This window comes from Heloderma suspectum, chromosome 16 (assembly GCF_057233095.1).
Source record: "Heloderma suspectum isolate Gila_16-S chromosome 16, 16-S_ref, whole genome shotgun sequence".
NCBI classification, from domain to species: domain Eukaryota; kingdom Metazoa; phylum Chordata; class Lepidosauria; order Squamata; family Helodermatidae; genus Heloderma; species Heloderma suspectum.
The window spans coordinates 4868186-5151775 of NC_139473.1; the positions used below are offsets into that span (position 1 = coordinate 4868186).

The 283590-nt window shown below is 44.4% G+C and overlaps 6 protein-coding genes across 14 annotated transcripts; 4 read left to right on the forward strand and 2 right to left on the reverse strand.

Moving 5' to 3' along the window:
• The first annotated feature begins 13941 nt into the window (after nucleotides 1-13941).
• Nucleotides 13942-115654, forward strand: PPM1E (protein phosphatase, Mg2+/Mn2+ dependent 1E). The gene is made up of 8 exons (XM_084823366.1): nucleotides 13942-14211; nucleotides 14359-14489; nucleotides 99772-99890; nucleotides 108066-108265; nucleotides 108660-108848; nucleotides 109842-109985; nucleotides 110299-110392; nucleotides 111713-115654. Exons 1-8 carry the CDS (start codon nucleotides 13945-13947, stop codon nucleotides 112783-112785), a joined length of 2217 nt encoding a protein of 738 aa, XP_084679492.1. The 5' UTR covers nucleotides 13942-13944; the 3' UTR covers nucleotides 112786-115654.
• On the reverse strand, nucleotides 111439-175481 carry TRIM37 (tripartite motif containing 37). 6 transcript variants are annotated; one of them, XM_084823335.1, is made up of 25 exons: nucleotides 174828-175438; nucleotides 162614-162715; nucleotides 162429-162469; nucleotides 160842-160958; nucleotides 158986-159073; nucleotides 156087-156209; nucleotides 155270-155393; nucleotides 154045-154112; nucleotides 153401-153525; nucleotides 152144-152194; nucleotides 151022-151103; nucleotides 150140-150216; nucleotides 146901-147080; nucleotides 145059-145173; nucleotides 143717-143935; nucleotides 135357-135493; nucleotides 133510-133604; nucleotides 130776-130976; nucleotides 127772-128083; nucleotides 126154-126285; nucleotides 125688-125871; nucleotides 124892-125010; nucleotides 120902-121063; nucleotides 120078-120174; nucleotides 111439-117851 (listed from the first exon to the last, which is right to left on the reverse strand). In XM_084823335.1, exons 1-24 carry the CDS (start codon nucleotides 174846-174848, stop codon nucleotides 120086-120088), a joined length of 2964 nt encoding a protein of 987 aa, XP_084679461.1. In that variant the 5' UTR covers nucleotides 174849-175438; the 3' UTR covers nucleotides 111439-117851; nucleotides 120078-120085. The 6 variants fall into 6 exon arrangements, with proteins under 6 accessions (XP_084679461.1, XP_084679459.1, XP_084679458.1 ...); XM_084823333.1 differs by having other exon boundaries at nucleotides 117735-120174; nucleotides 174828-175435; XM_084823332.1 differs by lacking the exon at nucleotides 111439-117851 and having other exon boundaries at nucleotides 120091-121063; nucleotides 174828-175481.
• Nucleotides 175482-177998: 2517 nt separating this feature from the next.
• SKA2 (spindle and kinetochore associated complex subunit 2) lies at nucleotides 177999-191500 on the reverse strand. The gene is made up of 5 exons (XM_084823365.1): nucleotides 191447-191500; nucleotides 184264-184353; nucleotides 183875-184051; nucleotides 182799-182885; nucleotides 177999-181244 (listed from the first exon to the last, which is right to left on the reverse strand). Exons 1-5 carry the CDS (start codon nucleotides 191477-191479, stop codon nucleotides 181215-181217), a joined length of 417 nt encoding a protein of 138 aa, XP_084679491.1. The 5' UTR covers nucleotides 191480-191500; the 3' UTR covers nucleotides 177999-181214.
• Nucleotides 191501-192040: 540 nt separating this feature from the next.
• On the forward strand, nucleotides 192041-208070 carry PRR11 (proline rich 11). 2 transcript variants are annotated; one of them, XM_084823113.1, is made up of 10 exons: nucleotides 192041-192122; nucleotides 193554-193746; nucleotides 194850-194988; nucleotides 195895-196017; nucleotides 197977-198207; nucleotides 200809-200907; nucleotides 202396-202508; nucleotides 202860-202919; nucleotides 204369-204465; nucleotides 206518-208070. In XM_084823113.1, the coding sequence occupies exons 2-10, from the start codon at nucleotides 193637-193639 to the stop codon at nucleotides 206584-206586; spliced, it is 1041 nt and encodes a 346-aa protein (XP_084679239.1). In that variant the 5' UTR covers nucleotides 192041-192122; nucleotides 193554-193636; the 3' UTR covers nucleotides 206587-208070. The 2 variants fall into 2 exon arrangements, with proteins under 2 accessions (XP_084679239.1, XP_084679238.1); XM_084823112.1 differs by having other exon boundaries at nucleotides 200842-200907; nucleotides 206518-207071.
• Nucleotides 208071-211972: 3902 nt separating this feature from the next.
• Nucleotides 211973-220306, forward strand: SMG8 (SMG8 nonsense mediated mRNA decay factor). Its single transcript, XM_084823114.1, has 4 exons — nucleotides 211973-214007; nucleotides 214688-214833; nucleotides 217337-218212; nucleotides 219367-220306. The coding sequence occupies exons 1-4, from the start codon at nucleotides 212114-212116 to the stop codon at nucleotides 219562-219564; spliced, it is 3114 nt and encodes a 1037-aa protein (XP_084679240.1). The 5' UTR covers nucleotides 211973-212113; the 3' UTR covers nucleotides 219565-220306.
• A 3086-nt stretch (nucleotides 220307-223392) lies between these two features.
• On the forward strand, nucleotides 223393-263748 carry GDPD1 (glycerophosphodiester phosphodiesterase domain containing 1). 3 transcript variants are annotated; one of them, XM_084823229.1, is made up of 11 exons: nucleotides 223393-223707; nucleotides 233218-233262; nucleotides 237291-237333; nucleotides 244717-244852; nucleotides 246395-246440; nucleotides 251721-251839; nucleotides 254341-254430; nucleotides 255908-256041; nucleotides 257657-257716; nucleotides 259132-259183; nucleotides 261492-263748. In XM_084823229.1, exons 3-11 carry the CDS (start codon nucleotides 237317-237319, stop codon nucleotides 261612-261614), a joined length of 777 nt encoding a protein of 258 aa, XP_084679355.1. In that variant the 5' UTR covers nucleotides 223393-223707; nucleotides 233218-233262; nucleotides 237291-237316; the 3' UTR covers nucleotides 261615-263748. The 3 variants fall into 3 exon arrangements, with proteins under 3 accessions (XP_084679355.1, XP_084679352.1, XP_084679354.1); XM_084823228.1 differs by lacking the exon at nucleotides 233218-233262 and having other exon boundaries at nucleotides 223481-223707; nucleotides 261492-261626; nucleotides 263074-263162; XM_084823226.1 differs by lacking the exon at nucleotides 233218-233262 and having other exon boundaries at nucleotides 223399-223707.
• Nucleotides 263749-283590: the final 19842 nt, after the last annotated feature.

Below are 283590 nucleotides of genomic sequence, written 5' to 3' on the forward strand. Positions count from 1 at the left end.
GGCCTTCTTTCCACTTCCTATATGTGTCCTTTTTTGTTTTCAGGTCATCCCTAAGCTTTTTGTGAAGCCACATTGGCTTCTTCTGTTGTCTTCCACCTTTTCTTCTTGTTGGAATTGTTTGTGATTGTGCCTTGAGAATTTCCTTTTTTAAAAGTTCCCACCCATCTTGGACTCCTTTTCTCGCTAGCATTGTTTGCCATGGGACCTTACTGATCATTGTTCTGAGTTTATTAAAATCAGCTTTCCTAAAATTCAGGGTACGCGTTTGAGTACACTCGGCTTTTGCTTCCCTTAGAACCAAGAACTCAAGTACAACATGGTCGCTTTCCCCCAGAGTTCCTTTAACTGCTACTTTATCCACTAAGTGGATAAAGGATAGGTATAGTGGGGCACCCACCAAAGACCCAGTACCCCAACAGGGGGCCTGTGACAGCCTCCTGGAGTTGCACCTCTTCACCATTACAATTTGTTTGTTCACCTGCCTCTCACCCTGGCCTAGACAACACTGGTGAGAAAGAGGAGCAGTAGATTCCCCTACATACTTGTTCATTTTTTCTCCGCCTGTCAAATAAACAAGTGATAGCAATGAGGAGAAAGAGGATAAGGAGAAAGCAGGTGGTGAGAAGGTAGACTCGCTGAGGAAGGGGGCCCTTTGAGCATATCTTGCCCATGGGGCCTATAAAACCTGGAGCCAGCCCTTGTATTTTATTAGTGTATCACTTCGCTCTGTGTTAAGCCGTCTTGGAGATCGTTTTGATGAAAAGACAGAGTATAAATATTTTAACCAAAAAAATTTCATGGACTTGCATTAGTAGTGGGCTCCAGCTCTTAAGCTGTTTTGATTAATCAATGTGCTCCTTTAAAGGACTTTGCGTTGGTGTGAGAGGCTTACTGTAAATCACCTTCTGGAACATTTACACAGTAAATGAAAGAAAATAACAAGTACACCCTAGAATAGAAATTCACTCTGGTGTGTGTGTGTGCGCGCGCGCGCGCATACACGCACTGCTAGCTGGCAGAGGTTACTTTCACGGAGTTTGGAACTGGAATTGCATAGAAAGTCTAATTAACTAGTATTATTCTGCCTCAGTGTACAGCAATTATATTTGTAATTTATTTTTATGGGGTTATGAAGGTTTGTCTGAGGCTGACAGTTTCCTAAGGCAGCAGGACTCCATGACACAAAATAAATCAAGTGCCATTATCCTACACTGTGTAAATGGGCAAAGAGCCAGGACAAAGTTTATACATCACGTAAGACTTAAGTAAATCCAGTGCTCAGTGGTACAGCACAGGAGGGATTTTTCTTAAGGAGGTTCCCACAACTATTAATCACTATGCATTCATCAGCAATGTTCCCCACTTTATATCCAATCCATAGTTTTAAACAGACACCCCAGTTTATTCATGTGGCAAGTTGGTTGTTTTCACCATATTGTTGGCGTTGACAATATTTCAGGGCAGTAATTCCACAGGCTGGACCTGAGTGCACAGATAGCTTCATCATATGTTTCTACTCTGTGATATGCTCCTAACTGATGCCTTCCCAGGATTCTACCTTTCTACCAGTTTCCTACACCTAGCTCCATACTACAAATAGTGTGTTCTTTCCTTTACTTACCAAAGTTAAATTCTGTCATCAGTGGCTGAATCAAGATAACAGGTATTTATCCCACTTGTATTGCCCCGGCCATGGGCTTCGACCTCTTAATTTAGAGGTGCCAAGATAGTGATAAATCAGATCCTTAGGTTTACTTACAAGGAGTACTTTATTGAGTAACTTACAGCACACATGCGTACTCAGTGGTTGGATCAGACAGCTTCTCTGAACCACGAGCCATGGGGGTACAATGGGTCTTATGCCATACATGTCAGCAATCAGGCAGCATAACGGCAGCAAGAGCCCCCTAGCGTTCATTCCCAGCATGGACGAACAGTGTCTGGTTCTCAGCACAGCCACCTATAGCTTTAAGGTAAACAACCCTTGCTTCTCAGGCACATCTTGATAAGGCCTTCTGGCTCATTAGTGTGGAATGTATCGGCCTTTGACTCATCTTCACATGTTCAGAGGCTTACTAGCAAGGGAATTGCACCAATAATGAACTTAAGCAAGCATTATGGATCTCTAGGCCCCTCTAACACTACAGGTGTCTTGATTACGCTCCTGGGGCCAATACACCACTACACTTGGCAATGCCAAGATGTTTGTGTTAGCATCAACACTGCTTTGTAAATGGTCTCGATACTTATTTTACATACATTAAAGTTTTAACAGGGTTGGAGAACGTGTGGCCCTCCAGATGTTCGAATACAACTCCCAGCCACCAAAGGTAATAATGAGGGATGATGGGAGTTACAATCCAACAACATTGGAGAGTCCCAAGTTTCCCATCCCAAATTTAATGTGATTGTCACAGTCGGTGCAGGGGATTGTACTGCAGTTCCTGTGACCTCACTGTTTAGTTTTCTCTTTCTCTGTGCCAGTGTTCTTCCTGCAAGGCCCAAAAGCCACTGGTGGCTCCCAAACACAAGTGCATCTCTGCCTCTCTATGTCTCTCTCTTGCAGTAGATGCTCACTCTCAGCAGGGGCTCTCTGGCTTTGCCTTGTTTTGCTTTAGCTGTCACTGGTTGCTGAGATCAGGGATACCAGAGGCGGCTTCAGGGATGGGAGGCAGGAATCCTGCCGGTGATCAGTGGTAAGGTGGCAGAGGGTTGAAGGAGAACACAGGAGTAATCAGCGCTGGAGCATGAGAAAGTACTGTGGGGCTGCACTGGGAGATTTTGCAGCACTGAGCAGAGCAGAGGATTCACAGTGATGAGAAAAAGATCCATCCCAGTCCAAGGTCCAAGAATGAAGCTGTTGAAATGTGCCTGCCTGATGACTGACTGAAGCCTTTCTTGGAGAACTTGGAGGGGGTGGGGTGGAGAGGCCCCCAAAGACCTCCAGCTGAGTCCAGTCCATGATGTCATCATTTGACTGAGTGGGGGGAGAGGAGAGGCACCCCACAGCCTGATAAAGGCCTCCAAGCTTTAGTGGCAGTGCCTAGAGCCAGTGGCTCCTGCTTGAAAAATAGTGAAGATCACTGCTCTACACCATAACTGTCGACTGAAGATAGCACTTCATGCACTATATTTATTTTTGTGAACTGCCCAGAGAGCTTTGGCTATTGGGTGGTATAGAAGTGAAACATGTCTCATCAAACAGACTAGTCCACGAAATCATGCCATAATAAATACAGTTAGGGCCAGAAATATTGGAACAAGGATAATTGTTGTGGCAGTTGGCCTCTGTACACCACCACATTGAAATTGAAAGGAAACACACCCAGATGGGAGTGAAGTCAGGACTTCCAGCTGTAATTCAAGGGGTTTGACAAAAGTGGGGCACTAACCATTCAAGAAGTACAGCCAGTGGCATACACATACCCCCATCGTTGATGGCTCATAAGTAATGGAACAAACCAACATCATTTCAAACTTAAGGATCTACTTTAATACCTGGTTGAAAATCCTTTGCAGTCAGTGACTGCCTGAAGTCTGGAACCCATGGACATGACCAAATGCTGAATTCCCTCCCTCGAGATGCTTTGCCAGGCCTTTACTGCAGCTGCTTTCAGCTGCCGCTTGTTTGTGGCTCTTTCTGCCTTCAGTCTTGTCTTCAGGAAGTGAAAAGCATGCTCTATCCGGCTGAGATCAGGTGACTGACTTGGCCATTGAAGAACATCCCACTTCTTTGCCTTGAGAAACTCTTGGGTAGCTTTTGCTGTATGTTTTGGGTCATGATCCATCTGCAATATGAAGTGGCGTCCTATCAGTTTGGCAGCATTCGGCCGAATCAGAGCAGAAAGTATAGCCCTATACACTTCAGAATTCATCCTGCTGCTTTTATCAGCAGTCAGGTCATCAATAAACACCAGTGACCCAGTTCCATTGGCAGCCATACATGCCCATGCCATAACACTGCCTCCACCATGTTTGACAGATGATGTGGTATACTTTGGATCATGAGCTGTTCCTTTCCTTCTCCATACTTTTCCCATCATTCTGGTACAAGTTAATTTTGGTTTCATCACTCCAAAGAATCTTATTCCAGAACTGGGTGGGCTTTTTAGGTGTTTGCTGGCAAAGGCTAATCTGGCCTGTCTGTTCTTGAGCGTTACCAGTGGTTTGCACCTTGTGAAGCCTCTGTATTTACATTCATAAAGCCGTCTCTTCACTGTAGATGTTGACAATGACATGCCTACCTCAAGAGCATTTTTGACCTGGCTAGATGTTGTGACCCCTTCATGGATCACTGCCTTGTTGTGGCGAAGGGGCTTGCGTAACTCAGTGAAGCCATAAGCTATGCCGTGCAGGGCCACCCAAGATGGACAGGTCATGGCAGAGAGTTCTGACAAAATGTTGTCCACTGGAGAAGGAAATAGCAACCCACTCCAGTATTCTTGCCAAGAAAACCCCATGGAACGTATCACAAGTCTAAAAGAGATGACGCCGGAAGATGAGCCCCTCAGGTTGGAAGGTGGCCAATATACTACTGGGGAAGAGCAGAGGGTATTTCCAAGTAGCGCCAGAAAGAGTGAAGCGGCTGGGCCAAAGCTGAAAGGACACTCGGCTGTGGATGTGTCTGGTGGTGAAAAGAAAATCCGATGCTGTAAAGAACAATATTGTTTAGGAACCTAGAGCACGCTCCGGGAGAGAGCGCAGGACAGGAAGGCCTGGCGTGCTATGGTCCATGGGGTCACGAAGAGTCGGACACGACTGAACAACAACAACAAGATGTTGTGAAAAGTTCCTCTTCACCATGAGCAGCATTCTGCGGTCATCCACTTTAGTTGTCTTCCGTGGTCTTCCAGGCCTTTTGCTGTTGCTGAGCTTGCCAGTTAATTCCTTCTTTTTCAGGATGTTCCGAACTGTTGTACTGGCCACTCCCACAGTTTTTGCTATCTCTCTGATGGGTTTATTTTGTTTCCTCAGCCTAATGATGGCCTCCTTCACTCGCATGGACACCTCTGTGGACCTCATGTTGGGAGTTCCAGTGAACAGCTACCAAATGCAAATATAACACTCAGAACCACCTTCAGGCCTTTTATCTGCTTGATTGGTCATGGGGCACCCAGGAAACAGGCCACACCTGGCCATGCAGCTGCTTGTCAGCCATTCATTCCATTACTTATGAGCCACCAACGATGGGGGGGGGGATGCCACTGGCTGTACTTCCTGAATGGTTAGTGATCCACTTTTGTCAACCCCCTTGAATTACAGCTGAAAGTCCTGACTTCGCTCCCATCTGGGTGTGTTTCCTTTCAACTTCAATGTGGTGGTGTACAGAGGCCAACTGCCAAAACAGTTATCCTTGTTCTGATATTTCTGGCCCTGACTGTATATTAGCTTGTATATTGTCACAAGACTCTTCTTAAGAACATAAGAAGAGCCCTGCTGGATCAGACCAAGGGTCCATCTAGTCCAGCATTCTGTTCACACAGGGGCCAACTAGCTGTTGACTAGGAACCCACAAGCAGGACACACGTGCAACAGCACCTTCCCACCCATGTTCCCCAGCATCTGGTGTACATAGGCTCACTGCCTCTGGTACTGGAGGTAGCACATAGCCACCAAGACTAGTAGCCATTGATAGCCTTCTCCTCCAGGAATTCTGTTTGCTTGAACAGAAACTTCTTGTAACTCATCCAAAGGAAAGCGGAGGGAAGTCACATCTACTGCAGTAAAAGCCTATTATATATAGTTTGGTGAGAGAGGAAGACAACCTAGTATGTGACGTGGTTTGCTTGTGCATGTGGTTCGGGTTTTTTTGTTTGTTTGAGTATTGCTTTTCTTGTCACTCTTTGCAAGACACTTGAAGCTTCACACAGTTCAAAAGGTTTTAGCAGGTCTTGATGGATTGTAGTGCAGCATATGTTTAAATATATATATATAACAGAAAATTGGCACTGTTTTGAATAAGCTTGTACTGGCTAGATCTGAAAGTGTCAGTCCCTTAAATTAGAAAACCTCTTTAAAAGTTGTTCCAACCCTTCGTTTTTTTACTAAGGTGATCCTCCAAAACAATTTTCTTTCTTTTTTTAAGAGAGTCCAGCAAGTTGGGGGGGGGGAGCGCATTATGTGTGAAAATATTTAAGGCCAACAGTTAAAGTTGACAACCTTTGACTTTAAAAAATGCTCTTTTCTCCCTCCTTCCTCCCACCTGCCACAGGCAAGGTCAGTGGATGGAGCCACAAGAAGAAGCAGTAGGGCAGCTGATGGATCATGGTGCATTTCTGAGCCCAATTCAAAGTGCTGGTTTTGACCTTTAAAGCCTTAAATGGTTTGGGACCAAGTTACTTGAAGGACCTTCTACACCCATATCAGCCTGCCCGCACTTTAAGATAAGAAAGACAGGCCCTTTCTTATTTGCCCACCCATAAGAGCAGTCAGGTGGGTGACCACACATGAAAGGGCCTTCTCTGCAGTGGCCCCACACCTTTGGAACAAGCTGCCATCAGAGGTCCGCCATGCTCCATCATTGCAGACTTTTAAGAAGGCCTTGAAAACATATTATTTTACCTTGGCCTTCTATTGATATGACTGCTATTGCTGCTGTTGCCACTGTTAACATCATTGTTGGCCTTTATTGTTGTTTTTATTGTTTCTATATTATCACTTTTAAAATTTTAATTGTTTTTATGTATGTTATTGTTGTAAGCTGCCTTGGGAGGGCTTCTGCCCTGAAAGGTGGCCAAGAAATATTTTAAATAAATACATATGGGCAGAGCTTGGAGGAATGTGGAAAGTTGGGGTGGAGCTATAGCAGAATCTGGCTGATTGTGGGTGTGGCCACCAGAAGTTGGCAATTTATGGATAGAGCCTGAGAAATTGGAGTTTTTCAAACACCATCAGTAAAATTTTGGCTGCCCACTAACATGGCTAGCATGAACTTTGGGACAAAACAAGCTGGTTGCCCAGAACAAAAAGCTAAATCAACTGGCTGCAAACACCTAAACTGCATCCCCAGTGCCTTACTTGTGAAAAATTCCACGATTTCAACCTGATTTATGTCCTAGGTAGGCCAAAGTATTCAGACTACATCTGATGTACTCCCTGTTTTTTTTTCTGAACAGGGCAAAAGTCCCATAAATCCAAGCATTTCAGCTTAACACGATTGTGGATCAGGCTGCAAATATATTTCCATTTGCTAGTCTGTGATGAATATGTGAATACACCACTCAAGCATATTAAAATACCTCAATATGCACAATTTATGATGCCCTTAAGGTAATGCAGTCTTTCTACGTGGGACAAGTTCCTGGGTCCATTGAAGTAACGTGGCAAAATTATTGATTTTTGACTCCAATGCTGTGCACTTTACTTTGAATGTCAATATACGCTTTTAATAAGAATAAATACATGCAGAACTGGTCACATCCCCAAAACTGGCTAAATGCCCTATGTTTCTTATTAGAACTTATTTTTAGAGTTTTGACAATACAGGGTAAATTTGAAAAAAGGTATTGTTATGGGTTAGAGATTGGCTTGAATTATCTTTCAGGTGTCCCTTACAGCCCAGTGCCTATGATTGCAAAGAGATTCAGGATCCCTTCCAATTATGTAATCCTTCACTCCTAAGATTTCCGTGCCTTTTCTGTGGTGGCCCCCACTCTGTGGAACTCCCTCCCAAGGGAACTCTGCCATGCCCCCTCTTTAATGAGCTTCCGTCGTGCATTAAAAACGTGGTTGTTCAGGCAGGCATTTGGGGTGGGTTAGGGTATTTTAGAAAATGTTTTTATGGTAGAATTTTATTGTTTTAAACTGTTTTATTGTATGTTGTACATCGCCCAGAGTGGCTGGGTGACCAGCCAGATGGGCGATTAATAAATTTAATAATAAATAAATAAATAAAGTAGAGCTATCATTGTGGGTGTCTTGTGGCAGTACCTCTTAAAGGACCATTGATAGCTCATAACCTTCTAGGGATATATTTCAATGGGATAGCCCAAGAAGGCATAGGTGATGAAAAGACAACTCACCCTACTTTCCTCCAATAGACAAGGGAAGTGGGCGAGTTATGTCTATATGTGTAATGCACATGCAGAACTTCTTTCACCCTGATGGCTGAAATCAGTTTCAAGATCTTGAGGGCCTCATTCCAGTGGTAGGTGAGGCTGAAAGCAAAGGGGCAAGGCTGAGAGCAAAAGGAGTGGGGCCAAAATACCACCACATTTTAGCTTTAATCGCTTACTGCCAGTAACTACGCTTTAGGAGAGGCATTTCAACCATTCAGAATGGGAAAAAACTGCACAAATGCAGGGAAACCACCAAACAATTGGTGGTTGGGGGAAAGGAGGTGAGGTCAGGAGAAGGGGGTGTGGTCCGCTGGGCCTGAGGTTCCCCACCATTAGTATAGCTGAAAGTCAGTCTTTGCTGGAACTGAATCTGAAAAAGGAGGCAGAAAGCTAAATTTGGCAAAGACTCCTTAGTTCTATTCCAGACCATAGGTTGTGCATATGTTACATTTTCCCCTGATTGATAGCCCCATGCTCTATCATGTCAGAATGAATTAGTTACAGATATCAGGGTTGTCTCATTCAACCCTACCATCTTTGGTTACCATACGTTATGCATAGCGGATTAATAAAGAGGTTGTGTGTGTGTGTTTTTTAACTTTCCCTCCCAAAAATGGATGTTGTCAAAGATTATGTCTACAATGTTATAGATTGCAAATGCAAGACAGAATTGGCAGCTAAATAGCAAAACATGACGTGGAATCTTTAGCCAGAGAACCCTGCTCCTTTATTACTGGAATGACCTTTGCAGTAAAGGCAAGGATGACAAGCACATAAAAGCAATCAAAAAGCAAAGCTGGGCAACCCAGCTTGTATGCAGGACTACAGTGGACAACGTCTGTAGGTAATTGCTTCATTTTCTACATAATTTGGCATGAAATAAGGAGCCCAGAGCCTGCAGATGCATTGTGCTTCGATGTCTTGTTTGTGTGGTTCCAGCTGTCAGATTTGAAGAAAGAAAGAAAAACAGGTCTGGGGTGTCTTGTAGAGATGATCATCAATCGACAGAGATGTAAACATTTCAAAATTTCCAAACGGTCATAAACAGGTAAATAATTCTAGACCAGGGGTGTTGACCTCTTTCAGCCTGAGGGCCAAATTCCATTTCAGAGAAGCTCTCGGAGGCTGCATTCTAGCAGTGGGTGGGTCTGAAGGCAAAAGGGATGGAGCCAAAATTACCAGGCTATTTTAGCTTTAATCTCTTACTGCCAGTAACTACGCTTTAGGAGAGGCATTTCAACCTTTTAGAATGGGGGGGGAAACTGCTCAAAATCTGGGAAACCACCAAATGATTGGTGGATGGTAGAAAAGGGCGTGGGACCAGAGGAAGGGGGCATGGCCATTTGGGGAACCCTGGAGAGCCAGATTGGGACCCCAAGCAAGTTGGATTTGGCCCATGGATGTGAGGCTCTGTATCCCTATTCTAGACCCTGGACTTAATGGTCTTGGGGGGGGGGGCTGTTTAGACGGGCATGTGTCACAATTACTTGGTTCTCTACAGTGCTGATATACTACAGCAAAACACCAAATCAACCCCCAAAAAGGTTGCCCCAAAACAAACCTCTGAGCATGTGCGGTTTCACATTTTAAACTCATGCAAGTCATAGCATCACCAGGACTACGGAATTAAAATGGAATCTGCTTCTGCTGCTCTGATGCTAACCACATTTACTTGGCAATAAGCACCATTTTGCTGTAGAAAAGGATAATTATTTTTAAAGTAAAATAATAAAAAGTGTGTCTATAATAATGCACATGAAGTCATTTGGGGGCCCCTGGAATGCAAGGCCCTCGATTTTGGCCCCATGGTGCAGCCCGAACTGCACTGTCATCCTTAACCAGAGCGATCAATCCTTCAAGGGCCCGTAGCTCAGTAGTACAGCCACTGCTTTGCAGTCCCAGGTTCGGTCCCCACCATCTCCTGGAAGGGGTGGGAAAAAGCCCTACTTGAAACCTTGGAGAGCCATTGCTATCAGTCAGTACTGGGCTAGATCGACCAAAGACCTGACTCAGTATAAGGCAGCTTCCTGTGTTCCAATGGCAGTGTCTTTATTTGAGCCCACATGTGCTACATGCCACATGTGGCATTTTATCTTTCAGGATGCTATGACACTGGGGAGTCTTGATATGTCTATCCTTCTTTAATGTCTAAGTCATCTGGCTAGATGGAGCAAATACGAATCCCAGGAATGCTAACCAGAGGTATTTAAAAATCACAAGATGAAGGTAGAAACCAGGATATCTATTCCCAGAACAGTAAACATGGCATTGTTTTAGGTTGTTCTCTCTTCTACACCTTTAAGAAATGTTTTGCCTTAGAGAATTTTTATCTGCCATCATAAGGACTAGAACCTTTACATAAAGGATCAACATTCTGACAGCCATGCACTATTATCTTGGGGCTGGATACATCCATATATTTCAGGCCGTACGTTGTACTGCATGATCAAATGCAATTGCTAAGAGTGTGAGCCAGCACTATTTAAATGTCACCTCAGCCATGAACTCAGTAGGTAGCTTTAGCAAGTTACTTTTCTTGTAGCTTCAGTCCTCCTCCCTCTGCAATATGGGGATGGTAATACTGAGCTGCCTCACAGGGATGTTGTGTGGCTTGCTAATATATATGAAACACTTTAAATACATGAAATGTTATATACTGTATATAAATGCCAAGTTTTAGACATTGTGAATGGTTTACAATTATTCTTTCCAGAAGGGAAGGAAATAGTCTCCTATAACATGATGATAGTGGCTTAAACCATCGGTGGCAAGGGCTGGATTGCTGCTCCTGGCCACCTGAGAAGCAACAACTACTGTATAGAAGGTCAGAGCACACACCAGACTCTTGGAAGCATTGACCCTATCGTCCATTAAAAGAGAGTTCTGAACTGGAAACTACCAAGAGAAGGAAAGCAAGAAAGAACCAAGATGCAAGAAGCTAGTTTATTGTTCCTTTATTATTTTCTTTATGGAGGTCCTGAGACTATCCCAGCTGTTCTTGTCTATCCCCCATCTTCTCCTTTTCCTCATCAAGCCTGGTCTCTCGTGGGCTTCAAATTAGACAGGCAGATCAGTATTCCTACACAGCCTGTTCCTCCGCCTCTTTCAAAATAATCCTGGCAGCAGCCCACGTTTTTAAAAAGTATTTCCCTAGCCTTGCTGCTTTGCTCCAACCTTGCAATTTCAACTGAATCGTTTCACATTAGCAAGGTTTAAGGTGACACGGTCCTGATTGTTAGATGGCCAATCCAGGGAAATACCTATTCCTTTAAGACTCTGCCCTTGTGATTCTGGGGATACTGAAACATTGATACATATGATGTTTTATTGTAACTTTTATGCGGGGGGGGGGGGTTGGAGCAAAATTGATTCAGGGCACATGTTTAGACTGAAAAAAGTCCTACTTTTTTCAGAGTTCCCAGCATGGCTGACTGGAGAGATGCTGGAAATTGGCTAAACTTGCATAGGATTGCACCTTAAGACTGCAACCCTATGCACACTTACTTAGGAGTAAATCCCATTGCAACTGAATATAAGAGCCGTGATGGATCAGACCAAGGCCCATCTAGTCCAGTATTCTGCTCACACAGTGACCAACCAGCTACCCTAATGGGAAACCCACAAGCAGGACATGAGTGCAACAGCACCTTCCCACCCATGTTCCCCAGCAACTGGTGTACATAGGCAGACTGCCTCTGATACTGGAGGTTGCATAGAGCCAGCAGGACTAGTAGCCAGCGATAGCCTTCTCCTCTTGGAATTTGTCTAACTCCATTTAAAGCCATCCAAACTGGTGGCCATCACCACATCTTGTGGAAGTGAATTCCACAGCTGAAAGCACATGAGTGCAACAGCACTGATTAGGACTTCCTTCAGAGTAGACATCAATAGGCTTGCGGGCTAAATAGCAGGAAAGGCAACTTTCTCCTGAACAGACCATGGAATGACGGACTGGTTTAAGATTGGGAAAGGAGTATGGCAGGGTTGTATACTCTCGCCCTACCTATTCAACCTGTACGCAGAACACATCATGCGACGTGCTGGGCTTGATGAAGCCAAGGCTGGAGTTAAAATCGCTGGAAGACACATTAACAATCTCCGATATGCAGATGATACCGCTTTGATGTCTGAAAGCGAGGAGGAGCTGAGGAATCTTATGACGAAGGTGAAAGAAGAAAGTGCAAAAGCTGGGTCGCAGTTCACCTTCAAACAAACCAAGAGTATGGCAACCAGCTTGATTGATAACTGGCAAATAGAGGGAGAAAACGTGGAGGCAGTGACAGACTTAGTCTTTCTAGGCGCAAAGATTACTGCAGACGCTAACAGGACATTACTGCAAAGATTACTGCATACGCTAACAGGAAATCAGAAGACAAATTTTTATCTTTGCTGTTTTAAATCTGTATTTTAAACTCCTGCACTGCTGCTAGATTTTATTGTGGTTGTATTGTTATATTGTGGTTTTAATGTTCTATACATTTTAAATTGTTTTATTGTGTGTTTGGTTTTAATTTTTGTGAACTGCCCAGAGAGCTTCGGCTATTGGGCGGTATATAAATAAATAAATAAATAAATAAATAAATAAATGACGTTTACTTCTTGGGAGGAGAGCAATGACAAATCTTGATAAAACAGTCAAGGGCAGAGACATCACCCTGACAACAAAGGTCCGCATAGTTGAAGCAATGGTCTTCCCCGTAGTAACCTATGGCTGCGAGAGCTGGACCATAAGGAAGGCTGAGCGAAAGATAGATGCTTTTGAACTGTGGCGCTGGAGGAACATTCTGAGAGTGCCTTGGACTGCGAGAAGATCAAACCAGTCCATCCTCCAGGAAATCAAGCCAGACTGCTCCCTTGAGGGAATGATCTTAAGGGCAAAACTGAAGTACTTTGGCCACATCATGAGAAGACAGGATACCCTGGAGAAGATGCTGATGCTGGGGAAAGCGGAAGGCCAAAGGAAGAGGGGCCGACCAAGGGCAAGATGGATGGATGATATTCTGGAGGTGACGGACTCGACCTTGGGGGAGCTGGGGGTGGCGACGGCCGACGGGGAGCTCCGGCTCCATGAAGTCACGGAGAGTCGGGAGCGCCTGAGCGAATCAACGACAAAAAATCTACCGCTGTCCATATTCAAAAATTTCTCTTAACCTCTAACAAATAAACAAACAAACAAACAAACCCAGCCACTCTTTTTCCGACTTTGCCTATCTATCTATCTATCTATCTATTACATTTATATCCCTCCTTTCTTCCTCCAAGGAACTCAAGGCGGCGTACATTCTCCTCCTCCTCTCCATTTTATCCTCACAACAACAACCCCGTGAGGTAGGTTGGGCTGAGAGCGCGTGACTGGCCCAAAGTTGATTCAGAACTCAGCCTCCACAGAGCGCTGTACACGATGCCCCTCAGAAGGAAGAAAAAAAAGAAAAAAGCGCGCCCCTCGGATCGCGGCCGCCGGCTGCCGCGGGGGCGAGCCAGCTTTGGCGGGCTCCGGCTTCCCCGCCGCCCGTCGCACGCCGCCGCCTGAAGAAAGCGGCGCCCTCCCCCTCAGAGGGGCGCGCACGCGCATGGGGGGCGGGGCGGGCGTTTGGAAAAAGAAAAAGAAAAAAAAGACCGTTAGGGAAGGAGGCGAGGTAACGGCGGCGAGGAGCGAGACGCGGGGGCGCGCCTGGCCCAAGCCCGCCCACTCGCGCTCGGCGTCGCGCAGGCGCCCCGCTGGGGCTTTCGCCCGCTCGCCGATGGGGCGCGGGGCGCGCGCGCGCGAGCTCCGAGCGGGGCGCGCGCGCGCGGGAGGGCGGCTGGGCGGCGCTGAGGCGAGGGTGGCTCGCCGCCGTCGCTCGCCTCTCCTCGCGCACCTCTTGGCCGCTGCCGGGCATGCGAAGCGATGGCCGCGGGCGGCCCCTGCAGCGTGGAGGAGAGGACCTACCGCCGCTTCCTGGAGCTTTTCCTGAGCGACTTCTGCGGGCCCTTCGGGGCCGAGCCGTCGCCCCCCTCAGGCGGCGGGGCAGAAGGCGAAGCGGGGCCAGCGGCAGCGGCGGAGGAAGAAGCGACTGCTGACGGAGGAGGAGAAGCCGAGAGGGAAGCAGGCGGCGGCGGGGGAGAGCCGCCGCCTGAGCTGGAAGGCGACGGCGGAGGCGAAGGCGAGGAGGCGGTGGACGAGGGGGATGCTGAAGCCGCCGCCGCCGCTTCGCCTCAGGAGGACGAGGAAGGGGGCGGAGGGGACGGGGGGAGCCACGCCGGGGGAGCCCAGCCCGGGGAGCCCCCGCCGCCTCAGGCGGCCCCGGCGCCTGGCGGAGAGCCGGCCGGCCCGCCGCCGCCGCCGCCGCCGCCGCCGCTGCCCTCGCTGCCCCGGCCGCTCTCGGAGCACATCACCGAGGAGGAGGTGGAGGGCGAGTGCCTGGACCTCTGCCTCCAGCAGCTCTACAAGTAGTGAGTGGCGCCCCGCGCGCGGGGGGAAGAAGAGCGGGACGGGAGCGGCGGGGGGGACGCGGGAGGCGAGAACGGGGCAGCGGGAGAGGGGGAGCGAAGGGAACGAGGAAAAGGATGGGAGGCAACGAGAAGGGGGGAGTAGAATGAGGCAGGGGGAGAGAGAGAGTGAGAAAAAGAATGAGAAAGAGTAGAGAGAGAGACAAAGAGAATGAGAGAGTAGAATGAGGCAGGGGGAGAGAGAGAATAGAATGAGAAAAAGAATGAGAGGCAAAGAGAATGAGAGAATAGAATGAGAGGCAAAGAGAATGAGAGAATAGAATGAGAAAAAGAATGAGAGGCAAAGAGAATGAGAGAATAGAATGAGACGGGGAGAGAGAGAAGAGAATGAAAAAGAATAGAAAGAGAGACAAAGAGAATGAGAGAATAGAATGAGGCAGGGGGAGAGGAGAGTGAGAAAAAGAATGAGAAAGAGTAGAAAGAGAGGCAAAGAGAATGGGAGAATAGAATGAGGCAGGGGGAGAGGAGAGTGAGAAAAAGAATGAGAAAGAATAGAATGAGAGAGACCGAGAGAACAGAATGCAAAAGAAAGACAGAGAATGAGAGAATAAAATGAGAGACAGAGAGAAACGAATGAGAAACAACAGAGAATTAGAACAGAATGAAAGAAAATGAGAAAGAACAGAATGTAAGAGTGAAGGAAAAAACACAAGGAAAAAAAGAAAAGGAGGGCTTGGTGGGCGGCGGGAGGAGCTCAGTGCTGGGGGGGGGTCATTCTGCTCGGTAATATTTTATTTTATTACATTTATATCCCGACTTTTCCCCACTTGCAAGGAACCCAAGGTGGCTTACATGGTCCACCCTCTCCATTTTATCCTCACAACCACCCTGTGAGGGAGGTTAGGCTGAGTGTCAGTGACTGGCCCAAAGTCACCCAGTGAGCTTCATGGCCAAGTGGGGACTAGAACCCAGTCCAACACTTTAACCACTACACTGCACTTGTTCTAAATTAATTAATTACTTACTGTTAATTATAATTATTATTCTCCTCAGCTCATCCCACACTTACTATCATTTTAGCATGGGACCTCTTACAAAAACCACATGAGATAATCAATATATTTGTTTAGTCGGCTTCTGCAAAGGAGAGAGAGGGGGAGAGAGAGAGAGAGGCACCCAGCATAATAAAATAGCAAAAATTATTTGTATTGCTCTTCTCCATACTTCAGCATCATCTGTTACTCCCCATACTTCAGCTTCATTTATTATGTGTTTCAGTTAAACAAAAAATACATAGCCATTGTAAGATAATACGAGATTTGAATGCTAATGCAACACATAATAAAAGGACAATTTAAAAAAAAACTTGTTTAAATTATTATTATTATTATTATTAAGACCAGAGCATCTTTCTGATGCATACCCATCCACCCCCAAGATCAGCCCTGGAATTAGATGAGTGAATCATAAAATTTCTAACTCATCCCTGGAGTATATGAATTGTCCATGAGTGGAAGAGTGCCCCTGAGTGTGTAGTGTGAGCCCCAGGATCATCTTCTTGGAAGGTGCATCAAACCCATTCTTACCTCAGCACTGGAATATGTGGTGGATCACAAGGAAAAATGCTCCTGAACATGTACGGAGAACCCTAGGATCTTTGGGCAGGGCTGGGGAAGAGAAACTATCCCTTCCTGGCTTCTGGCTGGAAAATGCAGATACTGGCTCTTCTGCTGCCCTCCTGTTTGTCTCTGGGATGAGTGAACAAAACTTTGCTTTCATAGAGGGTAACTTTGAGCCCTGGCAAAAATTCATCTTAGAATTTAGGGACCTTCTTCTGGGGGTCCTGCTGAAGCTTAATTTGAGCCAGAATTTATTCCCATACTTCGTTTCTGAAAACAGTCCTAGTGCAGCTCTGGCATACGCCTGATGGATAATAAGGAGAGGGTGCCTCTATTTTCTCTCCCTCCCCATCTAGCTGTCTCAAGGATTAAGGACCAAGGCTTCTGCATGGGTGACTTCCAGGTCAGTTTCAGTCCTGGGGCACCATTTGTCTTTGCAAGCCAGAGCTCATGGCTCCTGATGGACTCAGTCCTGGAATCCTTTTTTTTAAACTACACCCCCCACCCCTCAGCTCTAGAACGTGTGCAGGGTGTATCAGTCCCCACCGGAATCTTGTGTTTGAAGGACAGTGCCCTCCTCAGCTCTGTAATATGTGAATTGATAAAGTGTCCCCAAGCATGTGTAGAGCTCTGTCTCCACCTTTCCCATATACGAAGCTTTAATATTAGAGGGAGACTTCCAAACCGGCTTGAGCCCTGACTCCCTTATTTCAGAAATTGGGGTGTACCACAGGGAACCTACAGGGTTTAATTTGAGCTGGGTTTCAGCCCCACAGCAGTGATCTTTTGAAAGTTACCAGCTCAGTTCAGGAACATGCAAATTGATATCCAAAGAGATGAGTGCCCCCGTGTGCATATGTTGAGTGTGTAATCTCCCCCCCCCATGATACATTTGCAGTCTGAGCTTGTCTGAAAGCACATCACACTCATTTGTGTGTGTGTGGGCTGTGGTTGCTCTGTGATGCCCCTTTCCTGCTGTTTTATTTCAAGCATATTCTATTTTTGTCTATTTTTATTTCGTTGTGTTAAGGCAGACAATGGAATCCCTAGTAACTGGTTGCTTGGAGGAAAATCATGGAAAAAAATAAAAATAAATTGTAGTGGCTAGGGAAGGGCATTCTGGCTAGCTCCAAGATGTCTTTACTATTGTACCTGTTCTGTAGCTGAGCACTGGCCATGTAAAGAAGCTTCTGAGTTGAGCTTGCGGGTTCTGAGCTTGGTGACAGAGCATGTGCTTTGCATGCAAAGGATTCCAGATTCAGTCCCTGCCATCTTCAGTCAGGCTGGGAAAGAACTGCAGAAGGTTGTATGTTTAAGTTACATGTCATTCCCAATTTGAATTCCATCCAAGACTCTGTTAGCCTTGCAGAGGATACAAAGCGATTAAACAGTGGGATTGCTAGAATGTGGAAGAATGTATGTGATACACAAAGATTTCACAGAAGGTGGAAATAAATACTGGCAAAGGTTATGCAGTGGTAGGGTGCCTTATATGGATGCAGATGGTGATTTGATGAGTCACCTTGAGAGGAGAACTTAGAATGGACTTGGGTACCACAGTGCCATGGCTGCCTCCTTCCTCTCCTTTAGCTCTCCTGCTGCTTTCCTTCCTAAAGGATGGTTGGATAGATAGATAAAGGTGAAACATTGATTTTGGTCTATGCAGCACACTGGGAGAGGGAAAGATGCCTGGCTCATACCTCCCCTGCTAGAATAGGAATGAGTATTCCAAAGCTATATGTTGGTAGGTAATGGAAAAGGGGGTGAGGGAAAGGAGCAATATATTTACAAGCTGGCAGAAATCCCCAGGAGGAGCTGTTCCAAGTTCTAGGGATGTTTATGTATTGCCAATTGCAGTAGCTAGGAATGCCACATGTACTGGGCTGTACAAGAATGGTTTCCAGGTCCGTGCTCTTTGAAAGGTTTGGAGCGCAAAGCAGGAGACAGAGGGGATCTATTCCCAGTGTGAAAAGCCTGTGGACTAAAACCTTAAGATCAGTTACCCGTGCTTTGTGCCTTGTTTCCACTTTAGCTTTGAAGGCTGGAAGTAAGAACGGTTGTTAGCACTCTTTTCTTCTAAAGAAACCTTTTAAGACTAATATTGCTGGAGGAGAGAAATGAACCTGTGAAAATATGCACAGCATGAAGGGGAGCTTTTTGTTATGAGCTGGTAATTGTAATAAAAGGTGTTACTCCACTACCAGAGAGAGAGGGAGAGAGAGAGAGATGGAGAGGATGCTTTACAATTACACAACCCATTTGTATTCACTTCTTTGTGATCTCTGCATTGATGGGGCAAGAGAACTAGAACCTAAAAATAAAATGTTTTCATTCTTGTATGTACACACTCTTATCCCTAACCCAAAATGTTTTGCAAAAATAGAGAAACTTTTTTTCTTAACATGGCAGTAATTTGTGATATGAGACAGCAAAATCAAAAGGGCTTTTTTGTTTCAAAGGTTACTGAATTTGCATGGGAATAGGTACCTCCCTTCTTTTGTGGGAACTAAGTACCTTAAACACTGTTGAATTAATCTGGAAAACTTTACCTGAAAAGATATATAATCACCAGTAGCTGGCGTTTGGGAAAAACTGGGTGAATGCAAAACATTGCGCAGAGAACCATCTTATCTTATATCTGTCTTTATTTTAATGCAGCTTGGTGCCCTCCAAATGTTTTGGACTACAGCTCCGTAGATTCCTGATCATTGACCATGCAATAATATCCTTGAGTGGATAAGAGCTGAAGTCCAAAACATCTGGAGGGCAACAGTTTAGAGAAGCCTGCTTTAATGCATTCAGTTGTGTTTCAGAATAAGTTCAGAGAATAAGGCAGTTCAGAGCCTCCACCTGGGCAGCCAACTTGTAAAAGCAAAATAAAGTTTTACTGCTAAACTGTTTTACCAATGTGCTGTCACTGCAGTTCCCTGGAGAGGTGTTGCTCATTTCCATTAATCCTGCTGTTCTTTCAAACCCTGATTCTGTAATCATTTCCAGAGAGGTAGCCTGTTAGTCTGTTGCAGCAAAAACAACAAAGAGTCTTTGTGGCACCTTAAAGACTAATACATTTATTTTGGCATAAACATTTGTGGACACTGTTCATTGCATTGTTTAAGTTACCACAAGACTCTTTTTCTTTTTACATTTATGCCATCCTAGCTTTATAAGTGGGTATAGTTCCAGATGAGTGTACACAGTACATAAAGCAATTTGGAATGTTTCTCCTCTCTTGCCAAATCTTTTAACATCAACTGGAGAGCAATGCAATGTCTTTGAGATATTGAAGATAGCATGCTATTAACTGAAGTTCAACTATATGCATTTTAGGCTGAAGTCATATGTGCATTTTAAGGTATTGAATTATCATTTAAGGAGCTTCCCCTCCTTCGGTTAGTGCATTTTCCCACCAAGTTATGCTTTTCCTGGTCTAAATATTCCACACCCCTCTTCAACTAGGGCAGGAGAAGATGCTCCCCTGATACTGGCCCAAAGTTCTCTGCAGCTAGACTGAGATGCATTCCCATTATATGTAGCACCCTCCCCCACCCCCTTTCTGCGTTAACCTCCCCATCTGTCCCTAGTAGGCAAAGCAGTTGCCTGTTGTATAAGGCAAGCACTCTTGTCAATTTCACCTCTACAGTGCCTGTTGTATAAGGCAAGCACTCTTGTCAATTTCACCTCTACAGTGCCTTGTCTGCTTCACTTTTTAAAGGAACAATTATTACTTTATCCTCTAGTGCTGGTGTGCACAAATGTCCTTTTAAACAAACAAAAACATCTTAAAAGGACTTGGGGATTTAGAATGTAGCGGGAGGGAGAAGAATAAAGACAACTGAATAGGTTTCTAGCTGTATGATTGTATGGAAGAAAATGAGATGCCTGATTGTCTTTATTACACATATAATTGCTTTTGCGTGTAACAGGAAGGGAAAGCCAGAGGAATGTGGTGGTTTCTTCTATACTCCCTCTTTCTTTGCTCTGTGTGTGTGTGTGTGTGTGTTCCCTTCTTTCCTCTTACTGAACAAAAGAGTTTGACTCAGAATTGGGGCATCCTCCCACTACTGCATCTTCTCATCTTGTTCCTGTTAATAGAGACCAAGGAGACTTCCATACAGGGACTAGAAGCTAAAACACATAAAAAAAAAAGCCGTTCCCAAATGTGTACAGTTCAAGATGTGAAGGACTAAAATATGCTTTGGTTATAATATTTTTTGGTCACAGGTGATAGAATGGTGGGAAAGCTGAAATGCCATTATATATCCATATTTTAAAAATGATATTTAAAAAAATACACTTAAGACTGCATTTCTGTCCTTCACATATGCCCACTAACAGCAGGAGAGAACCTCAAAAGCAGTTTAAGTTGTGTGTGTGAAATTAGCCTTACAGCACATGTTTACTTGGAAGTAAGTCCCACTGATTTCATTTAAACATACTCTAGTAATTATGCATAGAATTGCACTGCAAATGTGTAACTGAGAGAGAGAAAATCTCTCTTAGAACAGGAGAACATAATAAATAACAAATAGGTTGCTAGTAGAATTTATAAGTTTCCCTTCTTAAACATCTTCATACCTTAATATTGTGTTTTTGCCAGGAAAACTGATATCAATATAACAGAATAGCAATTATAATAATAAAATGGTACCATGAGGTTTAAAGTGACCATTCCTTACATAACATGTTATGGAACACTTGCAAGAATAGTACAGAGAAGAAAATGCCACCAAAATCAGAAATGCATTTATCATAGGCAGGCTAGACTTCTTCAGTCAAAAATGAATATGAGACCACCACCCATAGCTCATCTCTAGAACATTCATTTAGTTACCTTCTAGACAACCACTGTCAACAAAGGCAATAGAACTTTAAGGACAGGGTTTGAGCTCAAGAAATTTCCATAATCATTATGCCATCTCACACTCTGAGAGGGTAGTAAAACTCTGTTATGTAGATCCAGGCACTGAGGATACAACCATCCTTTGAAGAAAAGAGCTTCCACATATGATATTCCTCACTTACAAAATGAATATATTGTATAGAGAGGGCACTTTCCCAGTGGGCTGACCATATCTCCCACTTGTTCTTTGACTTCTTGGCCATTGTCCAAACTTAACACATGTATGAAATGTGTCAAGAAATAAAATTAATAAGTTTTCATGTCAGTCGCATATTGAATGTTGGCTCTTGTTCTGTTCCAACCTTCTCCAACTTTTAAACTGAAAATCTGTCTGTCTGATAAAAGCAGTCACCTTGACTACTTAATAAAATAAATGTAGATGTCTTTAGTAAATGGAAAAAATATTCCTACTGTGCTCTCCACTACAAAGAAAAAAATCGAACTTATTAAAACAGTTTTTAACAGGCATTTTGCAGAGAAGCAAACATCAGTGTTATTCATTGGATGTATACGGAAGGAAACTGCCCGTGGGTACTTCAGTAATTAATATTGAAGTTGAGCAAGTTAACTAGATTGCATATTAGCTCTGCTTATATTTGTACTTGATAGCTGCCAGAAACTAATGACAGAACTGTTCAGTATTGTCAAGATCTGGCTGAATGCTGTTATGAATCAGTTCAGAATGCTGTATGCAATCAGTTTTGGATAGCTTATAAATCCCAGCCAGCAATACAAAATTGGGGTTTTCTTTCTGTTGTGGCTCTGATCATAGGGTCTGGTTGAATTTAATCAAACTTAGGCTGCAATCATATACACACTTACTTGGGAATAAGTAGCAGTGTACAGGACTGCATGAATGTTTAAGTATCACTTGGACTTGTTGGTTGGATCCAGAGGCACTCTTCTGCATGTGGAAGGTATCTTCCATTGACAGAAAGGACTCTTTTGTGAGCCACATATTGTCAGGGTGAGTAGTCTTGCCCCACAGAGATAAAAACATCTGGTGCTGTCTGGCCCTGCTTGCTACGTAGCACACTTCTGGGGTGGCGCTATGACTTCTGCAGGACCTCTAGAGTAGGGATGAGAAGCCTGTATCCCTCTAGGTGTTTTTGGATCCAACTCCCATTAACCCTGACTATTGGCTTTGCTGGCTGAGCCTGATGGGAGTTGGAGTCCAACATCATCTGGAGGGCCACAGGTTCCTTACCCCTGTTTTAGAAAGCAGTGGCTGTGTACTGCATCTGAGTACTGGGGACTGGACATTTATATCATCCCACTCAATAGCTTCATCAGTCACCACTTCCATTATAAAACAATCTTATGTTTGTTGTCAGCCACCTTGGAGGCCCATTTTCAGGCAGAAAGGTGGGATATAAATATTTTAAATAAAATAGATTTCATATGTGGGCTGCCAGTGACGAAATGTCAAGCTTCAAGTTGAAAGGCAAAGTGGTGAAGAAAAATAGGCTATCCTGGGTAGTATCCAACGTTAGTCCTACATAGAGTAGACCTATTGAAATGAATGAGACCTAAGTTAGTCAGAACTATTCATTTCAGTGGGTCTACTGTATGGAGGACTTACATTGGCTACTACCCCATGTATTAAAGACCATATCAAAAAGCAATACACTTAGAAGAATACATAATAACACATATTTCCAAATGGTACAAACAATTCAGAAAGGACTGAAGTTCCTCTAGATCAGGGGTGGGGAACATGTGGCCTTCCAGAAGTTGGAGTGCAATTCCCATCAGCCTTAGCCAGCAATGCCAATGGTGAGGGATGATAGAAGTTGCAATCCAACAGCAACTGGAGGGCCAGACACTCCCCACCCCTGCTCTTGATAAAGTCCAGATTCTGAAACCACTAAACTGAGCTTCAGGAATGGAGTCAATGATGAGAAGTCTTCACAGCTTGTGATGATATTTGGTTGACTTGGGCTTCAGTCCTATAACCATTTACCTGGAAGTACACTCCACTGAAGTCAAAGGGACTTTACTGCTAAGTAGACGTGTGTGTGTGTATATAGGAAGTTGCCTTGTACTGAGTCAGACCACTGGTCCATCTAGCTTGGTATTGTCTGGACTCTCTAGGGTTTCACAGAGGAGTCTTTTCTGCATGCCATGCGAGTGCTCTGCAACTCTGCTATAGCCCTTCCTCTTAAAAGAGAATCCACAGCTCCCATCTGCTTCCTGTGGGCCTTGAACCCACAGCCTTGGTGTTGTTAGAACCACACCATGACCAGCTGAGCTACCTGGCTGATTAAACTTAATGTTGTAAGGTGCCATTGTGACTGGGAAATGTGAAATGGTGCAAAAATCCCAATGTCTTCTATCCTGGGGCAGGGCAGGAGACGCACCTCAGGCTAGGCCTGTTGCATCCGTTTTAATAACATCTTAATCCTGTATTAAACAATAAACCCCTAAGGTATAATTAGCCTGTAGGGTGCCACAAGGTTCCATCCTCTCTGCTGTGCTTTTTAATATCTACATGAAACTGCTGGGAGAAGTCATCAGGAGGTTTGGGATGAAGTGTCATCAGTAAGCAGATGTTACTTAGCTCTACCTCTTGTGTCGATCTACACTTCCCAGGGAGGCGGTTGAACACATGAACAAGTCTCTGGAGGCTGTTTTGGGGTGGACGAGGGTAAACAAACTGAAATGTAATCCAGACAAGCCAGAGGTACTGTGGGTTGGGAAACCAGCTACTCTCCATGCGGGTTTACAACTGGTCTTAGAGGGGGATACGAAGACCAAGTGCAAAGTCTGACCCCAAAGGACCAAGTGCAAAGTCTGGGAGTCTTCCTGAACTCTGTGCTAACTGGGGAAGCCCAGGTGGCTGTAGTGTCCAGGAGTGTGTTTTACCAGCCTAAGGTGGTACACTAACTGCAGCCCTATTTGGACAGACATCACCTCAGTTATCCATGCACTAGTGACAACTAGGTTGGACTACTGTAATGCCCTGTATGTAGGACTGCCTTTAAACATGGTCCAGAAACTTGAACTGGTGCAGAATGAGGCCACCTGAGTCTTAGTGGGGGCAAAACGATTTGATCATATAATGCCTATACTGTGCCAGCTGCACCAGTTAACAGTGTGTTTCTGAGCCCAATTTAAAGTGCTGGTTTTGATCTTTGAAGCCGTAAACAATTTAGGACCTTCACCCATATCGGCTTGCCCACACTTTAAGATCAGCAAGTGAGGCCCTCCTCATTTGCCCACCTGTGAGAGCAGTTAGGTGGACAACTGTATGAGAGAGGGCCTTTTCCAGTAGCCCACACCTCTGGAATAAGTTGCCATTGGAGGGCCTAGCACGCTCCTTCATTGCAGGGTTTTAAGAGAGCCCTGAAAACATACTATTTTACTTTGGCCTTCACCTGATATGTTTGCTGTTGTTGCTGTTTTTATTGTGTTTTTATTGCTTTTTAAGGCTGTATCATTTTTATTATGTGTTGTTATTATTGTACATTGCCCTGGGACAGCTTCTCCCCTGAAAGGCAGACAAATATTTCAAATAAATAAATAAAATAAAATGATTGTTTCCTAGGCAAGTGTAATTGTTGACTCTAAAGATTTCTAAATATGGATAATGCATTTTGAGGTAGACCTTTTGCCTATCTGTGGATTGCCCAACCTTTCCCCATTTGGGTTTTCCAGTTTTAAGATTCATTTTGAAAACAAGATGCTTGGTGAGGAGGTTTCCAGTGGAATTCCTGATTGTTTTGCACATATTATAGTTTAAGAACAGCTAGAGACTTCACATGAAAAACTGGTTTTAAAATTCTGACAAGTGGATGTATAGGTGGGTTGCTGATGCATAGGAGGTTCCCTCAGTCGGCTGCAATATTTGACCTCATTTGGAGAAGATCAGGTAGAGAAGTAGTTGCAGATTTAAATATAGCTTCCCACCAGAAGCTTAATGTGTGGCTTTAACTAAGCATTGGAAGTCTAAAGAGACTGAAATACCTGATATGTGGTATGCTGTATCATATGAATGGAGCCTTCTGCTCTTTGTTTAACTGAAAACTGAACTGTTCTCCAAGAGCTGCTTATTTGGGATAGAATCATAGAATAGTAGGGTTGGAAGGGGCCTACAAGGCCATCGAGGCCAACCCCCTGCTCAGTGCAGGAATCCACATCAGAGCATCCCCGACAGATGCTCGAGGCTCTGTCCAGCCTCATCCTGAATGTCTCCAGTGTGGGAGAGCCCTCCCTGGGTAATTGGTTCCATTGTCCATAGGAGGCAAGTCTTCTTATGGATCAGTAACTAGCTAAATAAAAAGCTGAGGATAGGAATAAATGGGTGGTTTTCACAGTGGAGGGCAGTAATGGAGGGGGAAGAAGAGTTGTAAAGCAGTTGATTACAAAGTTTGCTTAACATATAACTTTGTGACAACATCTCCTTGCAATATACATACTGCTTTAAAAAAAAATCCCTCAACATGCCAGTGCTTAATACTGCTATGTGCTTCTGTTGCTGAAGGGATGTAGAAAATGTAGTGTTGTTTAAAGGACCAAGAGCCTAGCAGTTAAAGCTATATGTTCTTTATTATTATCAAGGAACTTGGGTTTCTTGTTTCTTAAGAGGACTAAGACTAATGCAATAGTTGGTTAACATTACCTGAATGGTGGGCCTCCATAATGACAGTGTACCCCCAAAATGTCATAGGAGCAAATATTTAGTTATTGTGACCTAAGTTAAGGTCTTGCACTCTCAAGATCAACCACTCCTGCTCAGTTTTCTCCTTCAAGTTTATCTCCCTCCTCTCAAAAGAGAACTTTCCCCCCTCTACATCCGATTCAGGTTTGGGGTGTTTGGTTTTGACTGCCTCCATCTTGAATTGTTCTCTTCTGGGATGTGATAAATTCTCTGGCATTCTTCCCCACACACACACGTGCGCACCCCACCCAAATCTTCTAGTAGTTAACAATGGCACAAATTTCCTTTTCTCCCTAGCTCTTGGATTCACCTGATACTGAAGCAATTCCTGATTTTTGTGAGACTGATAGAACTCCATGTGTGAAGTGGACAGTCTTACTAATTTCTGACTAATTAGTGGTGTGTGTTCATCAGCCCAGGAATGCTTTATAGTTCTCTGCTTACTGTGGTTTTAGTGCTGGAGAATTTCCTGGTTGTTGTCGTCATTGTTTTTAATATGGACTTTCTACTTCCCCAAGACCTCTGCGATAGACCTCAAACCATGCTGTGGGCCCCATAAAATCTTGATATCATCCTTTTCTGTTAGTTTGCAAGGCAACAGCCCCAAGATTAAAGTGACTTGCTCACTAGTTGACTGACTAGCTTTATTCTCAGTTTAGGGAAACTCATCAGTATGCGTACCTTTGCTGTGAGCCTCCATCCTAGAGAGTTTGTTCCTACAGGAAAAATGATGCACCCCATGTTAATTTTCCTGTTTACAGTCAACATCCATTAGTACAATCCACTGGGAAAAGTTTTTTATGCCTACAGCACTCCCCAGGTAGTCAGCTGAGATTCTGAATGCTTTCTGGATGAGGCTCCTCAACAGATGGATAAACCAGAAGGCAAAAAAATAATTAAAAAATAATCCAGTGGGTTACTGAAGCACATGATTTAGGACTGTTCATTCAGGTTCAGTAGAAAACCTATAGGCCTCAGTAAAAGAAAACAGTCCTGAAATTTGGAGAAAAGCAACAGCTTTGGCAGATTACCCTCTGGCACAGATAGTGAGCAAAATGTCCCAAATGCTTTGCCAGCAATAGAAGCAAACAAAAAACCTTTCACTGATGTAAACAGGAGCAGTGCTAGCTCAGAAACAATCCATTGTCCAAGAGGTGTTAAATCAGCTAGTGCCTGAATAGCGTGCTTCTTTTTTCTTTAGAAGACTGCTGTTTCAAAATGAGGTTGCAGATTTGCATGGAGGAAATTAAATCAGTTGAATGGAAAGAAAGGAGATGGGATATAATTGAAGGGGGAGCATCTAAGGATGGTCGCACTCTGGGCTTGCTGGAGAGCCAAGGGGAAAGGGCTGTAGAGGAAACAAGATGGGGGAGAAAGATAAAAGACTAGAGTAACAAGAGATAAGCCAGTTTGGAACTGGAGACAGGAGGAAAGGGGAATATGGGAAGGAGGGAAATTCCCACCCTGTGTGTGTGGCATTTTGGGAGAAACAACTTCAGAAAAATCTTGCCTCAACAATACATCACAGATATAGTGAGACATTTATATATACCTGTGTATATGGTAAGACATTTATTTAGAAAATGGATACTGGCATCTGCTTCATGTAGAAAATGGCTTTTTGAAAGAACTGGAGGAAAATAGTATAAGCCCCAAAGGAATACAGATTGATTTATCAAACCATGAATAATGATCCACCAGTAAACAAAGTGTGTTGGCAATAATGAATGTTTCAGTTAAAGGTTGAAAATTTGATAAAGAAGCCAAAAAATCCTGTAATTTTTATAGGTAGGTTTTCAGATGTTGAAGGGTGTACAGTGAGAGGCTGAAAGGTGTAAGTGAAAGCTGTAGGGCTTTAGCGTAAGACCCATATGGGCAAGATGTAAAGAAAAGCAGTATAAAATATAGTTATTTGTATTATGTGTATATTGTGTGTGTGTGTGCGTACGTGTGTGTGTAAAGAAAATAGGTACATTCTTGAGACCATAATAAGTTGGAAGCAAAGCCTCAACCCAGGACTTTCAAACATGTAAGGTTTAGTGGGAATCTTCTACACTCAGAGTAGCTGCAGTTTGTTCAATGTGCTTGAATAGATTGCTTCGGTGTGGTCTGTTGTGGCTGTGTAACCAGCTGTTCATCTGCCTCCATCTGAATGGGTGTTGTTGTGTGTGTGTTTTGTCAAAAGAAGAAACCATCCGAGAACAGAAATGGGAGTGAGAGAAAAACAGCACAGAAGCACTTTTAGATGAGTAGTTATTGTATATAAGGATTGTTATTAGTGGGAGAGAAAGTAAGATCTCTTACGAATGGAACATGTTCCCAGAAAAGTTAGGGAGTGTTCTCATAGCCTTCACAGATGATAGAGTACCCATTTCATCTGTCCTCGTTGTGCACTTCAAGCTATCCACTTTGCAACTTGGTTGTGGAAAAAACCCTTTGAAGCCCTAGTAGTAACAGCATCTTTTCTGCAGCAAATTACATTATCCAGACTGGGGATATTTCCTTTAACTTGATACGAGCAATGCCAAAAGCACCAATTAACACTCTGAGGAGAAACTGGGAGTGAGAAAATGGAGCTGACAAAGATCTTTACTGCCTGAAATAGATTAGCCAAAGAATGTTTTGCTATGGCCAGACCAATGTTACAGCTAGAATGTTATTAACAAATCTGATTAGGTTATATTGAAAGTGTGTGCTGCTAAGGTTAATGAAAATCAACATAGTTATTCTTTCACAGTTTTCATGTTTGGAAAATGCGTGCTCTGTTGGCTTTTGTGGTGGAACTTGGGATGTTCCATAGTTTGCCATACTGTGTGTTGTTGTTGCCTTTTTCTTTTTTGAAAACTTAGAGTCCAGTAGATGATGGTTGTAAGGACCCTTGCTGAACAATATTTTTGTACTTCTTCCACAGAGTTGTCCTATTCATTTGCTAGAGCTTCTGGGAAGGATTAATACATTCTCAGTTTATCTAGTGCTAGGAAGCTAAGATTCACTGACACTGCCATTCATACAATTTATAGTAAGGGGCAGGTATAAGAGTCTGGATCACTAGATGCTGCTCATACTTTAAAGAAAATATCATACATTTATTTATGCAGAGGCGATTAAAAAAAAAAGCCATTCCTGCTTGTACACTTTTTAAATGCATAAATTATAGCACCACACTGAACCTTTTATTGATGTGAATAGTATCAATTAAAAATTAGGAGATTTTTTGTAATATTTTTGTTTGCTTTTCAAATAATTATTTCCCATGGCAACTGTGAGACTAAATTGTCTCACATACGCCTTGAGTATACTGCCCTGAGGGTAAGATGCAAATATGATCAATACTCCCCCTACTGGCCCATTCTGCTCCATGTACACTACTGCTTGCTAGTCTGTTGTCCATCTAGAAACTTACCCCCAGTGTCCTTGTCCATCACGTCATTTAAAGTGCATATCATGAAGAGCTGTATGCATTCTCTGTTGCCAGTGGTTCTCTAAGATCTTAGGCAGAGGCCTTTCCAAACATTGCTCTCTAAGATAATTTTAATTATCTTATCTCGCATGCTGTAGGCTGCATGCATCTATAATTTTCTACATGAAAAGCATGTGCTCTACCACTCAAGCTACGTCCTCTCCTATAGCTGATTCTGTTGTTCTTACTAATCCTGTATGAACATTACACCTGGCTGCAGCTGAGGGAGTGGTGAGACGGCATGCTCACTACATCAGCTCTGCTGGGACCAACTGCCACTTGGCTAATCATCTTCTGGAACTGCCTCCTGAGTGGCCATTCTGCCCGGTCATTTTATAACTGGAAAGTTTTGGTACTTGAACTTGTTTTTCCCCCCTCTTTCCTCCCCATATGTTTCTGTCTTTTGTACTGCATGTTTTTAGGTTTTAAATAAATTTGAGGGCAGGGCTTATGTCACTTTTAATATTTGTAAAGTGCTTAGAACATTTTAGGTGTTTTATAAATCACAGATAAATCACAGCCCTTCCTAACAGCTGGAATATTATGTTTGAAAATGGGCTTCAGGTGGCTGGATATTCTGTAGAACCTTACCCTAGAGTTAAATAAAAAGCTTCAAAAAGCTTCAGATTCCTACCGAACATTTTATCTCCCTTAGAAAACTGAAATGAATTTCCTTTGAGAGAATGCCAGGTGCTATTTTTCCATGCGGAGGACACACAGGTTTGCATGACTTTGTGGAATTCTTCTTGAGTTCACAGTTGAGCATGGGGAGAATAATTGTTCTCTGGCAGAGTGATGTCTGCCTTCAGAACTGTTGCCAGAGACAGATGGTCATGTCTGATGATACACAGGCAAAAATTCCACAGTGGGAAGGAGGACAGTGTCTCTGAAGGAGAGATATAGAATCCATCTTAAGCATACTACCCAGGAGTCCACAAATCTTGGCTGGACTTGTTAGCCAAACCTCATTATAGTAATCTGTGAGGTGAAGGTCTCTTGTTTCTGCTTCACAGATGCAAAATAAGGCATCTGTTTTGAGTCTGCTCCTTGATGAAGGTGACTCTACAAGGGAGGAGTGCTGAAGGGATGTGTATGTTGCTACAACCCCTCCCCTCCAATCCATTACATTTTTACTGTATCCCAGCATAAGAAGCAGCCTGGTGTGATCCCTGTTGTGTGATCCCTGTGTTGCTAGTGGCTTAAATTTTTGTTTTGTTTTTTTGTTACTCCTGTAACAGTATATTTGAGGCTTTTCCAACTGATTGCCAGAGCTAAATTTCTGGCTATCAAATATGGCAACCATATTTGTGGATCCCCAGTTCTACCTGGAATATATAGTCAACTGGAACATACAGTCGCATCCTGTTGCATACAGCAACTATGTTCTACTGACTATGCTCAGAATTTGAATTTTACAAAAGATTAATATAGCTCCGATACAAGGGTGACATACAAACTAGTGAAGCATTCCATATTATTTTTATGAAAATTGGAAGAATACAGAGAAGATTAGCATGGCCCCTGCTCTGACAGTTCCTTAACCCTGTCATCTTTTCAGCACCAGGTGAAGACATACTTATTTTCCCAGGTATTTGGATATTAGTAGTTATGGCCCAGTTGTGGGCTGCTTTTATGATGATCATTCTAGGCCATGAGTGGGGAGAAGATTTATGTATTGTGGATGAACACTTTTTTGTAGTGTACTTTTTTAAGATTATATTTTTATTATGTTTATTTCTTTTGCCATGCTGATTATGGTTTATATTGATTTTGTGTGCTTTCCCAATGTTAACTATGGATTTCTGTATTTGTGTGTATAAGTCACGTTGAGATTGCTTTTTGTCATGAGAAGTGATATATAAATTTAATAAATGAAAATAGCATGGAAATTCAGACTAAACTTACTTGACCCACACTTTTTCTAATTATGCATGATTGCAATGCATTCTTCAGAAACTCTCTGCAGTCTTTCCTAAGAGTATAACACTAGGGCTTTTCCCCTTAACCAGAATATAGTATGAAAGAACAGATTATGACATTTAAAGATTTGCTCTGTTCTTTATCCATGCTATTTAGCTGGGCATACATCCTTTGCAAGCGTTAGACCATGATGCTGCAGAGAACAGTAGATTGGAAAATAATGGTCCGGGGAGAAAGAGGGGGCAACTGTTAGGATCATTTCCATCAAAGATACTGCTCTTGTGCCTTTAATACAGGGGTGGGCAACCTGCAGCCATAGGGCTCTATGCAATCCTTAGCCTAATTTCATGCAGCCTTGAGCCTAATTTCAGAAGCCATCTGCATGACAGCCCACTGGATGAGAAGGAAGAGGGGCTGGCAGAAGGAGAAAAAAAAGAGTGTGATAGAGAGAAAAGGGGTAACCCCACCCACTTTTGTCTTTGGCTCTGATTACCCATTAGGGAATGCTGCCCTTGAGGAAAAAAAAGTTGCCCGTTCCTGCTTTAATATGTCCATAGGAAGATAATTTATCCTGTTTTTCTTAAGGTGATAAGAACATGAGAGGAGCCCTCCTGGATCAGATCAGATGTCCAATCAGATGCTTATGGGGAGTCCATAAATATGGCTATAGTTGTCCATGTGTAAGTGGCCTGTTCTTCACACCGTCATGTACCTGAGTAGACAATTGCATGGAGATAATAATTAGGAGGGGCTGAAGCTCAGTGGTAGAGCCCCTGCTTTGTATGTAGAAAGTCCCAGTTCAATCCTCGTCATCTCCCAGTAGGGTTGGAAAAACTGCTGCTGCCTGTCAGTTCCGGGCCAACAGTACTGGACTAGATGGACTAGTGGTCTGAGTCAGTATAAGGCAGCTCCCTGTGTTTCCAGTAAGGGTTTGCATGACCTAACCCTGCATTACTAGCCCTCTTGGCTCTAGAGGTAAAATCTGAAAATATAATGACAAAAACATTAAAGAAGCAGACAAGTTAGAAGAGAGCCAAGATGAGTCCCTCTGCATCAACATCTCCGCCAACTGTCGTTGGCACCTGCTAGCTACAGGAAAATAGCGCATCCCTGGTTTACAACACACAGTCTGTTAGCAAGGGGGCAGCTCTTGTTGAGACATAATTAAAAGTCCACATTTTAATTTGTCAGTAACTAATTGATTTGATTCATTGCACTGGTTAATCACTGAAGGCTTTTAGCTTTAACGTGTAGACTTTCCCGTGACTGGTGAAATGTAAAGATTATTAAGGTGTAGCTGGAGGGACATTCCTAATTCAGGCCTTTGAATTGAATATTCTTCTAGCACCAGCTTTCCTTTCAGTGTATGCTGCAATTTAGGAATATATACCTACTTGCAGGCAAGTTGCAGCTTTTAATTAAAAAAATATCTAGTGAGTGTCGTGTAATGGTTATATTGGCCAGATTCAGATATTCTATCTCTGCCTATTATGAAAAGATATGAACAAACCTTTTTCCTGTGCACACAGACTGTTTACTCTTCCCTTTGTATGGACTGCAATTAATCTAGAAAGTATCTAACTAATCATAGTTTACTGTTTTGTCCGACTGTGGGAAACTATGGTTACCACTTACCAGGTTTGGAACAAGCTAGGATCCTAAACCATAGTTTGAAGTTGATTTAAGATCCTGACTTGCTCCAAAGCTCTGCTTACCATGGTTCCCTATTCTGGATGAAACTAGTCAATTAGAGACTTCCACATTGCATTCTGGTCCGCTGTAAAGGGAGAAGCAACGGCCTGTTCAATTCTTGACTTAATAAGCCAAAATATGACTGTCTGAGCTGGGCTAGTGTCAAAATTAGGACCAGTAGACCAGGCCTCACTTAGCCATGGTGTTCTGTGTGTGACCTATAGTCACTGTCTTCTAGCCTGACCAACACCACAGGGTTGTTGTAAGGATAAAATAGATGGGAGGGAGAGAACCATGTGTGCTATCTTGAAGTACATGAAGTGGGATAAAAATGTAACAAAACAGTTAAACGGAATTCCCTTGGTACAAAGCCATTAGACAATTTTTGTGTGTGATGGTGATAAATATTCTAGGTTTTATATTTTTATAACAGCACCCTTCTTTATCTTTTCCTTTTGTATGTAGATTAATGTTTCTCAAATCTTGTTATATTGAGACTCTAGGTCAAGAAGGTTGAACCCTCCTAAATGTTCATACCTGCATGATTCCTGCAACTGAGAAGCCACAATTGCTGTGAGAACAGTTGCAAGTGTCTGTTGCACAGTGTGGGTGGAAATTTGTGACCCATGGTACCCCCTCTTCACTTCATTCCACTGATTGAGAAGGAACGAAATGGCACTCTTTATTACTTTTTAAGGTTGCCCACAAATCATGCCTGCCTTAATTATCTGCAGCTGAATGCTCTCTCGGAACAATAAAGTGAGAGCTGATGCACAAGGAGTAATCTAGACCTACTGCTACATGCCCTGGTTGCTAGAGGAAGGGAGCCTACTTGTTCCTATTGTGGAGTATTTGAATACATTAATTCCCTCATGTAGAGGATAATATGTAATTAATCCTGTGTTTCCCTGATGTCTCCCTAAGTGTCAGTAAAACAAACTCAAGACAACATTCATGTTTTGCCTAGAGCTGGGACAACTGAGGTGTGTGTTTTTTTAAAGGATCTCATGAACCTCTTATATACTTTGATTCCTCAGAGAGAGAGAGCTGAAGATTATGTGTGGCACTGGATATGATTTTGGGGTAGATTCTCACAATGAGGAGCCAGTAGTAGCCACTGAAAAGGTTACAGCATGGTGCCTATACTCACACGGGAGGTGGCTGTCATTTGTCATAGTTAAGCCCAGCTACTCAGGAATCCAGGGGAAAAGATGGTTAACACAGTACTTATACTGCTTTAGTCTCAAGCTTCATTTCATAGTGCATTAGAGTATTCATTCCATAGAGTATTCCATACTGATAGAAAAACAGACCTGTGGCTTCTGCCTTTTAAGGTAGTGAGAGGGCTTAATAGGTTTAAATAGCCACTGCGCTGCATAGGAATGCATGTTAGACACTGATTACAAAAGACTAGTGCATGCTACTGTCTACACACTTTCCAAGCCTGGAATTCTTGATCATGTGCCCATTCTTGTGGGCTCTCTGTTGTCAGGGTGCAGTTGTTTAATGCCAGGAGTTCGGAGGGCAAAATGTGCTGTTTGGTCCATAGTCCTACTCTCCTCATACTATGGATGTATATAGCTGTTTTGGCAGTTCTTTAAAAATCTTTGTGCAAGTTACCTTCAATATTGTATTGAGGAGATGTAAGAGCTGCGTGTGAACCAAAATTACTATACTCTCAGTGTTTGTTTTGTCCTACATAGATGATATGCTTTAGTGCTTTTTAGGCTCTTGTTCTTTGCTGGTTCAAAATTGTGTTATCTTCCTCATACATTGGTCACACCAGGAAGATCAAGATATCTGCTTAATAACTGGAGATATGCATAAGCTTTCAGGCACCTGCATGCAGCTGCTTCATTTCTCCCTTCACACAAGTGGTGAAACTAGTCAGGAACCATAATTCACCACAGCTTCCCATTACATCTGAACCAGGAAACGATGACTGATGGATAAGAGTATGAAGCCAGAAGCCAGAATATGAAGCCACGGTTTAAAGATGGCTTCTGTATCTTGGCTAGCTTGGAAGCCATTAACCATAATTCCCAGTTAGGATGTAACAAGAAGCTGTAATTAACTGAGGTTCCAGCCTTGCTTACTTGCTCACATGAAGGGAGGAGTGCTGCAGTTGCATGAGGGTGGCTCAAGCTTGTGCTTATTGTGACTTATTAAGCTGAGATCTTGACCATATGAACCAAACTATTGTTTGGCAATGGAATAAATAACAATGGTGCCATTAACCATTCTTATCATACTCTTTTAATTCTGTGAAATGCTTTTTTGGACTCAAAATGCTTTGAGTGATTGATTAAGCTGTGTGTTAGGCAGACAACTCTTCTTCAGACATGAACAGTATGGAAAAATGTTACACCAGTTATGAATATAGCAAGTAGGCATACAAGTAACCCCCTTCATGGATCACTGCCTTGTTGTGGCGAAGGGGCTTGCGTAACTCAATGAAGCCATAAGCTATGCCGTGCAGGGCCACCCAAGACGGACAGGTCATGGCAGAGAGTTCTGACAAAATGTGGTCCACTGGAGAAGGAAATGGCAACCCACTCCAGTATTCTTGCCAAGAAAACCCCATGGAACGTATCACAAGGCTAAAAGAGATGACGCCGGAAGAGGAGCCCCTCAGGTCGGAAGGTGTCCAATATGCTACTGGGGAAGAGCAGAGGGTATTTCCAAGTAGCGCCAGAAAGAGTGAAGCGGCTGGGCCAAAGCCGAAAGGACACTCAGCTGTGGATGTGTCTGGTGGTGAAAAGAAAATCTGATGCTGTAAAGAACAATACTGTTTAGGAACCTGGAATGTCAGATCAATGAATCAAGGTAAGCTGGAGGTGGTCAAACATGAGATGGCAAGATTGAACATCGACATCTTGGGAATCAGCGAACTAAAATGGACAGGCATGGGCGAATTTAATTCAGGTGACCATCGTATCTACTATTGTGGGCAAGAATCCCTTAGAAGAAATGGAGTAGCACTCATAGTCAACAAAAGGGTGGGAAAAGCAGTACTGGGGTACAATCTTAAAAATGATAGAATGATCTCAGTACGAATCCAAGGCAAACCATTCAACATCACAGTAATTCAAGTCTATGCCCCAACCACTGATGCCGAAGAAGCTGAGGTTGATCGGTTCTATGAAGACCTACAACACCTTCTAGAACTAACACCAAAAAAGATGTCCTCTTCATCATAGGGGATTGGAATGCTAAAGTAGGAAGTCAAGAAATCACCGGGATAACAGGCAGGCATGGCCTTGGTGTACAAAATGAAGCAGGACAAAAGCTAATAGTGTTTTGCCAAGAGAACATGCTGATCATAGCAAACACTCTTTTCCAACAGCACAAGAGGCGACTCTACACATGGACATCACCAGATGGTCAATATCGAAATCAGATTGATTATGTCCTTTGCAGCCAAAGATGGAGAAGCTCCATACAGTCAGTAAAAACAAGACCTGGAGCTGACTGTGGCTCAGATCATGAGCTGCTTCTTGCAAAATTTCGGCTTAAATTGAAGAACGTCGGGAAAACCACTAAACCGTTCAGGTATGACCTAAATCATATCCCTGATGAATATACAGTGGAGGTGAGGAATAGATTTCAGGGATTAGACCTGATAGACAGAGTGCCTGAGGAACTATGGATGGAGGTCCGTAACATTGTTCAGGAGGCAGCAACTCAATCCATCCCAAAGAAAAAAAAGGCAAGAAAGCCAAGTGGCTGTCTGATGAGGCTTTACAAGTAGCTGAGGAAAGAAGGGAAGCGAAAAGCAAGGGAGAAAGGGGAAGATATATCCAACTGAATGCAGAGTTCCAGAGAATAGCAAGGAGAGACAAGAAGGCCTTCTTAAATGAACAATGCAAAGAAATCGAGGAAAACAACAGAATGGGAAAGACTAGAGATCTCTTCAAGAAAATTGGAGATCTCAAGGGAACGTTTTGTGCAAAGACGGGCATGATCAAGGACAAAGAAGGCAGGGACCTAACAGAAGCAGATGAGATTAAGAAGAGGTGGAAAGAATACACAGAAGAACTATACAGGAAAGATCTGAATGTCCCTGATAGCCATGATAGTGCAGTCACTGAACTTGAGCCGGACATCCTAGAGAGTGAAGTCAAATGGGCCTTAGGAAGCATTAGTAACAACAAAGCTAGCGGAGATGACAGTATTCCAGCTGAGCTATTTAAAATCCTAAAAGATGATGCTGTTAAAGTGCTGCATTCAATATGCCAACAAATCTGGAACACTCAACAGTGGCCACAAGACTGGAAAATGTCAGTTTACATTCCAATTCCAAAGAAGGGCAACGCCAAAGAGTGTTCAAACTACCGCACAATTGCGCTCATTTCACATGCCAGCAAGGTGATGCTCAAAATCCTACAAGCTAGGCTTCAGCAGTATGCGAACCGAGAACTACCGGAAGTACAAGCTGGGTTTAGAAGAGGCAGAGGAACTAGAGATCAAATCGCCAACATTCGCTGCATCATGGAGAAAGCAAGAGAATTCCAGAAAAACATCTATTTCTGCTTCATTGACTACGCTAAAGCCTTTGATTGTGTGGATCACAACAAACTGTGGCAAATTCTTAAAGTGATGGGAGTACCAGACCACCTTACCTGTCTCCTGAGAAACCTGTACAAGGGTCAAGAAGCAACAGTAAGAACCAGACATGGAACAACCGATTGGTTCAAAATTGGGAAAGGAGTACGACAAGGCTGCATATTGTCACCCTGCTTATTTAACTTATATGCAGAGTACATCATGAGAAATGCCGGGTTGGATGAATCAGAGGTCGGAATTAAGATTGCTGGGAGAATTATCAACAACCTCCGATATGCAGACGATACCACCCTAATGGCAGAAAGCGAAGAGGATCTCAAGAGCCTCTTGTTGGGGGTGAAAGAGGAGAGTGCAAAAGCTGGTTTGAAACTCAACATTAAAAAAACTAAGATCATGTCATCTGGCCCCATCACTTCCTGGCATATAGAAGGGGAAGAAATGGAAGCAGTGACAGGTTTTACTTTCTTGGGCTCCAAGATCACCGCAGATGGTGACTGTAGCCATGAAATTAAAAGACGCTTGCTCCTTGGGAGGAAAGCTATGGCCAACCTAGACAGCATAGTAAGAAGCAGAGACATCACCTTGCCGACAAAGGTCCGTCTAATCAAAGCTATGGTTTTCCCAGTAGTAATGTATGGCTGTGAGAGCTGGACTATAAGGAAGGCTGAGCGCCGAAGAATTGATGCCTTCGAACTGTGGTGCTGGAGAAGACTCTTACGAGTGCCCTGGACTGCAAGGAGGTCAAATCAGTCCATCCTAAAGGAAATCAACCCTGAGTGCTCATTGGAAGGACAGATACTGAAGCTGAAGCTCCAATATTTTGGCCACCTAATGCGAAGAGAAAACTCCCTGGAAAAGACCCTGATGCTGGGAAAGACTGAAGGCAAAAGGAGAAGGGGACGGCAGAGGATGAGATGGCTAGATAGCATCACGGATGAAATGAATATGAACTTGAGCACGCTCCGGGAGAGAGCGCAGGACAGGAAGGCCTGGCGTGCTATGGTCCATGGGGTCACGAAGAGTCGGACACGACTGAACGACTGAACAACAACAATACAAGTAAACATAAGTTCACTCTTTTTCATGGTCTGTGGTAAGGTAAGTTGCTATTATTGATATGAAAAAATGCAGTAATGACTTGTTCACAGTCACGCACAGTGTAATCCTATACATGTTTGGGTTTGTATAGGATTGCAGCCTCAGTGAACCACTATATGAGTTAGGGCCAAATGCAATACATAAATATATTACAGTGGCCATTTTATTTACCCAAACTTATTCCCAAGTAGCCCCATTTTTCCCATAGCCAAGAGTTTTCACTTTTCCCTAATGGAGAAAATCCTTGGCTACTTATTATTTGTATATGTTCAAGCATGCACGTCTTCAAATTGCCTATTACAAAGCATGAGTTTTTGAGCTATCAAAGCTCCAGCCATATTGTGCAAAGAAGAAAAAGGAATGTAAATCAAATCAGGTGTCAATGTTAATTTTCAGTGGCTGAATCTTTCTTTCACACTGAATTGACCTACTTCGTTATTAGGAATATGCAGCATTGTTATGATAAGATTATTGCAGCGAGGGATCTTGTTCCTATTATTATGATGCCTGTTGCTAAATGTTGATTGGCACAAAAGGCTGCCTTGTTTTGCCTTTTAGAGTACCCAATAGGATCTGTACAACAATTTATTTGGGTTCAGACATCCTCTGTGTTTGTTCCCTTTTAGAATCTTTCTGGGCAGATGTGCAGTGATATACCTGAGACTTGCAGTTGTTTGTTTGTTTGTTTAGAACCAGGGAAGTGGACAAGAAAGCAGAGTGCAAAGGAGGCTAAAAGGGACATGACAGACCCTGCCACAGGCAGTAGTCATGTCTGATTCATAGATTTCCATCCACAGACAGCTTCTCCATGCTAGATGGAGGTACAAAACCTTTGTCATAGTGAAAGCTATTCCCATTTAAAAGAGATAACACGGCACCTACGTTGGTTCCTAAATACTTCAAAATGCAAGTGAGATGTATGTTAAATGTACAACAGTTTGGCAGTGACCCACACTTTAAAACACTTGTTTGGACAGCACCCTTGAGACACAAGAGTGAACTCAGTGTTTTGTGTGTCCAAAGGCCTAATTCAGACTTAATGGGAAACCATGGTTTCTCATTACATAAATAAGCCATGGTAAACCTCTGTTTGCACACATCCTCAACTCTCCTCCTCCTCTGGCATGTAACAAACTAACCACAGCTCCCCATGATATCCAGACTTTTCGAATGGTGGCTTATTTTACCTATGGTTTGAGAACAAGCCAGAATCAAACCATAGTTTCAGATATAGCTTATTCTCAAAATATTGTTTAACAAACCACAGTTCCTTGATTTTTGGATGTCATGAAGAACATTAAATTTGGAAGTGTAATTTTAAAATGTTTTGTCATGCTGTTATGTCCTTTGTATTACATATTGTTTTCTGCTATGTTCTTTAGCTGATGTAGTTGCTAAATAAATCTAATCTATAAGCAGGGCTATTTAGGCTCACAACATGTTTCAAAGCACTGGAAGAAAAAGTAGATGATTAGCTCAGTTTGATCCCCAGCACAGACAATCTACATTAGGTTGATGCTATTGTTTGAATGTTTCCCTTTTTGAAGATTGCCTCACATTTTGACATCTACTACTTCAGATTCCTGACATCAGAAATATTAAAATGGCTTTCTCCTTCTTTTGGGAAGCACATGGTTTTATAAAAGGTTTGCTGTTAATATGTTTGCAGACTTTTGGAGAATTAGAGGGTTTTTTTTAATGCTGACAATAACTTTGAAATAGAAATTGCTGCAGGACAAAGATGGCATATTTTTAAAAAATTGTTCTTCCTCTGCTAATCACTGTGTGTTTAAATATAAACTATTTTTAAAAGATTGCTATTTTAGACAGAGTTTTGCTGGTCCAGCTATAAGCTGGAAACTCCCAGCATGTCGGTACTTTTTACAACATTCCTCTGTGTTGTTATTCTCCTCATGCTCTCACTGCAGCGAGTGAGAGAATAATACAGTAACTTGCTTGGAATCGTTAGCTTGCGTGAATGGGTGAGAAAATGAGATAGTGGAAAGGGTTATTATATATTGAGACTATTATATAGTGGGTTATTCTATATTGAGAGTCACCCAATACAATAAACACTATATAACACTGGCAGATCCAACACTTGTACTAGATAATTATTGGCATTTCTTCTCTGCAACACATGTTAATGAAGCAAACCTACATCTCCTATGGGAAATGAAGCATACTTCCATGAGCACAGATGCCATGTCCACTCCCCTGAGATCCATTCTCCATGGGCTTTTCGAAGGAGGATGCTTCCGTTTCCCCTATGGATAGGTTAAAAGAAGGTGGCCTTATTCCCTCCCCCCTTCTCTCTCCCCCCTTCTCTTTTGAGGAAGCAGTTTCTGAAAGGTTGATAAGCTGAGGAAGAGCTAAGGTAGCATTTTCTATTACTTCATAGAGTTTTTCTTCCAGGAAATATAAGATAGAATAGATTAAAACAGGCATGTGATAGGGAACTTTTCTTTCCACCTATTGTTATTCATGTCCACGGATTTTATTGGAATAAATATTTCATGGGTCTTCTCATCATAAGGAATTACAAATCTCTTCTTCATAGAAATGCACCATCAGTGACAAGCAGCATCTAATATCTTAATGACTGCATTCTCCGTTAGTGGGAACTTTCATGATATACTTAAGCTGTGTGTTACAATTTATTGTATTTCAGGGGGCAATTCATAAACATTAGTATAATTTCCCTAGAACATAAAGTTAATCTCAGTAACTTTGCTAACTTTCTGGTGGTAATAACCCATCAGACTTTCTTTAATTGAAATGTCATATTTGCAATATATTTGTGTTCATAGCATGAGAAGACATGGTATCTGACAGAAGTTGTGAAAGGCACTACAGTGAAAAAATGCCAGTGTAGTTAGTTTCATTTGTTTATGCAGAGATTCTAATGCCTTAAATCCTAAAAGTAAATATTCTGTCATTGGCACCTGAACATCTCTTTGTCTGTCTTTGGGGACCCGGTTGTAAGAATGTGATGCGTAAATATTTAAATTCCATCCCAGACCTGTGGACAATACTAGTGGGCATGATAGCGTACTAACATGACAGATAAAAATATATTGTCCTACTCCCACTCGCTGCTGTCTGTCTTGCATCTTTCTCCAAACCGGTGAGACAGACAGAGAGAGATCATTTTCCAGTCCTGGAAATAGTACCTGCTGCCTTAACAAGTTCAAAGGAGCAAGAGGTCATGTGGGAATAAGGTGATTGACCTGTATACTGCAGCATTCCAGTTGCACACACTTGTCCAATTATCGCTATTGCGTGGTAGACTGGGAAAGTAAACCAGCAAATAGAGATGCAATTTATGTATAATGTATTCTGTAATGCAAGATACACTATCCCTGAGTCAGGAGCTGCAAAGACCCTAGATGTGTCTTTGATTCTGAGCTGTTTGTAACCAGCTAGGTTATGAAACTTAGTGAAAAGTGGCATTTGTTTATTCATTTGTCCTGTATTTTGGATGGAAAATGAAATTAATATTTTTACTATAGAAAGGTACACATCTAATATAAAATATTTGATCACTTCAGTGTTGGCTAAGTGGCACAAGTTTTATGCATTTTTTATTTTTTTCCCATAAATCTGTTGATCTCTCATGACAAGCTGGTGTCTCATGTCTTGTCCTCATGTAGGCTTTAGGCAGTGCTGTTGATGATTTTGTCTATTATGTAACTGTGGCCTCTAATTTTGCATGAATATAGATAAACCATTGGGATCTGTGTTATGACAGAGGTTGGCAGAAGGTAGATCAGGATCTACTGTAGGTCTGTCACAGTCTGATTTGCAGTCGATCACCAAGGTTTTCTGATTCCTAATTTTTTAACAGCAGCAACAACAACTAAAGCATGTTTTTCCAGCTAAATTAGTTTGCTGTAAAAGAACTCTTGGAGGTCGGGGCAGAACCAAGAGTGGATTTTGTGTGAAAGTACTTGTGAGCTTGGTTCTGGTACCGATTACAAATTCCTAGGCTAAACATGTTTTCAGGTGCACCCTGTTCCTTAATTCTTACCATATTTCTGTTCACCTCAGCCACTATTTTGCACCTTGCTGTGGTTTATGGACCTCAGCCTTCTAGTAAAAAATGAAGTAGATCTTGCAAGCCTAAAGAATTGTTGTGAACCACCCAGTGGGCATCAGCTATTGGGCAGTATAGAAATGTAATAAATGAATAATAAAATAATATAGAAGTGGAAAATGAGGGAATGAGACAGGAGCAGGCAAAGGGAACATCAGTGCCTGCTCCATTTGGATACCCCCTCCCACACACAGTCTACTTAGTTTTTTCCTCCTCTTTCCCCATCCCTTTTTCCTTGTGTGTCATGTCTGTTTAGATTGTAAGCCTGTGAGCAAGGACTGTCTTTTTCACTGATTGATTGTAAGCTGCTCTGGGAGCCATTTTTGGCTGAAGAGTGGGATAGAAATACTTTAAATAAATAAATAAATAAGTGCCCACCCTTGTATTATGGCATTGAGTCATGCTGGCCACCTTATGACATAAAAAGATCCTTTTTGAATGCTGTGAATGTTGTGTGCTAAGGGATTTATGGTTTTAATACAAATGATGTTTCGCCCCTTGTTTGCAGAACCTAGGGCAGCCTTCCCGAAACTGGTGGTACTTGTCAGGGTGGACACTGAGCCCATAGAGCAGTTCTGATTCTGAGGAGAAACAGCTGTCCGTGGGAGAGGAGCATGCTGTTCCCTCCCAGGCCCTGCAGCTGGCAGAGTTTCCTCCTACCGGCATTCCAGACATAGATAGCAGTCCTGGGAGTGAAAGAGCATGGGAGGAGGATTGGCTGGATGCTCGACACAGATGCAGAGAGCCACGAGCTATGGAGGGCGCAGAAAGGAGGCGTAGCGCCCGTTTGGCGCGCAAGCAGCGGTCGCGTCCAGAGGACCCAAGGGAAAAGGGGAGGGACTCTGCCTAGCCCATAAGTTCAGGGTCTGCAAGTGATTCTCGTTCAAACGGAGACCAACTGTTTCCAACCCGGGGCATAGATTACTCTGCTGTTCATAGCTTAGTCGCTGGTTATAGAGTTATTAAGTTGTAAAAGGAATAAAGCCTTGAAAAGAATCCTTTGGAGTTGGCTACTGGAGTAGACTGAAAGAGGCCAGCTAGGTCCTCCTGACAGCACTCTCCAGATGTGCTTGATTACAACTCCCAGAATCCCCAGCCAGCATGGCCAATGATCAGAAGACCTAAGCAAAGCCCCTCCTATCTTAGCAGGTAGATAGCTCTAGTTCACTCTAGATCACTAGAGTGAACAAATGGGATTCCTTACTGATGGGCTGTTGTTAGGTGAATGAACCATAATTCAGGGACTGGGAACTGCCCCCAAAAAGATAAGCTGCAGTTTTTGTAAATGAATGTCCATGAAGTGAGCATTCACTTTATAGTGAAATGTCTAGACTGGTAATTGTCAAACTATTTTTTAACTTTGCTGCATACCCACCAACATTTACAGGGGGCCATGTTCCTGGTTTGCTGACATTTTAAACGCCAGTGCTACTGTTTTTTGTTTTGTTGTGAAAAGCAATGGGTACTATTGCTGTTTTTTTTGTGTGTGTGAAAAGCAATGGGAAGCAGTGCAGCAGCTGATTCTCAGAGATATGGGAGATGAAGGAGACCCTGTTGGCTTCTGACAAGACCGTGGGCTGTCAACATTCTTATGCACATAACTCTATTACTATTTCATCTATAATGGTTCAGTGACTGCCTAAAGGTAGTCCTATCTACATTGCCCCAACCCAGTGCAATTCATCACTACACTGCCCAACTCCCAGTTGAAACTGCACTGATACTTGGATTTGTCAAAAACAAGTCCTGCCAGACAAATCTGATCTCATTTTTTGATCAAGTAACCTCCCTTGTAGACCGTGGTAATGCTGTAGACATCATATACCTCGACTTCAGCAAAGCTTTCGACAAAGTGCCCCATGATATCCTGATGAGCAAACTAGCTCAAAGTGGGCTAGATGAAACAACGATCCAGTGGATCCACAGTTGGCTACAGAATCGGACTCAAAGAGTGCTTATCAATGGGACCTTCTCAAACTGGGGAGAGGTAATGAGTGGGGTACCGCAGGGCTCAGTCCTGGGCCCAGTGCTCTTCAACATTTTTATGAATGACTTGGAGGAGGAGGTGCAGGGAATGCCGATCACATTTGCAGATGATACAAAATTGGGCGGGATAGCTAATACTTTGGAAGACAGAAACAAAATTCAAAGTGATCTGGATAGACTGGAGCGCTGGGCAGAAAACAACAAATGACATTTAATAGGGATAAATGCCAAGTTCTGCACCTAGGAAAAAGAAACCAAATGCACAGTTACAAGATGGGGGATACATGGCTCAACAACACTACAAGCGAGAAAGATCTTGGAATTGTTGTTGATCACAAGCTGAATATGAGCCAAAAATGTGATGTGGCTGCAAAAAAGGCAAATGCTCTTTTGGGCTGCATTAATAGAAGCATAGCTTCCAAATCCCGGGAAGTACTAGTTCCCCTCTACTCAGCACTGGTTAGGCCTCATCTGGAGTACTGTGTCCAGTTCTGGGCACTGCACTTTAGGAAGGATGCAGACAAACTGGAGAGGGTTCAGAGGAGGGCAACAAAGATGATCAGGGGACTGGAAACAAAGCCCTATGAAGAGAGACTGAAAGAACTGGGCATGTTTAGCCTTGAGAAGAGAAGACTGAGGGGAGATATAATAGCACTCTTCAAGTACTTGAAAGGTTGTCTCAGAGAAGAAGGCCAGGATCTCTTCTTGATCATCCCAGAGTGCAGGACATGGAATAATGGGCTCAAGTTACAGGAAGCCAGATTCTGGCTGAACATCAGGAAAAACTTCCTGACTGTTACAGCAATACAACAATGGAACCAATTACCTAGGGAGGTGGTGGGCTCTCCCACACTGGAGGCATTCAAGTTGAGGCTGGACAGCCATCTGCCAGGGATGCTGTGACTTGGATTCCTGCATTGAGCAGGGGGTTGGACTCAGTGGCCTTGTAGGCCCCTTCCAACCCTACTATTCTATGATTCTATGAGACAAATCATGAAAAGTGGCCTTGTAAGTGAGGGAAAAACACCACCGTGTTAAATATGTAGTCTTTTAAAAGCACCAAGAATCATTTATGTAGTTCTTCTGTAGCCTGACCATGGTTATTGGTGCCTTGGTAACATCTAGCTTGGGTTATTGCAACATGCTTTGTGGAGGGGCTGCCTTTTGTAGACAGCTGGGAAACTGCAGCTAGTCCAGAATATGGTGGCTAAACTTCTAGCAGGATCTAGGCAGTGAGATCATATCTCATCTATATTCCAACATCTTCACTGGCTACCAGTTTGTTTCTGAGCTCAGTTCAAAGTGCTAGTTTTGGCCTGTAAGGCCTTACACAGCTTGGGACCCAGGTATTTGTTGGACTGCCTTCTCTTATATCAGTCAACACATACTGAGAATCTCTTCCCAGAGCCCATACCTTCTGAGATGTGGGTGGTAGCTGGGAGGGAGAGATTTCTTAGTGGATGACCCACTGCCTTTGGAATGCACTCCCCAGGGATGGCTCACTTGGTACCTACACTAATGTCACGCCAGCTCAGCTGCAGTCCTATATTCCTGTACCATGGAGTAAGTCCTATTGAACTGAATGGGGCTTACTTGTGAGTAGACATTTATAGGATTGTGGTGTTAGGTGCCAGGCAAATTTTGTTTTTGCAGGCTTTTAAAGAAGCTGCTGCTGCTGCTGCTGATTTTGCTGCTGTTGTGCTCTTAGTTTTTGCAGCTTTTATTTTATTGATATTATATTTTGTTTTTAATATCTTTATATTGATAGCCACCCTGGTAACTCTTGGATGTTGAAGGCATGAGATATACGTAAGAGTAAATAAAAAAGAATACAAATCTATAACATGACATCTTAGCACCACAAACTAAAAGGCCTAGGGGATCCCTTTGCTTTCTCTTTGCTTTTCTAGGCTGGGCTACTGTGGTAGCCCAGTGAATAAGCACCAGTCTCACTTTTTTTCTGTCACCCTGTCGGTTTTCATGTGTGCTAAAATAAAAGCAGAACGTTTTTTTAAAAGAACCTTTCATAACATTCAATTCTACACACATTCTAATTGGTATAATTGCTCTCTGGTAACTCAAAATCAGTACTGAGTGTACACTGCTCAGGAAAAATAATAATTACCATAGCAACAATACGTGCTACCTCCTGCAACATGGCTCATTCTTTCATAGACACAGAAACACAAAGCCCAAGCTCTTTACATAGATTTGAGAACAATTAGTTTATCCTCTTCTTCCAGATTGTTAGATCCAGGCTGAGGGTGCAAGGTAAAAAACAGTCAATGCTTGCTCACTCATACATATTTCCTCTTTAGCTGTGTTAGTCTCCCTACCCCTTCTTTTCAGGTGGAAAACAGACTTGGGAAGGGTGATTTGGTAGGACTCCCCCTCCCCCCCATCCTCTGAAATGTATAGCCTCTTGCAGCAGTTTTTCATTAAAAAAAAACAAAAAAAAAAACACTATCACAAACCTTCAGAAGACTGTTGGATTAACCTGCCAAGTAATATATAGTGTGTACTGTTTGTCACTTCTTACTGTAACAGTTGACCTCTTGCTTTAATGTGAATAACATTCATAGCAAGATGAATGTTTCATCAGTCCTAATGTGTATAAATTTGGAACAAGATTATGACTGCAACATATTAAGTAATTATAGTGATTGTTAATTATTGTTGTTCAGTCGTTCAGTCGTGTCCGACTCTTCGTGACCCCATGGACCATAGCACGCCAGGCCTTCCTGTCCTGCGCTCTCTCCCGGAGCGTGCTCAAGTTCATATTCATTGCATCCGTGATGCTATCTAGCCATCTCATCCTCTGCCGTCCCCTTCTCCTTTTGCCTTCAGTCTTTCCCAGCATCAGGGTCTTTTCCAGGGAGTTTTCTCTTCGCATTAGGTGGCCAAAATATTGGAGCTTCAGCTTCAGTATCTGTCCTTCCAATGAGCACTCAGGGTTGATTTCCTTTAGGATGGACTGATTTGACCTCCTTGCAGTCCAGGGCACTCGTAAGAGTCTTCTCCAGCACCACAGTTCGAAAGCATCAATTCTTCGGTGCTCAGCCTTCCTTATAGTCCAGCTCTCACAGCCATACATTACTACTGGGAAAACCATAGCTTTGATTAGACGGACCTTTGTCGGCAAGGTGATGTCTCTGCTTCTTACTATGCTGTCTAGGTTTGCCATAGCTTTCCTCCCAAGGAGCAAGCGTCTTTTAATTTCATGGCTACAGTCACCATCTGCGGTGATCTTAGAGCCCAAGAAAGTAAAATCTGTCACTGCTTCCATTTCTTCCCCTTCTATATGCCAGGAAGTGATAGGGCCAGATGACATGATCTTAGTTTTTTTAATGTTGAGTTTCAAACCAGCTTTTGCACTCTCCTCTTTCACCCTCAACAAGAGGCTCTTGAGATCCTCTTCGCTTTCTGCCATTAGGGTGGTATCGTCTGCATATCGGAGGTTGTTGATAATTCTCCCGGCAACCTTAATTCTGACCTCTGATTCATCCAACCCGGCATTTCTCATGATGTACTCTGCATATAAGTTAAATAAGCAGGGTGACAATATGCAGCCTTATCGTACTCCTTTCCCAATTTTGAACCACTCGGTTGTTCCGTGTCTGGTTCTTACTGTTGCTTCTTGACCCTCGTACAGGTTTCTCAGGAGACAGGTAAGGTGGTCTGGTACTCCCATCACTTTAAGAATTTGCCACAGTTTGTTGTGATCCACACAATCAAAGGCTTTAGCGTAGTCAATGAAGCAGAAATAGACGTTTTTCTGGAATTCTCTTGCTTTCTCCATGATGCAGTGAATGTTGGTGATTTGATCTCTAGTTCCTCTGCCTCTTCTAAACCCAGCTTGTACTTCCGGTAGTTCTCGGTTCGCATACTGCTGAAGCCTAGCTTGTAGGATTTTGAGCATCACCTTGCTGTCATGTGAAATGAGCGCAATTGTGCGGTAGTTTGAACACTCTTTGGCGTTGCCCTTCTTTGGAATTGGAATGTAAACTGACATTTTCCAGTCTTGTGGCCACTGTTGAGTGTTCCAGATTTGTTGGCATATTGAATGCAGCACTTTAACAGCATCATCTTTTAGGATTTTAAATAGGTCGGCTGGAATACTGTCATCTCCGCTAGCTTTGTTGTTACTAATGCTTCCTAAGGCCCACTTGACTTCACTCTCGAGGATGTCCGGCTCAAGTTCAGTGACCGCACTATCCTGGCTATCAGGGACATTCAGATCTTTCCTGTATAGTTCTTCTGTGTATTCTTTCCACCTCTTCTTAATCTCATCTGCTTCTGTTAGGTCCCTGCCTTCTTTGTCCTTTATCATGCCCGTCTTTGCACAAAATGTTCCCTTGAGATCTCCAATTTTCTTGAAGAGATCTCTAGTCTTTCCCATTCTGTTGTTTTCCTCGATTTCTTTGCATTGTTCATTTAAGAAGGCCTTCTTGTCTCTCCTTGCTATTCTCTGGAACTCTGCATTCAGTTGGGTATATCTTCCCCTTTCTCCCTTGCTTTTCGCTTCCCTTCTTTCGTGAGATACTTGTAAAGCCTCATCAGACAGCCACTTGGCTTTCTTGCATTTCTTTTTCTTTGGGACGGATTTCGTTGCTGCCTCCTGAACAATGTTACGGACCTCCGTCCATAGTTCCTCAGGCACTCTGTCTATCAGGTCTAATCCCTGAAATCTATTCCTCACCTCCACTGTATATTCATCAGGGATATGATTTAGGTCATACCTGAACGGTTTAGTGGTTTTCCCGACGTTCTTCAATTTAAGCCGAAATTTTGCAAGAAGCAGCTCATGATCTGAGCCACAGTCAGCTCCAGGTCTTGTTTTTACTGACTGTATGGAGCTTCTCCATCTTTGGCTGCAAAGGACATAATCAATCTGATTTCGATATTGACCATCTGGTGACGTCCATGTGTAGAGTCGCCTCTTGTGCTGTTGGAAAAGAGTGTTTGCTATGATCAGCATGTTCTCTTGGCAAAACTCTATTAGCTTTTGTCCTGCTTCATTTTGTACACCAAGGCCATGCCTGCCTGTTATCCCGGTGATTTCTTGACTTCCTACTTTAGCATTCCAATCCCCTATGATGAAGAGGACATCTTTTTTTGGTGTTAGTTCTAGAAGGTGTTGTAGGTCTTCATAGAACCGATCAACCTCAGCTTCTTCGGCCTCAGTGGTTGGGGCATAGACTTGAATTACTGTGATGTTGAATGGTTTGCCTTGGATTCGTACTGAGATCATTCTATCATTTTTAAGATTGTACCCCAGTACTGCTTTTCCCACCCTTTTGTTGACTATGAGTGCTACTCCATTTCTTCTAAGGGATTCTTGCCCACAATAGTAGATATGATGGTCACCTGAATTAAATTCGCCCATGCCTGTCCATTTTAGTTCGCTGATTCCCAAGATGTCGATGTTCAATCTTGCCATCTCATGTTTGACCACCTCCAGCTTACCTTGATTCATTGATCTGACATTCCAGGTTCCTAAACAGTATTGTTCTTTACAGCATCGGATTTTCTTTTCACCGCCAGACACATCCACAGCTGAGTGTCTTTTCGGGTTTGGCCCAGCCGCTTCACTCTTTCTGGCGCTACTTGGAAATACCCTCTGCTCTTCCCCAGTAGCATATCGGACACCTTCCGACCTGAGGGGCTCATCTTCCGGCGTCATATCTTTTAGCCTTGTGATACGTTCCATGGGGTTTTCTTGGCAAGAATACTGGAGTGGGTTGCCATTTCCTTCTCCAGTGGACCACATTTTGTCAGAACTCTCTGCCATGACCTGTCCGTCTTGGGTGGCCCTGCACGGCATAGCTTATGGTTTCACTGAGTTACGCAAGCCCCTTCACCACAACAAGGCAGTGATCCATGAAGGGGTTGTTAATTATAATCCATTATAATTATAAATACTACTTCGAATGTCAGTGCTAAAATGCAGGAGAGGCGAAAGAAAATAGTGCGAAAATATCATTTTTCTGCTTTCTGCCATGCTTAAGGTTATGACTCATAACTATTCCTCACTATCCTTGTTTCTGTATTGGTTGCACTTGCTTTCAGTTATTGGAACAGTTGCAGAACATTCTGGCAATGAGGAACATAGAAAGCTGCCTTATACCAGGTCAGTTTATTTGTCCATCTGATCCAATATTGTCTAATCTTACTGGCAGCAGCTCTGCAGGGTTTTGGCCAGAGATCTTTCCCATCATCTACCTGGTCCTTTTCACTGGAAATACTGAGGATTGAACTTAGGACCTTCTGAACGCAAAGTAGGTGCTTTAGCACTGAGTTATAATCCATCCCTGAAGACTTTCAATCTGTGGGTGACTCTTCTAAATTAGATCCTATTTACATGAGAAAGAGAAATTGAAATGCTGACATTGAAATACAAGTATAGTGGCAGCCCTAGATGTTCGAATAACTCTCTTCTGTGATTGAGATATGGCTGCATGAAGAGGCTCTGCCCTAAAGGGTCTAGTGTACGATTGAGCTGGCTAAAAGATGGATGACCAAACTTATAATGGTGTTGTTCAGGTTGGCAGGTTGCTAGTCTATAACTTGGAGGTCTGTTCCATCTGTGGGAAGAGAGGGAGTAATTAGACAGAAGGTATCTGTATACTGGATTGTTTTTCTTTCCAGTAATTCATGAACATATGAAGCTGCCTTCATATGGAATCAGTACCAGCATAATTTTATTAATGCCCTGAAAGGTAAAGACAGTAATGTTAAACATGTCATTTAAAAAGTACTTTCATTCTTCAGTAGCCTCTGTCTTAAACCTTTTGTCTTGCCATATTCCTTTTGGTGTTATGGACATGATATACAAAAACAAAAGGCCCTTTCTTGGCTGCAGAATGCCCTCATACTCTCTCAGGGTTAATTCCTGCCTGGAAAGAGAGAGAGAGAGAGAGGGAGGGAGAGAAAGAAACTTGAAATGCAGATTTCTTAAACACTTTGACAGAGATAATTGTCAAGGTGAAACATGCACATCAGAAGGGTGGGTTGGTTGTGGTTCAAGAAGGGTCTGTAGAGGGACAAAAATGGATTAGCTTTGATCTAGGACAAGTGTAGAAAGCATTAGTAGATACCTGATTTTCACATCCTATGTTGCCTGAAACATTTAATGGCATATAAAATCTATAAAATTATTTTAAGATACTTTGCTTAATCTCAGTAAGTATAAATGAGAAAAGATTAAACTTATTTCCCTTTCTATTCATTGTATATGTGATGTTTCACTTTATGATGGTAGGACTCTAATTTTCATGGAAAATGTTAGTTTTAATTTTACCTCTTCCTCCTTTTTATCTAGACATAACAAGTTAATTTTGACACAGTAACTGTATCTCACAACTTTAAAAGCCATTCTTGAAGTTTGGGCCTTTTTTTGGCTTCCAGCACAAACTACTTGTCAAGTCACAGTATTTAATTTTTTTCTGTTAAAACAATGTCAGAAGACATTTTGCAGCTATTCTGTCTCATCTGAAAGCACCCTGTACCTTTTGTGCACATTAACAGAAAGCTCTTGCAATCTAGAGGGTTGCCTTGAACATATTAGATACTTTGCAGCATAGTGTGTAATGTTTTATATAGGATTTCACATCCATGCTGTCACAAGCACAATCTGGAAAAATATGCATGGTAACTTCTAGAAACATTTCTAGCTCACAACTCTGTTCCTATTTAACTTAACCCCTCTCCCGCTGCCCTTTCAGCATTTCTGTAGGTGGAAGTTGCTTATTTTCAACCATTGGGTTGAGTAACAGCAATTAAAACCTTTCAAAGAGAGAGATGGTGTTCTTTTCTGAAACACACACATTAGTATTGGTAGAGGCAAGAGCACCCTCTCACTTGTGGCTTCAAGGGCTTCTTTGTTCATTTCCTTCTCTTCCCCTGCCTTTGCTTTCAGTGTTTCCATAACAACAAGAAACAACACTGTAAACTTGCCTTTAGTAAATTTCCCCCCATGAAGTAGTCTTTCTTGTCTTTTCTCTTTGTTTTTGTTTTGATCCTGAAAAGGTTTCAAATTGGAGCAGTTGATGTGAAGCCCAGTGTTCTTCCTAGTGCCTATCAAACGGGGCCTGTCCACTGCTGGGTGAGCTGTGAGCCTGCGCGGTAATACTGAGCAAGGCCTGATCGACCTTGAAAGAGAGTCATCCAGCAGTGAAAAGCAGGCTTCATAGAGCCATAGGGGCAAGGTGTGCAGGACATGGGAAAGCTCCCAGAGGAGAAGGATGTTGCTTCGACAATGGTGAGAATCAAGTTCCATTCTGTGCTGGCCTGTTGAGTGTCCACACTTCCTCCCGTAGTGGAGATTGGACAGGAATTTAAGGAGCTGTGCCTTTGTGCCGCTAGAGATGGAACCTCAGATTCTTGTTTCTCACTGTGTCCCCTCCAAAACCTTGAGGGGTCAGAATCCATCAACCAAACCCTTTTCTTCAGAATGGTTTGTGGAGTAGCACGGTGGTCTCCCTTGGGCAGGCTTGGGAAATAATAGATTCTTCTTCATGGTCTCTGTGCATCACACATATGGCTCTGCACCTGTGATGGAAGCAATTATCTAGGGAGGCGGGGGGCTCTCCCACACTGGAGGCATTCACGATGAAGCTGAACAGCCATCTGTCAGGATGCTTTGACTTAGATTCCTGCACTGAGCAGGGGTTGGACTTGATGGTCTTACAGGCCCCTTCCAACCCTACTATTCTATGATTCTGTGATTTAGGAAACTTCTGTAGCTAAAGAATTTCGGTGGGAACCCTCCCCCACCTTCCCAGCACGCATGTCCTTAGCAGGTTCCCGCCTATTCCCTTAGTTCTCTTTCAACCACCATTGTGGAGGCCTCATTGAGAATGTCTCTTTGTTCAGTGAGCTATTATTGTGAACTGCTGGGGTTTAATTCCTTCTTTTCTTCTCTGTTATCGTTATTTCTATATCATTACCAACATCAGCAGCATCAGTTTTAGTCAACTGAACATAAAATAACAAAATAAAACTAATAGAGCCTTAACACAAGTACATCTGACTCACACCATAGGAAGTCTAGTATTACAATATTTGAATGGTTTAACTATTAACATACTAAGCTTAGATCCACCCAAGCAAAAGGCACATCTCTCTAGGTTATCTGAAGTGCTCAAGGACTGGAATACATGGGTAGACATAATTTCTGGGCTTCCGTGAGATTTGTCCATGGCCTTCCTATTTGCTTTTTTAAAACATCTGTTTAGTGTCAACAGTATGCTAAGCACTGTACAGCATAAGATGACGGGTTTCTGGCCTTGCTGATTTATAATTTCACACACATGACAAAAGTAAAGGGGTAGTACCATGTTTCATGAAGGACTAGCAAGACTGGGATATGAGGAGAGTGTAGGGTTAATGGCTAGTAGGCAATGCCAGGTAAGTGAGCCTTTTGGAAGGACTGAAGAAAACTTTGCACAATAAGGAGGTTGAGAAGCTGTTCAGAAGAAGCAAGTGAGTTTATTTCAAGAGAAGGGAAGAAGAGACAGTATTGGCATTTTATGTCAGCTGGTTTGAGTGTCTTGGAGGGAGGAAAAATCAGGTAAGTATTAAAAAAAAAAAAAACAGGTTCCAGGCAGAAGGAATGTTGCAAGTGAAATGAGCATATATTGTCTTTAATAGATGACTTTGCGGGGTACACGAAGCAAGAAGATGAGGATGGGGAGATTGATGGTGAGTCCTCAGTGTAAGCGGTAGAAGATTGAAGGAGGCTATAGGAAGCCAGTACAAAGACTTATGGAGGAGAAAACATGATTTTTGCAATAGGGGAGAGATTATTTGAGCAGAGGTATGTTGAATTAACTGAGAAAAGAACTCATAGATTAAAGTTCATAAGTGCCACAGTGCTCTGCCCTGTATACTTGGGTGGGAACTGTGATTCTTTGGTGTCGGGAGAGCCACTGATGAAGAAAAAAACCCTCTTGTTCATGCCTCAGCCGTCTCTCTTGAAGCGACTGTTTACAACGGAGGCAACAGACCCCACTGTGCACCTTAGCGAAAACTGTGTAGTGTTTGAAGGAGAGCTCTTACTGAGCCTTTAGAGAGGGCAGAGTACCAGCCTAAATAAATAGGATCTCATCCTTTAGATGCAGAACCAATGCAAGTCAGATACACATCCAGATATATATTACTTTGGAAGCAATGCAGTGCAGGTGAAAGGCATCTGATTTATGGCTATAGCTCCTGATTTAGCAAGTGATATGTGTGTGGATCTCATTGGCTGGATTATAGCAATAAAGTTGCAGGGGGAAGTGGGGGGAGGTAAACGAGGGGGGATAAATCCCTCCTCCTTTTCTTGCCCCTCTTCCTCCATGATTTTTTTTCCTGGTTCCACACAAAATGTGAGGATCACTATTTGCAAACTATAGACACGTATGGGTCTGTACTTATAATTTTTTAAGCTCCTAAAGCAATAGCAACAGCAAAACAGTTTGCTTTTGCTTTTGAAGCCTTACCATTTCTTCTAGAGAATGTAATTACTAGTCACGTGGCAGGTGAAATAATTTTTAGTTTTGTCTGCCATTCAGAGTTAACATCAGACATGCAGTTCTGTTTTGTGTTTTTAATTAAAAACCTAAAGCATTCTAAAGAACAGTGCTGCTTTTATTTGAAACATGGCAGCTCATGCTTCATTTTTAAAAAATCATTAGATAACTCAATTCAGGTAGTTGTCTAATCTTGTAGCCTTTACAGTTAAAAAGGCAGAGGAATGCAATTTGAAAAGGGAGCTTCATAATGCCACGATGTTAATCTCATCCCTTATAGATAGCAAAATGCAGTCTTTCTTGACTTGGGAATACATTGTTTCATGGGTGGTTTTGAACTCTCACAGCCTTTAAGTGATTGTTGAAATAACTTCCTTGCAGAACAACCTTACGCAGTTTGCTGTATAATTTGGGGTCAAAGGAAAGGAAGGACAGCATTTAAACTGCTTCTGATGGACTAACCATGCTTGTAGGCATAGACATTTATATAGAAGAATTCTGAAAGAGTAAAGCAGGCTGTGACGCTTAATCTGGCTTTTGCAGTTCCTTGATTTTGTAAATTGGATTTAAAAATCTATATTGATTAGCACAGTACCGCCAACCTTTTTCTTTCCAAGGGTGCCACAAGTCAGTCTAATCTATTAGAACGTGCCACACTCGTGTAGTAAAACACATGTGTAACCCCTTCTCTTGCAGATGGACATGTGGTTGCCTTGTGTCACAACTTAATTTGAGAGCATCCTCTGATTTGGGTGGGACTCATGAGAAATGTATTCATTACTTTAAACTAACTTAAAAAACTGGCTATAATTATCTTGTTTCACCATGAAGTAACTGCTTAGAGTGAAGAATATCAACTGCTCTGCCTGTGCAGCAATGCCCCCCCCAAAATGCTGAAACGCCAAAGACGTTACATCAGGCTTGTGGGCAGATTATGCCAGCCCAATGTTTAGGGTGGAGCACCAAGCATTCAGTGATTTCTGTTCTAGTTAAGAAGTTAATTTTCTGAAAGCTAGCTTTCTGCACAAAGGGTGGACTTCTCCAGCTTGTGTGCCAGGAATTGTACCAAATGCTACATATTACTATCATCCTTCTCCATTGACTAAGCCAGATGGAATTGTCTTGCTGGCTAGTGCTTTGAAACTGTAGAACTTCAGCTTTCCAAGAGGTTTCCCACTTGAGTCCTGTTATAAGTCACCAATACTGATGCTTGCGTTGCTAATTGATCTCAGCATGCCTCCCCCTGTGGTTCTTACTTTGGTTCACAGTTACACTCATACCATTAAACCAACCTTCTACATCATTTATTATTTCAAATGTTCACTACCTTACATATTGCGGAGAGGAGGTTTCAAATACTTATAATGGAAGTCACACCATACCTTTACCTGCTTGTAAGTATGCTAGTATTATCTGTAAAATCTGAGTTTAATAACTAAGGAGATTTCCCTTCTACCCCTGTGGGCATGCTCAACAGATTGAAATAGAGGTCATTCATACATTCTTTGATTTGCTTGTCTTATAGGAGGTGGGGGATTGATTTATTTATTTTACCCCACCTTTCAACCAAAAAATGGCATTCAAGGCCTCCTAGCTTAGTGGCCACTCCAAATATACAACATCAAGAGATAGATGCAACAGTGGTTGAATGGAAACCACTGGTGGAATGGATTTCCCTTCCCCTCCAGAGCTATTTTGGGGGGCACTGGGGGCTGCACAAGATTACCAAAAATATGATTTGAGTTGGCCTAATAAAGGTATTACACTATATGGATTTTGAAATTTTTCTTATAGCCAACACAGCTGCCTCTACTTTTTTTTATGACCTCTTGAATATACAGATTGCCCTAGATAATAAATGACTGACTTCTGAACTTCTTTCTTGAGAATGATCCCATGGTCTAGTTGTATTTCAGGACAAGGGTGGGATAACCCTTCACTTGTGGTTGCTGTTTCTCTAGCTTAATTTTGTGATGGACTTGGATAATCAAGAATTTTCCATCTGTACAGTGATGGGGCTTTATGGAACATTTCCAAACTTATAGGTATGTTTGGAATACGCATTTTAGAGAGCCAGTGTGGTGCAGTGGTTAAGTGTGTTGGACTGGGACTTGGGAGACCTGGGTTCAAGTCCTCACTCAGCCATGAAGCTCACTGGGTGACTTTGGGCCAGTCACTGACTCTCAGCCTAACCTACCTCACAGGGTTGTTGTAGTAAGGAAAAAATGGAGAGGAGGTGGACTCTGTAAGCCACCTAGGGTTCCTTGCAAGAGGAAAAAAGGTGGGATATAAATGTAACAAATAAATAAATGGGTTTTTAAAAAATCATCCAAACTAGCCCAGAATACTTTGGAAATCGAAATTAATTTTAGAACCGAAATTGGGGGTGGGGGTACACTAGCAAATATTAACAAATAGCATGGGCTCTAGCTTTATGTGACTTGTAGACTGTATCCCGTACATTTAATAGATCAAAACGTGCCGGCATTGTGGCCAAAGTAGTATCAATTAGGGTTTTTCAATGACTGTTATTACAATCTAAAGCATTGTTCAGTCAGTCAGAACCAAACTATTAAAAGAGGAAGTATAATTGAGAGTGTTCTCTCCTTTCTTTTCTTTTCTTTTTGCCTTTTGTATTCCTTCAACTGTGCAGTGTCCCATGTTATAGCCCTGACAATTTACCTGCTTCTGTGTCACATAATTATTGATAATTGGCCACAAAGTAATCCATTTTTGTTCTGCTTTTTAAGTGGTGTGCGTGGGGTAGGGTGGGGTTGCATTTATTGTAATTATGTGTATTTACAGCCATTACCAGAACCTGGAAAAAAAAGAAATAGAATCTTGCTTTGCAAAATGCATCTTCCTCATCTCCTTGTAGATAAATGGAAATGGGTCACTTTGGGGGCCAGCTCAGCTGATCATGCCACTATTTTCTTTGTCTCAGTAGCCCTCAGTGCAACCTGAAATGTATTTTGTATCTTAATTTGGTTAAATATGCATAACACCTCCTGTGCTCCTCCTTAAAACTGGTAATAAACTGCAGACTTTTGGACTCCAAATCCAATCCCTGCCCCTTTTGCTTAACATCCAGCCCAAAGAAGAGTTCTGTAGAACTCAGACCTTGCTCCCTATTTTGTGATTCTTTAGCTTAGGGCTGGGGAGCCTGTTGGCCCTCCTTATGATGCCAGACTTCAACTCTCATCAGCCCCAGCCGGTATGGCCAGTGGGCAGGGATGATGGGAGTGATAGTCCAGCAACATCTGGGGGGGGGCACAGGTTCCTCAACCCTCATCTAATTGGTCCTAATAAAAGTACTACTCTATTGTGGCTTTTGGATTTTTGCTAATGGACCAACGTTAGCAACTCTAATCAGCCTCTTTTCAGTGACTTGTGCTTTGGTGATAAACCCAGAAGGACCTTGATGAACACTTCCTGTGTTTTGTAGAGGTCCCCCCACCCATATATATTTACATTCTGGATCTGTGCAAAGGAATAGGGGTATACAACACTTCCTCCTCGTAACACCAAGGACAGCTCTGCTTGGAGAGCACCTTAAGTCCTGCTAATTATAACAGGATTTACTCATGGCCATAAGTTTAGGATTACACCTTCACAGTCTCTAGACATGCATATCACCAAAGGATGTGGAAGAAAGCGATTCTGTGGATTTTGTGACTCCATGTCATGTCTAATGTGCTTTGACATGATGGGAGGTAACCTGTGCATCTGTGAGAAGTGATAATAGCTACAAAGCTGTTCCTAGACCACCATACATCCTGTGTATATCTGCTCAGAAATAAGTCCCATTACTCCCAGCTAAGTGGGTATAGGAATGCAGCCTAAGTATTCTAAGCATGGGTTTTCCTGGGTGCTTTGGTGAAAAGCACATTATCAGGCATTGTCCTTCCTTCCATTGTCAGAAAACTGTTATTTAGGCAGAGACTACTCCAATGTGACTGAGAGATTATACACACATTAGGTTACTTAGCTTGGCCATGAAGCTCACTGGGTGACTTTGGGCCAGTCACAGACTCACAGCCTAACCTACCTCACTGGGTTGTTGTGAGGATGAAATAGAGAGGAGGAGAATCACGTAAGCCACCTTGAGTTCATTGCAAGAGGCAAGGATATACATGTAATAATAAATAGTAATAAATATGTGCAGGACCAGACAGTAGATGGTAAAGCATGACTGTTAGAAGAGGCCTTGCCATGCTCTTTCAGCATGATCGAATCAGCCTAGAGCTAGACTCACACAGATCAATGAGATTAAAGGGCTTTCCATTCTAATTGCTTCTGTGAGGCAAGATTGTCCATCTATTAGTCTCCCACAGATCAACTTAGGGCGCAATCCTATGCATGTTTAGACAGAAAAAAAGTCCTACAACTCCCAGCATTCCCCAGCCAGCATGCATAGGATTATGCCTTTTAAGTACCCCAAACCACAATGTACCACAGACGTGTTATGGAAAAATATCTACAAGGTGCAGTTTATTAATATAGAACTTTATATCCCACCTTCTAGTGCCCATGGCACCACTCTGAGTGGCTCACAACAATTTAAAATGACAATATAGTATAAAACCATACATTCAATGAACAATACAATAAAAATACAGAGGCAAAATAAAATGCAGAGCTATTTAGCCAGATATAGCAGTTTAAAGTGTTGCAAACTTACAAGCCCTACTCAAGTCTGCAGAAAAAGGTGATCAGTAAAATAAACCCAAACAAGGTAAAGATCCAATATATCCAGATTTGGCCTTTGACCACAAAAGCCATCCAGACTATGCTAAATAAAGAGCAGATTCCCCTTTCAATGAAAAGCATGGAACATCCCTTACCTTGAAGTTCTACTGATTTTTTCCCTCCAGTTGCTATAACGACATGCAAGATGCCTTTTATTGCCAAGGACAGCTCCAGCTATTTTTAAATGCAACAGCTGGATTTGTGCGCTTGAATTTCACTCAGGACGAAAAAAGTGGTTTATCTTTCTTTTCTCAATATTACAGCAGAAATGTTAGTGACTGCTGCTGCTGGAGAAAGATAAATTACGTATTGGCCCTGTATCATAATATAGGATGTGATGATTGCAGTCTGCAAGACAAATACCTTGCAGCCTTGCTGCACGCATCTGCAGAACCAAAGGATTGTTTAAAACCTTTATATGCTGACTTTCTGCCTGATTACAGTTCTCTAAGGTGGTTAATAATAGGATAAAATTAAGACAACTGTAACAAGATCTTAAAAAAAAAAAAGGAAATAGAGAGTGATATAAAGGGATTGAATGGACAAGATATAAGATGTCCTCTCTCCCCTTCTCACATGTTTTTGCTCTTGCTGCTCTTTAAAGTTTCTGCAGTAGCCAAGAGGAAAACAGCATTCCCAAAGAGTACTATTTAGCTATTAGGGCCCGGTAGCATTTGGGGGTGGAGGGGGGAGATGTCTTTTCATCTGGATGGCTGGAAGGCCTGCAGCTTCCAGCTGTTCCCAGTGACAGGAAAAGTTATGTCAAACAGACTTAACAAAGCAAAAATACCTCTCCAGGATGAGGCTTTTCATGCCAGAGCAGACATTAGTTCTCGATTTTAGATTAATTTCTCTGTTTAAATTCACTACACAAAGTTAAGACTTACAAAAAGCAAAGGTACATATGTGGGTCATGAGAAAAATTCCAAAATCCATATTAGGTCAACACTTTATTAGATCAACTCAAAAGATTATTCAAAAAAAGGGGTGCAAGTGTTTGAGATCTCTAAGTCCCTTCATCTGGCACAATGTTACAAAAACTGCAGGGGAGTGGTGGTGGTGTCAAATCAACATCAAGATTTCAGCATTAATACAGCCTTTTTTTCTGCTCTCCCACCCCTAATCTGCTTTCTGTAACATACTGCCGTCTGTATGTATGTATGTACGTATTTATTTCTATACCACCTCATAGCTGAAGCTCTCAGGGCAGTTCACGAAAGTTAAAACCTCAAGGTACAGCATAAAACAAGATAAAAGATAAAAGCTCAAAACTACAACCAGAATAAAACCTAGCAGCAATGCAGAGATTTAAAATACAGATGTAAAACAGCAGAGCTAAAAGACAAGAATGCTAAAATGCTAGGAAAATAAAAAAGATCTTCACCTGGTGCCAAAGGGAGTACAATGTGGGTGCCAGGTGATGAAGAGTTCTTGAAAACTTGCACCTTTGGGGGGTTGACCTTTGAGTCTAAAAAAGATCTTACCCTAATATGGGTCTTCGAAGGTAAAGACTGTGGCCCTAATATAAACAACTTTATTTATTACATTTACACTTGCATCTTTTGGGGTCCCGGCTTTTTTCCTCCAAGGAACTGTCCTCCACCTCTCCATGTTATCCCCACAACAACCCTGTGATGTAGGTTAGGCTGGGAGTCTGTGACTGGCCCAAAGTCACCCAGTGAGCTTCCTGGCCAAGTGGGGACTGGAATCCAGAGTAGTGGTTAATCCTAACCACTACTCCATACTGGCTCTCTTGAAGCAAAGAATCCATGCCCAAGTAGAATTCTCCATGCCCAAGTAGAAGTGCAACATGTACACAGTGAAAACAGTTGTCTCTTCCATCACCAGATTCATTTCTTACGTATTCATGAATAATATGAGGAAAAGAAATAACATGCTGCCAACAACACCAGTATTGCAGGGCTGTGATGACCATTTTCAGCACTCTGTAGAGTACAGTCCCAGTCAATTTTGTGGCCCTGCTTTGGGGTAATTACCCCGGAGTTCTCCAATGTAAAGACCATGTTAACATGGAGTGTCCTCATTTTAAAACTTCTAGAAACTTAAAACCACTTAAAAAGGTGGCCCAGTCTGTTTGATCCAATAAAACATATACTTCTATTCTGTTTCTTGGGATATTTGATCTGAATATCCAAAGGCAAGGTGTAATCCTTCAGTGATTTGCCTTTTTGCAATAGCCAATGGCAGCTAGCAATACAATTGACTTGAAGGTGCAATCAGCTTCTGCTAACATCAGTGGGAGGCTTGCTGCTGAGATGAGTAGACAGGGTGTGGATTGTACCCACAGTTTGTGTAGAACAGTGAGCTTCAAGCCTTTCAGGCTGGGGACCCACCTTTAGCCCAAATATACATTTTCAGGCCCACTTCTTATCCCCCCCACCCAGTATATTTTTATGGAAGTATTGCTGCCGGTGCTAGCCATCCTAGCCCACCAGCTGAAGACCAATGATACAGAAGATGCAATCAAAAATGGAAGAAATGTTCAACCCCTAATTTTTCCAGTCAGAAAAGCACACAACTGCGTACCATGTGCTTTTCTGCCATCTTGTCATCATACAGTACCTGCTGTTCAAACACTTCTACTTGGTATGCATTGGCAGTAGAAAGCTGAAATGACTAGACGTCTGGCCTCTAAAGCACTGTGCAACTGTTCTTGCGTTATGATGATTACACTTTCACCAAGCTTAGCAACTAGCACAGATGGAGTAGTTGCAGATAAGAACAGCACAGGAACCGAAAGAATAATATGACATGGCTAAAAGCATTGTGGGGTGAGGGGGTGTGGTATACAAAGGGGAGAATGACGCCCTTGTGCGACCCTTTTTGAGTTGGATTTTGAGCTGGATTTAATGTATTCTAAATAATTCCTGTTGCATAAAATTACAATAAGAAGGTTAATCATTTTTGTAGGAATGAGGTGTCAGTGAGTGAATGTTTGGTGAAAAGTCTGAGTGAATATGTAGATCTGGTGTAGCAGGCACCAAAATATCTGTGGTGAGCTGCATCCGTGGGAAGATCAAAAACCTGTGGGTAGCAAATTGCAGAAGGATCTTCTTGAAGGCTGTTTGAAGGAAATTTGAATTGCTTGAAAGCAATTTCACTGAAGAGCAGAGAGTGAAATATATTCTCAAATCCATTTGAGGCTTGAATTAGAACACAAATGGATGAAAATGACTAAAGTAACTATAGATTTATACCACTGCTTTACAGTATTGCAGTGGTGTACAGAATTTGTTCCTTAAACATTTAGCTTAGAATTGATTTCTTAAGAACTAAGTAGTGGAGAATCCTGTGTTTAAAAAAAAGAAAAGAAAAATCATTGAAATAATTGCCTTTTTAAGAAAAGCCTTGAGTCAAGAACTAGAAAATGTCCTCATTTCGTTCACGGTAGACTTCTGGGGCCAATTTGCCTAGTGTAGGCAGACCTTTAAAGGACCTTATGCAGGTGGTCGCTGAATTGAATAAAAACGTTGCCTTCTCTGCGGTCTGTTCACAGCTTGTAGTAATTAGAAATGAAAGGGAAAGTTAATTATTGCACCTTTCAAGCAAACCTTTTGTTTTATTTCGTTCTCTTCACAGCGAATGTGGGTGAATTGCAAGGTCTCTCCGCATAGAATCCATTTAATTATATCCAAAGTTGGTAGCTTTTATTATACAGGCATAGAAACCTCAAAGTAGAACACTCAAGTTATTTTAAAAATATTTCCTTGATTTATAAGCATGGCAAATCTGGCATTGGCAATAACAAAACATATATAGAAGAAAGACATTTCCTCATTACATCAAAATATGTTTCCTCCCTACTTTGGGCTAAAATTTATTGGACAAAATGTTGATCCAGATACCACCGATGCCTTAAGTCAGGTTATTTGTGACAAGAAATTAGCCCTTTTTTGGTAGTAGTACCTGGTTTTTAGAGTTCTCTCTCCAGAGAGCATTTTACTGGATGTGTCTAGTCGATACATCTGGAGAAAATACCCCCAAAATTAATGTTATACCACACAGTATTTATAGTCTTGGGTCTTCAGTGCACATACAGCAGAGTTACTTTGGCAAAATTGACAATATGTTTAGGAAGTGACTTTAGGAACCAAATGGGTGACTTTGAATAGCTTCTTTTTTTTTTTAATAAAACCTACACCTCCTGATAGAAGTTAGGGGATTCATTTTACATAATATCATTGTGGTTTCCTACTATTTTGTATTAAATTTTCTAGTATGGACCCTGAGGCAACTCTGATTAATTGAATCAGCTTATAGCTGGCTTCTATAAAGGGTTGGGTATAGTTGGGATCTGTACATTGCAATTTTTCACAAGTATTTAGCCCAATCGTAATTGGAGTTGCATGGAAATAATTAGATCCATACCTATCCTTTGACCCATGCAGATGTGACTCTCTCTGGAAGGAAGAATTGAGAATTGAAAATTAGCAGCAAAATGATTCTATGGAAGAAGTGAGCAAGTAAAGGAATTCATACACTAGCCTGTCTGATGAACATGGAAAAGAACTCTAGTCTTCCTGTAGAAGAATCTTGCAGTGCATCCAGTATTGCTGGAATGTGGTTTTGACCCTGATGGACCTGGGGGCCTCCAAAACATGCCATTATTAAATTCTTAAATCTGTATCCTCCACATACAGTGGTTATTTACACCCACATCAGAAACTATGCTTGTCTCATACTATCTAGGCCAGTATACAAAGGTCTTCGCCCTCACTCCCAAAACTATGTCTGAGCAAGATGCTGAGAAAATGAAGGCAGTGTAGAACATAAAACACCCAAAAAGTCAATACAGGGCTCAGTTCACTCTTGGGCCTGCAGTGAGTTACAGATCTGCCTTTGCTTTGAGGTCTTTTATTGTACCAGATTCTGGATAAGGGATGTTTGTGTAGCAGTCATTATTAAATTATTAACTTTCCAGAAAAGCACTATGGTTTCAGACACTGTGTAACAAGTTTACACAGCTTTAACAAAACTCCTATCTGCTATTGTTGCTGCATTCAGACATTGTCCAAATAATGTCTCACAAAAGAACACACTGTCCAAATAATGCCTAACTCAGACACACCCACCCCCTTCAAAGCATGGTGAGTTGGAAAGTGGGCAGATAAGACTAATATTCAATACCTTCCCCCAGATCTCTGTGATGGAAATTTCCATCTTGCCAGATTCACTTGAGCACTCCCTTCATTCCATTCTAAATCCCAGACTTGTCAATGGCAGATCTATATATTTTATTAATTTAAAATCTTTTTAGAATGACCTTAAGTGAAGCTATCAGGCTGGTGTACAATAAAAATATGTCACCTAGCATCCCATAAATGAAATAAGCTCTGGTGTGTGGGTGTGTATGTGTGCGTGCACGTGCACAAATCGCTCCATTATTGGCATTTGGAGAATATAATGTGACCAGAAGTAATGACTTGTGCTGCTGGAGCAAAGACAGGAGGAAAGAGAGCCAAATAATATTATTCTAATATTATAACTCCCGCAGTCCTTGACCATTGACCATGTTGGCTTGGACTTATGATGGGCGTTGTCTTCTAAAACATCTGGAGGGCACCAGGTTGCCTACCATGCCTTAGGCTTTCCAGTCAATTTGATTACAGCACAGTTCCTTCCCAGTCCAAAACATTGCTTGGAGCTTGAGCAAAATCCATTGCTGCTATCCAGCATCCTGACACTAAGGCCCAGTTCACACATAACAAGAAGCCACTGTGGGTGAATTTCCCTGCAGGGCTTCTTGCTTTGGTGGCTGCCACTGTTTTGAATATTTGAGCTGTGGCAGGGCAGTGCTGTAACTTGTCATTATGTGTTAACCTGGTGAGGGCGGATTGTTGGAGTGGTTGACAAACCATCCAGGACACATGGGCTGTTTTAGGGATGTAGGTGGCTTGCTAACAACCTACCCTCGTCGGGTTCACAAGTAACGACAACCTACACTGCCCCTCCCCCCCCCATTGTGACTCGAATATTCAAAATGGTGGTTGCTGCCATGATGAGAAACACCAGGGGAAATTCACCCACGGTGGCTTCTCATTATGTGCGAACCAGGTCTCTAGCTCAAACTACAAATGATGTTAAAATGTGCTTTTGTCAGCCTTCCCCAAAGGTCCCTCCTCCATACCAGCTATGATCCCAATATTTTTCAACCTGGCCAGGTGCTGCTATTTGTATTTTTAAAAACCTGCACATGAAATAAGTAATGGCATGTGTAGTTCGGCAGCCCTGATTGTGGTCATCCTTGGTGCCTAAGAGGGAGGGTGGAGAGGGTAGTAGAAGAACCCAAGGTTCTATACATGGGGGGAAAATAAAGCCTGCTTGAGTGCTATGGACCCCAACTGAGCCTTGAGATGGTAGCAAATTACTGCATCCATTAAGAACTGAACATAGATTTAATGTAACCCAATTGTAAAGGCTTCCTCTAGCACACCTTTTCTGGAACATTGATATAAACATTCCTTCATTGCTACTGTAACATTGTGGTCTGATGTGCACATTTAGCGGCATGGCAAGTGTGATAATTCATCTCTGATGAATTAACTAATCTTTGTGTGTGACTACTGCCACACCCTTTGATTGTGGGTTAAGCCAAGTCTCTAATGCAGTTCACCTTTGTAAGCTAGGAGTTCCTCATGTGGAGGCCATTGAACATAGTGGGACTTACTTCTGAATAAACATGGATAAGTATGCTCTGAGATTATATATAGGGCAGCCACGACTTCTCACAGTCACGGCTTGGATATAAGTCCTTGAATGAAAAGTTGCTATTCCACTGTAGCAACAGAGATTTTCTAGACAAAAATTAATTATTGCAGCACATCAGCACATAATCAAAAATAATACTCATTGTTATCTGGCCATTGCTGTGATGCAATACATCAAGTAAGATCTAGCAGAGTGTTTAAATAAATTGCTATTATAAATTGCTTTCATTTCATGCAGATTTATGAAGCACATTAGTGTTGTTGGATGTTACTATGACTTGTACAGGGTTGACTTTTTCACAGTTGAGCAAAAGAAAAATTTGGTCATCCATTTGGGAGGCAGACATTGTAATGTGCCTAAAATTCGTTTAAAGAAAACATTGTTTGCACACCTGCCTTTATGTTGAGAGTTTTATATTTTAATAAAAACGTGGGTGCCTGTGTTGATGGAGTATATGCTAATGGGAAGAAGTGTAATAGATTTCTCTCATCTCTGTAGGATTCTAATTGCTTGTGCCTCGACAAGTCTCTCAATTTTTTCAGTAGAGGATTATAATAATTTAAGAGGAAATATGTTTTTTCCCCATTCCCGTAGAAGCAGGAAGATATTTTTTCTTTTCCTTTTAATAAGAAGAAACTCCATTTATTTTACTAAGGCAAATAAAATACCTCTTAAAGTATGCAGAACTAATAAAATTCAGCTAATGGAGTACCCAAAGTACTTCCAGGATTTAATTCTCTTATTTTCCACCCATTCCGTTCTGTTCATATTCTTTCTTCCCCCTGCCCCCCCCCCAACATTTTGTGTTAAGTTCCATGACTTTCTCACCAATAGGCATATGCATAAATCTTTCATGCAAGGTTGTGGTGGGGTGTTCACCACAAACACTTCCTCTGACTAAATATGTAACCTGGAGAGCAGCTCTGAACCATATTGAGGCCTGTCAGACAAAGCTGACATTACTGAGTTTTCCAAATCTTTATAAAGTAGTTCTTTATTTGATTTTTAGTGACAATCCTTCCCGGAAAGGCAGTCTCTTTCAGCAGCATGTCCAGGAAAGAATCCTGCAAGATCAGTTAATAATGAACATCACTGTATTTTGATAGTGACGTAGACTAACCAGCAGTCCTGGCTCCAGGTTCTGGAGAGCCCTTGTGCAAGATACCCTCAGTGGGCCCACTCCCTCGGTGAGACAGCCTTTTCACCACCATTGTCTCTTGCTCTTCATCTGCTCTTGCTCCTTATCTTCTTTCTCATAACGGCTACCACTTGCTTGCTTGACAGGCAGACAGCCAGTGAACGAGTAGGCAGTGGCATCTACTGCTCCTCCTCACCACCACCACCACAGTTGTCTGGGCTAGATTGAGAGACAGGTGAACAAACAAGTTGCAGAAGAGGAGCAAGTCCAGGGGGCTCTTGTCAGTGGGCCCCTGCAAGGTTGTGGTCCCTTGGCAAGTGCCCAACCATGCCTACCTTTGACGCTGGCCCTGCTAACCAGTATTGTATATACACACAAAGGAGGGGAAAAAACTGATGAGGAGGGATCATTATCTGTTGTTTTGTCTATACCTCATATGATGGGTTAGATATTAGATTTAATATCTGTGTATTGTTCAGACAGTGATATTTATGGGATAGTCACATATTTATTTAAAGCATTTATATCCTGCCTTTCCATCTTCCATGGACCCCTAAAGTGGCTAACAGTATACACACACACAGCTTGTATGGTTCAAGTTATTTTGTAATTGATCAGGGTCATGAAATGCAGGCTGAATTAAGTTAGTCCCAGAGATGCTTTAAACTCCAGTTGTAAATTTCACTTATGTAGGCAAGGACGCAAATATGGGTGTATGCCCACTGTCTTGGCTTGGCCCCAGAGCACTGGCCCACTTAACAAAATGGCTACTGCCTCAGCACTAGGCAGTAAAGAATACTTCAAAAGAGGTTTACCTGCCATCAGTGGAGGCTGGTGGCTCCAATGTCAGCGGGGTGGAGAAACTGCTCCGGATTTCAGTCAGAAGGAGCTATCCAAGGTGCAAAGCATCAGCCTCCACTGCTGGTCATTTATTTTCATGTGCACTTTAAAAATTAAAACTACTGCCCCATTCTGAAAGAGATTTTCCCTTCCTTTAGGATATGATTTTTTTTTAACATCTTGAAAAAATTGGGACTGTTGACAAACGTAATCTCTGTCAGAGCAACCTATGGAAAATGGTTTCCTCCACTCTTAAGGCTGTAAACAAGAAATTGTTCTGTAACAGAACTCATGTTTTATCTCTCATTCCCCTGTTGCTATATGAAAGTCTCAGGCTGTTAATTCCTCTGCCTTCTTGATGAATACTGCTGCTGATGCTGTAGATCTTAGTGCCTTGCATGGCTCCTACAAGCCACTTCTTAACCAGCCACCCAGTGCCTGCATTCTTTATTCTGCACTCAGCTACGTTCTCCCCTGAGTTTGAGTCAATGGCTGTCTGCTAAGACTCAGCCACTTTAAGATTTATGGGATTACTGCAGATTTCTCTTAAAAAAAAAAAAAACAAGCATGAAAAAAACAAGTAATGAATGATACAGTTGCTGAAAGCCGCTAGAGGTTTAGCCCTGCTGGAACAGAGGTCTGAAAGATATAATGCAGTCTTCGGAGTCTCCTAAATTAAGCTTACGTCTTTTCATGATGTAATGAATTGCCAGTGACTCACGGCTGCAAATCCTGGTGAGAAATAGGAAAGTTCTGCACAATCTCTTGATAATGCAGTGCTAAATATAATAAAATGTATATCCAGACTTCTCGAACACAGTTGTCCTTCAGGCAAGAAAATAATCAGCAGACCACACATTTAGCAGAGGAGAAGATGGCTGTGAGAGAGGGAGGTGGTGTTGGGGAAGCTGCCAGTAATCAAATGGGCGTTGTTTCCTCATCTTCCTGATAATTGTCACATACGCCAGTTCTTTCAGCTGACCCTACCCAGCCACCTAATAAGCCATAATGAAATATTGACATAGCCTGAAACGTTAAGCCTTACCCCCCAAAATCGGGTGGATGGGTTATGGTTAAAGAGGAACAGGTTTTGTAACTGTCTTTGGCACTAATAAAATGTAACTCTGAAATGAGTCATTTTGAGAGAAATCTGGCATGGTCTGATTATATAACCCAAAACTTGATAAGAAGGAACAGATTGAGCATCAGAAAACACAAAATTGCTTTGCTTAAAAGGGTGACATTTTGTTGTAGACCTATTATTTGCTTTATGGCAAAACCCTTACTGTGTTAGCTATTTGTTTTAATTCCCCCCTAACTTCCAAGGAATTTGCTGCTGCCTCTGCATTTCCTCCTGTTTGACCTTGCTGCAGTTTATTAATTTAACTTAGATTGCTTTTTTTTTAAAGCTTGTTTTCAAATACGGAAACAGCTATTGAATCTGTGTACCATCATTATAGATAATGTAGTAGTCCCAGTTATGCTATTCAGGTATAATTTCATTTGACATCAGCAAGGTTACTTTTGCGGGTAGGGGAAACCAGTGTGAACGAGGACAGAATCAGTAATTACACAAGATGCTTAATTCTAAACACTTCCCTTTCCTCCAGCAGTCTCAAGAATACATCAGCATTTAGTTTCAGATGAGTCTTCTGCAGGATTATAGATATTGTTTTGTGCTATCTGAGTTTGCCTTTCTGAGTTTCCCATCAGTTCTTTCTGATCTGTAGTACAATCTGTTTCTTTGTCTATCTGGCTTTCAGTATACTTGTCCCAGTGCCTACATGACTGGAACAACCGCTTTTCTATCCCACCTAGGGCTCTAAGCTATTCTTAGTTTATAACAGCAACTGACATTTACTGATGGTGTCAGACAGAGGGAAAATGTAGAATCCTGCATTACACTGCAATATGAGTATTGGGGATTAGAAAAGAAAGTGTGAAGAGCCTGCTGAACTAAAATGAAATCTAAACATCTGTTTTTCCATTGCGGTGTTTCAAGCCAAAAAATAAGGTCCAAGGAGGAGGAGGATTAGCCCTGAAATGGATATAAAACATGAATTTAATTTCAAGTGTATTTCAATGTTTGGTGTGCGTCATGGAAGATTACAGAATCAGTGTAGTATAGTGGATACAGGTTCAAATCTCCACTTTGCCATGAAGCTCACTGGGTAGCCTTGGGCCAGTTATTGCCTTGTAGCCAAGCTAACTCTCACATGGCAGTTGCGGGGATAAAGCGGGATAACCAATAGGTATGAACTCTTTATTTTATTTTTTATTTTTTAAAAAATTGGCCACCTTTCAGGGCAGAAGCCCTCCCAAGGTGGCTCACAGCAATAAAAGACATAAAAACGGTTAAAATATTAAAAGCGATAAAACATAAACACAATAAAATAGCAATAAAAGACGACAATAAAACCAACAACAACAGTCATATCAAGAGAAGGCAAAAGTAAAATAATACATTTTCAAGGCCTTCTTAAAAGCCTGCAATGACGGGGCATGGCGGACCTCCAATGGCAACTTGTTCCAAAGGTGTGGGGCCACTGCAGAGAAGGCCCTCTCATGTGTGGTTCTTTAGAAAAAGAACATGATTTAGACAGACTGTAGTATCAGACTTGAGGCAATGCAGTCATGCTGGCATACTGTTTTTCAAGTGATAGCTAAGAACCTACTGTGCTGCTATAGTACCAGACTTTCTAGCTTTTCACAGAACAGTGAGGCAAAAAAAATCCCTGTCTAGAAGCATCTATTTTAATTTACTTTTTAATTTATTTTTTCTGTGCAACTAACAATTTATCCAATTTTTGCTTACTGATTTTACTTATAGACATGAAACATTTAGGGTGCAATTCTATGCTTGTCTAGACAGAAAAAAGTCCTACAACACTCAGAATTCCCCAGCCAGCCATACTCGCTGGGGAATTCTGGGATTTCTTGTACAGTTTTCTGTGTAAATGTGCATAGGATTGGGCCATTACTCTTAAACTACAGGACGATTTGAAGAAGGGGGAGGGAAAGGGGGCAGGAGGTGGGGAACCGGGTTTACTGTTTGTATTTAGTTGGAAAATGGAAAAAGTCTAAACTGTAAATAACAACATGTCTGAACTGCGCCTTTGCCTGCAAGGTACTGTTATGTTTTTTGTTGTTGTTTCTGCCATTTCAGCTCAGCTTGCGACACATCAACAAATATTACAGACCACCAAATAGGGTTAGGTGGCCAACAACAGGTGGCTACCTCAGACTGCAAGTGCTGGGGTGCCCCTAAGGGTGCTGGAGCGAAGGCCAAATTCAACATGATCTATAATAAGGGCTGCCTATAGAGTATTTAACTTATAGTTAGCCACATGTGACAGCTTTGAAAATCAGAGATATGGAGCTCTGGGAGAGCTTTTCTCTTTTGCCCTTTCTAAATTGTCCTCATATTAATACCTGGCCTTTTCTGCCTGTGGAGCCAAGAGCAGCTTTGTGGGAAGGAACTGTTCGGCTCTAGGAGAGGGTTAAACACCCTCTCCTGCAATGCCACTTCCCTGATAGCAGCTGCCTCTATTAGATCTACTTTGGCGTGTAGAAATTGGTATCCAATCCATGGGGCACAACCAGGAAACACTCCTGTGCAAGCTTCATTGAAATGAACAGAAGCTGTAGAGAAGAACTTCCTGGTGGTTTATGCTCCATGTTAGTTAATGGGAAGAAGTGCTGCTTGAATTTTCCACGTCATGCATCAAAATGTCTCAGGCCAGACATAGGTGTGGAGATTAGTCTATTTAAAAAGCATTGCTGTTGTTTTGTAACACTTTTCTGAAGGGTTGGTTGATCCCCCTGCAGCTTTAAGAGTGAAAGAGATGCACATTGTGTAACACTCCTCTGCTAGACTTGTTTGAAATCCTCAGCTCATTCAGAATCAATCCGTATAACCTCTGTGTGCAAAAGGTCTATATATAGAGGCAATGCTGCAGGCGAGCTAAATGGTTCTGTGGGTCTGGGAAACAAAGCCTCATATTTCGTCTTCACTTTGTGCTTCGTCATTCAGTGGCTGACGTCTTCTTTTTAATAGCTGAGCCCGCTGTCTGGATAACATCACAATGCAAATCACAGCAACAGTGAGGGGTGTTTTGTGTATGTGTGTGTGTAACTGCGGAGAGAATATTTTTGTTTGTATAGCAGCAGGCCAATACACTGTTGCTTAGAGTTTCATTAACCCTTTTGCATAGAAATCCCAGGTCCTCCAAACCTTACCAGGGGATATGCTGGGCTTTCAAAAACTAAAAAACTGGCCAAGCAATACAGTAAATATGGAGAACTGAGTGGAAATGCAGTGTCTGTTTTGGCATAGGTTTTGTATTGAATTATCCAGTCTGCTGTCAACTTATTTATCCAAGAGACCTAAACCTAAATATTTATACCGGCATAACTGATTGTAATCCTGGAAAACACTGCAACACTAAAATCAACGTCGGTCTGATCATTTCATTGATACAGCAGGCAGTATGCCCTTTTTATTTGTTGGCACAGCATGACAAAGGCCTGTTTCACCCAGCAACCTTTTGGGAGATGATCTTCATTGTTATCCTACCCAGGTCGGGGGGGGCCAACGTGTGGCCCTCCAGATGTTTTGGCCTACAACTCCCACCAGGCCTAGCCAGTATAGCCAGTGGTGGGCAATGATGGGGGTTGTAGGCCAAAACATCTGGAGGGCTACAAGTTGTCCATCCTTGGTGTAGGAAAAGGTCCTGGAAGTGAGGCAAAGTGGTGTCAACTCTGTGAGAGAAAAAAGGAAGAGGTGCAACAGAATCCCCTTGTCCAGACCAAAGAAGCCACTGTACATCAAGGAGGCTACCATGCTACAGGGTGTGGGGGCCTGCCAGTATAAGACTGGGGAGAAACCATCTATGCCACCATGCATGAAAAGCACATGAATTTCTTTACTGCGACTACATAATTGGAACTAACATCTTGAAGCTTGTGTACTTGTACACATGCAAGTCCCATAGAGAAATATAATGTTGGTGTGTATCATTTCCCACAGGAAGATCATTTCTTATTGGGGAGTGGTTGATGTGGCCCTTAGGATCTGCCCATTGATTACTTAGAGTGCTCTTCCCTTCTAAGACATTAGCCAGGCACAAACCTGCTTAGTTTTAGGGATGAAAGTATATCAGGTACCTTAAATGCCATTTTCTATGCCCCATACATGCTTGTTTCTAGCAATGTGGGAGGGTTTTTTTGGTGGATGTAGGTGGAGTCATATTATAAAACATAGCCCCATCTACTCCTGGCATAGGGAGATTCCAAATTGTTTGAAAGTTGATTTAAAAAAAAAAGGTTAGCGGAGGTGGAATATTAGAGAGGAACATTGATTGCAAAGTCTTGTTATCTAATAGTAGTGGGAGAACTACTCAGGTATTTAAAACAATTGACAGGTTTCATCATTATAAGTTTTGCTTGAGATTTTAGTGTACATTCTGGTTCTCTTACAAGCCATGTATGTAGATCAACTGGAGAAATGTTTGCCATCTTTCCTCCTCTCTTTAGGGAATCCTTCCAAGTAAGTTTTTTGGAGCTGTGCCATTTACATCACAAACCCTGTAAGAAGCAGGTCTTGGGAGGGGTCTGACATCATGCCTCCCAAAGGGGAACTACTCTACACTCCTTAATGTGCATATTACCTACCTCCTACCATTCTTCTGTACTGTAAATAATTCAGTTTCTTTAGCTTAACTGCAACTGGCAACTGTTATTTATTAAGAATGACAGAAATAATTATGTGGCTCAGTAGAACAGAATACATTTGGGATTCAAATGTGAAAGTGAGCACTTAGAGTGTTGTGATCATAGTTGAGAGATTTGTTTATTAAGAAAAACTTTTCCCCAAGTTTAAACCAGCTCTGCAGTGATCACAGGACACTGGAAGAGAAGCATCTGGTCATGTGAAGTTAGTCCATATCTAGTCCTGTTGTTTTCATGAATGAGATTAAGAAGTGCATTTATTTATTTATGTTTCTATATTCTCCTTCTGCTCATGAGACTCCAGGGTGGTGTACAAGAATTTGAGACTTTTCTATGTTTGTGCCATGTAAGAAGATTGATCATGTGAGATGGAAATGTGAAGCCAGTTATCTGGAAATGGAGGCAGGTGAACCCTCTCTTCCTGGAGGTCTTCAAGCAGAGATTGGCTAGCCATCTGTTGGATGTTCTAACTCTGGACTTCTTGCATTGAGAAGTAGGTTGGACTAGATCAGGGGTGAGTAATGTGTGGCCCTCCAGATGTTGTTGGACTGCTTCTCGCATCATTCTTCACCATTGGTTATGCCAATGGACCTCAAAGCCCCCTCCAACATTCAGAGAAACTGAATGTTCATTCTAGTCGATGTAGGCCTTACATTGGCATTATAGACCAATTTATGCCCAAGTTAATTTTTTAATTAGTGAAAAGATCCTCATCAAATTCACCAGCTCCTCACTTTTGTGCTGTTTGTATCCATTTTGCAATAATTGCTGCTTAGTAGATTTAAAGTTCTATGTACGCACGCATACACAATGATGAATGATGAAAAATGATACTTCTCCACCCCTCTGCAATTTTTTATGATTTGCATGCTTGATTCAAACTGGTACAACACTTGTGATTATGCACATGGGGCGATCCATAGTCCTGTAGCAAAGGCTTTCTCCTGCCTGATTTTTCCCAAGCAGCAAGACTTCTGTTTCTGTATCATAGGAAGCTCCTAACCAATAGAAAGCTCCTAACACATGCATTTTAATAGGGCTTTCTGCTTCATGCCCAGTGTGGTTAGTTGTCAAGATTTACATTTGCTTTCTTAAGATTCCCCCACTCCCCACTTCCTAGTTTTATTTATTTATTTATTTATTTCATTTCATTTCATTTCATTTCTATACCGCTCAATAGCCGAAGCTCTCTGGGCGGTTCACAAAAACTAAAACCAAACAACACACAATAAAACAATTTAAACTATATAGAACATTAAAACCACAATATAACAATACAACCACAATAAAACCTAGCAGCAGTACAGGAGTTTAAAATACAGATTTAAAACAGCAAAGATAAAAATTTAGAAAGCTAAAATGCCTGGGAAAATAAAAAGGTCTTCACCTGGCGCCGAAAGGAGTACAATGTAGGCGCCAGGCGAACCTCACTAGGGAGCTCATTCCAGAGCCGGGGTGCCACAACAGAAAAAGCCCTCCTCCTAGTAGCCACCCGCCTCACTTCCTTTGGCAGGGGCTCACGGAGAAGGGCCGCTGATGATGATCTTAAGGTCCGGGCAGGCACATATGGGAGGAGGCGATCCTTCAAGTAACCTGGCCCCAAGCCGTTAAGGGCTTTGAATGTTAACACCAGCACTTTGAATCAGGCCCGGAAATGGACTGGCAGCCAGTGCAGCTGGAAAAGTACTGGCGTAATATGAGCTCGCAGGCCAGTCCCTGTTAACAATCTTGCTGCCCTATTTTGGACCAGCTGAAGTTTCCGGACCATTTTCAAAGGCAGCCCCACGTATAACGCATTGCAGTAATCCAGACGAGAAGTTATCAGAGCATGGATAACTGTAGCTAGGCTATCTCTGTCCAGATAGGGGCGTAGTTGGTATACCAGCCTAAGCTGATAAAAAGTGCTCCGTGCCACTGAGTTCACCTGTGCCTCAAGTGACAGTTCTGGATCCAAGGGCACCCCCCAAACTACGAACCTGATCCTTTAGGGGGAGTGCAACCCCCTCCAGAACAGGTTGAATATCACCTAGCCGGGCAGACGAACCACCCACTAACAGTACCTCTGTCTTGTCTGGATTGAGTTTCAGAACTAAATATAATATGTACCAGGTTTTGGCACTACGTTTGGATGATTACTGAGTGAGAGCTTATATGCCTGACATTGTACGGGCTCACATATATAAAAGTTTGGGTCTCCCTCAAACTTTGGGTGCTGTAAGATGAAAGCTGCCCTGGCCTATATGTGTTTCCTGCTGAACTTTTGGGCTGTGCTTGATCACGTTGCAGTGCACATTGATAGTAAGAATCTGTGCCACATCTTTGTTGTGCACATGGCCAGTCTAATGACGGAAGATGCACTAGAGGTAATACCTGCAGAGCTCCATGGCTGAGGAAATTCTAGTTCAAATTGTTTGCCAAATTGGCTGAAACAAAGACATATTGATAAAGACCTTTTGGCTTGAGAGGAAGTCTGCAACAACCCCTTGATCCTTTCAGTTTAGGATCAAGCTTCAGAAGCCCGGCTTGGCAGGGGACTTGCTTGTGCAGACACAGACCTATTCACTGTAGCAGTCAGTAAGGGGATATATCTTCTGAAGGGTGGAACTCCACACACACTGCATTTCACATTAAGCCTTAGGCCATAAGTGCAGGGCTGTCGCTGTCTGAAAATGTTGTTGCTTGGGTCTTGCCTAGAAAAATTTGGAGCAGCTGCCCAGAGCTGATTGAGTAGTAACTGTTCACCAAGGTCAGGGCTGGGAAGATTAGATTGCTAGGATCCAGCATCAAATTTAGGCACCTGAGCATCCAAGAGCATGTGATTTTCTCCAGCTTTGGATTAAGCCCAATATTGATCTTCCTTTTGTTTGTAGGATAGAAATAGCTTGCTGGGTGAAACAAGGTAATGATAAGATGAGGGTGGCAAAACCTAAACAATATGCATAATGCGCTGTTAGGTCCCATGTGGTGTTCATCATAAGATTTCATACTCCCACAAATTGAAGGCATGTGTCTTCTGGCGAGCATTAATTGCAGCATTAAACTAACACTCACAGTCTCCTCTACAAAATTGGCATAATTTATACAAACAAAATACATCTAAGGGGGAGAGAATTTAGCACATTACCCTTAACGGGAATGTTTGCACTCAGTCACTTTGATTACCCTACTTTACATAGTTAAAAATATCAGTAGCACAAAGAGAGGAAAAAACATCCTTTTCCCACGAGAGTAGTCCCACTGCAATAAGTGGAACTACCATTGTGTAATTCCCTTTCATATCTTTCAATGCTTTTGACTCCTGCAGTGTTGCATTCCATGGGGTTAAATTTGTCCCTTGTAAAGAAGCTATTCATTTTATTTTAATGAATTCTTGGTGGGTAAATGATAAAATGTGCCTTCAGGGATAGAGCAGGTTGAAAATCCAATATAAATCAAGAGGATACTGTTTATATATCATGTTCTTCAGTAATCATAGAGTTCATTCGTGCTCCTTTATCTGTGAATATAATAAACAGAGTTCTGCTTCAGCATGTTTTAGATTATTTATGCAAGTGTCACAAGCACATGCAGGAGCTGAGCAAACTGGATCCCTGCGGAAGGATTACCATCTAACAACTAGGCAAAGGAAGAACGAGAGGCAAGGAAAGGTGGCAAGGATGATAGGGCAAATGAGATTGTGATCAAATACAATCTTAAGATAAATACATAAAGCTTCCAAACCCTTTATTCAAAGAGTGAGTCTCTTACTTTTCTTCTCAGTGGGAACAATGCAGAGGACTAGTTTAATCTTCACTGAAATGATTCTGTGAATAGTACAGAATTACAGTACTATAGTGCTAAACTGCAATATCTTTTGTCCTTCATTCTCTCCTGACCAGCAGAAGTGCACACAGCAAGGGGGCACTTCGAAGGGAGATTGTTCCCTGCAATAGGGTCAGTCTAGGGGCAGATGCTTACTGTTGAAGGCCTGCTCCTGTTATGCCACCCACGTCAGTGGGGAAGATAATCTTCATATTCAATCAGGTGGCAGGGGGGACTCCTTTCTGACCTCCTTTGAAGAGAATTCACTGATTGCAAAATCAAGTGGGCAGGCATTTAGAGTTCAAACTATAAGCCATAGAAGTAGATGAGATAATAGGGTACATTTCTTCATGTTGGTTATTTTCTTGTTGTTTGGGATCTTTTCTTCTTTATTTGACAACCCTCCACAGCATTCTGGCAGGAGGGAGGCCAGTGTTTCCAAATAAAGCCATTACACAATGTAAATAAAACTTGCTGCTGGCTTTCATTCAAATATAAAATTAATTTAATCCTTTTTTTTATAATGGAGCTAAGACTGAGGGATATTTCCTTTTGTTTACTAATGGAGCTATTAGAAAGATACTGAATCATGCTGGTTCTCAGATTGATTGAGAACCAAGCAGAGAGTAATCAATAAGACCCTCTTTAACTTCCTAGAGTGCTTTTAAATACCTCCCCACCCCTGCCCCAGTCAAGCAGAACGTGTCCTGAGAAGATGAGGGATTTGAAATGGAATTCGTTTCTTAAACGGGAAGAATGTTATTTGACAGACAGGTATTCAGTTTCCTACACTCTTTCTCATTCGTTGCCATACTGGCATTATACTAGCTGATGTCACTTATTTGGATTTTTTTGAAAGAACTGGCAGTATGATTTGGACTGTACAGCTTGTGAGTCAAGAAACTAAATGCAGCCCATCAGGGACGTTGTATGGTGCTTGGTCCACCACAGGCTAGTTCAGGGGTGTTGAATGTCTTTGAGCCCAACCGCCAAATTCCATTTCAGAGAACCTCTCAGGGGCCACATTCCAGTGGTGGGTGGAGGCTGAAAGCAAAAGGGGTGGGGCCAAAACACTAAATGCCAGCATATTTTAGCTTAAAGCTCTTACTGCCCACAAATAAGCCTTAAGAGAGTAATTTCAACCTTTTAAAATGGGAAACTGCACAAAATCCAGGAAACCACAAAATGATTGGTGGTTTGGGCAGAGGGGGTGAGGCCAGGGGAAAGGGGCATGGTCATCTGGGAAACCCTGGAGGGCTGGAGTTGGCCTCCAAGAGGGCTGGATTTGGCCCCTGGGCCTCAGGTTCTACACCCTTGGGCTAGATAGACATGATGTTGCTGCACTCTTAGGACTACAAAAAAAAAAAATCCTAAAAGTTAGCACCCCTCCCTTTAGCTTACTGCTTTTTGTATTTAAGTATGATGGCTTAGGTCTTGTTTGACTTGACTCATAATGCTTGTTTCCTGTTTCTAACTCTTTCTAATGTCCCTACTTTCAAATTCAGTTAGACAAGGAAGAAGCCATGTACAGTGTTTGTTTCAGAACAAAGCTATTTTCCATGTACTTCATTCTTTACGGTTCACATCCCTTTGGCATGAATCACTCATTAATGTCAATCACTCCATCACAAATCACCAAATTAAGATGGATAGCTTAGCCTTAGCAAGACTAGGCACATCATCCTGAAAGCACATTGGACAACATGGAGTCATGTATGTTGTTGGGGCCATTGTATGTGTGTGAAGTATGGTAGCACGCTGTTTGTTGTTTCAAGGGCTTTTTTGCAGAGCACACCTTAAAGTTTCTTATGTACAGATAATCCGGTTCTTTCACTGATAGTATATAACCAATAGCACCTGAAACCTTTAATTGTCCATGAAAGTTTATGCCAGAATAAATGTGTTAGTCTTTAACGTGCCACAAGGCCCTTTGTTACTTTTGCTTCAGCAGACTAACATGGCTGCCCCTCTGGAAACTGAGATAAAGGAGAATCTCTCCCAGTTTGAACCACTATGGCTTTGATACAGGCTTATAAATAGTCACTCCCCTATTTACCTGTGGCAAATAAGAAAGAGAACTTTTGTAAATAGGATGAAAACAACTGCTATTCAGAACTGGCAAGGGGTAGAAGGGTTGGGAAAAGGGCACCTTTTTCCTTTCCTACCCTCCTCTAACCTTCCATCACTGACTTATATAACTCTAAAGGGGTTAGATTTTGGACTGGCTGCTATATAATGGGGGAAGGAGGTAGATTTTTGGAGAGTGGGAAAGGAAAATTGTGTCGTTTTTCCTTCTCCCCTCCTGAAAGTGCCACCTATAGCATATGGAGGAGTTTAACATCATGGCATTCATCCCTGTGATCCTAATCGCATTCCCCATTCCAGGATACTGTAAGTTCTTAGGGACTCAAGCAGACCCATTCCTTTCCTCCACTCCATTTCCCTATTTTTCTTCCCCGCATCCCAATACTTTCACCATTCCATACATTGTGGAGGCCATTGAAGAACAAGACAGGGCGTTTAAACCTGTATTTTCTTTTTAATTTACAAGTGAAAATATATCTGTGTACCTAGGAAATCCCTCAAGTGTACAAAAACCACTACTGAGATTTGGGTGGCCCTGTTTTGCTTCTAAACAGAGAGACATTGGTCTTAGAGGAAATGATTGATTCTCTCCCCCCTGCTCCATTCCTTTTCTAGGCATCAGTGTGCCACAAAGGATTTATGGTAAACCTGGACAGGCAGATTAGTAAGCTATTTTGTGAGCTGCTAACTTTGGTGGACTTATTTGCAAGGCTGCTTTGACATCACTGTGCCACAGCTCTCTCCCCCACCCCCCATCACCACACAGACACCCCCACCTCCCTGTCAACTGCTCCTCTTAGTGTGTCTGCTTCAGTGGTAGCCTAATGGTGCAAGCAGATAAATAAATAATGGTGCATGGATATGCACTGATGTTTCACCTTTTTATTTTACCAAAGAGCAAGTGATTGGAACTGGCTTTGAGATGAGAACTCCTGCAATCTGCAGTATAGACTCAGCTGCCGTCTATTTTATTTAGTTTGATCTCCCATAATTAAAAGGTACCAGGTGTTTACTTCTTGGATTTAATGCTGTTCATCTCTAAGGACACCTGGCGTGATTTCAATATTACTAAAGTCTTTTCCCAGAGTTTTTAGTGACTGATGTTTGAAAATGCTTTTGGCCAGTATCCGATTCAAGGGTCTAGAAATGGGACTGAGCAATGAGAGCTACAGAATGTGTGAAAGATTATTAGTGTTCTAGAATTATTTAGAATCAGAGTAACCCATTTTTTCGTACTTTACACTTGCCTTGTCTGTATTCTTTCAGAATGTTTTTGACAGTTCTTTTTTGAGTGAATAGCATGCAGTGGGTTTAAAAAATGATTTGGTTTTTATTATTAGTTTATTTCATATTCAGATCAGTGACATTTTTATCCTATTCGTAGTGTGTGCAGTATATGTTTTGTCTCTGACATTATTAAGATATCTGATTACTGCTTATCACTTGAAATAATGGGTTTTACTGCACTTTTTTCTGGACACAGTTACCTACCTCCATACTGAAACTAGATTAAAGAGCTCCATGCAGAGTCAAAATATGGAACAATCTGAAACAGCCTCGAAAATAACCTTAAAAACAGTAGTCCTATTTGTCTAGTGCTCCGGTTTGTCTAGCATTCTCCTAGCCTTTTTCTGCCTCTGCCACGATGTTCTTGAGAGTCAGTGTGGCCTTGTGGTTAGAGTGTCAGACTACAACTTGAGACACCCAGGTGCAAATTCGCACTCAGCCTGGTTAATTTATTCCTTAATCCATTTTTTAGTATTATTATATTTTATATTTTATTTTCAGTCTTCTCTTCCTGCTTGATAGCATCCTTCTTGCTGATTGGAAACCTGAGCCCTAACTATATCAGTGTTCTGAGATTTTTCTTTTAAGTTCCCTAGGCATTACATAAGACTGGTGCACTCTAGATGTGTTGGACTGCAACTCCCATCATTCCAATCTCTATCCTGGCTTGGAATGATGGGAGTTGCAGTCCCAACACATCTGGAGGGCACCGGTTTGGGAAGACCAACATAAGATATGGTATTTCATTGGCAAACCACAATGTGATATTCTTCTAGTTTAAATTCCTTGTTCCATATGCCTCTTTGCTTGTTCTGGGCAAACAAAATCAATTCTTTAAAACATTACTTATATATCTTACTACAGAGTCTGGATCCAACCCATTCTGACTGTTTTAACATGTTGGGATTCTATGTTTTGGAATGGAAACATTTGCACACTGCTTTGAGTGTCCAGCCCCCTTTTGGCTGAGCTTTGTCAAGGCAGACCATGGCAGGATTTGCAAGTATGGAGTATGAGAGACTCCATCCCCTTGTTCTAACAGTCTTTGAGAGTGAGGGAGAATATCTGCACATCTTTTTTGAAAAAATCATAAATCTAAAACGCCCTCTTCCTTTTTTTCAAGTAGATAGACTTTGATTGCCAGGAATTTTATAGCCCCATTTATGTCCTCACACAAAAGGAAAAAAAGAAAATGAAATGAAAAATCTGAAAGCAGTTTATGAAGGACACATACTGTTCTGATATAAAAGCACTCTGATTTGCTACATTTAACTGCAGTGTCATTGGACTGTTTTCCCAGATCACAGCCCCTGTGAATGTTCTATCAAACAATAGTAAGATCCTGATAACACAAAGCAAACACATTTCTTGCCGCAGTCTGATGCACAAAATCAGCTGTTTCACTGCAGTCACTAAAAACTATATTATTTAAAATATGTATGGGGGGTTTCACATCCTCATTGTCTGAGGTGCAAATGTTTCTCTTCATGTACAAGACATTTAAAAGGGCTTGCTACATTCTCAGTGCTTGCAGATGTACATTTTTCAAGGGTTGAGCTGTTATGGAAGAGCACTGTGTTGTATACGAATGCACAATTCCCTGTCTGGGATCAAGCAGAGGGTTAGGCAGTTTGCACCAGAAGCCAGCTGTGCACAGCACTAATTGGCTGGCACTTGCAGCGTCACAAACCCAGCTCCAACCATCCCTGGAGTGGTTTTTCAGCTCCTTAAACAAAATTTAAAAAACAATAAAGTGACAAATGAACATTTAAATAAATAAACATTCATGCTCCACTTTTTTTAAAAAATCCTTTTTTAAAAGGGGGCAAACAGCCCCCCTGAAGATTGTAGGGAGTATTAGTTTAGATTTTAATTTATTTGCTGCCTTTCCGCAAAGGAAATTGTTTTCAAGACAGCTCACAATATACAAGGCAAACAACAACACATAAAAATAAATGCAATAACAATATCACCAGTGCATTTCAAACATAATACTAACATTTCAATAATGTCTTAATAATAATTCATTAAACATTTTTTTAAACCAGGTGTCTGCATAGTTATTAAAATCTATCCATATACAAGAGCACCATCAACAATCAGCCCAGTAATGGGAGCTGTCAAAAACACAACAGTTTTGGTAACCTATCACACGCCCAGGTTACCTTCTGCCCCCACCCACCATCTATTGCCTGGGGTAATACTACACACCATTCCCTTCTCAAACTAGTCATTTTCAACATATTAACCAATTAGCCCTCCCTTCCCAGGATGAAATGAGATGGCATCTGCACCATCTTTTGTATGGCAGCCAGAATGTGCATCTTCTCCTGCTGATCCTTCCAGAACTAGCTTCCTCTTGAAGGCCCCCGGAGTTGAGGCTTGGGGCAAGGCAGGTGAACAAAGGTACGCCCTTCATGGCAGCCAGGACACTCAGATCAGCATTTGAATCTGTAATGGTATGTCTATCAAATGCATGGTGAAAGCATGGGGAAACCATGCAAGAAGGAAAAAACCCACTAGCAAGTCCTGATTTAAAGGTATATCTCTAACCAACCTTTGTTTTCTAATGTCCAGGCAACTTGTAGAATGGCAGTTCCAATCCTAGCCAGTGAGGGTTTGCTCATAATCAGGTATGTATAAAATCTCAGACCACTTTACACATGAAACTAAACATATATTATCTGTATTTGCAGTGCCTGTGGTGCAAATTTAGAACCTACACTGGCTAATATGTGCATACAATTTAAAATACCATTTCCCCACATTTATTTTATTTATTTATTACTTTTATATACTGCCCAGTATCTGAAGCTCTCTGGGTTGTTCACAACAATTAAAACCATAAAATACAAGATTATAAAATACAATATAAAAATTTAAAAGTTTAAAATTACAGTATAAAATAAGAACCAAATAGAACCTAGCCTCAGTGCAAAGATTTAAAATACAATACCAGATTTAAAATAGAAACTGAAAATCTAAAATGCCTGGAAAAATAAAAAGGTCTTCACCTGGCACCAAAAAGAGCACAGTGTGGCACCAGGCGAGCCTCTCTGGGAAGCTTATTCCACAACTGGGGTGCCACAGCAGAAAAGGCCCTCTTCTTAGTAGCCACTTCATTGTCATGCATGAAAATGCATTCAGTACCATGATTCCCTAACCCCCTAAAACAGTCTACTCTGCACATAAGAAGGAGATGCCATGCATGCGGAGTTTGGCTCAGTGTTCTTCTGTGTGGATTCTACCGCCCCATACCTACCCCATGATTTTCTTTCATGTTGGCTAGTGGAGTTCAGCATGGGGTCTGGCAGAGTTGTCACAAGGCTCTACAGGGCTGGATTATGAAAAGAACATAATCTAAACTCCAACAAAAGCCACATGGGGACATGTCCCAAGACTTTGGTTCCAGAGTGAGTATGCTATAGTACCTAGACAGAACTTGATTCGACAAATGGGATGGGAATCACAGTGCTGGGAAGTACCATACCACAGTGGGTTGAGCACTTATTTTACATGCAAAAGGTCCTTGGGATCAGGTAGCAGGTGATGTGAAAGACCTTTGCCTGAGATGCTACAGAGACATTGTCATTAAGATTAAGCAATACACATCTAGATGGACAAATAGTCTGACCTGGTATAAGGCAGCTTCCTATGCTCCTTGTACATGGAGCTCAATAGCAGCCATGCTATAGAACTCATTCACTGCAGTGCTTATGGAGCTATGAAGAGTCAGAGATCCTGAAAGGAAGGAATGAGTCATTAACCACTGTGGAACCTGAGCACCAACAATCCTACTACAAACTATGCCCTGAGCCCAGGGCATAGTCTGAAGACACATGAGGCAGCCACCTTGTTGCTAAGCAGGATTGGGTCTGGTCAGTGCTTGGAGGGGAGACCACCTGGAAATCACATGTAGCCACCTTGAGTTCCATGATATAAAATGTAATAAATAAATATTTTTAATAAAAGTCAGTTCTACAATGATAGATGAAAATGGAAGATGTCCTGGAAGAAGACTTATGAATGACTGCTGAGGTAGTGGATCCAAATGGGACACAATCCATTGTAGATGATAGTCACACACATGTGGTGCCTGATAGGCCCAAACAATGTACTCCTTGAGCCACCTGCTCAAGATAGCTTTCAGCCCTAGGGAGGACACAGATCGGTGAGATGTGAAGCTGCGGTCCTATCAAGGCACATCTTCTTGAGTGTTCTTCCCATGTCTAGGATACGTTGTTCTGTTTCCCTGGGATGTATTGGATCCCATCTGTTCTCACTTGATGAAGTTTTCTTGTTACTCATTCAACTTTGCAATGTGGCTGAATGAAGGGAAAGTGTAGAACAGGCCTGATAGTTCAGAGTATGTGCGTTCAGTGTCTCCTTGTCCTGATACCTGGTGAAGTGCATGTTATGGCTTGAATGGAGAAATAGAGATATCAGACGTAGGTATCAGAAATAGGTATCAGACTTATTTTTATTATGACCAGGGTACTTTAAGGATAATCTCATCTCATTAATACCTCCATAATCTTCAGAGGCAATTGCTTCAAGTGCCCCTGCCCTGTATAGATAGGCAGTTTAATTTCATATGGCTGTGTTTTTTGTTTTGCTTTTTACTGTATCTTATGTTTTAACTACTTGCAAGCCCCCTTGAGAGTCCATTTTTGAACTACAAGATGGGATATGAATATTATTTTAAAATTAAATTACATATCTGTGCAAAGACTGTAGATATACACTACTCAGAACTCATGTAACATTCAGTGGCTTTATACTACATCAGTTTCCTGCAACAACTTCTGAAAGGGACCGATTAATCGTGCATTTAACTAGGCAACCGTCTCTCTAATCCATGGATGCTTCACAGATATTCTCTCTCCCATAAAATATTTCCTTTCTCTGAAATAGGTTTTATTGGGTGTCCTTTTTGCTATCTCAAAACTGTCAGTTCAAATGGATTTATGCAGCCTTTAACAAAACGAATCTTTCTGTTCTCTTGTGTGTGTGCGCGCACGTGCAAAGTACCTCAGGGTTCGCCAGGCGTCTGAAGAGTGCACAGTCCCATTTTACCAGCATTGTTGGGACTCAAAATAAGCATCAGAGCTTTCACCTGCTTTGGAAAAACCACAAGCCAGAATAGGTTCAGCGAAGGAGATCGTTATCTTGTCGTGGTGCTGGAGCTTGAGCACCTCAATGATGTCATGAGCTAAACCGTGAAGGGACACCCAAGACGGGAAGGTCATGGCAGAAAGGTCAGACTAAAAACGATCCCTGGGGAAGGAAACGGCAAACCACCCCAGTATTCTTACCATGAAAACTAAATGGATCAGTACAACCAGAGATATGTTGTTATAGCATTGGAAGATGGGACTCCCAGGTCAGAAGATGGTCAAAATGCTACTGGGGAGGAACAGAGGATAAGTTCAACTAGCCCCGGATGTGATGACGCAGCTAGCTCAAAGCCGAAAGGACGGCTAACAGCCGATGGTGCTGGTGGTGAATGACAAAGCCGATGTTCTAAAGATCAACACACCATAGGAACCTGGAATGTAAGATCTATGAGCCAGGGCAAATTGGATGTGGTTTTTGGGAAGATGTCAAGATAAATATAGACATTTTGGATGTCAGTGAACTGAAATGGACTGGAATGGGCCACTTCACATCAAATGACCACCAGATCTACTACTGTGGACAAGAGGACCACAGAAGAAATGGAGCAGCCTTCATAATTAATAATGAAGTGGCTAAAGCAGTGCTTGGATACAATCCAAAAAATGACAGAATGATCTCAATTCGAATTCAGGGTAAGCCATTTAACATCACAGTGATCCAAATATACGCCCTAACCACAGATGCTGAAGAAGCAGAAGTAGATCAGTTCTATGAGGCTCTGAAGCACCTACTGGATAGTACACCAAAAAAAGATGTTATTTTCATTACAGGAGACTGGAATGCTAAGGTGGGTAGTCAAACGACACCTGGAATTACAGGCAAGCATGGTCTGGGAGAACAAAATGAAGCAGGACATAGGCTGATAGAATTTTGCCAAGACAACTCACTGTGCATAACACTCTCTTCCAACAACCTAAGAGACGACTTTATACATGGACTACACCAGACGGTCGACACCGAAATCAGATTGACTACATCCTTTGTAGCCAAAGGTGGCAGACATCTATGCAGTTGGTAAAAACAAGACCTGGAGCTGATTGTAGTTCAGATCACGAACTTCTTATTGCACAATTTAGAATCAGACTAAAGAGAACAGGGAAGACCCACAGATCAGTTAGATATGAGCTCACTAATATTCCTAATGAATATGCAGTGGAGGTGAAGAATAGATTTAAGGGACTAGATTTAGTAGATAGGGTTCCGGAAGAACTATGGACAGAAGTTCGCAACATGGTTCAGGAGGTGGCAACAAAACACGTCCCAAAGAAAAAGAAAACCAAGAAGGCAAGATGGCTGTCTGCTGAGACACTGGAAGCAGCCCAAGAAAGAAGGAAAGTAAAAGGCAACAGTGATGGGGGGAGATATGCCCAATTAAATGCAAAATTCCAGAGGTTAGCCAGAAGAGATAAGGAATTATTTTTAAACAAGCAATGCACGGAAGCGGAAGAAGATAATAGAATAGGAAGGACAAGAGACCTCTTCCAGAAAATTAGAAACATTGGAGGTAAATTCCAGGCAAAAATGGGTATGATCAAAAACAAAGATGGCAAGGACCTAACAGAAGCAGAAGAGATCAGGAAAAGGTGGCAAGAATATACAGAAGATCTGTATAGGAAGGATAATAATATCGGGGATAGATTTGACGGTGTAGTCAGTGAGCTAGAGCCAGACATCCTGAAGAGTGAGGTTGAATGGGCCTTAAGAAGCACTGCTAATTACAAGGCAGCAGGAGATGGCAGTATCCCAGCTGAACTGTTTAAAATCCTGCGAGATGATGCTGTCAAGGTGATGCATGCCATATGCCAGCAAATTTGGAAAACACAAGAATGGCCAACAGATTGGAAAAAATCAACTTATTTCCTCATACCAAAAAAGGGAAGCACCAAAGAATGTTCAAACTATCGAACAGTGGCACTTATTTCACATGCCAGTAAGGTAATGCTCAAGATCTTGCCAGGTAGACTCCAGCAATTCATGGAACGAGAATTGCCAGATGTACAAGCTGGGTTTAGAATAGGCAGAGGAACTAGAGACCAAATTGCCAATTCCGCTGGATAATGGAGAAAGCCAGGGAGTTTCAGAAAAAACATCTATTTCTGTTTTATTGACTATTCTAAAGCCTTTGACTGTGTGGATCATCACAAATTGTGGCAAGTTCTTGGTGGTATGGGGATACCAAGTCATCTTGTCTGCATCCTGAGGAATCTGTATAACGACCAAGTAGCAACGGTAAGAACAGACCACGGAACAACGGACTGGTTTAAGATTGGGAAAGGAGTATGGCATGGTTGTATACTCTCACCCTACCTATTCAACCTGTATGCAGATCACATCATGCAACGTGCTGGGCTTGATGAAGCCAAGGCTGGAGTTAAAATCGCTGGAAGAAACATTAACCATCTCAGATATGCAGATGATACCACTTTGATGGCTGAAAGCGAGGAGGAGCTGAGGAACCTCATGACAAAGGTGAAAGAAGAAAGTGCAAAAGCTGGGTCGCAGTTAAACCTCAAACAAACCAAGATTATGGCAACCAGCTTGATTGATAACTGGCAAATAGAGGGAGAAAACGTGGAGGCAGTGACAGACTTAGTCTTTCTAGGCGCAAAGATTACTGCAGACGCTGACTGCAGCCAGGAAATTAGAAGACGTCTTGGGAGGAGAGCAATGACAAATCTTGTTAAAATAGTTAAGAGCAGAGACATCACCCTGACAACAAAGGTCCGCATAGTTAAAGCAATGGTATTCCCTGTAGTAACCTATGGCTGCAAGAGCTGGACCATAAGGAAGGCTGAGCGAAGGAAGATAGATGCTTTTGAACTGTGGTACTGGAGGAACATTCTGAGAGTGCCTTGGACTGCCAGAAGATCAAACCAGTCCATACTCCAGGAAATAAAGCCAGACTGCTCACTTGAGAGAATGATCTTAAGGGCAAAACTGAAGTACTTTGGCCACATCATGAGAAGACAGGATACCCTGGAGAAGATGCCGATGCTAGGGAAAGTGGAAGACAAAAAGAAGAGGGGCCGACCAAGGGCAAGATGGATGGATGATATTCTGGAGGTGACGGACTTGACCTTGGGGGAGCTGGGAGTGGCGATGGCCCAGGAAGCTCTGGCGTGGGCTGGTCCATGAAGTCATGAAGAGTCGGAAGCAACTGAATGAATAAACAACAACAAAAGAATAGGTTAGATCTGATCAGTGTGCTAGCAAGAAGGGGAAGCTCGTGCTTTCAGACTGAGGATGGGAGAATCTTCAGTGACACCCCAGCCAAGAATAGCACTCCCGTGGCATGCCTAAGGTGCGGCAGTAATCCGTTCAAAGCTTCACAGCCTGCTTATCAAGAATGGGTGGTCTTCTCTCTAGCTGCCTCTACACCAAACAACTTTGGATAAAACAACCCTCCAGCATTAAAGAAAGACCCAGAGTCCTAGTTGGTGCTGTGTCTCTTCTAGAAAGAACCTTGGATCATAGCTTTAGAATACACACTTTGACTGAATCTTAGTATTTGAAGTATTTGAACTGTACAATAACTTATAACTGAATAAAAGCAGCTGCTTTTAAATGCAACAGTCACTTGTAATAATTGCTTGCATTTTGTATATGCAGAAGAGGACACGTCATGACAGAGAGGCAGCAGAACCTGAGAAACTATTTAGCAGTTTTGATAAAAATATTAATTTCCTCCTGTGCTCTATTATCTTTTATTAGAAGATAAACTCCAAGCTCCAAATCATGTATGAGAAAGTGGAGGGGAATCTGCAACAAATGATACCTTAGAAAGTATGGTGGCTTTTGTTTACGCAGGGGTCTAAGGAAAATTTGCTGCAAAGCAGCCAATGAATGGCTCCTTATGCCATGGGAACTCTCAGAAATATACAATTTGGATACAGGAGATTGCTGGTTTGTCATCGAGGCAAAAAAGATTTTTATTATATGTCATGGTCCTGTGTAAGACCTAGTAACTCTGAGCTAGTAACGCCTTTGGAAAAACATCCTCTACCTCAAATGGATGAAGTTCTGACTTTAGCAACAGTGACCTCGCAGCAGCCATTCCATCAGGCTGCAGCAGAGGGAGAAATGGGAAGCTGGGCCATGCCCATGGTGTTGGCTCGGCTGAAAGATCAGCAAATTTTGACTTGCCCTCTCCTTGAACAGTTTCTATGCCAGGTGTTCATTATAAGAACTTTGTAACTAAGAACTAGTACCAGCATTTGCTTTTTTCCTCATCCCTGCCATTCGCTTTTCCTTTTTTGTCATGTCTTTTAGATTGTAAGCCAGAAGTTAAGGACTCTCTGATTTATAACTACTACTACTATTACTTTTGGAAAACAGTAGTTGAGGTGGTGCAGGTCGTATTTAGATACACAATTTCCACAGGAAGCATAGAGTTATATAACACACGCGGATGATGACAAGAGCAAATATTAAGATTACTGGTAGCTGTAATACTAGACACTGGAAAGCCCAGTCTGCTCCATTTAAGTATGAATGGCTGCAGAAAGTCAATTTTGCAAGATTCAACAGGTCATCATAGATTAATGCTCACATTTGATGCACTCAGAGAACTCAGGAGTCCAGCTGTGTTTTTATATGATGAATCAACTCAGCATCAAATAGAAGTTTTTAATGGCTGAATCTGATTATGATGATCATGATGACTACTGACTACCGCTACTGCCTACTAAGCAAGCCTCACTGCTACCGCTACTGCCTACTAAGCAAGCCTCACTGCTACCGCTACTGCCTACTAAGCAAGCCTCACTGTTGTGCGAAGAGAAAATTGCAGACGGTTGGCAGAAATGCAGACATTTCAACTTAAGAGTGGCTTTAAAAGTTCAGCCAAAACAATGGGTTACTCCAAGCATATCTCAATAAAGATTTTTTTTAGTGGGATCTTTAAAATAAAACTAATCACTTAAATCTTAATTGTATTAGAGCTATCAACCCATTAAAGACTGCTTGGTCTTTAATCTTTTAAACAATTGCTTAAAGTTAAGTAAATTTGCAAAAAACTTCAGCATAGTTGACTTTCTGAGATACTGAAGTACAAAAACACAATTTAGCAAACAAAACCTAACTCTCAGGTGGGAAGGAAAAGCCAACTTCAGTATGTGCTTTCATCCTCTATTACAGTAATACAGCAGAACCAAAGAGCTTCAAAAAATAAGCAAGTGTGCCCTAAAATACCAACTTTGCCTATTAAAGACTGACCCTCACTGATTAATCAATCTTTAAATTAATATGCCACTTAAACTTTGCAGGCCTAAATAACTCTATACAATACTTATGTCTTAACACTGTTGTTTCTTTTTCACAGATAGGGAGCTCAGGCTAAGAGATAGTGACTAGGTCAAAGCCACACAGAGAATTCATTGCAAAGGTGGATTTTCCTGATCCAAATTCAGTGTTCTACCCAGTAGAATGCACTGGGATGTGGATCCACAATTTGCTCACACACACGCACATTCTTGCTCGCTTGCTCACTCACACAAGCACACCTATCACTTTGCAATAAGCAGACTGGAATTCTTTGGAACTGTATATCACTGAGGACTGCTTTTACAGTCTGCAGAGCTGAGGACTGCCTTCGGGGAGTAGGGAAGAAAACATTTCCAATGTTACATTTGGAGATTATGCACACGGCTGTAGTGGTTAAGACACTGACCTGCAGACCGGAAGGTCGGCAGGACAGCAGTTCGAGACCCGAGTGCCGCGTGACGGAGTGAGCTCCCGTCTTCAGTCCCAGCTTCTGCCAACCTAGCAGTTCGAAAGCAAGAAATTGCAAGTAGATAAATAGGTACTGCTTTGGCGGGAAAGGTAACAGCGTTCCGTGCACCTTGGTGTTCAGTCATGCCGGCCACATGACCACAGAAGCGTCTTCAGACAGCGCTGGCTCTTCAGCATAGAAATGGAGATGAGCACCACACCCTAGAGTCGGACACGACTGGTTGGGGACACCTTTACCTTTTTAGGGGAGCTTCACGCAGACTGAAACTGTGAAAACAGGTTTCCTGATCTTAGTTTCAGTTTACCTGGCATTTTAAGTTCAGAGTAAATGCTGGGGGTACTTATATGGACATATTGCAGTGTAATGGATTGGGATCTACTCCATTGTCTAGCAGGCAGATTCTTGTCTAGTCTGGTTTGGCAGGACAGCAGTCCAGTTAAGGTTCCCTAACAAAAGCTGCTGGAAAGCGGTTTGATTGTTGCCCGCCTCATGCAGAGGGGCAGCCCCAGCTGATCACTTCACTGCTTGCACTGCAGTCCTGGAAAGCCTCCCTAAGAAGATTTACAATGTACTGATGTCAAAGGCAATTAATTCTGTAGCTGTCTGTTAGTATGATTAGAAGAGGATATTCTGATGCAGGAAGGAGGGCTTTCATGGGTATTTTCCCCCTCAAGATGGGCCTTTACATTTGGTGCAGGTTAAACATGCCATGGCGTGGTAGATTTTTATATCAAGTTTAGAACAGAAATAGAACAGTGTGGAGAAAGGTTGGTGTGTGTGTGTGTGTGTTTTAAGAGATCTCTTCCACACTCCATGACTGACTCTGTGCGCTAATGGCTCCATGCATCAAACAAATGTAATAAGGTGACGTGAGTCTGCTTCAGACTCTTTCCCTCCAAAGTTAATTGGTGGAAGCTGCCTGCGTTCCAGTTCAGTGGCGTTATTCCCAGGATGGCGGAAGTGCAGCTGTGGGTGATGTGCCAAACGCCTACGTAACCATAGAGTCAGAAGGATACACTTTCAAAACTATCTAATTTATCTAATAACATTTTGAGTAGCTTTTGTGGAGGACGGCTTTGTGAAGGAAATAGCTAGCTGCTTTGGCTAGATACCCCAATTCAAGACTTCAAGTTTCGCATGTGTGCACTGAACAGATCCACACAGGTAGCTTTTGGCAAAACCTAGCTTAGACAGGGTTTCTCACCAGCCACTTACATCTCTATGGTTATTCTGTGTGTAATGCTACTGGAAATGCTGTATTTGTCAATGGATGGATTTTTATTTCGTTTCATGTGGGAATCTTCTATAGCTGAGGAGTTTTGGGAGGAACCCCTGCCAAACCACCCTAGTGTGTACGTTGTGGCCTCGAAACCAAGAGTAATCTTCTGTACTCAACATTGAACTCAAGTATGACACTGAAAAGGGGACAGTGGGTGGGTTGTGTGTATGCACAGATGACCACTCCAAGAACTAGTTACAGGAAAGCAACCTGCCTTTCTTCTTCATGGTCTCTGTGCATCACACATATGGGGGATTAACAAGCTCACTTACCTGGAGGTGGGTCAGTGTCCTATTGCAGGAGAGACAAAAGAACCACTCGGCCAAACATGCAGTTGGTTTGGGCCTAGACATCTAGTCGGTAGTGCTGGACAAAAGTGGATGGTTGCAACTAGGTTGCAGCTCCGCAGAGGAACCCCTTTCTCAAATGTGACTAACGTAGCAACACCTCAGATCAAATGCACCATCACCCAACCGTTAAGTTCCAGTCCCGCTGTGTCATATGCCAGTCTTATTGTCTGAACCACCTGGGACGCGAAGTGTTGGAATGACACAGGGAATCCATTCCTAGCACCCCCATAACAGAGAAGGAGCCTGGAAGACAGTCTAAACAGTTCTGTCCTTGCCTTGTAAAATACTAAAGTGTGACGAACATCTAGTGTATGGAGCATCAATTCCAATGGCAACGATGGTACCAGGAACAACATCAGCAAAACTACATCCTGCCTTAAATGAAACTTGGAGACCACCTTTGGGAGAAACCCAACCCAAGAGAATGTTAGCAATTCCTGGGTTGGTTAAACCCAGAATTGCAGGGATGAGAGGAGTGTGTGAATCATGTGCCCATCAAGGGTCCATCTAGTCCAGCATTCTGTTCACACAGTGGCCAACCAGCTGTCAAACCCACAAGCAGGGCATGAGCACAACAGCACCCTCCCAACCATGTTCTCCAGCAACTGGTGTACATAGACTCACTGCCTCTGGTACTGAAGGTAGCACATAGCCATCAGTAGCCTTTTCCTTCAGGAATTTGTCTAACCCAATTTTAAAGCCATCCAAACTGGTGGCCATCACTACTTCCTGTGGTAGAGAATTCCACAGTTTAACTATGCATTATGTGGAGAAGTCCTTCCTTTTATCTATCCTGAATCTCCCACCAATCAGCTTCATCGGATGACACCAGGTTCTAGTATTTTGAGAGAGGGAGAAAAACGTCTCCCTCTCCACATTCTCCACACCGTGCATAATTTTGTAAACCTCTATCATGTCTCCCCTTACCTTCCATTTTTCCCAGCTAAATAATCCCAGCTGTACCACAGTGGTGGTACCACAGTGGTGAATATTCTGAATTGGTGATCAGCTCCTAGAGGTTTCAGTGCCAAGTCTGACCCACTGTCCCCTCACTTGCTAGTCTAGGGTAAGATTATTGCAAAGCATTTATGTTGGGCTGCCTTTGAAGACTGCAGCTAGCACAGAATTCAGCAGCTAGATTGTTGATTGGGACTAGGCGATGTGAATATATAAGCCCAGTCCTGGCTCATCTGCACTGGTTGCCAATTTGTTTCTGAGACAAATTCCAAGTGCCGGTTTTAACCTATAAAGCCCACATGAGTCAGGACCCCAGGACCCCAAACACGGCCTCTCCCTGTATGAACCCGAACCTACCCACTCCCTGAAGTCACCTTCAGAGGCCCTTCTGTGTGTGCCCCCTCCAAGAGAAGCTGGAGGTGGTGGCAGCAGTACCGGAACAGACCTTTTCTGTGCCCTGTGCTTAGGGAATGCTCTCCCCAAGGACGTGCATCTGGCACCACCACTGTCATCTTTTTGGTGCCAGAGAAAGACATACTTATTTTCCCAGGCATTTGAACATTAGTTGTGGCCCGGTTGTTGTGGGCTGTTTTTATGGTGTTCTTTCTAGGCTGTGAGCGGGGGGAGATTTTGTGTATTTGTGGATGAACACTTTTCATAATATATTATTTTTGGAGTATTTTCTGTTTATTTTTATTTGTATTATTGAACTCATGATGGTTTATATTGATTTGGGGTATGTGCCCACCCCCCGCCATTATATTAATCAAGAATTTCTGTACTGTGTGTGTAAATCACTTTGAGGTTGCTTTTTGTGGTGGGAAGCAACACAACAACAACAACAACAATAATAATAATGGCAAGGAGAAAATGGCACCTCTGGCAACAGAACTTGCTAGCAGTTCTCTCTAGGAGACTCAGTTTACTCTCTTTTTGGAGAGAGATCTTTCAAGACAACTGCCTGGATGAGTGGGACTACTGTATTTTATTTCTAGTACCTTGGATATATATATGGTGAACAAAAGGCACGTCTCTGCCCAAAGGTGCTTACAATCTGAAGTTTGCCAGAAAGGGTCAGGGAGAGGCAAGAACAAGAAGGGATGAACGAGAACAAGTGTGGTAAGGGGTACTTAAACTTTATTGCAGTTGGGGTGGTTGGGTGGGAGTTTAAGCAGGGGTGGGTTTTGTGGAGGGATTTGAAGGAGGGGATTTTAGCCATAAGGGCCACCAAGAGGAGATGGGGGGATATGTAAAGCAGCGGGAGACCTTACAGTGGCCGAGGATAAGGGTTGGAGGAGCAAATATAATAGTCAGGCAAGGTTCCTACTTCTGTTTTTCTCTCCTATAACTCAGTAGATCAAGCGTTAGGTGTGTGCATATTTATTTTATTTATTTACAGTATATACTGCTGCACATCAAAGATTTCAGAGCAGTAAACAACAGATAAAAGAATAAAACACGATATTAAAACAATTAAAACATTTTAAAACAAACAGCATATGTTCATATAGTACAGTTTGGGCTTCGTGGCTTTGATATTGGGTTCTCCAACATCCTTATAAACATTGCAAGGGCAGAGGTTGGAATCCTGCGCTTGTGCCCAGGAAAATCATAAGCCAGCACAACAGAGGGTCTCTATATGTGGGGTCCTGAGAACACAGGGATCATGGGTAGTTACAGGGATACATGCAAAGGACCCTGTGGGCGTGCTTGGGCTGAGGGCAAACAAAGCCAGCATGGCGTAGTGGCGAGAGCGTTGGACAGGGAGCTGGGAGATCTGAGTTCTAGTCCCCACTCGGCCATGGAAGCTCACTGGGTGACTTTGGGCCTACCTCACAGTGTTGTTGTTGTAAGGATAAAATGGAGAGGAGGAGGATTATGTACACCACCTTGGGTTCCTTGGCGGAAAAAAGGTGGGATATAAATGCAGTCAGTCAATCAGAGCGATTCAAAAGCTCTGTGGAGGCTGCTTGGCAACATGGTGAAATATCACATACATGGGTTAGGAGATTGTCTGAATCTAAGAAGTTTGATACTAGCATATGAATGAGTACTAGGGCTGGGAAAGAAACTTGTGATTCCTTTTATAGAAGTTCCTACAATAAAATATTGTATGCAAAAAACCACACATATTCAAAGGTGCTTAATTTACACATTCAGATTTCACAATTTAGCTTGTTTTAGGACCAAATTTTTGTGTATGTATATATACTTATGCCACCACAAATGCACAATCTTACCTCTATAGGCTCTGCCTCCCATTTTTCCTTACATTTTCAGCTTGTGCAGAGAATTTTTGTTCTTTAACTCTTGCAAAAGCCTGGTCATCGTTAGCATACCTTAGTTTTTGATGCAGTGTGCATCAGATGGAATAGCAACTAACTGTGGCATTTTACGTGGACACAGAAAGTTCATGATAAATATGCATGTACATGCACTGACCTCACAAAACCCTGAATAAATAGCTAAATAAAGCTAATTGTGTTATTGGTCTGTGGAAAGACTGAATTTCGAGCACACTGGAAATGAAATGGGAAAGGCATGCTGACGTTTGTTCACTTTTGCTGATTGATATGGAGGCCCAGCGTCTTGCTGTGTGCTAAATGGTATCCAAGGACTCACCTAATGCCAGGAAGAGCCAACCCAAAGACTCTTAATATCCCTTGCTAGTCGTGCTTCATTAGCGTGCGTATTACCGAGCTCCGAAGCAACTGTGTGGGTAGACTGCACAATTGCTGTCGCTAAGAGAGGGTTCGTGTTGATGGCATTTAAGTTAAAGGGCTAGAACTTTACTCTTGACAGGATATTATTTGGCGGGTATTGTTGGCATTTTATTTTTAACCCTATGTTTAAGTAACTTACATAAACACAAAATGCTAAAAATTGAAATAGCCAGAAGATTTAGCCATGTGCACTTAGATTATAAGTCTCTTACATAATGGCACTCTAAATTTACAGTTTCAAAAAGGTGCTTGTTGGCGTAAGACTGATGATCTGGGCGGTGCTGAGGAAAGTGGCTTTATAAAGGGACTGAGGAGGGTTGTAGGTCAGTGGCAGAGCAGCTGCTTTGCAGGCAGGTCCCAGTTCAATCCCCAGGCATTTCCAAGTAGGGCTGGGAAGGAACCCTGCCTGGAACCTCGGAGAGCCGCTGTTGCCAGTCAGTGTAAACCAGCCTTCCCCAATTTGGTGCCCTCCAGATGTTTTGGTCTGCAGCTCCCATCATCCCCAGCCAGCATGGCTAATGGTCAGGAATTCTGGGAGTTGTACTCCAAAACATCTGGAGGGCATCAGGTGGGGAAGGCTGGTGTAGACAATACTAAGCTAGGCAGACCCATGGTCTGATTTGGTGCAAGTCTGCTTCCTAAGTGCTTATGTTCTTAATGGATGCAAATGTCAGGCTGTTGTTACCCAAGAAGATGCAAGACAGTTTGAAACTTTGGGGCTGGGCTGGGCTGGGCTGAGAGCTCTGGACCTCTCACCAGAGAACCATGCTATCTTCTCATAACACCAGTTTTATCCTCCGTAATATTCTTACTGGGGAAAAGCAGGTATTTCTTTAGGCTGCAAGATTCTGTTATGCACTATTCTAAATAAGGCTGCCCTTTAAAACTTCTAGAGAGCACAGTTGCTCTCAATTGGTACCCTGGGGCAGGGGGTAATCTTTTCAGTAGATATAAACCTGCCCCTAAGCAGATTAGAACACCTGGTAGATACCAGGTTTGGGGGAGATTATCCCAGGAGTAAGAGCCACAATCAATGTGATGTATGTACAAACCTTGATAAAAGTAGTGCCCACCCTTTGGAAAACTCTCCCCTGTGCAGTTTGAGGGGCAGAAAATGGGGCATCTTTCAAACGCCTTCTGAAAACTCATTTGTTCAGCCAGGCTTTCCCCAGCTTGTAATTTAATTGACCATGCTGCTCCATCTTACTGCTTCGCATATTGCTCTTATTTTAATTGGAATTGTTTTTAATACTGTATTTTAAATGTGATTTTAATATTTATATGTAAACCGCTTAGGGATTTTATTATATTTAGTGGTATATAAATATCACAAGGGGCTGCGGTGGCTTAGTGGTTAAGATGCTGAACTGCAGACTGGAAGGTCGGCAGGACAGCAGTTCGAGACCCGAGTGCTGTGTGACGGAGTGAGCTCCCGTCTTCAGTCCCAGCTTCTGCCAACCTAGCAGTTCGAAAGCAAGAAATTGCAAGTAGATAAATAGGTACCGCTTCGGCAGGAAAGGTAGGAGCGTTCCGTGCACCTCGGTGTTTAGTCATGCCGGCCACATGACCACGGAAGCGTCTTCGGACAGCGCTGGCTCTTCGGCTTAGAAATGGAGATAAGCACCACACCCTAGAGTCAGACACGACTGGTTGGGGACACCTTTACCTTTTTTTAAATATCACAAATTTAAAAATAACTGGGTAGATGCCCTGTCACATTTAATGCTTAGGACTGATAGTGATTCTTGAGCTTTCAGAGCCTTTCATACCTATTACTATAGTCTTAATCCCTACAACAACCTTGTAAGGTAGGTCAGTATTAATATCCCGATGTTGCAGCTGGAAGTGTGGAGAGAAGAGTGACTGGCCTAAAGGCTGCCTGGTGAATTTAAGGCAGGGGCAGGTTTTGAATTGGGGGCTTCCTGGTTCAAATCTCCGTCTCTTGGTCACCACACTTAGAAGATGCCAAGCTGAACAAAACAGCCTTTCAAACAAAGCAGAATAGTCTTTAACATCTAGCTATTTGGTTTTTTGTTTGTGTTAAAGGAGAAAAAAAACACTAGCCATATAATTAATTTTCAAAGTTCTTGAGGAACATCAACCTGCTTATTACAGCTAGTGCTGTGCTGCATCATGGCGTTTGCCAGTTATTGTATTAGCTGAAAAATGCATTTTCTGGTTTCGTTTTCTCTTTCAGTAACTGCCCTTCCCTTTTGGCGGCTGCTTTAGCCCGTGCAACAGCAGATGAAGTCCTCCAGAGTGACCTCTCAGCACACTACTTGCCCAAGCATGCAGACAGCCCGGATGGGATCATACGTAAGTGCCTATGTACATGGTGTGTATGTCATCTCAACCCTGCCATCTTCAATGTTACCCAATTCCAGGACACTCCCAATACCCTGCCAAGGTTATCTCTTGCACCTTCTTGGTGAGGTATGCAGAGTTGTCTCCAAGTAGAGGAAGGGTGCTTAAACTCCTCCTTGGACCTCATCCCAGAATATGTCTTGATGAAACCAAGGACCAGAGCTTCTCCATAATGGAATTCAGCCTTTTGGCTGAAAGAGGTTCTGCATTCTTGCTCGAGACAACTGGGTAGCTTTATCAGAGACTTGCAGCTTTGTTATTCTGATGCCTTCTTTTTAAGGGCCAAATACTAAAAAGCAAATGAAACTTTCCCTTCTTGCTTGTTTGTATTTATGAAGCAGCAAAACTTTCCACCCGCCAGCTCAAGGCCACACGTTGTAGTTCATTCGGGGATCTGCTGACAGCCCCCTCGGCAGGCTCTGCCGAGCGCTTCTTATGATGAAAGATGGCATCTCATAAGGCAAGCTGACAGGATGTTTGTTATTCAGCCTGGAAAATATATTGTCATCCTTCCCTCTTATGCTTTGCTCAAAATATCAAAACTAGACTTCTTGCATTATTTCCAACAATGGCTGAGAAAACTACACAGCCTACACTTCCTTGTTTGTAGGCGTTGCTGCCTTTCACATCCTGTGCAGGTGAATGAAGCAGATCTGTCATTGTTCAGGTTGAGCAGCCCTCATTAGTTCCAAATTGAGATCTCGCATAAATATTTGACAGTCTCCAAGGAAATGTTGACATTTTTCAGACTAATCATCTACATGGAATATCTGAGGAAGCTGGAAATTCCTTGCAGCTGCCCTACATGGAATGCCTTTAATCTTGTAATGCGCAGAGCCAAATACACTGACGTAACCATTAGTGGATTGAGAACATGGGTCAATACTCATGACCCTCATATGCCAAACACGAGAAACCAAATGGGCCAGTGGCTAATATATGGGGCTGGGTGGCCTGGGATCCAAATCTTTCAGCTCCTTTGGTGACATAAGGCAACCTGCTGCTTTAGCATCCATTTCCCATTTGTACGCTGGTGGTAAGGGTCCTTCTTTCTGTTTTCAGGATAGGAATGTAGAAGCATTTCTACACTAAATCTGTGGTGATCCCAGAAATGGCTTAAGCTAGCTGCTAATATCAAAAAAGGACTCCAAAGAAGAACAGAAAGTTCTTGTGAGAACTCTCTAAACCTGTCGTCAAGACTGAGCCAGTCATAAATGAGGACTCTTCTAAAAGCTGTGACCTTCCTCCTCTCCTTCTTTGAAGTTTTTAGAACAAACCTGAAGGTTGTACAAGTCTGTCCTAAATTAATGCTGGCATAACCAAGAGGTTTGGTTGTACATGTGAGGTCATAGAACCTCAAGGAATGGGTTATATTTGACTAGCATATTGCACTCATCCATTCCCCTTTTTCTTACAAACAGCTTCATAAGCTGCCTGTAATGCTTGCGCTATTGTGAAACCGAGCTCTGCACAATTATTCCAGCAGTGGCTGGTTAGTTTTGGCTCCTATGCATACAGTGCTAGGCTTGCATCATCTGTTCCTTACCACGTATCTGCTGGATATTTTGCTCTGTCTTGGTTATGCTAGGGTAAGTAATCTGACCTCTGGGAGGCATATGTGGTGTCTGATAGGTGGCCCACAAATTACTAAGTGCTGGGTGCATGCAGTCGTTATTGGATCAGTCTCCTTACTAGAACTAGTGGATCTGGGTGCTTGCCTGTTTCCCTACACTTAACTTGCATATTTATAAATAAATATTGCATAAACACCCTGACAGACAATAAAGCAACATCAGTTTCCTCCAAAAGAAAAGTGTAGGCATTAGCAGTCTCCTCCCTGCCAAAGGCTCCCTCTTGCCAACCAGCTATTTATTGATTGATTATTAAATTTATTAATCGCCCATCTGGCTGGTCACCCAGCCACTCTGGGCGATGTGCAGCATACAATAAAACAGTTTAAAACAATAAAAATCTACAATAAAAACATTTTCTAAAATACCCTAACCCACCCCAAATGCCTGCCTGAACCATGTTTTTAATGCACGATGGAAGCTCATTCATTAAAGAGGGGGCATGGCGGAGTTCCCTAGGGAGGGAGTTCCACAGAGTGGGGGCCACCACTAGCTGTCCTGGCTGATGGGACAGAGAGAAGGCCATCCGAGGCTGATCTTGTTAAGTGGCCTGTCTGGTGCTGCTGGAGGCGCTCCTTAAGATTAGGGATGTACGAAAGTTCCGCTACGGATCTCGGGGAGGCTGAATGCCAGCGCGTTTGGCCCCCCGAAATCGGTAGCGGAACGCCCCCCCCCCCCGCCCCAGGAAGAGATTTACCTTGGGCGGATCTTCCTGGCGGCAGCGGCAGTTGCGGCGGCCGGTCTTCCGACCGGCTGCCGCCGCTGCCATTTCCAGTTTAAAAAAACAAACAAACAAACCGTGATAGTCTATGTAAATGTTTACGTTTAAAAACAACAACAACAACGCGTGTACGCAAATGGCGGCGGCCATGGCCGCCGCCATTTGCGTTCCTTATTTTGGCATGTCTTAGTCTACATAAACATTTACGTAGACTAAGACGGCAAAAATAAGGGGAACGCAAATAGCGTAGACGCGTTTTTTGGGGTTTTTTTAAAGTCAGCCGTGATAGGCTACGTAAACATTTACGTAGCCTATCACGGCTGACTGCAGGGATGCCAACAGCGGCGGCTACAGCTGCCGCCGCTTGCATCCCTGCTAGCCAGCGGCCGGATGTCCGGCTGCTGGCGGAGCTGGCCGGCGGCTCCGTAGAATCGCTGCAGAGCACAGCCGGCCGGCCAGGATTCCGGGGGGGAAAAAGGGAGCGCCTCCCCCTCCGTCCAGAATTCCGGGGGGAAGGACGGAGCGCCTCCCCCCCCACCATCAGCATAATCCCCGAAAGGTAAGTGATTTTCGTACATCCCTACTTAAGATAGGCTGGGCCGGAACCATATAGGGTTTTAAAGGTCAAAACCAACACCTTGAATTTGGCCCGGAAAACAACTGGTAACCAGTGTAACTCCTTCAGCACTGGAGTGATGTGATCTCGCCGGCGGCTGCCTTTAATCAGGTGAGCCGACGCATTCTGTACCAGCTGCAGCTTCCGAACCGTCTTCAAGGGTAACCCCACGTAGAGCGCATTACAGTAGTCTAAACGAGAGGAGACCAGGGCATGTACTACCGATGGGAGCAGATGGTCGGGAAGGAAAGGGCGCAGCCACCGTATCAGATGGAGTTGATACAGCGCTGTCCGGCTCACAGCTGACACCTGAGCCTCCATGGACAGCTGGGAGTCCAAAATGACCCCCAGGCTGCGGACCTGATCTTTCAAGGGTAGCCGTACCCCATTCAACACCAGGTCAACATCCCCCAGCCTCCTCTTGTCTCCCACCAAAAGTACCTCGGTCTTGTCAGGGTTCAGCTTATTCCTCCCCATCCAGCCACTCACCGTCTCCAGACATTTGGACAGGGATTCTACGGCCAACCTTGGTGAAGATTTGAATGAGAGATAGAGCTGCGTGTCATCCGCATATTGATGACACCGCAACCCAAACCTCCCGATGATAGCCCCCAGCGGCTTCACATAGATATTAAATAGCATTGGGGAGAGGATGGAACCCTGTGGCACCCCACAAGTGAGTGGCCACGGGTCCGAAACCGCCTCTCCCAGTGCTACCCTCTGGTACCTGCTGGAGAGGAAGGACCGGAACCACCGCAATACGGTGTCTCCAATGCTCAACCCCTCCAGGCGGTCCAGGTGGATACCGTGGTCAACGGTATCAAAAGCCGCTGAGAGGTTGAGGAGAACAAGGAAGGAGCATTCACCCCTATCCAGAGCCCTCCTCATATCATCTACCAAGGCGACCAAGGCCGTTTCTGTCCCATGCCCAAGCCTGAAGCCCGACTGAAATGGGTCTAGATAATCAGTTTCTTCCAAGTGTGCCTTCAACTGCATCGCCACCACCCGCTCAATCACCTTGCCCAAAAATGGCAGATTTGAGACTGGGTGAAAGTTGTTCAGAACTTGAGGATCCAAGGAGGGCTTCTTTAAGAGCGGTCTTATCACTGCCTCCTTGAGGGCTGTTGGCATCACTCCCTCCTCAAGGGAGGCGTTCACCACCTCCCTGATCCCCTCTCCCAGTCTCTCTCTGCAGCCCATAATGAGCCAAGATGGACAAGGATCAAGTAAGCAGGTGGTCGGCCTTACAGATGAAAGCACCTTGTCCACTTCATCAGGAGGAAGAAGCTGGAACCGATCCCACAAAACCAGTTTGCCACAGGCCGCCTCTTGCTCACTAACTGTATCCACAGCGTGCAGAGTAACACACCTAATCTGATCAATTTTATCTGCAAAGTGCCTTGCCAAGGCCTCACAGGAGGCCTTAGAATGCTCCAGTGGTTCAGGAGCCACAGGGCCGACCAGGCTCCGGACCACTTGGAACAGCCTCCTGGGACAGCACTCTGCAGACGCGATAGAGGCAGCATAATATTCCTTTTTTGCTGCCTTTACCGCCACGTGATAGGCTGAAGATACAGCTCTAGCCCGTGTCTTGATCGTCTTTGGAGCGAGACTTCCGCCACCGGCGCTCTAGCCGTCTCACCTCCTGTTTCAGAGCTCGTAACCGCGGATTGAACCATGGTGCAGTCCGAGCCCTGTTCAGGGGGAGAGGGCGTTTCGGAGCCACCCAATCTAATGCCCCAGTGATTGCGGCATTCCAGCCACCCACCAGGGTCTGGACCGAGTGGCCGTTGGTGTGCCCCAGAGAATCCTCAAGCACGTTCAGGAATCCATTTGGATCCATAAGATGCCTGGGGCAGACCATTTTAATGGGTCCTCCACCCCTGTGGAGGGGTTGTGGAACCGAGAAGTCCAACGTCACCAGATAGTGATCTGACCATGACAAGGGGGTGGTGGATATACCCCCGACTTCCAGATCACTCCCTGCTTCTCCAGAAACAAACACAAGGTCTAGTGCATGACCAGCTACATGGGTGGGCCCAGTTAGAATATGGTGCAGCTCCCAGGAGGCCATGGTCTCCATGAAGTCCCGAGGTGCTCCTGTGAGGATGGCCTCCGAATGTACGTTGAAGTCCCCCAACACCAATAAGTTAGGGGACTGTACATGCACATCAGAGACCACCTCAAGCGCCTCGGCCAGGGAGTCAGTCGTGCAACGGGGTGGACGGTACATGAGCAGAATCCCCAGACTGCCTTTCGGGCCCAACCTCCAGTACATGCACTCAGCAACCTTGGTCTCCCGGAGAGGGGGTCTGATGAAGACCAAGGACTCTCGGTAGATAACAGCCACTCCCCCTCCCCAATCCCTAGCCCTCGGCTGCTGTGCATACCAAAATCCGGCTGGACACATGGCTGCAAGGGTTGGAGCAGCAGCCTCAGCCAGCCAGGTCTCCGTAATACATGCCAGGTCTGCACCCTCATCCAGGATCATGTCATGGATGAGGGAGGTTTTCTGGGTAACAGACCTGGCATTGCAGAGCAGCAAACGAAGGCCAGAAGATGGGGTCACGCCTCCCCCAGCCATCCTTTGGCTCTGGACAGGCCCGGAGCAGGGGACAGATACTACACATCTCTCCCTTGTTCCCCTTACCTGGCATGGCCTGCCCCTAGCGCTCCGCCAGCACCTGCCGCCCAGCCTCGGTATCTTCTGGTATGTTCTATAAACTCAGATTCCTGTCTCTCTTGCTGGCTTCCCCTTCCTTGCCCAATGGTCATTCTCCAAGCCTTGCCCAGACAGGTGGGATGTGTTCAGCACCAGCCTTCAGCCATCACTCCTCATTGAAGAAACACCTCTAGCTATTAACCCTCTCTGGGCTTTGTGGCGGTGTTCCTCATGTGACATAACCGCGGTCTTGCTACAGTGTGTATGTCTGAATTTACACATTCTGAGGAAGTACTCTTCTTCCAGGAGAACTGTACAAATGTACACTTTCCTTTTTATTTTAAAACAATGACCAATAATTAGTGCAACTGTGGTCAGATACAGAAATGACTTTAACAGTTCTTCATCTTTTTCTGTCTTAGCTGTTTCTTATATATTTCCCTTTTTGCAATAGCCATTAAAAGCAAACTTTCCTTCAAGCTGCACAGTGAGTTGGGCCCAACAGCCACAAGTGCTTGGGGGGGGCAGGAAAGGGGGGAAGGGGACACCATGGTCATGTGGCAAAAGTGCACAAGTTTCTTGGGTGTCTGGTGCTCCTTGTTACATGTACAGGCAGATTGTATGACTGGAAAGGGGTAATAGCATTTATTTCTAGTTGCTTCCTCACAGGCACCACACCGATGAAAAAGCACCCATGAATCTTTGGATTTTGGCATTTAAAAGTATGCAAGTCCACCCTTAGAAATGGGTCACAATTTCCCTCTTTTCCCTCCCCTAGTTTGCAGCAATTGCCAGCTACAAAACGGTTAGGCTGGGCCTCCAACTATAAGTGATGCAATTAAGCAACACTTCCAGCCCTTACGGTTCCCAGGCAGGAGGGGGAAGATGAAATGGTGCACGACAGAGGCAGGATGACAGCTGACTCAGCCCTGGCTCGGCACTGCAGTATTAACGATTGATGAGTAATTTACAGCTGTATGGGGGTGGATAGGCTGTTGAGGGCTCCTTAAAAAAATATCTGAAGCAGTAATTATTGATGATGCCGGCAGTGTGTCTGCTATCCACAGGGGGGCTGCATTTAAAGTATCAGCACAGCAAATGGGCACCTTCCATCAGTTTTTCCACTGGTTGCTCAGCTTCCCTACCTCTCTTCCCCCACCTCCACTTCAGAAGAAAAGTATTTTCTTGCTTCAGCTTTGCACATTTCACAAAATACTTCCAAAGTTCTGGAGGGAATGCTTATGCTAAATGCTGGGCTTCAGTTTTGCAATTGGTAATTGCTTAGTTTAGAGATGAGGGAAGTCAACACGCTATCCCTTGGAGGATCTCTGATGTCAGAATACTCACCACGAAGGGATAGACACAGCTCAGCGGCAGAGCCCCTGCTTTGCATGCAGAAGGCCCCAGGGTCAATCCCCGGCATCTCCAGGTAGAGCTGGAAAAACCCCTGCCTGAAACCCCGGAGAGCCATTGCTGCCAGTCCGTGCTGCCAGTGCCGGGCTAGGTGGACCAGGGTCTGACTCAGGCGAAGGCTGCTCCCTATATTTCTGTGATACCACCTGTTGCCAGGAAGCCATTTTGAGTTGGTGCCAGAACGTGAGGAGAAAATCAGCAACTGGCTCCTCAGCGGTGACCACATTAGAAATGTATCATGCTGGAGAGCTGCCAAGAAAGTGCAATATTCTCTCTGTGCTTGGGGAATATATTTTGCTTCAGGATGGGCACGTGTCAGGAGGCTGTTTTTGGTCAAGTTCTGCCTTGGTATCTGAGACCCAGAGGTATCCAAGAGACTTACTGCTAATCCTACACATCCAAAATTATGTAGCAGCTACTTGAGATTTGAAAAATAAACAGTAGAGCTCCCTACCTTGCGGTTACTGATCAGGGCCAGCCCCCTTGTATTTTCATTAGACAAATCGGAGTGGCTTGAAGTAGACTTGAATCAAAAGGTGAGGGCTGAGAACCTAACGTTCTAACCAGTCACAAGATGTTCATTAGGCCAGCCTTGTATGTAAGAACTCACCTGGCTTCCATTGGCGACAAAGAATTCTATGCAGCTGGGCAAGGCTGCATTGGCTGGCGTGCACACACACACACTGGTTCAGGTCTTGCTCTAATCAAGAGACCAGAAGGACAAGCACTCTTGCCTCCTTACATCTTGTGGATAAATTATGCCTTGTGCCTAGCAATCAAGTTACTTTATAAACGCACAATTAAAGTTACACTACATAAGTGCTACCATGAACCTCCATCTAGTTTTGTGAAGGGTTCTCTCACATGATGTGCATAGCATGGCTAGATAATAAAGGTTAGGATTTGTAGTTTAATTTGCTGCAAACTCCTAACATTGTGTGTACACAGTTGAGAATTGCAATAAAACAAATAGAAAAAAGACCCTGTCAGAAGAATCTCATCAAAACAATTTTGTTTCCTATTTCAATGGAGACCGCATCTTTATTCATAGCAACGTTTGTTTATACTTGTTTGTCTCTTACAGAGGTAGAGACAGAAAAGTTGGCCCGCACAGTGTTCAGCAAACTCCACGAGATCTGCAGCAGCTGGATGAAAGACTTTCCCCTCCAGCAAAAGCCCCACCGTTACTATGAAACATCCATTCATGCCATTAAGAACATGCGCCGCAAGATGGAAGACAAACATGTCTGCATTCCAGACTTCAACACACTCTTCAACCTTGAGGTAAAAGGGAAGGAGAACCAACAGGAGGCAGCTAGGACACAGTAATCAAATGTCTGATGAGACAAGAGCCCAGGGAGCCTGGTATTGCAGGAGGGAGAATGCAGCTCTTGCTGTACCTCCTGATAAGCCTAGTAAGATGGATGGGGCTGGTAAGAGTAGCTGGATGAAGAAACTTCATCAAACCAACAGCCCTGTGGCAGTCACTTGTCTAATTGCTATGTCTGCGTCCCCAGTCCTGGAGGGGTCTGCTTCTTGAAGGACTGTCAAGCACCTTGTTCTTTATCAAGTCTAACCTCTGCCCCCTGTATTAAAATGCCCACTAAATGTCTGACATGCACTGTCAGAGTTGCTCGCCGCCAGGCTTTTTATCAAGTCAATGTGCTTCTCTTGGCAGGATCAAGAGGAGCAGGCCTATTTTGCAGTATTCGATGGCCATGGAGGAGTGGACGCCGCCATCTATGCTTCCATCCACCTCCACGTGAACCTGGTGCGCCAAGAGATGTTCCAGCGTGACCCAGCAGAAGCACTATGCAAAGCCTTCCGAGTGACAGATGAACGCTTTGTGCAGAAGGCAGCCAGAGAGGTGAATGAGCATCATTAATTGAAAGAGACAGGGTTATGATTTGAGAAAGATCTGCTCAATTATTGGAGAGAATCTAAATGGGGGGAGGAGGAAAAATAAGTTGTACTGATGGATTCAAGCAAGGAAGGAAGTGATCTTCCAAACAACATTGTATTTTTCTCTCAGAGTGGGTCGAACTTGGATGCAAAAAAGTCCTCTGAGAATTGTATCTACAGGGGCGGGGTGTGTGCTATTCTATGTTCTCTGCAGAGTTAACTAAAGGTACTAATGAGTGTTCTTTGCATTGACAAGGGAGAGCACGGTCACCCTTATGCTAGCACAGGAGTGGTCATAGGACTCAAGCTCTATCTGCCCTACTCTGAGCAATGCAAGAGCTTGATTTGTGCTCCAGCAGAAGTTAAGGTCACCTGAGGAGATGGCGCACCATCAGGCCTCTCCTGTTTCAGATGCTTCCTTTGGTTGAAAAGTGGAATTGGGGGAAAAAAGTGTTTTAGGAAGCAGCCACTGCTTTTAGGACCTGCCCAGTGATGGAACTCTCCCAGCACTCAGATGTCTTTATTTCATTTCTATGCTGCCCAATAGGCAAGGATCTCTGGGCAGTTCACAACAATTCATAAAAATAAGTACAGAAAATACAACATTAGACCACGTGTTATTATGTTTATAAACACTTTTTAAGATGCAAAATTTAAAACAATTAAATGGAAAATATGGTCTTGTCTGGTATATTCAGGAGTTCCACTTGGATCTAAACATTGCATCAGGGCAACTTGGTAAAATCTGCCTTTATTATTCACACTGGCTTGAAGGATAGATCTGGCAGCAGTCAGTTAACCACAAAAAGCAGCAATTGCGTTTCACTCCATCATTCCAACCGATCTGTTTAGTTGAGATTCTCCCATAGTGCGGCAGCTGAGGTGTGTTTGAAACACCCCAAACAGTTGTTCAGCTTCTTCCAGCCTGTGTCAAGCTAGGCCTCTGTTTTCTCCCTAGAGCTTGCGGTGTGGGACCACGGGCGTCGTGACATTCATCCGAGGGAACGTGTTATATGTGGCATGGCTGGGAGACTCCCAGGTGATGCTGGTGAGAAGGGGTCAAGCTGTGGAACTGATGAAGCCTCATAAACCAGATCGAGAGGTGAGACCGGTTTGGGGGTTGCAGAGTGCCACATGGAAAACAGTGTTGTGGGCTCTGCACAGTTGTCTCTGCACTTCTGGTTTGGGCTCTGTCAGTCAGACCCCCTAAATGTCCAAGTACATACTAGTTAATGATTTGGGCTAACCTATTTTTTATGCTTTCAGAGAGAAGCAGGCCAAAACTGCTACAGAAATTAGAGAGAGAGAGAGAGAGTGTGCGTGCGTGCGCGAGCGCGTGCATGCGTAAAAAAATCTTTAGGAAAATCCCCGGCAGCAAAGACTTTGATCAGCTTGTGTGTTGCGTTCTGGTTTAGGATGAGAAGAAACGCATTGAGGCCCTTGGAGGCTGTGTGGTCTGGTTTGGGGCATGGAGAGTCAACGGGAGTCTGTCTGTCTCCAGAGCCATTGGTAGGAAACTTAATTTTTAAAATTTTCCCTTCCATGTCCCTTCTTCTGTATTAGTCCTCTGAGTTTCAGTGATCATACTCTAAATAGGCTGTGATGACCCAGGCAAGAGATCCTGTGCTGTGGTAGTGAACAAGGCAAATCCAACATTAGAAAGGGATTGAAAACAAAACAGCAGGCACTATGTGTCACTATAAAAATCCGTTGTGCTGTCAGATGGAGACTCTGAACAGTTCTGGTCACCTCATCTCACAAGAGGATATTATAGGAAGTACAGAAAAGTGCACCTAAAACAAAGAGATTCAAATAGGGTGGGTTCATGATCAGAAACGTGATATGGTTATAAAACAATAAGGAAGTGCACAGAGGACGTTTTATCGGTGTCTGTTAGCCATATTAGTTCACATGGGAGCTACCACAGGAAGTATAATTCCACATACCAGATATGGGGACAGGGAAAGTCCCCATTCTAGCTGCAACGTTAGAATTTCTTTCCAAAATCAAGACCAGTAACATCTCCATCTTGAAGGCTGAGTGTTTGTTGGACTGAAAGGTAGCCAGGACTTGTCCAGATGACTCTATCACGTATTCATGTCACTGGTAGTCTTGACGGGCAAGGCACTCTGCAGTGGGCATGGCTGGGTGTTTCCAGTGAGCAGGGGGAGGGCCAAAGTAAACATTACTTTCCTCAGGACATTTTCCATAGGCCTGGTTTATGTGCTACAGCACCAACCCAGGACGTGGGAGGCTGTTGCCCAGGAGAGCCTCAGTCATGTGATTCCCATGGGAGCAGAGTATACCATGAGGATAGCAGTCTGCACTCACAGTGAAACTGGGATTTTAGTTTACAGATGGCAACTGCTTTTAGGCTCAGCAGTACCCTTTTTTAGAAATGGCCTGCTTGCAGGTCAAATCCCCCACAGTATGCAGGGCATCTGTTCTGTCCCCAGAGCAGCACAAATCTATCAGAGGCCTGAGGCCTAAACTCCTCAGTCCATAGCTTAGAAGCTATGGGGATTTCAAATAATCAGTTACTAGGGCTAGTAATTCCTAGGGCTTTTAATTTGCTTTCTCCCTTCTGGTGTATTTTCAGACTTTTATGCCAATGACAGCTAGGAACTTGATGAATTCAATTAAAGGCCAAGAGGTGGGAGTCCCACATGAGAGCTTTCAAGGTGGCCTGTCTCCATTAGTGAACGTGCTGCCCTTACTGTTCCGACAGTTCCACTGCCTTTAAGCAAAGGTGTAAAGAGAATTCACTGATGTGTCCCTGCTTGCCAGAGACCTAAACCTTCTCTGGGTTTGTCTGTCCAACCGCTCCAGGTGACGCAGAGCACAAGCCATATATCTGTGGCGATGCAGATTCCTTCTCCACAGTTCTGGATGGATCTGAAGACTACCTCATTTTAGCCTGTGATGGCTTCTATGACACAGTGAACCCCGACGAGGCAGTGAAAGTGGTGGCTGACCACCTGAAGGAGAACAATGGGGACAGCAGCATGGTGGCGCACAAGTTAGTGGCTTCGGCGCGAGATGCTGGCTCCAGCGACAACATCACTGTCATTGTGGTCTTTCTCAAGGACATGGGTACAGCAGTGAGCGTCAGTGAGGAATCAGAATGGACAGAGAACTCTTTCCAAGGTGGGCAGGAGGACAGCGGCGATGATAAAGAAAACCATGGGGATTGCAAGAGGCCGTGGCCTCAGCACCAGGTCTCGGCACCTGCTGATCTAGGGTACGATGGGAGAGTGGATTCTTTCACAGACAGAACTACCTTGAGCACAGGTTCCCGAATCAACGTGTTGGAAGAGCCAGGCTGTTTAGACCTGAGGGAAATGGAAGCTAGCAAACTTCAGAGCGCCAAACGCCTGTCCCCCGATCAAGGGCTCAGTGCTGGGGTACCAAAGAGAGCAACCTTGGATCACGGTGCATCAGCAGAGAACGAGACAGCGGCTGACGCTGCACCTCCTGCACACGGGCAGAGCAGTCTCCCGGCCTCTCTGAGTTTTGGCCCTACAAACCCACAGGAGTGCAACGTGGTGAGCGAGTCTCCCGTCTCCACTGGGCTCGAAGGTGAATGGTTCAAGTCATGGGGAAGAAGAGCTTCCATTTTCTCCCACTTTCATTTCTGTGATGTAAAGCGGTGGCAGCGGCTAGCCAGACTCAAGCCAAAGCTCCACATGCTTCTGTTTGAGCACAGGCCACTTTCCCACACAGAAGGATTAGCTCTGTCCTCACCTAGCAGTGTGAGTGGCCGGAGAAATAAGCTGATAAGAAGCCGTCTCTGGCAGGGCTTCTCTGGTTGTCGCCAGGGCCAGGGCGAGAGTATCCTCCTGATGCTAAGGCAGAGTCACTGTGTACCAGACCCATGGCTGCTCTGGAGCTGTAAAAATTAACATGCTCCTGTGTATTTCCCCATCTTCTTCAAATAGCTAGGTTAGACATTTACAGAATGAGAAGTAATTAAGAGCGAGCATTTCAGAGCTATGTGATTGTGGAATGCTCCATTCATGTAAATAGATCCTAGGAATAAAAGTGAATCTCAAAAAAATAAGGGCTGGCATGCCAGTCTCTAAGCAATTTCATAGACAACATTCATTCTCTCGCTCATGCTTCCCCCATAGCTTCATTTGCTCATTGGACTGGGTACTGCCACTAACTCACTGGACTAGATAGGGAAGTGCTATATGTAAAGAGAGACTGCAAAAAAAAAGAGTGAACCTGTTTGAGAGGAGTCTGTAGAGCAGCATTTTCAGAAAGATCCATTTTAAAAACTGTCAGTTTTTGTAGGTGGGGTAGGGGAGGGAGCAGGAAGACATAGTTAGTCCAGGTTGCAGGAGAGGGGGTGTCTTTAAGTTTAACAGGGCAAAAAATTATGGAAAGCAGGATGCTTTGCAGGTATGTTATTTAAAAGCCATATAGGGGTTTAATCTAGTACTTGAGCACTCCCAGCCTCTACTGTATATCCAGTAAGACTCAGATCAAGATATGACTCAACGTTTAACTATGTTTTCCCCTCTGTAACATAGAAAACCGAAGGAAAACTAACTTTTTGTAGTTTTTAAAGATTATTTCCTGTGGCTCAAGTTGAAACTATATTGAAATTTCAATAGTTTGGAGGGGGGGGGGATTGGTGCTTAGTGACATCGTAGTCTTTTAAAATGAAAAAGTAATAATGTCAAAACTGTTTGCATTTAATAATAGTTGTGGTTAATTCTTTCTGCCACTGTCTCTTCCCCAAGCCCTCTTATCTCAGGTGTCAAACTGATATAAAGCTAGTACAGATACAAATATGCAGCCCCATGAACTGATGGTGCCACCCACTTGCTGTTTAGACCTTTTATCATCAGTTCTGCTTTCCCAGTTAATAGACTCTGATATTCTTCAGGACAATCAAGTGCTGGAGTAGTTTTTGGCCCACCTACTTCACATGTTCATCTCAAGAGCCCTTAAGAATGTGAAACAAAGCTACTAGGGATACTCAGAGTGACTGGGAATGTAACTAGATGGAAAAGCATGAAGGGGCAGCCGGCTGTAGGAGCAACTGCAAAATGAACTGAGAGTCTAGAGCTCTGAACTGTCAACTGCAGGGGAAGGGCATGTATGAGGACTGCCTCCCTGTTTGTCCTTCATCCTAATGAGCAAATACTATTTTTAAAAAACAGACAAAGCAATTTTAGCATTAAATAGCTACCTGGAATGCAGAAGAATCAGACACCATCTTAGAAGAGGCCTCTTTCTCGCTGACATTTGCTTGAATGATCCTGAATGTTAGGCTTTCAATTTACACAGATCTGAATGCATCACACAATTCCAAGGAGATTTACTAATAGCTGAATAGTATCACTAACTGATGTGCTTTGACATGCCTGCAAACTCTTTACCTAAGAATTGGGAATACAGCTAGTTAAGAAATTCTTCTGGATTGTAAGTTTTTTGTCCGTTTGACTGACTGACTCGGATTTCTTAAAGTGAAATAGTAGAAAGCAAGTAAAGCAAACTGAAGGTCTCAGCTTTACTCATGCTGGGGGAGGGAGAAACAAAAATGAAGGGACCACAGAGCTTTTCCATTTGTCATCTGTAAGCCTTAGGTGCGTTGTGTTACAAATCAAGTGTTACCAAGGAAGCGAGGATGTGCTGAATAGCTGTGTGTGCAATAGTCAGGCCATCTTTGCTATCTTGTTTGGAAACACTTAATAGCAGTAGGGAAGTTATACTGCAAGTCCCTTCTCTCAGAGAGCTGTGTGCTTCTCCATAAAGAGCAAGTCCAATTCTTTGAAGACATGTCAAAATTCCAAAATGGTGCAGATGTTTGACCCTCTTTCCCAAAATGCAGGCATAATTGGAAAGTGCTACCCTCAGAGTATGCTCTCTCATGTTTAAGAGGTGAAACTCCATATGTGTGGATTCGTATGTGGATTATCTACTGCTTGTCCTGTTTATCCCTTCAGGAGGGAAACTGTCATCCATTCTTAGTGTGGTCCAGTACAAATATTGTTACAAATAAATAACAAGTGTTCATTTCTTCTTTCATTACACAGTGGTAGCTTGTAGCATCCATTTGTGAGGCAAATCTTTAACCCATGGTAGAATATGTATTTAAAAGTAGTTGTTCTTGGTCCAATATATGCTGCTCAATTCTACACACTAGGCAAAAAAAACAGTGCTTTGTGACATGCCGTGTTTTTCTCTTAATGCCACTGGTGATAGGAAGTAGTTCTCTTCAGTTCAAACTCCTGTGCCCTTATTTGCTGCTTGCTGATGTAAGCAATAAGCTCCCCTTTTAAATTAATGATATCTGAATGTTCTGTATTATGTACTTTGAATCCTCTAACTGGTAAGAATGTACAAAAATATATAGGTATCTAACTGTATTTATTAACTTAATGTTGGTTGTCTGTAAAGTGTTTTGTAAACCTGTGTATTTTAATAGTGGTGACATTTGCATAATGAAACCTTTCCCAGAAAGAGCTGAAGTATCCCTCGAGTTCACACAATCTGCATCAGCTACATGAATTGTGTAGGAACACCTGAGTCATATGGTTGGTGATGGCAGGAGACTCTGGGCTGCCTTTCCTTGGGGCTGCTCAAGATCTACTTTTGAGCTTATTCACTGTGAGTTTCAAAGGGATCCCTTTAATCCCTCTCCTATTGTCTCCTCCTTCCAACTTTGATGATGAATTGTGAGGAATGTCTCCTATTGTAGGAAATGGAATAGCAGAGCAGGAAGCCATTAATCCATTTTAGTTGCACTAACAGTTGTATAAAAAAGAAAAAAAATATTTATACTTTGAAGTGCCATTAGTCATCCTTATCACTTTAAAAGATGAGACACATACCCACCTCCACATGGCTCAACCCACTCCTCCCACCCCTAAAAGGGCACATCCTCCTGTGGCTTCCCTAAGCAAGACAAGGGGGACACAGAGAGGGAAGGGAGGAAAAGCACCCTCACCTGGCTCAAAAAGACAAGACCGTTCTTCCTCCCTTTATTTTGCCAGAGCCTGTTTCCTCCTGCTGCTGGGTAGCAGCCCAGTCCTGCTGCTTTTAGCAGCCTGCATCCCTCATATGCAGTTGTCACTTGCTAATGCTCTTACACTTAGACCCTTCAATCTAGTCTAGGATAACAGCACTACCTTTCATCCGGCCAGTGTTTTTCGTATATACCACTGTCCAATATACAAAGGCACAGTGCTTTTTCTCCTGGAACCTTCACTTAAGCCAGAAAAGAAACTATGCAGACTAAGTTTATCATTACAAGTGAGAGCTTTGGTTCAAGCAGCCCTTTCCCCTGCCCAGAATTCTGTTATAGCTCTGTAGAGCCTGAACACCTGGCTCCAACAAGAACTAGCTCATTCATTCACTTGCAGAAAAAGAGGAGCCAGAGAGAAGAAAGTGTAACTATAGTCGTGCCTGTAAGTGAGGGCTGTGTGCCTGTTCTCTACAGCATAAATTGTTAACAGGACAAAGTTATGTTTTGCACCTGTATATTGTGTGAACAGTGTCATGGAATATATACAAGACTAAATCTTGAAGTCATTCTTACACTACACTAAACACCAATCTTTTATAGCAGCCAGTATTAAAACACTGAAGTACTGTACAAGTATCACACAAGACTTTGTTTAACCAAGAAAAACTAATTTGTTTTACTTATCCTTAGCTGTTGCATTTTTCCTTCTAGAAGTAGAAGCTAGATTGGGGAAAACCAGCTGAGATTCATCCTGAATATTAAAATGTTAGTATGGCACATTCCTAAGAATGCCAAGCGTATTATTGAGCTCTTGTTGAAAGATACTTATGCTGTCATGAAACTAATGAAGTGAGTCAATTTAATAGAAATGACTTTACTGCTGTGTTGGGACCTGTTGGCAACTTTGTTCCTATAGCTCACAAGTTCAGTAGGAAACGTGTATTAGCCATATTTTATTTATTAAAGCTGTTCACAAAAGGTAAGGACTATGTTCAACTTCTACCAGTATCTTAATAAAACAGCAAACATTAATTTGTTCTCTATTCGTTGTTGTTGTTCAGTCGTTAAATCGTGTCTGACTCTTCGTGACCCCATGGACCACAGCATGCCAGGCCTTCCTGTCCTCCGCTCTCTCCCGGAGTGTGCTCAAGATCATATTCATTGCATCGGTGATGCTATCTAGTCATCTCATCCTCTGCCGTCCCCTTCTCCTTTTGCCTTCAGTCTTTCCCAGCATCAGGGTCTTTTCCAGGGAGTTTTCTCTTCGCATTCGGTGGCCAAAATATTTGAGCTTCAGCTTCAGTCTCTGTCCTTCCAATGAGCACTCAGGGTTGATTTCCTTTAGGATGGACTGATTTGACCTCCTTGCAGTCCAGGGGACTCGTAAGAGTCTTCTCCAGCACCACAGTTCGAAAGCATCAATTCTTCGGCCCTCAGCCTTATAGTCCAGCTCTGACAGCCATACGTTATTAGTTCTCTGCTTATTTCAAAGCAAATAATCACACATGAAGTCTTGAGCTTCTCTCATACCATAAGTCCGAATATAAGATGAGACCTCACCTATTTCCAAACTTTGGAGGAGAGGCCCTGCTATTATGCCGTCCAAATGCACCCACCCATAAGGAGGAGGTATCAGTAGTCTTAAGAAAACCCCGATGTTTGCAGCAGTACAAGGTGCTGAGGGTGGTGGGCCACAAAACAATGAGTTCTGAGCCTGCTCAGTAGGCAGAGATTGCTGGCTGGCTATTGGGATGGAAGGGAGACTGGAAGAGAGTGTCCCGAACAGAAGCACTCCACACGACAACATTTCATTGCAGGTTCCACGCATAAATCCTTCCTGAACATACATTTTTGTTCCTGATCCCGAATAAAAAAGGGAAGACGATGGTTTTGAACACTGTGCCTTGAGCTCACCCCCAGGCTTACACAACAGCAGTTTTTCAGTGGCAGCCCCCAACAATGAATGTCAACCCCCAGTTTCAGTAAACCCTGGAAACAAAGGAGAAACAAAAATGGTTCCTGTGTTTTTTAGTTGGTTGGGTTTGTTTTAAACTAGTCTTCATTTCCATTTCCTACTTCAAAAGGAAAGATTTGGAAAGGTTGCTTTACTCAAAACAACTAAGAGTGCAATCTATTCCCCCCCCCCCCCGCAATTGACGTGATCCACCACTAGTAGTTTCTCCATATATATTTTTGGAGTAGCAGCAATTCATTTGTGTTTCCCAGTAAGCACTGGGATGGCTGGAATACTTTGGGTCATTCTTTGTTGTGACTGTGAGAGAAGAAGATGCAAGAACTTGCTCTGGGTAGGTCCCAGGCCAGGGTGGTTGGCTAAGAGAGCCTTCGCTAGCAATCGCTACAGCAGTTGCCTGTGAATGGAGATTCGCCTGTTTCGCTACCTATTCCAGCAAGGCTTCTGCAAAAAGATGTCTCAAACAATAGCATCCACCTGGACTCAAATTCTCAATTGCTCCATGCATGGTACCTTTCCAGTGTGCTGATGACTTGTTTTCACAGAAGACACAATCCACTGCCAACATTATTCAATGGGGGGGGGTGTGAATCAGCCAACCCCATTTGAATCCACTGAAGAGGTCTCACTTTAAAGGAGCAACATTCTAAACTGAAAAGAATTCTAAAGTCACTGAATAGGACTTCACTAAACAGAAAAGGCTGTTCTCTGCTTGAGGCCCTGCAGCCTTTCTGCTACTGAAATGGGTTAACAATCCATTATTGTTATTAACAATAACTTAACAATCGACCCTCTCCAGCCAATGCAAACTTTCCCTTTCAGCCTGTTAGCTGTGGCTTCAGTTGCACAAGCACAGTCATTTCCATGTTCATTTTATTAATTAAAAGAGTGCAAACCATTTTAATCTGAACTATATGAATTTTTACAGCAATTAAACATTACATTTAAGAATGTATCCTTCTGTTAAATACAACATTCGGGAGGCACACAACTAACATTTATACAGTACTGCATGCTTTTAAGAAAACAGCCAATTGAGCATAGCTTCACAGAAACACCTTTAGCAGCTCAAATACAATGCACAATGGCAAAAGAGTTTGGGAACAAGTGCTCCAACTGGCCAAAATTGGACTAATGGGGGGCGGGGAATGAAACGGAGGACTTCTTGTATACAGACATCTCACTGTTAGCTTAGGACTCCGAATTACAGCAGTTTTACTGTCAATTCACACCATCTAAAAATAGTGGCAGCAGGAGTGTTCCCTTCTTCCATCCCTCAAATACCTCAGCCACTGGGGAGCATGGCTGAGGTTCTAGCACCTTTTGGAGGCACATAGGGCGCAGATTTATACTGAGCAGGATCAGAAAAGCAGTATAGCTGGATTTCCAGCAGGAAAGGGAAAGGAGAGGGTGGGGGGGGGAGAGAGAGAACGAATGTGGATATGGCATTACCAGGAGCAATGGGGATGAATTAAGCGAGACCCTATGATGTTGCACCACCTCAGACTACAGGCTAGTGAATGCTAATCCACATTAAATCCACTTTGATCCACTTTGGATCAAAGCTAATCCAACTTTGAGCAGCCCCTACTGAGAAATGTTCTACCTGGGCCAAAGAGAGAGAGAGAAAGAGCAGGCAGGCAGAGTCATTTCTTACAAGAATGAGCCCATGTCAACATAATGCACTGAGGAGGGGGTGGGGTGGAAGAGAAGGGATAAGTGTCCATGCACCTGCAGCCTAAAAACCCATTTAAACAAACCCAAGTCTAGAAAATTCAACAAAGAAGAAAGCAATACAAACAGTTCTGGTTGCAGCCAGATATCTCCAGTAGCAATGACATGAATAGGTCTTTATTATTTGGGGTGGATCTGTACTGCAATGATTCAATATGAACTCATCCTCCTGCGTGTAGCGAGGGCTCCAGTTCATAAAAGAGACCTCAAGAGGTGCAATGGCAACTATATGACCCAAAATTTGCACTGTTGACATCTTTCTCCCTCATCCTCATCCACAAACAGCTATTGACAGACAAGGAGGATGAACAAGGAAAACCTGCAAGCCTCCAGATGTTACTAAAAGTCATTCAGGTAGCAAGTTACCAGTATCACAAGGGCAGTTTCTCTGGTAGTTGTCTCAGTCCACATATACCAAATCCTCACAAAAGTTCAACTGAGCATATCAAGAGATGCTGGTTCACGATGAGACTGCATCACATTAAAAAGGGTAACCCAAGAGCAGTTACTTTAGAATTTACTTCATGCCGTCCTTTCCAGTGGCAAGTGCGAGGTTTTCTGTGCCTATTTGGTCACCCTCAGGAAAAACCGAGCACAGATCCAAGGCTGAAAGGAACACAAAAAGTTGAAGTTCAGAATGAAATGCAACACACTAAAAGCAGAGGAGCAGGGGGTTGGACTCGATGGTCTTGTAGGTCCCTTCCAACCCTATGATTCTGTGATTCTATAAACTGACAAGCATCTCACACGGATTTTCTTGAAAGTGTGTGAGGGAAATACTGTAATGACATTGGGTTGATCTGTTACTGCTGTACTTGCTTATGGCTCCAGGAGCCCTACACAGTACAAGGAGGCACGTCTACCTACTTGAAAGTACACTCATGCTTAACGGAAAATGTTGTGCGAGAAGCAGCCTCAATGATATTGGGCCCATTCAGGTTGCATAACCAGTACTGTGGTCCTTTCATGAAAGAAAAGAGGGGGCTAAGATACCCGCCTGTGTGGTTGCTAAGGCAACTGTATTGCGATGCCAAGGTTAGCTTGAAGAACCCCAGCCAACAGAATTCCCATTGCCTCTTTTTGGAGACACGGGACCTCCAGTTCTCACATCTAGGAACAATACAAGGTCAGAGTTTAAAGACAAGCACACCACATTAATCCTGGTGGTGTAACTATGATATACACATGGAGAATGCAAGATAGGAGTGAGCACTAGGGCTCTAGAAATGGGGGATAGAAGGAGCATTATAAAACCAGAAGCACATAAGGTATTTCCAAAAGTCCAGGCACTGGGATTTTGGAAGCCCTGGTCCTTGCAAAGGAGCCTTCCTACCGTCACTTGAAGCCTGGGCCTGGAAAGCCTGATTGAAGACATCTGGAATAGCACTGGCAGCTTCCACATCCTCCTGCTCTTCGTTTTCTGTATCACATTCGATATCGCTGTCACTGCTCATGCCTGGCAGGAGGTGAAGGACATGCTTCTGGCAAAGCCCAGCTGTACCCAGCAAGAGTAGGAAAACAGATTGCTCAGGGTCCAGGAATTACCCTCAAAAAGAAGCCAAAAGGCTCCTTCTATTCTCCTGGAACTGCAACGTTGCTCTTTAAGACCACTCAAGTTTCTCTCTGAGCCCAGAAAGTAACATACAGCCTTGGAAGATAAATCATTAATAGAAAATGCATTTCTTGCTGGTTCTGATAGCATCCCCATCAAAGGAGATGCTACTTCAGGGGGCCATCTCCACGGCTGGACAGCTGGATGGAACCTTGTCTGATCCAGCAAGGCAATTCTTATGTCATCACAGAGACAAACACCTACTTTGGGGCAGGCAGAGATTCACCAGCAAGAACCAATCAAACTGGAAAGTAACAAAGACCTGGAGGAGTGTGGCTCATTTACATCTTTTACAGGATACAATTAATGAAAAAAATTGCGTATTTTTATGGGTGCTCAAGTAACGCGTGCAAGTACAGCTGTACTTTTTCAGCAATATCCCAAAACTGGCAAACCAAAATTGTGAAAACTGAGGCAGCATGTTTAAAGACATTTTGCACATCCCACACGCACGCACACACACGCACCCCCCCCCACACACACACACATATCCCAATCAAAGCAGAGGAGTCGACTGATATCACAATCTTTCTCACTTTTCTTTCTAGGCCTCAGGAAACCTCCAATGCTCCCTCAGGCAACTCAAACAGAGCCAGATGGCAGAACATCTGCCCATAAACATCCCTCCTTCTTGGGCAGAGTGGGATATTCAGTTCCACACAGGCTAGAGAGCCTGGGCTTCTCCTCTTTTAGGGGCAGGGGGTTTTGTTTGTTTCTTCTCCTTAAACCAGGCATGGGCAACTTGTGGCCCTCCAGATGTTCTGGCCTATAGCTCTTATCAGCCCTAGCCAACATAGCTAATGGTTAGAGATGATGGGAGTTGTATGCCAAAGCATCTGAAGGGCCAAAAGTTGGACACCCTTGCCTTAGGAAGTCAAATTAGTTAGAATTGTGGGGTTAACTTTCTTGGCCTCCTCCTGTTTTTTGTTATGAGTTTTACTGTCTCTCCCCCTACTAGTTGCATTTTGAAGTGTACACATTGTTTTTTAAGTTGGGGTATATTTCCTCAGCCGTAGTATTTCCAAATCTGAGAGGGTAGTTCCCCTGGTATAATTTTTGAAGTCTGCCAGTCCTGCCTGCACTAGTGGATAGGAGGAGGCACCCATCACTAGATGTCCTGCTCCATCTGGGCAGAAGGAATCTCCCAGGAAAGTAAATCTGCAGGTAAAGGGGCCATAGCTCAATGGTACAGCCCCTGCCTTGCATGCAGAAGGCCCCAGGTTCAACCCCCAGGAGCATCTCCAGGTAGGGCTGGAAAAACTCCTGCCTGAAACCCTGGAGAGCGGCTGCCAGTCAGTGTCAACAATATACTGGGCTAGATGGACCAAGGGTCTGACTCAGGCTAAGGCAGCTTCTGATGTTCCAGTGCTCCATTTTGCTGCCTTCGTGTTTCCAACTGTTGAGTCATTTCTTGCTACCAATTTTCAAAACGATGAGTGCCAGGAAATTTGCTTTCAGATAACAGTTGCGATTGTAATGAGCGTGCCTTGAGGCTCCCCTCCCCTACTCAACATTACACTTCCAAGTGTACTACTTACAACCCAACCCTCAGTGCACTTAAGAAGTAAAACAGATGGGCATCAATATAACTCATTCCCAAGTTCAAGTGTTTATGATGGGGCCTTTAGCCACATGTTGCTTTCACTGATCAACTTAATTTTTTTTTTACTCTTACCTCAGTAAATCCACCTAATGATGGTCTTTGCTTCCACTGTTAAAGCTGCTTTCCACAGCTGGAAGCTAGCCAGCCAGCATGCCCTCTCACCAGCGGCAGCACCATCAGTGAACCGCTATAGGAAAAGTATCACAGCCCTTTAAAGCAGATTTACCCTTACCAGCTTCTCCAACCCTGCAAATCCCTAGTCACACAAACACTATTCCTAGTCACAATGGTTATCCCAAGGTGCTGGAGGGCTTATGTCAGGCAGCTCTATTAAGGAAGATCTTGCAAAAGAATCTAAATGTTGGGAGTGAGATTTCCCCAGCTCAGAGCAACACACTAAACATCAGGCTCCCAATCCCTTTGTCCTTGTCTGTTAAGAGAACCACCAACATTCTCTGTCTCCATGGCTACAAAAAGCCAAATCAAAAGGATTCTGCTCCTTCCTATTCCCCTATCCAAAAGGAAACTAACAGCAATGTGCGTGCCCCAGGGTTTTCCACAATGCAACTTAAAAAATGTTTCCCCCTTCTTCTTGCTGCCTCTTACAAAGGTCAAGCTGCAAGAGTTAACTGTGTTTGAAGCATAGTGACTAAGAAGGAATTTTCTGCCCAGTGACAGACACACCCTCTGAAACCTACACAAGACTGCCCGCCACAGATAATGAAGGATGCTGGCACCTTAAATCCAGATCCAAGCAGCAATTCATGACAAACTGAAATTCAAATGAGCACAGGGGTGGAAGGCAGATTTTTATGAACTATCTACTCATAAATCTACTGTGACCCAGAAAGGAGACCCACCTTGGTTCTGAAGCACCCCAGGGAGGCTTCTTTGTTTCCAAAGGGAAAACTAAGATCTCCTCATCGCTAAGCCCATTCTAAGCCATGTTCTAAAGAGGCAGTAAGATAACCCCATCAAGCTCGTTACCACCAGGGAGGACTCACAGTAACCAAAGCCCACTGCTCAACAGAGGAATGACTCCTTTACTCATGAGTGCAACTTCCTTCTCTGTGTTAGGCCATTTACTCCTGTTTCACAGGTGGAAGAATTGAGGTGTGAGAGAAGAAGTTTTCCTGAGGCCAACCACCAACATGGCTCAGCAGACATTTGTTCCATGTTCTGTTGTGGTACACATCTGACTAGCTAGGCACTGCTCTGGGCAGTGTTGCCGCTAAATGCTTAGGCGCACGTATCTGCCTTGCAGTAAGTCAGGCCACTGGTCCATCAAGCCCACTAGCCCGTATTCCAACTGGAAGCGGTTCTCCAGGGACTCAAGCAGAGCTCTTTCCCAACTCTGCTACCCAAGATCCTTTATAATTGGGAGGCACCAGGGACTGAACCAGGAACCTTGTGACTGTGAAGACAGGCTCTCTCTGTATAGGCCTCTCTGAGGTGCAGAACCTCAGGTGCAGGAGCCAAATCCAGCCCTCCGGGGTTCCCAGAGTGCAATGCCCCCTTCGCCTAGCCTCACCCCTTTGCCAATCATCTCCTGGTTTCCCGGCTTTTGTGCAGTTTTTCCCCCATTCTATAAGACTGAAATACCCCTCCTAAGGCTTAGTTACTGCTAGTAGGGGTTTTAAGCTAAAATATGCTTCTATGTTTGGTATTTGGTCCCACCCACTACTGGAATGGGCCCCCTGAGTGCATCTCCAAAATGAAATTCAGCCCTTAGGCTGAAAGAGGTTCAACACTACGGGCGTAGGCCAATGGCATGTTAGCGTACTGCATGGAATGTAAGTGACCAAGTCTCTGCCCAACTCACACCACTAATCGTAAGTACTGACTTAATCCTCCCCAACCAGCTACCAAATACACTAAGCTTTTCAACCAGTGACTAGCAGGATTCCCCATATTTGTGAGGAACACTAGAGGTGGAAGTTCATTAAAAGGTTCTCTGTATGTCGACTCCAGCCTCCTTGGCTTTGAATTGCTTGCATCCAGCCAAACAAACAGCAAGCCCTTGTCCTACAAGAGCACTGGGTCCTTAACACATTCAGAGAGTCAGTCCCCATACTTGGGACTTGGGCTTGTTTTCTCCTCAGTCTTACCGTCTTCTGGGCCTGCTGAGGCTCCGTCAGAGAGGACCACTGGCAGCTCTCCAGCTTCAACGTTGTTTTCCAAGTCAGCCGATTCTGCGGCTTCCACATGATTTCTATTTGAATTGGACCTAAAAAAGGAGAGGGAAGGCCTTACAAAACACCTGAAAGACTGTTCCTCAGCCTGGCGTTCAGCACTAGATTACACTGCCAAGAACCTCAGCATTTGTCATTTTAAAAGGGCCATGGTCACTGGGTTTCATTTGAAGACACAAAGGCAACAGCTACTAAGGACAGAAGGTGGAGCTTCCATCCTGCGAAGTATTACTCCTTTCTGAAGGACTGGCCTACAAGAGCCATGTTCTCTCCCCACCCATGACTACTCTCCTGTCTCTCACCCCACGACACCTCACTGCACTCTGCCAAAGTCTGCAAACATTTAATGGTGACAAATACAAAGTAAAGCAGGCAGAGTTTGTTTCAAAGCAAGTAAGCCTGCATAATTTTTGGATCCGCACATTTCCAGTTCTCTTACAGAACTTACATTTCAGCCACCAGAAAAACATGGGCTACCCTTAAAGCTTGGTGATTTTCTGGATGCAGCAACAAAATTATCAACAGAGTTTTAGAGGCACTAGTTTCTTTCACAGCATAACAAGAAGCATCTCCAAGAGTGAAAAATGAGAGGGGATGGGGAAATGAGATGGGCCCCCCAGCTACATGTCATGAAAGTAATAAGGGGAAACTAAAAATATGCTCCTCTACTTCAAAACGTTGCCAACAGGTAACAATGCAACATACAACTTACCCGACAGCTACCCCTTTCCTGGCTTTTTCCACAGGTGTTACGGTATTCAAACCAGAAACACCCACATCAGAATCAGAGACGTCACACTGTCTGTCTTCAGGCTTCAATGGCTCTGAGACGTTACCATTAGTCAAAGATCTGGGAGAGCTGCGCCTACAGCTGGGCTTCGGGTTTCCTAGGCAACCTATAGAAAGGTAAGGCAGATTCATCAAGGGGCCACCCAAGCTGTCGTGATGGGTTTCCAATATTAAAACAAATAATGCAATAAAGATTGTGGGACACAAGCAGCACTTTGGAAAAGACAGCACTCTGTCAACCCTGGATTCCGTGGGTGGTTTGGAGTACAAATTATATTCTACCAGATCAGATCTACCAACAGCAATATGGAAGGTCCACAGACAGAAGTTACCAGGGACTGAAAAAGTCCACACACTCATGCCATTAAGGGACTACCAGAGGAAAATACCTTCAGAGGAAATTTGACAGTCTCCCTTCAAGCGAAGATTTCCATCCCCACAATCCATCGCTCTGCGCAGAGACAGGCTGCCTGCCGCCCCAGTTCGACCAGCTTTGGTTGAATGGCTTTTCTTATTTGTGGCTGCAAGGTTTTAAAAAAAGCATAATCTTAAATATAATCAGTATTTAAAACACACACACCCCTCTGGTTTGGACTTGAAAGGCAAACTGTCATTATTACATTTTTCCAGGCAACGTTTAAACACAAGATGTCTCACATCACCCTTGGGAGAGGAATATTCCCTTCCTTAGGGGAAGCCCCCGGGTTCTGCTCACCCTCCAAGACTACAGCTCCTGTCGCTTAAAATGGGTGCTATTTCTCAAGTTATTCCGTATCCAAAGCCCAGCACTAAAAAATGCACCAACCATCTTTGCCAGCCTTCACCAACTTGGTGCCCTTCAGATGTTTTGGACTTCAACTCCCATCAGCCCCAGCCACCATGGCCAATGGGTCAGGAATGCTGGGGGCTGTAGACCAAAACATCTAGGGGCACCCAGTTGGGGAAGACTAATCTATACTGATAGATTCCCTCACTCAGTTCTGGGGAACTGGAAAACAAAAAGCGCTTAATGACAGGACCATAGCACAGAGGCAGAGCCCGTGCTTTGCCTGCAGAAGGCCCCAGGTTCAAACTCTGGTGTCTCTAGCTCAAAGCATCTTCAGGAAGCACTGACAGGAAAGGCCGCTGCCAGAGACCCTGGAAGAAGCAATACAGGATGAGAGAGAGGGACAACTAAACTTCCCTGGTACAAGGCACCTTCCTCTGATCCCTGTAGACACATCAAGACGCCCCTATCCAATTCGAGGAACGGCTTCATTCACATTCTAATGTATTAGTTCTACACCAGACCTACTGTCCAATGCGGTCTCCTGGCAGCTTGATAAAGTTCCTGATTTTTCAGGCTACTGAGGAGTGCAGAAGCTTGGAAGGCCCTTGGAGAGACACAACAGAGAGCAGGTCTAAGTTTGGCTTGGATGGGTCACACATTGGCACAGGCCTGCACTGTGAAGCACAGGGACCCACCACAGCAGCAACCACGCCTGCTAGTCCAGCTTTCCCCAAGCTGGTGGCCTCCGGATGTGTTGGACTACAACTCCCATGATCCACCAGGGATTGTGGGAGCTGTAGTCCAACACACCTAGAGGCCACCAGCTTGGGGAAGGCTGAACTAGTCTTTTCTGGATGGTACTAATATCTGCAAGTGCAGCTCTGAGAGACTGCTTCCATCAGTCAGTGCCTCCGTAAAAGCAGATTAATCTTCACAGCACACATACTGTCAATTGGACTAGAAAACTGTATGAGCCTCCAACCTGTTCTCAGAATATGCAGGGCTTGGGACTCTCATCCATGCTCATTTTTTTAGGAGTGTGAGTGCGCTTACTGGAAAAGGTTACATTAACACTACTCCAACAGAAGCAGGATGGCACACTGTTAATTTTCTTGGCACCCTACCTACGGGATAGGCACATTCATGTGTAGGCTATTAAAAGGCTGCATGCTTGTATTCTCAGGCAGCTAGACGGTTCCCATTCTACCGAAATGACAGCTGAGCCCACCCCCACTTACAATTCCGTATGTAGCAGCTAGAGAGGGAGGATTTTGTCAGCAGCTCCCTCCCAAGTTCTTGCAGCTTGCTGTAACTCTCTGTCCCACACGCAGCCAAGGCTCCCTGGTCACCGGGGAACGAGTAAGCCGTCTGCCCATCGGAAGAGGTGGCATTGCTGCTCCGGACCTCCGACAGCTGGTTCTTCACATCCGACATTTTACTGCGGACTTCAGCCATCTGGCTTTTCAACCTCTTCAGCATCTTCAGGTCTGGTGGAACTCGCCACATGGCCTGGTGTCTCCGTTGATCTCTCTCTTTTAGAGAATAGGATGCTTGATGGGAGAGGAAATGGTAAAAATGTCAACTGTCTCTGAGAGTATTCCTGGGGAATGGACACACATCTATCTGGGCCTTGGGCAAGGTCTTCTCTGCCCTCCAGTTACTTGCGCTCTCCCATCAAAAGTGGCAGGTTAAAAAAAGAAACAGAATGCACACTAACATCGCAATCCACAGACCCCAGGACTTTATTCTGTGTGAGTCCCCCATAAGCCCCTGTTAGTCCACACCACACATGATGGCAACTAGAGAAGCAGCATGACCCCTGCAGTCTGCCCAGCAGAAGTCACACAACACACCCACAAAAAGCTGTCAGCAGAGGAACCTCTCAGCAATCTGCTGTATGGAGTCCTGTGCCTAATGTTACAGCCCCCCTTAGTTCATGTCTTTCCTCCTCCCCTGCCCTCTATCACCCCATCCCTTGCCAGAATATCTGGAAGTCTGCAGAAACCCAAGGAAAGAATCTTAACAAGATTTAAGCTATGTTAGCTATTCTGAGTAAAGATCCACATCTTGCATCTTTGTTGCAAGATATGGATTATTTGCAGCACAGCATGCTTAGTAGATACTGTGGATTTTTAAAAAGAAATTATTGCTATAGCACTTTGTATGACAAATGCTCTAAAGTTAGCACCATGCCAGATTTTTATCTGTGAATAATTTCAGGGCAAAAAACCCACTGTCAGTGGAGGTAAAAGGGTTCCCCACCAAAACGACTTTTTTGCAGCCACTGTTCCCCTGAACTTCAAATGGCTTCTTTCCTATGAGATCCCAGCCAATCAGGGGTCACATACTGAATGCAGATAGAAGCTAATCAGATTTGACCATGTGTTGACATCAGTGTCGGAGAAAATGAAGATGTATAGTCCTCTGAAGCTCTAATCCAGCCAAGAATCCATCTGGATATGTATCAGAATGCTTATTCAAGCCCTTATGCTTGCTATATATAGTTCTCCTACCTGCATTCCAATAAGACAGAAATAATTTATCAGACCACCCCTTGGGTCCACCCAGAGGATCAAAAGTACCACGAGTTATACTGTGATGATGACTGCAGTGAAGTTTGCTCCCCATCACTACACTCTTAGCTGACCTTTAGAGCTCCCCGTTGGCACTCTTCCTGCCAGTATTCTTTTCCTTGAGAATCTGGGTGTCTTAGCAAGCCATCTCTCTTCCTACTGAGAACATGAAGCCTGTTTTATTTTGTGAAACTGAATCAACCATGCTCCGTATCAGCCTCTCTCTTCCTATCTTTAGAGATGGGAGTACAAATGCCATCATTCCAGAGGGAAGAAAAAGTATGTGCATGTACCAGATGGATCATGATTTTCTCTTCTGCTCTATTCAGTCAACAAAATGGTTTCAAAGTGACCTGAAACAAGCTATCAGTCCCCAGGCCAATTTGCCCCAAACACAAATGTTAAGCCTGCCTAGTCTATTTACAAGGTTTGATTTCATTTACCAATTCTTTGCTAACAAGAGGAACAGCTGACCCTCACTGGTCTGTGGTAACAGAAGAACATGTACAGTTAAGCCACCTTTTCCTCTGGTATGTGTCCAGTTAAGGCTAGGATGCATCTAATGTTTTATACACATCAAAAATAGCAAGGGTTCCCCGCAGGTGTTTTGGAATACAAATCCCAGCAGCCTCAGCCAACATGGTCAATAGCTGGGGTGATGGGAGTTGTAGTTCAAAACCATCTGGCTCCTCGCTAGATCTTGCTTTTCAAATTCTCTCTTGCCTTTTCTGAGGGCCCAGATGAGGCTTTAAAAAATGGGTGTGCCATCCAGGCATTCCAATGACAGGTTCCAAGATATAATGGAGAGGGAACAAGATCACATTTGACCCTGGTATCTGCCATGTCCATTGATAATCTCTGCCCCTTCTCTTATTTCTTTCAGTGTGTGGGGTCATACCCTTCCACATACCTGATGAAACAGGACACTGTGTGCTGCTTCAGCTCAAGTTACATGAAGTATTACCACCTTAACTACATCTCCTTTCTTCTACAAGAACCTGAACCAAATGCTACATCATACGGTCAGTAAACAAAGATATTTACTATCTGGGTTAAGCCAAATGCTCCAACAACACACTTCCTATCTCGTGCACATCCTCTCTGTTATCTTCAGGTCTAGATTATAAATCTGCTCCAGGCAGAGACCCTTTATTCCAGATACAAACCTAATGTTGCACAGCTTTAGCAAACAAATCCTTTAGCAGACAAGGTTTTAACCCTAACACTATTAGGATGATTTTCAAGTGCATCCTGTTGCTTCACATTACAAACCATTCCATATGCAGTACTGAACAGGTAATAATTCAGAAAATTCTATTATGAGGTTGTTACACCAATGTTCATATCATGGTAGCAACCTGCACCCTAATTCTGAATACATTACGTGGAATTGACCACTGTTGATTTTGATGGGAATTTACTTCCCAGGGCTCAAAATGGCACTATTTCTCTGAACCCCAGGGCTGCAAAATTAAGAACAATCTCTAAGAAAGTTTTATTTATGATTGTAAGGAAGGTGAGATATAATCAATCAATCAATCTATCAAATAAATAAATAAATATAATTCCTTGAGAGAGAGCAGCACAAAGGAGGTGAAATGATGGATGTGAAAGTATCATAATGTCTGCCTAACCAGATGGAAGCATTTTTTTAGATCCCACCACTCACCTCTGTTCTGCAGAAGGGAAGCAGGAGGCCGTGGCTGTAGACCCCAAAAGTTTTCCACCCCGTTTCTGTCTTTCAGGTCCAACAAGTGTATTAAAATCAAGGGGTCTATGTCAAGCAAGCTGCTACTGGCAGGAGATCCCAGCGTGCTTCCTCCACGCCTTGACATGCGACTGTTCACGGTGGGGAAGCCATGGCTCACCCCTGGAAGGAAAAGAGCAATACGTGGCAGTTATAAATGTTGCAGAGTACGTTTTGTTTGACCACACTTGAGAAAGAAGACAACTGCAAGATTTAAACAGGACCACTACTTAATATTAACAGGCATCTTCTTACAGCTAAAACAGGCAAAGTAAAGTAGGCAATGGTGGAACTAAAACCAGCACCCCAACTCCCTGCAGGCATTAGCTATTTAAGGTGCAATCCTATGCAAGTTTAGACATGCAGAGTACATAGCAAAGCTGGCTGGGGATTGCTGGGAGTTGTGGGACTTTTTTCCTTAGTGGCTTTTCAACCAGTTATTTCCCCTCTCCACACAGTGAATTTTAACTAATGGCTGTTGGAACGGCTTATTCCAACAGTAAAAAGCTTTGAGCTTCCAAGGTACTTCATGTTTATCAGTAATTCATAGAGGCCTTATCATAACAGTGGCCTCAGCTAGTGAGTGTCGACAGGATTGCTGCCAAAGCAGAGCGACAGAGAAATAAGAGGGAGGTGTCACACAGCCATCACAAGAAAGAGCAGGAGCAGAGTCCTATCCCTATAGGAAAATGCTAGGAAAAAATTAACAGTACATGGCAGTAACATGCTGCTTCCCACAATAGCCTGTTTTAAAACATGGGGACAAGCTAGGCGTGACCAGGGATGCTTTGGACACAAGGCTTGTAAACAGCTACTTGCCTGTGGTATTTAAGAATTGCATCCAGGTGCCAAGATAAGGAAGAATATATAAAAGGAAAAAATAGGGTTCTCTTTCTCAGGCTATCCTCTTCCCTTCCGACAGTGAGCTTTGGGTGGTCAAATGTGTATCAGTCAGGAAGCAAAACAGGGACACCCAAAAATAAGGTAGTGGCTTCTACATACTTGGAAGGCTCCCCAAGTACACAAATGTTTGTCAGTTATAATAGCAAGGTTTTGTTATTTTGTTAACCCACTACAACAAAATAATCAGCCCTGTGACCTTCCAGGAATGAGGGGAGGGTGGGAATGGACATCTTTTTCCTTTCCCACCCTCCAGAAGCCAACCCCAGGCCAGAGCCTTTTACCACTATATAAGCACAATGGGGGTTGTTTCAAGAGGGGAGAAAAGGATCCTTTCCTTTGCTCCTGAAACTTCTCTCTCCAACCTCTAACCCCACACCCCTGAAGAGCATTAAAACACAACTGATCAGACTGGCTGGAGTATTGCTCCTGTTACAGACTGAGGATACACTACAACAGTACAAAAGCTATGCACGGGCAGTTGGGCTAGTAAAAAAAAAGTTTGTGGGCTGATCGTGCGTGCAAGGCAGCTTGAATATCTACTTAATTATTGGTACTCTTGTCTCCCCAAAGTGGTCTCTCATTAAAAAAATAGTTGTAATTTTGGCCGGTATTATTCCTGGTGACAAAACACTCCAGAGATCAGTTGAGTGCTGTGGGGGTCGGGGCGGGGGCAGTGAGGAATGTATCCCACTGCCTGCTGCATGTTAATTTAATTGGGAAGTCAAATTCTCATATTAAAAGCTCACTAAAGTAGGTGACTAAGAACAAGCAATTAAGAGAATGGGAGATTCCTTCAAACTGAGTGGGTTTTAGACAGACACCACTGAGTGAGGATTTTACAGACAGCAAACATTTTAAAAGAACAAGCTAGAGAACACAGTCAATCACTTAGTTCTGCAGACATTATACCTCTATCTCTGCTTCCATAAAAGGGGTGGTATTAATCAGCTAAATATGAATTAATTTCCTGCCTCAGAAGGAATTCCATCAGAGGTATAATTTGGCTGTCGTATGGCAGTGATTGCTATCTGCGCCACAATAGGATTTAGACAGTTATAAGGAGAACTGCAATGCAATTTCATCAGTGCTTTCCCCACCCTCATGGGATATTGACAGATATTTCCTGCATTTTCAATAGAATTCACTAGCACTTGCATCTGAAGTGCTTATTTAAAAAAAAAGCCTTCTGCAATTTTTAAAAATCCCAGCTAGTGACGAAGAATCTATGCCTGAATTACAGTCAAGTTTACAATGCAAGGAAACGTTCCTTTGAACTCATCTCCACTTGGAGCTTAAAAGGCTCACGTATTTCATCCATTCCCTAGTGCAATAAGGAAACGTATTGTAGTAAGATCATCATGCTGCTTAAGGAAAGGTGTCAAATCTTCTGAGGGTAAAGAGGCACAAGGAGAAGGAGAAAGAGAAAACGTTTATTCACTGGCTCCACTTAGAAGAATACATTGTGGGTTTTGGCTTTTTTTTAAAAAAAGAAGCGCTAGTATTCCATTGATGTGCTTTTAGGTCTTTAAGAAAATCCAGCTGCAATCCTCCCAAGACTATGAGCCAATGGGAAGTCTGCCCTACATTGCAATAATCTCAACACATGGTACATGATGCAGCAGTTCCAAAAATAGAAAATCCTGCAAAACACAGCTCTGCGTTGCCTCTGACGTGGCACTGAGAGCAAGCAGAAAAGGGAGAGCAGGCTCTAGACAGAGGTGCAGTTTTACGAAAAAAGTGTCTCCTCTTGTACCTGAGGCGCCTACTGTGGCAGACGCCACTTCCTCCACAAGATCTCCTTCCTCTAACTCCATGTTGTGACTGTACTCCACATCATTCTCTCCAGACCTTAGGAACAAATTAAAACAAAGCCACAGAGCTCCTGTTAAGCTTCTCTTTCAACAAAGCACTCCTCCTACAAATACATTTTCATGGATTCTTAGCTGCACAGCCGAACAACTTCACTGTTATGGAATAAAACTGCTAGTTCATGCATGATATGTATACTACTAGCAGCAGAGGATCAGTCTACAAAAGCAGCAGAATAAAGCAGTGGAGTCCTGAGGTGGTAAAATGGACTGTAGCACTTCAGTGAGGAGGGGACAAATCACATTTTTGAAAGCCTCCCTTTTAGGCAGAGGCTGGATAGCCACTTCTGGGAGTACTGTAGTGGCAGGTTTCCAGCTCTGACAGGAGGTTCGACTTACTGACTCGGTTCACATGTAATGGTGGCAAATCGTAGGTTAGTTAACCCATGATTTGCCGTGACACATGCTGACTGCATTCTGCAGCCATTTAAAATATTCTGCCTCTGATTGGGTCAATGGGGGTTGCTATGCAATGACCAAACCCAGACACTATAGGTTAATTGTGGGTTCAGCAACCTACAGTTAACCTACAATTAGTAGTTAGGTTAACTGTGGGATGTTTAATCCACATTTAGCCTGTAGTGTCCAAGTTCAGATGCTGAATATTCAAAATGGCTGCAGAAAGTGTCATGGCAAATTGTGGGTTAATTAACCCCAAATTTGCCACCATTACATACAAATGGGCCCAAGTTGATGACTTTTGAGGTCCCTTTGAACTCTGATTCTATATAGTACAGTAAAGTAAAAAAAAACTAGCACAGAAAAAAGTAACAGTCTAGCTAGTTTACTGCTTGTGAGAAGGTTTGGGGTTCTTTTTTGCAGGGAACAGTGAAAAATGTTATCTTCCACTTAGTAGAATTGATTATACCACTCAGGACTCTAACGTTTCCTTCTATTACATGTGTAGACCATCAAAAAAGCATCGCATTCTATACAAGATGAAAGTTTTGTCTACCGGTTTTGATCTGCAGTGGCAAATAGTCCAAAATGATATAATGACATAGACTGATGTACATTTATACATGTTAGTCACCACCAAGCAGCAGTTGTCTATGCATGTGTCTGTGACAGACACACACACACACACACACACACCTATCTATCTCCATCCATCCTATCTGATCTGTAGCACTGCCCTAGCAATCAAGTCACATTCACAATTAAAAAAACAACACTATCCAACACTGTGCTTAAATCTATGGATTAGCTATAGCTAAAATGGCGATGGTCAATTTACAGCCCAATCCTATGCATGTTTACTCAGAAGTATATCTGAGTATATACTTCTCACCAAGTTCAGTAATAGTTAGTCCCAAATAAGTATGTACAACATTAGAAGCCTATGCTTGAAGTGCATATAAATATATACTACTACAACTCATTTTAGAAAAATATTAATCATCACTGTGACATTAGATTTTTGGAGTAGAAACTGTGTGTGTTAGAACCACAAGGAAAGCTAAGTGTGCCTTCCTTGAGAAGTCAAAAGCAGCATCTATTTTCCTCCACTTGTGAGGAATGGCAGTTTGCGCAACTAATATCTGATTTTTGTGTTTTATTTGTTTTTATGCTTTATTAACTGCCTTGGGAGCAACGATGATGAAAAGCGGGATGTAATTTTTACACACACACACACACACACACACACACACACATATGGTGTCTGTATCCATGGACACAGACACAAAAGGAGATGCCAGAACCAAGAGAGGAAGTTTCTGCAGCCACTTACATGGTCTCTTCATCTATATCATTTTCTTCTGTGTTGCTGGTCGCTGTTGAACTAGCAGAGGAACTGCTGCCATCTAGGTGGGTTGCCTCCTCCTCCCCAACAAGATCAACATCAAGATCCCCATCTGAGAGCTCATGCTGTCGTTAGAGCAGGAAAAAATGCTTTGAAATAAAACATACATTTGCATACGGTGTGTAGAGAAAATGCAGGTTGCTTACCTGTAACCATAGTTCTTCGAGTGGTCATCTGTGCATTCACACACATGGCCTCTGCACCTGCACAGAGGCTCATTCGGGAACATTCTCTAGCTGAGAGAGAAAAAAATTGGCAGGAACCCTCCTCCACTGTCTACTGCGCATGTCTCAGCAGGTTCCTGACTGCTCCCTCAATTCCTTGAGATCGACTAAATGGCCTTGTTACCGAGGGAACTACCTCACTCCAACATCAACAACAACAGTGACATCGACACCGAAGTGGGGATGGTGGGTGGGTTGTGTGAATGCGCAGAGGACCACTCGAAGAACTACAGTTTACAGGTAACCAATCTGCATTTCTTCTTCATGGTCTCTGTGCATCACACATATGGGTGATTAAAAAGCAGACTTACTCGAGGTGGGAAGGAGCATTGTCATGTCCTATTGGAGGATCAATGGCAGGATTGCATGGCCAAAACTGCAATCCTTCCTTGCCCGAACATCAAGCCTATAACGCAAGATGAAAGTTGACGGCTTTCACCATGTCTCAGCTCTACCTAAGTCCAGTATCGACACTCCCCTGCTGAACGCAGTGGAAGTGGACGTACTTTTAGTGTAATGAACCTTGATAGGACCGTTGACCTTCAATCCCACAAATTCATAGGCTAACCTTATAGCCTGCACAATCCAAGAGGCAAGCCTATGAGAGGAAACCTGCAACCCCTTCTTAGGTCCTCCATAACAAACAAAGAGTCTTTGGGATTTATGAAACGATTCTGTCCTGGACTTGTAGAATGACAGCGCTTGACGTACATCTCTGTATGGAGCATTGTTTCCAACTGACAGGATGGTACTTGAAAAAAGTGGGAAGAACAATACCTGATTCACATGAAAATCAGACACAACCTTGGGTAAGAAGGATGGGTCGGGTCTTAACCCCACTTTGTCTTTATGAAAAATGAGCTATGGTGTGTCTCTATGAAGGGCACATAGCTCACTCACCCTTCGTGCAGTAGTTATGGTTATTAGAAATGCCACCTTCCAAGAAAGAAGTCGAAGATAGATCTTAGACAAAAGTTCAAATGGTTTCGAAGTCAAGATCTTCAAAACAATGGATAGATTCCATTCTAGGATGAAAACTCGAGTTGGAGGAGCTAAATTTTTTAGACCTCGCGGAAACTGATGCGTTGTTGGATGCATAAACACTGTAAAACCATCCATAGGAGGATGGAATGCTGAAACAGCGGCTAAGTAGACTAATCAAGGCAAACTTCAATCCTCTTTGAAAAAGACTGTGGAGAAAGGTAAATAAATACAGCTGGTAACAGCACAGAGTAGGGATCGAGTCTTTGAGAAGATGCAAATGTGGAAAAAATCTTTCACTTACTGTCATATGCCCGTCTTGTAAACGGTTTGAGAGCTTACTGCAACACTATTTGAACTTCCACTGGCAAACAACCTAACTCAAATGAAGTCTCCATGCTGTAAGGCATGGGCTGTCGAGATCTGGATGACGGACGCAACTGTGATCAGTACTGTGAACTGTGAACAATAGCATCAGTATCAACAGCAGCCGTAAGTATCTCATGTTCACCAGATTGAGCACAGCAGCAAACCCCGGTTGCCTCAGCCACCACAGTGTTAATAGGATACCATCTGTGTTGTCCATCCAAATCTTTTGCAGCAGAAATGGGGGGAAAATGTGGAAGAGATCTTCTGACCAACAAACCTGAAAAGCATCCCCTAGCGATCCCTCACCCAGACCTCCTCTGGAGCAGAATTTGTTGCATATTGTGTTCTTACTGGTAGTGAAGAGATCCGTCTGTGATTTGCCCCATTTCTGGAACAGCGAGCTGAGGAGGGGACAAGACAGCTGCCACTCATGAGACATTCGATAAGTCCTGCTTAGAGAGTCTGCCAAATCATTGTCCTTCCCTGGTATGTGAAGGGCCGGGAGTGTAATTCCTCTTTTGATTGAGAAATTCGATGGTCATGTCCACAAGACCAGGGGAATGAGTCCCTCCCTGCTTGTTCAGATACAACAACACCATGGTGTTGTCTGTTAGTACCTGGACGTGCCTGTGAAAAAAGTGGGTCTCAAAAGATTGGAGTGCTTTCCTTGCTGCCAAGAGTTCCAGTGTGTTGATATGTAGCACTCTGTCATGTCTCTGCCAAAGACCTTGGATCTGAAGGGACCTGCAATGGGCTCCCCATCCTAGGCAAGATGCATCAGTCACCAAGACTCAAGATGGAGGCATCAGTGTGAATGGCACTGCCTGCTGTAAGGTTGCTTGGCTATGTCCACCAAGCCAAGCTGTTCACTACATCATCCAGTACTACTAAATGCACTGTGCTAGTGTTGGCATTGGGGTCGAATGATTTCAGAAACCAGCTTTGCAAGCACCTCATGTGGAGCCTCACCCAGACAACAACATAAACTGTAGATACTATGAGACCCAACAGCTGCTGGATTTGAAAACCTGTCGTCCTGCGGGAGCGAGAAATTTTGTGAACCAACTCTGTTAAAGTTTGACGTCTGTCCTGAGGTAGGTAAGCCCTCATGATTGTTGCATCTAAAACCGCACCGATGAAGGGGATCATTTGCATGGGTTTCAATTTGGATTGTTCTTAGTTTATTAGCCCCAACAAATTCAATAGGTCCCTGACGAATAGAACTGCTTGAGTAAGGCGACGTTTAGATGACACCACTATTAACCAGTCATCCAGGTATGGATATACCTTTATGCCTCGAGTGCACTGCCATGCATTTTATGAAGACATGCAAAGCAGTCGCCAAGCCGAATGGAGGGACTGTAAACTGACTGGAACATCTGATCTCTGATCATAGAGCAAAGGTACCTCTGATAATCTTCTCTGATGGCAATGTGGAAGTAGGCATTGTTGAGGTCTACTGAAGCAAACCATACGCCGTAGTGAAGAAGGGGAATAACAATGGCTAAAGTAGTCATTCGAAATTTTCTTGCCCTGATGTCACTGAGGTCCCTGAGATCCAGAACAGGACAAAGTCCTCCATCTCTTTTTGGTACCATGAAGTAACGGGAAAAAATCAGTTCTTCATTTTGTAAGGTATAATTCTTTTGATAGCTCCTTTCGCCAAAAGCGTAGATGTCTCCAGCTTTAGAACCTCTCAGGCTGGTGTAATGTGGATGGTGCTGAGAGGAGGGGGACTTCAAACTCTATTCGGTATCCAAATTGGATGATGTTGATGACCAATCTGTCTGATGTTACAGTCATCCAAATTCAGCAGAAAACGACATAGGAGAAAACCAAAAATGGGAGGAGCAGTGTCGTGACACTTCTGGTAGCAGTCTAAGTCAAAGCCATCATTTAGAGGAATTATCCCCCTTGAATCGTGGCTGGACAAAATGATTAGAAGGGTGTTGTTATCTCTGGGGCTGTTGTTGATAAAATTTGGGAGTCCTATCCTGGTATTGATGGAACTGTTGTTGTCTGAACCATCTCCTTTGCCTATATGGTTATTGTTGGTAATGCTGTGAAATTCCCATCTTTTTTGTGGTGGTTTTTGCCTTTTGAATGGCATCCATCACCTCATCAGTCTTAGAATTAAAAAGGCCCTCCCCATCAAATGAAACGTCTTCTATCCGTAACTGTGCTGCTGGTGTCAAGCTAACAGACTAGAGCCAGGCATGCCTGCGAAGTGCTACTGCTCCCACCATCGCCTTTGCATCGCAGTCTTGGTGATGAACTGTATTGATCTGTTCCTGAGATAACTTTAATGCTTCAGTCTGGAAAAGTCGGGTAAGTTCTCTCTTGTCTACTGGGAGATAGTCACACAAGGATCCAATCTTTTCCCACAAGTAAAGTTGATACCTCGACATTGTGGCCTGGTAGTTAGCCACATGGAGGCCAAGTGTGGACAATGAATAGATCCTCCTGCCTAGTAAATCCAACCTGTGATCTTCCTTATCAGCTGGCAGGGCATGAATTTTTTGGGACTTTCCTTGTGAAGATTCTACTATAAAAGAATTTGGGCATGGATGTATGAACAAAAACCCCGTGTCCTTCTCTCCCACCTTGTAGAGGGATTCTAAATGCTTCAACATGGGAGCCATTGAAGAAGGGGTTTTCCAGGACTCCTTTACAGTCTGAAGCAGCGTAGGAAGAAAAGGAATGGAAATTGGAGCTGATGCCACTGTGTTGCTGTTGTTCAGTCATTAAGTTGTGTCCGACTCTTCGTGACCCCATGGACCATAGCACGCCAGGCCTTCCTGTCCTCCGCTCTCTCCCGGAGTGTGCTCAAGTTCATATTCATTGCATCGGTGATGCTATCTAGCCATCTCATCCTCTGCCGTCCCCTTCTCCTTTTGCCTTCAATCTTTCCCAGCATCAGGGTCTTTTCCAGAGAGTTTTCTCTTCACGTTAGGTGGACAAAATATTTGAGCTTCAGCTTCAGTCTCTGTCCTTCCAATGAGCACTCAGGGTTGATTTCCTTTAGGATGGACTGATTTGACCTCCTTGCAGTCCAGGGGACTCGTAAGAGTCTTCGACAGCACCACAGTTCGAAAGCATCAATTCTTCAGCGCTCAGCCTTCCTTATAGTCCAGCTCTCACAGCCATACATTACTACTGGGAAAACCATAGCTTTGATTATACGAACCTTTGTCGGCAAGGTGATGTCTCTACTTCTTACTATGCTGTCTAGGTTTGCCATAGCTTTCCTCCCAAGGAGCGTCTTTTAATTTCATGGCTACAGTCACTGTCTGCAGTGATCTTGGAGCCCAAGAAAATAAAATCTGTCACTGCTTCCATTTCTTCCCCTTCTATATGCCAGGAAGTGATGGGGCCAGATGCCATGATCTTCGTTTTTTTAATGTTGAGTTTCAAACCAGCTTTTGCACTCTCCTCTTTCACCCTCAACAAGAATCTCTTTAGATCCTCTTTGCTTTCTGCCATTAGGGTGGTATCATCTGCGTATCTGAGGTTGTTGATAATTCCCCCAGCAATCTTAATTCCGACCTGTGATTCATCCAGCCCAGCGTTTCTCATGATGTACTCTGCATGTAAGTTAAATAAGCAAGGCAACAATATGCTGCCTTGTCATACTCCTTTCCCAATTTGGAACCAATCGGTTGTTCCATGTCTGGTTCTTACTGTTGCTTCTTGACCCTCGTACAGGTTTCTCAGGAGACAGGTAAGGTGGTCTGGTACTCCCATCTCTTTAATTTGCCACAGTTCGTTGTGATCCACACAATCAAAGGCTTTAGCATAGTCAATGAAGCAGAAATAGACGTTTTTCTGGAATTCTCTTGCTTTCTCCATGATGCAGCGAAAGTTAGCGATTTGATCTCTAGTTCCTCTGCCTCTTCGAAACCCAGCTTGTACTTCCGGTAGTTCTCGGGTCACATGCTGCTGAAACCTAGCTTGTAGGATTTTGAGCATAACCTTGCTGGCATGTGAAATGAGCGCAATTGTACGGTAGTTTGAACACTCTTTGGCATTGCCCTTCTTTGGCACTGGAATGTAAACTGACTTTTTCCAGTCTTGTGGCCACTGTTGAGTGTCCCAAATGTGTTGGCATATTGAGTGCAGCACTTTAACAGCATCATCTTTTAGGATTTTAAACAGCTCAGCTGGAATACTGTCATCTCCACTAGCTTTGTTGTTAGTAATCCTTCCTAAGGCCCACTTGACTTCACTCTCTAGTTGCCTCTGTGTATACAACGTCAAAGACTGGATACTGTATCTTCTCAGCAGGTTGAGTCTCAATCCCTAACGATTGTGCCATCGTTATTATTTGTTCAGTAAAATGGTAGAGATCCTTGGAAGGGGAAGCTCCTTCATGCACCCTCACAGCATCATCCAGGGAAGAAACTGAAGGCAGTACCGAGGACACAGAAGTCGAGTGTGAAAATAATCCTCGATGGACTGTGGGGACAAAGCTGCCCCCTGATCTTGATCCTTCTCCTTAGGTGCCGAGATAGGCAAAGGTGGGAGAGGATGAGACAGAACCGATCCCATAGCCTCAGTAGCCAGCGTGGCTGATGGTAGAATACATTCTGTAGAATGTATTTGTCCCCGCGAGAAGGCAAAAAGGGTTCCTCTTGTGGTGGCCTCGAAGCTATTGCCGAAGGTGCTGAATGGTACTGAGGGGATGGTGCTCCTAAATATCTTGTCCGATCATGAAAAGCATCACAATGATTATGCCAGTCATCATACTGATAGTGCATTCTGGCCTGAAATGACCAACCACAATATCTGTCCTAGTCGCATACTGGCGAACGGGATCTGTAGCCAACATCTTTCTCATAACGATCACAGTAGGGTATACCCGATATCTCAGAACAAAAGGAATCTGGTGAGGTATTCCTATATAAGCATTCCCTTGGTACCAGGGGAGGAGACAGTAGAGTTTGGGGCGACAAGCCTTGGGGGACTATCAGTGGTGACACATCTCTGATTTCACCTTCCGATGTCAATGCCACGTGCAGCGGCTTGGGTAACGATACCAAAGGTGCTCTCAGTACCAACAAAGAAATCAATGGAGCTCTCAGTATTGGAGAGTCCAAAAGCAGTGATGGCAGCAGGATCAAAATTCGGCGCTCATCCGCAGTTTTAGAAGGAGAAAGCCCCGTATTATGGTCTTTCTTTCTCTTCTTTTTAGGGACTTCAGCCAACGATTTAGGAGCCCTTGGCGCCTTTGCCTTCTTAGAAAGTTTCTTCGCAGTAGGTGCTGTTAGAAATCTTTCTGGAGTGGGCGGATCAGTTCGACCCGTGGTTAGAGTTGGAGACTTGGCCTGTTCAAGAGGTGGAGACTGAACTTTCTTCATCATTGCCTGGGGCTGAGAAGTAGAAGCCTTTGAGTGTGCTGAGTCCACGGCTTCCAAAGCTTTCTTCCACAAGTTTGCTTTTAAGCGGACTGATTGGTGACCCTTAGTTAGTTAAGTAAAATTCATACAATGCTGGCAGGTCTCCTGCACATGAGACTTCCCCAGGCAAAATAAACAAGGAGAATGCCCGTCAGTAGGGGTAGCTTACTGCCACACTGAATGCACTTGCGAAAAGGGACCTTAATGGCCATGTGTCACCTAATGGCGATCAAGGATTGCAAAACACAAAAACTACCTAACAATTTTTTTTTTAGAAAGAAGACAGACAGGAGAAAGAGAAGAACTCTTAACTACCTCGGTGAAAGCACGAAAACAAGAAGTCCTAACAAGGCATCCTTTCAACAAAGCGGTCAAAAGAGAACTGAGGGAACAGGTGGGAATCTGCTGGGTCATGCACAATAGATGGTGGGGGAGGGTTCCTGCCAAAAAATGTTTTCCTCAGCTAGAGAATGTTCCCAAACGAGGCTCCATGCAGGCACGGAGCCCATGTGTGTGATGCACAGAGACCATGAAGAAGCAGCTGAAATTCTAATTTTCAGAAAGAAGGAAGGAACTGTGAAAACCAGGAACACATAAAACTCTGTGCAACTTCCCTGCCCCAAATTTCAGGACTGAAAGGCCAGGAAGAGCCTGCAAACTAACTACTTGCCTTAACTGGCATACGGGAAGGAGGGGCAGAAATGGAGAGAACTGCCCATCCTTCCTCATATCCCCCAAATGGACCAAGAAGATATGCCTGGAAGTGCCTTTTGAAGTTTCAGAAATCAGACAGGCAGCTGAATAGGGTTTACTGAAGTGGGGGGGGGGGCATTCATACACAGGACGGCTCCTTGCCCACCCCTCCACCAACAAAAACAGAAAATATTACGTAAAATGGCTCAATTTGGACAATGTATGTGGGTTGCAAATTTCAGCAAGTCTTGCCACAAAATTTAGATAACCTGGGCAGATAACTTTTTTATTTTTAGCACAGATAGAAGACTCCTTTGCCAGGAGTCCCTTAGCACCATCAAGCATGTAATCTATTTTGAAATTCAGAGTTACCAGATAGTAAAATACATTGGCTAGTATTTTCAGGCCTGCACCTTTGCTCCACCCATTCTGCTTACTAAATTAAGGGTGGAATCCTATGCATATTTAGACAGGAAAAGTCCTACAACTTCCAGCATGCCCCAGCCAGCTGTGCTGCATAGGACTGCACCCTAAACCACTCTCCATTAGCAGAGGCAGATCCACAAGCATTCCTTATTACAGTAAATTGACTGGGAATACTGGAGCAAGAGATGAAGATCCTTACATTAAAGTCTTCATATTGTACTTTCTCCTCTTCCTCCTCCTCCTCTTTCGCATCCCTGGGCGATGCTGTGCTGGCCACAGTCTCAAGAAGCACTTCTGAGTTTGGTCCCGACTTTTTCAGCCTGGTACCCAGACCATCGTCACTCTGTGGACTGAGGTGAGTATCCGGAGGAGACATGACATGGGATTTCTGGGTACGGGAAAGCTCGATTGCAAGCCTCTTAATGGAAAAAAAATGCATATGCAACAAAGACGACATAGTTCTAAAATAGCAACATTTTATAATTCAAACTCAGTCATTCCCAAACGGTGTGCTGGCTAATCATGCTATAAGACAGGGACTGGCAGCTTGTGGTTCTCCAGGTGTTTTGGCCTACAGCTCCCATCAGCCCTACCCAGCAGAGCCAATGGTGAGGGATGATGGGAGTTATAGACCAAAACTTCTGGAGGGCTACAAGCTGCCCATCCCTGCTAGAGACCTGCTAGCATGCTATAAGCAAATACTGAACATTTCCTGAGAGTCTGGATTACCTGCCCAAAGAGGAGATTGCTCTTTGCCTCTCTTCACGATTCACTGATCTGGCCTTGACTCCCTCCTATCAGCCTCTCCTGGGGACAGATAAGTCTGCCACTTCTCTGCATCGGATCATCCAATACTCCTGATGCAGCAGGTTTACCTGGCCCAAGAGAAAGCATGGCCAGAACAGTGACTCACATGGAAACCCAGAGATGGGCTCCTCTGGCGGCAGGTAACTCTTACACATTTGGAGAGAGGATGTAGCTGAGTAGTAGAGCACATGCTTTGCAAGCAAAAGGTCCCAAGTACAACCTGCAGGTAGGGATGGGAAAGACTCCTCTCTGAAACCCTGGAGCCCTGTGGCCAGACCGTATAGGATGAGCTTTCACCAGTCTGGTGCCCTCCAGAGGAGATCAACTACATCATCGCCAGGCAGCAGGGCCAATATGGTCATGTTGGGAGGGGATGATGAAAGTTGTCATCCAAGATGTCTAGCGGGCACCAGGTTGGAGAAGACTGGTATAAACAATACTGAGCTAGATGAGCCAATGGTCCAACCAGGTATAAAGCAGCTTGCTATGTACCTAAGTGTAAACCTTTCCAAGCATGCCTCCAATTTCACTTCAGAAAAAGGAAGCATACCTCAGTTATCAGAACTCTGGAAAGCAAATGCAACAGACAAAAGGAGCTACATCCATGATTTCATTGTTAAACAATCATCATCCCAATATGCCTACCCAAAGACTTATTGGACACCTCTGTGGCCAACAGCAGTGATACCCAATATCCCTCACGTTTAGCATCCATCTGTTGCAATGCTGCTTACCTCCTTAAGATTATTTATTTGTTGGACATAGCTTGTTTGGGCAGCTTCCAGCTGAGAAATATACCAGTGCTGATCTCGACACTTCTGGAAGAAGGTAGGTGAACGCACCTGGAACCTTTAGAGGAAGGCATGGGTCAAGACTTCATGACACTCAAAGTAGTCCCAAGCAAGGATAATAACAAGTCCTAGCAGCAGTCAAAATCATCTCCCAAGTGACAACAGCATGCCTGTGTCACCATGGTAAACACAGAATCCTATGCTAGGAGAGCAGGGCAGAGCTTTCCAGAGTCATCCCAGTTACCCCTAAAAATCAGGTCTGCAAACTGAAATCATATCAATTAAATCAGCTGAAAGGTCACACTTCATTTATTTTGGCTTTGAAGTGTCATTATAACAGGGAGCAAAAGTGTCGGAAAGATGTCATTCCCTTGTAACAAGGAATGCTAATTTTTCTCTATTAAGCTGTGAGCCCTCATACTTCAGTATCCGCAAAAAGGAATCTAACTTGGAGAGATTCGGGTAGGATGTACATTTATTTAAATTTAACGGATTAAAAAGGTAAGTGATTGGCCATTCTTTAAATCAGCTTTCCCCAACATGGCACCTTCCAGTTGTGCTGGACTGTAACACCCATCATCCCCTGCCACTGGGAATGATGGGCATTGCAGTCCAACATAACTGGGAGGCATCAGGTTGGGAAAGCAGATTTAGATCTATTGACAGACCTATTAAAAGTTACATCAAGCTCTTCTCACAACACATGTTCAACAGCACAACACTGCATGACTGCTAGAGCAGCGGTCCCCAACCTTTTTGGTGCCAAGGACTCGTCTCATGGAAGACAATCTCCCAGCGGCCGGAAGTCCGCCAGCAGCCAGAGGCGGTCAGCAGCTCTGGAGACTTGCCGCGGAGCAGAGCCGGCCAGAGCCAGCGAGGATTCCGGGGGCGGGAGGGACGAATCACCTCCCCCCCCCCCCACGCGTGGACCCAAGGTGAGGGGGTTTCGCACACCCCTGTGGCCCGGTTGCTAACAGGCCACGGACCGGGACCGGGACCGGTCCACAGCCTGGGGGTTGGGGAACCTTGTGCTAGAGGCAAAGGTTGCTCCTGCAGTACTTAGGAGGTAGCACAAGAGATTCCCTTTTCTACCCTCCCATGCCCCCAAAGGCCATCTGTGGTGGTGATAATGATGATGTATTACATTTCTATACTGCCCCATAGCCAAAGCTCTCTGGGTGGTTTACAAAAGTTAAAACATTAAAATACAATATACAATGTTTAAAAACCATTTACATAAAAGCATACCGACAATATATACAAATTTATAACTAAAACAACTTTGAACTAAAAACAATTTCTAAAAAAATCTAACAATAAAACAACACAGCTTGAAACACAGCTTAAAAACAGTATACAAAAGTCAGCAAAAGGAACAAGAGTTCTAAAAGGGGAAAGCCCGCCGGAATAATGGAGTCTTTAATGCCTGCTTAAAAACCTTCAAAGAGGTGCATTTGAACTGGCAGGTCATTCCTCAACTGAGGGGCGGCAAAGTGTGTGGTTGCCAATCTCATATTAGGCAGCTGCAGCAGATAGCCCTCAGAGGACCTTAGGTGGCGGACTGGGATGTGGGGAAGGAGGTGCTCCCTAAGGTACCTTGGACCTAGACCATGTAAGGTTTTAAAGGTAAGAACCAGCACTTCGTCTTTTGCTCAGAAACAAATTGGCAGCCAGTGTAAAGATTTTAAAACTGGTGTAATATGGTCTCCATCGGATGTCCCAGAGACCAACCTGACTGCAAGTATCTTGCATCCTTAGCACCAGCACAGCAATCTTCTCACCTACCTTAATATGACAGTGTCGTTCTGCCTGTTCAAGTAGCCTTCATTAGCAAGCAAGTCCAGTCGAAAGAATCTGTTGTAACCCCAGCATTCCCCAACTTCAAAATCAGAGGCAAATTCTCGAATGATATTTTTAGCAGGGTCGTTAGTGGACTGGTGGACCATTTCTACACGATATTCATACCTAAAGCAAAACAAAACCCACAGAGATTAAATCTATTTATATGAACACTAAGACTGACCACTTCTTTTACATTCCTATTGTCCTACAGTGTTATTTAGAGGATTTGCAGAAATTCAGAGATAGGATGGCCTTTTTTTAAAAAGAAGGAATAGGTCATATTTTGAGCAGACCTGTGTTTGTGGTTTAAAACAGGGGGGGAAGACCTTCTACATATTATTCTATACTGTCCTTTCTATAATGTGCTGAGGGAAAAGTACCTGAGTCAGATTTTAGGAAGATATGTAGGGAGGTTCAATTTTGTATTCTAACTGCTGTGGGGGCAAGATAAGATACCTTAGCAAAGAGTGTACATTTTCTATCTGCAGTAATTGAACCTAGAGGGGAAATTTAAGGGAGAATGCCATGTCTTGTCAGGACGAATAAGAATGTTAAGTTTGTTCAGGCTTGTACATAATTTTATTCATGTTACATTTTATTTATGTTGACATGTGTTATTTTTATACAGATATAGATCTCCCTTTCTTAAACTTGGGCTTTGAGATAGTCTGATTACTAGATACAAATAAACAAATTTAATCTGAATCTAGACCTGAGCTTATGTGAAACCATGCATTAACATTATGATGTCACCCATGTACATGGTGCTTTACAATGAGAGGACAGATCCCTGCCCCAAGAGGCTTACAATCTAGATATTGACACATGGGAGACAAAGGAAGGGAAGGAAAAAGGTAAAAAGGAGACAAATATGTAGTTATTTTAGTTATGTGTACTTACAAATGTGCAGAAAACATGCGCCCAGGCAAACACTTCTTTCAGTTACACTGCATTTGACCAACACACCTTACACAGCAGAGCAAAAATAATTGGCAGAATTAAGGATGCTTGTTCTCTTTACGCAAAGTAAACCAGGAAACCAAAATAAAAATGTTCCCAAGAAAGACAGTACAGCTGAAAGAAAATGAGAGACTCCTTTTCCACCATTGCAATCCTGCATAATCAAATGTACTACTCTTATTTAGAAGATTCCCAATTCAAGTTTGCATAAAAGTTAACTTTTCAAGAATGCATACTCCAATTTCACATTTTTTGCAGGCTGTATAGGTTACACACAACTGCTCTTGATATGAAACTGCATAAACGGAAAAGGGAAACTGACTAGCTGAGGGATACAAAGGTACTAGTGCTAGGCACAGATGAAAAAATAAAATATGCAGGTTTGGGGCCATCCCACGCAAGACTAAGCATGAAATGCCAAGGGTGCCGCAGATGGTGGGATGCCTTCAGTATTAAAACGCTACCAAATGGTTTAAAATGTGAAGAGACAAGTAACCTTATCACCAACCTTGGCATCTTATTTTACAGACCCTTTAAAAATCCTGCTGATTTGAAAAAAGCAGTCTTAGCTGCAGCTAACCTCAAGCAATCAAGATAAAAACCAACCCTTGGAAAACTAAGATTGGGGTCCAAGGTTTGTTTAAATTTACATTGATGGGCTTAGTTTCTGGTTAAGTACTGGTCACATACATGATCCAGCCATGGATGTCATGAAGTATTTTTGGCAGGTACCCTCTCTCTTACCTGGAAGGCAGGCAGGCACATCACTCAGCTGCATCTCAAATCTGCTCCCTGTCACATTTAACATATCCCTCTAGAGCAAGTTCAGTGCAACACCTCAGTCAAATGTTCTCTTCTTGCAAAAAATGACAGTCCAATGACATTATTTGAGCCAGGCAAGACCACTTTCCCCACAAGCAGAGAGCATTTAAGCTAACAGTCATACACACTCAAGATGCCCAATAAAAGTTTTAGCAGCCATTGTTAATGGATACAGTCAGCAATCATGCTGGGCATCTGACTTAATATAAGAGCAGAACTGCTGGATCAGTCCAAAGGCCCATCTGCTCCAGCATCCTGTTGCCCACAGTGGCCAAACGGATGCCTCTGGGAAGCCCACAAGCAGGGAATGAAGATAGTAGCCCTCGCCTGCCGTTGTTCCCCAGCAACTGGCATTCAGAGATACGTATCAGAGATTCCATAGAGCCACAGTGACTAATAGCCACTGACAGACATCTCCTCCTCTGTGAACTTGTGTAATTTAATCTCCTTTTAAAACCATCTGTGCTTTTGGCCATCACCCCATCCTGTGGAAGCGTTCCAGAAATTAAATGTGTGAAGTACTTTTTAAAAGCAGAATGGCAAACACTAGCAGAACAAAAAAATACTCAGGGGGCTGTGCTTATGCAGCAGTTCTGCAGGAGCACGGAATTAAGAAGCTTCTTGAGAATCACAGCTATCTTTTTGTGTAAAAAAAGAGCAAGGTTTCAGTTCTTACATTGCAAATTAATGCTTAAAAGTTTAAAATCATATTTTTGTATGTTGGTTTTTTATATTATGTTATTTTATTGAATTTTTAAGATTTTATTCTTTGTAAACTGCCCACAGAGCTTTGGCTATTGGTCAGAATAGAAATATAATAAATGACATGAAAGTGTGCAGGAGACGCCTAGTGAAGTTTCAGAAACCAAAGAAGTGGCAGAGGAAGATTTTGAGCGATTGCCTGGGCACAAAATTCTAGTTGCAAAAGCCACATGGCCCTGGAAAAATCTAAGTGACCCATTCAAGGAGAGTCTGGAATAGTGCTGATTTTTTCAAAGGTTCATCATAAGAGGTTTTTTTGTTTTTTTAAATTCTAACATGTACCACATTAGCTGGATCTGCTCTTCTATGAACAAAGGGACCTTGTCTATTCACAGAACAGGCTCTGATCCAGGGGAGGGATCAGAGCCCCTTCCACAAACAGAAGGACTCCCACTGTTCTTTTGAAGAACAGCACTAAACTACTGGTTGAGTAATACCACCCAGCTTCTTCAGTACAGAAAGATTTGGTTCACAAAGGGCACTCACTCCAAGAGCAAAGACACAAGTCAAATTTCACTCAGACATGCCACTTCACTAGTTTCTCTGCTACCTCCCCTCCAGCATTACCCTTTGAGACAGGATGCAACTCTAATCCACATGCAAGGAATGAAAGCAAAACAGATGGCAATTGTCCTTACTTGGATGTTTCTGGCAAGCCAGCAGAGAGCTCGAGAAATACAGATAAATAGTAGCCTCGCACCACTCCATTTCCATCCTTTTGGGGAAAAAGTGAAAAAACAAGTTAGTCTGTTAGAATGCGTCGACACAGCTGTCAAAAGAGATTTCAAAGTGTCCTGTAGTGACTGAAAACACGGCTGAAGTAGAGTTTTACTGAGGGTTCAGGTGGGGGATGGGATGGCTTGTGTTCTGAAGTAAAGGAGAATGCTCTCTTGCTGCTGTCTCTCACACATGCCTGCATATTATACTCACCTCCGTGACCAACCCTAAATTTGGGATGCCTTGCAACAAAAATAAATGCACAGTCTGTCAACGCAAGACCACTGCCTTGCCTTATTTCTATTCCTACTACGTTTTTGCTTTGCAGGCTCATCCAATTCCAAAGACATATTGAGCAGCAAATAGACCAAGCACCAAACTGTTTGTATGCTGCCACTAGAGAAAAAAGAAATTCAGACTCCAAGCATATTAAGTAGTATCACCCCGAGGTGACTGTCCTGGAAAGTAAAGGGCTTGTGTTCCATCTTTAGTACAGAGTGTAGATCACTTGTTATTAACAAGCCTTTTTCAGGGGAAGTCATAAGATGTGGCACATTATCAAGGACTTTTGTTCTGGTGTAGCCATGAAATACTGAGCATGAGAACTCTTTTCACAAGACTCCCTATGTTCTTATATTAGTTTCAGGTAATTAACATGTAGACTACAGCCCTCAACCTCAGCAGATTATACCTCAGGGTTATTTGTATGAATAAAACATTGCAGGTCAAGTAATATCACAATGCACCAGGAGTCATGGGTGAGATTTCAACAGATGTTTCTTAATACTACCAGCCAAACTCACTGGATAAACCTTTAGCCTCCAGCAAAGCCCAGAAACTTGAAGAGGTGGACTGTAAACTGGATCTGCCCGTTGACGTAAAGTGCTGTTGAAACATTTGAAAGAAATATTCAGCGCAGAGATTAAAGTAAAACCTTCAGCATTAATAGATGGCTGTTCATCTCCAAAGAGCAAGTGTTTCTTAATGCACATTTTCAACCTCAGTAACTGTGAAATAATTCCTCATTAGAGGTCGTCTTCCAGCACATGCTAGAAAATTTCCCATCTTAATTTCCATTCCATTAATTTAAAAAAATCACCCCATTTCATGTTATGCCTATGCATTATTTCTCCTTACAATCTTCCAAAGCCTTTGCCATGAACTCCATCCTGTCTGTCTGTCTGTCTCTCAATCTCTCTCTCTCTCTCTCTCACACACACACACACACACCCCTAAGTAAATTCAATCTTTCCTTATAAGTAATTCTACCTCACACTCCCCTAAAGATTTAGCTGCTTCCTCTGAATACAAAACATTACTCTATAATTGGAATGTCCTCTCCATATCATTATACCATCTGGAACAAAGCTATAGCAATACAAAACCCCTGCCCACTAATTGTAGATGCATGGGGGCCGATTGTGGTTATTTGGTGTTCTGGGAATGCACTCTGCATGTGCTCAGCAGCACCCTCCAGTCAGATAGGTGGCACAGAGAAATACAGTCCCTGCAAACATATAATGTTGGAATCTTAGATTTCAGTGTGTGATACTGGCTTCTGAAAAGGATTTTGAGGTCCCATTTATCACTGCAACTAAGTTAAGCACTGAGTCCAGTTCTTTTGTTCTAGCTAGAAAGCAAGTTGGAGGAAGATTTATGTTTTTCTGAGGGGACCAAGCTGGTGCACAGGTAGACTCTGTTCAGGAATAACAATGTCAGGAGGAGGTGTGAGCAGGGGATGACAGCTCCTCTTCTCTCATCCAATGGCTTGCACATAAAATATGTTAACATCCCATTTCGTGTGTTCTTGGACTTAAGCCCTGGCACTGGCAATAGGTTCTAGGGTTTAGGACTATCTCAGATTAAGCCCTGGGATCACACCAAAGCCAGCAAGAATCCCCCTTCTCAATAAGTCATGTTCCTACCTGAAATTCTCCAAGACAAAGGTAGTCGAATCATATGCGGGGACTAATTCGCTGCACGAAGAAAAGTAGCAGGTGAGCCATAAAGGGTAGGATGTGCAAGAGTCAATTATTTAAAATGTGACTAGTAGACAAGCACTGCTTTACAGATGCTCCTAGTTAACAAGAAGCTTCCAAAGTCCACTCACAACATTTTAAAAAGGGATAACAGCTCATCACACCATCACCCTTGTAGCAACAGTGGCATGCCCCTAGATTTATTGGTGTTGTCAAGTTGAACCAACCTGGGCTATAGTCTATCTGGCATCATCAGAGATATCAACATTAAACAAACAGTTTGCCCCACTTCTATTGTTCCTTTCCACCCACACTGGGGGAGAAGGAGCTTGCGGTCCACTCCTGATCTCTCCATGGGTACAATCCCACAGAGGAAATGCCACCTGAACTGTCTCTAGGTCTGGCATGCAATCCAGCACCTCAGTTTTATCTATGACTGACAATTACCATCATGTTGTTGCCACTTTACACAGAATGCAGTGCTTGGGACCATCACACTCACCCAAGCTTGCCACTGGGCCAAATTAAAAGCCTTATTCTCCCATGTGCATTGTAGGGAACAGGTTCCTCTTGCCCACTGGGCAAACCTCACACAGGACTAACAACTGCATGGGTTCTATGCATGCAAGTCCAATGCCCACATCACCCTCCCTGCAACTGTGATGGGCAGCTATCATGGGGATAGGCACATCTGACTGTCAACAGGGCCAGTGTCAAGGGTAGGAATGGTTGGGCACCTGCCAAGGACCCACACCCCAGCAGCAGGCCACTGACAAGAGCTCCCTGAACTTGCTCTGCCTCTTCATCATCACAATCTGCTTGTTCATCTGCCTCTCGCTCTGGCCCAGACAACGCTGGTGGTGAGAAGGAGGAGGATCCCGCTGGTTACTTGCTCACTGGCTCTCTGCCTGTCAAGCAAGCATGTGGCAGCAATGATGAGAAAGAGGATGAGGAACAGCAGCACCAGGTGGCAATGATGGTGAGAAGGTAGACTCTCTGAGGGTGGGGGCTCCTTGAGGGTGTCTTGCCCAAGGGCCCTCAGAAACCTGGAGCTGGCACTGACTGTAAATATCACATCCTATGTGTAGATGTAAGGTGCTGTACAAGCTGAGAGGCCTGTAATGATTAGGGCTCATATGCCTTTTGCAACAACCTCCAAGTCAAACAACAAACCTACCAATTAAAAAATAGTTGAGGCTGTACCTTGTGAAGTCTGGCGGGACAGGAGTAGTGACAAAAGAGGCCATGGGCTTCCGGTGGACCTGCTGGAACATCATCAAGATCTCAGAGCTTTTTGATATCAGTTCACTTTTACTGCATGACCTTAGCTGTAAAGAAGAAAGCAGAGGACAAATGCACACCTAGGTTAATAAATTCACCAAGTTCAGTTGCATCTTTAAGCTGTTTAATATATCAACAATAACTATGCTAGACTTAGCCTGTTAGCAGTTGAAACAGAGGAGACAGAGGACTGAGGATATCTAGCATAGTGATGTTAATAAAACTTCAAACCCCTAGGAAAGAGAACCAATGCAGTTAAAAGGATTCAAGATTGCCAGATAAGAGACACAAATACTTCTACTGCACTCCAATCTGAGGAGAGAATGATATACGAGTAGTCTCTTATTCCAAACACTCACAGATGCACACAGTAGTTGTTCTTCATGTTAGTTACCCAAATACTAAGAATATGGGTCATATAGTAATCCAAGAATAGAAGATCCTTCTCAGAATTTACATGTGACCCATTAAAATCCAAATTCAAACCAACAATCTATGTTACTTTACAGTGAGATTAAAGTAGATCAAACATTCTCAACGGGCTTCAAACCATCTGTTTCCATCACCTGGTGTTCTACTTCTTGCAGCAGAGACTCCAGAAGTTCTGTTTCTTGGGTGAGTGATGTCTTCTGACCTATTTAGGAAGATAAAGAACCAAAATACAGTCATTGTAGCCTTTAAAGGAACACAGTCCTGGGGCTTTGTTCTCAACCCAAACATTATTTAGAGGTAATACAGAATTGAGAAAGCTACATGTTTAAACAAAAATGCAAGAAAGCAATTCCTTCAATTATTAAGTTAAATAAGAAAGCGTTCTTGAGCAGGCCAAAGAACACAACCAAGATGATGTCTTGGCTTCATTTAGGGTTCATAAAAACACATTTACATGATTTCAGTTCACTGTATCTTGGTGGGGTTTTTTTAATGCTTCCCACTTTTTAAAATTGAGTATTAAAAAGCTGGTTTAGTGTGGTAGTTAAGAGCATGAGCTTTAACTAGTATCAAAGCCAAGTCTCACTGGGTAACTTATAGGCTAGCACTTTTGCCCTAACACATATTATGGGGATAAGACAGATCGCCTTCCCCAATACAGACCTGTGTGAGCATTACGATCATCAGAGGGGGTCTTTCTGGGTGTAATCTGCAGATCTGCACGATCTGCAGAGTGCCATCTCACAGCAATCAGGAAGTGGGCCTTCCCTGTAGTGACACCCAATTTATGGAATGATCTCCCTGCTGGTGTTCATAAGGCCTCAACTGTATCATAATTAGGTGCCAATGAAAGACCCATTTCTTTACCAAGGTCTTCTCTCACTGAATATGCTGCCCAGTCTGTTTGTTTGTAATTACATTGTTGTTTAATTGATTTTAATGTTTTTATAAATGTTTCTGTAAATGTTTTAGCAATTTTATGCATTTAATTGTATTTTAATTTATATTATAATGTATTTTGTGAACCACTTAAGAGATATTTTTAAATATGTTCAGCGGCATATAAATCTATTAATAAATAAATAAAACTTGGCCATCTTACACAATTACTATAAAGGATTACTGAGATAATGTATATGAAGAGCTCTGAGGAACAGAGCTATATAATACAACTGTACTATTAAACTATCCAAGTTTGGTCTAGTTTAGGCCTCAATATATTTTGCTTTTTTATGTGTAATTTTTCCCCAAGCATTTGGAGGAGAGCAAACTATAGCTTGCTCTTATCGCAAGATGGCCACAGTTTTGCCAAGATCAAGATTTCTTCCCCAAATCTAACAAAAGAAAAAGCAAGCTTACCCATCAGTGTTATAAGTTTATTCTTCAGCTGAGTGTCTAACCTAGCAATCATCATCTCTACCGCATTCCTGATTTCCCGAACACGCTCATCTTTTGCACTGCGCACTGCTTCTACATTCCTTTCCTGAAAGACACAGATGGCATTTGTTTAGTACTGGCTCGCAATTCCTCTGTTCGTTTAGATTAAACACCTTTAAGAAGAAATTCACAGACCACTTATGCTGCAGTAGTCCTAAAAAAGCAAAAGGCACTCTACAGCTGTAAATTTTCTGATGAATTTATTCTTACGATGATCATTCAATCAGCAGCAGCACGATCATTTGAACACAGCACAAACAAGCTATCATGCAAACATGACCAGCTACTGTCTAGACACATCCATCATAACAATTCCCCAAAGTAAATAGCACGCAGGTTCATTTTTTTATAATGCAGGAGCATCTAGTTGTGTTTGTATTCTACCGAATGCCCTCTGGTGGTTTAAAGAGTAGACTATCAAACTGAATACATTTCCCAACATGCCCATTTCTAAAGCTACAGATTACAACTCAGCCACAAGGACCTATGAAGCAAAACTGCCTACTAGAAGCATAATAAGCTGTTGAACTCATGTCCTGCTTGTAGATTTCCCATGGGCTGCTGGTTGGCCTCTGTGTGAACAGAATGCTGGACCAAACAGACCCTTGGTCTGATCCAGCATGGCTCTTCTTACATTCTTATGTACTTCAACCAATACTATAGTTCCCGTATCAACACATCACAAGAACATCAGTGTTATGGGGTAAGTCCAAAACAGGTAGAAGAGGGTTGCCCTTACCACTTCTTGCACCAAACTGATCAACTCCATGAGTCTGCGGCGAAGCTTTGCCACCTCTTCATTCACTTTTGTGACATGCTGTTCATAAATTTCAGCCAAGGGCTTAAATGTATGTCCTCCATGCTATTAGAAAGACAAACAGAGAGAGAGAGAGAGACACACGCACACATATATATATGTAAGCATCATCACATCAGGTGAGAACAGGTTACTTCCCTCTCTCTTAATCAAGAGCGTCCAAATATTACCTGAACAAAGCACTAGTCTTTCATTTATTAACAAGCCTCGAATCTGGCTTCCGGTCCAGTCACACTTCCTGTATAAATCTGTTCAGAGTCTAACATGAGTGCCTAAAGTGAGGTTCTGTATTCACTGTGCAGTTATTCATCTAATTAAAGTGCAATTGTTACCATTACAGGAAAAAGCCTAAATTAACTACTCCAAACATACCTTTTACGGAAAGCTTAATTCAAAATTTAGCTGGCTTAGACTTTCCTTGTTTGTCAAAACTGAGGCTCCTCCATTAAGAGTAAATATTTTTGTCGAACATCTTTAACAAAGCAGTTAAAAACAGAGCTCCCTGGGAGCCACTGCCAAACAAGGTACAGCAGGTGGTTACTAGCTAGGGCATTTTTGGTTGTGCCACCCTGGTTACGGAATGCCCTCCCCAGAGAATGTAGAGGTGCCCTCACCTGACACCTACACTCTGGTCTTTTTGGCACCAGGTGAAGGTCTTTTTATTTTCCTAGGCTTTTAAACCTTTTAAAACTTTACAATATTTAGGAGGTTTTGAGATTTGAGAATTGTGATGCTTTTGTGAGTTTTTGTTATATTGCATTTATCTTCTGCTGGTGATTTTATGCTGTTCTTAGATATTGTGGATTCTTTCCCCACCCCCATACATGCTGGTCGCGCAACCATGATTTACATAATTACCCACAATGGAACGAAGGGTTGCCGCATCGCCCAAACCCGGCACACGGTGCAGCAGGGGTAGCTTCTTACCCACCCAACAACCCACAACTTGCAGTAGGGGTTGTGGGGTGGGTGAGAGGCCACCCCCACCAAGCCGCACACTGAGTTCAGACAACATGGCAACCTGCACTTCATCATAGGTAATTGCAAATCACGGTCACGTGACCAGCAGGGGTGAGGAAAGAACCATTATGGTTACTGATTTTATTTTATTTTTTGTATGTAATTGATTTTTTTATTGCAAGCTACCCAGAGAATGTTCTGTTCTTGAGTGGCATACAAATGCAGTAAAATGAACAAACTTATTTTTCGGTTGTTATTTGGTAATTTACCAAAGTTAAAAAGAAGTCACAGGGAAAGAGGCTCTGCTCAGCAATTTGGACCAATTTATTTCAGGATCATCACAGATCTCTTGTAGGATTATAAAATTAAAGTAACAAAACAGACTGAGGCATGAATGTAAGCTGCGCTCTTCTTTTAAGAATTATGCCTCCTCAAAACTTAGGGTTCTATAGCAGCTCAGATTTTCATAATTAAGCTAGACTTCTTTTCAAAACAGTTAAAAAACACACATTTTTCCACTGGAAAAAGTTTCTTGCAACATTCAGACATCTTGTAAGAGATAAATAACCTCATATTTATAGTAGTTTTAAGAGCTTCAGAGATAAAAGGTCTGAGTGATGAGAACTAACTTACCTGCTAAATTGGTCCAGTTAATGTTTTAATACAGCCTAGTATTTAAGCACTTGCCTGGTAGCCCTAGGCAAGAAGGAATTACCTGACGGTGAGCAGGCTGGCACAGGAGAGACGAAGTGCTCTGCCCCTCCTCTGTGCCCAGTTGAAACCAAGTGGGTTTCCAGAGGAGTGAAGTGTTCTACACCCAGCATAGAAATGCAGATCTTTTTCCCTTCTCTGCCATCCCTCAGCAGACTAGTCATTTTTTTTTTTGCAGGGTAGTCACTTTTGTGGCCTTATTTACAAGGCTATTTTAATAAAATAAATGTTATCTCTGAAGAAGGATTAGTTTTGTTTCTGTCAAGGAAACACAAGTAATGTTCTTCACAAGTAATGTTCTTCTGTAACTACATTAGAATCATAGAATCATAGAATAGTAGGGTTGGAAGGGGCCTACAAGGCCATCGAGTCCAACCCCCGGCTCAATGCAGGAATCCAAGTCAGAGCATCCCTGACAGATGGCTGTCCAGCCTCGTCTTGAACGCCTCCAGTGTGGGAGAGCCCACTACCTCCCTAGGTAATTGGTTCCATTGTCGTATTGCTCTGACACTCAGGAAGTTTTTCCTGATGTTCAGCCGGAATCTGGCTTCCTGTCACTTGAGCCCATTATTTCATGTCCTGCACTCTGGGATGATCGAGAAGAGATCCTGGCCTTCCTCTCTGTGACAACCTTTCAAGTACTTGAAGAGCGCTATCCTATCTCCCCTCAGTCTTCTCTTCTCAAGGCTAAACATGCCCAGTTCTTTCAGTCTCTCTTCACAGGGCTTTGTTTCCAGTCCCCTGATCATCTTTGTTACCCTCCTCTGAACCCTCTCCAGTTTGTCTGCATCCTTCTTAAAGCGTGGTGCCTAGAACTGGACACAGTACTCCAGATGAGGCCTAACCAGTGCTGAGTAGAAGGAAACTAGTACTTCCTGGGATTTGGAAGCTATGCTTCTATTAATGCAGCCCAAAATAGCATTTGCCTTTTTTGCAGCCACATCACATTGGCTCATATTAATAATGAAGCTATGGAAAAGCAAAACAAAAAACCCACAACCACCCCAGAATCATACCTCTATCTACAACATTTCAACAAAGCAAAGTTACAGAATTGTTTCTATGCCGTTGCCAGTACTTCCGTACTACAAAATAAAACATTGAGCAGGTAGCTCCCTGCTTTCTGTATATACAGAAAGCTACTACTCACCATTCCACCCCAAAGAGCACACTGGTGGCAGATACATTTCTTACATGTCCAGCAAAACACACTGAGCTTTTCATGATGATTTTCACACCTTTAAAAAAGTAAAGAAAAGGTTTGCAGAACACAAAAGCAGAAACCAGTAAGTAGCCTTTGCAAGCCCGTTTAAAGTTCCAGGAGAATGAATACATAAAAACAAACACGAGCCATTACACCCACTGCAAATAAGGCTCAGACTACATACACTTTCAACAGCCAGACCAGACAGGATTTATACCGTTTACTATTATACATAGTCAGTTTTAGTATTAATTATGCTAGAATGACGATTGGTTGATTGGTTATGGTAATGAGGTATGTTTAGCAAGGCTTATAGGTAAGTATTTCTGGAGTCCCACTGAGGTATTAACCTTCAGGCTCTGCCCCTACTGACGTTCTGGACTCCCCTAGAAACCCAGCATATAGTCTCTTCTCAATCTTAGCTTGCCCATCTTCAATGTGATTTCTTTCCGTTTCCCAACTCCTCTTGATTCTCTCCATTCTAAGCTCTTTCCCCTCACTGCTATCAAGCCCCTCACCTGGTTTGTTTATCATACTGCACCCATCCCCATCCCAAATTCTAACCTTGGTTTACTAGAAGCGGTTGGCAGGTCCTGTAATGTAGCTTTCTCCTTCTATCCCAGCATCCAGAGGCGGCCCTCTCCCACCAACAATCCTTCCCACAAACTTCCTGGCTTGTTCTCCAAGCACATCCTTCCCTCACTTTTCCTTTACTTTTTGCCTCCAGCCTCACCTCCACAGCCTTTCACCTGTATCTCCAGCTTTGTCTCCCTGCTCCCTTCCTTGTCTGCGTCTGCCTGAGGTCTTTCCAGGCTCTAACCATGCCCTTTCCCTGCCTCATTCCAGCATTTCTCTCACTGTCCAGCTTCTGGGTTGAGTGACGGGCTCCTGGCACACTGTGTCTGCTTCTGTTACCACTTCTGGGGTCCGCCACCAGCCTGTCCTAGCTACATCCACCACTGGATCGTCACTCCCAGTCTCTCTATGAATCTCAGGCAGGTGGCAGCCACTACTGAAAAGCTCATTTTCATTTGACATTGGCCACACTCAGATTTAACAGTAAGCCAGAACTGCTGAGAATTCTGTCCTATGGCTCATAACAGCATTTGTGCACACTGCCCAATCAGCCCTGCTTGGCTCCTCCCACCAGTTTAGTTGCTAAACTAACTAGGAAGTAAAAGCTTCCCATTGTCACTAACCTAACAATCCATGAACAGGAGACCAACTTAAAACCCTGGCTTGTTAGGAAAGCAACAAACCAGAAGTCAAGGTTCAGACCTAATAGGAAACTTTTACTTCTTGACTAGTTTATCCGCTCCTGCTTGTGGGAGGAACCAAGCAGGGGTAATCAGACAGCATGCACCACCATACTGCTCACGCATGATAAGCCAGAATTGTAGGCGACTCTGGCTTATCATTATGGCCGAATGCAGCCTTTCGCAGGTTCTGGAAACTAGCTTAGCCACATTTCTGATTTGCTAAATTAGAAACATTACTATTTTAGTTTTGTGTGATGAACTCACAGCCAAATCTGGGGCATGTTCACAGAAAATGCTGGAAATCTCTAATCTCTTCTACACTATCTATTCAAACAGAGGCACTAACAAAGAGGCCTAAACTCTCTGGCATCTTACTAAACATAATTGTTAACCCAGCCCTTGCCACTATGGCTGCTGTTACATACAAAGAATACTTTAAGAACTGAATATTTTTTTCCTGATTTGAGCAGAATTAAAATGGTTCTTCAGGCACAGCGCTTCAAAACCCTGAGGAAAAAAACAGGGTTTTCTAACTCAACATACTTGTCCTTTTCACTTTCTTCATGCTTGTTCAGATTGCACAGCTGGAGCGTGTCAAGCTGCTGGGTCACCTCCTCAGCCCAACGACAGTTGACAAGTTCTCGAAGCTGGAGCGGAGCTCTGCAAGTAATAGATTTCCAAGTTAGGAATCCAAGGAATTCAGTTTAAAAATCTGGAATGAAAGCCTGTTCTTTAGAAAATATTCTAGCCAAAGTCACTATTCATTCGTGCATATATATACAGGCTCCAATAGGAGGTTGGACTTTATGCAGCTAAGGGCACAATCCTATGACGTTTAGACAGAAAGCATCCTACAACTCTCAGCATGCCCCAGCCAGGCCCTAAATATATCTAATTTAAACAGATGTGTACAAACCTGGTTAGCTATCCCAGTCTTTGGGGCATTTAATTAATCAACTGAACACATTTAGAGGCTGGAGAGGGGAATTCATCACTGAGGGAATGAACCAGGGGGTTGAAATTGCAATTTTCCTCCTGATTTCACACACAGATTCAGAGGAAATCAGTTTTTGAGGAGGTGCAAGTAATTCCATGCTCATTCATGGAGCCTCACCTTGTCCTTTGACAATTTTGGAACTCAGATACAAGATATTCCTTTGTAGGCTATACACTGTCAAGTTGGTTTTGACCTTTAAAACCCTATATGGTTCTGGCCCAGCCTATCTCAAAGAGCGCCTCCAGCAGCACCAGACAGGCCGCTTAAAAAGATCAGCCTCGGATAGCCTTCTCTCTGTTCCATCAGCCAGGACAGCAAGGGAGATGGCCTTCTCTATGGTGGCCCCCACTCTGTGGAACTCCCTCCCTAGGGAACTCCGCCACGCCCCCTCTTTAATGAGCTTCCGCCATGCATTAAAAACGTGGTTGTTCAGGCAGGCATTTGGGGTGGGTTAGGGTATTTTTAGAAATACGGTGTTTTAATGAAAAATTTTATTGTTTTAAAACTGTTTGTATTGATGTACATCGCTCAGAGTGGCCGAGTGCCTGGCCAGATGGGCGATTAAGACATTTAATTAATGAATAAAAACAAATTTAAAAGTGTGGAGCACAGGTGCTTGGGACGTGGCCAGATCATTACACCTAGAATCCAAAGACAGATGGGAGGGGCCAAAGCTCAATGACAGAGCCCCTGCTTTGAATGCAGACAGCCCCAGGTTCAATCCCCAGCATCTCCAGCTAGGGCTAGCAATGAATCCAGCCTGAAACCCTGGACAGCTGCTGCCAGCCAGTATCGACAATATTAGGCTAGATGGACCAATGGTCTGACTCAGAATAAGGCAACTTCCTATGTTTCTAGATGCAATACTAAGGTAGTAGAATCTCCCCCACAACTTTTGAAAACTGTTTTCTTTTCTTCAATGAGTGCAACTGTGGGCCATTTCTAAAATTCTTTTTTGGTCAAAAGTTTGGTCCAGCCACTGGGGGCCAAGTAACCTTATTTCATAGGCCAAATCTGGCCTACAAGTCACCATCTGCCCATTCCTGCCTTAAACAAACTGTGAAGTATCAGCACCAGCATCATCATATCCCTATCTAAAATAAAACAGCCACAAAGCTTTAGAGATAGCTTACCGACAATGGGGGCACTGAGCTCTTTGTTCTGTCAACCAACGCTGTCAAACAAAAATAGGCATATTATAAAAGACTGAAGAATCTCAGAAATATTAGAAAATGCAGGTGTCAAATATATATCTCCATGTCCAGACTTATTCTTCACCAGTCAGTTATTAGCCTGTAACACAATGAGTCCCACTTACCCGAATGCAACTGAAACAACACAGCTTGGAGCAGTGTGGACACAGGCGCGCATCGCGCAACTTCTCCATACAAATGAAACATCGGAACACTTCAGCAATACTCTGCAAGGAAAAAGGGCAATCCAATTGTGGACATGACAGGTGACTATGTATCAATTCTAATTATTAACCACATATACCCCATTCTATTTCTACCAATTCAGATGGCTCGCATTACATACAATTAGGGCAATCATCATCTAAAATTTGGACTTGAGTGTTTTCAATGTTTAAATAAGCCTAAGCTAGAACAGTTTTATTTTTAAACAAATAAATACATTGCCCTTCTAAGGAATTTAGGTAAGGGGGGGCAACCTTTTCTCCCGGAGGGCCACATGTGGTGCCAGGTAGTAAGTAGGTCAGGGGCCCGCACACAGGATGGGATCACTGGGGGAGGGGGAGGCTATTTATGTATTTGTTTCTTACATTTATATCCCACCTTTTTTCCTCCTTAAGGAACCCAAGGCAGTGTACATAATCCTCCTCCTCTCCATTTTATCCTCACAACAACAACCCGGTGAGGTAGGTTGGGCTGAGAGTCTGTGACTGGCCCAAAGCAACCCAGTGAGCTTCCATGGGCGAGTGGGGGCTAGAACCTGGATCTCCCAACTCCCAGTCCAACACTCTAGCTACTACACCACACTGGCTAAGGCCTCCCCCATCCCCCAATGATCCTACTTAGGACTGTCATTTCCCTGCTACTCTTAGCAGTGGAGAAACAGTGATCCCAGCTCTGTTGGGATCAATTGTGCTGGGGAAGAATGTGCAGACATTACTCTCCCCGCACACCCCCTTCCCCAGCTCAATTGGGCTTCTGGCAACCTGCTGAGCAGCTGTTTGGTGGACTGTTGGAAGCACAATAAAGTTGGAGAAAAGGGTATGCAGGGGAAGTCATCCCTACGCACCCTCTTGCCCAACATAATCATGCCACCTCACTGTGGGAACAGACATTGGGGAGCACCTCGGGATCATACATGGCCTGCAAGTTCCTCACCCTTGATTTAGGCCATCCCAGTTTTGTAGCCCTGTCCTACTACACATTAATTAGAGCACAAGAGATAAACTGTTAGCTGATCTCTTTTTAAAATCAAGATGAAGCAAAGAGAGGCCTACTACATATACACATGAATACTGGCACTAGCCAATATTTCCAGCAGAAACAGTTCACCAAATCCAAGCTGTGTTTGTGACTGTTTAACTCTGGAAGGAAGACGTTCTAGAATCCTGCACAACGCTATGGAATATATCCTAGTTTCACAAAGCACATATGGCTGCATCTAGATAAACCACTATGGACCTTCCATAGATGCAGCAAGACAGGAAGCATAAGTGACTGTACCGCCTAACATGCTTTTCTAAGTCTTGTCCATAAGGGGGAGATGCATGTTCTCCTGAAGTGCAAACAGAGCACACATATTCTCACATTGGGAGAATGCGCCTCTACTCGCTTCAGATAAGACTCTGAAGCCTGGGGAAAGGAATCACATCTCATTCATGTTTCACCAATTTTGTGGAACACTCAGTGCATCTTGATGTTTGTTCCTTTAATGAGCCACACCCTTTATTCCTTCCATTTTGCACAACAGAAAAATTAAAGGTCACAAGAGAAAATGCTGCAAAAGCTGGAAGGGTCAAACTAACATTTATAAAGTTTCCCTACCACCCAGCCATGCCTTTCATCCAGGAAATCCACACTTGTATGAATAGCAGGTATTAGAAGACCATATGAGAACAGCGATATTGAGCTGAATATATTCTCCATTGCCATACAATGCTGTTGTTGTTGTTCAGTCATTAAGTCGTGTCCGACTCTTCGTGACCCCATGGACCATAGCACGCCGCACCTTCCTGTCCTCCACTCTCTCCCGGAGTGTGCTCAAGTTCATATTCAATGCATCAGTGATGCTATCTAGCCATCTCATCCTCTGCCGTCCCCTTCTCCTTTTGCCTTCAATCTTTCCCAGCATCAGCGTCTTTTCCAGTGAGTTTTTTCTTCGCATTAGGTGGCCAAAATATTTGAGCTTCAGCTTCAGTATCTGTCCTTCCAATGAGCACTCAGGCTTGATTTCCTTTACTGATTTGACCTCCTTGCAGTCCTGGGGACTCGTAAGAGTCTTCTCCAGCACCACAGTTCAAAAGCATCAATTCTTCGGCGCTCAGCCTTCCTTATAGTCCAGCTCTCACAGCCATACGTTGCTACTAGGAAAACCATAGCTTTGATTATACGAACCTTTGTCGGCAAGGTGATGTCTCTGCTTCTCACTATGCTGTCTAGGTTTGCCATAGCTTTCCTCCCAAGGAGCAAGCGTCTTTTAATTTCATGGCTACAGTCACCGTCTGCGGTGATCTTGGAGCCCAAGAAAGTAAAATCTGTCACTGCTTCCATTTCTTCCCCTTCTATATGCCAGGAAGTGATGGGGCCAGATGCCATGATCTTAGTTTTTGTAATGTTGAGTTTCAAACCAGCTTTTGTACTCTCCACTTTCACCTCAACAAGAGGCTGAGATCCTCTTCGCTTTCTGCCATTAGGCTATCGTCTGCATAGGTATCGTCTGCATATCTGAAGTTGTTGATAATTCTTCCAGCAATCTTAATTCCGACCTGTGATTCATCCAACCTGGCGTTTCTCATGATGTACTCTGCATGTAAGTTAAATAAGCAAGGCGACAATATACAGCCTTGTCGTACTCCTTTCCCAATTTGGAACCAATTGGTTGTTCCATGTCCAAGAATTTGCCACAGTTTGTTGTGATCCACACAATCAAAGGCTTTAGCGTAGTCAATGAAGCAGAAATAGATGTTTTTCTGGAATTCTCTTGCTTTCTCCATGATGCAGCGAATGTTGGCGATTTGATCTCTAGTTCCTCTGCCTCTTCGAAACCCCGCTTGTACTTCCAGTAGTTCTCGGTTCACATACTGCTGAAGCCTAGCTTGTAGGATTTTCAGCATAACCTTGCTGGCATGTGAAATGAGCGCAATTGTACGGCAGTTTGAGCACTCTTTGGCATTGCCCTTCTTCGGAATTGGAATGTAAACTGACTTTTTCCAGTCTTGTGGCCACTGTTGAGTGTTCGAAATTTGTTGGCATATTGAGTGCAGCACTTTAACAGCATCATCTTTTAGGATTTTAAATAGCTCAGCTGGAATACTGTCATCTCCGCTAGCTTTGTTGTTAGTAATGCTTCCTAAGGCCCACTTGACTTCACTCTCTAGGATGTCCGGCTCAAGTTCAGTGACTGCACTCTCATGGCTATCAGGGACATTCAGATCTTTCCTGTATAGTTCTTCTGTGTATTCTTTCCACCTCTTCTTAATCTCATCTGCTTCTGTTAGGTCCCTGCCTTCTTTGTCCTTTATCATGCCCGTCTTTGCACAAAACGCTCCCTTGAGATCTCCAATTTTCTTGAAGAGATCTCTAGTCTTTCCCATTCTGTTGTTTTCCTCGATTTCTTTGCATTGCCCATTTAAGGCCTTCTTGTCTCTCCTTGCTCTTCTCTGGAACTCTGCATTCAGTTGGATATATCTTCCCCTTTCTCCCTTGCTTTTTGCTTCCCTTCTTTGCTCAGCTACTTGTAAAGCCTCATCAGACAGCCACTTGGCTTTCTTGCATTTCTTTTTCTTTGGGATGGATTGAGTTGCTGCCTCCTGAACAATGTTACGGACCTCCGTCCATAGTTCCTCAGGCACTCTGTCTATCAGGTCTAATCCCTTCAATCTATTCCTCACCTCCACTGTATATTCATAAGGGATATGATTTAGGTCATACCTGAATGGTTTAGTGGTTTTCCCTACGTTCTTCAATTTCAGCCGAAATTTTGCGATAAGAAGCTCATGATCTGAGCCACAGTCAGCTCCAGGTCTTGTTTTTACTGACTGTATGGAGCTTCTCCATCTTTGGCTGCAAAGGACATAATCAATCTGATTTCGATATTGACCATCTGGTGATGTCCATGTGTAGAGTCGCCTCTTGCGCTGTTGGAAAAGAGTGTTTGCTATGATCAGCGTATTCTCTTAGCAAAACTCTATTAGCCTTTGTCCTGCTTCATTTTGTACACCAAGGCCATGCTTGCCTGTTATCCCGGTGATTTCTTGACTTCCTACTTTAGCATTCCAATCCCCTATGATGAAGAAGACATCTTTTTTGGGTGTTAGTTCTAGAAGGTGTTGTAGGTCTTCATAGAACCGATCAACCTCAGCTTCTTCGACCTCAGTGGTTGGGGCATAGACTTGAATTACTGTGATGTTGAATGGTTTGCCTTGGATTCGTACTGAGATCATTCTATCGTTTTTGAGATTGTACCCCAGTACTGCTTTTCCCACCCTTTTGTTGACTATTGAGTGCTACTCCATTTCTTCTAAGGGATTCTTGCCCACAGTAGTAGATATGATGGTCACCTGAATTAAATTTGCCCATGCTTGTCCATTTTAGTTCGCTGATTCCCAAGATGTCAATGTTCAACCTTGCCATCTCATGTCTGACCACCTCCAGCTTACCTTGATTCACTGATCTTACATTCCAGATTCCTGAACAATATTGTTCTTTACAGCATCGGATTTTCTTTTCACCACCAGACACATCCACAGCTGAGTGTCCTTTCGGCTGTGGCCCAGCCGCTTCACTCTTTCTGGCGCTACTTGGAAATTCCCTCTGCTCTTCCCCAGTAGTATATTGGACACCTTCCGACCTGAGGGGCTCATCTTCCGGCGTCATCTCTTTTAGCCTTGTGATACGTTCCATGGGGTTTTCTTGGCAAGAATGCTGGAGTGGGTTGCCATTTCCTTCTCCAGTGGACCACATTTTGTCAGAACTCTCCGCCATGACCTGTCCATCTTGGGTGGCCCTGCACAGCATAGCTTATGGCTTCACGGAGTTACGCAAGCCCCTTCGCCACAACAAGGCAGTGATCCATGAAGGGGATACAGGCAATAGTAAGTCCTTTAAGAGAGGTACAAGACACTTCAGAGCAGAAATGTACAGATTCACCTTTAAGTTTCTTCCTGATCTAGCCATATAAAGTGCATATAAATCTTCCAAAGCAGTGTTTTCATATCAACCTTCCCAGATTTAAAAGAAAACGATGCTTTGACTTGGATTCCTACATTGAGCAGGGGGTTGGACTCGATGGTCTTATAGGTCCCTTCCAACCCTACTATTCTATGAGTCTATGATTTAATCCATAGCCTCACCCTTTCACACAATTAATTAGAGGTACACAGAGCTGAACATGTGTCACATCACCCAAGCAACTACATCCCATCCCAACCTTCAGAATCAGGCAGCAGGAATTCAAGCTTCTTGACAACCTATTGCAACCTTCAAATGGGAGAGGAAGCAACATGCTGGTCCTCCTGCCACACAAATTTCAAGCAGTTGTCTCTACACTGCATCCAGCTGACGGACCTGGAAACCCTGATCCCAAAGTAGTCTGCACCCACTTCAAGAGCAAATACAGTACCAGCCTTCTCTCACTGTGCAGATGACAATGGGGCCTGTGTGGTTTCTGAAGCTGAGACCACAGCAACACGCAAGCCCGCAACTGCTTTCCCACTACTCTCACACACTCAGGGACTCAGGAGGTGTAATAACAAAGTAGACCCCCCCACACACACACACACACACAAACACCCCTACTGGGAAAGGTACAACATAAGTCCATTCTCCTTGCAAGCACAAAAGTGAACGGGGAAGTCCAAGAATGGAAACCCAGAAGCAAACACCACAGCCAACATCCAGACCCACAAACCCCCATGCTGTAGCAATTTAGGAGCCCAGGACTTCCACCCATTCCTCTCTCACACAAGCAGGGACGCAGAAGTTCTTGACTTCAAAGTAGCCCCCCACCCACTTTACAGGGTGGTGGGTACAGTAAGGGGGAGAAGCGAAGATCAGGACCCAGGATCCTGGGGGGAAAGACTATCAATAGCTACTAGTCTTGATGGCTATGTGCTACCTCCATTACCAGCAGCAGTGAGCCTATGTACACCAGTCACTGGGGAACATGGGTGGGAGGGTGCTGTTGCACTCATGCCCTGCTTGTGGGTTCCTGGTCAACAGCTGGTTGGCCACTGTGTGAACAGAATGCTGGACTAGATGGACCCTTGGTCTGATCCAGCATGGTTCTTATGATCTCACAGTAGCACCTCACATGGGGGGGGGGGGCAGGAATCCTGACCCTACCGCAGCCTACAAATCTAGCACTGCCATCCACTCTACTCATCCCTGCAGGTTGGGAGTATTATTGGCATCGGAATCAGCATTCCACTCTTCTGCGAATGCAATCAAAGAAGCATCCCAAGAAGAGTATTTATTACTTTGTTTTATTCAAATATTTGCAGGCTGTTTTTTCCAGGAAGTTCAACGCAGTTTATACTACAATAATACATTAGAAAGTAAAAACACAGCAATATAATAACAAAGTGGTGTATTTAAAAACAAACTCCAAACATACAATTTAAGAACAACAACATTCCTCTTCCCTCCCTCTTCCTTTTTCCTTGCGTGTTGTGTCTTTTTAGATTATAAGCCTGTAGGCAGGAACTCTCTTTTTTTTATTGATTATTTGTAAACAGCTCCTTTTTGGCTCAGGAGCAGGATAAAAACACTCTACGTAAACCCCCCATCCTTATAGCAACCATCAATCCAGCACTGCCACCTTCTCCACGCACTGATGGGGCAGAGACAAACCCAAACGTCCAGACTCCAAAGCAGCCCCTCACCTGCCCAAGGAACGAATCCAGGACTCCAGACTCCAGAGCAGCCCCCCCCCACTTGCCCATAAAGGATGGTGCAAGGAAATAGAGTCCCAGGAAGGGACCCAGGAGTCCGGACTCCAGAGCAGCCCCCCCCCACTTGCCCATAAAGGATGGTGCAAGGAAAAAGAGTCCCAGGAAGGGACCCAGGAGTCCTGACTCCAGAGCAGGCCCCCCCCCACTTGCCCATAAAGGATGGTGCAAGGAAAAAGAGTCCCAGGAAGGGACCCAGGAGTCCTGACTCCAGAGCAGCCCCCCCCACTTGCCCATAAAGGATGGTGCAAGGAAAAAGAGTCCCAGGAAGGGGCCCAGGAGTCCTGACTCCAGAGCAGCCCCCCCCCCACCTGCCCATAAAGGATGGTGCAAGGAAAAAGAGTCCCAGGAAGGGACCCAGCAGTCCTGACTCCAGAGCAGGCCCCCCCCCCACCTGCCCATAAAGGATGGTGCAAGGAAAAAGAGTCCCAGGAAGGGACCCAGCAGTCCTGACTCCAGAGCAGGCCCCCCCTGACCTGCCCATAAAGGATGGTGCAAGGAAAAAGAGTCCCAGGAAGGGGCCGAGGAGTCCGGACTCCAGAGCAGCCCCCCCCCACCTGCCCATAAAGGATGGTGCAAGGAAAAAGAGTCCCAGGAAGGGGCCCAGGAGTCCGGACTCCAGAGCAGCCCCCCCCCACCTGCCCATAAAGGATGGTGCAAGGAAACAGAGTCACAGGAAGGGACCCAGCAGTCCTGACTCCAGAGCAGGCCCCCCCCACCTGCCGATAAAGGATGGTGCAAGGAAAAAGAGTCCCAGGAAGGGACCCAGCAGTCCTGACTCCAGAGCAGGCCCCCCCCCCCACCTGCCCATAAAGGATGGTGCAAGGAAAAAGAGTCCCAGGAAGGGACCCAGGAGTCCTGACTCCAGAGCAGCCCCCCCCACCTGCCCATAAAGGATGGTGCAAGGAAAAAGAGTCCCAGGAAGGGGCCGAGGAGTCCGGACTCCAGAGCAGCCCCCCCCCCACCTGCCCATAAAGGATGGTGCAAGGAAAAAGAGTCCCAGGAAGGGGCCCAGGAGTCCGGACTCCAGAGCAGCCCCCCCCCACCTGCCCATAAAGGATGGTGCAAGGAAACAGAGTCACAGGAAGGGACCCAGCAGTCCTGACTCCAGAGCAGGCCCCCCCCACTTGCCCATAAAGGATGGTGCAAGGAAAAAGAGTCCCAGGAAGGGACCCAGGAGTCCTGACTCCACAGCAGCCCCCCCCACCTGCCCATAAAGGATGGTGCAAGGAAAAAGAGTCCCAGGAAGGGGCCCAGGAGTCCTGACTCCAGAGCAGCCCCCCCCACCTGCCCATAAAGGATGGTGCAAGGAAAAAGAGTCCCAGGAAGGGACCCAGGAGTCCTGACTCCAGAGCAGCCCCCCCCCACTTGCCCATAAAGGATGGTGCAAGGAAAAAGAGTCCCAGGAAGGGGCCCAGGAGTCCTGACTCCAGAGCAGCCCCCCCCCACCTGCCCATAAAGGATGGTGCAAGGAAAAAGAGTCACAGGAAGGGACCCAGCAGTCCTGACTCCAGAGCAGCCCCCCCCCCACCTGCCCATAAAGGATGGTGCAAGGAAAAAGAGTCCCAGGAAGGGGCCCAGGAGTCCTGACTCCAGAGCAGCCCCCCCCACCTGCCCATAAAGGATGGTGCAAGGAAACAGAGTCACAGGAAGGGGCCCAGGAGTCCTGACTCCAGAGCAGCCCCCCCCCCCATTTGCCCATAAAGGATGGTGCAAGGAAAAAGAGTCCCAGGAAGGGACCCAGCAGTCCTGACTCCACAGCAGCCCCCCCCCATTTGCCCATAAAGGATGGTGCAAGGAAAAAGAGTCCCAGGAAGGGACCCAGCAGTCCTGACTCCACAGCAGCCCCCCCCCACCTGCCCATAAAGGATGGTGCAAGGAAAAAGAGTCCCAGGAAGGGACCCAGCAGTCCTGACTCCACAGCAGCCCCCCCCCCACCTGCCCATAAAGGATGGTGCAAGGAAAAAGAGTCCCAGGAAGGGACCCAGCAGTCCTGACTCCACAGCAGCCCCCCCCCCCTGCCCATAAAGGATGGTGCAAGGAAAAAGAGTCCCAGGAAGGGACCCAGCAGTCCTGACTCCAGAGCAGCCCCCCCCCACCTGCCCATAAAGGATGGTGCAAGGAAAAAGAGTCCCAGGAAGGGACCCAGCAGTCCTGACTCCACAGCAGCCCCCCCCCACCTGCCCATAAAGGATGGTGCAAGGAAAAAGAGTCCCAGGAAGGGACCCAGCAGTCCTGACTCCAGAGCAGCCCCCCCCCCCTGCCCATAAAGGATGGTGCAAGGAAAAAGAGTCCCAGGAAGGGACCCAGCAGTCCTGACTCCAGAGCAGCCCCCCCCCACCTGCCCATAAAGGATGGTGCAAGGAAAAAGAGTCCCAGGAAGGGACCCAGCAGTCCTGACTCCACAGCAGCCCCCCCCCACCTGCCCATAAAGGATGGTGCAAGGAAAAAGAGTCCCAGGAAGGGACCCAGGAGTCCTGACTCCAGAGCAGCCCCCCCCCACCTGCCCATAAAGGATGGTGCAAGGAAAAAGAGTCCCAGGAAGGGACCCAGGAGTCCTGACTCCACAGCAGCCCCCCCCCACCTGCCGATAAAGGATGGTGCAAGGAAAAAGAGTCCCAGGAAGGGACCCAGCAGTCCTGACTCCACAGCAGGCCCCCCCCACCTGCCCATAAAGGATGGTGCAAGGAAAAAGAGTCCCAGGAAGGGACCCAGGAGTCCTGACTCCAGAGCAGCCCCCCCCCACCTGCCCATAAAGGATGGTGCAAGGAAAAAGAGTCCCAGGAAGGGACCCAGGAGTCCTGACTCCAGAGCAGCCCCCCCCCACCTGCCCATAAAGGATGGTGCAAGGAAAAAGAGTCCCAGGAAGGGACCCAGCAGTCCTGACTCCACAGCAGCCCCCCCCCCACCTGCCCATAAAGGATGGTGCAAGGAAAAAGAGTCCCAGGAAGGGACCCAGGAGTCCTGACTCCAGAGCAGCCCCCCCCCACCTGCCCATAAAGGATGGTGCAAGGAAAAAGAGTCCCAGGAAGGGACCCAGCAGTCCTGACTCCAGAGCAGCCCCCCCCACCTGCCCATAAAGGATGGTGCAAGGAAAAAGAGTCCCAGGAAGGGACCCAGCAGTCCTGACTCCACAGCAGCCCCCCCCACCTGCCCATAAAGGATGGTGCAAGGAAAAAGAGTCCCAGGAAGGGACCCAGCAGTCCTGACTCCACAGCAGCCCCCCCCCCACCTGCCCATAAAGGATGGTGCAAGGAAAAAGAGTCCCAGGAAGGGACCCAGCAGTCCTGACTCCAGAGCAGCCCCCCCCCACCTGCCCATAAAGGATGGTGCAAGGAAAAAGAGTCCCAGGAAGGGACCCAGCAGTCCTGACTCCAGAGCAGCCCCCCCCCCCACCTGCCCATAAAGGATGGTGCAAGGAAAAAGAGTCCCAGGAAGGGACCCAGCAGTCCTGACTCCACAGCAGCCCCCCCCCCCACCTGCCCATAAAGGATGGTGCAAGGAAAAAGAGTCCCAGGAAGGGACCCAGCAGTCCTGACTCCACAGCAGCCCCCCCCCCCTGCCCATAAAGGATGGTGCAAGGAAAAAGAGTCCCAGGAAGGGACCCAGCAGTCCTGACTCCAGAGCAGCCCCCCCCCACCTGCCCATAAAGGATGGTGCAAGGAAAAAGAGTCCCAGGAAGGGACCCAGCAGTCCTGACTCCACAGCAGCCCCCCCCCACCTGCCCATAAAGGATGGTGCAAGGAAAAAGAGTCCCAGGAAGGGACCCAGCAGTCCTGACTCCAGAGCAGCCCCCCCCCCCTGCCCATAAAGGATGGTGCAAGGAAAAAGAGTCCCAGGAAGGGACCCAGCAGTCCTGACTCCAGAGCAGCCCCCCCCCACCTGCCCATAAAGGATGGTGCAAGGAAAAAGAGTCCCAGGAAGGGACCCAGCAGTCCTGACTCCACAGCAGCCCCCCCCCACCTGCCCATAAAGGATGGTGCAAGGAAAAAGAGTCCCAGGAAGGGACCCAGGAGTCCTGACTCCAGAGCAGCCCCCCCCCACCTGCCCATAAAGGATGGTGCAAGGAAAAAGAGTCCCAGGAAGGGACCCAGGAGTCCTGACTCCACAGCAGCCCCCCCCCACCTGCCGATAAAGGATGGTGCAAGGAAAAAGAGTCCCAGGAAGGGACCCAGCAGTCCTGACTCCACAGCAGGCCCCCCCCACCTGCCCATAAAGGATGGTGCAAGGAAAAAGAGTCCCAGGAAGGGACCCAGCAGTCCTGACTCCAGAGCAGCCCCCCCCCCCTGCCCATAAAGGATGGTGCAAGGAAAAAGAGTCCCAGGAAGGGACCCAGGAGTCCTGACTCCAGAGCAGCCCCCCCCCACCTGCCCATAAAGGATGGTGCAAGGAAAAAGAGTCCCAGGAAGGGACCCAGCAGTCCTGACTCCACAGCAGCCCCCCCCCCACCTGCCCATAAAGGATGGTGCAAGGAAAAAGAGTCCCAGGAAGGGACCCAGGAGTCCTGACTCCAGAGCAGCCCCCCCCCACCTGCCCATAAAGGATGGTGCAAGGAAAAAGAGTCCCAGGAAGGGACCCAGCAGTCCTGACTCCAGAGCAGCCCCCCCCACCTGCCCATAAAGGATGGTGCAAGGAAAAAGAGTCCCAGGAAGGGACCCAGCAGTCCTGACTCCACAGCAGCCCCCCCCACCTGCCCATAAAGGATGGTGCAAGGAAAAAGAGTCCCAGGAAGGGACCCAGCAGTCCTGACTCCACAGCAGCCCCCCCCCCACCTGCCCATAAAGGATGGTGCAAGGAAAAAGAGTCCCAGGAAGGGACCCAGGAGTCCTGACTCCAGAGCAGCCCCCCCCCACCTGCCCATAAAGGATGGTGCAAGGAAAAAGAGTCCCAGGAAGGGACCCAGCAGTCCTGACTCCACAGCAGCCCCCCCCCCACCTGCCCATAAAGGATGGTGCAAGGAAAAAGAGTCCCAGGAAGGGACCCAGGAGTCCTGACTCCAGAGCAGCCCCCCCCCACCTGCCCATAAAGGACGGTGCAAGGAAAAAGAGTCCCAGGAAGGGACCCAGGAAGGGGCCCAGGAGTCCGGACTCCAGAGCAGTGCCACCAGGGGGGTGGGGTGTCCCAGTTTCCCCAAGCCCCATAGCAACCTCCAAACTGCTTTACCGCCGCCACCACCCCGCTCATTCCTGGGAGAGGAGGACCCAGGAGCCCCGATTCCAAAACAGAACCCCCCGCACACTTCTCAAGGGAAGGCCACCACCACAAACACACATCCCATTTCGGGGGGGGGGGCGAACGGAGGGACGGGCAGCCCTCCTCCACTTCAGCAGGTGCATCGCCTTCCCTTCCCCTCCTCTCATTATTATTATTCATTATTATTGTTATTATTTACCTCAACACTTTGCTCGTCCATGGCTCGAAAACGCCTCCCTCAGGCAAAACCGGGGCCGGAGGGAAGGAGGGAGGAGAGACAAAGAGAGCGAGACCGTCAGCGTCGCCTCAGCTACGGCCTCCGAGGAAAAATAATTTATATTTTTAAAATATACAGCTGTAAAAGGGGCTGAAAACGCGCGAGAGTCGCCTCTTCAGCGCCTCCACCCCCCCCCCCGCCTTTCAGCGCCTCACATCGCTACCGCCCCCATCCAGGTACGAGCCATTTTTCTGTGAGGTAAAATATGAGGGGCGAAGCCGGCTGAAGGGGGGCGGGGGGGTCAATTAACGGCGACTCCTCCTCCCGCCTTGCGGCTGAGGGGGGAGCCGGCGGGCCCCTTCTACCTCACTGCGCATGCGCCGCCATGCTCGCCTCAGAAAGGCTGCCGCATTCGCCGGCAACAGGCCTCCGCGGTGCGCACGCGCCCTGCTCCCCCCCCCCCCAGTGGAGCCGCTTGGGTCCTTTCGCCGAGGGGAGAATCCGCCATGCGCATGCGCTTCCCGCTCTCTTCGGCTCTGCCCGTTGCTGCATTCGGAGACGGCCGCGCGCGTCTTGCGTGGTGAACGTGAGAAGTCGGCCTCGTGCCGTCCGCCCTGAGAATGCTGGTTAGTGGGCGGATTAAAAACATAATAAATAAAAGCAAATAAATGTAAATAAATAAATAAAACGTAAATAAAAATAGATAAATAAAAGTAGATTAATAATTGCATGTATTTGTTGCATAAACATAAATGTAAATAAAAAAATACTAGGTCAAGCTGTTTGTATAGCTAGCCCGTATTGTCCCCTCTCTGGCCACGGGTCACAGCCAGAGGTCCTGGCATGCATGCCCTATTTGAAGCCCCTTTAACTCACTTCCCCAAACCTGGTGCCCTATAGATGGGTTGAAACTACAACTCCGGACAGCATGGATTGACCATGCTGGCTGGGGTGGTGGGAGTTGTACTTTCAACAGGTCTGGAGGGTGCTAAGCTGGGGAAGGCTGCTTTACTGGGGATCAAACCTGGAATCTTTTGCACCCAAAGCAAGTGCTCTACGACTGAGCTGTCTCCCCTGTCCCAACAATAAAGGTCAGGTCATGGTGAAATTAGGAAGCTGTCTTATCCCAGGTTGGAGGGCTCCATCTGTAGCTGCTTTTAAAAGGGCTTTAAAATCACACTTGTTCTCTCTGGCTTTTAATTAAAGACATTTTATGGTTTTTGCTGCTCTTAGATATTTGAAGTTGCATTTTATTTTAACTGGCTTATTTTAAAGTTGTGCATTTTATCATTTGAGATAGAATTTTACTCTTTTATATTGTAAAGCGCCTTGGGGAGGACCACAGTCTTTAAAAGCAGATAAATACATTAAGGGCACAATCCTATGGCCACTAGTCAGCAGCTAGACAGACAGAGATTAGGTCAGTTCCTGGGAACTGACCTCAGAGCCCGCGCTGCGAGGTTGGTTCCCAGAGAACCAACCCCCGGCCCCTCCCGCACCTCCTCATAGGCAGTGCAGAGCAGCAAAAACAGGGCATTCTCAGGCCAGGGAAGTTGAAAATCCGGTACGACACATCCTATGTGTCTTCCGGACGCTGCTTCCCACCCTCTGAGGTCCCTCAGCTAGACAGCCAAAATCAGCTGTCTAGCTGCGAAAGCAGGGCTGGGGGAGTGAGGAGATTGCTTCTCACCACTCCTCCCGCCCTGCACTAAATAGGCAGTTGCCCCTGGGGTAGGAGGTGACCATCAATCTTGATAGGATTGCTCCATTAAAGTGCAATTCTGTGCATGTTTGGACAGAAAAAAGGTAGACCTTTTTTCTATCTAAACATGCATAGGATTGCACCCTTATTTAATTAACTGATTGATTAAAACTGCTGCCACAGGAACCCTGATAGGTCAGCTGTTCAGCCTGTGCTCTAAAAATGAATCCTATGCAGTGTAGTTCTATGCATATTTATGGAAAAGTAAATGCTGCTGAGGTATCAGTTACACCCACATAAATGTTTCTAAGACAACAAAAAGTCCAAGGAGGATGTAGGCTGGCCAAAATATGTATGGCAAAAGCTGAACTGTTAGAGCAACCTTCCCCAACCTGGTGCCCTCCAGATGTTTTGGACTTCAACTCCCATCAGCCTCAACTAGCATAGCCAACGGTCAGGAATGCTGGGAGTTATGGACCAAAGCATCTGGAGGGCACCAGGTTGAGAAAGACTTCGAACAAAGCACAGCTCCTTACAAGAGCTTAGCTCATCTCATAGCTAGTACTATAGCAACAAGTAAAGCAACTTGTCTTCTGTATCTACTAAAACTAGTGCATATATTTGATTTTTTTAAAATGCCTGTTACTATAACCACCAATAACCCTTTGTTTTTGTCTTTTAAAAAAATCCCTGCATTGTATCTTAGGGAAAGTTAGAGCAAAATTTTGATTATCACAACCAGCCACTACAAACTTACTGATTTTTCTCAGTCTAAATGCAAATGTTTACATAAATCTGTGCAGAAGGTTTAACAGCTGCACTGCCTCTTCCCCACCAGCTTTCGTTTGACATTACTCAATGGGTTAGCAGTGTGGCTTGCATTTATGCCACAAAGACACTGCCTATGTTTAGAAAGTTAATGTCTCACTGGAAAAACGGCCCAGCCAAACAAGCCGATTTAGTTTTATTGTCCATTTAGTCCACCGAGAAAACAGCTGGGTGCTTAAAACATCTTTCCTCAGTACGATTACGGTCCTCTGTATGCTTACTTAGGTGTAAACCACATTTAAATAAGCAGGACTTACTTCTGAGTGAACAGGCTGAACTCTATTTACCTGGGAGTTTAGTCCTCTTTAACTAAAATGGCATTTACTTCCAAGCAAACATACTAAGAATGAGAATGCAAGCAATAGCACCAAAACATGCATTAGCCTGAATACAGGATGGCCGTTTCTACTTTAAAAAGTTTTAATACTAGATACCCAAGTCCTCTGGAGGGGAGGGGATAGGTGCAGGATTTCCAATTAGGAAAGGGAGAGGGGGCAGTGAAGGAGCAGAAGTCAAGGCCCACCTCAAGAGATAGCGTTTGACCTGAACAAGTAAGCTCTGGGTTCAAAATCCCTGCTACTCACACATACCATTTTGAGCTCCTTAAGAAAAAAAAATGGCAGGACACAAATACAATTTATATTTGAAGCTAAACTCATGGAGAGTTCCATCTTCCACATCCCAATACCTTCCAAAGTACATTTTTACTCTTCTGTTCAAGCCAATCAGTTGACTAGAGGCATCATAGCTAAAGAAATATTAGTTGATTAAGTGTATGCAGCTTGAATGAAAAATAGTTCTAAAAACACATTGTTTTTAGACCATGTACAGTGGCATCCAAGAGGAATCCCCCAGCCTCACTCACAAGGAGAAATGCCTGCTTTGTGTTTCTTTTTTAAAGATAGCAGCATTCACTTATTTAAAATCAGGGACACCTTTTTAAATGCACAGGTTTTTCTTATTAATTACTCAACTAGAGTTGCAATCCTAAACTTGCACTAGTAAGTCTCATTGAACACAGTGAGACTTACTTTACAGTAAACATATACAGAATTGTGTTGTATGCATCTTTGCCCTAAGCTGTACTAATGAAAAGCTTTCAGCTCATCATACAAACAAAAATGAAACCCAGAACTGAACTCATGACTTGGCAGTATAACCTACTTAATCCAGTTGCCAAATAAAAGCACCTCTTCCTTTTAAGAGCTGTTAACTTTCCTTATAAATGATTCTTGACAGAACCTATTTCAATAAGTAGAGTCTTCTTAACATGATGAAAATGGTACCTTCTAAGAAACTCAAATCCAACTGGAGTTTTGGTTCACAGGCACCAAGACAGCTTTGAAGCTTATTGCATCCTTGAGATGGCAGAGCAATACTCTTAAGAGTAATGCTTTAGCCAGTATGTTTGTAGTTTTGTTGTCCAGGGTTACAAGAGGCTCCCAGCAACAAAACTTTGGCAAAGTCTGCACAGCAGGTGAGCTTTCTTCTGTCTCCCCAAAGTGAAGGGAGGCTGCAAATGGGTTGCCACTTCTGGTTTAAACTCAACTGGAGTATTGCTGGATCACTTCAGTTGTCTGTCAGTGCCATTTCTCAGTCCTTGCTTGAAATTAGTTCACAGGAACTGTGCTTCTCAGCCAGTTACTTTTCCCTAAACACAGAATATTTTCTTCTCCATCTGAGCAAACAGACACACAGCAGCAATTCTTAGCTCAAGATAGTTCCACCAACAACCGGTGGAGATATAGGCCAAACAGTAGGAAATAGGAGTAGGTCAGCTTGCCCCTCAACCCAGATCTGTGCCAGGGGCTACTGTTGGGCTTGGTAACAATTTTATGAATTGTACTGCTTTGCCAGTTGGTGCTCTACACATGAATACATTCAAAGGACCTTTAAGACATGTTTAGATGTTAAAGTTCAATTCAAATGGCAGCTTAGTCATACAATTCATTGAGTGGCTTTAGGATAGGGGTGGGAAACACACAACCTCCACCACCCGCCCCCCAACTTTTTTGGCAACTCTAGTGCTCCAGATGCCATTTTTTCCATAAGTTTTGTTCTTTAAAAAATTCATTATAGGCTAGCCTGGCAGACTGTGGCTCGTATGTGTGTGTGGGGGGACACGAGACAAAAATGGCCCCCAGCCCTCCCAAAGTCGCCCACCCCTGCTTTAGCTCATCATGATCATTCAGGCTAACCTACTTTGAAGATGTGGTGCAAACGTGTTAGTTCAGCCTTGAGCACCAAGCATAACCCTTCCAAGCCACTCGCACCACAGGTTCAACCCTCTGGAGACAATCAGCTGAAGTTACCTTCTTGGAAAGACCTGTTGACTTCAACAGGTGAGATGCAAGCTTTCATACTGAACAAAAATAAACGTGACTGAACACATGTTAACTTCAGCTAGATTGTGATGCTCACTACCCAGAAAGAAAAAAGTTAAGCTAAACATTTAAGATGGTAAAGTTTCAAATGGAAGCATGTTTGAAACACTAGAAAGAAGTAAACACCCTTCATGAATATTATTTGCTCCCACAACTGCTCCAGAAAACTACTCTAGAATTTTACACCTCTGGGGAAGTCCTCTTCTGAGCAACCAACCCAAGTTTATTAACTACAGATTCATAGTCATTAAGCTAGATAGTCATATTCATGAAGCTCTGCACAAAGCAGGTTAGATGGGCTGAAGGTGAAAAAAGTAGTAATTTCTGAAGTTCCTAATACAAGAAGAAAAATCCTGGAAAAATAAGGGGATGGGTCAGCAGACCAGATTAAAAGTACACGAACTTGTCATGTTATACATTTGCCTTTATTCTTTCCGATTGCATTTTTTTAAGTTAAGGAAAACGTCTGAACTTACATACCATTTCAAAGTTCACAGGTATGGCTTTGAATATACCAAAAGAAGCACCCCAAATGTACATTTGTTTAAACATCACATTAAGGTGAAAGAAGGACATACAATATACTAAGCACAGCTTTCATTGTGTAATTTGCACAGGAGACAGAATTAGCACAGAGTGTGGTCAGACATTGTTATGGCAGTCCATGGGGCTTTCCAGGACCAGTTCTGATAAACTCCGCCCACAGGTAGTAAAAGCCCTACCCATATAAGAGGCTTTTACTACTGTATTCCATGAAGTGGTTAGGATTTATGCAAATATACTGCCACCTGGCCCTGTAACACAGCAGTGAAGAAATGGGATCCAGTGCTCAATTACCAACCCCTTGAATAGATCAAGTAAAGAGATCTGACCACTGAACTAGCATTTCAAGAAAGAAAGAGCACCTACAAGCCCAGTTTCACACGATTTCCTAATAACTTAAAAAGGCATGGAATGCATATTTTGGAAATCTCTCTCTATGCTGGAGTTCATAAGATCATGGTACAATGTAGAAAATACTGTTCAGAAGTTATTCCACAGCATAAAGTTGCTTCCAACCAGCTATACAATTTAATGTCTCTATTTATCATACTGCTATTTTCATGGATATTATTGTATTTTATACTTGATTCTAATTGTTGAAACCTGCCCTGAGTGCTGTATAAGCACTAAAAGGATGGGATATAAATGATTTAAATAAATACTGCCCTTTAGGCAGTAGCATTAACACAGTATAGCTATTGGAAGCATCTTTAACAACTAAAGACTCAATGCAGGCACAGTATCAACACCACCACCCATAGATGTTGCTCATCTAATAACATTTTAGGGCCTATTTACAAAAGTATAAGAACAGTGACCAACAGTTAAAAAGGCACAAACATTTATACAATAAAAGGTATGGCCTCATTTGTCAACATTAACTGGAGAGTGCTTTATGGAGTTCTTCTTCCATCAGTGGATATCATGCTCTTTTAGACAATTCTGTGGAAGAAGGATGTAACATGCAGTATTTTTTAAAACAAACATTTCATATTCTCTGTCAAGAAAAAAAAACTAATTCTCTTTTAAAGAAGTTGCTCTAAACTTCAGAAGTGAAAATATCTGAAATTCTTGACCAGATTTCTGATGAACCTCCTTAACTTTTGAAGTAGTATCAAACCTTACTGCCTGTCCAAAGGGTGGATTCACACAACCATGCTCATTCAAGGATTGCAAGATGAAATGGTGTGTGCATACCAGAACAGCCACTACAGATTAAAATGCTGCAGATCATGCTTTCTTAATGTCTCAGCACCTCAGATGTGATCGTCAGCATCTTATTCCATGCAAGCAAACACACAACATGTTATTTTGTAGTTATGTTCTCAAGCATATATAAAGGAGTGGAAAGGGTGGGCCCAATATTTGGCGATTCTCATATCTGAGTGTGGCCAAGAATTTCCATGTGTGATGTGATTCTGTGCATCAGACTACAGGTCCTACTGGTCCAGCATTGGGCTCCCTACAATGCCCAGCTAGATGCCTCCAGGGCATTGAGATAACTGCCCACCCCTACCATATGGTCCCCAGGAACTGCTATTAATTAGCAGGGCTGGCCCAACACATTTTGCTGCCCCAGACGAAGGACAAGATGGCACCCCCTCCCATTCCATGTATGAAGGCTGACTGGACTGGCAGTTGAATCGTTTTACAGTACTGGCAATGGAACAGCATTCTCCACACCTGAAAGAAGCAGGCTAGCTTAGGGGATGCAGAGTACAGCTTTGTCCTCGAACACTTATTTACTAACTGAGGTGACTCCTGAATTCTGCACAATAGGGCTAGGCCTGTTAATTGGCATACTGTCTCTGACACAGAGGTTCTAACTAGCCAAAATGGATCACTGCTGTCAATAGTCACATGCTCAATAAATTAATTTAGTCTGCTTTAAAAAGCCATCTAGACAAATTATGCAAATAAAGATATAGAATTAGATAAATTGTGCAGTTAATTTGCATAATTTATACAGATTGCACAATTTCCTTTTTTGGGTGCAGAATTCTGGGGTGGGGAATAGCATAAATACAGTGCCTTGGATAGGATGTGTGAATCAGATGCAACATACTGCATGAAAAGGTATCAACAGAGATGATACGCAAGTGTAAATATAGGGCACCCCCCTGGGGAGTCAAAGCCAGTCAACTGTACCTGTGCATTTATATACACACACACACACACTTAATTTGTGCAAGTACATATCTGCTGCTTGTCCAGGCGTCACACCATGGACGTGCAACAAACTAGTTTAACAGAGGACTAAAAGACCCAAACCTCTTTTCAGAATAGGATATTCAAGAAAGCTGAGAGTCGGAGGACTCAGTTATGAGGTGCTCTTGAGAATGAGGATTAAAATATTATAAAATCTGGGCAAGACCTTGGCATTGGGCCAGGAGGATACAGTCTCCCAAGTTTACAAACAACTGGTGGCAGAGATTCCACCTTGAGCCACTCGGGAATAAAGATATACAAAAGCAAGCTTCTCAGGGTCAGAATTACCTGTTTTACTGGAGCTTCTGTTGCTTCTGGAGTCTGGTGCATTAAGTGTTGCATTGCAAGCTGTTCCTCTTCAGACAGAGGTGAAATCTAGGCAAAAGGAAGGAGTTGCTTAAGCAAACCTATTGTATTTTCTGCAGTTCCCAGTCCACAAGAGCCTCATGCAGAATCTGTGTCTGTCTTAGAATCTCATCACTCATAAAATGAGTGTTTTGTACTCCCCACACCCTTTAAGGACATTTATCCACATTGATTTTTCTGCCCACGAATGGCTGCATTTTGCAAAAAAACTGGGGAATGATCTGGGGTGGACAGAAGATAGATCAGGATCTATTGGTAGATCTCCAGGGGCTTTGCAGTAGTTTGGCAAAGGTTTCCAACTCCCAAAAGTTCAACAATATCAAGTATTACATTTTATCATATTTCTGTTATTGCTGTTTGCTGGCTTGAGTACCATTTCTTGGAAAGGCGGGATACAAATTTAACAGATGAGTAAAAAAAGGCAAGACGATAATTCTCTGTCCTGGCTGGCCCTGTGCTAATTGCTCCTCTCTCAGGCTCAAGTGTTCTTCACCTGTAAAATACATTTATTAATTGGTTGCTTTTGACTAGGTTTTTGGACAGTTCTGCTGACCAGTTTTAGAGTGGTGTTTTAGAATCCCTTATCTGTAGACATTTAAGATGCAGATTTGCACTTGCATCTGATGTATGTCATCCCAGCTCATGCAAAGCAGTAGATAATTGGCTCCATCCCCTGAGCTACCATTTTGCATCTGGCTCCAGCCCTCCATTGCCTCCGGCTCTAGTAAAAAGCAAAGCAAATCCTACAAGGTTGAAGTATATGCCCCTAGGATGCACCATAGGATTTATCCTGGTTCCGCCCAACCTTGTGTAGGGCAATGCCAAGGCCCAACAGATTCAAAGTGGGCCCAGAACAATAGCTCACAGCTGCACACTGCAGGCAAATAGTCTTTCCAGAAGTTTCTCTATACCAATGCTCTTATAGAGGAAAGCCTAATAACCTTGTGGAAGGCGCACACACGTATGTCATCAGTACTGAAGTAAATCCAGCACATTACCTCCATACCAGTATGGTGCTGTATTTCCTGAACCAGCTTCACCGTTTTAGCAAGAGTAGCACGGATAGAGCGCATGGACTCCCGCCGCTCTACGGAAATCTTTTCTAGCTGCTCACACAACGTTTTGTAATGAGACTTCACCACTGACAGTTGCTGTACAAGAACCAGAGGATTTTCCTGTTATTAAAGCAAGAGAGACACTTATGGTGAGAGAAGCTAGGCAAGCTGCACAAGACTGAGGCCTGAGTATGGATACAAGAAATCACCATGACTTTCTTACATGATTGTTTAAGATGCAAGAGATAACTATAATGATCACAGTAAGAGTGATTTAAAAACAGATTAATAAAAGCTAGCAAGAGTTTCAAGCTTAAGTCTGAGAACAGTACCTCTTGAGATAGTCCGTCAGGCAGCCCTTTCATTATTTCAAACTCCAACATTGACTGAATATAATCCAGATCAGATTCGGCCTTCTGGAACTAAAACACCCAAAACAATCAGTCACAATCCTGTTATATATACATACATTTTAAATCAAACATCACTTTAGAATGTCTTCCTTCTGAATGAGTAAAAGCATATGGCACAACAGGCAGGATGAATTTGTAACAATACTGTTTTTACCACAATGCTGGAATGATCCTGGAAGAAGTGGGAATGAAATTGCTTGAATGGCAATTCGAGAATCCAAGCTGCTTTTGAAGACGACCCTGGGTTTAGTCAGCAAATCTTACCAGCATACAGCTGCCCATAAATAAGAGCTTGCAGTATCTTTGAAGTGCTCCATCACCCGATACACACTCCCAGTGTCCCTGTTTTGTGTTTCTCCATCATTCAATAAATCCTGCCTCCATATTGGGAATGACTGAATGATCCAATCATATCCAGCACAGAGGCAACAGAATTACCTCCACCCACCCCGCCCACATTAGGGGAGGATAGGTGTGTCAGGCTCACAGCTTTAGTTATTTTAGTAATTTATTTTTCATGGCAAACTTAGTGTGCTCCAGCACAGAGTTTGGGAATTACTGCCTTATTCTTCTGGGAACTAAGGAAATGTTGGGGACGCCTTTTAAAAAGACGGTGACGTCATACATCAGTACCTCTGGGTCTCTACGTTTAACTTCAGGAAAAGCAAGTGTCTGTAGATTCACCTTCCTTTAAAAATTTGTGCATAGGTTAAGAAAGCTTAGGCACTGTGTAATACACATTGTAAGACACCATGCTATAAACGCTGTGACAATCAAGGTAGTGCATTGGGTCTGAGAATGGAAGTGTTATGAGCTCACAAATGCCCCTATTTTCATCTGCAAAACACTGAAGGCTGCACAGATGTTCTGACAGCCCTCAGCCTTTTAAAGCAATGCCTCAACGGTTATTTGCGTACTAGGGCCTTTGAATCCCCACGCACATCTTTCCCTCTCTTTCATATCTTACTTCCTTTTCCCCTTGCCTCTGTTGACTGAAACCCTGCATGTTTAAGTCTTGCATAGGGCCTTGATTTCAAGCACTTTTATTGATAAATTATAACAGGACACCCTCCTACACCATGCTGTTAGAGCTACTGCGTTCACCTCAATGTCAATAGGTCGCAGTTACCGATATGCCACCTGAAGGGTTTGTACAGGCCAAAACTGTCAGTTATAAATCGAATAAACAGTGGAACACAAGATGCTCCAATTGCATTCATGCAAAGACAACCTAAATTGTATAAACTTCCCCTGAAGGTATACGATGAGGCAGCTTTTGAGGAGGGGTTTGAAGGAAGAGAATTGTGACCATTTCACTGTTATACATATGCTCCTTTGGCAAGAAGTTCTCTTCCTAAAACCACATTCGTAGTATTTTAATAGCATGAGCTCTGCACACACAAGGGAGATTGCTTATGGGCCACCAGATTCTGGTTATGCAGACTTTCTGCCACTTAATTACGCTACAAAGTTCAGCCTCTGGATTGCAATATTTGCCAAATCATTTGATGAAAACAGGGTTGATGAACAGATAAGCAAACTTGCAACCTCACTGTTATCCTGTACTCAGGATAAGTGAGCCAGCCTGGGAACTAAACAAGGTAGTAGGATGCTGGAACTATTACTTAATTAACTTTAATCAGTTCCTTAGAGTATCTATTAAGAACTTCTGGGAATGGCAGGAGAACACCCAGTTTACAGAAGTAGTCCAAGGAATGTCTTCATAGAAAATGGATCACTTTAGGGAGGGACTCCACTGGCCAGACAGCAAACCAGAAGGTGGAACTGTATGTTGCTGTACAAATATATCCCCCCTCATGCAGTCAGGCTCCATAAATAAGTTGGGGCCATCTGGCAGTAAGGGCTTCCTATTTACAGGCAACACATGCTCAGGCATTTACAGGTTAAAATCCTGAGAGTTACACCAAAGTGAAGAACCTCTCTCTTAGAACTTGAACAATGTCACTTTTCCCTAGAGGTGGTGGGGTGATGCCTTATTGTGCCATGATTAAAAATCAGCGGGACAGTTAGGGCCAAAGAAAACAGGCCAGATCTAGTATGCAGACTGCTAAGTGGGTATCCTTGGTTCAGAGGCAGCAATAAAAGGACAAACAGCAGCATTTGGCAAGCCAGCTTCACACCAGGTCCTCACTGGGGGAGCTGTGATTTCCTTGATCTGCCAAGACACAGCATGAAAACATGTAGCTATAATGCTTCCTGTCCATTCCTCCATTGGTCCCCATTTTTCAGCACCATTCTTCTCTAACAGCAGAAGGCAGGCAGACAAAAGGACAAGCACTGCAGCTGTATCCTACCATCTTGAGCCATTTTGGGACAGCCAGTTACCATAGGACCCGGCAACCATAAGGCTTGTATGTATCCCTGGTTCCCCACCACCTCTTCAAAAGGTAGTGGCATCTAAGAATGTCAGATATCTCCTGCTACTTACCCAAAGTATTTGAATGTTAAAAGTAATTACATGGTTATGCTAGGAAGTTCTTATTTCAGAAGTTAGTTGTCCATTTTGAACTTCCATTAAGTCTTCATGTAAGAGAAACCAGGCTGCTTTTCAACAGCAAAATAAAACCAGTGTCATTTCATTACAGGCTTGCTATAGTGTAACAGATAGATTGATCTTGCAGAGTGATGCTTAGTAACTAGGGCTGTCAACAGATTAAAAAGGAAAAAAGACTGAGTAATTTAAAATACTTTATATAAAATGTGTGTATCACCAACACTTCCAGTGCCTTTGCAGTACTGAAGGAAGTGCAGGATAAGCCAATTTAACAAAGAAAAGGTACAGTTTCAACTATCAAAAGGTGCCACTGAGTGTTTCTGGTGTGTTACTATAATAAGGCATGTAAGAGAACATTAGATGGTCTTCTCTTCTAACAATGTAGCCTCAAAAAAAGGGGAGAGACAGGCATGCCCTTAACTCACAGCTCCATCGATCAACTAAAGGCTCAATTTAGGGGTCAGCAACTGGCAGCCCTTGGGCCAAATCAGCTCCCAGCCCAGAAGAGAGGTGTGAATGAGTGGAATCTTTGGCAGCTAGAAAGACAGAAAGCCATTTTGGAGGCAGCTGGAAGCAAGACCCACTCCTCTCTCAGATCTGTCCTCCAGCAAATCTATTTACTAACCAGGGCCTTCTGTTCATAACTCTACTACTTAAAGCTTGCAGGCCTCCTAAACAGTCATAAGGCAAACACAAAGTTCTTCACGCCCCCCCTGTTTGATCCACTCACGTAGATTTGGAGAAACCGACAGAAGCTGCGAGGCCATTGCTGCAGGCTCTGCTTGCAAGTGCTTTGACAATACTATTGCACTGCTAGCTGGGAAGTACAGTAGTGCAATGAAGTCAGAGCACTTGTCAGCAGCAAGATGCTTTGAGAGAGGTCGGCACAAGACATTGGTTGCGGAAAGCTTAAGAACAAGGAGTCAGCAACTGCAGTTCTGAACAAAATGTGAATTCTGCGGTCAGTAGGATTGTCCTGGTCCCCCTCTCTCCCAAAAGGGAAGCCTGATTCTCATTCTAAACCAGGCCTGGGGGAACCCTCCCATCCAAATCCTACTCCTTCCAGCACACACATGTACCTCTTTTCATCATTTACAACTCCTCCACAGTCCCTCTTGCTCTCTGTGAAAGAAGATAAGTGCAGGAGATGAGGAGGAACCTATTGCTAATAGCAGGGTCCTCCACAGAGTTGCCAAGCTAGGATGGACTGGCAGAAAGGGAATGTGTACAGACATGCAGAAGATAAAAGTGGGGGGCGGGGGCACATTCTTGTATGTCAGGCTTGTAAACAGTCACCTGCCTGTCACAAGAAAAGATTCCCTCCAGGCAAGCAGGCAAGGAGGTTCTGATAAACAAGAGATTTGACTCTATCCTTCTAGACTGCTGAGGCCCCACAGATGGATTTTGTCAGTACGCATGAGCTAGTTAACTTTTTTGGCCGTATATGTAAGGCCGGTATAATACATGCATGAATGTACAAACCAATGCTCTTGGCACAGGGCAAGTGATTTTTTTAAGAACTCCAGATATCAAGAGTTCCCCACCTGTGTTTTAGACACATCACAAAAGTATCTTAAAAGTAAAGGTCGCACACTTCCCTTCAAGTTGTGTTTTAGCATTGCTGGCCAATGCCCTTTTAACATTGCACTGCTTTTTGTGCACCTTCACTAGTAGTACAACATAAAAAGGGCAGTGGACAGACACCTCTCGCCGTCCAGAAGTAGCAGAACTAGTCAGGTTCTAAAGAACATCCTTCAGCTCAAAAAAAAATACAAGCAAGGAGGAGCATTAAAGAATACCAAGGCTTGAAAGAACGTAAAAGCTTGCAAAACATTTCAGCAATGAGAACTGACCCTATAACATATATCATCTTTTGGAAATAAAAAGATCTATTGGAGGCGGGGGGGGGGGAGAATACAAAGAATTCCAGCACTTCAGCTTAAAGATATGCATGTGCACATCCACACCAACCCATTTTCAGGGGAGAATGGATCTGCCTGCTCAGATTCCACTTTGTCCATATATACCACCTATTGAAGAGAAGAGAGTCCACCGAGCCCAATCCACATGCCTATGCCCCCTAATGTGTTGATGTCGGGCATGTTTTGTTTTCAGTGTCTGCTGAAGACATGTAAGCACGCCTTCCCCAATTAAGCACCAGCCACAGTTTTATGGCACAATCTAATTTTAAAGGTTTTAATTCGCTATTTCTATCATCATCAATATTCTCCTTTTTATTTTTCACCACACAGATATTTTATTGGATGTAGTGCAGTATATAAGCCTTGTAAATAAGTATCTGCTACACAGGGAGAAGTCCACCACTCTGAGGGAGGACATCAATACCTTATTGGTATTGGTACATCAATACCTACTAGACTCCAGATCTGGGAGTGCCTGCTCAAAACTTTGTGAAATGGAGTCTGAATCACACACACGTTAGCTGTCCTTAAAGCCCCAGCAGAGAAGGCAAGAGGCCAAATCTGAGGCCATTCAGCAGTGCTACATTGCACATGCTCCAATCTGGAGTGCTACATTTCTTCCAGCTTGCCCTAAAGGGGTTGTTTGCTAGCAGTCATGAGGCCCCTTCTTGAAGACTGACTCAGTTCACCTGTAGTCTTCATCAGATCAATTGCCATTCTTGCTCAGACCAAGATAGCAACAGGTCATAAGTTAAGGCCTCCATTTTTAAGTGCACAGATTTTTTTAACATGAATTTTTTAAATGGAGATCTTCCAACAGATCATTTTAAAAGCTGGCACTTTAAATTTTAGACCTTGAAATGCATATTGAGAAATAGTATTATCAAAATGGCCAAGAAGAAAGCAAGCAGGTGCCTCTCAGCATGCAAATTTTGTGTGTGGGAATAAATGAAAACATGAAACATGGATGTAACCTTAATAATTCTGCCTTTCAACTGTTTGAATTCATTTAAAAAGTAGTGTTTCATCTTGAACAACCCAGAAAAAAAGGGTGGGAAAGCCTTGCAAATGGAGAAGTAAATGCCTTAGCCCAGACAAGCTCCAACACCACCTCTTCCACAAGAGGTGAATGGGGCTATCCAGCTGTATTTTACCCTCTTGATCTGGACAGACCAACAGGAGTTCTCTCCAGCCTTTGCCTCTTTTAGTATTAGGATGGAACAGACTACCAAACAGACTACCCTTGTATGGAAGGAATGTGAACTAGCCCAGGAACACCTCCATCTCTATCACCAGAAAGAAATTGATGAATCCAGGTGGACTCTGCCATTTTTACCCCATATATAAAATATATACAAGCTCAATTTTCTAAAAATATTTTAATATATTATTGCTATTACTGAAATGCTGTACTATCCTGTTTATTGTTGAGGGCCCAAGGGTCAGCCAATAGAAAACAAAGAAATAAAATTACAACAAAACCTTACCCAACAACATTTAGAAATCTAAGTTGTTTCCTAAAACAGGGACCTGTCTCCACATTCTCCGTAAGTTAATTTATTTTATTACATTTATTATCTTGCCCTTCTGACAAGGAGCTGAAGGCAGCATACACGGTCCTGCTCCTCACCATTTTGTCCTCACAGCAACCCTATGAGGTAGGTTAGGCTGAGAGATAGCAACTGCATGGCTGAGCAATGATTTGAACCTGGCTTCCAAGTGTGGAGCTGGTCAGCACCTGGATGGAGACCACCTGGGAATTTCATGCATGCTGCTTTTGAATTCCATCATGGAAGGAAGGCAGGATACGAATGCATGAAATAGGAAAATATCTACATGAGTGGTACTACATAGACATATAGATTAAAATGAGCTATGAATATAAAATGTAGACCTAGGCTCAAATATATATGTAGGTAGATGGTGCTATACAGAGAATAGCTACTGTTACTAATAAAATCAATATTTTTTATTTATTTGGAAGATTTATATGCTGCTTTTGATCAAGTTATGCTCAAGGCACCTTACAATAGAGTGTAATAATGCAACTGTTGCTTTTTATTTATTTTTTGTTTATTTATCACATTTCTAAACTGCCCAATAGATAAAGCTCTCCGGGCAGTTCGCAAAACTTGAAACCTTCATGATCAACATAACGACCAGGACGATGAAGAGTTCTCTAAACTGCATTTCCCCTCCCACAGGAAACGGACGCAGCTTCTAGTCAAACATCCCCTTGTTTCACCGACCCCTTGAAAAAATAAGCGGGGCCATACGTGGAAGAGGCCAACAGGCCACGCCCCCTGGTAACACAGGCCACGCCCCTCAACAGCGGTTTCAGAGAATAGACTAGCCCAATAAACCACGCCCCGCAGGGAGAGCCACGCCCCCCGACAGGGAGACTGGAGAAAGACTAAACCAACAGGCCCCTTTTTGTCCCCCCCCCCGGGAAGATAATGGACTCGCCCAACGGAATGCTCTCCATCCGCCCTCGCTGTGTTACGAATGGTTGGGTCCAGTGGGGGTGGGAAAGATTTCCTCATATTCTCTCCCTCCTCAACGTGTTTTTTCCGTTCCTTCCCCCCCGTCCGCCGGACCCTTCAATGGGCGGCCCCTTCCCTCAAGAAAACCGCGGCGGCGGCTCGCCAACGGTTCCGAAACTCACCATAGTCTCGAGCATAGTAACCGCCGTCTCCATGTTGAATAGTTGACATTCCTCAGGCGGTGGCATACTCCCCACCCCTTTATTCTGAGTGGAGCCCCACCCCCTTTACTGTGAGTGGAAGAGACGGCGGTTCCTATTGGGCAGCTGTCATTAGATCCTCCTCCTGATTGGCTCCTGTAAAACACATCCTCATGCCTATTGGAGAACGACAAGTATAACCCCGAGGCATGAGACAGTTGCTCCTATTGGGTAAGAACGAAGCTTTGTGCTCTCTGATTGGTTAGTTAGGAGCAAGGGGGAGGCGGGGACTACGAGTGAACTGAACTGAGAAGCTGGGTTGGCCGGGAGGCTAAACACGCGGCTCTTCATTGGTCCATTTTTTTAAAAAAGGCGGGCCGGCACTTAGGTGGTCGCGGTCAATCCTCCCACTGCTTCTTTCTCATTGGTCTGTTCCCCTCCAGCCTTTTAATCTGGTTGGCTATTGCCTCGAGATGGAGAAAAAAGTGATTGGCTGAGGTGGCAACCAATCGCAGGGCGTATCACACAACTGGGTTTTGTAGTTTAATAGAACGTCGGCTGCCCCCATGCTGAGCTGTGATTGGCTGAGGAAGATGTAGTTATCGGTTTGAAATGTTAGGCGTGGTAAAGAGATGCTGGCCGCAGTGAAGGGCGGGAGGTAAGGGCGCATCTGCGGAGGGGCTGGAAATATAATGAGGGTGCCCCTAAGCATGGCTGGCAGGGGATGATGGGGTTTGTAGTACAACACCTTTGGAAGGTGCCAGCTTGTGCGAAGGCTGCTCCAGTTGCACAGCACTAATTTTATATATTCAGCTTTATATATTCAAATATAGACTACCCATTTTAGTTGTCCGATAGTTTAATAATTAGCACGAGCTTTCGTGGGTTACAACCCAGTTCATCAGATGCTGTAAGTGGAACAGCACTGAAAGACAGTTAAACAGGAACTGCTGCAGCAAGCATTAATGGACACCAGTGGTAATGTGAGTGGACCCAATGGTTATCCAGGACATCCAGGGCAAATATATCTGAGCATCATCGAATATTGTGTATTTGATCTCCTGCATCAAGTACCCAGAAGCCACTTATAGGGCTATCTAAGACCAAGACAAAATGGGTACAAATTAGACATCAAGTGTAAGAACATTGGTAACCTGTTGGTGAACACTTTAACCTCGCTGGACATACCACCTCAAGGTATTTTTTTAAAGAAACTGAAATTAGGGGCTCGCTTGGAACATGAGATTGCAGAGCAAGAGACAATAAAGCCAATGGATTGTGTTGATCGGGGACTCAGTAGGGACTATGGTTTTTATGCACATTATAAAGACTCTTGGGGCACAATCCTATGCATGTTTAGACAGAAAAAAATCCTACAACTCCATAGGGTAGCTGGTTGGGGAATGCTGGGAGTTGTAAGACTTTTTTCTGTCTAAACATGCATAGGATTGCACTCTTAGTGCATCTTGTGTTTTGTAACTGTTGCTTTAAGAGAATGGAACTCTTGCTGCAGATCTACCTGTTTAACTGTCTTTTCAGACTCAGAGCCTCCAGTTCCATGTACAGCATCTCATGAACTGGACTGTAACCCACAAAAGGTCGTGCTAATTTATTAAACTGTCTTAACAATGGAAACGTTTAGTCTATATTTGTGCTACACTTAACCCTTGAATTTGTAAACAGAAGGCTAACACGGTTATACAATAATTTGATATATGTTTGCTCATATTTCAGCCCTATTTACTTCAGTTGGGCCACTATTTCTGAGCAAACACTCATAGGCAGTTCTGCTGAATTCAGTGAGGTTTACTCTAGACAAGAGTGCATTGTATTATAACTTGCTGCTCTCATTTTTGAAAATGTTAAATATATGGTTTTATGGCATTCTTGAACTAAAGTCCTAGATATTGTACACTGAGCAAGGTAGCCGCAAGGATTAAAATGCTAACATGTGTATTCTAGTAGGCCGTTTCAGAATGGCTAAACACACAGCCTACTGGATCATACATGCTATTGAAAGGGGGGGATTTGTTTCTTTGCACATTCAAAAATCTATGTTTGGGTTAAAGCAAGCAATTTTTTGTGGCAGGGTTCCTGGTATGTATGAGCCTCTCCAAGTGAGCCTCTTCAGGCCAAGGATGTTAACAGGGCTGTAATTTAGCCTTGGAGAAAATGTCCAAAGGTAAACAACGGCACACAAAACTGAGAGCCAGGGCAAAATCTTTGAGGAAGAGGAGGGAAACGATGGTTCAGCCTCGGCTTTCAAGAGTACGCCTTCCGAAGTAAGTGGGCCAGATCTTATTTTAATTTTTGTGCTCAGTGTTTTCTCTGCAACTTCAGCCAGCCTTTGTTATTACTGCTGTTGGATCAATAACTGAAGAGATATTTTCTAGAGATGTGAAGTCCTTAAAAAAAAACAGAGAGAATTGGGGGTTGTACTGAAACATTTGGGGGGGAATGGGAGGGGGTTGTTTTTTCCAGGGATTTTTGGAAAATTTGGAAAAAACACTTTTCCTTTTTAAAAAAATCCCCCTTTTCTCATGCCTTCACTTCTCTAATCTTTTCAACCTTGTCTTGCCGGGTTATGGTCTGTTATAAATTGTTGTAGGCTTAAAGAGTCTTTCAGAATGAAACTCCTCTAGTCAAGAATATCTGCTTTGCTTATATGAATTGGTATACCACCAGCTCCTGGTTTTTGAGGGCCCTTGGACAAGGCATCCTCAATGGGCCCCCTCCCTCCGTGAGTCCACCTTCTCACCACCATTGTCACCAGCTGCTCTTGCTCCTCTCCTACCTCCTCAACTTTGCTCCCACTTGCTTGCTGGACAGGCAGAGAGCCAGTGAGCAAGGAGGCCGCGGCATCTCCCGCTCCTCTTCCTCACCACCACCGCTGTCTGGGCCAGAGTGAGAGGCAGGCGAACAAGCAGGTCGCAATGGTGAAGAGGAGGAGCAAGTCCACAGGGCTCTTGTCAGTGAGCCCCTGCTGGTGTGTGGGTCCTCGGCAAGTGCCCAACCATACCTACCTTTGACGCCAGCTCAGAACTAGTAGCTTTTATTACGAGATTTGTGTGCCACTGTTCTAGTCTTGAAGCCTGTTGTGAGGAGGAACAGAGGAGGGAGTAACTTCAACTTTTCACACCCACTTGAGAATAGGATGTAGACAAACTCTGCAGACATTCCTGTTCCAAATGTGATGATAAAAGCAGGCTGGGAACTCTAGTGTGAGCCTTCACCAAGCTGGTAGCCTCTGGATGTGTTAACCACAACTCCCATCATCCCCAGACACGAGTTGTGGTCCAGTACCTCTGGAGGACACAAGACTGGGGAAGGCTGTTCTTGCTGACGCTAACTTTTTAAGATTTCAGTTTGACATTGTCTTTGGCAGGCCTCCAGTTTCACCCTGCATTCCAAGTAGGCCCTTTTGCTCCTGGCCCTCAAGTTTTCTGAGCGTAACGGAAGCAACTAAACCTTTGCTCAGCGCTGTGTTGTACCTGTATGGGTGGTGCCAGAAAAGTGTGGCACAGGTAAGTTTCTTTTATTTAGAATACTGTTCAACTGCTTTTCAACAGCGACTAAATTCACAAAGCAGTTGACCATAGTCAAATAGAGCAATTAAAACCTTAGAAAAAGATCTTAATTCTAAAGTTTCATTTGCACTCTTCCTTGAGCCATTTAGGCCTCCAGAGCAGATTATTATTTATTATTACCATCATTATAAAGGGGCTAAAAGTCGCCGAGTGCTGAATGGAGATTAAAAATAAGATTGTCCCTGCCCAAAGCCATACGATCTAAGAGAGACAACACAAAAAGAGAAAGAAATGGGGAGGAAAGCAAGCAAATTCAGGCACCATTTCTTGAAGTTATATCATCTGAGCAGTGGTATCATCTAGAGATATGAAGGCCTGGGGGCGGGGGGGAACCTGTGGGGAAAAGGCTTGTTAATCAATAAATAATTTTGGGAACTTGTTTTGACTTTGGGGGAAGAAAAGTGGAAATAGCCCCCTTGCCCTAGAAATGTGTTACCAAGCACTAGGCCCAGGTAGCATAAGGTGCTAGTGTCTAAAGAGGGCTGGGGTTTCTCCTCACCTGGCAGATGGTATCAGTTGTATCAAGATGATGACGATGATTTATTTATTTATTTATTTCATTTCTATACCGCCCAATAGCCGAAGCTCTCTGGGCGGTTCACATGATCCTTTTGAGTATCCCCCCCAGTTTTTAAATGCAACGTAGGACAGTACTTGACTATGTTCAAGGGATGTAGAACCCCTTCACTTTGGGGGAAGGGGGGATTGGTTCTGAAGTTTTGTTGCGAAGAAGTGCTACGCCATTGGCCATCTCTTGTTGCCAGGCGTTGCACGTTCCATTGGGCTCCCATTTCGCAGTTCTTTGGGAACCCAGATTTCCTCCTTCCTTCCTATCCTTGCCAGTTTTTTCGAATCGTCAAGCACGCGGCCCTTCCATCGCACCCATGTCTGCAGGAGCTGAATGCACTCAGGGAGCGGCTAGAAAAGCTGGAAACAGAATTTGCCAGGCTACAATCCGCAGTTCAGGTTGGGCACGTCTTACAGAGTTTGTAGCGATATGAATTCTCCTTCTCTGCTTCCTTTAAATGCTTGTGGGTTCCTGGTCGACAGCTGGTTGGCCACTGTGTGAACAGAATGCTGGACTAGATGGACCCTTGGTCTGATCCAGCAGGGCTCTTCTTAGGTTCTTATATCAAGGGCAAGGGAAAATTAACTCTGTTTAATGGCCAGTGTGCACTACATCCTATATTTCAGGGGTGCAGAACCTTTTTCAACCCAGGGGCCAAATTCCATTTTGAAGAAGCTCTCAGCGGCTGCATTCCACTGGTGGGCGGAGCCAACAGCAAAAGGGGCAGGACCAAAATGACCACCCTATTTGAGCTTCAAGCTCCAACTGCCAGTAATAAATGCTTGACGGAGTCATTTCAGCCTTTTAGAATTGGGAAAGTAGCTGCACAAAAGCTGGGAAACCGCCAAATGATTGGTGGTCAGAGGAAAGGGGTGGAGGCCAGGGAAGGGAGCATGGCCATTGGGAGGTGCTCAAAGGCTGGATTTGGCCCTGGGGCTACAGGTTCTGCACCTCTGCTGTCTTTGAGGCCTCCTTCCTGACAGCAAGTACCCCAACATGCAACATGCTGGGGAATCCACTCTCTTCAAGTCAACATTCCCATGGGCTTCCACTAACCATGGACAAGCCTGATTTGGGGGCTATCGGCAAGTGTAAATAATAATAATAATAATAAATTAAATAATAAATAATAATAAATCAAGTGTGTTGAACCTCAGTCCAAATCCAGCCCGCCTCACGTCGCCATACCCCCTTTCAGTGTCTCTACCCTTTTTCCCCCAACCACCACTCACACGGTAGTTTCCCACCCCCTTCTAAAAAATCAAAATGCCTCTTCTAAAGCTTTGTTGCTGGCAGTAAGAGTCTTAGCTGAAAAATACGCTGCTGTTTTGGGATATTTTGGCCATGCCTCCTTTGCCTTTGACCTTGCCCTCTTTTGCCTCCACCCCTGCCCACTGCTGGACCCCCCCCCCCCCTGCTTCTCTGACATTCCATTTGGTCCTCTATTTCAAGTTCCTCTCTCCTCTCCCTTCACAGTCAATACGCTCCAGGAAACAAGGCTTTGGGCTACACTACTTTATTAATTAACAACTAGCTTCTTTACAAATGCAGATTCTAGGACACTCTCAGACTGCATAGAACCCGCTAATCCACACATCTACGAATATCAATAGAGGAGACAAAGTGGAAGTTAGAGAAGTTGCCAGCAATCTGGGCAAGAACTTCTTGGCCAGACACACCTCGCAGGGATGCCCCTCCCACAGAGTGGCTCCCTCCTACGTTTTACTTTCACGAGTGGCCAACCTGGCGGAGCGGCTGAGCCCTGCCCCTAACTTTTCCCACTAAACTCTGCGGCAGACCCTAGCATCCTTCAAGCCACGCCCCCTGCTCCTCCACTTCCTCCCCTGAAACCTGGGTTCTCATGGTGGAGGAAAGTGGGGGGCATTTAGGCTGGGCCATCTGTGTGTCCAGGTCTTGGAAAGAAAGTCTCACTGTATCTGAGCTCACAGGGGAGGGGGTCTCCCCCTGTTCTGGCTGCTCCCATTTTGAATCTGAGCTGCCAGACATCTCCACATGCCCAGATTCATTCCTGACCCTGTAGCTGAAAGAGGTTCAACACTCTCCATATAAATTGTGCAGTAGAAAACGTGTCACCGGGGTGGGGGGGGGGCACCCACTCCAGTGGTTAACTTCCACAACTGGAGGTTGAAAGATAAACCTGACAATATCCCTGCTGGAGCAGACCCAACGGTGCATCACTTCCAGCATCCTCTTCGCCACAGCTGAAATGCCAGCCCAGTTACTGGTTTGCTCATCATGGGCTTTAGAAGGGGATCTGGCTGCTGATGAGATTTCTCTTTTGTACCATGAACTAAATCTCCTCTCCCTGTTTTTTTTCTCGCTCTCCCTCCTGACAGACGGGGACTGTCACCCCTTCCTCGGAAAAGCCGTCTTGTCAAAGCTCGGCAAATCTGGTGTCGGCTGTTCCTGCACGTGCACAGTTCACCCTCGTGGGACCGGTATCGCTGCCTTCACAGCCGTCAGTGCCTCCTGCGGCACCGCCCCCTCCGCCCGCCCCACCGCTCCCTCCGCTACCTCCTCCAACAGCACCTCTTTGCCTCAAAAAGACTGGTGGTGCCAAGACGCAGGTAACATGTATTGGAATAGTTTGTGCTGAGAGTTCCCCTTTATTCTTCTAACGGGAACAAGCTGCTCTTTTTTTTTTTCCTGTATCTCTCCTATTACCTGTTCAAGTTTCTAGTCCCTAAGTGTTTGGTGAGAGCGCTCCTTCATGGGTTTTTTTTTAAGATTGGGACAGCTTTCTTTCCTTCTTGTCCCCCAGTGTTATGATTTAGCCTTCTTGTCTTCTGTGCCTGTTTTATTGTCCTCGGTCAGAGAGGGAGTGGAGCAGGAAGGAAAGGTTTAACGCCCAGTTCTGCAGAAGCCTAATCAAATTCAGTTGTGTCCTTTCAGAAAGGGAGGAACCCCCTTTCAGTCTTGGCTTTGACTTCCACAGATGTGCAGGGTTCATCTGTGGCTCCCAAGACATCTTGGGGCAGTGTATTTTTTTTTCTACTTCTAGTTTTCTATCACCCTTCAGTCAGGTCTTAGCACAGGGTAGAAGTGGATTATAATTTCGTGGGGGGGCGGGGGTCCCATCATGGGGACAAGTGGGAGGCTCTCCCAACACCCTCAAGCTCTTGTCTCCTGTTAGTGCTCAGCTGTTGCCTAATTTTATTGTATTTTCTAATTTGCTTTCAGGCCCCTTTGGGCCAAAAGCGGTATGTAAATAAACCAGAGGCAGTGTAGTGGAGACAGAGCTTGCAGGGACAAAGCCCTGGGGCCTTTTTATTAGCAGGGACTCTGATATCATCTGCCACCCCCCTCCGACTTCCTTGTTCCCTCTGAGCTTAGCTGCACTCCTCACAGTAGCTGGGTGTCATGTCCCCATTGGAGGAGTCCTCCTCAGAGGAAGAGCTGGAGCTCCCAGAAAGTGAGGGCACCCCTGATCAGCCACCATCACCAGACCAGGAGGAGCCTGGGCCTCGGGGGAGATAGCTGCAGATTTGTCCCTGTCAATGGGGAGAGGACTCTGCCTCTGAGGCAGAGCATGAGCAACCCCCAGCCCCCAAAAGTGCCGTTGCCTCAAGGGACAGGCCGACAGGGCTCCTGTGAGAAGGAGTGCTCACTTGTAAAGAAGGACTCCACAGGAGAAAGTGACTCCTAATGAGTAGAGCTCTGGCCTGAGAACTCTATTGCACTGCAGCTGAGCCCTGAGTGGGGCTCAGCGGGCTCTGGTGATAGAAGCTTTCAGTGTCTGCCTAGCCAGTGTTGGAAACAATGCCCTTACCAGCTCCTACTGCCTTGTATCGTGTTTTTCTGACCTTGCCTTGCGACTGGACCTCTGTGCTACTGCCCTTGGACTCCTGCTTGACTCTGCTTCTTGGACTGCGTATTGCATCTGACTGTTTATCTGTGTTTTGACCTTGGCTGCTCTTCAGACCTCCCTTTTGGATGGCTCCCTCTTGCCTGATAAAACTGTGCTTTTGACCATTGCCTGCTGATTGACTTGCTTTTGGGTTGCCCCTTAGTTTAACCTCAGCCTGATCCAGCCATAACAGGACACGGTGCGGGCGGGGAGGGGGGGAATGAATTTCCCCAGCAACAGTGTATATTGTTGCTTGTTGTAATGCAAAGTATTTTGGGGTGGCTTGGTCTTGAATGGGCAGTTGAGACCCATTCACTTTGCCAAATACCTGCTCCTGATGGAGATAAAAGCTGCTAAAACTGGTTTGTTGACATGGATCCACACAGCTGCCTGGATTTTTGGACTCTCCATTGGGCCGTGGCTGTGGGGACTATCACGATGAGCGCCTGTGCTTCAAATTTACAGTTACACCACTGTGGGTGACTTCTTCGCCCCCCAGAACTGCTTATGGCGGGTCAGGGGCCGCACGTCAGCAGTGGCCATGGCTAGGGCCTGGTCGCCCCATTTCTCTTTCACAGACACTTCCCACCCCGCCCACATATTCACGCCCCCTTCTCTCGCTCCACAATGTCAGCATGCAAGGATGCAGAGGTTTCAACCTCCTCTTCCGGTATGTTGAGATCCAATCACGCACACCCCACTGCCCGTCTAAGTAGCTCTGGGAACAGCTGAGAAGCGCACCAATGGGCACACTCCACAGCTACTTTCAGTGAGAATCCGATAGGGCAGGAAGGAGACACACAAAGCCGCTGAGGACTGCGGCTGTGTCAAAGTCCACCAAGGTGGCAGGTGGGCCGTAGGTTGCCTGTCTGTGAAATAAACCTTGAGAACGTGGGAATCGTCCCATCCATCAGCATTCAGTTTCCAGTGGCGGCCAGCCAGATCGTAGAGTTTTAGAGTTGCGAGGTGTTTTGGAGGTCATCGAGTCCACACACACCCATCCACATGTTCCGAACTTGCAACCACAGCATACCTGACAGATGGCAGCCCAGCCTTTGCTTAAATACTTCCAGAGGAGGAAAGCCAGCCACCTCCCAAGGCAGTCTTGTGCCACTGTCGGATGATTCGTCTAATCGTTTTTTTAGAGTTGGCTGCTCATTGCCAAATCTTGTAATAATGAATTCCAGAAGTGCTGTAGTTCCTGTAAGATTTTGGGATGGAATGAGGAACACTGGAGCAAGACGGATTTTGGTGTGAAGAGAGCCATGCTTTCTGAACTTACTTCCTTTCTGTCTTCCCACTTTTTCCTCCTTGGATTCAGGCTGCCTCATTAAAAAAAGATGTGCCCATGCAGGTAACACTCCAGGATCTCCTCAACGTGAAACTCAAGAAGACACAAAGCACCATGGGGATAGACAAGGTAATTCTGAAGAGGCATGTTTAACGCGCTCCACATCTAATACGAAATACTCTGAGCCAAGAGGGTTGGGTCTTGCAGCCTGTCCTTTCAGCCACTGCACTGGCAAATAAGCGTGCCATGGCAGGAGGGCCTTTCTTGCTGTGGCACCCCAGTTGTGGAATGAGCTTCCCAGAAAGGTTCACCTGGTGCCTACATTTTGCTCATCTCAGCACCAGGCAAAGACCTTTTCATTATCCCAGGCATTTTAGTTGTTCAGTTTCTTTTTATCTGATACTGTATCTTAAAATTTTTCTGCTAGGTTCTGTTCAGTTGTCTTATTCTTATATTGTAGTTTTAAACTTTTATATTGTATTTTATCATCTGTATTACTGTTTTGTATTTTATGGTTTGCATTGTTGTGAACCGCCCAGAAAGCTTCAAGTATTGGACTGTATAGAAAGTTAATTAATTAATATTTATAAATACATAAATATACATATATATGAAAGACAAAGACTAACAGTATTCAAAATAAATTTAAGCTAAACCTACGTGTGTGTGTGTGTATCTCTCTCTCTCTCTCACACACACACACACACACCCCGCCCACACTCACACCCCGACTCCTGGTGTAGGACAGTAGTCCCAGCTCTGTTACTGCAGCCATTTTCTGAGGCACCTGTTCCAGCTTCCGAAATTGATAAGTAAGTTGGGCCAATACTAGTTGCATCACGGAAATGGAGTGGCTGCATCCTAAATAAAAATAATTTCCCACTGAAGCTGCACATGTGTTTCGAATATAACATTTTAAACCACAAGGGCAAAGCAATCTCATGGGGGCTGAGGAGAGTGAATCTTTGGTGGAAGAAACACCACTTCCAAAAAGCAAGGATGCAGAACCATTCTGAGGCCAGATTGGCCCCAGTGGGCCAGATGAGGTCAATGTGCATTGCCCCGCCCCCTGTGTGCATGTGTTTCCCCCTCCGTGTTGGAGTTCTAGTGCCAGCCAAGTCCCTAGCTTCACGCTATGTCCTTCTGGCGTGGACTGAGACCCTGCTACCACATTCCAGCTGTTATCTCCAATTTGGGATCGGAAATAACAGCAGGGATTCTTAAATTCTGGCTTCCCTAACAGGCAGCTAGTTTTCTCCTGGCCTGAAGACACTTGCAATTAAGTCCACGTCAGCACTCCAAGGAATTTGGATGGTGGGAAGTGGCTTTTGGTGGAATCTATTTTAGTTTTTTGCTCAACCAGTGACTAATTAAAGTTGTTTGGCATAGAACAGCCTTCCCCACAACCTGGTGCACTCCAGATGTTTTGGATGACAATTCCCATCCCTAGACATTGGCCATGCTGGCTGGGGCTAGTGGGAGTTGTAATTCACAGCATTCGGAGAGCACCAGCTTGAGGAAGGCTGGAGTAGTAATGTTAGAATCACGGCTTGGTGGGGCAGCCTCCTCAAATACATGCTACAGTAACATCTCTTTCTCTCTCCCCTTCAACTTCAGAAAGGATCACCAATCGAGAGGTGCAAGACATTAATTACTCTCTCGGATTTGCAAAGTGTCAACCTGAAGTCCAAAGCTCCACGGCCGCCTGCTCGTATTATTAATCATTTAATGTGAGGTGTTTTCTGCATTTTTTTTACAACTTTCTGTTCAGCATCGACTTTAGCCCACTTAAAGCGCAGTCCTATTTTCTGGCCTGTACCTTTGCTCTACCCATACTTACTAAATTAAGAGTGCAGTCCTATGCATATTTAGACAGAAAAAAAGTCCTACAATGCCTAGCATTCCCCAGCCAGCATGGCTGGCTGGGGCATGCTACAAATTGTAGGACTTTTTTTTCTGTCTAAACATGCATAGGATTGTAGGACTTTTCTGTCTAAACATGCATAGTATTGCACCCTTACCAATTCCAGCTTTAGTTTTAGTATTTGCCCTCACCTTATTCTTCTCTTCCCTCCCTCCAGCACTCCCAGCAGAAGTGGCTTAGATTTCCAAAAACACCTGAAAAAGGTTGCTATTGAGAGGTAAGAGCTGTCCGCTTCCGTGTGTGTGTGTGCGCGTGTGTGTATGCTGGCAAGGGCAGGTTCCCCTCTGCTATTTTTCCTCTCACATTTCAGTAAGATAGAAAATATTTACCTACACATGTATTCTCTTGACCATCTTACTCCCTCCCCAAGGTGCCCCCACCATACAAGGCAAGGCAGGTGGCTACGAGAGAGAGAAGGCCATTTCAGTGGTGGCACCCCACATATGGAACGCTCTCCCCAGAGAGGCTCACCTGTCGCCGACATTATGGTCTTTCTGGCGCCAGGTGGAGACCTTCTTATTCTCCCAGGCATTTTAAGAACTATTTTAAGGGAGGGGCCATAGCTCAGTGACAGAGCCCCTGCTTTGCATGTAGAAGGTCTCAGGTTTGTTCCCCGGCATTTCCAGATAGGGCCGGAATAACTCCCACCTGAAAACCTGGAAAGCCGCTGCCAGTTAGTGTCAACAGTACTGAGCTAGATGCACCGATGATCTTACCTGATTCACACAACACGACAAGTTGGGTTGAGTGTGGGTTGTCATTGAATCATAGGTGGTTGTTCAATCGTGGATTGTTCGTGCTTAACAAACTGGGTTGTTAGTGCAGCTGGGTTCACACAACACGACAACCCACGGCTCAATGATAACCCATACTCAACCCATACTCACTTGTGTGAATCCAGCCAGCATAAAGCAGCTTTCTATGTTCCTATGTTTACTGCTTTTCAGGCACAATACTATACACGTTTAGACAAAAATAAATCCTACAACTCCCAGCATCCCCAGAGAACATGGCTGGTGGATGCTGGGAGTTGTAGGACTCATTTCTGTCTAAACATGCACAGGATTGTGCCCTAAGTATTTCATCATTCTGCTGCTGGTTTTAATTTTGTTTAACGTGCTGGAATGGATTTATTCTTCACTGCTGGTTTTATCTTGGTTTGATTCTGTGGTGGTTTTATGTTTAGTTTTAATGTTTGTATTTTATGGTGTGTATTTTTTAATGTACACCACCTGGAGAATTTCAGTGATGGGGTGGTTTAAAAGTACAGTAAGGGTGCAATCCTATGCATGTTTAGGCAGAAAAAAAGTCGTACAACTCCCAGCATGCCCCATAACTCCCAGCATGCCCCATCCAGCATGGCTAGCTGGGGAATGCTGGAAGTTGTAGGACTTCTTTCTGTCTAAACGTGCACGGGATTGTAGGGCTTCTTTCTGTCTAAACGTGCACGGGATTGTAGGGCTTCTTTCTGTCTAAACGTGCATGGGATTGTAGGGCTTCTTTCTGTCTAAACGTGCACGGGATTGTAGGGCTTCTTTCTGTCTAAACATGCACGGGATTGTAGGGCTTCTTTCTGTCTAAACGTGCACGGGATTGGACCCTAAGTAAATAAAACAAAAAGCATAAGACTCTGAATGTGAAACGTTTGTCTCTCCCACCCCTGCAGGAGCCCAGGAGGAACCCCATTAACCAACAAAGAGAATGTTGAGACAGGCACAGGGCTGACACCAATCATGACCCAGGCTCTGCGACGCAAGTTTCAGGCAAGGCCACCTGGAAATTCAGTCTTGTAGTAACTGCGCATCTGGTGAAAGGATGCTGAGAGGGAATCTGGAATACACGCTCCCATTGCGCTCCTGCCCTGGCCATAGCAACCCCTTCCCAGGAGTATGGAAGCGTGCTTCTTCCTGCAGAGAGGAAACTACCACTGCAAATGCGCTAGCAGCTTCCCGTGTAAACATTTAGGCCTTGTCAGTGCCTGGGGTCCAATGGGAGTTTTCTTCACTCTCAAATTTCCCTCCATCCCCCTCCCAGCAATTTCCCAGCATCCCCTTGTCACAGTAAACATTTTAATCATTTATTTTCCTCCTCCCCTTATATTTGATTGCCTTGCAAATCCCCAAACCATTATTATTTATTTCATTTTTCAATAAGGCCAGCTCTAAACCTATACCCCTCCCCAAAGGGAAAGGCCGTAGCTCAGTGGTAGAGTACCTCCTTTGCATGCAGAAGGTTCCAAGTTCAATCCCTGGCATCTCTATGTAGTGCTGGGAAAGACACCTCACCACCACCTCTGAAACTGTGGAGAGGCACTGCTAGTCAGTGTAGACCAGGGGTGCAGAACCAAGGGCCAAATTTGGCCCTCTTGGGATCCCAATCTGGCCCTCTGGGGTTCCCCAAAGGGCACCGGCCCCTTCCCCCAGCCGCCAATCATTTTATTATTCTTAATATTTTTTACATTTGTAGCCGAAGCTCTCTGGGCGGTTTACAGAAATTAAAATGTTAAAATACAATATACAAAGTTTAAAAGCCATTTACATAAAATGCATAGGCAGTGTACACAAAGACAACAGTCAGTCATGACCAAAGAAAGATCCAGGACTGATGGATCATGTGCTGCCAAATGCCTGAGAGAAGAGGAAGGTCGTAACCTGGGGCCAAAAAGGCAACACTCTTGGTGCCAAGTGGTGGTTTCCTGGCTTTTGTGCAGTTTTTTCCCTATTCTAAAAGGTTTAATCGAACCTGGATTGTCTTATGGTTATGGTTGTTTGTTTGAGATTGCTCGTTTGAAGTCATTTTAGATACATGTTCTCTTGTGTATATTGTCTGTCCATGTGTTTTTATGTAAATGGCTTTTAATCTCTGTATACTGTATTTTTAATGTTTTTAATCTTTGTAAACTGCCCAGAGAGCTTTGGCTATTGGGCGGTATAGAAATATAGTAAATAATAATAATGATAATGATAAGAGGTGTATAAAATTATGTACAGTGTGGAGAATGTGGCTAGGGAGACATTTTCCTCCCTCTTTCATAATATTAGAACCCAACAGGGTCATCCTATGAAGCTGATTGGTGGGCAATTCAGGACAGACAAAAGGAAGGACTTCACACAGCGCAGAGTTAAACTATGGCGCTCGCTACCACAGGATGTAGTGATGGCCACCAATTTGGATGGCTTCAAAAGGAGGTTGGACAAATTCCTGGAGGAAAAGCCTATCAATGGTTACTAGTCCTGATGGCTATGTGCTTCTTCCAGTACCAGAGGCAGTGTGCCTATGTACACCAGTTGCTGTGGAACATGGGCAGGAGGGTGCTGTTGCACTTGTGTCCTGCTTGTGGGTTTCTTGTGGGCAGCTGGTTGGCCACTGTGTGAACAGAATGGTGGACTAGATGGACCCTGGGTCTGATCCAGCAGGGCTCTTCTTTTGTTCTTAAATGCCTCTCCCAGGGCTCAAATATGCAGATGTTTTGGCCGCATCCCTTTTGCCTTCAACCGCCCACAGCTGGCCTGCGGCCCCCGAGATATTCTCCCAAATGGAATGCAGCCCTTGGGCTGAAAGAGGTTCAACCGCCCCTGGTGTAGACCATACTGAGCTAGACGAACCAACGATCCGACTTGGTATAAAGTCATTTCCTTGGTTCGCTGCTTCCCCCCTTCTCTGACTCCAGGACAGCTCAACCAATTGCTGCCAAACATTCCATCGCCATCACTACCTCCGCCCACAAAATCATGTAGCGCTTTACAAAACACAAGTGCCTATCGGAATTGGAAGGTGATTTCCCCCCCTCCCTTTGTTTCTTTGTCTTTGAACAGCTGGCTCACCCAAAGAGTACCTCTCCAGCACGGTTACCGACAGGGAGCAGCTTTGAGGAGCAGAGCTAGCACCATGACTCCTGCCACTGTGGCGCTCCCCGCTCCACTTATCTGGATACGACTTGGGCAGAAAGAAGTTATAAGAAAGTACATGGCTGGGGGAAGATCAGCTTGGCGATCTTTCAGAACAGCCTTCCCGAACTTGGTGCCCTCCAGACAGGTTGGACTGCAAATCCCAGCAACCCAGCTGGGGATGCTGGGATTTGTAGTCCAACCCATCTGGAGGGTGCCAGGTTGGGGAAGGCTACAGCAAAGCTCTCCTTCTCCAGGGGAAACAGGCAAGAGGAGATGGTACACGTCTCTCTCTTGTCCCTGCAACCTGCCCTTTTATTTAAAAAAAAAATCCTTCCCAGCAGAGTGAAAAACATGAAGTTCCACTGGGCTCGTCCCTGCCAAAGCTTTGCGTTTGAATTTATCTCTTTAAAAAAACAATGGTTACTGGTTTGAAGAAGGCTTTTTGGCGGCAATATTTGTAAAACAAAAGTAACTGTGAGGTTGGGTTTTTTGAGGATTTGGAAGAGCGGCAGTCACTCTTAAGGTTTTATCCACTGTGTGAATGTACATGTGAATTTGTATAAGCTCTCCCAAGGGAGAAATCTCTCTGCTGTCTCCTGGAACGAGGAGGTGGGGAAAGGGTACATGGGAGGGGTTCCGGCATTCCTTGGTGGCTGAAAATGCTCGCTGTTCGCCAGCCCTCCGAAAATTCCAAGGGTTCTGCCTTCTGGTTCTGAGACCCTGATGCATGAGGATCCCTTCCTATGCCCCTGTTCTCCACTAAAAGATGACTCCAGCATTCCCCAACCTGGTGCCTTCTGGATATGTCAGACTGCAAGTCCTAGCATCCTTCCACCAGCATGGCTGGTAGGGGAGGAATGATGGGAGTTGTAGTTCACCACATCCAAAGGGTGCCAGCTCGGGTGAAGGCTGGATTGCTATGAAAAAGAGGTGGTGAAGGGATGGGCAAAAAGTCTATTTCCAGACATTCTGGACTTCGACTTCCAGAAGCCTTGCCAGCATTGCTGGGAGTTGAAGTCCAAACATCTGAAGATGGACTTTCTGCCCATCTCTGGCCTACATCGGACAGACATTTCATCTGTCCAGCTGTGTCCAGTCAGGCTGGGTTGCAAAGTATGTGGTAACGTGTTCGAGCAGATGATGGAATGGAGGACAAAAATCTAGTGAAGACATGAGCTAGCAATGGCGACTGATCGTGGCCTGTTGAGCTCTCTAAAGAAGGCACCGTCCCCTCTTGAATCTGAGGTTGCAAATGAATTAAAAGACAGAGTACATTTACAGGACCTAGGAAGGAGGCGAAAATTTATTAATCTTCCCATATGGTTAGCAGTCTTCCCCCCTCCCACATCGAATGTGTAAGCAGCTCAAAGGGCAGCCAAATTCAGTTCCTCATGCGCCACAGTGGAAATAAATTCCGCAATGGGTACTAGTTGTTTCCCTTTAAAACACTCTACTAACCAGGTCTTGGGCATGCATTAGTTTTGACGTAAAACTTCCCCCTTGGGCGGTAACTTTTTAAAAAGAATCTTGTGAGCGTAGGTACAATGAGTTTCACCAGTTCTACTGTCATTTTCTCATGGAGGCAGGGAGTGTTACCCTTACAGCATGTTCTCACACATAGCTTTGCACATGTAACCACTTCATGGGAACCCTGTCCACTGTTCCAACTGCATTGGCCCCACATTAACACTACCTTGAGATGGCTTAACTGTCATGGCAGTCTGTGGTCCCAGGTATCATAGGTATTAATCTTCTAGGTGAAGATGGGACCCTTTGACAGCACACCTACCAAAAGTCCCAGAGAGAAACTCAAACCCCTAAACAAGCCCGCTCCCAACCTGGTTCCTTCTAGATGGTTTGGGACTACAGCTCGCAGGATTCCTGACCACTGGCCGTGCTGGCTGAGGCTGATGGGAGTTGTAGTCAAATACATCTGGAGGGCACCAGGTTGGGGAAAGCTGCTCTAAACTGTAGCATAAATGGCCTTTTGGTTGTCCACCTGTGACAGGTTCCATTGCAGAAGAGATTAACCTTAATTCTAAGACCACTCAGGTCACAATGAAGTGCTGGGTAATACATTGCTAAAAAACTTCTTTTTTTTTTTTTACTGTGTATGCTGCACTTAAGAGCAGGTATCAGCCAGCTCCCCTGTTACAATATTGCATGTTTACACTGTGTATTTCTGCTTATAGTTCTTATCCCTAACTAATTTTTATTGCTGTGTTATCCATGTAAGCTCCGTTGCTTCTATAACTGTTTACACGTTTCAAAACCAATAGCTCCTGTCTTGACCTGTGCCATATCTCAGAACAAATACCACTCTGAAAACTTGAAACCAGTGTTATGAAACAGCATGGACTGGCGTCACGTTTTTAAAATTAAAATGTCAGAATGCCTCCTTGCGTTTCCTCATTCTGTGTTTTAGATTTTTGTTTCCGTATTTGAGAAGGAAGATGTCTTCAGCCTTGTTCAAGACTGAGGGCCTCCGTAGCTACCACCAACTGTGCAAATTCACAATGTGTAAAGTAAATGCACATAGTTTTATTTTCATGAGGTTGGTGTATGCTATAACAAAATGGGGGTTGGTAGGGCTGGTAGGGTATTACCTGGTTCACATGACATGCCAGTCTCGCTGTAGGTTATTTAACACCTGATGATCTGCAGCATCTGCCAGGCACCATTTTAACATCCAACCCCTTGACACCTCAAATAACCCGATCTTCACATAACCCTCTAGTATAAGTGATTTAAAATATTTTAATTCTGTATTTTGATTCTTTTTATTGTTCGCTGCTTGGGAATCATATTAGACACCGCAGTCTATAAATTCTCTAAGTAAAGGTGGAAGAGAGATGGAGCAATTTTGGCAACATAAATATAGATTCTTTATCATTAAGATGCCTGCCCCCACCCCAAAAGCAGGGCTTCGATCCTTTCTTCATTGAAATAATAAATCTTTAAAGCAGGGAAGGCACACAAAACTAGAACCAATCCAAATTATGGCAACGAAACATAGATAAGAATATTAATAAATATACTTCATGGGGAGGAATAAAGGCAGATGGGTTCAACCAGAGGGAGGTTGCAACACTGCTCATTCCAGTTTGAAGAATATGCACCATCAACCAAATAAGTGTTTACTCTGAAACCCCAATGAAGTTAGTATGCTTAAAGCTCAGTATGCTTATCTGACGGCCACCAATTCGGATGGCTTTAAAAGGGGGTTAGACAAATTCATGGAGGATAAGGCTATCAATGGCTACTAGTCCTAATGGCCTATGTACACCAGTTGCTGGGGAACATGGGCAGGAGGGTGCTGTTGAACTCATGCCCTGCTTGTGGGTTTCCCATAGGCAGCTGGTTGGCCACTGTCTGAACAGAATGCTGGGCTGGATGGACCCTTGATCTGATCCAGCAGGGCTCATCTTATGTTCTTATGCCCCTGAATCTGTTTACTCAGAACTAACTCCGACAGTCCCAATCAGTGTGTGGTTACTTCAGCAGCAAAGCCTACTCAGTTCAATGGGGTTGGTTTACTTCTAAGTAACTGTAGACATTGCAGCCAAGATACATACACATGCACCCTCCTAAAAGCATTTTATTTATTTAAAGCGTCTTTATCCTGCTCCTCAGCCAAAAAGGCTCCCAGAGCCACTTACATATAATCAGTAAAACAAAATGGCCCCTGGCCACAGGCTTACTATCTAAAAAGCCATGACACGTAAGGAAAAGGGAGTGGGGAGGGAAGAGGAAAATATTAAGTAGTCTTTCAGCTAATAACCCCCCTGACGTCAACATAACACATTCCATTATTGCTGCGTTTTTAATTGTCTTTTAATGCATTTGTTTTATTGTTTTAATCAAGTTTTATGATTGCAGGCCACCTTGAGCGCCATTTTTCACGGCAGAAAGGTGGGGTACAAATCAAATAAATTGCACGTAAAGCTGTAGTCCTAAACACTCCAGTCTGGAGTAAGTTCTATCAGACTCAAAGTGCAAACCAACCCTGCAATCCTATACAAGACAGTCAGCACACATACATCCCCACTGAGCGCAATGGTTCTACTTCTGAGCGGACACGTATAGGATCGCACTGTAATTATGCCTATGACTCGCCTCGCACAGCTTCCTTTGCAAGATCTTCATTATCCTTAAGTTTCGTATGTTTGTTCATCTAGACATCCTGGCTGTGGATGATGGGTGTTGTACTACAACCAATCCGGAGAGCACCAGGTTAGGGAACTCTACTGTATATTAAATAGATTAGGTACAGATATTTGCGCGTGCGTGCAATCCTATGCGTGCTTACTCAGAAGTAAGCCCCTTGTTTCCTACTTGCATGATTCCTTCATGGTTCCATGTGCCTTACTGAGCGAATGGAGAGAGAAGGGAAGGGCGGTAGCAGGACGCAGTCGGCTTCGCGGAGGTTACTGAGCATGTGCGAGAATGGATTTTTTTTTTCCTCCGCTCTACCTCCCCCATTTATTTCAAGTATAGTTTTTTCATATAGACTCACACGGAGTTGCTAGCTTCAGAGTTGACTTTGGACTCTTTTTTTTTTTTTTTGGTCTTTTCCCCCTCCCCAACGTAGAGAGCTGCCTATAGAAACCGGTAGACGAAACCAAGATTTTAACGAGCTGTGATTAGACAAGTTTCTAGTTCACAGCGAGCACCTGGACAGCACGGGTCACAATAGTGAGTTGTATTGTATTTCTATTAAATTGTAATCATGATTTCTAAGTCTGCATCTATACATATAAATCAGCCGGTGCACTTTTTTTTCTTTTTTTTGCAAATATGTACCCTGTTTTGTTCCCTTTTGGGGGGCGGGGGGGATGCTTAAGTGGCCACCCTAACTCTTCCTACGCTCTTATTTTCGTCTGAAAGATGTTACTAGCAGTGTACTCTTGAGCAGAAGTAAACTTGATGGAGTTCTATGGGAATTCCTCCCTAGTATCAGTGTATAACTGATTGCAAATGAACCTCACTTAAATAGCATCAGTTTCCACAACGGTGGCCGTGTTAATTTATCCTAAATAGCTCAGTCTCTCAGTTTCTGTTTTACATCTGTTACTGTCTTTTAAATCTTTGCATTCCTGCTAGATTGTATTTTGTTTTGTTGTTTTAATTTTCTGCTGCTGTTTTACACTTTTACACTTTTATATTGTATCTTATGTTGTATTTTATGGTTTTAATTGTGAACCTCCCAGAAAACTTCGGCTGTTGGGTGGTACAGAAATGTAATAATTAAATAGATAGAAAATTACAACCAAAGGGAGCCAAGTAGTCCCGTGTGCAGACGCTGCAGACGCCACTCTACACTTTTCCTACCTCTACTGCAGCGGAAAGAGGCAAAATGTAGCCATCGCTTTCCGGCTGTGGAAGTGGATTGGTTGTCGCCGCTTCTGCTGCCACTACTGCGACTCGCGTTCTTTCCTCGCGCCTGCGCGGTGGCCTCCTTCATCCGACTGCAAAAGCAAGACCTAGCCGGAGAAGCGCCTCTGTGCAAAAGGCGAGGAGGATGGTGGGGGCCACCACGGTGCAAGGCCCCGTGGGCTTGCACGAATTGCTGCTTGCCGGGGTGGAAGGGGGCAGCGCGAGCACGGCCACCACCGCGACGACCGCCACCGCGACGGCCACCGCCACCACTACCGCAGCCAGCAGCAGCGGTAGCAGCAGCAGCGGTGTCGGCCCCAAGGTTGTTACCTCGGGGGAAGATGAAGAGGTCTGCGTGGTGGGCATCTTTGGCAAGACCGCCTTGCAGCTCAGCTCGGAGAAGGCAGCCTTGGTGAACACGGTGTGCGACCGGCAGGTCTTCCCTCTCTTCCAGCGGGACGGAGAGGCCAGGACCTCAGCTGGAGGTGGTGATACTGGAGGAGGTGGAGGTGGAGGTGCAGATCCAGGACCCGACTCTCCTCTTCCTCTCTCCTCCTCCTCTTCCTCCTCCTCCTCTTCCTCCTCCTCCTCCTTCTCTGCCTCCTCCTCCTCACAAGGCGATTACAACCTCCTGCAAGCCTACTACAGCCACGAGTGCAAAGTGCTCTACCTGGTGCTCACATCCATCTGCGACAGCCACCAGCTGCTGCAGGCATGCAAGGACTTGGATGCCATGGGGGATGCCCGGGGGGGTCCCAGCGGCCTGGCAGGTCACCTGGCCCAGGGCAGCTCCCTGGTGCCCCATGCCGAGGCCCACGAGTTCTGGAAGCACCAGGAGAAATTGCACTGCCTCAGCCTCCTGTACCTCTTCTCCGTCTGCCACATCCTTCTGATGGTGCACCCCACCTGCTCCTTCGACATCACCTATGACCGCGTCTTCCGGGCCCTGGATGGCCTGCGCCAGAAGGTGCTGCCCTCCCTGAAGGCTGCCATCAAGGACTGCCCCGTTGGCAAGGACTGGAAGCTCAACTGCCGTCCGTGCCCTCCCCGGCTCCTCTTCCTCTTCCACCTCAATGGGGCCCTGAAAGTCGAGCCACCTCCGGGCCGGGGGCAGGAGCTCTGTGGCCACCCGGAGAAGCCTCCCCCCAAGAAGCACTCCCCCAAGCGGCGGCTCCAGCACGCCTTGGAGGACCAGATCTACCGCATCTTCCGCAAGAGCCGGGTGCTGACCAACCAGAGCATCAACTGCCTCTTCACCGTCCCGGCCAACCAGGCCTTCGTTTACATTGTGGCCGGAGGACCCCAGGAATGCGATGATCCCATTGCTGTGTTGCTGGACCAGTTAAGGGGCAACTGCACCAGCCGGGAGGCAGAGTCCTCCTTGACACCCACCCTGGCTGGGCCCAGGCGCTATCAGATGATGAGACATGGGCGGCAGCCGCTCTCTTTCCACGTGGAGAGCAGCACCAGCAGTTCCAGCTCCTCGGGCCAGCTGGTGGACTGCACCTTGAAGGAGTTCCTCTTCCAGCATGTGGAGCTGGTTCTCGGCAAGAAGGGCTTCGATGACAGTGTGGGCCGGAACCCCCAGCCCTCCCACTTCGAGCTGCCCACCTACCAGAAGTGGGTAGCCACGGCGCTGAAGCTTTATGAGGTGGCCATTGAGGGCAAAGAAGGTGACTCCTCTTCGCTCGCCGGGGAACTGACCTCCAAGATCATGGGCAGCATCAAAGTCTTGGAGGGCTACCTCGACATCGACACCAAGTTCTCGGAGAACCGCTGCCAGAAGGCCCTGCCTATGGCCCACAGTGCGTACCAGTCCAATCTGCCACACAACTACACCATGACCGTCCACAAGAACCAGTTGGCCCAGGCCTTGCGGGTCTACAGCCAGCACGCCCGGGGTCCGGCCTTCCACAAGTATGCCCTCCAGCTGCACGAGGACTGTTACAAATTCTGGAGCAACGGGCACCAGCTGTGTGAAGAGAGGAGCTTGACCGACCAGCACTGTGTCCATAAATTCCACTTGCTCCCTAAGTCAGGTACGTTCAGGACGCTGCAGTCTGTGAAGCTTGTGTTTGTTATGTTTACCCATATATGCCTTGCTTAACATTTTGGGGAGATGGGGTTGCGGGGAGGTTTTTGGTAAAGGATTTCTGCCAGATAACACTGGGTGGGACGGCTGAGTCTTTGAAGATCTGTTTTAAGTTTCTAGTCCATGTTGTCCTTTATAATAATGTGCAGCCATGTCTGCTAAATTATAAGCATCTAGAGTGTTTGTGGGCCTAATTAGAAAATGAAACTTCCATTGTGTTGCTTCTTTCTGGCCTCCGGTAACTAAATGATATATACATACATACATTTAGTATAGTATAGTGTGTGTGTGTGTGTATGAATGTATATAATATGTGAAAATTTTAACTTGGGATTTTTAATACACCTTCTTCTGAAGGCTCAAGGTGGGTATAAAATATTTGGGATAATAAGGGCTTCCACCACATCCAGAAGATAGATTTGGTTTTGTTGAACAACTGCCACATGTTTTCACTAGAGACTAAAAGCTGGGGTGTTTTTAAGTGGAGAGGGGGGAAGGAGAATTGAAATTCTCAGGTGGTGGAATCCTGTGCTGTTTGAAGTTTAAGAAGCAAAGCAGTCAAGTGAACTGACTCCTCTTTCAAAGGAGCAAAACTCATGTCTTTTCATTTGGTGGCTTTCTTTTTAGGGGAGAAACCTGAACCAGATAGGAACCCACCTATGCTGTATCATAATAGCCGGGCTCGGTGCACTGGTGCCTGCAACTGTGGCCGAAAACAAGCACCCCGGGATGACCCCTTTGACATCAAAGCAGCAAATTATGACTTCTACCAGGTAATCACTTGCTGACTTTCCCAGGGAATACAGTTCCATAGCTAGAGATTGGAGTATCCATCCTTCAAAAAAAGTAAAATGTGGCCTGCACTTTTCAGTCCAGATTGTACTAGGACCAAGTAATACGTGCAAAAAGAAAATGTGCCCAAGCTTTTGTAAGCTGTATACGTAAAAAAAAAAAAAAAAAAAAAATCTCTGCAAAAACTTCTTGATCAAAGTATCACATCTGGAAGGAATAAACAGACTCTCTGTATTAAGAGGGGATGCTTGTAATTTTTTTTTTGCAATTTGTGTGTATGTGTGAAAACTGAATTCTATACATTATGAATACATTTAATATCCTGACTTTTCCTTTAAAGAGCTTAATATGATGTACGTGGTTTCCTTCTCCTCCCCGTCATTTTTATCCCCACAACAACCCTGTGAGGTGGGTTTGGCAGAGAGAGAAAGTGTGTCTGTGTGTGACTGGCACAAGTTCACCTGGTAAGCATCATGGCTAGGTAAGGATTTCAGCCTGGATCTCCCCAGTATTACCCTAACCACCCCACTATACTGGCTTCAGTTTATCACTATAGAGCAGTGTTAATAGGTCACCCCAGGACACTTGCAGCCAAGGCATTCATGGAGCAACTTAACAGCTGGGTGTGCAGCTTTTGGGTCTCCGCTGCAGCAACTTACAGAGACAGTCAACGTATATTTCAGAATGTTGGTGCTCTTCAGAGTCTGAGTGGCTCATCTCTCTGTGCAGACCTAAAAACAAATCCAAAACAGCCTGAGATCTGGTCCCTAGATTTGGAGCACTACAAAGCATAACAGCCTATTTCCAAGACCTGCCAAGCTTCCCCTCCCTATCTTCAGTAAGAACATAAGAGCCCTGCTGGATCAGACCACAGGTCCATCTAGTCCAGCATTCTGTTCACACAGTGGCCGACCAGCTGTTGACCAGGAACCCACAAGCAGGACATGAGTGCAGCAGCACCCTCCCGCCCATGTTCCCCAGCAACTGGTGTTCATAGGCATACTGCCTCTGATACTGGAGGTAGCACATAGCCATCAGGACTAGTAGCCACTGCTAGCCTTTTCCGTCCCCTTTTCCCTAATCAATGATTGTTTGGTGGTTTCCCAACTTCCCTGCAGATTTTCCCCATTCTAAAGGTTAAACTGCCTTTTCTATAGCTTAGTTATTGGTAGTAAGAGCTTTATGCTAAAATATGCTGCTATATTTGGCCCACCCCCTCTTGCCTTCAGCCCCGCCCACCCCTGGAATGCAGCCCTCGAGAGCTTCTCTGAAATGGAATTTGGCCCTCTGGCTGAAAGAGGTTCCACACCTCTAGGGCAGATCTTCTCCCAGCTGTCTGGGAGGGAGGGAGGGAGGGAGGGAGATACAACCTGCCAGCAGACCGTGGTTATTCCACCATGGCCTTGGGGTTGATTTATTTTTTAATTAGATTATATTTTATTTGTACCCTGCCTTTCTACTGAGAACATGGCTCTCCAGGCGGCTTACGATCATAAAGAAAACTTGATAAAAACAATAATAAAACGAATACATTAAAACACAATTAAAAGCACAACAGTAACTGAATAAAACCAATAACGGAATAACAGAGTTAATTATTGTGATGATAGCAGTTATTTAATTTATGCGTCGGTTCCCACCACAAAAAGCAACCTTGAAGCGACTTACATACACAAATACAGAAATCCATAATGAATAGAACAGAAAAAAACTAAACTAAAATCAGCCAATAAAAATAAGGACCATAAGACATAATCTAAAAACGACACACTATGAAAAGTATTCATCCACGACTACATAAAATCTCCACCCCACAGCACAGAATGAGCATCATGGAAGCAGCCCCCAACAACTAATGTCCAAGTGCATGGGAAAATAAGTATGTCTTTGCCTGGCATTGAAAAGATGACAGTGTTGATGCCAGCCGAGCTTCCTTGAGGAGAGCATTCCATAAATGTGGAGCTATCGCAGAAAAGGCTCATTTCTAAAATGCTCCCCTACCCAGCAACTGTCAGAGTGGGGGCATGCTGAGGTTAACACAGATTGCTCCTGGGGATGTCTGTCTCTCTGTTGCTCGATAGTAGTGCCAGCTTCAGGTTTTTGAGAGTGCTTGGGCAAGACTCCCTCAGTGGGCCCCCTCCCTCAGTGAGTCTACCTTCTCACCGCCATTGTCATCAGCTGCCCTTGCTTCTTCTCCTCTTTCTCATCACTGCTACCACTTGCTTGCTTGACAGGCAGAGAGCAAGTAGGCAGCAGCGTCTGCTGCTCCTCCTTTTCACCACCACCATTGTCTGGGCCAGAGCAAGAGGCTGGTGATCAAGCAGGTTGCAGTGGTGAAGAGGAAGAGCAACTCCAGGGGCCTTTTATCAGTGGGCCCCTGCTGGGGTGTGGGCCCTTGGCAGGTGACCAACCATGCCTACCCTGACACCGGCAAACAATATCATCACTGCTACCTATCTTTCTTCTCTTCCCCACCCCACACAGCTCCTGGAAGAGAAGTGTTGTGGGAAACTGGACCATATCAACTTCCCCATATTTCAACCTAGTACGCCAGACCCGGCACCAGCCAAGAATGAGACCTCACCCAGCCCTCCTGAAGGGGAAGCCGAAAAGCTGAAGGAGAAGGAGCCGCAAACCCAGGGTGAGAGCACCAGCTTGAGCCTAGCACTCAGTTTGGGTCAGTCCACGGATAGTCTGGGGACCTACCCAGCTGACCCGCAAGGTGGAGGAAACAACACAGAGGCCCACGGGCAGGCAGCGGAATCGAAAGGCGAGAAGAGGCCAAGCTTGGTAGACCGCCAGGCCTCAACGGTTGAGTACCTGCCAGGGATGCTTCATTCAAATTGCCCCAAGGGCCTTCTGCCCAAATTTTCCAGCTGGGCCCTGGTCAAGCTGGGCCCGGCCAAGGCGTACAACTTCCACACCGGCTTAGACCAGCAGGGCTTCATCCTGGGCACAAACTATTTAATGCCTTGGGATGTGGTCATCCGGACGCGGACAGACGAGGAAGGGGACCTGGACACCAATTCCTGGCCAGCGCCCAACAAGGCCGTCCCTGGGAAGAGGAGCGCAGTCGTCATGGGCAGAGGGCGGCGGCGGGATGACGTGGCCCGGGCCTTCGTGGGGTTTGAGTACGAGGACGCCCGTGGCCGGCGGTTCATGTGTTCAGGGCCCGAGAAGGTCATGAAGGTGATGGGCGGGGGGCCGAAGGAATCGGCCCTCAAGGCCCTGAATTCCGACATGCCCCTCTACATCCTGTCGTCGAATCCAGGGCGAGGGCTGAAGCCCCACTACGCTCAGCTGATGAGGCTCTTTGTGGTGGTCCCAGACGCCCCGCTCCAGATAATACTGACACCACAGGTAAGAAGTCAGGGGTACTCAGAGAAAGGCTGGAGCATGTCGGGTATGGCCTTCCTGGCTAAAGAAACTTTGGGGAGAAATTCACCCATAATTCAAACTATGTTATAGTGAAGCTTGGGGTTCCTCAGAAACTCAGTGGTAATGGCAGTTGAGCTTCTTCAAAAGACGGCTTGTCTGCCGCTACTGATTTTCTGTGTATTTATTTATATGAAGTATTTTTATGCCACTCCTCAGCTAAAAGGGTTCCTGGAACAGTTTGCATATAATTAATAAAAGAGGACCATCCTTGCCCCACAGGCTTACAACCTAAAAAGACACAACACACAAAGAAAAATGGATGGGGCGGGAAGAGGAGTAAAAAATTAATTCTTTTAGGAGGGCTGATGGAATGGCCCTGCTTCCCCTCTTGTTCAGCTTAGTCTGCTAGAATCCAGAGCTGCAAGGAGGGTGCTGGGTGTGTTCTAAATGTATTAATTACATTTGGATCCCACCTTCCCTCCATGGAACTCAAGGCAGCAGACATGGTTCTGCAACAGGCCTGCAAGGTAGGTCATGGTGAGAGGGAGTGGCTGACCCAAGGTCACCCAGTGAGCTTCATAGCTGAGTGGGGATTTGAACCCAAATCCTCCCCCCCACCCCTGCAGTTGTTAGTCTGACAGTCATAGCATAGTCCTGCCCGACCTGGTGCCCTCTGGGTGTGTTGGACTACAGCTCCCATCATTCCCAGCCAGCATGAGGATGGGTGACCTTGGGCCAGTCACTCCCTCTCAGCCTGACCTACGTCACAGGGTTGCTGTGAGGACAAAAGTGACTGGCCCAACGTTCACTGGGTGACTTTGTCCCAGTCACTGACTCTCAGCCTAATCTACCTCACAGGGCTGTTGTGAGGATAAAAATGGAGAGGAGGAGGACGATCATGTAAGCTGCCTTGGGTTCCTTGCAAGAGGAAAAGGGGTGGGATATAAATGTCATAATAATAAAATAATTAATTAATACACTGCCAGCTGAAGCCAAGTGTCCTTTCTGGCCAGGAGGGAGAAGTGAGCTCTTTGCAATTGCTCCTTCTCTGGCCAGTAGATGGGCCAGGTTGGTCACCCCTTTGGCTTGATGGGAGACACTGAAGCTATTTAAAGTTTGTTTCCTTCCAACCCCAGGTCCAGCCAGGGCCGCCTCCATGCCCTGTATTTTACCCTGAGAAACAAGAGATCACCCTCCCTCCTGATGGACTGTGGGTCCTTCGGTTTCCTTACGCCTATGTGACCGAACGGGGCCCTTGCTTCCCTCCCAAGGAAAACCAGCAGCTGATGAGTTACAAGGTGGTTCGAGGAATACTAAAAGCTGTGATACAGTAGGACTTACTGGAACGTGCTGGTTGAATTGGCTTTGAAATTCTTTCTTTTTATTTCTTTTTCTTTACCGCCCTCCCCCACCCTTACCAAATCTGAATGATGGATTTTGATTACGAAGAGCTGGAATTTTGACAGCAATCACTGTTTTGATTTTGTAAAGCCAATGCCCATAAAGGTCTCGGTATTGAAACTTCGTGTTATGTGCCAAGTCCTATTAAAGATGGTGAGTATGTTAGTCCTAGAGCCAACTTTAAGTTCTGGCTTCCAAAGGCCTATGGATCGAAATGAAGAAAGGGAAAAATAAAACATAAAAAGCTTGTCTGCTGTTCAATCATTACTGTTCTATATTATTTATACACAAGCAGAACCCACAGCAAAATAATGCAAGAGTGTTCTGTTCACAGTGCCAGCCATGCCTTCCTCTGGGATACCGTAAGCTGTAAAAGGGCTCAGGCAGGCAAATTCATTCTCCCCCTCCCCTTTTGGTTTTCCATTTTTCTTTTCAAAAAGACACTAAACATTTTGGTCACTAGTGAGCACGCTCAATCCACATTTGGATGTGTTTTTGTGTGGGGGAAGAGTTTCAAATTTTGGTGTTCCCTCCACCATGCTGTTGCCTTCCCTTTTTTCTCAGTGGCCCTGATTTGGCTCCATTTCTGTTGGCATTCAGCATCCAAGTTTGCTGTTAGAGGGAGTGATGATATGACAGAATGATCTGAAAAACTAGTAAACAGTGCTGCATTACAGTTTGCTTTGGATACTGTTATTTAATATTTCTATCTCATTCCATAAATTGGATATAAATTTTTTTTTGTAAACTGGTAGCTTAAAAGGAGGGGGAACAGCAATGTGTTAAGATATAATATCAAATAAGATAAATTTTCAAAAGAACCATAAAAAGCAATTTAAAAGAGCAGCAGAGTTAGATATTTAAAAGCCTGTTCGAATAAAGATGTTTTCAGTTTTTCTGAAAAATGACGGGTGGGGGGGAGCCAGGCAAATCTCCACAAGGACGGTATTTCAGTGCCTTGGCACTGCCACCATCAAGGAGGCCCTGTCTCTTTTGTTTACTTGCTTGACCTCTCATGATGATGGCATAGAAAGTGGGGCCTCCAAGGCATCTCTTAAACCCAGGCCAGATCGTCCTTGAGGTACCTGTATACCCCAGGGATAGGCAACTTGTTGTTGGATTACAACTCCCACAATTCCCATCAGCCCCAGCCAGCATAGCCTATGGTGAAGGATGGTGGGAGTTGTGGACCAAAACATATGGAAAGCCACAAATTGCCCACCCCTGCGTTAAAGCTCTGCAACAACCAGACGACACTGTTTCTAAATTGCATGCACTCATGGAAGGACTAGTATTTTTATACAGCAATTTAAAGAAAAGCGGTCCTGGCACTGAAGCAGTTGCTTCTCTCCTAAATTCATATGAATTACTAGTGACGGCTGTCTGAATTAATATGTTATTCCAGGGACTGGATCTGGGGAGACACCTGGGCCCATGTCCTCCCAGGAAGGATTGTTGTTTGCCTTGTGGAAGGCCTGGTTCATAATTCTGAGCATGTGAGGGCAGGGATGCTTTACCAGGCCCTGGATGTAAGGAGAGGCCTGGCCCAGGTTGCAATCCCATTACTATAAGGACAAATTTTGAGGCTATCGTGCTTAAGGATATCTGTGGAAATTATTTCTTGGTATCTGTGAGCCTGTTGTCCAGATCTTGCAAGATTCGCTGAAGCCAAACAGAAGTAGAATTGGAGCAGAATAAGCAACATGCTGGTTGCTGGCCTTCTCTTGGCCTAGTTTGCACATAAGGCTAACCCTTGGTATGGGTGAGTGTTACATGTGAATGCAGCCGCGTTAACAAATCCACAGGCAACGCAGAAAAAGAACCTATTGTTGTTGGGTTGTGAATTCTGGGTTGTTTAAACCACAGGTTGCCATTATGTGCGAACCCAGAACTGTGGGTTGTTTCGCTAGGCTACAGAGGCAGGGGGAAAGAGTGATTAAAAAAAAAACAACCAGCCAGTACTACAGTGCTGCAAAGACATCTGGGAGACAAGGAGGGAGCAGGCAAAGGAGAAGGAAAGGAAGCAGTCCAGGGATTGAGAAAACAAAGCACAGGTTCTTTGATTGTCAGACAAACCCTGGGTCGGGCAACAACCCATGGGTTAACTAAACTGTGGTTTAGTGTTATGTGCAAAACAGCCCAGTTAAACTTGTATTTCAAAAGGCAGAGAGATGTGTGGTTGCCTAGATGGTATTTTATTTATTTCATTTCTATACCGCCCAGTAGCCGAGCTCTCTGGGGGTTCACAAAAATTAAATTAGATGGTATCCTCTCAAGAACTACTAGTCCCAGGGTTCCGTGTGATTAGGCTGGTGGGCGGGACATGAAATGGGATTGCGGTATGTATGCAAGCTGGGGCCCATGTTATAAGTTCATACTGGGGGACCCCTAAAATAGATGCTTTTGCATAGATCCTGACTGTATGTGAGGACCAGCAGGGATTATATAGTTGTGAGGTAAAGGCAGTCTGCATGTGTTTGGGGGTGTTTTGTGCCCAAATTTATTCTTGGCTTAAATGGATTCCCACAGATAAAAGACTAATATATAGGGATTTATTTATTTCTTGTGTTGCAAACATGGTCCCATTCCTGTCACGACCCACTGCTTAACTCTTCAAAACACACACACATGCAAGACAGAGATGGATGGATTCGATCACGCTTCAGCACACTTTGGCCTGGAAATTCTCCCACCCCCATAACTCCAGCTATGGGATAGGAGTGACTGAGGGAAATATCGTTCCCTCTTTTCAGATGTCCTCTTGTCTTTATTTATTCATGGCTTGAATCTTGGCCTTTAAGGGTGCAATCCTATACATTCTGAGACAGAAAAAAGCTCTACACTTCCGGCATTCCTCAGCCAGCCATGCTGGGAGTTGTAGGGCTTAAAAAAAAAAAAAACATGCATAGGATTGCACCCGAAGGGAGCTTTTGGGAGCAGGTTCCCAAAAAGGAAGCCTAGACGCCTTTTGACCTTAGAGTGTCTCATTTAAAAAAATGCAAAATAAAGTTTTCTCCGCACCCACTCAGCGGCACCGTGCCTGAGGTGCCAAGATCATTTGCAAACAAGCATGTTTTTTTAGATTGCACCCCTCTTTTTGAGCCAGAAAGCTAACAAAAAAGAGTCAGTGCAGGCCATGAGAGATACTACGTTGTATAAATTATGGGATGCTAGCTACGTTAGATTATTTCACACAGGGATAATGTATGTCAACATACTCTGGGGAAGCCCCAAAGCGGTAGGTAAAATGCCAAAACACTTTTATCATTTTATTCTAGCACGTTGTAGAAATTCTCGGAATCACACTTCTATTACAGAAATGCTGAACATTGCTTTATACCCAACAAAAGACACCTTCAGCGTTATTGTGGCTTTGTCATCTCTAGCACTATAATTTATGCCGTCGTCACAGAAATGCCGGCATGTGATTTGCGGCCGCGCCCCCACTGCTCTCCTAGATATTGGTGGGCGGCCCGTCACTCTTAGAGGAGGGGCGGGGGAAAGGGGGACCGTTATTTCCGTTAGCCGCAGCGCCAGGCCGTGAGGGTGGAGGGGGAGTCGGAGGGAGAAAAAGGCGGGAGGCGGAGACCTTGTTATGTGCTCTGACGTCACAGCGGCAGCAGCGTTCTCCCCCTTTCGGCTCAATCTGTTTCAAGAGGGCTCTGCAAGGCCCCGCCCCCCCCGCCCGCAACCAATCAGCGCGGCGCGCGAGGAAGCGCGCGCGCGCGCCGGCCTTCCCCCCGGCTGGGATTGGCGCCTGCGCCGCCGGGGTGGGCGGGGCCCGCCGCCGCCGCCGCCGCCGCCGCGAGCGCAGTCTTCGGCCTCTCTCCGTCAGAAAGAGGCCGGCGAGCTGCGCGCTTGTTTGCCTCAGAGCGGCGCCGCTGGCCGCCTGCCTTGGTCCGTCTCCCGGCTGGTCGGCTCGCTGACTGGTCGAACGACCATGTCGGCCGCCTTCTACCTCTTCTCCACGCTGGGCGGCTACCTCGTCACCTCGGCGCTGCTGCTAAAGTTCCCGGGCTTGCTCCACCGACCGAAGCGACACCGGTTCCGATGCCGGCACATCTCGCACCGCGGTGGTGAGGGGCGGGCGTCGTACGCCGCTTACTTTCGTCTTATTTATTTTGTTTGTGCTTTTCCAAATATATATATATATTGTTTTTATGTTTAGTTTAAGCGCTCATGGGGGCGTCAAGCGTGTGTGTGTGTGGAGGGGGGGGGAGGAAGCAGGCTTCCTTTGTGAAGAGGTGGGCTTTTCATGTTACGTTTTTTAAGATTTTATTTTTAGCCCGTATTTTATTACGGCTGGCTGCCCCAAGTGGCTTCTTTCCCCCCTTTTTCTTTGGTGGAAAGGCGGGATACAAATAAAACAAATAATGTCTTGTTTATAAACACATTTCCCCCCCTTTTCTTCCATTTTTTGGGGGTATTTAAATAAATAGTGTATATATTTATCTCCTTTTGCTTTTAAATAATTTAAATAAGTGAGTCGTTCAAATAAATGACTTGTGTTTCTGTCGCCTTTCATGTGTATTTTTATGGAAAGAGAAGTGTTATTGGGGAGGGGCGGTTGTGGTTTTTGAGGGGAGATGATAAAATTGTGAGAGAAAGTATTTGGGAGGGGTGGCCGGATCGAGAGAGAAACATCCTTGAGGAGGAGTGGAATTTGGGGGTGGCCACAGAGAGAGAAAGGATGTGGTGGAACTGGGGGGGTGTCTCTTGAGAGTGTGGTCTGCAGATATTAGTGCAAGCTCTAATCTGTGGTTTTTGTGGAATCCCATGTAAAAACCCTACAAATTCACAATGATCAGTTTTGCACTGGGTCTGAGTCTTACCTTGCTCGAGAGAGGGAAATATTATGGGGGGGGTGAGAGAGAAAACAGATTCTGCAGGGGCAACAGAGCAAAAGAAATATCCATTTCTCACTCCCTCTGTTTTGGGAGGAGGCCACGGACGAGTAAAGACATATATTGATCATGCAGGTTCATTACTAGAGCTGACCTTGATCGAGAGAGGGAAATAGTATTGGGTGAAGGGCTGACAAATAGAGAAAGAAAAGAGTGGTTTTTGAGGAGGGGTAGGATTGGTGGGGATGGCAACAGAGCAGGGGGTGAAAACACGCATGTCCCATCCTCTCTTATTTGGGAGAAGATGTACAATTTATCTACCTGCTAGCTAAAGATATCACCTAACACATATGCTGAAGTGGACTGTTGTCCCTGAATGCTCATAAATCCATTAGCCCTTAAGGTGCCGCAAGGCTCTTTGTTGTGTTTGCTGCAGCAGACTAAGGCAGCTACATCCCACCCCATCCCTGGAAACCCCTTGGGGTGAAGCCTTGGGTTTTATCAGGTGTATCTGCAAATATTTAAAGAGCGGGAGTGGTGGTGGCAATGGCTGTGGCTTCCCTTTCTCTCCCCCCCTCAACAAAATGACCTTGAAATCTCCCTTCTCCTTCCTCCCCCCGCCCCCAAGAAAAGGGGTGGGGATTGCCACCTTCCTGTTCACTTTCCCCCTCCCTCAAAATAAAAAAGCCACTTCAGACATTAACAGTAAGGCTTGCTGTGATAGAGGTGAAGTGTGTCGAGCACTGATATATAGAGTATCATATACTACTACTGATGATGATAGTAGTTATTTATTGTCAGCTGTCTTAAGGTTGCTTCTTTTTTCCACCTCATCCCCCCCACACACAGGTTTCCATATTTCCTAAATTTGGCCAGCTTTGTTTCCTAAATTTCCTTATTATTTACCGTGGGGTGGGGTGCATCCTCCTGTATCCCTTGCTTGCTTTCTTCTTTCCCACAAGCCCCTCTTGTCAACCATTTGTTCTGCTTCAGGTTTGAGAAATATGTTTGAGATTTTGCAATCTTCCTCTGTTGGTTTTCCAAAAGTTATTCCCCTTTTTTTGCCTCCCCCTGTATCACCTTTTGCTTCTACCCCCTCTGCTATCTTGTCAGCCATCTGTTCAGCTTTAGGAGGGCAACTTCAAATCATTATCTTTGAGAGACATTGCAAAATCTGTCAGTTTAGGCTAGATTTGGCAGGGAGGGGTCAAGAGGGTCAGGGTTAAATTGGTAGCGGGCAGGTTTATGGGTGATGAGTGGTTGTAAATTTTGTTCTGTTAAGTGAATGTTTTAACAGGGTTGTATCCTGCCCCAGGTTCTTTGTAGACAAGTGAGTATTAAAAAAAAAAAGCAGTGCATTGTCAGTCTTTGCTTGGCTGTTTCCCAGACTTCTTTTGGACTCTCTGTACTTACCTTGTATTGATGTGTAGTTTGGGGGCTTGGGTGTACACTTTATCTTTCTGTGGGCATGCACTATAGGGTAGTTATTTGCTGTTGCCCTGCCTTTTTATAATAGGCTGCTTACACTCAAATCTGTTGTGTCCAGCAAGTGTCTTTAGAAGTGTAAAAGGATAGAGGTAACTGCACCTACATTTTCCTTAATATAATGCCAAAGGGTAAAATATGTGGGCACCAAATTTCCTTTTTAGAGGGATTGCTTGTCATTCCCTTCCTTTGCAAGAGAGTTTGTAGATTCCCTCTAATGATATATTACACAGCCCGCCTGTGCATCATATTATTTGCCTGGCTAGGTAATTGTATCAGTCAATGGCATTTAAAAGATTAGCCTTTCCCAAGGGATTTCACTTGAGTCGCTTTTCTAATCTATTAGGCAAGTAAACAACCAAGCAACTTTTACATGAATGGATAGGGGCATATAAGTAATCACAAAATCTGCACTGCAGTCTTGAGCTGTTAATACCTGCTTGCACTCTGAACTGCGACTGCTTCCATGGTAGCTGCTTGTGTGGTAAAACTTCCCTGTGGTACATCTTTACCTGCACATCTCAAGGAGCTAATGTTTGGACTCTTGTGCACAAGAGCAGATGTGGCCGAAACAAGGTTGTGATCTTTTGTTGAAATGAAATGTTTGGTCTGTTTGAGTTCCTTCTTGTGCAGACAGAGGGAGCCTTCTGCAGGACATAGTGGAGAAAATGTTTCATATTGTTAGGTGTCAGAATCAGATGTTTCAGTTCTCTAGCTCTATGCAAGGATCAGAATTCTTCAGCTCCATCCCCAAGTAGGCATCTCAGTGACCAGCTTTTGGGGATTTGTCTTGCTCAGTTCTTGACCAACTGCGTGTAATCCCATTTATTTCCTTCCTTCCTTCCATTCTGGCTCCTGAAACTGGAATATACCTGGAACTCATCAGGTTAAAGTTCTGTCTGCAAAAACTTTCCTAGATCATAGAATAGTAGGGTTGGAAGGGGCCTACAAGGCCATCGAGTCCAACCCCCTGCTCAATGCAGGAATCCAAGTCAGAGCATCCCTGACAAATGGCTGTCCAGCCTCATCTTGAAGGCCTCCAGTGTGGGAGAGCCCACCACCTCCCCAGGTAATTGGTTCCATTGTCGTATTGCTCTTACAGTCAGGAAGTTTTTCCTGATGTTCAGCCGGAATCTGGCTACCTGTAACTTGAGCCCATTATTCCGTGTCCTGCGCTCTGGGATGATCAAGAAGAGATCCTGGCCTTCTTCTCTGTGACAACCTTTCAAGGACTTGAAGAGTGCTATCATATCTCCCCTCAGTCTTCTCTTCTCAAGGCTAAACATGCCCAGTTCTTTCCGTCTCTCTTCATAGGGCTTTGTTTCCAGTCCCCTGATCATCTTTGTTGCCCTCCTCTGAACCCTCTCCAGTTTGTCTGCATCCTTCCTAAAGTGCAGTGCCCAGAACTGGACACAGTACTCCAGATGAGGCCTAACCAGTGCTGAGTAGAGGGGAACTAGTACTTCCCGGGATTTGGAAGTTATGCTTCTATGAATGCAGCCCAAAATAGCATTTGCCTTTTTTGCAGCCACATCACATTGTTGGCTCATATTCAGCTTGTGATCGACAACAATTTCAAGATCCTTCTCGCTTGTAGTGTGGTTGAGCCACGTATCCCCCATCTTGTAACTGTGCATTTGGTTTCTTTTTCCTAGGTGCAGAACTTGGCATTGATCCCTATTAAATGTCATTCTGTTGTTTTCTGCCCAGCGCTCCAGTCTATCCAGATCACTTTGAATTTTGTTTCTGTCTTCCAAAGTATTAGCTATCCCTCCCAATTTTGTGTCATCTGCAAATTTGATCAGCATTCCCTGCACCTCCTCCTCCAAGTCATTAATAAAAACGTTGAAGAGCACTGGGCCCAGGACTGAGCCCTGTGGTACCCCACTCGTTACCTCTCCCCAGCTTGAGAAGGTCCCATTGAGAAGCACTCTTTGAGTCCGATTCTGTAGCCAACTGTGGATCCACCGGATCGTTGTTTCATCTAGCCCACTTCGAGCTAGTTTGCTCATCAGGATATCATGGGGCACTTTGTCGAAAGCTTTGCTGAAGTCGAGGTATATGATGTCTACAGCATTCCCACCGTCTACAAGGGAGGTGACTTGATCAAAAAATGAGATCAGATTTGTCTGGCAGGACTTGTTTTTGACAAATACATGTTGGCTTCGAGTAATCCCGGCATTGTTGTCAAGGTGCTTCCAGATGGATTGCTTTATGATCTGCTCCAGAATTTTCCCAGGGATTGATGTCAGACTGACTGGTCTGTAGTTCCCAGGTTCCTCCTTTTTACCCTTTTTGAAGATAGGGACAACGTTAGCCCTCCTGCAGTCATCTGGCACTTCCCCCGTCCTCCATGATTTCTCAAAGAGAATAGACAGCAGTTCTGAGAGTTCTTCTGCCAGTTCCTTTATGACTCTAGGATGCAGTTCATCTGGCCCTGGAGATTTGAACTCATTCAAAGTAATGAGGTGTTCCTTGACCATATGCCTGTCAATCTCAAGCTGCAGTCCTGCCCCTTCAGCCTGTACTTCGCCTTTGCCAGGGGGGTCATAGACCCTCTTTTGGGAGAAAACTGAGCCAAAGTAGGAATTGAGCACCTCTGCCTTGTCTTTGTCATCTGTTATCGTTTTGCCATCCTTATTTAATAGCTGAACCACCATTTCTTTCCTCTGCCTTTTACTATGCACGTAGCTGAAGAAAGCCTTTTTGTTGTTTTTCGCATCCCTTGCTAACCTCAGCTCATTCTCAGCTTTAGCCTTCCTGACGCCATCCCTGCAATTCTGTGCTATCTGCCTGTACTCTTCCTTTGTTACTTGGCCTTCTTTCCACTTCCTATATGTGTCCTTTTTTGTTTTCAGGTCATCCCTAAGCATTTTGTGACGCCACATTGGCTTCTTCTGTTGTCTTCCACCTTTTCTTCTTGTTGGAATTGCTTGTGATTGTGCCTTGAGAATTTCCTTTTTTAAAAGCTCCCACCCATCTTGGACTCCTTTTCTCGCTAGCATCGCTTGCCATGGGACCTTACTGATCATTGTTCTAGTTTATTAAAATCAGCTTTCCTAAAATCCAGGGTACGCGTTTGACTACACTCGGCTTTTGCTTCTCTTAGAACCAAGAACTCAAGTGCAACGTGGTCGCTTTCCCCCAGAGTTCCTGTAACTGCTACTTTATCCACTAAGTCATCTCTGTTGGTTAGGATCAAGTCAATGATAGCCGATCCTCTAGTTCCTTCCTCTACTTTCTGTAGGAGGAAGTTATCCGCCACACAAGTCAGGAATTTCCTGGAGGGGCCATGTTTTGCAGAATTTGTCTCCCAACAAATATCGGGGAAATTGAAGTCCCCCATTACTACTACATCATGCTTCCTTAAAACATTGGCTATTTGCTTTTCAAAAGTTTCATCCTTGTCTTCTCCTTGATTGGGTGGCCGGTAGTAGACTCCGACCACCAGGTTCCTTTTATTCTTTGCTCCATTTATTTCAACCCAGATGCTCTCGATGGGGCTACCAAGCTCCTCCTCCTGTATTTCTGTGCAGAGATATGTATTTTTCACATACAGTGCAACCCCACCTCCCTTTCTGTTCCTCCTGTTCTTTTTGAACAAGTTATAGCCTTCAATTGCTGTATTCCAGTCATGAGAGTCATCCCACCAAGTCTCAGTTATACCTATCAAGTCATAATTTCCCTCTTGTATTAAGAGTTCAAGTTCGTTCTGTTTGTTTCCCATACTCTGGGCATTAGTATATAGACATCGAAGACCATGTGCTTCATAGTCTGGCTTTCTTCCTACATGTGTCTGAAGACTATTATTGGGCGCTATCAGAGCTGTTCTCTCCACTGCAGTGCATGCGCCTACGTCCATTGTTACCCCCAACATTACATCTCCCTTCCCCGTAGGATTCAGTTTAAAGCCCTCCTGATGAAGTTCTTCATGCTGTGGCCAAACACATTCTTCCCATCCTTTGTGAGGTGCAACCCCCCTAGCCAACAGCCCATCTTCCAGGAAGTATAGCCCGTGGTCCCAGAATCCAAATCTCTCTCGTCGGCACCACCTTCGTAGCCAGTCATTCACCCGGAGTATTTTTCGTTCCCTTTCTATCCCTCTTCTAACTACTGGAAGGATGGATGAGAAAACTATCTGGGCCCCAAAGTTCTTGAGTTTCCTTCCCAAAGCTTCAAAGTCTGACGTGATCTCTTCGTAGCTGCGCTTGGTGGTATCATTTGTTCCCGCATGGATGAGAAGAAAGGGATGCCTGTCAGTGGGCTTTATGAGTGCAGGCAACCTTTCAGTCACGTCTCTAATCTGTCCTCCCGGGAGACAACATACCTGGTGAGTCCATGGGTCTTCGCGACATACTTGGGTCTCGATCCCACGCAGCAAGGAGTCTCCCGCTACTACCACTCTTCTCTTCTTCTTCTTGTAGGCCTGGGTTTCCTCGCCTCTGTTTGACTGACCTTCAGCCTCTTGCTCACTCTCATGCAGGTTCCCCTGTGATTCTTCCTCTGCAGGCTGTCCTCCAGTCTCATCCGCAAGTACCTGGAATCAGTTCCACAGCTCCACTGCTTCCACTGGTGCAGAGTGGCGTCTAGTTCTTCTTCTCCTAACTGTCACCCTTTTCCAAGGAGTATCTTCTATTCCATTTTTCTTCACCTCAGCATTTCCCACTGCCTCATCTTGCTGTTGCTCTTCAAGCTTCTGGTCTGCCCTTTGCTGCTGTAGTTCCCCCATTCTGTCCAAGAACTCTTCGTGTTCTCTTATTCCCCGGAGGGTCGACAGTCGCCGCTCCAGTCCACTTACTTTTTCCTCCAGCAGCGTGATCAACTTGCACTTGTTGCTGGTGTAGGCCATGTTGTTCTCAGGCAAGAAAACAAACATTGCACACACCTTGCAGGTCACCACCACTGGAGAGTCTTGTCCTTCCATAGCCTCTTTTCCCTTTTTGTGTCTAGCTTTGTGATTGTTCTAGACTAGCCTGTGCCTGCACCTCTACTCAGTAGAGGTTAAAAGCAGAGTCCCACTGGTGTGAAAGTGTGTGTTACAAGACAAATAAATGGAAAAAAGTTAGTTAAAATAAAAAATAAAAATAATTTTAAAAAATGTTAGGGGCCTCCCCCTTGACCTCCCCTGCCAAACTCCCCTGGCCAACTCCTGTTTGCTCGCTCTCTGGGAGCTTGCCTGCTTCTGTAGTCCCTGGACCAGCTGGAGCAGTTTGCTCTGCTCTGCTCTGCTCTGCTTAGCTGGGAGGCAGGAAACAGACTGAAGCTTCCCGCCCAGTCAGCTGCTGGGAGTACTCAGGCCACACCCCTCCAATTCAGTTGGAGCTCTCAGAAGCACCTGGTGAGCTCACAGCCAATCAGAAGGATAAAGGGCAGCCCCCTGGGCTTCCTGCAACCCACTTACCTCTTAGCCTCTGTCTCTTCAACCACTGCAACTCCCCTGGCCAACTCCTGTTTGCTCCCCCTGTTTGCTCCCCCTGTTTGCTCGCTTTCTGGGAGCTTGCCTGCTTCTGTAGTCCCTGGACCAGCTGGAGCAGCTTGCTCTGCTCTGCTCAGCTGGGAGGCGGGAAACAGTGAGATCACATCCTCATGTTCATTTATCGGCTGTAATCACAATAGAACCAAGCCTCCTTCTTCATCCGTGTTACTCCTTCATCAACCTGCAATCTCTCCTTTTGGTCTTGTCTTCAGTCATTTATATATTAATGTTTTCTGGGCAGAGACTATGGCTCTTCACAGAGGGAGGGTCATTTACTTGTTACATTTTTAGTCCACCCAATAACAAAAGTTCTCTGGGCAGATTACATAATTCTAAGAATAAAAACACCACACATGATAAATAACAAGGTAGGGTTACTTATTTGCATGAGGTGAATGCCCTCTGTTCTGATGAGTGTGGTGTTCCTCTTACTTTATTGTCTTTTAATCTTTGTAGCTGTTAGCTGTACAGCTACCTTCAGTATAAAGGCTGCCTTGTGTTCTGCCTACAGTCTAATGCAGAAATCAAACTGTGTCTCATTTTGAGCATTAAAATTGAGCTCTGAGGAAGTGCTTCAAGTTGTGTCTCAATTTACAAGCCCTGCATAGAAGCTCCTCCTCTATTATTTGTAGACAGTCCTGTACTGTGAAACTGTGTGTTCTTGAAGATAAGTAACTGAGCCCTGTACTCTATGCTAGAGCTCTGAATCTGCCATCCCTATGTGGATGGGGTTTTTGACTTACCAAGTCTGTAGTATGCAAGCTGCTTACTCTGGAGTAGATGTGAATGAGAAACTCTGGAATTAAGTTGCTTGCTGGGAGGGTTTGGTAACAGAGCTTCAAAACTTGCAAATCGGATGCTTTGCTTTTGGCTGTTGAAGATGGGACTTGTTTTGTCAGGAATGGTTGGTTGTGAGGAATGGTTGGTTCGTTGAACTCTGTGGCTGAAGTGGTGGGTCTAGTAAGCTGTTTGCCCCCAGCTCATGTCTAACTAAGATCGTTCCATTCACTCAAAGTATAGGTCATCTAAGTAATAAAGATGATGTTCTGCACTGGGTTGTGTACCAGCTGGTTTAAAATAGCACCTCTGTCTGCTAAGGTGCCATTTTGAATTTAGATCAGACCAAAGCACTTCTGTTGGACAGTGCCATTGACTTGAGTAGAGCTTGTGCCCATCTAACACTATAGAGGTATAATCGTTCTATTTATTTATTTATTTATTGCATTTATACCCCGCCTTTCTCCCTCTCGCAAGGAACTCAAGGCGGCTTACATTATCCTCCTCCTCACCGTTGTATCCTCACAACAACAACCCTGTGAGGTAGGTTGGGCTGAGAGTCTGTGACTGGCCCAAGTCACCCAGTGAGCTTCCATGGCCAAGTGGGGACTAGAACCCGGATCTCCCGGCTCCCTGTCCGTCACTCTCACCACTACACTACACTGGCTTTTATATTGCCTCTTATCTGGAACAGTTTCTGTTACTCTTTCTAACACCTTCCTCTCTAAATAACAAAGCAATGCAAGCTTGTCAGGAGAGAGGCTGCTACTTATGTAGGTCACATTTCATCAGAGTTGAATTACAGATGTAAGAAGATCAGCCAGTAATTCACCTGAATCTTCAGCAGGTTAGTGTGGGCCTTTTACACGAACTTACTTTGTACTGGGTGCTCTAGGTTCTATCCCTGGTTGGTAACTACAATTCAGTTCTCTGAAAAGTGGAAGTATATAGCCAAGATTGTTCATATTTGTATGCGAAATATGCACTGTTTTTGGTTTTTGCAGAGAGCTAAAGTAGCAAAGTGCCTTCGAGACTGTGCTGAGAACCAGGTAGGGAGAGCTTTCCCATCACTTGCTTCTGAGCCTTTTTTTTAAAACAACAACTGCAGATTGAATCTTGAACCATCTCCATGCAAAATATGTGACCTCCCACTGAGTTGTCATTGCTGCCTGTTCAAATTTCACCTCAGCCTTGAAGTCCTGATTTCAGGGTCAAACTAGATATGACATTACATTTATCATACACTTCTTTAAAAAATATGAGTAGCATCAGCTGGGGTGGTGCGAAAGATAATTATCGAGATCACCACGGATGTGCATGGGGAGTTTAACCCTTTCCTCTCCTGCTGTGGCCCTGTAGAAAATCCTTCCTCTGAAGCTCATATTTGCATTGGCGCCAGAGGAATTTCCTCTAAATGCAAATATCAGCTTCAGAGGAGGAACTGCAGCAGGGGAGGAAAGAGTTAAATTCTCACTGCCTGCCTAGTGTGATCCTGATAATTATTACTTCCCCCAGTCCCAAGTTAATGCTGGTTCCATCTAAAAAGGGATGCATGTTAAATGGAAAGATGTACTTAGCATCACACCTTAATTAAGCCTCCTATAGGGTAGATATGGCCTATTTTACAGGCCTGTCATCAGGATTACCAGTTTAGTATGTATGAAGTGCTTTGAACATTTTAAAGTGCTATATGAATTCTAAATTCCATCCATATAAAATAGCATCCCGTATTCCAAATAAACTATTTGGTATGGCCCTAAATTGTATATTATACATGAGATGGTTTGATATACTTTAATCTAAAACCAATTATCTGAAGATTTGGAAGGTATTTTTAACTAGGAGCAATTATGTTGCAGGGAGGTATGGGGAGAAATTTCTCTCTCTGTGCACTGTGCAACCTGCAAAGCATTTGAATGTGGATCAGATCTAAATTATTCCGAAGCTGCTTAACCCTGAAGCGCAAGCATACTGGTGAAAAGGTTTAGCTAGACTGTCGCGTTTAAATTCTTCTGTTAATTATTCAGTTGAACTTAATGCCAACTTCTCCATTGCACGGTATAAGCATGATAAAGGTAGAAATGGTAACCTGTCAAGGGTGAAGCGTGACTATTTTCTGAACAAATGATGTTTGGATTGTAGATGCCAGTATGTACACACATCCATGCATGGTGGTTATAAATATGTACTTGAGCCACTTAGTACGTTTGCTTAATGTAGTAATTAAACGCATAATTACCAGATGGCAACCTGTTACAGCAAAAAACCATGGAGATCTTGAAAGCTTACCCACAGTTTTGTGCATATTTTATTGGCCTTAATAAAGGTATTGCCTGACCGTGGAATTTTGGGGTTTCTGTTATGGACCAGCGTGGCTTACTTTATTTTACATGAATCTTGTGGCACCTTGAAGACTAACAGATTTATTGTGGGACAATTACTCTTTCATTAACACATTAATATTATTCTAAGCAGCCTCAAGTGGAATAACGGTCAGGGAGGTCTCTCCTCCTTACTCTCATAGAACGTAGTAAGCTACCTTCAGCATATAGAATGTATATTAAGGGAGCCATCCTATGGCCCATAGACAGTGTCTGGAAGGCCATAGGCTACTTCAGATTCCCGGATCTGAGTTTGGAGACAGTGCTCTAGCCTCGGTACCTGGAGTCTGTGCTCACTGCCCCCTCGCAGCCAGTGCAGAGAGAACCACCCCAGCTGCCTTTCTGAGGTCGGAAAAGCAACCTTGGAGAGGGAATAGAGGGGGCATTCTGGGGGGAGGGGCCTGGAAAGGCCGGGATACAAGCTATCCGAAGGCCTCTCCGGCCTCCTTCCCTCCTGCAGCTAGGTGGGCAAAAAAGCCCATCAAGCTAAAATACAGAGTGGGAGGACAAGGAGGCAAGGATTGCCTTCGCTGCACCTTCCGCTCTGTATTTGGATGATCGTAAGCCTCCGCGTTCAGAGGCTTACAATCATCACTGGTGGAACTCACAGGATTGCACCCGGTGTGCGTGAGTATGTACGTACAGAGAGGGAAAATAATCAATAGTGGTGAAATACAAGGGAGAGTCAGTCTGTGGCATCATCCTATATTCTAATTTCAGTTCTTTGAGTGCTGTTCCAAAACAGCAACAGCCACACAGAGGGAGGTATCAGTAGATTCAAGGAGACCCCAAAGTGTGCAAAACTACAAAAATATTTCTAGAACATAACCCTTAGGGAGAAAACCCTAAAACCAGCCAATGAGGACTGAACTTACTGAGTGCCCATGGAATGCTGGCTATTGAAAGAAAACTGAATACCAGGTGGGAGGAGGAATAGAAAAAGAACTGAGATACAAAAAAGGAAGAGAAAATCATCTCATTGTCTAGATCAGTAATTTCCTTATTCACATCACATCTTAGAAACTATTTTTAAATGTCCCTAGGGGCATAAGCGAGGGCTGCTCATAGAAATCTTGGAAGAAATGCAAGATTTTAATGTAGCTGGGAATGGGCACCAGTATGTCCATATACAGCCCACAAAATCCAGAATGGCCCATTGAGGACCGTGCATGCTCGGTAGCCACAGTATACTGACTGGCTGCGGAGTGGGGACAGAAAACTGTGGAGGGGAAATAGAATGGAGTGGCTGTAACCCTGAACTGGAGCACACCGCAGTGCAACATTTATTCCCTCTATTTCCAGTGTTAGGTGCAAGAGCCATTGCTTATATAGCAAAAACAACAACACCCACACTCGAGGGGGCTGGGGCAGATGGAAAACCAGGCTAGAGAGGAATGGCGTATCATCGAAGAGGGCGTGGCTGATATGAACAGTGCACAGCAACTCTAGACTGCAACATTTTGTTGCAGGTCTCATTGGTTTCTGTGCAGTGCTCAAATGTACACAAAATAAGAACAGCGACCATTATGATGATGTTTCCCCTACATAAACGGACTGCTAACATCAGAGTTTGTGGCCAGTGCCTGCCCCCCCTCAGTGGATATGGATCTGATTGCCTCTCAGTGTAACAAAAGTTACATATGATTTTGCTTAGTATACCTTCTGAACTATAGCCCCAATGAAGAACAGCAGCGAGCACATATGTCCGTACACCATGTGTGTGTTTAATAAGTTTCGGATGTCCTCTGAAAAATACAATTTAAGCATAGTATCATAAGATGCACAGCCTTCAAACTTGCTTTTTAGTTCCCTCTGATGGAGTGGTTGCATTCCAAGCACGTTATGTCTGACCATCTCTCATTAGACTTTCTTTGGGAAGGAGGAAGAATGAAATGGAGATTATGTACTAAATGCCTTTCTTAACCCATTCCCACCCCGATTACTGTAATTAGGTAATGCATGGTTATACATACTATTAACAGAAATACTGCACGTGTAAAAGATGAAAATAGTATAGTACTGTGACTTTTCTTCACTGCCACATGGGGTGCATATTAAGTGGCTTTAAATTGGCACTAGCCCACCTCACACGGAAGCTTTCCACCGGCTTATTCCCTCATTTTCTATATATATTACTGCAGTAATTGGCAAGAATCTGTATCAGACTCACGCTTCTCTTACTTGGCACTGACTGTGCAGAACAACAAGGTCCTTAAGGATAACTAAGTGAAGACAAAGACACTTCTTGTTGGAGTAGATTAGTCTGGTGTTGCTGCACATACTTCTTAGATGTCTGGCTGATTTGGATGGCATAACATCAGTTTAACAAGGGCAGGTAGGAAAAAGCACCTAGAGTATTGTAGAATTTCCAGAATGGTTTTCAAGACTGTGGTATGTATGTCCGTTTCATTGTGCTGCTTGATCTTTGTGAACCAGTGCTATACACTGTGTATCTCTTGAGTTATTTCTGCAAGGGCCAGATAGCGGTGGTCTTCCCTTTCATGTGACAGGGCAACCTGACCACAAAATTCATGAAACTTCTTTTAAGTGTGTGCAGAGAAGTCACTGTTGGGTAGCTTTAGCATTCACGACATTCAGCTATCTCTCTTGAAGCTCTTAAAACACTGAGCCGTGCTCATTATACGTTTAAGCAAAGTGGTCACTACTTTTTACAAAATATCCCTTTGTTCCCACAGGTGCTGGAGAGAATCTGGAAAATACCATGGCAGCTTTTCGCCAGTGAGTATGAAGACTGACTTTTATCCAGATTTGCTTACACAGACCATTGGCGTATGTGTCTGTAGATGTGCTTACACGGTCAGTTATTCTTGGGTAATAGCCCTTTGAGTAATTTCAGTTTAATCCATTCTCATATTCAAAAGGCTAATTAAGGGTTTAAGTGAGTTCTAAATAGAGCCCCTGGTTAACTAGGTTTCACTTCTAGCTCATCTGGGGGATGGGGGGAGGATGGTCAGGACATGCAATGTGCCTATCAGAAATCCCTGCCCCCAACTACAAAGATGTGAGTAGCATTCTCATTTTCTGTATGCACACACTGTCCTGAGAGGGACTGGAGGTAATGAGCAAGGGTGCAAGCCTAGAACCCTGGAATTTCCTTTCATGTATAAATGAGAGTATAATGGGAGCATCCTTTCTAGTGTAACTACTTTCTCCTTGAAAGAGGAGGACATCTAGCATGGAGGTAGGCGGACTCTAGGTTTAAATCAGAAGAGGAGCTTCTCTCTCCACTCCCAGGCATCTTCTCACCTTTGTAGCAGCAGGCAGACTTCTCACAAGCTCTGCATTGCCAAGGTGCCCGCCGCAAGAAGAGAAAAAGATGGTGAGGCAGGGCTCCCTTAGCTTTGCTGGCCAGCTTCCACTTTCATCTGTAGCAGAATTTCTTCTTCCTCTTCTTCCCATCCCCCTACCAATTCAGATTATGCTGTTCCTCTTGGTATTTTTAGAAAGTAGTATGTGTGTTTGTCGTGCAGGGAAAACTGGTGTGCAAGTTGTGACTTGCCCAAGATCGCTTGTTTTAAGAACAACATTTGAAAGTAGAACCCAGGAGATGAGATTAAGTTTTCCCTGAACCAACACATAATTCTTGCTTCGTCTTTTTGTTAGGACTTGCTTCTTAGCAACAATTGTATGTTGTACACCTTGGGGGGCTGGGGGGGTGTCTCAAGGAACCCCAAATATAGGACATCACTTACTTTATAGAGTTTAGTATTTTAATATTTTTGAACAAGAGTAGCCGCCATGGTAATTCTTGCAGTAGCTGAGGATGCAGTACAGAACTTTGTTATGTTCTTTAAATAACTACATGGGTTTCCTTGTCACACACACATATGCCTGTGCGGGGGGGGGGGGGGGGCAACAGCAGAGGATAGTGAGAAGACAGCTGTTCAGTGGGTCAAAATAGTCCCATCCTGCTGTCCTTGGATATTTCACACTGAAATACTATGCTGCAATGGTTAAAAAAAATGACAATGTTTCCTCTTTCCTGTTAGGAGTTTCAGCTTCTGAAACAAAAACTCTTTTGGGTGTATGTCGACACCTATAGTTAAACTTCTGGATTTCAAAGATTACACTCATGTTGTGTTTTATAGAAAATACCGCTGGGTAAATGAACCTTTTAGTGTGTGGGCAGCCAACCAATACTACAAGTGGCACAGACAGTGGGGAGGGGGTGGAGGGGGCTATAGCAGTTTTGGACAGGAGAAGATTCATGTGGGGTGTGATTGTAGCAGAGCACCTCTGTATGGCTTCCTGCCTCTCCCCCCACCCTCTTCTCTGGGCTGACGCCTACCTAGTCTTCAACTCTTTAGTCTAGATACAAAACACACAAGACAGGTTGACTGCATGTGTACTATAGTGCATATTGGATGGAGCTATGTGAATACTTTTGGCTTGAATAAAGGCAGACATGACCAAAAAAGTGTGGCCATTATCGCTTTAATGCATTCACTTCACACTACCCTTAGAAAATATTTCCTTGTTCAGTCTGCTGCGTTTATGCTTTAGAGCAGGGGTGCAAAACATCAGGCCCAGGGGCCAAATCTGGCCCTCCAGGGTTCTCCGGAAGGTCACACCTTTTTCCCAGCTCCACCTCCTTTCCCCAACCACCTATCGTTTGGTCTCTCAGCTTCTGTACAGTTTTTGCCTCATTCTAATAGGCTGAAATGCCTCTAAGGCTTCATTACTGGCAGTAAGAGCTTTAAGCTAAAATATGCTGGTATTTTGGTCCCATCCCTTTTTCCCTGCCCCCTTTTGCATTCACCTCTGCTCACCACTGGAATGTGAGCCCCCAAGAGCTTCTCTCAAATGGGATTGGTCCTTCGGGCTGAAAGATGTTCCGCGCCCCTGCTTTAGAGTGCTGGAACATTTCAATTAATGTCGCATATCCATGTACTACAGTGCAGTTCAGGAATCAGTTTTCCATTCTGTTAGACTCATTTTGCACACCTTAGTCATTGCTCCTCCCTCTGTGTGAGTTACTTTTACAGTAAAAGGCAGACCAGAAAAAGCACACAGTGTTAAGGGAGGGGGGTGGCTTGCCCTCCAAGTCTGTAAAATGAAACATGCATAACAGGACTCAAGTTGTATTGTCCAAAAACTCTTTGGGTAGTTAATTGCTTTGTGTAAGATTCGTAGCTTATAATTTACAACCTACGTGCTCTACAGTAACTCCATTTCAGGTACTTGTGATGTACTTCACAACTATTGTAAAGGTGAGTGGGCTGCAGGTTTGCAACGTTAACATCAGCATCTTATAGTCAATATCGTGTTGGGATGCCTTTTTTCTAAGGCCTATCAAATTCCTCTTTACAACATGGCAAATTACAACAGATTTCTCAGCAGGGAACCAGGAGAAGAAAATGTGCACACGATTCTTTGTGGGAGAATTGTGATTATACGAAGGAATTGATTCCTCCCCCCCCCCCCCCGCTTTATTTGTACTTTGTACTGTGATAAAACCATCACAGTTAGTACAACTACTTCCAAAGTGTTCGGCAGTGCCAGCAATGCATAGGGCTATTGATAGGTGCTGTGGGGTTTCTAATCTCCATGGCAGTTTAGCATAGTGGGATTAATTACACAATTTGGGGTGCAATCCTATGCATGTTTAGATAGGAAAAAGTCTTCCAACTGGGAGCTGTAGGATGTTTTCTGTCTAAACATGCATAGGATTACACCCTTAGTCTTCCTATAACTGTTAGAGGAGATATGTAGGAAGGAAGTTGTATTTGTCATTCAAATTTCTCAAACTAGATTGTAGCACAGCTTAATTTGATGTAATTTAAGACAATGCTTAATCTCCGTTCATCTGGTTCATGTGTGATGGCTGTTGTGTTCTGTTCCAGTGGGTCTTTTGCTTGAAGAAGGAGGTGCTGTGAATGTAGCTCCTTTCCATCTAAGTCTGTGAACCTCATTGATGCCCCTTTGTAATATTTCTTTATTAGTACCTCTGGGACGGGGGTGCAGAACCTCTTTCAGCCTGAGGGACGAATTCTATTTTGGAGAAGGTTTTGGGGACTATATTCCCATGATGGATGGGGCAAAAGGTGCAGGGCCAAAGACAAAGCGGGTAGGACTAAAAATGCAACAAAACAAACCAAAACAAACCAAGCCTATTTTAGCTTCAAGCTCTTACTGCCAATAACTAAGCCTTAGGAGAGGCATTTCAACCTTTTAGAACTTTAAAATGAGGGGCGAAAACTGCACAAAAACTGGGAAACCACCAAGCGATCAGCGGTTGAGAGAAACGGAAAGGGGGCATGGCCAACTGGGGAACCCCAGAAGGGCTGGATTGGGCCTGCAGGCCTGAGGTGCTGCAACCCTGGTCCAGGGATTTCAAGTGTAGACCCTCACATCACAGCGCCAGTGTCACTGGCTCTTCAGCCCTTGTTGAAATCAAAACATGCCCCCTGTTAAGCATTAGTCACGAAGCTGCATATTAAAACAGCATATCACCTCTTTCACAGCTTTCAATAGTGCATCTTCAGCTTTAATGCCATAGTTTACACAGCATTTTGTCTTGGATAATGGCTTAATAAGACTACCAAAAGAGTGGAAATTTGCTTGCGCCTGGTCGCTTTAGCATTTGTACAACACTGAGGCAAGAGCTCGTTAGTGCCTTTACCAGGACCCCTGGGAAACTAAGTGGGGACTTTGGTCAGCCCAATGTTTTGCACAAACGGAGGCGTCTTGGGTCATATGATGAGTCTCCAGGGTAGGAATCCCTCCCTGGTTACTAATATCTGAAGCAGTAGAGCCTCATGCTGTGGTGATACTAACCAGTTGCTACACCACGCTAAGAGCATAGCTCTGATTTTAAAGGAGCTGGACAGCAAACCATCTTTGTTTATCACACTTTTATCCCTCCTTTCCTCCAAGGAACTCAGGATGGTGTGCACAGGGGCTTTCCCGCTTGAACCTCCCAGCCCTGTGAGGTAGGTAAAGCTGGAAGATAGTGACTAGCCCAGGATCACCTGGTTGGCAGGGGTTTAAGCCAGATCTCCCCATTTCAGATCTAACACCTGAAGCACTACACCGTACCAAGCAAGGTGCCTTTTCTTGTAAACGTTATTTACAAATGGAAAATGAGCAGTTCAGGTTCCTTGCTTCAGTTCCTTATGTAATGGCTTGTGTGTAGCTGTTACATCATCTTTTTCTGCTCCATTTTTGTTTTTGCTTTGCGGGTGGCATGAAGTCATGTCTTCTCGCTGAGTGGCACCTACACCTAAAAGCATATAATTAGCTAACTGGTCATAGAATCTAATTACCTTGTGGCAGCATCTAGGCTTGCAAACTGCTGCAGACTATAAAAGGTCAGTTCTGTTTTCTTGTGAGCAGCGGTAACTTCTAGAGCAGGGGTGGGAAACTTTGGGCCCGGGAGCCAAATCCAGTCCTTCTGGGGTTCTAATTTGACCCTCTAGGGTTACCCAGAGAGCCATGCCCCCTCCTCTCCCCACCCCCTTACCCCAATCACCAATCATTTGGTGGTTTCTCAGCTTTTGTTCTGTTTTTCCCCATTCTAAAAGGTTGAAATGCTTCTCCTAAGGCTTAGTTACTGGCAGGAAGAGCTTTAAGCTACACTGTGCTGGAATTTCTTGTACGTTTGGTCTCACACCTTTTGCCTTTGACACCCCCCCCCCCCGCCCACCACTGAAATGCAGCCCACGAGAGCTTCTGTTGAATTCGGCCCTCAGGCTGAAAGTGGTTCAACACCCCTGCTCTAGGACATGCCTGAAACATCCACAATGCACCTTGTCCCTTCCCAGCTGCCCCGCTGCCTGTTTTTCTCCTCATCCCACTACATCGCCAGCATTCTGTCTAATAACAAACTCCGGTGATGGAATGCCTATCAGTTTGGAAAGGAAAGAGGTCCATTTAAAGATAAGGAAGGTGTTCCTACACACTTGCTGGACTCCCTAAGTATGCAGAAGTGTGTGTTTTTAATTTAAAAGAATAATTGAGCAAACTGCAAGTCTATCAACTTAGTCTATAGTTGAGAGCGATTGAGACATATAGTGTTGGGCTGCATTTGAAAATGGTTTGGAAACTGCAGCTAGTGCAGAATTCAGCAGCCAGGTTGTTGACTGGGACTAGGTGATGTGAATATATAACTCCAGTCCTGGTTCACCTGCACTGGTTGCCAATTTGTTTCTGGGCAAGTGTTGGTTTTAACATATAAGCCCTACATGGCAGAGGACACCAATACCTCAAGGACTGTCCTAGTATGAATCTGCCTGGTCCCTGAGGTCACCTTCAGAGGCTCTTCTCTGTGTGCCCCCTCCAAAAGAAGCTTGGGGGTGTCAGTTTGGGAACAGGCCTCTTCTGTGATAGCCCCATGTTCATGAAATACTCTCCCCAAGGAAGCTCGTCTGACACTGTCATCTTTTTGGCGCCAGGGAAAGACGTACTTATTTCTCCCAGGCATTTGAACATTAGTTGTGGGCTGTTTTTGTGATGTTCATTCTAAACTATGAGCAGGGGGAGATTTTGGATGAACACTTTTCATATTGGGGTTGTTTTTTGGATTGTGTTTTTCTGGTATTTTAATTTGGATTGTGCTGATATGGTTTATATGGATTGTGGGGGGTGTCTTCCCGTTATATTAATCATAGATTTCTGAACTGTGTGTGGAAGTCGCATCAAGACTATTTGCAGTGGGAAGTGATGCATAAATTTAATAAATAATAGTAATGTTAGGGTGTTGGTTGAGAGAAAAAATAAGGAAGAGGGAGGGAAGGAATTGGCCACCTCAAGCCCCTAACAGCTTATAGTGAATATCTTGCAGGTTTGGGATGGGAGGATCTGAAAGGTGATACTAAAAAAATTTCCCTATTGCACTGTACAGGAAGGAAGGAAAGACAGAGGAAGGGACATTTTCTCATTCTCCAGAACCACTCCACATGTTGTGTGCGCACACCGGTGTATTTCATTAACATTCTCAAATTCCAGGCTACCATATAGCAGACTTCCCCAGCTTTACGCCCTCCAGATTTGTGAAACTACAACTCCCATACCATAATCCCCAGGCAGCATGACCTTTTCCCTCCCCACCCATCCCATGAGCCCTGAACAGGACAACAAGCCTCCTGTTCCAGGCTGGATGGAGCACTCCTTTTAGGGGCTGGGGATATACTGCAATATTTTGTTGCAGGTCCCACTTCCTGCTTTCTGTCATTTCCTGCTTTTGCACCCCTAACAGCCTCTGGCCAGAGGGATGCCATTTCCCTCTTACCAACCTGCAGTTGCCAAGAACCTCTTCTTGAAGACTGCGTTGCTCCCCTCTTCCTTACTCCCTCAGTCTTGTGACTAATTTGCAGGACTCTTCGTAAACGGATATATTTCTTCTGGGTGGACAGCTGGCGTTAAACATATATCCGTTTTGCAACAGCTGTTTCATTGCAAGCACAGTTAATGATCCAGCCTGTCAGTTATGGATCCAGTTCAGAGTTGTTTGCGGCTGTGCCTGGTGTCATATTTAGAGCTAGTGACAATGCTTACAAGACTCCAGTTAGCAATCAGTTTTGCCATCGTCCCAAATGACTGGCCTTTTGTCATGGTTGCTGCTCATCCATACCACTTACTTGCCTGCATTTTTACACCTGGGTGGGGGCTCATTTGGACTGCAGGCTGGTAGTTGCTGGCCTCTATCACTGCTGCACTAACATACCTCAGTTCTGTTTACCTACCATCTTTCAGTCAATAAAAGGTTTACAAGGCAATTTGCAAGTCAATAAAAAACAAACTAAAACACACACCCCATCCTATGAAACAGCTAGCTTGATAATGACACCAACCACATGGATTCTGGCTGTCAGGAGAAAAAAGCCCTGGCCTCTTTTGGCTTTTTCACATAAAATTAGGTTTCTGACTAGAAGTCAGGGGGCTACTCCTGCCCATGCTCCATGGATATAGATCCGTTAAAAGTATTTTTTTATCTATACTCAACTGTATGATTTACCTGGGAACTGCAGACAACTCGTGCCTACACTGGTCATTGGACTAAAAACAGTGGTGTCTGTTTTTAAAAGGGGGGAACTCTTCCCCACCACCCCGCCCCAATATGAGTCTCAAGATTGCTCTCTCTCTCTCCCCCTCCCCCTTCAGTGCAGTTAATGTGGGGACCGATATGTTGGAACTTGATTGCCATTTGACGAAGGATGAGCAGGTCGTGGTGTCTCATGATGAAAACCTGAAACGGTCAACAGGAGTGGATGTCAATATATCTGATCTCAGATACTCAGTAAGTTGAAGTAAACACCCTCCTCTTACCTCTCCCACCCAGTCCCCTACCTAAGGCTTAGAAAACAATAGGCAGACCGATCGATGCGCATTAAAATGGAAAAATAGTGGGAAAGGAGGTCATACCCACAGCCTGGCAAATCTCCCCAGCTGAGGCATGCAGCATGGCTAAGAATGTTGGTGAAGCAAACACTGATTTTTGAAATCCCAAGTCAGGCCCTTGGAAGTTGTAAGATTTAACACCATAATAAATGTTGAATTCCTTCAGCGGAAAGAGTGGATTATGTGCTTTGCTGCAACTCCAAAATGTTAAGCTCATCTTTCCTTGCTTCAGAGCCTTCTATTGTGCTCTTGAGCATCTCTCAACATCCATGAGGAGCTAGAACCTTCTTTTTTTTAATGTGGAAGCTGAGGTGCTTGGGATTCTGAAGTGCACGAGCTGCTCCAAACAGCCATGGTGGTTGAATGCTGTCTAGCCCATTGTAAGGACATTACAGTGTTCTTAGCATCAGGGTTAAACAAAGGGTGTGCGTATGTACTGGCTCTGTCACTGGTCAGTTCTGCAATTTCCTGGCTTTTAAGCTCTGTCCATATATGAGCGGCTAGACCCCAAGAGGTAGCTGTTGGACTCCAGAGTGCAGGGAAACAAATGAAACGGTATGTTGCAGGAGGCAGCTGCCAGCCTCACAAGTGTAGCATCCCAGTGTATCCCTCAATGAGGAAGGAGCTATTCGCTCTCTGCAGGGTTGGCGTCCATAACCCTGCCGCTTCTTCAAGAATAGCCCAACAATCAGCAGTGGGCAGTGCTGATGGAGAGCACCTTTTTGGGCCCTGTCCCCTAATTCTTAAAATGCTCTTCAGTTCTGTTTCCATGTATCATGTGCCCCAAGCATTCCATTCTTCTTCTTCAGTGGAGGAGGTTATGCTGAGGTAGGTTGCTCCTCCTCGTTCCACAGGCAGGGCAAGGTCAGTCAGTGCAGACTATTAACACTTCTGTGGTGGAGACTCCACCTAGTTGTCTTCTGTCTCCTCACAGCAGCAGGACTTTTCTGGGCCTCTTGATCCTTTTTTTTTCGTCCTTAAAGGGCTTTTCTGTTGCTGCTGCTGCTGTTATTGTTTTAGTAGTTAAGCAGGGAAGGGGAGCCCCAAAGCTCCCTTAATTCTGCTCTTATTAATCTCTTACTAAATTTCTTACAATTGATCTTAATATATTGAATTGATCAGTTCCTGTATTTAAATATCTGTTTAAAAGTCGATTTCTATCCTAACCTTCCTCAGCAAACTAATTCTGTATATTCACTTACCATTTTTCTTGTTTATTTCCTTCACTGTTAAGTCCAATGTTCCTTTCTCTGCCAAGATGACTCTTGTTCCTTTGACTTTAAATTTAAACACTAGATATCCCTTACCAAAAGGCCTTACTTTGGGGAAGGGGGGTGCAGATTGATTGAGAGAAGGCTGCCTTTGGATGATGGCCATTCAAGTTTTGCGACTGCACATGTGTGTATTTGAGATAATGTATCATTACTTTTTTTTTTTTAAGGAACTGCCGCCATACCTCTGCAGATTGGATGTAACTTTTCAGAAAGGTAACCTTAGGAAGATCCTATTGCTTTCAAAATGTTTTGGTTCTCAGCATTAATTTGTTGCTGTATACAGGTTTTCTTAACTGGAAGTTTTGGTGTTATCCCGCCTGCATTATACATTATTTCTTCCATGCATTACACATCTTCAAAGCAGCTTACATTAAAACAAAATATAATAGTACTACAATATTAAAAAAATCACATAAATATTAAAAGCATGCAGCAGTGTTAAAAACAGCAAAAATAATATAAACAGTAAACTTGATCATAAAATAACTTCTAAAATAAACATCGGAAAAGGTTTTCTTGTTACAAAAAGGCAAACCGCAACATGTTCTCTTACAACCCAAATCATAAAAGGGTTATGTTGAAGTTAGTTCTGTTCAATTCAGTTGATCATACTCAAAATTGAACTTGTCCCATGTGTATCCAACCGTTTTTGGAACAAGGAGGGCTTATGTCCTGGGGTTATTTAGCTTTTATCCCTGTGAGAGAAGTTATAATGGCATGCCTAGAGGACGCTCTGTTACTATTTAAAGCATCTTCCTACCTTGCTCTTCAGCCAAAAAATGTTCCCAGAGCATCAAATAAGATCAATAACTAACAAGACAGTCCTTGCCTGCATGCTTCAAGTCGAAAAGACAAAACCCAGAAGGAAAAAGATAAGGAGCAAAGAGTGGGCGGGGAAAGCAAACTCAGGCACCAGTTTTAAAACTTACAAAGCTTTTAATGACCAGCTTGAATGCAAACAGTTGAGAGGGAGGAGGAGCTTGGTGGAGCTGGTCTCTCAGCAGAGCCTGTGGAACAGCTCCTTGGTCCCGACCCTCCTTCTGATAGTCCAAACAAGATGCTTGTCTTTTGATTATTATTGAATCTATTTTATTTTTTGCTGGTGTTGCTCTTTCAGTTTCTCCATCCTGTATGTATAACACAGATGTCTATTTCCCCAGTGTCTTTATTAATGTTCTTGAAAATTGTGGAACACAGCTGACAAGTCTGGCAGAATTAGTTATGAGTTCCAAAGGGCATGTGTACTGATGGAAGATCTCTACCATGTAGACTTAAGGGGAAGGCTGGAATACTAGTTGTTGTTCAGTCGTTCAGTCATGTCCGACTCTTCGTGACCCCATGGACCATAGCACGCCAGGCCTTCCTGTCCTGCGCTCTCTCCCGGAGTGTGCTCAAGTTCATATTCATTGCATCGGTGTTGCTATCTAGCCATCTCATCCTCTGCTGTCCCCTTCTCCTTTTGCCTTCAGTCTTTCCCAGCATCAGGGTCTTTTCCAGGGAGTTTTCTCTTCGCATTAGGTGGCCAAAATATTGGAGCTTCAGCTTCAGTATCTGTCCTTCCAATGAGCACTCAGGGTTGATTTCCTTTAGGATGGACTGATTTGACCTCCTTGCAGTCCAAGGGACTCATAAGAGTCTTCTCCAGCACCACAGTTCGAAAGCATCAATTCTTCGGCGCTCAGCCTTCCTTATAGTCCAGCTCTCACAGCCATACATTACTACTGGGAAAACCATAGCTTTGATTAGACAGGCCTTTGTCGGCAAGGTGATGTCTCTGCTTCTTACTATGCTGTCTAGGTTGGCCATAGCTTTCCTCCCAAGGAGCAAGCGTCTTTTAATTTCATGGCTACAGTCACCGTCTGCGGTGATCTTGGAGCCCAAGAAAGTAAAATCTGTCACTGCTTCCATTTCTTCCCCTTCTATATGCCAGGAAGTGATAGGGCCAGATGCCTTGATCTTAGTTTTTTTAATGTTGAGTTTCAAACCAGCTTTTGCACTCTCCTCTTTCACCCTCAACAAGAGGCTCTTGAGATCCTCTTCGCTTTCTGCCATTAGGGTGGTATCGTCTGCATATCGGAGGTTGTTGATAATTCTCCCAGCAATCTTAGTTCCGACCTCTGATTCATCCAACCCGGCATTTCTCATGATGTACTCTGCATATAAGTTAAATAAGCAGGGTGACAATATGCAGCCTTGTCGTACTCCTTTCCCAATTTTGAACCAATCGGTTGTTCCATGTCTGGTTCTTACTGTTGCTTCTTGACCCTCGTACAGGTTTCTCAGGAGACAGGTAAGGTGGTCTGGTACTCCCATCACTTTAAGAATTTGCCAGAGTTTGTTGTGATCCACACAATCAAAGGCTTTAGCGTAGTCAATGAAGCAGAAATAGACGTTTTTCTGGAATTCTCTTGCTTTCTTCATGATGCAGCGAATGTTGGCGATTTGATCTCTAGTTCCTCTGCCTCTTCGAAACCGAGCTTGTACTTCCGGTAGTTCTCAGTTCGCATACTGCTGAAGCCTAGCTTGTAGGATTTTGAGCATCACCTTGCTGGCATGTGAAATGAGCGCAATTGTGCGGTAGTTTGAACACTCTTTGGCGTTGCCCTTCTTTGGAATTGGAATGTAAACTGACATTTTCCAGTCTTGTGGCCATTGTTGAGTGTTCCAAATTTGTTGGCATATTGAATGCAGCACTTTAACAGCATCATCTTTTAGGATTTTAAATAGCTCAGCTGGAATACTGTCATCTCCGCTAGCTTTGTTGTTACTAATGCTTCCTAAGGCCCACTTGACTTCACTCTCGAGGATGTCCGGCTCAAGTTCAGTGACCGCACTATCATGGCTATCAGGGACATTCAGATCTTTCCTGTATAGTTCTTCTGTGTATTCTTTCCACCTCTTCTTAATCTCATCTGCTTCTGTTAGGTCCCTGCCTTCTTTGTCCTTGATCATGCCCGTCTTTGCACAAAATGTTCCCTTGAGATCTCCGATTTTCTTGAAGAGATCTCTAGTCTTTCCCATTCTGTTGTTTTCCTCGATTTCTTTGCATTGTTCATTTAAGAAGGCCTTCTTGTCTCTCCTTGCTATTCTCTGGAACTCTGCATTCAGTTGGATATATCCTCCCCTTTCTCCCTTGCTTTTTGCTTCCCTTCTTTCGTGAGCTACTTGTAAAGCCTCATCAGACAGCCACTTGGCTTTCTTGCATTTCTTTTTCTTTGGGATGGATTTCGTTGCTGCCTCCTGAACAGTGTTACCGACCTCAGTCCATAGTTCCTCAGGCACTCTGTCTGTCAGGTCTAATCCCCGAAATCTATTCCTCACCCCCACTGTATATTCATAGGGGATATGATTTAGGTCATACCTGAATGGTTTAGTGGTTTTCCCTATGTTCTTCAATTTCAGCCGAAATTTTGCAACAAGAAGCTCATGATCTGAGCCACAGTCAGCTCCAGGTCTTGTTTTGACTGACTGTATGGAGCTTCTCCATCTTTGGCTGCAAAGGACATAATCAATCTGATTTCGATAATGACCATCTGGTGATGTCCATGTGTAGAGTTGTCTCTTGTGCTGTTGAAAAAGAGTGTTTGCTATGATCAGCGTGTTCTCTTGGCAAAACTCTATTAGCTTTTGTCCTGCTTCATTTTGTACACCAAGGCCATGCCTGCCTGTTATCCCGGTGATTTCTTGACTTCCTACTTTAGCATTCCAGTCCCCTATGATGAAGAGGACATCTTTGTTTGGTGTTAGTTCTAGAAGGTGTTGTAGGTCTTCATAGAACCGATCAACCTGAGCTTCTTCGGCATCAGTGGTTGGGGCATAGACTTGAATTACTGTGATGTTGAATGGTTTGCCTTGGATTTGTACTGAGATCATTCTATCATTTTTAAGATTGTACCCCAGTACTGCTTTTCCCACCCTTTTGTTGACTATGAGTGCTACTCCATTTCTTCTAAGGGATTCTTGCCCACAATAGTAGATATGATGGTCACCTGAATTAAATTCGCCCATGCCTGTCCATTTTAGTTCGCTGATTCCCAAGATGTCGATGTTCAATCTTGCCATCTCATGTTTGACCACCTCCAGCTTACCTTGATTCATTGATCTGACATTCCAGGTTCCTAAACAATATTGTTCTTCACAGCATCGGATTTTCTTTTCACCACCAGACACATCCACAGCTGAGTGTTCTTTCAGCTTTGGCCCAGCCGCTTCACTCTTTCTGGTGCTACTTGGAAATACCCTCTGCTCTTCCCCAGTAGTATATTGGACACCTTCCGACCTGAGGGGCTCACCTTCCGGCGTCATCTCTTTTAGCCTTGTGATACGTTGCATGGGGTTTTCTTGGCAAGAATACTGGAGTGGGTTGCCATTTCCTTCTCCAGTGGACCACATTTTGTCAGAACTCTCTGCCATGACCTGTCCGTCTTGGGTGGCCCTGCACGGCATAGCTTATGGCTTCACTGAGTTACGCAAGCCCCTTCGCCACAACAAGGCAGTGTAAACAAATTTATTCACTGGAATACTAGTAGGTCAGTGAATAAATTCGTTTACAACATGGTGGTGTCCAAACTGACTGGGAAACATAAGTTTCCTGCCTGGAATGAGTGACTTGCACAAGATGCCATGTCTCTGCCTCAACTACTTTAATATGGGAATAATATTGGCCTAGCTCAAATGTTATTAGGAGCCAGTTCCATTGGGATTGGTGGGATTTACTTCTGAGTAAATATATTTAGGATTGGTGTTGTTGAAAGAAACTTTGTGCTGGAGAGTCCAAAGGGTGTGTCAAAGGGACCTCTACCATTTTTTTTTTAAAGTAAAGTGTGAATATGACAATCTGGTTTCTTGAAAATGTGTGTTATGCAGCTACGCTTCTCAGGCAGCTGGGATGTAAAGGGAGGGGGCTGTGACTCAGTGATCGAGCACATGCTTTGCAAGCAGGGAAAGACATCTGTCTGTTGTACTTGGAGAACCACAGCCAGTCAGTGTAGACCAAGGGTTGGCAGACTTCAGGCAGGCTTCCTTTGATTTTGGCTAGAACCCCAAGATCTACCAACCAAAGACATACACCTAGAATTAAAGAATTCTGAGCCCAGGTACTTGTTTTGAGTACCAGAACTAAACGGAGCTCACATTCCTTATACTCTTTCTCTCTTCTGGTTATCCCAAGCTGTTTTCATTTGAGCAGTGTAATTTAGAGTGGGATGTTGCTTTTCCCCTTGTAGCTGTTAATTGGGGGTCAAATCCTTGCCAATCCGTATCAGCATCCAGAGATCTACCAGTAAATCCAGATCTATCTTTTGCCCAACCCTAGTGTAGACAACTTTGAGCTGTTCGACTCAGTATAGGGCAGCTTCATATTTTCACTCAGTACCAGATCTTGGCTTTTGCCATGTAATGTGTGAAACTGCCCTAGTTCTGTCAATTACAAATGAGAATAACGTGCAAATGTCCCAGCAGCAGCAGCAACCCAATTATGCTTGTGTCCATCAGAATGCCATTGCGAGGGCGAAGACAAGCGCATCCCCTTGCTCAAGGAGGTGTTTGAGGCCTTCCCACACACACCAGTCAACATAGACATCAAAGTGAACAATGACATGCTGATCAAAAAGGTGAGTCCCTCTATCTGATTCTGCGTACAGCTGCTCTGTGTCCTGATAACAACCAAACTGGACAAAGATTGGCTTTCTTGCTTTGGGTAGTAGTGGCCAGACTCCTAAATCGGTGGTCAGGTGGGAGAAGCTTCCTGCTTCAAAAGTTATCATGGCTCCCACATCTGCATGGTGAAGGCTACACGGATGTCGTTACTGGAAACAGCTGGAAAGAGGCTTCTGCTGTGGCACCCCGGCTGTGGAGTGAGCTCCCTAGAGAGGTTCGCCTGGCACCTATATTATACTCCTTTTGGTGCCAGGTGAAGACCTTTTTATTCTCCCAGTATTTTAGCATTTTATCTTCCTAGTCTTTTAGCTTTAGTGTTTTAAATCTGTATTTTAAATCTCTGCATTACTGCTAGGTTTTATTCTGGGTGTACTGTTGTATTGTGGTTTTAAGCTTTTATATTCTTTATGCTGCACTTTGTGGTTTTAATTTTTGTGAACAGCCCACAGAGCTTCAGCTATTGGGCAGTATAGAAATGAAATAAATAAATGAATTTCAAGTTTTTTTATGCTGTGCCTCAGCCAAAACAGCTCCCAAAGCAGCTTACATATAATCAGTAAAAGAAGACCTGCAGGCTTACAGTCTAAGAAGACACGACATGCAAGGAAAAGGGAATGGGGAGGGGAGAGAGAAGGAAGTCTTTCAGCAGGGCTACTGGAATGGCCCAGCTTCTGACTCTCATCTCCCACAGTACAGCCTGCTGGTGGTGATAACTGAGGAAGGATTAAAAGTGTAAAAGATGGCAGAAATGTGGGAGGAGAGTAGTGAGGGGACAGTCAGATATAGAGTGTTGGGGAGGGGCTGAGGGGGACAGGAAAGCAGTGAGAACAGGAAAATAGCGAATGGCTTCATATGAAAGCAGCAACAGGAGGCCATTAATTTAGTTTCAAGACAGGCCTCCCTAGGGAAGGAGATCCACAGCCTAAATACAAGCACAGAGAAGGCCCTTTTCCACGTTCCAGCCAAACATAGGAACATTGGAACCTGCCTTGTATTGAATGAGACCCTTGGTCCATCTAGCCCAGTATACTGTTGACACTAACTGGCAGCCGCTCTCCAGGGTTTCAGGCAGGAGTTTTTCCAGCCCTACCTGCATTTGTCAGGAATCAAACCTAGGACTTCCTGCACGCAGAGCAGGTGCTTTACCCCTGAACTTTGGAGATTCTGTACCTGGTCCAACTGAAGACAGCAGAGGACAGGCTGGTGGGACTTACCTGTCAGCTTGTGTTGATGGTCTAAACCAAATCAACTTTGGTTTCTTTTTGGATTCTTTTTGCTAAGAAGCCCAGTTCTGACTACTCAATTGTTTCTTTTGCTATATCATAAAAAAACACCCAAGCAGCCTGATGATTCCCATTCTGCAGCACCAGGCATTTTAATGCAAGATGGTTGTTTCCCCACGTTGCACAGACGTGGTGGATTTTGCTGTCACTTGGCATTCTTTCTGTATCTGTGCAGATCAGTTTTTCAATACTTGACCTCACCCAAGGAACTGCAGGGACTTAAAATCTGTATGGATATTGACTATGGCTGGAGGTCCTTAGCTACATGTGATTGGGGGGAGGGGGGAGGTGGCAGTCTAAGGAAGACATTGTAGCTTAGTGGCAAAGGACTTAACTTGAATGTAAAAGGTCCCAGATTCAAACCTCAGCATCTTCAGTTAAAAGGATCAGGTGGCAGGTGATGAGAAAGATTTCTACCTGAGCCACTGCCAGTCAGGTGAAACTACTGCACTAGATGGACCATTAATCTTGACGAGATGCAAGACGGCTTTCATTAGTTTCATATTTGCAGTATAGGCCTTTGCAGTGTATCCTTTGTCTTTACTGATAAATGTTTCAGTACGCCTTTTGTAACTAGCAATAATATATCACTAAGAGAAATACTGAAGTGCTAATGCACTGCTAAACTGAAATTGTGATTTAAAAATACATGGTTTCATAAAGCAGCTTGTATGTTTTGTGTATGTGATTTATGTTTTTTGGAGACTTTGTAAAAAAAATGTTAGAAATTTTTTAAGTAAGAGTTTCAAGAGACAGACTTTAAATTTGAACTCAAGGGCTCTTCAGCATCTAACTCAGACTGGTAAATGTGGCAATGTAGATTATGTTGCCCACACCAGCAGTTTTATCCTTTCCCCAGTCTCTCTAAGGAGAGATCAGTAAAGCAATCTTGCTTTTCAGTGAGGCCAGTGCCTGGTATTTTTGATATAGTCTGTTTCAAAGGAATAATGTGATGTCTTTTGCTGCATATTGTTTTATTTGCTTTAACTGTGGGCACGAATCCACTGTTGCTGTGTGTTTTCCCTCTCCCGCTTGCCCCAGAAGGGCATGGTGAATTATTTGTCTAGAAAAGATCATTACAAACCAAGTAATCTTCACTCTCAGACTAACGAAAGCATCATTGTATACCTGTACAAACAATACAAAACCCTCCATTTTTATATTGATCCCAGGTTTCAGAGTTGGTGAACTATTACAAACGAGAACATTTGACAGTTTGGGGCAGTGTCAGTCATGAGGTTGTGGGAAAGTGTCACAAGGAGGTAAGTGGCCAGAACGTTATCCTGCCAGTTTTCTCCTATAAACGTTTTTATCCTGCCTTTCCTCCAAAAAGCTTAGGGCTGGTAGAAATTCTCTTCTCTGTCTCTTTCTTTCTCTGTCACCCCCATTTTATCCTCAAAGCAACCTTGTGAGGTAGTTTGGGCCGAGAGTGTGCAGTTGGCCCATGGTCACCCAGTGAGATCCATGGCTGAATGGGGATCTAAACCTAGATCTCCTAGTCAGATATCTGCTCTGCTACACGTTGCGTATCGTTTACTGTCATCTGAGCACCATGTCAGTTTTCTGTTCTACCTGGCTAAGATTACAAGTTAAGCTGCAGAGGCATTTGAAAATTAGACTAGATCCAGCCCACTGAGTTCTTGTCACTTGAGCTGAACCACATTTTGGTGAATTTAGATTTTCTTGTCAAAATTTGGCAAAATGCTACACATTACTAAAAAATCAAGTGTTTTGTTTTCATCCAAGCCCTGGACAGTAATGAGGGGTGGGGGTGAAATGGAATAAATAGGAACAATGAGTAAGTACTAGGTTTGGGATGAAGTGCTATCCCAGAGCATTGCTGTGTTGAAGGGAGTGTTCTTTTTTTAATGTAAGCTGCCTTCAGGATTCTTCTGGATTGAAAGGCAGAATAGAAATCAAATCATTGCAGTTCAGACAAAGCTATGCCAAATCCCTAAAGGTGGCAGCTGTTGTTTTTCCACCCCTAGAAAACTCAGTAGTTCCTTAGCTTGTGCATCCCAGGAGCAAGAGAGCTGTTCAGTGTTTGTTTGTCTGACCAAGATCAGGGAGACATGTCACCAAAGCAGCATAACCTAAAGTTTGGGCAGTCCCTTCATGTCACAGGTGGGCAACTCGGGGCTCTGTAGATGTCTTGGCCTACAACTCCCATCATTCCTCACCATTGGCTGTGCTGGCTAGGGCTGATGGGAGTTGTAGCCCAACACATCTGGGGGTGCCAGACTGGGGAAGGCTGCTTTATATAGTCTTCATATGTAAGCCTCCCCCAGCCCATAACTGAACTTAGGACTTAGGGCAGAGCTCCTACCTGTCACATGAGCTAGTGGGAAAGCTTACAGAGCATATAATGGACTTCTGCCTTTTGTTCATTCTAGTTGGGAAACTTTCAGGAGCTTGGTCAGACAATCTCAGGGACTGCATAGTGCCCTTTGCTGTATATCCTGTGGGCTATTCCAGGGACTGTGCAGATCCCCAAAGCCTTTAAAAAACATCAGCCTTTGGGGTATTTGCCTGGGTCTCTCTGAACTGTGTTTAGTATGGAAGAGTCAGGTGAAAAATTGAGGAGCATTCAAAAATTCACTAAAAACTAGAGATGGTTCTTGATGACAACGAAAGTGAAAAGCAAAAGCCTAAAGACTTGGTTGTCTCAGCTCTAGTCGTAACCAGTCTTTGGTGTGAGTTAAACTTCCTGTGTTTATAATTTGATTTCTCTCTTTTCAGAATGCCCACATTCCCATCCTCTTCTGCTTGCGGCGCGTCCTCCTGCTCCTCGGCCTGTTCTATACTGGTCTCCTGCCTTTCTTTCCCATCCTAGAGGAGTTCTTGGAGATTCCTATGCCTTCCATCATCCTCAAGTAAGTAGCTTATTTTGCAGATATTCCAGGACAAGGGAGGGAGAGCAGCAACAGCACTGGCAACGCAGGAGGGAGGCGCTACCCTGCTTTCTCAAAGCTGTCATTGTTCCAGGGCCACGCGCAGGCTCGGGAACTCCCTTCCAAGGGAGGCTAGCTTGGCCTCCCCTCTGTCCTTCCACCAGCTGGCAAAGACATATTTTTATTCAAGGAAGCCTTTGGCATATACCCCGAACTGTACTGAAGGGCAGGATTTAACTGGTTGGGGCTGTTTGTTTCTTTGTGGGTTTTAATTGTGGGTTTAATTTATTTGTTTTTACTCCATGTTTTAATTAAGATTTTGTTAATCTGGATTTTTATTGTTGGCCGCCTTAAGTGCGGAAAGGCAGGATAGAAATGGAAGCCTCAAACCAGGCCAGACTGTTTGTCTGCCTAGCCCAGCGTTCTCTATTCTGACTGTCAGCGGCAGTGTTTTTACTGTGGTCCACAGACTGTCATGATTTTGTTGTGGTTTCCTCTCCTAGCCCTGTAAGCGTGAGAGAAGTGGCCATAAATAGTAGCATGGCAGCCTTTGTCCAGGACGAAAGCAGTACCAAAGTATAATTAGTCATGTTCTTGCTCCAGCCCTTTTTCTGACGCATCTTGCATTGGTGGTACTTACGACCAGGAGATATATAGGAGGAGATGGATAGGGACAGAGAGCACAAGTGTGGAAATAATTTGTAGGACTATAAAAACTAAATGCAGTGTAAAAGCATTGTATAACAATGTGTATCCTGCACTAAACAATTTAAAGTTCAGCACTTCTGCACTTTAAAAAAAAAGTTGAGCTCTGTGATCTTATGTCAGTTATGCACAATTAGCATAATTCAATTATTTTCCTTTCTGTTGCATAATTACACAGCCTTATTTATTTTTTTTGCCTAAGCTATTTCTTTTTAGTAATCATGGAAGGGGCAAGTAGTTAAACATGACACTGAAGGTCTGCCTTCAACCACTGGAAGAAATCTCTCAACTCCTGCCTGCTAAGGTTTTCTGAACAGGGTTAGAAATGGGCATGGAGGGTGGGAGGACAAAGGGAGTGTGCGTCTGTTTGGTTGAGATGAAAACTGAGATCCTCAGGAAGCTGCTTTCTCTGCCCAATACTACATCTCATTCCCTGTCTGCACACTCGTGGGACCCTTCATCTGTGCAGCCTTGTGTATAAACCTTGTGTATAAACCTTGTGTATAAACCATGACAAACTTGAGAATATCTGGAGCAAGCTTGCACAGCCTTCAATTTTTTTTTCCTCATTCCAAATGTACCCCAGTTTTACAATTGGCGACAGGGGGCGCTTTCCTTCAGATGCCTATATTTTAATTTTGAAACTGTTTTGGACCGCGGTGGCATACAGCCTCTGGCCTTTTGTGGGCTTTGGGCGCATCTTCCAGACGTCTGGTATAAAAGCCTTGATTTCTGTGCCATACACAGTGTGGCTGATCTTGAAGGCTTCCTCCTGTGGCTGGTATTGTTGCCCAGCCAATTGTGAGCCTGTCACTTTCATTCTCCTGGTTACAGCTGGAAACATCATGTAGCTAAGTGGGAGTATAAACACATGTTTTTCTTCTAATCCTAGGTTGAAAGAATCAGAGAAGATCTCAAGGAGCCAGCGATTTACCATATGGCTTACTGACACGTAAGGCTACTTTGTTTCCTGAGTCCTTTATTATTTGTCATTATCCTCCCATTTTTTTGTGGTTGCACCTAAAAGCCCCCATTCTTCCAAGGGCAACCATCTTTCCAAAACAGGCCTCACCTGACCTCACTGCTCTGCTGTCATGCTCCATACTGCTTCCCAGGCCCATAGTTAAATATTGGCAATTGTTAAACTCTGTGCTAGGGCATATTCAAGTCTTCCATGAATCATTAAGAACACAGGAAGCTGCCTTTCACTGAGTCACACCCTTGGTCCATCTAGCCCAGTATTGTCAACACTTACTGGCATTAATGGCTCTCCAGTGTTTCAGGTAGGATTCCTTCCTAGCCCTACCTGGACTTGCCAGAGATGGAACCTGGGGCCTTTTGCATGCAAAGCAGGTGCTCCACTACTAAGCTACAGCGCTTTCCTCCAAAGTATGCATCCACAGAGGAGGCTGTCTGCTTCATCTCTGCATGATTCAGTGCCTCCTTCCAAGCAATCAGTGTGAGAGAGCCAGTGTGGTGTGGTGGTTAAGAGTGTTGGACTGGGACTCTGGAGATCCGGGTTCTAGTCCCCCCTCAGCCACGAAGCTCACTGGGTGACTTTGGGCCAGTCCCTGACTCTCAGCCTAACCTTCCTCACAGGGTTGTTATAAGGTTAAAATGGTGAGGTGGCAGACCATGTAAGCTGCCTTGGGCTCCTTGCAAGAGGGAAAAAGGGTGGGATATAAATAATAAATATAAATCAAATATGCAACCTTCACTAGGTGGTGGGTAGTTCTGCCTCTCAACATCAGATGTAATTGGATAATTCAATCTCTACGGATGCAGAGACATTACAGAATTGCCTCCTGTTTGAGGAAGTCGCTTATTGCATGTTGGTGTAATTCCTTGCTCTGGCCTTGCCTCCTTCCAATCATCTGGACATGTGACTCATCTGGACATGTGACTCATGCAGAGATGCATCCTTACTATGTACCAAGTGTTGTTTTGGGGAGGAAGTCATGCAGGAAGTCCCAGGTGCGGTCCCCAACATCTCCAGTTCAAAGGACCAGGTAGCAGGTGATGGAAAAGATCCTTCTCTGTGCTGGAGAGCCGCTGCTGGTCAGAGCAGACAAGACTGAGCTGAAATTTGCCCAGGGCCCTAATAGTTAGTCTTCCCAATTTACCCATGCTTTTATGATCATCTGTAATTTTGCTGTAACCCTGTTCCTACTTCTTAGGCTCCTGTGTTTTATATATATTTAGGTTATTTGCGTTGCATTAACTTTTGTAAGCCACCTTGAGTGCTATTTTAGTGGGGAAAATGGGTATAAAAATCTGCTTTTTATTCTTCTTTGATAGTTAAGGCCATTTAGAGCTCAATATTTGTCTGGAGATATATAAATGATGTTGCTATCCCTATTATTGCAGATTGTTAATGAGGAAAGCATTATTTGACCACCTCACCGCTCGAGGAATTCAGGTATATCATGACACAGGTTTTGTAGAGAGTGTGGTTCTATGTTTGTCTCTTAGAATCTTAGTAGGATAGTAGGGTTGGAAGGGGCCTATAAGACCATCGAGTCCAACTCCCTGCTCAATGCAGAAATCCAGCTCAAAGCATCCCTGACAGATGGTGGTCCAGCCTCGTCTTGAATGCCTCCAGTGTGGGAGAGACCATCACCTCCCTAGATAATTGGTTTCATTGTCGTATTGTTCTAACAGTCAGGATGTTTTTCCTGATGTTCAGCCAGAATCTGGGTTTCTGTCACTTGAGCCCATTATTCCGTGTCCTGCCCTCTGGGATGATGGAGAAGAGATCCTGGCCTTCCTCTCTGTGACAACCTTTCAAGTACTTGAAGAGTGCTATCATATCTCCCCTCAGTCTTCTCTTCTCAAGGCTAAACATGCCCAGTTCTTTCTGTCTCTCCTCATAGGGCTTTGTTTCCAGTTTTCTGTTCCTATCTCTGACGCTGAAAACGTGCTGTATACACCAAAGGTCAAAGAACTTGGTACATATTGAATAGGATCCAACGTAGTCACTCTGTAAATAGGAGTTTCCACCTCACGCAAGGACTACATCAGGTTCCGCCCACTATCACCCTACAGGCTTGTTGTAAGGGAAGCCACTATTTGCATCCTGTTACAGATGTGGCATTTAGGCTTGGAGAGTACCTTCCCTAATGCCACCTGGGAAGGGGGGGACCCTAACTCCCAGCAGTATAGGCAGGGTCAAAAGGTTGCTGGGGCTGAAAACCAACCCAGCAAAGTAGGCTGCTACTGCCCCTTACATCCAACTCAGCCTGAACCATGGAACCCTCAGACCTTACAGGAAACCTCTAGGGCTTAAGAAATAAGGATTCAAATTGGCACCCTCTATTTCAAAGTCTGAGACCTGAAACCTTAAACAGTAGCAATAACCAAGCAGAAAGCTCTGGATTTAGTACCAAGGCTTAGTTGGAATGAAGCGTACACATTCAATTATGAAAGGTGGTAAGTTTATTTACAGAAAAGGAAAAGGGATCACTAAGAGCAATATTTGGAAATAGTATTTACAAGGCAAAACAACAAAGCAGACTAGACCTGGCACAGGTCTTTAATAGAACAGCACCTCAGCAGCTAGCAATCCCAAGCAGACAAGGAAAAGGGCCAAGCAAAGCCAGACGAAGAAGATGTAGCCCCCCTGGTTTTATTCCCCAAAACCTTTAACAAATCTAAGGTGATTCTTACTAGCCAGTCACAAGCTGACTGAAACAGTCTTCTCAGGCTCGGGGGAGGTCCCACAAACACTCAGCTGAACTCATCCAGCCCAGTCAGTAAGAGTGCTACTGTAGCCTTGAAGCCCTGGACCATATGAGATAACACACATACAGATGGCCTAACGAATACGTGCAGGCTCAGCCTCACAGAATGGAACTTTACAGACTGCTGAGACACAGAAGAAAATGGATTTTGTGACTCCAACCAACAGTAAATTCTTGGCTGAGTTCATACTTGAGCTAGGGTTTTCCAGCTCATGTTACTCTACCTTAGATCAAGCTGTGTGCATATCTCCCATCTAGTGTGCCCTCTAAAGAGCATGCTTCTGGTCCTCATAGCTGGGGGGAGAGTAATTTTCTAGAAAACATGAGTAGACAGCGACCAAAAAATCAACCAACACCGCTGAATAAGTTCTGTGTTACTGTTTGTGCGTCTCGGTCTTACAGACACACACAAATATATCCAGAAAAGCAAAATAGAAATGATTACAGAGAGCCAAGAACATAAATGAGGACTGTGTATTATTGGTTGTTATCTAACTACTGTGAAGCGGGGGGGGGGGGGGGTGTCTCCAGCCATTCCCCTGACTGTACTAGAGGGAGTGGCAAAACAGCTGGGTCCCATCCCTCGGCCTGGCTGGGACCAGCCATCATTTGGTTCCTTCCCTCACTGTTGGTGGCTGAAGAAGACCGCCCAGATCCAAGGTTTATGTGATTTTTTTATATATATATGTTACCTTGAGGGCATTTTAAAGTCAAGAGGTGGAATGAACATTAAATCTCCATCCATTGATGCACATGGTAGTTTAGAATAATATAAGCAAAAAAAGTTCCTGCCCCAGAGAGCTTATAATATGTATTTCGACAGATTGAGACAACAAAGGTGGGGGAAAGGATAAATGTAAGCAAGTGCTGTTGCGCATGCTTTGTCTTGGTTTCATCCGAGAACTGAAGCGTAAAGCCAGGGGCGGCATGCGAAAGGTGGTTGCCAGTTATGCTTTCAAATGGGTCACTCTCTGTTGTTCTCTTCAGGTCTATATCTGGGTACTAAATGAAGAACAAGAATACAAGCGAGCATTTGATTTGGGAGCAACTGGCGTGATGACAGACTACCCCACAAAGCTGAAGAACTTTTTACACACCTATGCAGCATAAAGCGAAACAAGGGTAGTTCTTATGGAGAGAGAAAAAATGGACAGAAACAAGCCAAGGAGACCCACGCTTCTATCTGAATTTTTCAGCAATGCATTCACCCAGTAATGGCCACCAGACATAAATAGCTGGGTTTTATTACCTCATTCTTAAGTCATCACACCTCTAGAGATTGTATACAGCTATATTTATTTACAATTTTAAATGGCATAGTTTACATTTTATTTTTTATTTTTCTTTGTAAATAGCTTGGTTAGTGGTCATACCCTAACCTAATAGACGTGTCTAGAAAAAAACCTGCTGACAGGGTAGCTTGTAGAAGCAATAGATATAATTCACTGCAGCCTTCCCCAGCGCGGGGCCCTCCGCATGTGTTGGGTGACAAATCCCATCATGCCTAGACAGTGTGGTCCAGCACATCTGGAAGGCACCAGGTTAAGGAAGGCTAATTTACTGTTAACTATTGCTAGATCTTGTCGCTCAGATTTCACGAAGTTTGCACAGTAAAAACATTCCAGCAAGGCACTTTTTTTTCAATGCATTGAACGTGTAAATATTCCTAGTAGACTGGCTAATGTGTCTAAAATTACCCAGTCATCCCAGGTAACTTAATGAGATGGAAAGGGGTGGGGGGTAACAGGAGCAGGAAAAGTAGAGAAGGAGCTGGCACTGGGCTGGACAACTCTCCCTCCTAAAATGTGCTGTCCCCACCCAATCTAAGGACTCCTTACTGAGGCCCACTTTGAGAAGGGAGTGATAGGTTGTGCTCCCACTGCTACATTCTTTCTCTCCCCTCCCCCCCCCCAATCCCGGTAGGCTGCAAGTTCCATTTAAATATAGCTACTGGTCCCTCCACGTACCTTCCATGCCACTGTGCCCATCCCTGGGTGTGGCAAATCTTAAGCCGGAGAGCGCCAATGGCCCATCCATAGCGTAGCTCATGGAGTTAGCCATCTTGTATGGCTGTGTATGTTTGACCAAAAGTAAACTGTAAAATTTAACACATAGTGCTGCTTTTAGTTGTATCGATGTAGGAATCTTCAGGACAGTTTATTGTATAACACTGCTACTGCTGTGACATACTGACATCTTTAGTTAAAGCATTTGTGAGTAGGGTTTGCAGCTGTTGGCTGTGAATGGAACAGAAGATTGGTAATAGTAATCCCAGAGCGGAAGGTATTAAGGGCTGCAACCTTTTCTTTTGCACAGTTCAGAATGTAGAAGGACTTCTAGCTCTTGTAGATTCCAGACTTGCATGCCTTTTAAACCTAATAGCTCTTACCAAGGTTGTCGGTTCAAAACTTCTAGGTTTTTCTAATTACAACTCTTACTGGTGTATCTAGAAATACCTGTGTGCATTTCCTGCTGCTGATGTAATACTGTTGCCTCAGTAGGAGAGCTCAAGCAAGAATTTCTGGAGCAAGTGTTAAATCAGATGAAAACTCTTACCCTGCATTTGCAGGCATCTTTTGGCTACCTGATTCTGTCTTCCTTCCCATCCATGAGGATATTTTCCGACTTGCGATCAGCTGGAGAAAAAAGACTGCATCCGGTTTAATTAAAGCCTTTTAAGATGTAGGGGGAAGCAAGCTGCAAGAGGAAGGTATGCAGGTATGGAGAGAGCCAGTGTGGTGTAGGGAACAGTGTGGCATTTGGACCTGGGCTCACATTCCTGCTTGGTTTGGGGGGTTTTAAAGCTTACTGGGAAAGCTTAGAGCAGTCAGTCTCCCAGCCTAGCCTACCTCACAGGGCTGTTGTGAGGATAACACAGGGCATTAAGAACAACACCTGGACACACCATCCTAAGCTCCTTGGAGGGACTCAATACAAATGTGACTTTAAAAGACTATTAAAACTGGACAAGAGTCTCCATTAGAAAATGTAGAATGTACATACTGAAGTATGCTTCTATGTAGTATCTCCTCTAAGTTTAGCTTAAACTGTACAGTGAGGTAATGTAGCAATCTCTGAGTCAGAGAATTAAAAGAAGTCACCGCTTTAAGAGTATCTCTGATGAAACACTATTTCCTTCATTCCTTCAAATGAATATTTATTTATTTACAATATTTGTATACCACTCCATATCTAGAACAGATTTCAGAATGGTGAATACAAGAGATAAAACAGTAAAAAGATTAAAAAGATTAAAACACCAGATTAAAATTATGCTATTTTTAAAAACAGAATACCAATAGAAACTGTGACTGGTCAATTAAAGAATGCCTCCTGGAACAGTGCTGTTTTCAGGAGATGCCGGAAACAGCACAATGTTGGTGCCCCCCTGACCTCCCAAGGCAGGGAGTTCCACAGGAAGGGGGCCACCACACTGGAGGCTCTTCTGGTGGACTCCAGTCAGGCCATAAATCCATGTGGAGCCACCAGGAACATGCTTCAGAATATGCCTAAGAGAACATTCCCCTGAATCAAAGAACACTCTCCATCCTGTCAGCCATCTTGACTTCTGTTCTGGCATCATAGAGCAGCCTTAGCGGCTGGGCTTTTGAAAGCTCAAATTTCACTTAAAAGCAGCCGGCACGTTTTAAATTATTTTTTTACCTGTTCTAGCTGTGTTACAAAGTTCTGATTCTCACCTGCACTGTGAACACTTGCCTGAGGAGCTTACAGAGTTTATTCACAAGCAATCTTGATTTAATCCTTGTGTTACTCTGACCCCTCTATCTTCCCTTTTGCTGCCCCATTGTCCAAATCACAGCAATTAGCCCCTTAGGGCAGGGAACGTGTATTTGCTTCTGTTACTCTGTAAAATGCCATCTACACTGATGGTGCACTCTAATGGTCACTTCTACTCTAGTGTAATACTAGAGAGTCTCATTGAACAATCCTCAAAGAAAAGGCCCATTTCCCATGAGGGCTCCATGTTCTGTATTTAGTAAATGAGACCCAACTCCCCATGTTAACAGGATCTTGAGAGTATGATTATAAAATGCTAACGAGTGGCATGAATTTAAGAAGCAGCTACTTCTCAAAAGGTTTGGGCCAGTTCAGTTTGGCTTTCTAAATTTAATAGACACTCAACATACTTTGTTCTCAATGCTAGTGACTTGTTTCCTCTTCAGATCTGGAACAAAATTAGGTCCCTTTGAATTCCGCTTCTTGCTCCAGGTTCAACTGGAGTAAAAAAAGAACCAGTCTGTCAGCTCCCAAACCTGAACAGAATAAAGCAAAACATAATCCAGTATTAACCATTTTGGGGAGATTTGTAGTCCAGCTGTAAAGCCTCCAAAATGTTGCTGTTCCCCAAATTTTGACTACCATGTGCTGTTCACAATCATCAACAGGTTTATGCAGGTCCTTGTGTATTGTTTGCATCTACAACTTCACTGCACAAAATGTGGACTTGAGAAAACCATGCATAGAATTCGGTGCACTGAATAGTCACTACTTAATGACTACTTAATAGTCACTACATTTTTTAATTTTAGTTCTATTCCATATAGCTATGAAGATAAGCTTGAAGACATGTAAAATATGGGGCACTGTCTGATGATAAGTTAATCAGGAAGCTAGAGCTTCAGTGCTCTGCAAAAGCTGAGTAAATTATGCAGTCTGTGTTAATATGCTTTTTGAACTGTTGAAAAGGTTCTATTTTCGTTTTTGAACAAATACCCCAAATTACCCAGTTATTATTTATTTATTTATTTGTTTGTTTATTATTATTAAATTTATTAATCGCCCATCTGGCTGGTCACCCAGCCACTCTGGGCGATGTACAACATACAATAAAAGCAGTTTAAAACAATAAAATTCTACAATAAAAACATTTTCTAAAATACCCTAACCCACCCCAAATGCCTGCCTGAACAACAGCGTTTTTAATGCACGACAGAAGCTCATTAAAGAGGGCCCTTGGTCTTCACCAGACCCCCTCTCCGGGAGACCAAGGTTGCTTAGTGCATGTACTGGAGGTTGGGCCCGAAGGGCAGTCTGGGGATTCTGCTTGTGTACCGTCCACCCCGCTGCCTGACTGACTCCCTGGCCATGGTGCTTGAGGTGGTCTCTGATGTGCGTGTGCAGTCCCCTAACTTATTGGTGTTGGGGGACTTCAACGTACATTCGGAGGCCATCCTCACAGGAGCACCTCGGGACTTCATGGAGACCATGGCCTCCTGGGAGCTGCACCATATTCTAACTGGGCCCACCCATGTAGCCGGTCATGCACTAGACCTTGTGTTTGTTTCTGGAGAAGCGGGGAGTGATCTGGAAGTCGGGGGTATATCCACCACCCCCTTGTCGTGGTCAGATCACTATCTGGTGACGTTGGACTTCTCCATTCCACAACCCCTCCGCAGGGGTGGAGGACCCATTAAAATGGTCCGCCCCAGGCGTCTTATGGATCCAAATGGATTCCTGAACACGCTTGGGGATTCTTTGGGGCATGCCAACGGCCACTCGGTCCAGACCCTGGTGGGTGGCTGGAATGCCACAATCACTGGGGCATTAGATCAGGTGGCTCCGAAACGCCCTCTCCCCCTGAACAGGGCTCGGACTGCACCATGGTTCAATCCGCGGTTACGAGCTCTGAAACAGGAGGTGAGACGGCTACAGCGCCGGTGGTGGAAGTCTCGCTCCAAAGACGATCAGACACGGGCTAGAGCTGTATCTTCAGCCTATCACGTGGCGGTGAAGGCAGCAAAAAAGGAATATTATGCTGCCTCTATCGCGTCTGCAGAGTGCTGTCCCAGGAGGCTGTTCCAAGTGGTCCGGAGCCTGGTCGGTCCTGTGGCTCCGGAACCAATGGAGCATTCTAAGGCCTCCTGTGAGGCCTTGGCAAGGCACTTTGCAGATAAAATTGATCAGATTAGGTGTGTTACTCTGCACGCTGTGAATACAGTTAGTGAGCAAGAGGCAGCCTGTGGCAAACCGGTTTTGTGGGATCGGTTCCAGCTTCTTCCTCCTGATGAAGTGGACAAGGTGCTTTCATCTGTAAGGCCGACCACCTGCTTACTTGATCCTTGCCCATCTTGGCTCATTATGAGCTGCAGAGAGAGACTGGGTGAGGGGATCAGGGAGGTGGTGAACGCCTCCCTTGAGGAGGGAGTGATGCCATCAGCCCTCAAGGAGGCAGTGATAAGACCACTCTTAAAGAAGCCCTCCTTGGATCCTCAAGTTTTGAACAACTTTTGCCCAGTCTCAAATCTGCCATTTTGGGGCAAGGTGATTGAGCAGGTGGTGGCAGTGCAGTTGAAGGCACACTTGGAAGAAACTGATTATCTAGACCCATTTCAGTCAGGCTTCAGGCCTGGGCATGGGACAAAAACGGCCTTGGTCAACTTGGTAGATGATATGAGGAGGGCTCTGGATAGGGGTGAATGCTCCTTCCTTGTTCTCCTCGACCTCTCAGCGGCTTTCGATACCATTGACCATGGTATCCTCCTGGACCGCCTGGAGGGGTTGGGCATTGGGGACACTGTATTGCGGTGGTTCCAGTCCTTCCTCTCCAGCAGGTACCAGAGGGTAGCAGTGGGAGAGGAGGTTTCGGACCAGTGGCCACTTACTTGTGGGGTGCCACAGGGTTCCATCCTCTCCCCGATGCTATTTAACATCTATGTGAAGCCGCTGGGGGCTATCATCAGGAGGTTTGGGGTGCAGTGTCATCAATATGCGGATGACACGCAGCTCTACCTCTCGTTCAAATCTTCACCAAGGTTGGCCGTAGAATCCCTGTCCAAATGTCTGGAGATGGTGAGTGGCTGGATGGGGAGGAATAGGCTGAAGCTGAACCCTGACAAGACCGAGGTACTTTTGGTGGGAGACAAGAGGAGGCTGGGGGATGTTGACCTGGTGTTGAATGAGGTACAGCTACCCTTGAAAGACCAGGTCCGCAGCCTGGGGGTCATTTTGGACTCCCAGCTGTCCATGGAGGCTCAGGTGTCAGCTGTGAGCCGGACAGCGCTGTATCAACTCCATCTGATATGGTGGCTGTGCCCCTTCCTTCCCGACCATCTGCTCCCATCGGTAGTACATGCCCTGGTCTTCTCTCATTTAGACTACTGTAATGCGCTCTATGTGGGGTTACCCTTGAAGACGGTTCGGAAACTGCGGCTGGTACAGAACGCGGCAGCTCGCCTGATTAAAGGCAGCCGCCGGCGAAATCACATCACTCCAGTGGTGAAGGAGTTGCACTGGTTACCAGTTGTTTTCCGGGCCAAATTCAAGGTATTAGCCCAAGTTACCAACACGCACCCGCTCTTCTAAACTTTTTAAGTTCTCTTTCCCCAGGGAAACCCTGGGAAATGTAGCTTTGTGAGGAAGAGCTAAGTATCTAATTTTTTGGCACCCTCACTACATAGAGTTTCCAATTTATTTTAAAGGAAACCATCACAATTAAATTGGCATCCAATGTTAGTAGTGTAGATATATCCTGCAGCTAAGCCTTTTACAAAAAAATCAATACCCATTATAAGGTGAATTAAGACCCTGCCTCTCACAATAGTCAACTTTCTGGATTTACAGCTGTGGAGAGAGCGATTAAGGTATGCTTTCATTGGCCTGCTTTGTCTTCATTTATGTACTTTTATGTTCAAGGCAGCCCACTTTATGGTTCGTCAGGGCAAAAAGGCACATAGCTTTGGCTGCATAGAAAACACCCGACAATTTATTAGTGAAGCTATTTTAACAGCCAACCTTTATAGATATAAAAATATGCAATGTTTTATTGCTACCCAATGAAGACTTCTGTGTAATTCAAAGGCTTGCAGGTTCCTTTTTCCATCACAACTGATTAAGTGAAAAGGTATCTCCTTAACCTGATCTGTCTTACTTTCTGGGACCAGAACAGGAGCAGCTCTGTGGATTCATGGGCAGCAGATTAGATTTCTGAAGCAGCTGTTTTCTTCCTTGATGTAATAGCATGAGATACGATTTGCTAGATGCTTTAATGGGAATGCTGCATCAGCCTATAAAAGTAGAGCAATCTTCTCTGAGAACAATGGGGTACACCAGGGTTTAAAAACATGTGTCTCACTCCTAAAACCATTACATGGAAGCTCTACAAATTTAAATCTGTGGGACTTCATTCAACATACTAGTTTAGGTTCAGGAGTTAAACTTTAGTTGTCACAATGCTTCCCACCCAGCCAGAGTTGGCAGTCAGCTCCAGAAACTGGCATTACTGTCAGTTTCTTCCCCAGCCTAGCACCCTCTAGATGTGTTGCACTACAGCTCTCAGCATCCCCCAGCCAGTCTAACGCTAGATGGCATCAGGTTGGGGAAATCTGTATAGACTAAAATCCCCTTGGATCTGGCAGTAATTGTTCAGAAGGATGCTTTTCATAAGACAAGATTGTGAAGGAACTTGAAGAAGTTTAAAAAAGGATGGACAGAGTCTTGATTCTTTTTTTGCAATTGAGAATCATTAATGTAATGAGGGATGCTACCAAACACCCCATGTGCTTGGAACTTTCCTTGCATCAGTAATGCTGCTTAAGGGTAGAAATTTATTTATTTATTTATTTTTTGTAAATCAAAGAATTACTTCCTTTTTATTCTCTGCTTAACAAAGTTCTCTGCTGGGGAAACGGGAGAACTTAGTGCCCTCTTGCTTGAACAGCCGTTTATGGTCTTTCTCTGTGTTCTGGCACTGAGAAACCTCGTGGGCTATGAATTCTTCAAGAATAATTGGAGACTGCAGTAACATATCCTCTCTGGTCTAGAAGTTATTCAGGTTTGTTGTGCCTTTTAGAAATTCCTGGCCTATACCTGTGTCTTGCTTAACTAGCTCATCAGGGTAAAAATGAGCAACCTCTCCTTCACCCTTAAGTGCCCCCAAACCGTTTCTAAAGCAAAGGTGCAGAATCTCCACTCAAGGGCTGAAATCAGATTTGGAGAAGCTGTATTTGGGGGCTGTATTCCAATGTTAGCTGGGGCTTGAAGGCAAGTGGATGGGGCCAAAAGGCAAAAAGGGCAGGGCTAAAATGGCAGTACATTTTAGCTTAAAGCTCTCCTCTTAGGAGAGCTTTAAGCTTACACACTTGAAATACTGTGGGGAAAAGAGCAACTAAAATGATCAAGGGGCTGGAGCATCTCCCTTATGAGAGAAGGTTACAACAGCTCAGATTGGTTAGCTTGGGAAAAAGGAGCATAAGGGGAGACATGATAGAGGCCTAGAGAATTTTGCATGGCATGGACAATGGGAATAGGGAGACATTTTCTTCCCACTTTCAAAATACTAGAACCCAGTGGGGTCATCCTATGAAGCTGATTGGTGGGAGATCCAAGGTAGATAAAAGGAAGGACATCTTCACACAGCGCATGGTTAAACTATGGAACTCACTACCACAGAATGTAGTGATGGCCACCAATGTGGATGGCTTTAAAAGGGGGTTGGACAAATTCCTGGAGGAAAAGGCTATCAATGGCTACTGGTCCTGATGGCTATGTGCTACTTCCAGTACCAGAGGCAGTGAGCCCGTGTACACCAGTTACTGGGGAACATGGGCAGGAGGGTGCTGTTGCGCTCATGCCCTGCTTGTGGGTTCCTGGTCAACAGGTGGTTGGCCAGTGTGTGAACAGAATGCTGGACTAGATGGACCCTTGGTCTGATCCAGCAGGGCTCTTCTTAGGTTCTTATGAGAGACATTTCAACCTTTTAGACTGGAGGAAAAAAAGATGCAAAAGCCAGGAAAACAAGTGACAGGTGAAGGGATTGCAGACTCGGACACGGTGACAAATTCTCCAGTGTCCAAGGTCTCCCTCACTCCTGAGCCTGCCTTGATCTTTTTGTAAATGTAGTTAGTTATTTTTCACTGGAAATGTCGGACTTGAATTAGCATCCCTGAAGTCAGACTGACTACATTTTTATTTCAAAGTGCAAATCTATTTATTTACCACATTTCTATACCGCCTGGTAGCCAAAGCTCTCTGGACAGTTCACAACGTTTCTCTCCCTTGCCAATATGAAGATGGCATATGGTCAGTACCTGAGGAAATTTCAGAGGCTGAGGGGTAGGGAACTGAGCAGGATTTTCAGCAGGCGTGGGTGGGGTGCACGCCCTCTGCCCATGCTAAGAAAAAGCAAACCAACTGCATAAGGAAAGTAAGTGTGAGCCACCGTGAGAAGTGTTTAGACATGGCACAACTCCGTTTACCTTGGTGTCAAATTTGGGCTCCCTCCCTCAAGCACAGAACAGGCATGAACGATTATGGTGTTTACTTTAAAGACTGAGAGGCATGTTTCCTGTTCAAAGGCAGCATACCTCATATAACCAGTTGTTGGAGGGTGGCAGCAGGAAAGAGCATTTGCCTTCAAATCCAGCATCTGATTGCCCACTGTTGGAGACAGTGTCCAACAGCCCCAGGTTTGAATTCCATTTTGAAGACGCTCTCGGGGGCCATATTCCAGTGGTGGGTGGGGCTAAAGATACCAGCATATTTTAGCTTTAAAAAGTTCTTCCTGGCAGTAACTAAGCCTTAGGAGAGACATATCAGCCTTTTAGAACTAGGAAAAAATTGCACAAAAGCTGGGAAACCATCCATCAGGGAAGAAAAACGCTTGGGGCGGGAAGGGGTGTGGTCATCTAGGGAGCCCCTGGTGGGCTGGGTTTGTCTTCCACTTCTCTAGAGAGACAACCAGCACCCTAAGATGCTTATGGAGCCCTAAACATGGCTCTGTGTTTCTTTTTCCAAAGAGCTGTCTTCACACAGACATTTGCATTACAGCATCCTTATATCCCTTGTCGGATGGTTCTTTCTATTCAAGACTTCCCTCAAATGGTCCTGCATCAAGAAGCAATTGGCTGTTTTGTTTCCATGTGGACCTATCTCCTGTATTTCCTTTACAAAGGGGATGTGTCAAGTTCAATGAAGGCTGGTGGTTCCAGTGTCAGTGGGGCGGTGAATCCGCTCCAGGTTTCAGTCAGGACTCTCAAGGAGCTACCCAAGGTGCGGAACAACACATCTGTTCTTCCAGCGGTCTTTCATGCTCTTTCCAATGCAGAAGCATGGAGCAGAAGGTTGTTGTCTTCTGATTTTCATCCATACTGCTTCCCCAAGGAGGGCTATATGTCTCCATAATACTCCATGCACCTGATGAAGTGAACTATAGTCTGCTAAAGCTCATGCTAGAATAAATTTGTCATTCTTTGAGGTACCTCAAGACTCTCTGTTGTTTCTGCTGCTACCCCTCTGAAAATTGAGGTTCTGTCTTCATCACTTGGGTTGTGGGGCAGCATGGAACGGAACCAGGGTAGAATCTGGAAGGCCGTTCAGGGAACTCTGGAGAATGTGGGGTTTTCTTGTTTTCCAGGCCCCCTGGAAATTTGAGGGGTGGGGCCTTCCCTGAGTGAAACTGCCTCATCACCATTATCCCTGCTGACTGGGGCAGCAACTCCCCTGGGCTCAATCTGTGTGGCTATCCAAAGGGAGGGGAGAGGGTGATACAGATGGCCTTCTCCCTTTTCCTGTCACTGCTTGCACACTCCAGAGGGACAGGTAAACAGAATGCAGCACTAGAGCCAGGAGGCTCCAGGGGTGGGTAATGGGCCCCATTGGCCTCTGTACAGCCATGCCAACCCCCCTGCTCTTGTTCTTGAGCCCTGGTTGTCCAAGGAAACAGGATTTTACCAGTTGGATCAGGAGCATGCTGGCTGGCATCTCAACTGACGCAACCAGCAGGCATTTCCAGGAACTACACAGCTGAAGGAAAGAATTTCTTACAGATGTGCAGGACCAGATCTCCAGAAATGGACCTCAGCAACGTCGATCAGGTATCTTTGACCTGCTTCCCCAAATACCAGGCAACCCCAGATGCACCATTGTCTTGAACATTGTTACTATTACAATTGGTGTGTGTGGAAAGACTCCATTCTCATACCATATACCACCAATACTCCGAAGTTATGTACGGGATGCCACTAACTTCTGGAGGAACTGGCATTTTCCCCCCAAGCACCCTCCTAAATGCCATGGCCTTTTACACCAACGTCCCCCACAAACATGGACTGCAACCCATCAAGAATAGCACATCTAGTTGCCATCTCTCCTGCTTTGTACTTTGCCACAATCCATTCAGCTTTGGGGGAAAACATGTATCTTCAGATTGATGGCGTTGCCATGGGTACCTGCATGGCCCCATGTTATGCCAACATCTTCATGGCTGACTTAGAGCAACACTTGCTCACCTCCTGTCCCCAACAGCCTCTTCTCCATCTGAGATATATTGATTTCTTTATTGTCTGGACTCAAAGACAGGAGGTCCTGACGATGTTCCACAAATAACATTTATTCCACCATCAACCGGACTCTAGACTGGTCCATGCAGCAGGTTCTTTCTTGACGCTACTGTGCGACTACATCATGGACATACAAGCATCCAGTGTTGGCTCTGGGGTTTTGAGGGTCCTTGGGCAAGATACCCTCCATGGGCCCCTCCCACAGTGAGTCTACCTTCTCACCTCCATTGTCACCAGCTGTTCTTGCCCCTCTTTCTCATCATTGTTTCCGCTTGCTTGCTTTGCTTGCTTGCTTGCTTGCTTGCTTGTTTGACAGGCAGGGAGCAAGTAGGCTGTAGCATCTCTTCCTCCTTCTCACCACTACTGTTGCCTGGACCAGATCTAAAGGTGGGCAAACAAGCAGGTTGCAATGGTGAGGAGGAGCAACTCCGGGGGCTCCCGTCAGTGGGCCCCTGCTGGGCCCTTGGCAGGTACTCAACCCTTGACACTGGCCCTGTAAGCACCATCTTCTGTCAGAAACCTACTGACCTAAATGCTTTTAGCTTCCACCCAGAATACACTGCAAGATCCATTGTCTACAGCCAAGCCCTACAGTACAACTGCATCTGTTCAGGAATGTTGGACAGAGACTCTCAACTTAAGGATTTACAGTAGGCATTTCTCTGACTACAGTACCTGCCCAACGAAGAGAGAGAAAAACTGATCAATAAAGTCAAATTAATACTGAAGAATAATCTACTTCAGGTTAGACCCAGAAGAGAAAACAATAGGAAACCACTTGCCATCTACAAGCGATTCCCAGCTAAAATCATTCACATTTATCATCCACAATCTACAGCCCATCCTGAAAAATTACACTTCAGGCCTTGGGTGGCAGGCCTATACTTGCTTACAGACAGACCACTGATCTAAAACAGCTACTCATCAGTAAAAACAGAATACATAACAAAAATGCAGACACAGAAACTAGAGCTTGTGGTAGAACCAGATGCAAACTCTGTCCCCCATGTCTAATCTGGTAACATTACAGGACCTAAGAATGTCCCCACAACATCAGAAGTTCATACACGTGCTCACCTTCCAAAGTGACATATGCCATCAATTGCCATCAATGCCCTTCTGCATGCTACGCAGGACAAACAGGCTAGTTGCTATACAAAAGGATAACTGGACACAAATCTCACATCAAATATTACAATATTTGAAGATGGAGGAACACTTCAACCTTACAAGATACTCTGGAAACTGATCAAGTGACCGTTCCGTAGCAAATGAAATTCAAAGGGACATTGTGACGTGAAACAGCTGAACTTCAGTTCATCAAGAGGTTCAGCTCTTATCCCCTGTGGCGTGAACAGGGACAACAGTTTTGGGGTTGTTTGCATATCTGTTTTGAAATCACACTAGGTGTGCCAAATCAGCTCACCAGTTAAGGACCCAGCAACTATTTTGTGAATGGACACTGGTAATAAAGTAATTATCACTGTCTGTACTTTCTGCATTTAAATCTTATTTATTTATTTATTTATAGTATTTTATCCTGTTGTACAGCAAAAAGCCTCCCGTAGTGCCTTATATATAATCAGTAAAACAAGACAGTCCCTGCTTGCAGGCTTACCATCTAAAAAGACACAACACACAAGGAAAAAGGAATGGGGAGAGCGATAAGGAAAAAAATGTGGAAGACATAAAAAACAAAATTCAAAGTGATCTTGATAGGCTGGAGCGCTGGGCAGAAAACAACAGAATGATATTTAACAGGGATAAATGCCAAGTTCTGCACCTAGGAAAAAGAAACCAAATGCACAGCTACAAGATGGGGGATACTTGGCTCAACAATACTACAAGTGAGAAGGACCTTGGAATTGTTGTAGATCATAAGCTGAATATGAGCCAACAATGTGATGTGGCTGCAAAAAAGGCAAATGCTATTTTGGGGCTGCATTAATAGAAGCATAGCTTCCAAATCCTGGGAAGTGCTGGTTCCCCTCTCCTCAGCACTGGTTAGGCCTCATCTGGAGTACTGTGTCCATTTCTGGGCACCGCACTTTAAGAAGGATGCAGACAAACTGGAGAGGGTTCAGAGGAGGGCAACAAGATGATCAGGGGACTGGAAACAAAGCCCTATGAAGAGAGACAGGAAGAACTGGGCATGTTTAGAGAAGAGAAGATTGAGGGGAGACATGATAGCGCTCTTCAAGTCCTTGAAAGGTTGTCACAGAGAGGAAGGCCAGGATCTCTTCTCGATCATCCCAGAGGGCAGGACATGGAATAATGGGCTCAAGTTACAGGAAGCCAGATTCTGGCTGAACATCAGGAGAAACGTCCTGACTGTTAAAGCAATACGACAATGGAACCAGTTACCTAGGGAGGTGGTGGGCTCTCCCACAGTGGAGGCATTCAAGACGAGGCTGGACGGCCACCTGTCAGGGATGCTTTGACTTGGATTCCTGCACTGAGCAGGGGGTTGGACTTGATGGTCTTACAAGCCCTTTCCAACCCTACTATTCTATGATTCTATTATGTGGAGGGCGCAATCCTATGGGGATAGGCAGCTGCCTCTGAACTCCGAGGTGACCACCTATCCAATGCAGGGCAGGAGAAGCGGGGAGGGGATTGTTCCCTCCACGCTTCAGCACCTGGCCATAGGATTGCTCCCTAAGTCTTTCAGCAGGGCTGGTGGAATGGCATTGCTTCCCGCTCTCATCTCCCTCAGTTCGGGCTGCTGGAATGGCTGCTGGTACTGACACTTTCCTCTGACCTCACTGTTTCTGATCCCCCCCACACAAATCATGCATGTATACAGTATGTACTTGTAACTCATGATAACATTTAATGGATCAGATGAAGTGTACTCCAGTCCACAAATTCTTATATCGTAATAAATTGGTTAGACTTTAAGCTGTCACAAGACAGCTTAAAGTGTGTCATTTGTAAAATGTAAGCTGGCAAACAGGCATGTGAAAACAAGCCTGTCACACCAGTACGGTTTAGACTGAGTGTACATGCTGTCTGGTGCTGCAAAGATGTGTAAAACAGCCGTGTAATGCTAAGCAGCTCCACATCTCAAAATATGTAGGTTCCCCTGTAGGCCTGCTTAGCATGTCACGGAGGGTTTTAGTTTGACTGCAGTAGTTTTCTTTCCCACCAGAGGACAGGGTAACCTAATTTATTTCTCTCTCCTGTGCATTAGAATTCATTCAGCAGAGAGTTCTTTCTAGGCTGTCTGTGAATGATGCAGGATCTGCAATGCAGCGGCTTGATGGTGTTTGGAACTGAAGATGCTACTCTGGCCTCAAAGAAACCCTGCAGCTCTCTGCTGAAATTCTGAAAAGCCTCAGTGCCAGGGGAGGTTTGACATGAGAACATGTCTCCTGTTTGTGATTGTTTTTCCCTCAAACCGTTCTGAGAAATGGAAAGTAGTGGGATGCCAAAGTTAAACAACACCCCTAGGTTATTTTAATAAAAATAAGTTATTTTTTTTTAAACCCGTAATCTTGGCATTAACCCAATAGGCTAGAAGCCCAATAGCTTCTTGCTTCGGCTTTGGGCTTCAGAGCTGCAGACTGTTAGCCTTGCAGGGGTGCCTTTGGCTCATTTTCTCTCTCATCTGTCATCTAGCAGTAACGATTCCATCAGGCCACTGGAACTGTTCCCATCCCAGTTATCTGTTACAATTCTCGCTTTAAGAACTGGTGTCTGGGTGCTTGTTTTCCTCCTTCCTTCTTGCTTTTGTGCTCTGACTTTTAGTTTGTAAGCCTGAGGCCAGGGAGTCTTGGTGTTTTATTGTATTTTATTGAGCTGTAAACCTCACGCTCCAGGAGAGAGCGCAGGACAGGAAGGCCTGGCGTGCTATGGTCCATGGGGTCACGAAGAGTCGGACACGACTGAACGACTGAACAACAACAAAACCACTCTGGGAGCCTTTTCAGCTGGAACAGTGTGGTAAAAATGCTCGAGGAGGGACAAGATTCCCAGTAAGGCCTGCTCTTGAGTTTATTCCAACTTAAATGGCACAAAAGTGTGATTTTAAGGTCACGTGATCATCTCTCTTTGCATGCATATGTGCCTCCTAATAACTGGAGCAATGTTCTGAATACTTAATTACACTATTCCCTCACCCTTCTTCCAAGGAGTTCAAAGCCCCTCTCAAACTTTTATCCGCACAACAAGCCTGTGGTGTAGGTTAGGCTGAGAGAAAGTAATTGGCCTAAGTTACCTAGTGAGTCTCATGGCTGAGTGGGGATTTGAACCTGGGACTCTCTGGTCCTGATCTGACAACCTAGCCTCTGTGCCTTGCTTATTCTGTTACTGATGCACTTTAATTGCCATAATCCACCCCACTCACTTTAAAGCCAAAGGGGATTTGCCTTTGTCAGGCATAACTAGTACACAAGCCCAGTTCACTGTTTCCATCGGTGGACAGCAGTCTATCAGTGGAGCACAGGCCAATTTCTAGTATGTCCCTAGTTGCCTGCTTGTTGCTGAGATACTTCTCCAGAGTGATGACTTTGTGGACCATAGGTACTCTCTTCCATTCTTAAGCAGACTCTGTACTACTTAACATGCATTTGCTATGCCTTAACTGTTAAGAGAGACTGCAAATACCCTTTTGCTTTATAGGTTTATGAAGTAGTTCCCTTTCAGAGGATCACAGAGGGTGTTGTGTAATAATGCAGAAGTTAATCCACCCCTCGTTTACAACAATTGCTGCTCAGTGTGTAGCAACGAGTTAGCCAGAAAGGCATGGCTTTAGAAGGAATACTCTCGCCTGTTATCTGAAATATCTGTAGCATCAACAAGTTAAAGCCAACAAAAAGGGGAAACCCCACAGAAACTCCCAGAAAAGCGAAGGGCAAAGGGGTAGAAAAAGGGATGTTTAATGCAATAATAGAACTCTGTTGCATTTTGTATCCTCAGGTCCTTCTTTGGGGTACTTTGTTAGAATGCAATGGATATAATTTCGTCCATTTGCCCAATCTCCTGTGCTGTAATAGCACAGGAGACTGGGAATATGGAGTGAAGTGGGAAAATACCACTTGCGCTGTTAGCATGGGAATGTGTTGCTGAGGTGCTGAGAGTCATGTAGGCAAAAGGGCGTAGTGATTGAATTAGTGCTAGATGACAGTGGCTGATTAACTTACTGCGCATGAGTTACAATGCCTAGCAGGGCCCTTGTCTCTGTAAACCGGAAAACTTCCTTTGAAGGAAGGTTGTAGCCCCTTGACTCATTACTTGATTTGGCCCTTAAGCTGTAAGATTCAGCTCGCCTGCCCTGTAGAGACATTCCCATGCTGACCAGCTCCTTTGCGCTCCAGGGAACTTGTTGCTGATTGGCTCTCCTTTCTTCTGCTGTCCTCCACCCCTCATAGCTGCAACTTCTCTAGCCTCCATGGGAGGATGGCCCACAGCTCAGTAGGTGGAGAACTTGCTTTGCGTCCAGAAAGTCCCCAGTTCAATCCCCGGTGTGTCCATTTAGGAGGATCAGGGAACAGGTGATGGAGAAAACTCTTGGCCTGAAATCTGTGGCAAGTCAGAATAGACAATATTTAACTACAATGATGGACCAATAGTTCAATTTAGTATAAGTGAGTTTGCCATGTTCTTTGTGAGGCTGAATCTTGCCTGCATTGGACCTGGCTGCTGGACAGTTATACTACAACATAGCTAAAATTCTGTAAGGTGCCCTTTTGAATGTGATGTTTAAACTGGGCAGGGAAGCTTGTTTGCCTTATATCTATATCTTCATTAATGAAATAATAAAAGACAACATTCTCATCCACCAAGGTTAAAAAAAAATGAACAGATTTAAAACAACAGAACTAAAAGACTAAAATGCCTGCAGGGGGAAAGGTCTTCACCTGGCACTAGAAAGAGCAAAATGTAGGTGCCAGGTGAGCCTCTCTGGGAAGCTCATTCCATAAATGGGGTGCCACAGCAGAAAAGGTCCTCTTCTTGGTAGCCACCCACCTCACTTCCTTTGGCAAGGGCTCCAGGTACATATGGGAGGAGACGATCCTTCAGATAACCTGACCCCAATCCTTTTAGAGCTTTGAATGTTAATGCCGGCACTTTGAATCAGCCCGGACATGGACTGGCAGCCAATGCAGATGGAAAAGTACTGGCATAATATGATCATGTTGGCCAGTCCAATTGATAACTCCCTCTACCTGTGGGAGGCCCTGTCTTCTTTTTCTAAGGCCTTTTTACACAAAATATGGAAGGTCAGGAGAAGGTGATGCATTCAGAGGCTACAATCCCAGACACAAATGTATCCAGAACAAAATATGTGGCATTTAAAAAAATTAACAATATTGCTCTATTGCTACTGTTGCTGTCATCATACTTAGGGCACAATCCTATGAACACTTAGACAGAAAAAAGTCCTACAACTCCCAGCATGCTGGCTGGGGAATGCTGGGAGTTGTAGGATCTTTTTTTCTGTCGAAACATGCATAGGACTGCGCCCTTAGTAATTTTTATATACCACCTTAGAAGGTCTTGGAGGCCTTGGTTTGGTTCTCAGTTCCATCATTATATGTGGGGCTAGATTGATTGTTTAAGTGATGTTGTGTTTTGTGTTTTATGGGGCATAAATATGAGAGGTGGGTAGTGCTTAAATAGGCATGGCTGGAGGAAGGGAGGAGCTGAAAGATCCAGCAGTCCCTGTGAGATGTGTTTTCTCTCTCTCTCTGTTAACACCTCTGCCATATCTATTGCATCAAGAACTGGCATAGCATAGTGGCTAAGAAGGGAAAGATATTCCCACTTTGAATTTAGCTTTGTGCCCTTAAACAAGGCATTTTTCTCCTTCTATCTGTCCCATTTCTTGACATTGTCACACTCTAGCTAACATGACCTCAACAACAACAACAACAACAACAACAAAGCCCAAAGCAGGACTCAAACCGGGAGCCTGAACTGCAGCGCCACCAGGGCTGCTGGTCAGAAAAGGAACCGCAGGCAGCTCAAACCTGCAACTGAGTGATGGGGGGTAGGGGGCTGTGCAAATAGAAGGAGGCTTGCTTCTCCATAGCTGTGGCTACTGGAGATATGTGGGAAGGGAGCAGAGAGCAGCTTTAGCCTCCTCATGCCAACAATGTCCCCAAGGGCACCCTTTTTAGTTTTCTTTCATTCCCTGGGGAAAAGTCGCAAATTGCATTTAGGGGGTCCTGAACTAAGGGCGACTCCCACAAAAAAACCACCTTTGATTCCATGTGGCTTGGCCCATGCTGATGGGATGCTCTTGGGTGCAATCCATTTCTGTGTGCAGAGTACGTAGACTTCTCTGATCTCGGCCAGGGGTCTTTCCAACACAGCTCAGTGATGAGCACATACAAGAGGTCCCGGGTTCAACCTCTGGCATCTCAGAGTAGGGCTGGGAAAGACCCCCTACTTGAAACCTGGAGGAATATGCCAGCCAGCGAAGATAACTCTGAGCTGAATGGAACAGTAGCCTGGTTTGTTATAAGGCAGAGAATGGCCAAATCCCAATTTGGAGGAGCTGCATTCCAGTGGTGGGCGGGATCAAAGGCAAAAGGGGGTGGTGCCAAAAATACCAGCCTATTTTAGCCGAAAGCTCTTATTTCATCCTTATCCTTATTACTTATCTAAAGCCAGTAACTATGCCCCAGGAGAGGCATTTCATCCCTTTAGAATTGGGCAAAATGTACAAAAACCTGAAAACTACCCATCGGTGGTCGAGGGAAAGGGGTGAGGTAATGGGAAGGCGGGGGGTGGCCATCTGAGGAACACAGGAAGGCTGGATTTGAGGTTCTGCACCCTTGGTATATGGCAACTTCCTATGTACCCAACAGAAATAAAACCAACGTGCCTTGCAGGGTTGTTGTGTGGTTTGCAAACTGATACGCACAGCACTCTTAGCCACTCAAAAAGCGATAGGTAAACATAACTGTAATTTATTAGATAGAATGCTAATAAATAGGAGACCAACAGCCTTATTGTACAACAGCTGGACCTGTGGTTGGAAGGTCTATGGACAGACTGTCCAAGTAGGCTATTGTCTGATTGTTAAACTGTAAGTGTAACAGGAGTCTTTAAAAGAAAGCATAGGTGGCTTCTCTCCAACCGTTATGGGATGTTGTGTATGTGTTTTTCTCCCGGGAATTTTGTCTCTGGCTAGTTGACCTGTTGACGCACACGTGAACTCTTTTTCACATCTTTGATGCTTTCTTGAAAGCATTTGTTTGCACATTTAGTGGAGGTGTCAAACTGAGGAAGGCAAATCTTCTTTTACCACTTCCTGTGTCATGTCCTCAGCTGTGTTGTTTAATCCCCAGTAGCTCAGTGTGTTGGTACAGGTTGCTAAAGCTCCTGAGTGGATATGAACCTGAAGCACATTGCGGGGGGGGGGGGGAACCCCTTGGACATTGTGCAGCATTCATGTTAACTCTCTGTTGGATCAACAGACCAAATATCCATCTTAGTTTAGCATCCTTCTTCTCACAGCCACCACCCATAGGCTTCTGGAAAGCTCACAGGCTCTTATCTGAAGGGAAAAGCCCCTCCCCTGTTACCTGCCTCCAGTTTCTGGCCTCAGAGATATACTGCCTCTGAACATGGAGGCTTTTAATTTCCGTATCCTGGCTAATAGCCTTCGATAGACCTCATTAATTAATTCAAAGGAGTTTTACCCTGTTCTTCAGCCAAAAGGGCTCCTAGAGCATCTTGCATAAGATCAATTAAAAGCAAGACAGTCCCTGCCCACTGGCTTATCTTCTAAAAGGCACGAGACAAAAGGAAAAAGGGGTGAGGAGGGAAGAAGAAAACAAACAAATTCAGGCACCAGTTTGAATGCTTGCCCACGGGAGGGAAAATGCATTGCACACAGCAAAACAGCATGTCACGAAAAGGGCAAGGTTAAACTGTTCTCCTTGATATACTTCTCTCTCTCTCTCTCTCTCCCCCCCCCCCCGCCAGCCCAAGAGGGAAAGAGTCTGTCTAATCAAGTTGTCCTCTCCTGTTGAGTTTACCTTGGTTTTATTCTGTGGCTGTTTTCATTTCGGTTTTACATGCTTTATTATGTTTATGTATGTTATACTCTTAACCTTATTTTGTGAACTGGCCAGAGATCTTCAGCTCTTGGGCAGTACAGAAATGTAGTTAATTTTTTAAAAATAAAACGAATATTTTTCAACTTACAGGCCATAACTATATCTTGTGGCATTGAATTCCTACCAGCCCAGCCCACCTTGGACTGTTTCATGGCAAATGAGGCTAAAATCTAAAAATTCTGATTGTCAAGGGAAAACTGACTGGCATGCAGCACTTCAGGGGCAGGGAAAGGGTGAATTATGCTGAATTACTTTTGTTTTGCTTGGTGTTTCAGTTTATTGTCTTGTAGTTATTGTGGGTTAAATACCTTGTTGTTTTTAGCCTCTTTGAGCTTGTTTGTTTAAAAAAGATACAGCAGGAGTGTATATATATATATATATATATATATGTGTGTGTGTGTGTGTGTGTGTGTGTATCTCCTCCTGCTGTATCTTTTTTAAACAAACAAGCTCAAAGAGGCTAAAAACAACCAGGTATTTAACCCACAATAACTAACACAAAAATAAACAGCTGGTTAGCCAGTGTTGGAAACAGCTGGCCAGGCCAGCTGGAGCTTGGTCTGACTCCAGTCCAATGAGACAGAGGGCCTTGTGGCACCTTAAAGGCTAACACATCTAGAGTCCAGTTCGTCGGATGGATGAAGAGCTATAGGCAGTTTGGCATTTTCGTCCACAATTTACACACATGCTTTTCACATGAGAAAAGCAGTTATGTTTTTACAGTGCCACAAAAACTCTGCGTTTGCGGTAAAACCACCACCACCACCAGACCAGGTTGCTCTCTAGATATTGTGGACTATAAGTCTCATAAACCCTGACCATAGCTGGTAACAGATGTCATTAGATGGGATGCTCCTCGTGGTTCTGCATGGACCTATGTCCAAGCTGGAGCCTACCTGAAGAAGAGCCTTCAGTGTGGTGGCTCCTTTCCTGTGGAACTCCCTGTTTCTGGAGGTCAGGCAGGCACCAACTCTGTGTTGTTTCCGGCACCTCCTCAAGTCATCTTTATTTCAAGAAGCCTTCCTTGGCTGACAAGCCACGGTTTTTATTTTTTTCCCCCAAAGCTTTTAATATGGTGTTTTATCCTTCTATCTTCTATTGTTTACTGCTTCGCAATATGTTTAGATACGGAGTGGTATATAAATGTTGTAAATAAATGCATACAATAAACAGCCGGAGGGGCACCTGCACTGGACTAACACAGCCTTCCTCAACCTGGTGCCCTCCAGACCAGTTGGGTTACAACCCCCAGCATTCCTGACCCTTGGCTGTGCTGTCTGGGGCTGATGGAAGTTGTAGTCCAAGCCATCTGGATGGGCACCAGGTCACCGAGGCCTGTGGCTGACTAATGCAGCCCTCCCAACCTGCCGCAGCCCAACAGGTCTGGAGGGCAACTCCCAGCATCCTTGACCCTTGGCTGTGCTGGCTAGGGCTGATGGGAACTGCAGTCCAAGCCTTCGGGGTTGGCAGAAGGCTGCTGTACCACCGCCCGGCAGCTGATCCAGCCATTCCACCCCCCCCCCACTCCCACTCCAGCCCTCGGGTCCCGTGGGCACCGGCTCCGGAGTAAGCACCCTTTTATTTATTTATTATTTATTTATTTATTATTAAATTTATTAATCACCCACCTGGCTGGTCACCAGCCGCTCTGGGCGATGTACAGCATACAATAAACGAGTTTAAAACAATAAAATTCTACAATAAAAACATTTTCTA

Coding starts and splice junctions, on each gene's coding strand:
- PPM1E (XM_084823366.1), top strand. CDS start 13,945: ATGGCCGCGGGCGGCCCCTGCAGCGTGGAGGAGAGGACCTACCGCCGC. Junction 99,891..108,065: donor CAGCCCGGATGGGATCATAC/GTAAGTGCCTAT, acceptor TGTCTCTTACAG/AGGTAGAGACAGAAAAGTTG. Junction 109,986..110,298: donor CTCATAAACCAGATCGAGAG/GTGAGACCGGTT, acceptor GTTCTGGTTTAG/GATGAGAAGAAACGCATTGA.
- TRIM37 (XM_084823332.1), bottom strand. CDS start 174,848: ATGGACGAGCAAAGTGTTGAG. Junction 155,394..156,086: donor TCAGTTTGGTGCAAGAAGTG/GTAAGGGCAACC, acceptor TGTGTCTTTCAG/GAAAGGAATGTAGAAGCAGT. Junction 150,217..151,021: donor GGAGGCTAAAGGTTTATCCA/GTGAGTTTGGCT, acceptor TTTCCCCAAAAG/GATGGAAATGGAGTGGTGCG.
- SKA2 (XM_084823365.1), bottom strand. CDS start 191,479: ATGGAGACGGCGGTTACTATGCTCGAGACTATG. Junction 184,354..191,446: donor TTACTATGCTCGAGACTATG/GTGAGTTTCGGA, acceptor TGGGTGTTTTAG/TTCCAGAAGGCCGAATCTGA. Junction 181,245..182,798: donor CAGAAGCTCCAGTAAAACAG/GTAATTCTGACC, acceptor CTTCTTCCACAG/AATTGTCTAAAAGAGCATGA.
- PRR11 (XM_084823113.1), top strand. CDS start 193,637: ATGTCCAAAGGTAAACAACGGCACACAAAACTGAGAGCCAGGGCAAAA. Junction 193,747..194,849: donor TCAAGAGTACGCCTTCCGAA/GTAAGTGGGCCA, acceptor TGTCTTTGGCAG/GCCTCCAGTTTCACCCTGCA. Junction 204,466..206,517: donor CTCTGCGACGCAAGTTTCAG/GCAAGGCCACCT, acceptor GTCTTTGAACAG/CTGGCTCACCCAAAGAGTAC.
- SMG8 (XM_084823114.1), top strand. CDS start 212,114: ATGGTGGGGGCCACCACGGTGCAAGGCCCCGTGGGCTTGCACGAATTG. Junction 214,834..217,336: donor CAAATTATGACTTCTACCAG/GTAATCACTTGC, acceptor CACCCCACACAG/CTCCTGGAAGAGAAGTGTTG. Junction 218,213..219,366: donor AGATAATACTGACACCACAG/GTAAGAAGTCAG, acceptor TTCCAACCCCAG/GTCCAGCCAGGGCCGCCTCC.
- GDPD1 (XM_084823226.1), top strand. CDS start 223,572: ATGTCGGCCGCCTTCTACCTCTTCTCCACGCTGGGCGGCTACCTCGTC. Junction 251,840..254,340: donor ATGACATGCTGATCAAAAAG/GTGAGTCCCTCT, acceptor TATTGATCCCAG/GTTTCAGAGTTGGTGAACTA. Junction 254,431..255,907: donor TGGGAAAGTGTCACAAGGAG/GTAAGTGGCCAG, acceptor CTCTCTTTTCAG/AATGCCCACATTCCCATCCT.